The sequence below is a fragment of the Acanthochromis polyacanthus genome, chromosome 14, assembly GCF_021347895.1.
Source record: "Acanthochromis polyacanthus isolate Apoly-LR-REF ecotype Palm Island chromosome 14, KAUST_Apoly_ChrSc, whole genome shotgun sequence".
Taxonomy (NCBI): domain Eukaryota; kingdom Metazoa; phylum Chordata; class Actinopteri; family Pomacentridae; genus Acanthochromis; species Acanthochromis polyacanthus.
Genome location: NC_067126.1, coordinates 26,126,561 through 26,414,918, shown reverse-complemented (window position 1 = coordinate 26,414,918; position 288,358 = coordinate 26,126,561). Strand labels below are relative to the sequence as shown.

Below are 288,358 nucleotides of genomic sequence, written 5' to 3'. Positions count from 1 at the left end.
AGATCCAGCAGAGAGATGGTAGCATACAAGAGGGAATTTCTCACTAAAATCTCAGTAGCTTTGGAAGATATCTAAATAACGACGCCTCATATTTACTTGAGTTGAACTTTAACAGGCATTTTTGTGTGGAACAAATGCAACCAAATCTGCAGATCTTATCCTTCGTCTTTTACAAAACATTTGTTTTACAAACTCAATACTTTACATCACACTTACTCCTTTGATTTACATTTCAGACATCACCTTTAATAATGTGATATGAAACTGGAAATATGTGGTAACAAAGGAAAATCTTTTTTTGTTTTATGTAAACGTCCTTGTAAGAGTCTCTTCATTCCTGAGAAGTTTTTATATCACAGGTCTTCATAGCAGCCATCAACTCTGGCTATAAAGAATCCAATACCAGTCAAGCATGATACACCAATTAATTAACAACTTCCTATTTAATCTAATTAAACAGGTTGTCAGCACAGGAGTCCAGCCATGAGACTATCATCACTCACCTTTTCTTGGATCCAACCCCACACACTTTGACTTGTATGTAATTAGACAGGTGTAGCCTTTTTGATTGCTTTTTCTTCACATTAATTAACGGTGGATAATTAGTTCAAATGAACGGCTCTTTATCCTCCAGACATGAGAGCAGTCACATAGTTCAAATGTTAGAAGCTCTTTTTTTATATATGTGTCAGCAACATGGTCACCTTATGTTACATTTAATCCAATTGTAAATGTCAGTTTAAAGAAAGAAGCGCTTGTGTCGCACATGCTACTGTGACTATGAATATGTAGTGATGATTATATTTTACAAAGCACAAATCCTGTCTGTTTTTCTTCTGTTTCAGAGAGACACCAGCTGAGGTTCAAATATAGCCACAGTGACTAACACAGAATTTGTGTTGCTTTTATGCCTGAAGTAGGTAATTGAGGAAATATGGGAAATAATGAGGGTTTCCCAGGAGAGAAGAGCTGACTCAGGTAGCAATGAGACTAGAACAAATCAAATGTAACTGACAGTTTTCAAACATACCAACTGATTTTGCTAAAAGTTGTGGTCATTGTCGCTGCAAAACCTTTCTGCCATTAATAAATATAATTTCATAAAGGAGATGGTTGATTTAGGAAGGCAGTAGGGAGGAAAATTGTGACTGGTAGACAACTGGTACAAGAGAAAGACTTACAGATGACTTCACAAAGTATAGAAAATATGTGACGAAAAGCGAGACGATGCCAGAGAACAGGTGAGGAGGAGGTTGGCTGGAGGACAAGATAAGAGGAGATGACGAAAGGAAGCGAAGCCAGCCTGGAAGTTATGGAGGAAGAGAGGAAAGACTGGGGAGGAAGGTCTTCAGTTCCCGCATTCTTGGCAAGGTCACATGTTTCTGCAGCATTTTAAAAAATGGAGTTCTCATTTTTCAAGAAGCCTTTCGGGTTCTTGGAGAGTTTACAGTTGCTTACACACCATTAAAAACCCGAGAGCCGCAGTAATTGTATTAGGCCGCTGCTCACTCCTGCAATGACTGCATATTCTTGAAGATAAAAAGAAACAGTTTCTCATTGATGTTGCTACAGTAACAGCATTATAAGTGTTCCTTAATGCAGGTTCATCACGAGGTATCATCAAAAGTTACATCATGCTGTTGTTCTGAACAGGACAAAATGGCTACAGTATTAGCGCTTATGAATTATATATTTCCTTTTTGGCGTCAGTGAAGAGTACTGAAGCAGTGAGGGCTTAATAGAAAAGGCCTCCTTTCCTTCATTAATAAAACACAATGTGAACTTTCTCATGCACACTGCTGCACTATAAAATACATATAAATGCGGTAATGTTGTAGGCAATGCTCCGCCCATTTTCAAAAGCGTATATCTAACATTTTACATCTACATAGCTATGAATGACATGGAATTAAGCTAACTGATTAGTGCATGTAGTATGGAGCAGTCTTTGAAAAACTGACAGATTTAAATACATTAAACACAAAGTTTAGATATGAATGGATTTGGAAACATCACTTTTTGTAAATCCACATCAGTCAAAAGGTATTTTCTAAAGCTGAGCAGAAAATACCAACATCAGGGAGGTTACAATCAAATCAATTCATTGCTGCTCTGCGGAGGCACGGCAAATTGGACTGTCACTGGTTAGCAATAGGACATCAACTTAAGCCTGTCTGTCTCACCCGGTCGGAGGCAGCCTGTGTACATGGCATAGAGCCTGGTCACAGTGCTTGTTGTGTGTGGCGGGGGTTAAGCATGAAGGCGGGGTAGAGTGCTAGGGGAGGGGAGGATTGGGGCTATTGGCTGACACTTGAAGCACATGTGAGACCTGGCATGTTCTGCGTCAGTCTGGCAGACTCTCTCCCCCTCTGCTGTGCTGGAATTAGTTAAATGATCACAAGGGACACTTTATGACACATACAGGTGACTGTGTGCATTTATATGTGGTTGTGTGTGTGTGTATAAGTGTGGTCAAATCTATGTCACTCTGGTCTGCCTTGTGAAAAGTCTCTTAATTCATCTGCAGACATTTCAACAATTGCTAACATCTCTTTTGGTTCTACACGCTGACAAGATCAAGTCATGAGACGGGAGTATGAGAGGCTCCGTCACCAGGCCTGCTGCAGTGATCATGCGGCTGTAGTGAGCTATCAGTCAAAATTAACAGCCTCATCGAGCATTCAGGACGGGCATCAATTAAAACCAGTGGAGCTCAATATTGTTTTATGGTATATTTACATTTTAAAGCTTGATTTAATTATCGTGGGAGCAGAGAGCTTTCAATGTGGCCCTCCCTTGCTCAACACCCATACATCATTTCCCTCCATTAAAATATGGATGAGACATAAAGGACAAAGTTAGACAAGTCTCAGTGGCCCCGGGAACTGCAGCATGCAGAGTTTGTGTACAACCTATAACCAACAAAATACAAACACTATATGGATTTTACAATGAATTGTTTCAACCAAACAACACATAGAACACATTTATGACCCCACTGTGCACTGACAGTTTGGGTGCAGCACAATGGAACAAATGAGAAAACCTCTGCCAAAAGATGACTTTCCAGTACGGTGATGCTCAACTGCAAGGGCTTAAAGGCTTGACTGAGAGGGCAATGTTCTGGGCATTTCATCGTACAATGAAAATAATGATAATATAATGCAGGAGCTTGTCAATCAAACTAACTACGCTGACTACATCACCATGATTATGTCTGGATCCTGTTGTCTCTGCAGGGGATGCTGACAGTGTTGCTTAACAAGCGTCCTCAGTGTGTTGGCAGCGGGCAGTAGCTGTCCGTGGTGCTGAAACAGCACTACTGCCCTCTTTCCACAATGTAGCGATTTTGTTCTGTTCTCACACACTCACAAGACAATTTGTCCGGGTCATTGGATTTTCTTTGCTTTAGTTTGGGTGGCTGGTGGACTTTTCAGAGGCTCATCTCTTAATCAGTGTTTTATCAAGGTGTTGCACCAACAGCAACAGAGCTGGTTACATGTCACTGTGCACATAATGTAAAAACGCTGATAATGATTGTATAAACATTGTAATGCAAACACTTACAAAATAGGTTATTATGTAATTTTTCTCATATTTTTCAAAATTACTTTACATGTACTACAGCTTGCTGCTGTTTGTTTAGTAAGGAAAGTTCTCTAATGTTCAGGAATTTGAGAGATGTGAGAGTATCTATCCAAAGGTCGCCTGGAGATAACAGTGAAGGACACCTTTTGTTTGACAGCTTTTCATCTTCATGTAGATGCAACAGTGTGCAAACATTCCTGGTGAAGTAGAGCAGCAATTGGAGCATGAGATAATCATCATTATAGATCATTATCTTGAACAGTATGTGTCTCATACTTTTTAAACAGCACTTACCACACAGCAGCGGGACAAATATGGCTCAGCAAATCAGCTTCTCTAGAAGATATTGTAGTGCGGAGAGTGCAGAGAGGCAAAAACATGATTAAACCACACATCTGCACCCAACGGTAGATAGAGAGGCTTTTAAAGTTGCGTGTATCTGTGGAAATGCTGAAATGGTAATGTTTCTGGTTTCATTTTTCAGCACAGTCGTCTACATGACAAACAGAATAATAACATGCAGTTGCTGACTGTGTTGTGGACTACAGAGAAAATCAAAACAAAGGCAAACAATGGAAATGATAGCGGTAAAAAGATAATCATTTAGGTTATCAGTCCAACTCAGTTTCCATCACAGCCATGCTTTTCACCACATATTGTCATCATCTAGTAAAAAGTGTGTTGATTTTGCATTGTTCCTCTTATCACATTAACAAAAACACATTATTATTGATGAGTTTATTAGAAAATGTGATGCTTTTTTCCCCCTTTTCTGTCTTTTTTTTTTCAATTATTCTCAGCATTGCTAAAAAAATATCATGGCGTATTTCACACCAGTGTTGAGAAGAGCACAAAAGTTATCAGTGTTGCACAGAACTGCTTGAGTTAATAACTGTACTTTCAGAATAACAGAGCTATTTTGACAGCAGTCTGAAGAATGGGTTCTGTCTGTGTCTATCATAATGAATGTGTCTGCACAATTACATGTGTAGTGTTTACATATTTCCCTGCTTGTTCAACATTGTGCCTAAATGTGTACATGAAGGTACATGTGTTGTTGTTTTTTTTTTCTTTGTCTTGTTTCCTTTTTTTTGGGAATTTTCCCAGAATGAGCCATTAAAGCTCCTCTCCAATGCAGAGCAGCTCAGCGGTAACATTCGCGGATATATTTGTGTTATGGCAATTAAGATTTGGAACTGAAAACACTTCTCTGGCAGTGACAAGCACAATGCAGAGAAATAGCAGAGGCCACTCTTTGCTCAATTTGAGATTTGATTTTTTGTGTTAGGGCCGTGTCTATGGGGACGAGGGAGGAAACTGTCAGGGCCCTCCCCTCACACTGATCCTCGCCTGACAATCCTTAGTAATCACTCCGCTTTTTCTCCCTGACTGCAGAGCTGAACAACTGGCAGCTGAAACTGGTCTCCAATCAGTCGCCTCCACCAGAATCCAAGCAGCTGACGATTATCTGGCTAATCACCTCTCTGACAATAAAGGACCGGTCTCTCCTGCAACACCCTGCCAGATCGTTAGACTCGACTCAAACTGTCAGTCTCCTTCTAGCTACTCATCTGTTGTCTTTTGAAACCAAGCCTAACCTTGTTTTTCTGTTGTCTCCAGAATCCTGCTGCTTGGACTCTTGCCTACCGTTCCTCTCCGGCTCCCCTTGGACCACATCACTCCCCTCCGGACCACCCACGCCACCCCAACCAACTCCAGCCTGTCGTGCCCACGTTCAGCCCCCTTACCCACGCTACGTTCCCTCCCCAGCCGCCAGGGATCTCTCTTCCCCCTGCGTCACACTCTGCTTCCCTCCCAGAGCCTTCGCCGCCGATCCCCGGCTGGAACTCGGACCACCCGGTCCCCCTCCCTCCTCTCCAATAAATCACCTTCTTAAGTGTGTTTTGGTCTCGGTAGTGTGGTTCTCTGCCCGAGTTCAGCCTGGTTGCGTGACAGAACGATCTGGCCAAAGATATGGACTCGGAGAACCCGCTGCCGGGACCAGATCCCCTTTCTGGTCCCAACCTTCTAAATGCTGTGGCAATACACGGACAGCTGCTGGGCCAACACAGCAGAACTCTCCGAGAGCTTGTCGAAGCCGGACGCCAGCTACATGCCCAACTAGAAACCATGGCGGTTCAGGTCACGCATGTATCGTCGGCTCCGGAAATCTTGGATCAACACGGCCGAGCACTACAGGAATTGGCAACTACAGCCAAAAATCTGCACGACCAGATGGAGAGCATTCATGCCCAGCTAAATCAACTCACCTCCGCCATGGCTCTTCTTACCGCCTCCCAGTCAGATCCAGCCCCTCCACCTCCTGTTCCGCCGTCAGCTCCAGACCCCGTGCCACTTCCCCCAGTTCCCCGGGAGCCCCACGTTCCAGATCCAGCCCGCTACGCCGGTGACCAGGGGGCCTGTGGAGACTTCCTGATGCAATGCTCACTGGTTTTTGGTCTACAACCCCTGACCTACCGCACTGACGAACAGCGAATCTCCTACACTCTTAGTTTATTGTCTGGAGCTGCTCTTCGCTGGGGATCGGCGGTGTGGCAGAAGAATGGGCCGGCTTGCCGTTCCTACGCCGCCTTCACCGAGGAGATGAGGCAAGTTTTTGATCACCCCGTTCAGGGAGCTGAAGCGGAGAAGAGATTGGGAGCACTCACCCAAGGAGGACAGAGTGTGGCGGAGTACGCTGTTGAATTCCGGACCCTGGCGGCGAGCTGCGACTGGAATGACTCCGCCCTCCGATATGCTTTTCACCGTGGACTAAACGATGAATTAAAGGACCTGCTTGTTTCCAAGGAGGAAACTTCGGACTTTAAATCCCTCATCGATCTCTCGATTCGCCTGGATAACCGGCTCAGGGAGCGAAGACGGGAGAGGAAGAACCAGGCTCCTCCACCATCTCGACCTAACCCCCCAGTCCAGCCCCGCTCCTACCCCGGCGCCCCCAGCACCAGCTCCACCCCTCGGCCAACACATCCAGACCGTCCCTCGCCTCCGACTCCGGCCCGTCCAGTGTCGGGGGAGGAGCCCATGCAGCTTGGTCGGGCCCGCCTCACCGAGGAGGAGAAGGCAGCCCGCCGTCGTCGAGACGCCTGCCTATACTGTGGTGAGGTCGGCCATTATTCTTACACCTGCCCGGCCAAGCTGGGAAAAGAGGTGGCTCACCAGTGACCGGGGGGTCCTGGTGAGCCGTACCTCGGTCTCCTCCCTTACGACTCACCTCCGGGTGATGACCTCACTTCGGTGGGGTGAACACCAGTGTTCGGTCCCGGCACTGGTGGACTCCGGTGCGGAGGGCAACTTTATTGACGAGACCCTGGTAAAACAGCTTCAGATTCCCACTGAACCAATACAGCCCCCTCTCTGCGCCTACTCCTTAAACAACCGTCGCCTTGGCCATGTCAGGATTCAGACCACTCCCATCAACATCCGTATCTCAGGTAATCATACCGAGACCATCTCGTTCAGTTCCATGCCCAACCTGCACACCCCTCTAGTTCTTGGCTTCCCCTGGTTGAAGCAACACAATCCCCATATCGACTGGGCAACTGGCAAGATTTTAACCTGGAGTTCGGCCTGTCACGCTTCCTGTCTTGTCTCTGCCCCAACCCCCGGTAGTCCTGCACCTCCTGCTAGACCCCTGCCCCCTGATTTGACTAATGTCCCCTCAGAATATCATGATCTCGCCCTGGCCTTCGACAAGGATCGGGCTCGGTCCTTACCCCCACACCGACCCTATGACTGTGCAATTGAACTCCTGAAGGACGCCCCTCTACCCCGAGGTGGACTGTACAACCTGTCCAAACCAGAGCAGACAGCAATGGAAGAATACATTCGAGAGTCTCTGGCGGCAGGATTGATTCGCCCCTCTACGTCTCCGGCTGGGGCGGGGTTTTTCTTCGTGGGGAAGAAGGATGGGTCGCTAAGACCCTGTGTGGACTACCGGGGCCTGAACAAGATTACCGTGCGTAACAAGTATCCTCTTCCCCTCATGGACTCGGCTTTTACCCCCCTACATGGCGCAGTCATCTTCTCCAAACTGGACCTCCGCAATGCCTATCACCTGGTTCGGATTCGGGAGGGGGATGAATGGAAGACGGCCTTTAACACCCCCTTGGGGCATTTCGAGTACTTGGTAATGCCTTTTGGTCTAACTAATGCCCCGGCCGTCTTCCAACATCTCGTCAATGACGTCCTGCGGGATTTCCTGGGCCGGTTTGTTTTTGTCTACCTTGATGACATCCTGGTCTTCTCCCGCAGCCTGGAGGAGCACCGTGGACACGTGAGAAGAGTGTTAGAGCGCCTTCTGGAAAATCGCCTTTTTGTTAAGGCTGAGAAGTGTGCCTTCCACGTGTCTGCGGTGCCCTTTCTCGGTTACATCATCGCTGCGGGGAAGATCAGGATGGACCCTGCTAAGATTGCGGCGGTGGTGGATTGGCCGGAGCCCGGGGACCGCAAACAACTTCAGCGGTTCCTGGGCTTTGCCAACTTCTACCGCCGCTTCATTCAAAACTACAGTATTATCGCTGCCCCACTAACTGCTCTCACTTCTACTGCCCACAGATTCTCCTGGACTCCAGCCGCACGCTCCGCCTTCCTCACCCTCAAGTCTCGGTTCACCTCCGCCCCCATTCTGATCCAGCCAGACCCTTGTCGTCAGTTTATAGTGGAGGTCGACGCCTCGGACACCGGAGTGGGGGCAGTGCTGTCTCAGCGTTCCGACGGAGATGGCAAGCTACATCCCTGCGCCTTCCTTTCTCGTAAACTTTCCCCAGCTGAGCGAAACTATGACGTGGGTAACCGAGAGCTCCTGGCGGTTAAGTTGGCGCTGGAGGAGTGGAGACACTGGCTGGAGGGGGTCGAGCAGCCGTTCCTGGTGTGGACCGACCATAAGAACCTGCAGTATCTGCAATCAGCGAAACGACTAAACCCCAGGCAAGCCAGGTGGTCCTTATTCTTTGACCGATTCAACTTCACCCTTTCATATCGCCCCGGGACCCGAAACGGAAAGCCTGACACCCTGTCCCGAATTCATTCCAAGAAGGATTCGCTAGAAACCCCAGAACCCATTCTTTCCCGTTGCCACCTGGCCAGTCTAACCTGGGATATTGAGAGCACCGTTCGCCAGGCCCAACAGACACAAGTGTTTCCTGAAGCCGGTCCCCCAGGAACGCTCTTTGTTCCGGAGACCGTCAGGTCTGATGTCCTCCGATGGGCCCACTCCAGCCAGCTGTCCTGCCACCCGGGGGAGACCAGGACGCTGGCGGTTCTTCGCCGGAGGTTTTGGTGGCCTTCCATGACTCGAGATTGTCGCAGTTACATTACGGCCTGCTCCATCTGCGCCCAGAACAAAACCTCCTGTCAGCCCCCCTCAGGTCTTCTTCATCCCCTTCCCATTCCCAGACGACCTTGGTCACACATCGCCTTGGACTTCGTGACTGGGTTGCCCTCCTCTCGGGGAATGTCAGTCATTCTCTCGGTCATAGATCGCTTTTCTAAATTTGCCCACCTCATTCCCTTGTCCAAGCTCCCCTCTGCCCATGAATCTGCCGAATTGTTGATCACCCATGTTTTTCGGGCCCATGGCATTCCCCTAGACATAGTTTCAGATAGAGGACCTCAATTTACTTCCCGAGTGTGGCGGGCTTTTTGTAAGGCCCTAGGGGCCAAGGCCAGTCTCTCTTCTGGGTTCCATCCGCAAACCAATGGCCAGACGGAGCGGCTGAATCAAGAGATGGAGGCCACCCTTCGGTGCGTAACATCTAAGAACCCCAGCTCCTGGTGCTCTCAGCTCCCCTGGGTGGAGTACGCACACAACACCCTCCCCAGCGCCGCCACTGGCCTCTCCCCTTTCCAATGCCTCTATGGTTATCAGCCCCCGCTCTTCCCTGACCGAGAGATGGAAATCGCAGTTCCTTCAGTGAGGGCCCATCTCCGTCGGTGCGCCCGCATCTGGCGTCAGACCCGCGCTGCCCTCCTCCGGACGTCTCGCCGCACCCAAGACCAAGCCAACCGGCGGCGGTCCGAGGCGCCGGTCTACGCTCCTGGACAACAGGTCTGGCTCCGCACCAAAGATCTTCCCCTCCGTGCTTCTCCTAAGAAGCTATCTCCCCGATTCATTGGCCCGTTTACCATCTCAAAAGTGCTCAATCCCTCCGCAGTCCGCCTCCGGTTACCCCGATCCCTGAAGGTCCATCCCACTTTTCATGTCTCCCAAGTTAAGCCGGTTCAGGAAAGCCCGCTGGCCCCTCCCGTTCCGCCCCCTCCGCCTCCCCGGCTCTTGGACGGTGACCCGATTTATACTGTTTCCCGGCTTTTGGATGTCCGCCGCCGGGGTAGGGGTCTGCAATATCTGGTGGACTGGGAGGGTTATGGCCCGGAGGAACGGATTTGGATCCCCAGCCGCCACATCCTGGACCCGGCTCTCATCCGGCAGTTCCACCGGGAGCACCCTGGTCGGCTTCTTGGGGCACCGGGAGGTGCCCATTGAGGGGGGGTACTGTCAGGGCCCTCCCCTCACACTGATCCTCGCCTGACAATCCTTAGTAATCACTCCGCTTTTTCTCCCTGACTGCAGAGCTGAACAACTGGCAGCTGAAACTGGTCTCCAATCAGTCGCCTCCACCAGAATCCAAGCAGCTGACGATTATCTGGCTAATCACCTCTCTGACAATAAAGGACCGGTCTCTCCTGCAACACCCTGCCAGATCGTTAGACTCGACTCAAACTGTCAGTCTCCTTCTAGCTACTCATCTGTTGTCTTTTGAAACCAAGCCTAACCTTGTTTTTCTGTTGTCTCCAGAATCCTGCTGCTTGGACTCTTGCCTACCGTTCCTCTCCGGCTCCCCTTGGACCACATCACTCCCCTCCGGACCACCCACGCCACCCCAACCAACTCCAGCCTGTCGTGCCCACGTTCAGCCCCCTTACCCACGCTACGTTCCCTCCCCAGCCGCCAGGGATCTCTCTTCCCCCTGCGTCACACTCTGCTTCCCTCCCAGAGCCTTCGCCGCCGATCCCCGGCTGGAACTCGGACCACCCGGTCCCCCTCCCTCCTCTCCAATAAATCACCTTCTTAAGTGTGTTTTGGTCTCGGTAGTGTGGTTCTCTGCCCGAGTTCAGCCTGGTTGCGTGACAGAAACGCTACAGACTGAAGGAAATTCAGCAGATAAAACAAAGATGGTGCAAGGGAAAGAATGACAAAGGAGGAGGGTAATACAAAAGAAGAGGCACTCAGCGTCGAGATGGATGGAGTGCATTAAAGGTGTGAGAATCTGGACCAGGGGAAAGAAATGGCAAAGAAGCAAGAGGAGGTAGATGGACAAAGTGATGGGCAAAGATGATTAAGAGATGGAAAGGTTGGGGACCAATATGGGAGGTATACTAGGGATGAATTGTGGCAAAGCATAGAGGGATCTACAGGCAGATGTATATGGAGGAAGATGAAAGAAAAAGGAGAGAGTGTGCAAGAGATACACGGGTGCTGATGGACGAGGGAGGCAGAGTGAGATAGAGGTGAAACCATGTATTAAGTAAATGGGATAATGATGTGTCAAAGCGTGACCAAGCTGTGAAAATGGGAAAATGTCTTTCATCATCACTAAAGTGTCCTCTCCCTGACCCCTTCAGGTGAAAATTAAAATGGTGGGGACTCGATGGAAAAACAGTTTCAATTTACTTCTAAGTGGAGTAACATTGATTCTGGGTTGAAAGCAGGGCCTGGAGGCTTACAAACACAGGAGGCCGCTCCCTCGCTCTATCCCTCCTCCTCCCTCCGTCTCTCTCTCCCTCATCTATCTGTGTCTGCATATTGATTTCCTCTATTTAATCACAAGATTTTTAATTATTTAACCTGAAAAGCCGCCCTAATATGAAGTTGATTACCACATTTATACAGTCAGGCCTGTATCTTTGCTCACTAGTTAAAGCAAAGCTGTACAGTATTTAAAGGTTAAAGGCAAATTAGAGGATCTGGAAAGTTGTTCTGACAGTCTGTGCCTTGAAATAGTGCTCTGCTGCATCTATTTCCTCCCTCAGACAGTGTTTTAGTGATTTACAGCACATTGTGACACATTTCAACTTTAACTGGTTGAGGTACATTTTTACATTTTACTTTTAGTTTGAATATGTATCTGTGAGGTTTTTCATGGGAAGTATCCTTACTAAATGGGACATTACATATTGAGTCTCTGTTCAGAATGCCTACCAGATGGTGAGAGGGACTATGGATGTAATGTTAATCTTTCATTATACTCCCAGGCGTACAGAGACGTCACAGATGCAGAGTTGTTCTAAGACTTTCGAGGAGTCAGCTTGGAGGACTTCGTTCCCCGTGTGCACATCAAGTCACCGTCTATGTATTCCACACAGGAACACTACTGCACACACTACAGCTCTTGCAATGAGTGCATGGGCAAAATTTTGGACTGTACGTGGACTCTCGTGGACTGTGGGAAATAACAGAGAAAGGCAGCATTACTCACTAAATATACAAAGATCCCTGAGTATACTTGAGAAAATCAGGACTTAGAATGAAGTATTATGGACATCACATTGTTTTGTTCTACTGACAATATGTCAGCATCTGAATGCCTTAACTGTTACAGTCACAGAACACACGGCATCTTTACACATAAAGGATCCAAGATCACAGGAGTCACAATGCCGCTCTCATTATTTGATTGACAGTTTTTGTGGAAAGTGCAGTTCAGAAGTACTGACACTGAAGCATGCAGAGATTCCCAGTGCAAGCCCACAATTTGGGCACTTATTTTTATTTTTCATTTTATAGAAAGGGCAAATCACTGTGAGCATCATTGCTGGTCTGTCCTTAATATTGTAGGATATGGCAAAACAAACCACCAAGAGACAAAACAGGGAAGTATGTCCTGCATTTGCACAATTAATATTAATTTTGTATATATGATATATAATTGAAGTCTAATATCATCCTATCAACTTTCTCCCTAGTTTACTGATTGGTCTAAATGATACTTTACCTCCCACAATAACTCATAAGTTGGCCTTTTGCAGACTAAAATCTGGAATCTATGCTGATTTTCTCAGAAAATGTACAGTGGCTATGAGTCTCTTGGGAGCCGTGGTTGGGTCTCAGAGCCCCATCGCGTGTTATGTGTGCTGTAACCCAGCATGAAGCTTTAGCCTGTAGCGTGACCAAGCTGTGGTTTGAGAGTAAGGGTGAGAAGGTAAAAGACGGCCTCAGGCATCTGCACACACACACACACACACACACACACACACACACACACACACACACACACACACACACACGCACACACACGCACGCACACACACGCACACACCACCTGCAACATTTCCTCAGACACAAAATCTGAACAAGTGTAAACACACACACACACGGATTGCCTTCACACAACTGAAGGAAGTGAGCAGCAGTTGCTTAAAGGTAGAGTAAGCCATTCTAATCCAATACATTTTATGTCAAATTCAGTGAATATCTCTTCACGGTCCAGCAGTTGTTTGTTCTCTGTGTCTGAATTGAAAAAAAAAAAAAAGCATCCAGTGTTATCCCTGGCTCTGTGAATGGAAAACTAAGTGACGTGGATTGATCCACACAGCACAATTCTAACCAAACAGCAACAGAGGGCACTGCTTGTGAACAGGTAGATTATGTGCACTGGATCCCTGCACATTTTCCAGGAGCTAGGGCAAACTCAGAGGATTTTTAAAACACTGTTCCCACATGTTCTCTGCAGTGGCTGATTTTTGTGCTGCAGCAGATTTTCGACGAGACGTGACAAACAGCAACAACCCATTTTCCTCCTTATTTCTAAGGAAACATGTGAAGTTGAAAGCTGTTTTCAGCAGCACCTGCCTCTGTTTCTTTGTTCTTGGATACAGACTGAGATTCACAATCCTTGCTGGGTTTCACCATGCAGCAACCACAGCAACAAGTTGCCACAGCTGCTGGCTACAACTCCACAAAGAAAATGATGGTCTCAGTCAGCTGTATGGATCTCCCAATCAATGCATCAGTATTTTTTATTTGAAGATGCTATATTTGTTTAGCTTCAACTTTAGTAAAGAGATGTCTCCTTCCACACTGTATAAAAGATATTTTGGTCCACTAGCCCAGCTGTTAGTGATGTCATCACTGCAGTGCATGTTAATGTATTTGGGCTTCAGAAAGAGGCACTGATGGGAAGGGTGTGTTTGTTTGGATACTAAGTTCCAATATCAACAGCATTCTCAGTAATAGCTTACTGCTCCTTTAAGTCAGTGATTGAACAAACACAATCTTATAATCCAATAAACTCAATTTAGACAGGCCTTTTAAACCAAATCAGCAACACAAATGAGTGATGGAAACACTTGAATACAATAGAATAGAAAAAAACACGATGTGCAAAGTAGTGTTGCATATGGTTTCTTCAAATAGTAAGTTAAATCTGACATTTTTACCAACTCAAGTTTTGCCTAATTTCTGTTAAATTGGCAGAGACTTGATCGAGATTTTAGATGATATTCCTCTCTACATGGGTCCAGATTTCATAAAAGAAATAAAGCAAAGCTGCATCAAAGTTAAGAAATTAGGAAGAATATATCTAGAGTGGAGTCTGAGGATCTTATTTGAGTGGAAACTTGAATTTCCCGGAGCTGTGATAACTTCTGCTTGATTGACATTAAGTGGAAAAAATTGCAAATGATTGGTGGTGCACTGTGATCAGTTAGTGCAGTAAAGCAGTAAATTATTGCTTTTATTGTGTTCCCAATCCAAAAGTTTGGTGATGCAGAATTTATGTTCAAACCAAAAACAGTACTGCTAAATTGTGCGCCAATAAACAAAAACCTTTTGAGTAAATTGCCTCGCTTTGGGGGATTTTTCCTCTATTTGTACTGAAACAAGGAGGTCTAACATTCGATTGGCCTCAGTAAGCAGTGTGACTGCACTCACACAGTCACAGCTATGCAACACATATGAATGGTTCAAGAGAAAAAGCTCTGTGACACATATTGACTTATGCTGGGCTGGAGACAGTATTGATTTCCCAGTCAGAGATCCAGAGACAGAGGCATACAGCGGGAGAGAAAGGGAGGCATATTAACTCATGAACTGCATTCCAGGCCACATTCTGCAAACTATTTTCCGCAGCATTCCAAGCCAGATTTTAAAGCAAATTGATAGAGGAGAAAAAATTGTGTCCATGCTGCAATGCTTGTCCAGATTGGGTGTAAGCATGCACCTTTATTTTACTGTCTACCTGGAAAAAAAGACACCTGGCTCGTGTACCTGTGCGCTGGTGTGTGTTGACGGCATGTCTGACACGCATTGTGAGGTGTTTATGGTCACCTTGGTCAAGCGCAGCGAGGTTAATGGCGGCCACATCAGCAGGTGACTTAAAAAGCATTTAGCCGTTATAATTGATGATGCAATTACTGTCCAGATAAAGCCGAAGTCTGTTTCCCCTCCGGCGTTATGCCAGAGGAGCCGTGCATCTTGCTGCAGGCTGGGCTCGCCTCCTCGCAGCTCCATTCTGTCATCTCCCTTTTGGGGGAAAATTTGTTAACATCTGAAGGGTTTTTAAAATATTCTTCTTTTTTTAGATTTAGACCAGTTTAGTGCTGTTCTATCAACACATTAAAAAAAGAAATTAAAATGAAAACATTAAGGGTTTTATTGACAGGCCTGCAGCACCTGACATGAATTAAGCTGATATTCCCATTTAACCCTGACTCCCTACCACTTTATTTTCATCCCAGCCACATGAGAATAATTGACCCCCCGCTCAGGTTCAGCTTCCAGATGAACTAGTCCAATGACGGGTCAAGACAAAATCCTGTCAAGTCACTGGGTGTGTTGATTTGGGTTTGGATAGCCCACCCTTCACCTAATTAGAGCCTTGTGAGACCTCCTGGGTGGCTGTTGGACGTAACCTGCAATATAAACACAACCTGTCTGTGTGAGGAGTATGTGTTTGCAGCGCTGAGTTCATTTCACACAGCAGGTGGGGACTTTTACTGTTATTACCTGAGGGCCGTTATGCAGACAGATGCCTCCTCAGCGGGAGGCATTCATGTGAGCAACACACACTTACGCATGCCAGGGTGCACACTCGCGTCCTCCCACATATCAGGACGCCTGTTTTTGCAAGCCATCCTGTGTATCTACCTCCAAACACATGCATGACTGATACTAGTTTGGTGATACTAGTCTAATTAAGCTGCAATTAGTAGCTAAACATTTCAGAATGCAATAATAATGTGTGAAGTTCACTGAAAACTGAGTAACTCTAAGTCATAATAATTTCTCTGTAGGGCTGGAATTTGGAAACAAATTTGGCACAGAACATGCCTTGAAACTTAATTAATCCAGTGGTTAAAGATAATAAATAAATAGATTCATATCTGATAAACTGTCAAAGTCATGTTTTATATTAAAATACCAAAAGTTCACTGGCTGTAATGCCTAAAACATCATAATTATCTGTGGCTCATTATGATATGTTTTTTTAGAAGATTTTTTTTTCCTGTTGATTGGTCTGAAGAAGCAACACAAAGAAATCTTCTCAGGCTTTGTGTAGAGAACAGTGCTTTTGGGCATTTTTAATTTGCTTTGGACTTTAGCTGTACACTCAACAACTCTAATAATCAACAATACAATCATCAAACAAAGAGACAAAGAGATAGTCACAGACCAAACCTTGAAACTGCACCATAATCAGTCTTTGCTGTTGACCTGTGATGTGATCTTCACTTTGTCATTCTTTAGGACTGATAATATGCAGTCACATGCGATGAAAAACTTACTTTTTTAACATGTCCTGCCAATCCTGCCGTGGCTTGAATTATTTCTTTTTAGTTAATCACGCTGACCAAAGTTGCCAAGAATTCTGTGTTTTTCTATGTGCCTTTGGACAGCCAGTCATGTTGTTGTTCCTCTGTTTTTGAAGTTTGTCTCTTATTTCCCTGCTACTGGTCATTATTCATTACTCCCCACTAGCTTTATTGCAAAGATGCGCCAACACCAGTTCAGTCGATGAATAACTTTTCTATGTCCAACTGGAAAACTTTTTCAAGAATTTGCCCGTATCACACTGTAACTATGACATGTAACACACTGTGCTGCATGACACATCTCTCTCCCTTGGTAGCTCTTTTCAGTTCATTAGCTCTCTGTGTGTCTGGCTTTTAGGGGAGAAAAAAAAAATCAGAAAACATTGGGATGGGTGATGATGATGATTATTATAATGACTTTTCTCCTCGTTGCACACACTAGTTGGCAGCCTGTTCAAGCGGTCATACTTGTCACAGTTGCATTACTGGTTTAGTTGACAGTTTCTCCATACCCTTATGTTTTTCAGGCACATTGTTGGTGGTGGCAGGCAAAGCGACAGGGGACTGTGGCTCACCACTTTACTAATTGGTACACCTGTCAACCTGTGCTGCAGTGTCATTGACCTTGTCTTTGTTTTGCTATTTTTCTATGCAGAGAAAGCTACCATTATGCCGTAGTCTTCAAAAGAAGCTTTTCACAGCATGTTTGGGACTGTCTGTGGTGCAAAGCGGTGTTGCTAAATGTTTGTATGTAAAATATGAGACAGGATTATTTTTTCTTTACTTATTTTTTATTCTTACTTTTAGTTACTCAGGTCACTTAAAGAAAGAAACCCAGCATTACCAATGTATTGAATGTTATCCAGCTCTGTGCTGTGAAAAATATATGGCACTCATTGACCTGAACACTCCTTGAAACATTTTTTTTTAAAGAACATATTTAAATGCACACATTCAAACCTCTCTCCCATACAAGGACATCAAATTCACTGCACTGTGGCTATTAAAAAACTGTGGGAAAAAAAATCTTGTAATTTATTGTAAGTATAGCAAATCATTGAGAAGTAATGTACAGTATAGTGTAGCAGGATATAGTAAATTAAAGTATAGTGTAGCAGAGATGTGGTGCAGCATAGTGTGTAGTATATAATAGTGGTTTATAGTTGGCTACTCTGGCCTCTTACGGTGTGGTTAGAGAAGGAGAGAGTTTAGTATGAATTGATTTCTAAAGTTGCAATGTTCACTGACAACCAAAACCTGAACCATAAACAGAAAAAATGACTAATATTAATAATTTATAAATGAATACAATATCTGACTTTTTAAACAGCAAACCCACAAAAAAATGAGCTGTAGACTTGTAGTTTGACCTTCACTGAATTTCCATTGAACTGAACTGACACTGCAATAATTCCAGTCTGGATTTCACTTTGCATTTACATCAAATTTGGTTGTATTAACTAAATATATTTGCAAAACATCCCAGACTTTTTCACGCAGCTTAGTCATGGTGCATCTTATTACCGTAGAAAGCACTGTTTCTCAACAGGAGTTGACCTGGGGTTGGAGTAAATGTTAGTGCACTGTCATTCATTTTCTGAGTTCATTGATTGCAGAGGATTCTAATTTAGTGGCTACTTCTTTCCTGCAGAATGTGTGTGGAAGACCAGGTAAGAGTTATATTAGAATGATTTTGCATGTCATGATCTATCCAGTACAACCAGGTCCATCCCACAAGAGACGATGGCTATGTACAAAATCATGCACTCACTCCTTATTCCCTACTCCCTATTTAGGGACTAGTCAACCATATAGTGAACTTTGCAGGGAAGATCTTGGCAAAGTAACATTTAGGGCACCCCTCAAACTATCAAACACATTAAATTTACCTTTTTTTTTTTACACGGCTAAGAGGTAAACAGGTAAAATCAAATCCAACAATACAACCTAAGAAAGAAATTGTTTACATTTTAATAGCAGGTTTTCGTGCTTTCGTTCATCTTGTTCGCTTTCGCCTTCGTGCAGTGCATGATGGTACATATTTATTGGTTAGTGTCCATCAGCTGTACACTACTTTTCACTGTGCACCGTGGGATATTTTCAGTGCGCTATACAGAGCATAACATTTGTCACTTAACATTCGGACAACACTCCAAAATGGCGAACGCCCTCTAAAGTGCACTATGTAGTGAGTGATTTTGGGCACAGCCTGTTTCATCAGAAGGAAGTAGTTCCGTCATAGGATGACAAAGTAGGAACCCTAATGCAGACACACAAGGCAAAAAAAGGAAACGTTAATCAGAAAACCTACTGGAAGAGTTAACAGAGGCTGACAGGAACACGAATAAGTGGTGGCTGGGGAGTCCAACCAATCCACACCGGACTGTTATTGAGCTTCAATCAGAATATCTATCACCGTGCTGTGAAGCTTCAGAATGGTTCTTTTAGTCCAGAATCAATCAACCAATCATCTGTCAGTCACTGGTTGCTATGGTGACGTCCAGATTTAGGATTAGACCCTTGACCAAATGATTACAAAGCTGGAGTATCTGGAGAAAACCCATGCCAACTCCAAGCAGAAAGATCCTAGACCAGGACACAAACCGAGGATCTTGATAGTACTAACCACGAATCCACTGTGCAGCTCTATCTATCTATCTATCTATCTATCTATCTATCTATCTATCTATCTATCTATCTATCTATCTATCTATCTATTATTTGTACATGCATTGCAAATATATTATTGTCTATATATTTTAAAAAAAAACATTGACATTTCTATAAAAGTATGAAATATGAATCTTCTTTCATGTCACCAACTACCATGATATCTTTATGGATTTCATATCTCTGGCTCTTCCTGCCACACATTATGCCATACATGTGCACTGGTGGAAGGAGGTACAATGGAGTAAAAAGTTGGAATGCAGAATACAACAGAGCACAGACTGGACGTGAGGCAGGTAAACAGTCACACATGTCTAAATACAGCAAAGTAACTGCAAACAAGCGGAAACCATGAGGGTACCACAGGAATGAAAACATGACAGAGACATGAACCGAACTAAGATACACACAAGAAGTATCTATAAAAAAAGAGACTGTGACAAATTCCAGGAAAACTGCAGAATTTTCTAAATGCAAAATTATTTTTACATCCATTGTTTTTGTGACATTTCAGGTCAGATGTCTTCAGTTAAATCCACTAAAATAGTGAAATGTTGATTTTAGTGTTCATCTTTTATCTATTAATCATTTGGATGAAGCAAATGTTGAATTAATTTGAAGCAAAAAAATTGTTTGCCTCTCATCTTAAATATACAGGCTTATACCCAATTACACTAACATGATGGGTTACTATTATTAATTCTTGCTTTTTTTATAGATATATAACTATTATTTGCATTGAACGGATGGAGGAGGGGACTGACTTACCTGCCAGATAAAAACAAACATATCTTTGCATTGTTCCAACTAAAGTATCTGGTGGTTTGTTTGGTTTTTTTTGTTTGGTTTTTTTACTTTTGGCTCAGGATGATATGTTTTTTTATTACCAGGCTGACTGTCTGTTGACTTAGTTTTGTTTACCTCACTTCCTGTTCGATACCACAGCTGCCACTTTCATTGTATTTAAGTAGCATTAGTCTCTGTAATAATCCGTTTGATACACCTGTAAATATTTTAACTTTTGCTGAAAACAATAAATAAAAATGCTGGATTGTTCTTGAACACATTTGCTTTGTTCAAAATGATTCCACAGTAGAAACAACTGTTCAGCTGTTTGCTTGTTGAGGCTACATACGATCACAATCACACGTCAGAAGATGTGAATAATGAATTACTGCTGCTGAGCCGCCCGCATTAAGTGTGCTCAGTGCAGGAATAGTATGGGTCCTACTGTTGCTATGGCTCTTTGATAAGGTCAAAGAAAAGACAGCAACACCCTGCCTTTAGCACCATGTTGGAGGTGGGGCTGATTTAGATTTCAGGAGGTGGAGCTCAGAGAAGCCAGATTAGTGTGTCAGCAGATATGTTGAGCCTAAAGTCAGAGCTTTCAGTGTCACAAAGGTGGCTCTCTTTTGATGTGTTAAAGAACCATATTGTTTACTGGAGCTTTCTCTTAGATGCTCTGTTTTCTTGTCTTTTGATGCACGTTTATGATCTTGATGTCGACTTTTATGTTTTATTTCTATGATTTTAATGTATGTCTACCTTTGAATTATTTTTCTGAATGTATTTCTTTGCCATTGTGAAGCACTTTGAATTGCCTTGTGTATGAATTACGCTATACAAATAAACGTGCCTTGCCTTTCATGTGAAGCAGAAAGCCTGAGTAAACAAAAAAAGTTGAAAATCTCCTTTGTGGCATCCTTTATCTCTGACTGTGTTATAGTTTTGTTTTTTTTTCAAGCCGACTTACACAGAGAAAGTCTTTAATTACAATAATCCTACCTTATCTAACCCTAACACATACACCTACCATAATTTACTTTCCATGTCTTAGAATCTTTTCAAATGTTATCAATAAGCCGAGCTTTCTTTGTCCTCCTTCTCTCGAAAAACACATGGAGGTGTTTTCTGTTCATATATATTTTTGGCCAGAGCAGCTTTACTTGTCTATGCTATAACTGCTAAAATCAGTTTTTTGACAACTTTATGATTCAGGTTTGTGTTCACACATCTTAACACAGCCACTGTGTAACTGATCCAGTCCCCAAACTTTTTTCTAAAACCTGTAATATGACAGTGGTATAAAACAAAGCTCTCAAATCGGAGGCGACTATGAAAACAGTGCCCTCTAGCAATGACACGCTCATTATTTTTGTGCAAAGGTGTGGATGGTGAAGGAATTCTACGGCGTGAGCAACCTTTCATGTCAGGAAGTGAAACCCTGCTGTGAAAGTTATTGCGGAATCCCACGTGCCATGTGGCAACAAAATCAAGACAAAGCAACCGATTCTTCAACTCAAAATGTGTCTCTCTTTTTCTGCCTCTCCGCATGTCTCTTCCTTTTCTTCCGACTCTCTCTCATTACTCACATAATTCTGTTACCTCGCACCAAGATGAGACATCAATTCCTCTGCCACTGAGAATTGCAAATTAGCTTTGAGTTAGCTCTTGAGGAGATGGGAGGAGACAGGAGTGGGAGGAGGAGAAGAGATAAGCTGATGAGTATGTTCGAATTAGCCCTCGCTCGCAGTGGGAGAGGAACAGTGTTGGGAAATTTGAGAGACTTTTGGTGACAAATTGGAGGGTTTTAATGTCATGAGTGACGACTTGCATCAGAGCGGCATGCTGTGTTGGCTTCGCTCCACTGTGGTTGGGGTCTTACGGAGCCGGTTCCAGCTTGAGAGAAATTAACATGCTACCAAGCTACAAACTGGCTTTGCAAGGTCAGTTGACTGGAAAATAATGAGCAATGAGGTAAATGTGGGGAAAATTAGACCAGCAGTCTGCTAACCAGCAGCAGAGATGGTATTATTGATTGCGAAGGAAGTGCCAGACTTTTGATGTATTGGGGGGAAAAAAATACCGTTTAGAAACCAAATTTTTTTTTGTAGCTGTTCATCATGTCGATTACATATTTAACCTCATTAATGTGTTAAAACAAACTGACTGCCTCTCAGAACTCCATGTCGCTCTTCTGAATGTTTTGTCAAACACCGCCTCCTTTTGATATTTGAGCATATTCTTCATTCTCTTCCACAAAGGCCAGACAGGGACAGATTAAATTTCAAGCATAAATAAATATTGTGAAAAGGTCACCTTTCCATCTGTTATTTGTGCAACCTCTAAAAGTAATTACATACAGAATGGTGTCGGCAAAGCGGTTTGTGTGCTTTCGTTGTCTAAACAGTATTTCTCCCAGAGCTCATTTCATATACACCTGTGGACTGTACAATGGTAAACAGGTCCAGTAAACAGGAGTAAATACTAAATCTCATGGCTTGCACTGTGGCATACAGACTCATTTAAAGGAATTAATTATAAATCGTGGAAAATCTGTAACAGTTAGACTTTTGTCAGTTTCTCTGTAAATGTATGATTTCAGGAACAGGAGGTTTGATTCACATTTGATGGTTCCTTTAATGCTATTTTTGTCCTTTTTTCTTAGATTCTCTTTGTCTGATTATTGTATAAACATGTAAAGCTTTGACAGCAGAGATACTGTATGTGAAAACACGTGTTGTGGAATTAGAACTCATGAACTCATAGACGATAATCCATGCATTATAAATGACATAATATGCCGCGTCTTCCCTGCAGCACAGCATTGCGTGCTTGCCTCCTTTTAGGAGAGGCAACAGAAAGAGGTCAAACGTGACATCAGGGGAAGGCAAGTGATGGCACTGAAGCACCACACTGCACTTTGAGGAGAGAGAGAGAGAGAGAAAGAGAGGGAGAGAACTTTCTCTTGGGATTTATTTAAATGCCAGGTGGTTTTCTATGTTGTCCAACTTTAGATTCAGGTTAAACTGGCAGTTCGGATCACGAGTGTTTTCTTCTGGAAGTGTATTTGGTGCCTTTTTATGATAACAAATACATATTTCATGTGTATTTATGTGGAAGACGATGATCTGTTATTGTGGTATGAATAAATAGCCATTAAAGAATAGAATAGAGGTGTTTTGCCATTTGCATGGGTACATTTCAGTACAGGTGCACTGCTATTTTGTGTGTTTTCTCGAGTCAGCTTTATATACAGGAAAAAAACCAAATCAAATAAGGTAAAAGAAAAAAATACAAGTGTACATTATAAAATAAAATAAACACACATTAGAAAAAAGAGCCCTCTGTACAAATGTTAAAAATAGATATGCTGAGAAGTAAATTGCACATATTTTGTTGTGTACAGATGTTACATTGTGCTTGTTGGTTTGTAATATTGCACATGTTGGTTTGAAGACAGAGGTGAAATGACCGTAGTAATATTGCACATGGTTCTGACAGCTTTGGAGATCAGCTGGTCCAAGAACAAGCAGGACCAGCGATATGTTTAAAAAAAAAAAAAGCTTGAAACACAAATGAAAGAACACAGATACATCTGATTATTAAAACCACAAAGGGGCAGAAAAAGATTGAAAAAACTAAAGTTCGTTCATTCATTCATGGTCCTTTTGTTGGACCTTTGCGTTTGAGGCTCCAACTTCAGCCACATCTGAGTTTCCCCAAACCAAAAGATACAGTACTATGAAGAGAAAACAATTAATGCAAGCTATCAATTTAAACAACTTATAATTACGCAACAATGTAAACCAAAAGTGCACTCATCATTCAAAGGATGGTGTGGTGTCAAAATCTACAAATAAGCCAATTCTAAACCAAACAAATTTTGAGTGTTTTATGTCTTCTGCAAAGAGGAATAACTACAAATGTAGCAAAGAAGTGGGAAAGTTAAAAAAAAATCAGAAACTTGTATTTTTATCTGTATGTGAATCATGAAGATAATCTGCTGTGCGTCACCATTTAAACATGCTTTCAGATGAATTAATTCAAATGTTCTTTCACACGGAAATTGCCATTTAGCTGCTATTTCAAAGTCGTGGCACCCGATTTAATTGAAATTTACCAAATATCTAGATATATTTTCAGTGCTGATGTTGCTTTTAGAGACTTGCTGTGTGAGCAAACCAAATTATTTATCCGCCAAAATGATGCTTACAGCATGTAGGCACCTATGACTCATGGTTCACATTCAAACCTATTATATGAATGAGTGGAGTTGCAGAAATGTTTTCTGCTCACTCAAATAACCATCTCCTCACTCTCTGTCTCTTTATTCCATTATAAAAAGGCAAAGCAAAATATAGAGACGACACGGAAAGATGTAAAAGAGGTCAACAGAGGCAATTTCACCCTATATAAAATAAGAAGCAAGAACATACTCAATCCAGTTCGAAACATTTCAACTTCAGCAGTTGTTAGTGTTATCATTAGTTCTGCCTCCTTAAAGTACAGAACTGGCAGTGGAACATATCGAGGGAAAAATAAGCAAATAAGCCTCCCTTTGTATCTAAACACAGCTTCAGAAATCATCAGTGCACCTATGTCACACTTCAGAAAAGACTCCTTTTCTGCACTGCCCACTTATCCTGCTGAGAAGCTTTGCCAATGTTTAATTATACACGTCACTGTGAAAAATGAATTTCCTTCTCAACAGCGCTTATGACTTTTATTGGTCTCCAATGGTGATCAAGAAATTACAGCAAAACTGACAGATTTTTGCTACATGTTTCTGGGAGCCTGCAAAAAAGGCCATTTTTTCCAAGAGAGAGGAAGTTGATACACTCAAAATGAGATTTTTTTCCCCCCAAGGTTGATTAATAAATGTACTACGCAAAAATGTTAATTGCAATTGCATTTAATTCCTCAAAATCATTGCTCAACATGTAGCAGTTTGCAATCGCTTATAATAAAATGCACAATCTTCTGCTGTATGTTTTACAATTTTGAATTGACTGACAATAATTTGGAGACAACTGTTTTCACTTTAATGCGAAAGTCTTTTTTTTAAATATAAATTCCTGTCAAAAAAGCAAAATTAAATTGACCATGATTTATTGTTGAAAAGCAATAAAAGGGGAAAACTTAAAAAGGATGGAAATTTTTTATAGATCCTGTAAAAATGCAACCAGTGTCTTAGGTGATGTGATTGTGATTACTTTAGAGGATGATTAATATTCTCCAAAAAAATAAAAAAATAAATAAAAATGAAATAAATAAAATGACTTTATTACATACAGCAGAATATTACAAATAAGACACATTTAGATCGATAGGCTTTTCTTTCTTTCTTTCTTTCTTTCTTTCTTTCTTTCTTTCTTTCTTTCTTTCTTTGTCTGTTTCATTTAGAGTCAAGTAACTGGTTCGATCTTGTACCTCACTGAGCTTACGGTGGATTGCGGTAACGGAAATTACAGGTTACAAGAAAAGTCTCACTGGAAATGGTTGTGTCTGAGGAGGACACCCATAAATTTCCCAGGGAACACCATCTTGCTTTCTGATGCCAAAGGTAAGTGCATCCAACATGTTGTTCATCATGTGAATTAAAAAGTCAAAATTGGTGCTACTGATATGTAAGGAGGAGAGTTCATATGCAAAGATCAGACATTATAGTCAAACAGTTCATTGGTAATATGGGTAAACCTGTATTGTAGTGTTTAGGTATCATCATCCTTGATATTTTCCCCGTGCTGTATTTTATCTGTTTAACTTGTTATGAAGTTCTCTCTGTCAGCTGCTGCCTTCAGTTGTTTTTCTGGGGACAGTCTTTTACAAAGAGTGTGCCGTTTCCGAAATAAAATATCTTTCTGGAGTAAGTCTTGGGTGAGAAAATGTCACTGATGTAAACATGTCGTTTTGGATTCTGTTTTTTCTGTTTATTTCTCTAACCATTCATGGTGTTCATTTGTTGGCAGATTTCTCTTTCCTGGGTGCTAATTGAGGCCTGCACAGTGTTGCTGTTTCATCGTGTGTTCATCTTAGTTTCTTTTCATCACCCTGCTGTTCCGTATTGATCGGTTGCCTGAATTCCCTCAGTTTTGCTTTCAGAGTCTCACCTCTTTTTTTAAAAAAGAAAAATCTAGTCAATATAATCTATCTGAGCTATCCATATGGTTGTTTCCATGTGTTCATCCTTCTCACTTCCCACAAACATTTACTTGCACTATTGTATGTTATTAACTTAACTTCACTCTCTCCTGTATTTTGTGCCTTTTCCTCTCTGGCTCTCGTATCTCTCAGGTCTGATCTGCAGCTACTGCTCCCACCAACCTGTCCTAACCTGTCCAGAAGCATAATAACCGTGAGAGAAATAACCCTAACCCTAACCCTAACCCTAACCCTTTGAATTTGTTGGGTAATTTCACTGTTGTTTTAATTATGCTGTATAAACAACGGTGATTTGGCTTGGGAATCTTCAACTTTTAAGACTTTATTATCTGTATAATACTTTGCATGTTTTGTGAATGTGGAATTTAGTTGTAGTCTTTCCAAACTTAAAAATCTGTGACCATCTGCTGTCTGAGTTTGTTGTATTAAAGACATTTATCACTTTTTTTTTTATAACTGAGACTGCAAGGTGTTATGGTGGCAAGATGAAATTGTGTTGTTTTTTTGCTGAGGCTGCAAACAGTTTTAACTCTGGCTTTAAGCAAGTAGGATTGAGGCAGACTATTGCTTCGTCTCTCCCTCCGCTAGTTTCACTTTAAGGTAAACATGCCGGAATTTGGAGCAATAACAAATAGAGCCATACCAGACTGAGGCGAAAGGAAGATTGAGTTAAAGGAAAAATTTCATCCGCAGAATTTGATAAACATTTTTTCGGTTTTATGCTCAAGATTGCCTCATTGTCTCGGCGGGTCCAAGAAAACAGTTTTATAGTTTTTTGCATGCAGGAAAATGACAGCGACTACAATAGCAAAAACTTGAGGTCTAATATGATTATTACAATCTGCATGCAGCATCCAGAAGTCACAACTTCACTGAGGTGGTTAAAAACAATTGAGACTGTGCATGTGTAGTCTGTCTGTCAGCATTAAAAAGGTGAAATATCCACTACAGGCTTGTGTAGTGGTGTTTTGACATCCCCAGGATTGCAGTTTTAAAACCTGGGCCATCTGTGCCAAGGTCTAATGTGAAGCAGCTTGTCGTAAACTCTTTGTTGGCCTCACAGCCCAGGAACCATGAGGCTAATAACATCACTGTTGTTAAAATTTACTGTGTTTCTACTCGCCAGAGTCAGATCCCTCATTGATCAGAGTAAATCAACTCTCACCAAACCGTAAACCATCATCTCGGAGTGATACCACTAATGATCTGCCCCAGCTGACAAGCCCCACAGTCTGAAGGGCTGCTGCTGTATCAAAGCCACGCTGTCTGTCTCCTTTCCACCCGTGGTCTCCTCGCACTTCATCTAATAATGGGAATTTACTGCAGGTCTTTTTTTTCTTGCTCACTCGGCGAGATAAACAGCCTGATGAATCAGGCGTAATGCACAGGCTTACGGGCACAGACAGCACGCAGCCCACAGTAAATATGTGCAGACAGGATCGGATTTCAGCATTAGCAGTGAGGAGATGCATTTATTTGCCTCTCACCCAGACTCATAACAGCACTGAGCCTCAATTACCAAGTCTGAGAGGTGCAGATAATACATGCAAACGGCACCACTCCCAACCATTACCAGCACATATACAGTTTGCTTTTCACACTGTCTGTGTGCACTTGCACTTCATTGGACAATGTTTGTAGCATCCGTAGTAGAGTGATTATCTTCTAAATGACGTGAGTGCATGCAGTTGCCTGTTTGTGCGGTCATTGCATGTATTTGAGCATGTGCACTTATCTGCACCAAGCTGGCTACCCAGCAGGTATAAAGGGACAGGCCCACGTGGTTTCTGGCAGTCTAATAATAAATTTCACATGATTTAAAATGGCTGCACACTCAGCCCATGTGTCATAAAGTAGCATGTTTGAGCTGTACTTTTCATGTCACGTTTCCTTTTTACTTATGGGGCATTAGATATTTATTAGAGCTCATAAGCTGCAGGCCAACATGTCACCTGAAAAGAAGTAGAAATAAAAGTTTTAAAAAGCCACCCTTTCTTTCAACATTTTAGCCTTAGGACTCTCGTGCTGCTCCAAGTTAATGCCACATACAAGCTCAGAGCGTCTTTATAATAGAAAACAATGTTCAGTGGATAGAAAAGTGGCATCGTTCCAGTCAATTAGACAGCAAGTATACAGAAATAGAAACTATTTTAACCATGAATGGGACTGATTTAGTCTCAACTATGTAAAAATATTGCTGAAAAAAATTCAAATTTGACTTGGATGAGAGTAATGATGTGCTCTGTTAAACTTGACGTGTAATAGTCATTCATTATTTGAGGCTTAACTCACAAATTTCTTTGTTAAAAAAAATAACAAACCTAGACTCATTTTCTTTCATTTCACGTCTGTCGAGCGCTCATTTCTGTCCTGACGCCCAGTGAGAGGAGGCCCCACTTAGCCAGCAGCTTAGCCGCAGTGCAGCGTTCGCAGCCTGGGTACGCTGTCAGCTCCCCCTCCCTCCTCTCTGCCCACTGGATGTCAGCCCTGAATTGTGTTTTGATGTTTCTTCAGACCTACAATTGAGCTCCATTCTCCAACAGCCAAAACAGACATTTGTCAATTCATATGCATCAAGGCACTTTTTTCCTTTTGCCCCCTCCCTCTCATCTCCCGCCACTTTCTCCCTCAGTTGTGTCTTCCTCCGCTTTAACTCCACTGCACTTAGTAACATCAACCCGGCATGAGGATATAAGTGGCCACGAGCCCCCCTGCTGCGAGTGGTGTCACATGTGATTACCATTATTTATAAAACTCACTCAGGCTCGGTTGCCTAGTCGGCCTCTCCCAGCCCTCGTCCCTACACACTACAGTCAATATTTGCACGCAATCCTGAACTGTTGAGAGTTTCCATGGTGGTGAGAGCCTCCATTACATGAAATATTCAGGGCGCACGGAGACTCCCGTGAGGCCCAGCGCAGGGTTTTTACTCCGATTTGATTATACGACATGATTTTTTCATGAGCTATGACAGTCCTGTTGAATTAGAGTCAGCACTGAATCTTTGTGATAGTCACGGAAGCCAGAGAGGAGGAGGAGGAGCAGGCTGTCCTCTTCCCTGACTCCGTCTTTAACTCTCTCTGTCTGACTAACAGGGAGAACAAATTTTGCTGGGAAAAAAAAGAATCCTTCCTCAAATACACAAGATATACATCATGTCGACGTGTGTTGGTATTATGCAATATCGGCATGTCACGGTAGATCATACTTGTTGTCTTATCTCCATAAAACACCGAATATCAGACCTCTTTTGCTCTGTCACCTTTGGAATTTGATATCAGTGCTGCTGGGTGAGTGACCAGAAATTGGTTTGGATATATCAGATCTATTGTGCCTTTTATTAAAATTCTTTGGTGTTTTGTTATAGTCTGTGAGCAAGCTTTGAAGAAGACTTACAATACTTTTAGCAAATGGGTTTTTGCGAATCAAATTATCATCATTATTAAAACTATATTAGATATTATGCACAGTTTTCAGCCTTTGGTCACTCTACGCATTTCATTATAGAGTTCACAGTAAATAAGTTTTAAAAAACTGCATCATAGTCATCATTTCAGAGACGCACAGCACTGAGAGATTCATTTTAAACTGTTGATATAAGGCACATTTATGTCAAGGCAGGTAAACTAGACTTCTATTTCTTATGCACACATTGACTCATTCACACCTAATTGGCCTGGGCAACACATGGACACAGATTGCAATTATCTGTAACTTCCTCTAAATGTTCTCTAAACTATTTATGACAACAGTAATTACAGCTAAGCTGAGCAGAATATCAAGAGCTAAGTGTTTGTTGAAACGGTCAGTTTGAAAGTGGTGAGTACATAAATACATAAAGGAGTGTGAATGAAACAGAAAGCAAGAGAGAGAGAGAGAGAAAAAAAGAGAGTGATGCATAATAAAGCATTCAACGATAACAGCGTCTCCGCTAACAGTTATGGTATTATGAGCGTAAAATGATCATTAGGGGATTCTAAATGGTAATATTCGTCATGCTACCACACACAAACACAGCCTATGTTAAGGGAAGTCAACAATATTGTGTTGGTGCTTTGTGATCATTTTCTGGCTAAATGGCATAGCAGCACTCAAAAGCAAAAATGCATTGTTATTGTGTAAGAACACTTAGATTTAAACATGCTCTTTTACAAAAAGGATTTGCTAATAATTTGGTGACTATTAAATGCAATTTTGATTGCCTTTTACTACCTTCAAGCCAAAAATACTGCATCGTTTGATAATGACATCATTGTTTGATGTTTGGAGTAAAGAGACAACAATGCACAATAAACCACTGTATTAAACAATATGCAAAACATGTTTTTATTTCTGTTAATTGCAAATTATATTATATGGCATTTATAGCTGCTCTCACATTTCAAGACTATATTATGATATATGCTGTGAAATAGGACTAAATGCATCATCATGACATTAGTGTTAAAATTATAAGTAGATTCATCAATTAATAGATGGACTCAGCAGCTAATATTGTTGGCAGCTAATGGATGTAATCGTTGAATTAAACCCATTTTGTTTTATTTGACAATTTTACAGATGTTTTTCAGATCAGCTGAAGATTGCATGTTCCTTTTTTAGTTGGAAAAAATGTCCTATTTAAATAAATAGCATTTTAAATCACATAGAAATTATACTTTACATGCAGCTGATATACACCTAAAAAGTACAAAATAGGAAGAAATTGATTTTGTTATGATTAAATACGTTTATTTGGCATTACAGACTACCGTTTTTTTGCTGTATAAATTGTTATCATTGCTTTTTTTCTGGTGCTCAAAGTGCAGGAAAAAAGAGAAAACTAGTTTACTGGCTACTTGCAACATTAAGGATGCTCCCAGTAAGAGTCTTTCACTGAGCTGCTGTGCCTCAGCTGCTGTAGCACTAATATAAGTCAGAGAAGCTCCAGATGTATCTAATCCTTTAACTACCACATTCTTTGATTAGAGTTCACGTAATCACATGGAATGCGGCTGATGCTAGCTGACAAAAACACAGATCAGTAATTTCTCATGCAACTGCCCCTGTGTATATCTATTTTAGCTATTTTTTTTAATTATTATTCTGATACAGAACATGGGTGATTGCATTATTGTAAACTACAGGATTGCAGTGTATTGCATGCCATTTTTTTTCATGTCATAAATATGGACAGAATCTTCCAGGGCGGACTGTATCTCAGGAAGTTATCACCGTGCTGCTCTGTGATGAAGAGTTGTGGTGATATTTTCACTCACTGCTCCCCACTAGGACATTCAAGGTCATTCTCAACACCTGCCTTTGGTCCACTGCACCAGATGATTGTCAGCTGAATCCAACATTGTCGATTTGGCCTTTTGATTCTCTCTCTCTCACACACACACAGACCAGAGCATGCACACACAGAGTGAGCGATTATTGGCTCCTGGCTTTAACAGACTGAATCCCGGCTTCCCAAACACAGACTTGTTTATGTGTGACCCAGCTTGAGATGGTATGATTGGTCAGAGCCCACCAACGTGCACAGAATGACAGCAGCGCGAGTGTGTTAGCGTGTGTGTGATTTCTGACACTTGTATCGTTGAGAGGACTTCTTTTTTAAAGCATAATGCATTCCCCAGCACAAACCTTAATCCTTAAACTATATTCCAAACCTCAAACAACCTCCTAAGTTGAGTTCCACAGAGAGGATCAAGCAAAGTATCATCTCTTGATGCACAAGTACACGCACACACACTGGATGTCATTCTGGGTTGAATTCAGATGGAAACACTTCCTGCTTTTATAGCCAGGCTAATTGCTTTCCTTTGCTCTGCGCTATTGGAACAGCAACACTTTCCAATAACAGCACATATTAATGCAGGATAGAGTTTGAGTCTCCTTTCATATACACCTAATAGAACCTTTTAACACCTGATGATTGCAGCCTCTTCTCTAATCTGACCGCATTATTGGAGCCGTCTTCACGATTTTTTTTTTCGTACTATGAAAAATACATTTACAAATTAAGTCAACATTGGAGGAACAACATTTCTTTTTTTCCCCCCCTTTCTGTCTTGCAAATTAAAATTCTGTCGTCTAATTAAGGTCATTCCTGCCGGTAAGATCAAACTTGTTCAAAAAAAACAATCATTTTAAGGCTGAAGAGCTGTGGGAGCACTTCATTTTGTGCTTTTATTTTCACCCTGTTGGACTCTCATGTGCTGCAATTGCTAAGCAGTTTTAAGAGACATTTTCAGTCACTGAATTTATTCTTCTTCAAAAGAAAAGCATATCCAATCTCAGGATTGCAACATATGTCCTATATTTCTCTTTCTTTTTTAAATAGTGCTTGACAAAACAGCTTACATCCATCTGAAGTGCTGAGCTGAAGTCTTAATTGCCGTCTTAGATGCCATAATTTGTACCATTCGTTTCTCTCATGCTGTTACAGTGGCTTATTATGTTAGAATATAACTGCAGTGACTATGATTTATTCAGTATTATTTGTAATTATTTGCCATCAATATCTTAGCTTTAATTTCTTGCATCAGGTCCTCATCAATCATCTTAATACCAAGTTAATCTGAAATAATCCAGCTGTGTAAATACAAAGCTGATGCTATATTTTCTCAGTGGGCATGTATTTGATCAGGAAATGCCACAGATGAACATTAAATTGGCCCACATTGTTACATTTATAAAAATATATAAATGCATAATGAATAAAAATCTTTTTATTCCATAGTATGCTTTTAATTTCATTTACATTTTATACACTCAAAATGCATCGAATTGCACATTTTGCAGACAGATGAGACTCATTTTGAGACGTTTTGAGGCCTGCAGCTCACAGAGTTGAGTTCTTTTAATTGGCATGCACTCTTGCACGTTCTTCATGAATTAATGAAAATAAAAATGTTCGTGAAGTGCTATTTCATTCCCTGACAGCAGCACCAACTGAACTGGCAGATCCAGTTCAGCAGAAGGGGGCTTCTCTGGGTCAACAAATGAGAAAGCTCTGATTTTGAAAGGGCTCGTTTATACTGTGTGCCAGTGGAGATTTCTTCATTCTATTGTGCTGCGTTGTCATAAAAACATCAACACATAGCTTCACCAGGGATGAAATGACAATACATTGGGTTGGAAAGATTAAGTTAGAGATACAAGAATTTGAAATTAAAATGAAAATGAAAAGTCCATATCTGGAAATTGATTAAAAACATAGAAACTCAAGGCTATTTGTTTAAAAGTTTGACTTTAGAAGGGCACTTGAGACTGTCATCAGTACACTGCAGTTATCGGGTGATAATGCAACGCCATGACGTTTTCCTGCTTATTTCTTTCATGATATTTCTTTTAGAAAAAGACATAACAAGGTCATCAAGTTTAAAAAGATCCAAAAAAGTAAATAAGCAGAAATTTTTTAAAAAGAAATTCATTGGAGGAGACCTTAAAAGCAACCCAACTCTGCATAAAAAGAAAAGTGTTTAGTTACTGAATCTTTCTGTCATGATAAATATATTTTGAAGACAGATTTTTTTGTTAATTGCTCTCATGTTGATTGCTGTCTGACTTTGTAAAATCTCGACCTATTCATTTCTGACATGTTTTCTGCAGCACACTTTAAGTCCATCTCATAAACCTCTTACATATTGGACATACACTATGCATATTTAAATGTGGGTGTCTGACAGTTCCTTTAAAGGAAAATGCTGGCCATCACAAATCTATGATTCTTTTTGGGTGCGATCATCAAACCCATCCATGCAGACCTCCAATTAATCAATTTTGTCAGGAGAAAAGGTCAAGTTAGCATATTTGCGATTTTTACGGAACCATACTTAACCGTTTTATCTCAGACTGTAAAGTGTTGGAGGAAGCCTGCTGCTCTGGAACAAATCAAACCCATCACTTGACAGCACTGCTCTTTCTGATGACTGCAGGAATCAGACTGAGCAACTGTGTCTGAATGTTTGACAAAAAGTGTCAGTCCAAGGCAGAGTGCTGCACAAACGGCAGACTGACTTTGACAGTATCCTATCTCTATCTGGATTTTGCGCATCCTGGAGTTGATTGATGCCATTTTATTTGCAAATTGATTGCTAAGTGGCAATGAAGTCAACCAGTAAAAAACTCTGCACACTGAGCGGTGCAAAAATACCAACATTTATAACGTATTGATCCTCAGGAAATTCAAACGAAAAACCACGTTTTACAGCTTCTCCCATAAAGCATAAACAGTTGCCCTAAATGTAGGATAGTGGCTTGAAAAGACTGCTGTGTGTTATCACTGGTCTAATTGAAGTGGTAACAGCTTCATCACCACAGCCGCAGGGTGTGGAAAAATGAAGACTACAGACTGTGGTTATCTATTATGGCGCTAATTATAGGAATATGCCTTGGGCTCAGCAACTGTCCCTGGCACTGCGCTATCTGTAATCTATTCCAAACCTTAAGAGTGCTGTACAAGGTTAGAAGTGGGATGAAATAGACAGCATAGTAAATCCAACTGATGTTGCATTATCTGGCGGCATTATCTTCAAACAAAAACAACCAAATTAGCTTTGAAATGAAAGAAAAACTTTGATTGGAACTATTATGTGGTTGCACGTGCTTTCGTGTGTGTGTGTGTGTCTCCATGTGTGACTGTATGTGCGCAGCTGTGCGAGCATGATTATGGTGTGACAGCTGCTGACAGAGAGCCCTACTTGAGGCAAGTGAAGAGGTCTTAAATAAGGCAGTAGCTTTCTGAGTAGCTACACTCTTCTCTGTACACTTTCCCCCTCTCTGAAAGGCTGCAATTACCATGTCAGCTGCTACTGCTAACATGAAGAAAATAGCTCAAGCTAATCATTCACTCTTGTTCAGTCTGGAGGAGTAAGATTGGGAAATAGAAACTGTGAAATGGACAAAGCCGCGGTAATGACTGAAACTGAAGGTAGATTAAATATGCAATGTTTGAGCCTCAAATCTTAACGTTCAGCCAGTTTTGTCAAAATAGTATTATATTTCTACTGAAAAGACACATGCGCTGGTTTGTAGACTTGCCTGTATCATGTGGACCCACCACAGGGGGGACTCAGTGAGGCCTGTGAACTTAACCCTTACATACTGTTGGGGTCACCCTTTATGCAACTGTTTGAGTGCCAGTTGACAACTTTTCCAAAAGTGACACCAAACAGACAAAAATGAAAACATTTTCAAATGCTATATGTTTCTGCAGATGCTACAAAATTGATATTTGTAAATTATATATCTATCCATCCATCCATGATCTGTACACCACTTCATCTTCTGTGGGGTCATGGAGGGGTCTGGAATCTATTCCAGCTGATTTATTGCCTGGAAAATCCAGACTGACTTTATTTATGTATTAATATAAATACAAATAAAGGCAGTCTGGCATTGCGATGATACGAGACGATTTCAAAAAGGAGGGGCTAACGAATGCAGTTTGAACGAGAAAGAACCAATCAGCGTAACATGGATGTGACGCACAAACAAATCGACCTTGTAGTCCATGTAGTCCAAACAACAATGGCATGCAGCCGAGAAAGCGTCGCGGTGAATGATTACTGCCGTTTTTGTCACAAAAATCTGGGAATACATGGGGTACTCTCAAGTACAACACTTATTTTTGAAAAGGCTATGCAACAAAAGACTCCTTCCGAACGATTAGCGGTGTTAGGAATAACTTTGAGCCAAACCAAGTCGGTGCGTATGTGTAAAAGTTGCTTAAATTTACTCACACATTTGGAACGGGATTTTCCTCTGTACAAACAATGGCAAGAAGCCGAAAGTAACGAGCCATCCACTGCCTCCTCATCGTCGGAAACGTCAAGTGAAAAGAGGCAACGACTAACGCCATCCAAAACGCCAAGAGACCACAAAAAGATTCGCTTTGGCCCCCCTCCTCTCTCTCGCTCTCCTTCTTGTTTTACGGCGGTGGCCCCCCTCCTCCTCCTCCGGCATCATCTTTATGGGTAATCCAGGCGCTGAAGATGACGCAGCATTAACTCCCACCTCCCCTGCTATGATTGGTCGTACTAAACTGTACCGGGAGGGAAACGCGATTCAATTCGCACAATGCCAAACTGACCTCAGCATGTTTTTGGATGCACAGGGAGAACATGCAAAATCCACACAGAAAAAACAGAGATCTTCTAGCTATGAGGCGAGCCCAACCAGTATATATTGAAATGGAATTTAGATCCTCCATTGTGTCATGTCTGTGTGTACTTTTTTTGTGGGACAGCAGTGACAGAGTTGAATGGGGATCATGACAGAACAGGCTGCGTGCCCACTACATGTGCCCAGGTTCCTGCGCAGACAAGCACCTGCTCGTATTTAAAGAGTCACAGGGGAATCTTCAAACAATGAAAGAGTAAAACTGCTTTGTATTGATCATATTTGTTGCACATAAAGAACAGATGTCGCCCTTTTTTTTTGCAATGGCTGATGGGAAAAGCAGCTAAGTTTTCAGAGCTGTTCCCCCCCACATAATGTTACGTTTTTTTTTTAAGTTGTATTAATGTGTGGAAAATTTTGAAAGCTGGAATCAACTTCGGAGGAAGAAACGATTGAGAGCCTGCAAAGTTTCATTGACTCATATTACGACAACATGGGAAAAAAGCGACGCCACGAGCTGAACTCCACCGAGGAGGAGACCCTCTCTCAAGATATTCAAACAATGCGTGAGACAATGAACACAATGCAGCAACAACTACAAAAACTGGACCTGTTACAACAGATGTCCGATGATATAGCAGATCTGAAACACGCACTGGAGTACTCTAATTCTTTGATTGATGTTCTCAAAGAGGATAATGCTTCACTTCGTGTTGAAGTAAATGTGCTAAAGCTACAAACAGCACAACTACAAAAGGATAAACATCAAATAGCAGCTGAACTTCTGGACTTACAGTGTCGAGGAATGAGAGAGAACGTCATCATTCACGGAATTCCAGAGGAGGTCGGGGAGACATACCGTACCACGGAAGAGATTGTCAAACGCTTCATGAATGACAAACTCAGGATGGACGAAGCCGAGGTTGAAGCCGTTGATCTGTCACGAGTGCATCGCATTGGGCAAAAACGGAGTGCCCAACAGCGGCCTCGACCAGTTGTGGCGAAGTTTTTGAACTTTAAACAAAAACTTGCTGTAATGGAAAAGGCCCCACAGTTAAAAGGATCCGGCTTCTTCATTGGTGATCAGTTCCCTCAGGAAATTGTCAAAAGGCAGAGGATTCTACAGCCTATCAAACAGGAGGCAAGGAGGAATAATAAAAAGACTAAACTGGTGGTCGACAAGTTGTTCATTGATGGCCAGATGTACAGAGACCATACAACTTATTGGTTGAATGCAGAGACGAGCGTATGAGAAAAGTTTGGGCTTCAATGCACACAATGTAAAGACGGCAGCGGGGAGATGACGTCATAGACGCGCCGCCGTGTCACATTTGGAGTACTGTGTGTAAAAAGTAAGCAATATTCTTTTTAGGAAGTATTTTATTTATTTTGTATGTTTCCTTTGGTTTCTATACTTTTTCTTCTTTTATGGATAATATTATAATTATTAGTTTTCTTTTTGTTTTTGTTTTTTTGTTTTTGTTTTTTTTAAGGGGGTGGAATAGTTCTGGGATGGCTGATCTAGTTTTAGAATCAGTTTTCTTTAGCTTTTAGTACTTTAGTGATAATAGATAGAGGTGGGTTTTGGTTGCTGAAAGAAGGATGGAGGAGGATTTTCTTGGATTGTGGGTTGACTTTTTAGAGGTTTTGTTAATTTGGGTTTGGATGAACAGGTTTTGGGATGGGTTAGGGGTGTGTCTGATGGGATGTGTGCAGGTTGGTGTGTATGTGTGTGTGGATGGAACGGCTGTATTCCGTACTCATTTTTTTATATATATTATGTGGGTCATCACTTAAATCATTATGAAATGACAAGAGTAATGGATAGTCAAACTGTTGGAATCTCAACATTTAATTGTAACGGTTTAGCAAATATTTCAAAAAGGAATGAAATCTTCACATGGTTGAATGACAAAAATGACATTCATATTTTTTGTTTGCAAGAAACCCACTCTAGGTTGGAAAATGAATTAAAATGGAAATCTGAATGGGGAGGGGATATATATTTTAGTCATGGACTTAGTAACAGCAGAGGAGTTATGATTCTGTTTAAAAACAATGTGGATTATACATTACATTCCCTTCATAAAGATAATAAGGGTAGATGGATTGTGATGGATATTACAATAAATGATTTACACATTATTTTAGGTAATGTATACGCCCCTAATGAGGATGACCCTGTATTTTTTAGTGAACTGAGTACTTGTTTAAATTCCATTAAAGTAGATCAGATTATTGTTACTGGAGATTTTAATACAGTTTTGGATAATAAGAAGGATCGCAGTAGTTATCAGAAATGCAATAATCATCCATATGCGTTGAGGGAAATTCAAGAGATGATGGCTTCATTAGACCTGGTAGACATTTGGAGATGGTTGCATATAGACACCACTAGATATACATGGCGTAGAGGTCAACAAGCCAGCAGAATTGATTATTTTCTTACATCTTTTTCATTAGTTCCTAAAATAAGCAACTGTTCTATTGGTGGATCAATGAAATCGGACCACAGTTTGGTTACTTTACAAATTAACAATCTCCAATATGTCAGGGGGCGGGGCTACTGGAAGCTCAATGTTTCTCTTCTTCAAGATGAATCTTTCCTTGGTTCTACCAAAAAGTTTATCAAGGATTTTTTTGAATTTAATGTGAATTCATCTCATCCAAATAATATTTGGGAAGCCTTTAAATGCTCCTTTAGGGGGCATGCAATCAAGATGGGCTCAATCAGACAAAACATGGATTTAAAAAAAGAAAGAGATCTAATTGAGGAAATAAATGAGCTACAAATACAATTGGATAGGAAATGTGATTTAGAAACTGAGACTTTAAGTAAAAGAAAGCAAGATGAATTGGAGAATCTTTATTATGAGCGGGTGAATGGCCTGATTGTAAGGTCACATGCTGTTTGGATGGAGAAGGGAGAAAAGTGTACAAGTCATTTCTTAAGACTAAATCAGAGAAATTGTGTTAAAAAAAATATAATCCATTTGAATAAGGAGAATGTCGTACTAACAAATCCACAAGATATATTAAAAGAAGAAACAAAGTACTTCAAATCTTTATATTCTAAAGTTGATGAGTTGGAGCCTTTGGATAGTGTGACTGCATGGTTTTTCCCATATTACAACGGTCAAAGGCTTTCTAATTCACAACAGATAAGCTGTGAGGGACCCATAACAGAGCAGGAATTGTTGGAAGCCATCAATTCATTCTCATCAGGGAAGTCACCAGGTATAGATGGTATTCCTATTGAGTTTTACAAAACTTTTTTTTCTGAAATTAAATTACCTTTGCTGACATCATTTCAATTTTCATTTCAACAAAGAAAATTATCTAATTCCCAAAGAGAAGGAGTGCTATCATTACTTTTAAAACAAAATCCTGATGGAAATTATAAAGATCCAATGTTTCTAAAAAATTGGCGACCTTTGACCCTGCTCTGTTGTGATACCCGGATCCTATCTAAATGTATTGCATTGAGAATTAAAAAAAATAATTGGTAGCATTATAAATAATGATCAAGTTGGTTTTATTAAGGGAAGATTTATTGGTGACAACTTAAGACAGGTACTCGATACAATACACTTTTATGACAGACGACAGGAAAAAGGTTTATTATTTATAGCCGATTTTGAAAAGGCTTTTGATAAAGTACAATGGAGATTTATTAAACAATGTCTATCATATTTTAACTTTGGTAAAGACATTATACGTTGGTTTGATACTCTCTATAACCACCCTATCAGCCGAATTATAAATAATGGTTATTTATCAGATGCCTTTTCTTTAACACAAGGGGTACGGCAGGGGTGTCCTTTGTCACCTTATTTGTTTATTATGTGTATAGAGATTTTGGCTATAAGAATAAGAAACAATCAAGATATTTTAGGTTTGTGTCCAAATGGACAGGAGATTAAGTTGACCATGTATGCAGATGATGCAACTTTTTTCATTCAACCAAATCAAAGGTCTTTAGAAGCTCTTATTGCAGATTTAAATGAATTTTCTAAAATTTCAGGGCTAAAACCTAATTTTGAAAAGTGTAATATCTTGTGAATTGGAGCATTAAGAGATACAGGGTTTAGGTTGAACTCCACTACTCCTGTTAAGTGGTGCAATGGCTCAGTTGATATTTTGGGTATTCATCTTCCAGAAAACTTAAGTGAAATTGTTGAATATAATTATGAGAAAAAGATGCAAAAAGCTGACAGAATATTACAGCCTTGGAAAGGGAATTTACTAACTATACAAGGAAAAGTCATATTAGTTAACACCTTAGTAATTCCTCAGTTTGTTTATTTAATGATGATTCTTCCATCACCCAAAACCAATTTTTTTAAGAATCTTGAGCAAAAAATATTTAAATTTATATGGAATAACAAGCCAGATAAAATTAAAAGGCAATATTTATACAACTCTTATGAAAATGGAGGATTAAATCTAAAAAATTTGCAAGCAATGGATTGTTCTTTAAAAGCCTCATGGGTCGTTAAAATTTACAGCAACAGACAATGGCTTGTTAGCCGGAGACTGTATTCAAGTTTTTCCTTTTTCTCAAATCATTTATTCCCTTTTTATCAAATAAAAACAGATCATGTTGACTTTCTCTTCAAAAAATATTTTGAGGATCTCTCCCCTTTTTTTGAGGATGTCCTCAAGGCATGGTTGAATTTTCAGTATCATCCTCCAGATTCGCCTCAAGAAATTCAAACACAGTTGTTGTGGATGAATTCAAGTATAACTATTGAAGAGAAACCATTGTTGTGGGAAGAATGCATTCAAAACGGAATCATTTTTGTGAATGATCTTTTGGACACATTTGGAAATTTTATTTCTTATTCTTGTTTTAATAAAAAATACAACAATTTATTAGATAATTTAAGATTTAATCAGTTAGTCTCTGCTATCCCCAAGTTGTGGAAATCTAAACTGTCTAAAGGAGGGAAGAATAAGCAATTGGTTTGCCTCCCGCAAACCAGATGCCAAAAATGGTTATCGGGCCGAAAGATAAATAAAATAATATACATATGGAATCTACAAAACATGGGTGCTTTTCTTTTTCCTCACAGACCCTGTTTGTTTTGGGAGGACGAGTTTAATGTTCAAATTTTGTGGAAAAACTACTTTAAAACAGTTTATAAAACTTCAATAGACTCATATTCAAGAATATTTCAACTGAAAATTTTTTATAAAATAATTGCAACGAAAAAGGCCTTGTACACCTGGAAAATAGTAAGCAACCCCTATTGTAGGTTTTGTCAGGGGGAAGAAGAGGACCTTATGCATTTGTTTTATTTTTGTCCCTGTGTAGTTAGGTTCTGGATGTCTATTCAAACTTGGTTAAAGTCTTTGGGTATTAGTTTTGAACTTACACCTATGAATATTATGTTTGGTATTTTTCAAGATAACTGTCCACTGTTTTTGAATACAGTTTTACTGTTGGGCAAAATATTTATTTTTAAAGTTGAAAATATTTCAAATTTATCTTTAAAACATTTTAAAAATAAGATTTTCTATCAATATAATTTAGAAAGAATAATTGCTACTAATCAAAATAAATTATCTGAACACAAGAAAAAATGGAATATTTGCTTTACCGATATAGAGATGCAACATTTTCAACTTGTATGATGGAGTTTGGTTTTGTTTTGTTTTTGTTGTTGTTTTTCGTTTCGTTTGTGTTGTGTTATGTTTATCTTTTATTTATTTAATTTCTTTAATTGTTGGGTATGGTTATTGTTGTTATTATTATTGTCTGATGTTGTGATGATTCTTTTGTTATCATTATTATTGTTGTTGTTGTTGTTGTTATTATTATTATTATTATTATTATAATCTTTATTTGTTTTTTTCTTTTTTCTTTTGCTTTTTTAAAATCCCATTGATCTTATGAATGGTCATGGTAATGTTGATGATGATGATGATGACGATGATGATTTTGACAGGAATAGGATTTTGGAATATGAAATACAGCCTGGTGGGTATGTGGTATGAATGATGAGTGTGTGGTATGTGTGTGCATTTGGTGGGGGTGTGTGGGAAGTTTGTGTTTTGCTATGTATCTTTTTGTATGTTTGTTTAATAAAGAGAGAGAAAAAAAAAAGAACAGATCTCATACAATCATCAGAGTGTAACTTGACATGGTTGTGAGATCTGCACCTGCAAGCAGAAGCTCCCAGAATATAACAAAAATAAAACATATAAGAATATGTTGATTCCAAGCTAAGTGAAGTGAAAACAGTGATCAAAAAGGGGATGAAAGATACCTGAATTGCCATTTTAGTGACAGAGGTTATGGCATCAGGACTTACTGCGCAAAAGGCCACTGATGTGATCTTCCAGAATGAGGAAGCAGAAAGTGATTTGAAGGAGGATGTATCAGAGCAGGAAGAAAACATGAAAGAAAACTGTGATTGCAGCCCCACTGATGAAGATGACTGATGAACAGGAGCAGGTAGCAAGAGAGACATTTATGTTGGAGAACAACACAATCAGCTGGTCCTCACTTCCACATCAGGAAGGACCAGCTGATGGCAGGAGAAAAAGTCTTTCAAATGACACCAGGGCCCCAAAGACTGGCTACTCCCCATGCTGATTTCATTTTGAATAAAATACAGTTAAATCATTATGGCTGATATGCTTTGGTACAATAGGTACAACATGACTTGATATTATGTGAGAGAAGATATTTTTCTCCAGAAATTGTAGTAAAACTTAATAATTTAAAATCTATTCACCTTGCTCTCTGAAAAAATAAGTGAAGATTAATTTTTGTACATTTTAACTATATGTGCAGTGACTCTTGTTTTGTGGGAATTCTGGAGCATGCTGTAAATATATAGAATATGAACAGTATGTCAAGGTAAAATAATTTAAAGTTTTGAATGTTTATTTTGATCTTTGTCATTTGGTTAAAACAACAGGCTTATGTTTGATGAGCAAAAGACAGAACAGGTATTAAAACCCTGCATTGGTCAGATAAAACTGTGCTTCTCTCACCTTAAAAAATAATGTAAGAGTGGGCCTTGTGTCTTCAAAATTCAGGCAAAATAAAGTTGCTATATTTGATGCTTGATATGATCTAACCATATAGTTAGACTAGATGACGTTGCTTTGGCCTCCATCGCTGTTGTGAGCAACACTGGAGTTATTTCTGACCAGGATATCTGATACAGTATTCTTTCACTTACACAGTATTGTCAAAATCAGGACCATCTTGTCTCAGAGCGATGATAAAAACCAGTCCATTTTTCTTTCTAGGCCAGACTGTTGTTGTTTCTTTCTGTCCGGATGTTACAATAACTCTCTAAACCCCTCCAATTGATCCAAAATGCTGGAGCCAGAGCTCCAACAGATACTTAGAATAGAGGTCATATTTCTCCCATGTTTGCTTCTCTTTATTGACTCCCGGTAAAATCCAGAGTAAAATTTTAAATCCTGCTTCTTGTATACAGCTCTTAATGACCAAGCTCCATCTCATTGTCAAGACCTTATTATCCCAGCAGAGCACTCTCTCAGATGCAGGTTTACTTGTGGTTCTGGGAGTTTTCTAAAAGTTTCCCACAATAAAATTTTCCTTTTTTTTCCTTTTCCTGACTCCAGTCACCCTGAACCATCCCTTTTTTGCTGCTATCGGGCTCGATTGCTGGGGGACTTCAAATAGTGCATCGAGCACCTCCGCTCTCCTCTCCTTTCTTTCACTCTCCATGCATTTATATGCCACTAACTTTGTGTCGTCTCTCCTCTTCCAGTTTGTGTTTTGTCCTCTCTGCAGGTATCTCTGGCTGTGAAGCCACACATTTCTAATCTGTTTTTGCTGGTCTCATAGACAACACCTTTAGCCTCAACCCACCCAGCTGAAGCAGACAGCAACTGTCTGTGAGCCTGGTACTGCCAGACAGAGGTTACTTCCAGTTTAAGAGAAGTAGTTATTTTTTTTTCTAAGATCTTTGTCTTGCTAAATGAGATGATCAGTTTTGTGAATTGCCACTTCAACTGAACTGAATCGAAATGGGGAAAAAAAACATCTAAAAAAAGTGTCACTTTTCAAAGGGTTGATCAATGCAGTTTCATTGAAGGTTGTGTGTCAGTTCACCTAATCATCAGTCCGGAGTTTTTTCTTAATTACACCAGTGCATGAAGACACAATGACTATGTGTGTATGTATGTATGTATGTATGTATGTATATATATATATATATATATATGTATATGTGTGTGTGTGTGTGTGTGTGTGTGTGTGTGTGTGTGTGTGTGTGTGTGTGTGTGTGTGTGTGTGTGTGTGTGTGTTATTCTGTCAATAAAAAAATTTATATTTGCTTCCAAATTTAATTTGAGTTTTTGTCTATTAACCCAATACATTTCTACATTAGCATTCATTGATATTTACTAGTTACAGAACTACTCCTCAGAAACTTGAATCCATATTATGTCTGTGGCATGCATATTGTATTGTGTAGACTGTACATGTTGCAGTCATCAATTGCAATTTTCCCCCTGTATTATTTGTTGCAAATGCTTCCTCTTTGCAACTTACTTTTAATTATGAGCTGTCTTTGTTAAGGTCCCTTGCTGAAAATGTTTTATAAGGGCTGACTCAAAATGTTTGAAGTGAAAATGCTCCACTTTTTTTTTTTTTTACAAAAAAGAGCCTCCCAGTGTGAGTTTCTTACTTGTTTCCTTGATTTTCGAGAACACTACCTCTGTTTACTTCCCTGTTCATCAAAAATGTGAGTCTTCTCACTGCTGCATTTTTTTCTCTCTTACGTTATCAGTTAAACAGAAGTGAACAAATTATATCGGCTTTCCATACTTTCTTTTGAGGACAAAACTTCCTGAAACTTTAATAGGATCAGGAGTGACATTCTCTCATCATGTTCCCTCTAGACTCAAAGGTCATTCAGATGTTATGCCACTGTTTGCAATTTGTGGTCGCGTGGTGAGGAGTGTATTGTATTGTACTGTAAGTAGCTTTAAAGACTTTAGATGCTCCGATGCTGGTCTTCCTTCTTCTGTGAAGTTACTTACAAGTACTTTGTTTTTCACACACATGATACATCAACTTAATGAGACAGTCCTTTAAAAAGCATACATCATTGTAAAGCTTCCACTTTCTGCACTGTAAGATAAATGTTATCCCTTAGCAGCCTTCAAACAAATTGGTTAAGTCTCATAGCTACATATAAATAATAATAGTCGTTGCACAGCTCAGTGTATTCTTACAGCGTGTTTTTAGAAGAGCACTTCATTTATTAAACCTTGCCACACATGCATAACTACTAGCAAAGTTTATTACAGTGATAACGGTGCACTGTTTTCCACAAATCAATACTCTGGTGTATTGTTCTAATTGTAGCTAACAAATTAATTTACTACTATGAGCTACAGCATCTGTGACACCATACATCTTCGTATCACAGTTGTGGTTTCTGCTGTCCAGTGATAGGCAACCAGCAGCACAGAAGCGTTTTTATTATATTGTTTATCAGGCTGCGGCACTTCAGTATTAGTGAGACCTTTGACTTCACACACAAACGACACACGCATGTATACTGGAACTGGTGCTTGGAACGTACCTGGCCACACACATCACAACATAAGCTCGCACCTGTCCATGACTGACAGCAGATTCTGCCTTGTCAGTGTTTATCTCCCTCACGCCATTGATTTAATTGAGTTGGATGGGTCCCTCTAATCCCTCAGGATATCGAAATTCAAAAAGAAAAAGAGTCGGGGAGATGGGCAAGCATCTTTAAAAAGTACAGACACATTCTCTCAGAATCCATCAAATCACCGTGCAACTTTGCTGATGTAGCAGTATTGGTACTTTGGGCTTCATCTGGGTGCTTTTATACTTGCAGACAAAATGATAGTGGATCACCTCTATTTTTTTATCAAATTTTAGAGTACAGCAAAGAAACTACTGTATCATTTCGGCCAAAGAACTGAATCTTGTATCATTTCTAAATCAGGAACGGCAGGATATCTTAAGCAGGGTGATCGAGCATTTCAAATAGGTTACAAGCCAAGGTTTCTTTCTTTTCATGTAATTTAAACCAATCAGTCATACATTTAACATCCTTAAAACGACCTGGTATATATTCAAACTGCCGAATGTGAAGTGAAAGCTTCATACTGAGAAAAATCTAGACTGGATTGGGAGTGGGTGTAACAGGATATAATCTTTAATTACCCCATGTCATGCCGTCCACCTCCTCTGCTTAGTGGCAGCCTTTCCCTCTCCCCTTTCCTCATGAGTGTGAGCGAGATTTGTGCGTGTAGAATGTGTGCAGGTCATTGCTCATTGGATAATCACCTATTCATGGACACCTGTGGCGGGGAGCGGCTCACCTGCAACTCATCACCTCTCAACAACATTAGCTGAGCTCAGATCACCACTTGATGCTGGACTGTTGAACTTCTCCATCACTCCCTGTCTCTGTGGTTTCCCTCCAGTCCTGCTGTGCCACCTCTAACCAGTTCCGCCTGCAACCTTCCTCCTCTAAGATGCCTTCCTACCTCTGCACCTGTCAAAGAGACCATTCCTGCCATGCCACACCTCCACCGCCCACATTCCCTCCACTAATCTCCCTCAATCAGGCTGTCAGCTGAGTGTAGTCTTGCTAGCAACATTGTCTGTAGCTTTGCTTTCAGGTGTATGGTGTTCATTGCCTTTTTGTGCTTACTGTCGTGTGCTTTCCTCACACGGTTCCCAGTGTAGAGTTTTCACAGTGTCGTCGTTCAGTAACGTTACTCGTAAATTGCTTGTGTTCTGTTACTGAGCTTTGAGTGCGTTTCCTGACTCTAGTTTGTCTGTAGACTTTCCTAGCTTGGTGTTACCAAGCCTGGTTGGTCCTGCTTCTTGTATTTTGTAACTGGTTCAGTTCTGTAGATTAGCACTTGTTAGCCAGTTTTGGTTTCCGTAGCTATCTCTTGCTCACATTATAGCATTATCTCGCAGTACACTCTTGTCCTGCACTTCCTCCCTAGTGAGGTAAGCTCCCTCCTGTATCGTACTTTATTTTTGTAATAAACTACTTCTATTGTACCCACTCATCTGTGTCCTTGTGGTCTGTGCTCCCCTGTGACACCCTTACACTTTTAACATGTCTGTGTTATGGCAACAACATTAACTAAACAGAACTTTAGTTTGTTTGAAACACAGTATGCACTGTCTTAACAGTGAACTATTTTTGTTTTCTGGTGGGAAGCAAAACAAAAGACAAAGCTCCTGGGAAGGGTGAAAGCTAGTTCAAGGTTTTATTAGCTTTTTTTTTTTTTTTAAAGAAACAGCTCTGCGAACTTTCTTAATTGTCTTGTTTATACTACAAATAAAACACAGATCATATGAAGGTAACTCCTGTGCATGCTGTCAATACCAATGCTTTACACCAACATTCACTGGAAATCCATAATGGATTCCACAAAACATATTCATTAGCTAGTCCATTTCAGACAGGATACTTTGTCATATTGAACCATTTATTTCAGACTGATGTGCATTTTGTGTTTGGCAGTGAAGTGAAGCTCTAGAACAATCTGAGCAAGAACGACTGACAGTCCATGAGATTACTAAACCCAAACTTGTGCTCCTAAAGGCAGCACAGGAGTAGAGTCATCTTGAAACGGAATTTAATGAAATTAGCCTATGTGTAGGGATACATATGTTGTATATCCTTTGAATTCATGCAAGCAGGCATGACCTTGTTATCTGAATGCAGGGAATCAGCAACATGCTAAATGCAAACCAGTAAACATTTGAAAAGACATTGTAGTGACTTGAGACAAAGGAAATGCACTATACGACATTCAAGCCTACGTATGTGTGATGTCAAGCATGACACATTCCCTTTGAATTCAAGCATGACTGTCATCTGAATGCAAGCAGATGCACATCTGGCATGACACTATTGCAGTAACTTGATATGGCGGAAATGTACTTTGAGAAGTGAGACTGTGTGATGTCAAGGATGACATTTCCTTTGAATTCCTACAAGTGAGCACGCATGTCACATCTGGAGATGAACATATGTAAAGATACCATTATAGTGACTTGATGTAAAGTGGATGTGGAATTCTTTTTGCCTGCTATTTTACCTACAAAAGCATGATCTGTGGTCATGTAAATGAATGAAAGAGGACATGGTTTTACGGCATTTTGAGCCTCTTGTTCATGAGAAGCAGATAAGCCAAAGATCAAGCTAACCATCCATTATCTATACACCACTTAATCCTCATTAGGTTCGTGGAGAGGAGCTGGAGTCTATCCCAGCTGACTTAAAGTAAAGGCAGGGGACACTCTGGACAGGTCACCAGTCTATCACAGGGCTACTTCTAGAGACAAACATGCACACTTACACCTACGCACAATTTAGAATTACTACTTAACTTCAACATGTTTTTGGACTGTGGGAGGAAGCCGGAGAACCCAGAGAAAACCCACGCATATACAGGGAGAACATGCAAACTCTATGCAGAAAGACAGGACATGAACTGGGGATCTTCTAGATGCAAGGCAACAGTGTTAACCACCAAACCACTGTGCAGCCCTCAACCTAACAGGAGTTGAGGAAACTTCAGGGCTTGAACTGAGAGTCCATGGTGTTCATAGGGGAGACTGATGAACACCAGGAGGAAACAGGATGAGGGGAGGTTCAGAGCAAGGCCTTCAGGAACTGACAGGATGGGCAGAACTGGAGCAACCAGTGTTTTTTGAGACAGATTTTGAAGGTATTAAGCTGAAGTATAGTCAAACTGAATCAAAAGTTATTACAGACTCAAGCCACCAGGAGGTTGAATATGACTGATGAGAACTCTTACTGGATTTTAAATTCGGCCAGAGGAGGATGAAAGGGTTTTCTCTGCAAAAAGGCACTCCTGGTCGTCATCGGACTCTGCTGGGCAGGCCCGCTTTGGTGTCAGCCATATAATACTATTTTGAAGATGGAGCAGCCCACTCGGACATATTCAGTCGGAAGGTAAGAACAAATGTCTACACAGTTTTGATACCCTGTATGAGAAATCTCTGAACAGCAGCAATGATCTGTAGGGGCTGGTGGAGCAGTGATGTGATGATTGTGGAGCAGGTGAATGAATGAACACTGCCTCCCTTATAAAGCTCCCTAAGTAGGTGGGCTGGACTTTAGTAAATGATTGGACAGAAAAGGTCCTCGTGACTAGTTGAATCTACCTACCCTCATTAATGCAAAGCTCTAATAGAGGGGAAAATATACATCATTCATGTGTGTCAGCAGCCTAAAAACATTTCATTTTTATTATTGCATTCTTTTGTGCTTTTGCTTGCATGTCTGGAAGAAAAATTCAGACAAGATAGACACAGTTTGTAAATAACCTTAGATAAACTTGTAAGGTAGGAGTCACTTTATTTATTTATTTATTTATTTTCATTTTTTGTGCATGGATTTTTATTCCTTCCTGTGCTGCCTACATGGAAGATGAGTATTTTCAAACTCACATTAAGTAAACTCAAGAGAACATAACAGAAGAGAAATGGATTTTTTTTTTTAAATTAGGTGAATATTTGTTTTAGAACAGGAAAAATTAAGGCACCTGCTGCTACACTTTGCTAACCAGAGGTCATATAAAGCAGACTCTAACAAGGCAGGTCTGACACCCTCACCCATTTAGCCCCAATGATGGATGGGTCATTTTATACACCATTAATCCATCCGTTTGTCAATTACTAACGGGAATTTAGGGGTTGGAGATATGGTAGGGGGGATGTTTCAGGAGCTGGCAAGTCATGGAATGCCAGCTTACATCACTGCTGAGTGTGATTACCAAACCTGTCTGAAAATGACTGGGAACACTCATCCCAGAGAAAGGTGCAGTGGATGATACTGTACGTGTAGTGATGTTTATTGCGATTGAGAAAATGATCAACACTGTCAATGCAATTTGGAATTCAGTTTGTATTTGTGCTCTAAACATGGCCAGCTGGGCGTAATATGGTGTCCACTGGATAATAAGATTTGACTATAGGACAATATAGGACAAGTGCTTTGCTGTCGACACTGCTGAGTGAGTATAAACAGTTTCTACCAGAGAGTGTCACACTTTGAAACAAAGGAGAACAGAAATGGATTTGTTCCCAGACACCTTTCAAAACTCATTTAATGAAAGAAAATGTGCAGGAATTATAGATTATGCAATTATGCCACATGCAGTGGTGTACTCAGGGGTTTGTTGTGCTGGTTTGTCCCTTTTATGTAGTTGGTGGAGTAGAGCAGCACATTGGAAGTGTCTTCATTTCTGACATAATGAAATCCATTTTGCCACTTCACTTGTACTACAGCTGTAAAATACATTTACAAGTGATTAAATTGCCTCACATTTATGTATACATTTATGACTAGTTACTTTTTTCTTATTGTTTATGTTGGATATGTAAACATGCGGCAATGCTATTCTGCAAAAATATCCCAGCAGAAGAAAATAAACCGCAGTAAAAAAAATAATAATAAAAATAACAATAACAATACATAAAGCCAGGAGACAGAGAACAGACCAAAGCCTACATTGGTTCTCTTTTGAAGGAACATTATTGAGGTTGGGGGAAAAAAAAAGGTTTATGAGGAGCTGCTGTCAGTCCCTGGAAATTACCCCAGCTTGTGAAGTCGTCCCGTTTTCTTCCCTCATCTCTGAACGATGGGCGGATGTCTCTTTAACAGCTGGGGTTACCGACACACCGGCTCTCCGGGCTGATGAGCTGCTCTCTCTATTTGCTCTGCTCATTCTCCTGAGCACCGTGGCCATCCAGATTAGAGTCTATGGCCCATTAGGCAGCCAGGGAGGTGGGCAACCTCGATAGTGTAGCACAAGTGTGTGTAAGTGTGTGCAGCAAGATAGACACTGCAACTCACTGTGGGGGGAAAAAGAAAGCATGGCTGCAGAGTTTGTGCCCCCTTGCTTCTATTCTTTATGCTAATCAAATGCCCTAGTAATGACAGAAATACACTTTACTTGGTCAGTTTATTATGTGGACAGGTAATAAGCTTTCATCACAATTCACTGCATGATGTTTACTCGTTTCTGTCGACACACTAATTTGAGAGGAATACAGCATAGAGATGTCAGGTCAAAGGAATTAAGCAAGTTACTTTTCACTTTGGTACCTCCAAACTGTACACAGATTTAATGAAACTGTAGTTTTGATGAGAGGGGTGCGTATATTTTTAGTACGTTTCATTCTAACCAACCAGTTTGTGTACTTTATTTCAGGCGAAGTATATCAGTCAAAGGGATGCATGATCAACTCTGAAATTTAAATGAGAAAAGGATCTTTCAAAGATTAAAAAATGAAAAAAAAAATGCAATTGTAGAATTTCTAATGAATCTAATCATGCTATCAAATTAGAATGTCCTTAAAACATTGTTTATCCAAATAGGAATATAAAGATAGTGGTTTATGGTACATACTTAATAAATCAAGAGTTTTCTTCATGTTCTGTGTACAGTGCTACTTTAAAAAATATATATTTGCAGCACCCCACTGGAAATACCTGGTTTACTTAAATAGAGATAAAATACCAAACATAAAAGTGGGCATGTTTAGTCTCTCTGAGGTGTTGACAGGTTTCACAGGTTCAACTACAGATGAAATTAGCTTGGAAGGCTTCCAGCATCGTGCTGCACATGTAGTCTCTGAAGGGATTTTTTTCAGAACCCACATAGTTGCTTTTTGATACAACCTCAAATCGCAGCAATGGCTCCCTCACAGAGACATGTTGGTGAGCTCGGTGAGAGGGCACGGGGAAAACACAAACACGTATGGTGTAGTGACTGGCATGTTGTGCTTGCAAAAAGTAGCAATTTCACATAATCACTAGTGTGAAGGGTGAGGAGGCTTCCGTGTTAAAAATGTATGCTGTCTATTTCTGGTCACAGACACCAAAGGAATAAGATGAGTTATATCACTTGGAAAAGCTATATAATATATTAAATTAGTCCAGATTAGTAGTATTATTATTGCTACTGATCAACATCCAACATACTGGAAGTAGAAAGTAAAGGTTATTTGTTTCTCCTGAACTCGTGTGGTAAATAGAATATATTGGTCTTTTTTCTCACTAATAATGACAAACATAGATATCAGCAGTGTTGTAAACTATATGCCCAGGCCCACATGCTGCTTTGCAAGTTTAGTCTATGTTGTGCTTCTAAAATTTTCATTATTTAGAGCCCTCAACTTATCCAGCTTATCTTTGGTGCCACTACATGGAAACTCGAATGCTGAGGCTCACGGTGGCTTATAATCATGCTCTAAAGTTGCTGCCTCGGGTTCCCGGATGGCATCGTGCCAGTCACCTGTTTGTGTTCTCTGGTGTTACTACATGAGATATCTGATGTACAATTTTATGTGTCACTTGAGTGAGTCAGGGAGCAGCATCATAGAGGTGTCAAGCCCCAGGAAAGAACCGCTCTCAGTACTATACAGGCTCAGAAAACACGCGAGCAAAAGACTACATGTCATCTGCTGACTTTTCAAATGAGCTGCTGTGGTTTTATCTTGTATGTCTGACTTATTTTTGGAACCTACCTGATATATCAACAACACAGAGAAAATATGCTCAGGGTAATTTAGGATTGGTGTCAACGCAGCTTGTCCAGTAAAGTGACTCCCGCTTTATTGTTTTTCGATGATCACTGATGCCTGCAGTACATGCAGCAGAGTAAGCATTACAGCTGAGCAGACAGCAAGGAAGTGGTGCGGAGTCAAGCAGTGTCTTCACGCTCAGTCACTGATTTGTTCGTGAAATACATTGCTATTTTTTTATATATTTTTTAAAACTTTTTCTACTTATGTATATCTAAAAATATATTCTACTGCTTAATTTTTTTAGACTTTGAATGGGAGCTACTGTAATATAAACATTTTTCCTTCAGAAATCAGGAAAGTATTTCTGATTCAGATTCTGATTATCACTGATTTAAAGTTTTGACAAACAGTTATGTCTTTCCGTTTTACTTCCATATCTGCCTTGGTGCACAAAAAATAAAACACTCAGCGTGACCCAGCATGGAAGAGGTTCATGAAGAACAGTGTTGTGAACGTCCATATCTGCACATACTGTATTCTTAATGCGCTCCACTGTGAGGCCTTAAGAGCCTCGGTTTACATGCCAGATATCTCCATGTAAACACATCATGTAAATCAAAGCCTGAGCTTGATTTTGAAAAACAAATTGGAAGACAAGAGTGACTGTAAATTGCTGCAGGCAATTTTGATGCACACTGTAATCACAGTTTGGTTTTGAGCAATTGTTTTTTCTCTGTCACCGTGCTATGTGGAAATATTCAATGTCAGTCTCGCCTTGGGCAAAAGAATGAAGCTTCACATAGATAATCGAGTGCTCCCTCAGGGCCAATACAATAATGAAGAATACAAAAATGAGTTTACTGTTGCAGGGAAGATCCTTTGAGCCTCATAAATATATCAAGGAAGAGGGGGCAAACAGCCTCACACCAAGGAAAAAATGTGCCCAAACTGTATCACAACATTGCTAAGTGAATGTCTATAAACTGCAAATAAATCACGTCTAATCAACAAACTGGCTGAATGCTGTATTCTGGCTTTTCTTTAACTGTCACATAGCGGGTAATTAACAGAGATTCAGAGGCTGATCTTTATTGTGCCAGCCCAGAACAATGCTGTTTAACAGGTCCTTAGACAGCAAAGCTTCACAGCCAGTTTAATTACTGGAACTTTATTTGGCTCGAATTGGATCAACAACAGTTGGACTAACAGCGATACTTTTTTTGTCTGTTTTTTTCTGAAATCTGACAATTTTCTAATATATAAAGAATATTAGAACTCAAGTGTTTATGGGTTTTATTCTTGACAGAGATGCCATAAAAATCACAAGACATTAAAAGCTGAAACTATGAATCAAATCCCAGATTAATGAAATTCTTTTAGGCGTGGGAGCAGCTCTGATATGGATGATGAAAGCTTCATTACACATTTTACAGAAATATGTCATTGAGAAAATATCTGGGCTTCACCAATGTATGATTTTACTTTCACAGACAGAGTGAACAGTGCTGAACAGTTTGTATGATTCTTTGCACAGAAAACAGCTTAATATTATGCTAGTGTTGAAACTGAGGCATTATGTATTCATTTTTAAGAGAATTAAAAAGAAAAACTGCATTTTAATCATTAAATTGTAATTGAAAATATGCCCAGTAAGGTATCAAACAAGTTTATCTCATCTTAAATTCAAGACTTCTTCTAAGCTGCTCAAAAGTGCTAACAGTGATAGGATGCCACTGTGTGCTTTCTTAATATGTACCTCCGTTGGTTTTCTGTATTTTCCAACATGTTTAAACTTCATTTTAGCTGACTTTTTTATATGCAGAAATATACAGATAGAACAACTGTTTCAGAATGATGCAGGAAAGTTAATGGCATGGGCTTCTTTCACAATACGTGTCTTATGTCTTCGAGTCACTTGAGTCCAGTTTGAGGAGATATTTTTGTTTCTTTCATGATGGACTCCTGCCATGTCTGTGTGACTGTTGGTTCAACTAGACAATTATGTTCCGTTTTAAGCATTTCAACAACTGGATTCATATTCCAAATTCAGAATTGAATGTTCTGCTGGTCAATGGAGTAATGGTTAGCACTTTTGCCTTGCAGCAAGAAGATCCCCGGTTCAAATCCCGGCCTGGGCCTGGGATCTTTCTGCATGGAGTTTGCATGTTCTCCCTGTGCATGCGTGGGTTTTCTCCGGGCACTCTGGCTTCCTCCCACAGTCAAAAAATATGCTGAGGTTAATTGATGACTCTACTAAATTGCCCATAGATGTGAATGTGAGTGTGATTGTTTGTATATGTGGCCCTGCGACAGTACAGGGTGTCCCCTGCCTTCGCCCGAGTCAGTTGAGATAGGCTCCAGCACCCCCCGCGACCCTAGTGAGGATAGTGTTTGTGTATAGAGAATGGATGGATGGATGGATGTTCTGCTGGTAATATGAAGCCATGCCACTATTTTTGCCTATTTATACAAATAACCAACAGTCCTGCAACAAACTTGAAAGTGAACCCAGAAGAGCAGCTATATTGTTTTCATCAGTGGACTTTGTATGAAACTTTCCATTCAGCCTAAGCTTTTCAACAGTTTCGATGCACTCCACAGGGTAGTTCTGTATGGCCTGGCACTTCATTGCGAACAGGACATTAGTGAAGCTATTAGCGTTATAAAGACTCGTTGTCTGTGTCAGTTGTGCTGATGTGGTCTCGTTCCAGCTCTTCACTTGTGATGAGTACAGATGGACGGAGCTTGTTCTCTGCAGACAGGAGGAATCATAGCTCACAGTTAGGCCTCCTATACACTACAGTCACACCTCATTGACCACTATTACAGCAAAGGAAACCAAATCATTGCAGGGGGTTAGGAGAGGGTGGCAGTAGAGGACCTCTTCTCAACAGTTAGCCCTCTTTTATCATTTTCGTCATCACTTGTCTCACTTTCAGGATGAGAAGCGATTTATGTCATTAACAAGATATTCTTTGATTGCATTTTTAGCAGTGTTAGTAGTAATAGAACAGTACTAGTAGGGAATGTACATGTCAGCTCAGAGGCAGAGATATAGTAAAAACATAATATTTCAGGCAAAAAGAAGAACTTTGACTGACAGTTTTTACTTGCTGTTGAGATACAATGTGGTGGCATGTGTAGAATATTTAATTCTTTGCATCAGTTAATGACGAATGAGCACCTAGACTTTTACCATCAGTCTAAAATTTCCATAACTTTCTGTTTTCCTACGAGGCCCCACAACATTTATCCATCTTTTTATAGCTGCAATACATCTGCACCGTGACATTAATAGCTTGATCCATTTCTGTAGAGTGTGCGGCTTCCCTGCAGCTGCAATAGACACAAGCAGGCCACTGTGGTCAATATACCGTATTCTACTCTACAACCTTCCGTCCTCCAATGTGTTTGCACGTTGCGCTGCACAAAGTCAGTTGGCAGCGTCTCTGCATTGTTTGGTGATTGGCTGGAAGCTAAGTGGTGGTGACGGATTGTGATGTTGATGTATTTACCTCCTCTGTGCTGACAGGAATCTGTTCCTGTGTCCTGATTGACTGGGTCTCATCACAGCAGCCAGCGTAGCTTTGTTTAACCGGGTCAGACTGGGGAGGGTTTGCTTACTCACTCGATGAGACGTCCATGAAGATGAGAAGAAGACCTTCCTTAATCTTGGCTGACATTGGCGGCTTGGCAAGCAGAGCGGCTCACGGTTGCACTGCACATGGATGAATCTACACTTGCTTTCAGAAAAAGTTTGCTGTGCTGACATGCTGAACATAGAATTCCACATCAGCACTGCTGGGATGAAACCAATCGTCGATGAAATACCAGTTTTTCTCGCAAAGTTGAGGTTTCAGCTGTGAACGTGGTTTTGCTTGATGGAGTTTAAAGAGAAGATCCAAGCTGAAAACAAATGCAGGACATCAGTGCATGATGTCTTCAACTGTCCTTTATTTTTGGCCCTCTTACACCAAATTTGCAGCTGACTGTGGACTTCTATTTGCACAGCTTCCAGCTCGGAATCACAAAATGCACCCAATATTCCAATAACTCCCCATGCTGTGATGATATTCATTATTTACTTTCTGTGTAGCAGCCTCCGGATTTATCCTTAGATGCCATCAGCTCCACAGTCTGTCTGCCTGCTGTTCAACTTAAGAAGCAACTTATTCAGTTTTCTTAATCAAAACTAACATTTAAATTAAAGTAAAGGCAATTAAGCTGAATTTGAGGAGACACTCTGAAGTTTAGATATGGAGATCAAATTAATTGTTGTAACACCAGGGAATTCATCTATTTACTTTTTGAAAGTTGTGTTGCTCTTTGATTTCAAATGCATCCCCAGCAAGCACAACTTAGAGTGCAGTTCGGACTATTTCATCTTCATTCTAATCATCTATTTACAGCAGCTGATAACTTTAATTGTATAATTAATAGCCAACACGGTCTCACGGGGATTCGTGAAACTGTTACGTAAATTTTTTGTTTCTTTTTCGTGCGCACCAACACGATTTCGTCATGTTTTTCGTGCCGCTCACCACGAAATGTTTTTCGTGTTGCTCACAACGAAACCCGCTGTGGTAATCACAGCTGAAAGTGGTTTATACCAGCGGATTCATGACGATCTAAGCTGTCCATCGGCGTATACTGCTTGTGTGATCGCGTTTGCGGCCGCCGGCCGCCGGACATTCTTGAAATTCCTATGCAAATTGGAAAAAAAAAAAAAAAAAAAAAAAAAAAAAAAAAAAGGTAAGTGTACCACCGGGTTATGGTTATGGTTAGGGTTATGGTTAGGGACGATGTCATGCAAAATATAGCGTTGGATTCGCCATGGTTTTACATTAAAAATATAATACACACATTCGTTTGAAATACGTTCTGGGTGGCACGAAAAGTCCGCCGTTTAAAATACATTGGTGCGCATTTCGTGGTGAGCGGCACGAAAAACATGACGAAATCGTGTTGGTGCGCACGAAACCGAAACTAAAACTTACGTGACAGTTTCACGAATCCTCGTGAGATCGGGCTGTAATAGCTCATGCTGACAGAATTGTAAAACTTATGGGTCCAGTCACGCAGGGGGGGAAGCATATTTCACTATTTTGAGGTCCTTGTGGAAAATTCTGGGAAGCCCTGCATTTGAACCAACAGATAACACACACACACACACACACACACACACACACACACACACACACACACACACACACACACACACACACACACACACACACACAAACATACACACGCCATTGCCTTGTCAGCTAACCCCCTCTAGTGCCGAGCATCCTGCACAGATGCGCACAGTCTCCCACTGTAGCAGCCGCTTCAGATGCTCCGCCGCTGCATCCCAATCACTTCTCTGCTCTCCGTCCCCATCACCTCGCTGCTGCAGCGGACCGAGCTGGAGAAGACAGGGAGCTGGCAGGCAGCAGCACCTTGAGGTGCCAAAAGGCAGGGTTTCGAAAGTCTGTCACGACTCCGTGCGCTACGGAGGCGCACCAGATTGCATTTTGATGCGTCTTTGAAACAATGCAGCAGCGGCGGCTGAAGTCCGTGGAAATTTGTCAAAGTTGTTAGGAGCTGTTCTTATCTCATCCGAGAATTTGATTTCACTTAAATTAGATTTGCGACTTTCTCCAAAATCCCTCCAATTTGCGCCATAGTTGCTGCTGCTGCTGCGGCCACCAGGTAAAGGATGGACCGTGTCTTGTTCACTCACCCAACAGCTCTCTCCAACCGGGATCAAATGTAAAAGAGCAGGAGCAGTGGATCGGTGATTTTTTTTATTCTCCCACCATCTCGGCTAGAAGTACCCGAAATAAAGCCGGCGATAGATGTTGCAGCAGACATGAGTTTTGGAAGCAGATTTTTCCTCGTTTTACTCTTTCTTGGAATTGTCTTCACTCGCTTCGGCCGCTGCAACCAGGGTAAGTCTCCCACACCGGCCACTCTTTTAGTTTGTGCAGCTTAAATTCCGGTAGTTTATTCCCCCTTGCAGTGTTTTTTCCCCCCATTTCCCTCGTGCTTTTCAAACATTCTATTAGTGCAGGACAGTGGGGAAACCTAATGGGGCAAAGGAGTTAAAGCAATGAGCCGCTAATATCCCGGCAGTTAGAGCAAATCATCAGTGAGAAGTCCTGCAAACATTCATGTTGTGAGCTGGAAATGACTTCTCTCGCCATTCTGATTGTTTCATTAGTGAATAAAAAGGGCGCCTAGGGATAAGAAAAAAAATAAGGAAAAAGAAGGGAAACGCTACTGAGATGAGCTGCATATTTCTACATTTATTTCCACATCATCTCTTACTTTTAATCCATCAAACAATATAATGACAAAATCCACATTCACATTTGAAGTTTATTGTATTCTCAGTTCAGTGGATTTGTTCAGTTTTTATTCAAACACTGCAGACAATAAAATGAGCAACACTTTTTTTTTATAGAATCCAGCTCCTGAAATGACAACCCCCAGGGCTGCTTTAATTAAACATCACACATTTAACACACACGTGCAGACAGAAGCACACAGTACAGACAGTAGGGCAGCAGAAAGATGGAGTCATTAAGTGGGTGGCAGAGTGAGAATGTGTGAGTCTGTTTTGTGGCTGCTGCCTTACATACATTAAAAAGGTTTGGAGCTGCCAAAGATGTATTCATTCAGTGTGTGTGTGTGTGTGTGTGTGTGCGCGGATGTGCTTATATGTGCATTTAGTGTTGAGTGCTTGTGACTTTTCGCTCTAAGTGGAGGAGTGTGAAAGAGGCTCCTATATGAGTGATGACACTCCGGCATTTGTGCTCATTTTCACTTATTGCCCATGTATCTTTTCAGTCCCATCCTTGCATGTGTGAGGGTGTGCGGTCATGTGCTTACGTGTTCCTCCACGTGCACCAACACACACACACACACACACACACACACACACACACACACACACACACACACACACACACACACACACACAGACACACACAGACACACACACACACAGCTGCTGCATCAGTGAGGTTTAAAATAGTCTTATTGATTGTGCGGGGAACACAGCGGGACCTGCCCCCCAGGTTATATTTTATTGTTCTCTGTGTTCAATAAGAGCGATGCTACTCCCTGTTCTCCCAGACAGCTGCTACATAACAGCCTCACAGTGTGTTTTTCTCTGTCACAGATTGAATGATTGAACTGATGTCTGCCTTCTACTGTACTTTAGTCTCTCATATTGACTGGTCTGGGAGCTCGGTGGCACAATTTCAGGCGTTGTCTTTCCACCGAGCGGTGCAGAGAAAAACTTAAACTCGGACCGAGAAGAGAAGTGTCTCATTAGATGCTGAGACATAAAGGGTTCTCCAGTTACCTCGTTCGCATTTGTCAAATTAACATCAGACTCCTGCTGAGTATGATGGCCCAGTCTTGATTTTTGGGGACAATTCAGTGTTGAATTTGCATTGTGACTGAACGACAGCATGGATATGTGAGGCTATCTGCACAGGAGAGGCAAAATTCCCACGCAGCTCTAAAATCCATCCTCTCCATGACCATGAAGAGGACAACTAAACATATGTTTCTTTGTTATTTCCTGCTCAGCTACAGAATACACTATGTTATGTCAGTTAGTTGGGGACAAAACCCAACCCTATTACACAAGAGGGTTAGTGTAGAACAGTGGGCACAGACAAACACAACTCCAAATGTTGGGGAATTCACAAGCAAAACTGGCCGAGATGTCAGCTGTTAGGAGAACAATAAAAACCGATTACCTTTGCTTCTTGCCCATTTGCCTCCTCTCCCAGCTTGATATCCCTCACATGAACCCAAGTGGGACTGCAGGCAGGTATTAATAAAGCTCTGCTCACTCACTGCCAAGTTAGAACAAGCCCATTTTTCCCCCTGAATAGATCTCTTCCCATAATCCTGTCCTTTTATTCATTTTTTCCCCATTTTTACCGCCTTGTGAAGTCAGAAACAGCGGCAGCGGCGATATTTATTATAATGAACTTTCACAAATCTCATTTACTAAACTGATTTCTCAAGCCTTGTAGAATTTTCCTCAGCAGAAGATTGGTTATACCGCACCAGCCGGGAGATGATGTCTTTGTTCCACACTTCAGACGTTGTTCAGATTGTTTTTTCCTGACAGACGGATTCAGGCATGAAAATCCAGAAAGCAATCCATCCTTGGAAAATGGATGAGTCAAATGAAAGCGCCACATGGGAATGCTTTTCTTTTCTTTTTTTTTTTTTTTTTTGTTGGTTAGACAGATCTCACTCAAACACTGCTGGACATCTGTCACTTTATAGCCATTCAGCAAAACATGGTGTGGAATTGTGGGTTTAGCTGCTTCCACATACTTTTTGCAGCACTGAAAATGATCCAGCTATGAAAACATGAAAATAATTATTCGACCCTTTGCATTGATTTGTGCGGATGGCTGATTAAAGCTTTTACTTTCACTGGTACCTCCAGCAGAGAGCCGATATCACCATCATTAGATGAAGGTGATATTCACCAGCAGCGTGGTGTCAAGGAAAATCAATCAAGCAGCAAATCCAGAGCAGCCACAGAAATGTTAACTCTGCACCTTTGACTTACAAGCCGCTGTGTGTGTTTGTGTGCGTGTGAATTCTTATTACGCGGGAGTAAGATCAGTTTCAGTACACATGCGTTTCAATTTCCGCCTGTGAGCCAAAACAATTTAAGCACTCATGGGGGTTTCTCAGATTTTTCTTCAGTTTTGCATATCCCGGTAGTTAGCTGTAGATCTGTAACATATAATTTAATAAATGTGAAAGGTATCTTAACCTCTGTGTTTTGTTGTTAAGGTAAGTAAAAGGTCTTTCCACAGATTTCCACAAACTACAGGGATTAAAAAAGCTCCAGGCTGGAGACGGTTACTTGTGTCAGGGCTTGACCTCCTCAAAAGCCTTCCTGTATTAACATAATGATCACTGAGTTGTACAGTATGTGAGAATAATGTCCGTCTGGTGAAGATCCACATCACATTCTACACCTGACAAAAAAGAATTGCTTTCAAAGTCTGTTTATCGTCTCCGTCTGCTCTTAAAGTCTGCTTTGGTCTGTGTTACTTCTCATGAAATCTGACCTTCACTCTGCAGAATGATGCGTGTTTTCTGCTGAACGTAGAAATTTTGCCTGCCCTCACCAAAAGCCTGAGCTGAATCTGGGAGCAGGATTTATGGTGCTATGTCTAATTTTGGAAGCCAGACCTGTTCCAATACGAAACTTACAACAGTGTGGAGGCGTTCAGTCTCTTTAGGTGACTTGTAAGTGACTCCTTGTATCAGGCTTGTAAAATTTTGAATTCAAAAAGATATATGCATATTTATAGATTCTGCATTTCTGAAGGGGGACTCAGATTTGTCAGTTGTTATTCAATTCCATGAAGTTTTGATTCAATTTCGGATGTAAGGGAAACCATATCCAGGGTACATTTTTATGCAGTTTGAAATGTGAGATTTAGTATTACATCTACTTGTCAGTGACTACTACGTTGTGTGTACTTACTCTAGTGTATTATTGGTAACTACTGTGGAAAATATACCTCTGGGTTTAGGACTGAGATTCTTCTCTCAAGAAATCACAGCATGTTATTGGCATTGTATAGTATGTGCGCATGTTGTGCTAAAATAGATAAAATGTGCAAAAAAAATGTGCACAAAATGTTGAAAAAGAAGAGGCTGTGTTGCCCATGAAGCTCAAATCATGCTTGTCTCTATGAGTATGACACGCGTTGCTGTCTAACTCTGTGTTTTGCATGTGACAGAACTGACCTGTGGCCAGAACTACAGCTTCGGTCTTTGACCAGTGTCGAATCTTGTCACCATAAATCACCATAAATCCCCCCCCCCCCCCCCCCACACACACACACAGACCTACCCCCCCCCCCCCCCCCCCCCCCCCCAACACCTATCTCTCGCTTAAATACACTTATCCAATGTAATCAGCCACATTCAAAGATTGGCTTTGCTGCTATTCATTATGCTGTCGAATGTTTGATCTTTGTGCCGTGTGCAGATGCGTTGAGCATCCTGTCATGCTTGTCAGGTTGCCTCTGTTGTGGATAGTTTTCCATTTCACACCATATCATCTCCTCATCTGCTCGAGAGCCAAGTACCTTGTTTATGCTCCTAAACGGCAAAGTGCAATCCCCACAGAAATACTCACCAAAATCAATTTTCACAAGTCTCTGTTCATCAAGTGTTGTTGTTTGTATTTTAACAAGACTTGCTGTTTACCAGATTGGGCATGTAGGAGGCTTGCAAATTAAAAGGTGCTATTGTTATTTGGAAATGAGACTTGCTTTGCTTTTTGAACCACAATAGACTTATAGAAAAAAGAAAAAAGTCTTTCATTAATCTTTCAGCAGAAGCCAGTGTGCTGCCACAAGCTGCTTACTTAAATATCTCCACGCTGAACCTATGGCACTGTAAAATTATTCTAATGTAGCAAATCAACCAAATGATGAATGTTTAAGAGCCACGCTGGGTTCTAATTTCATGCCCCTTTTTCTATATTTTCCAAGTAGACAGTCCTAATTTAGAACTTACTTTAACCTAACAAAAGTGCCCTTGAACAGGCCTCCTTTTTGTGGTGTTACATTCTGTACTTTGAGGACCCAGTGATAGTCACACCTGTAGCCAGCCAGAATCACTGTTGTCTGAATACTCATACTGCTCCTGCTTCTAATTTACATGAAGTAACACTTGAAGAGACTACCTTTGGGTCTGTTGTTTGGGCTGTAGCTATTTTGGGCTGTTTTTGTGGCCTGCGAGGGCTGTAGGCCAGACAAGAGATGTCATCATTCTACTGGAGCTCCATATATTTATGAGTTGGCCAGCTCATGTTCTATTTATATCTAACCAGTGGAAGTCCCAGAGGACCCTCAGCTCCAGGCAGGGTCTGTGGGTGCCTCGTTGAGAGATAACTCTATGGAGAGATAGAGACAGAGATAGAGAGAGAGAGAGAGGATGGATATGTAGACACAGGCAGTTTTAATGTGCAGTGGCAGGTAAGCTGTACAGTAGGCATATGTACATTCAAGTACTCACCCTCTGCACCATAAAAAGTTAGCTTACGTAGTTTGTAAAGTGAATAAATAGCTTATTTAACCGTCGGTGCTGTGAAGCATTTCAACACAAAAGCAGGACATCTTGGTTGAGCTTGCTGCGTGAACGCGGCTGCTGTTGTTAGGTCTCACCCGTAACTGCTGTACAATCACTTCAAAACAATGTCAGCGCATCAGAGGCATTTCCTTTCAAAGCGCCTTTTGTTTGTCTCGCAAATCAAGTGCAAGCTCCACGATGTCACACTTCGATATACAGGTGCATTGTACAAGTTTCACAAAGGCTCATTCAAATGAAGCCTCATGAAACCTTTCTGTCAAATCAGACCACTTTTCTTAGTCCTTCTAAAAGTGGAAACACGAGGGTTTCATTCAGCAGTAGAGTGTTCTCAGCTGAATACATTAACGCTGCCTCCTACTGTAATGCACATCAGCTGTTCTTTATATATGGTGAAGCGAGGTGTGAATGTGTTCACTGCAGTGAGCGACACAGCCAACCCTCAGTAATTAGGCCATTCTCCAGGAGCTGTGCTGCTTACCTGCCCACCATAGCCTAATGGTGTCCATTAACACCACCGGCTGTGCCAGCTAGGCTTCCAGCCTGGCACTGGCACCGGCATGGCACAGACCCGGCATTGGTACGCAGAAAAAAGACACACAGACATGCTGGAACCCATCCAAGACCAGCCGATAGAGAAAATATTAAACTAAGCTAGTAGTGCAGAGAGGATGGGGCTGGAAGATGAAGGGATCAGCATGAAGTTTCTCCTTGGTGTACTGGACAGGATGGCCAATCAATAGAATAATCCGCTACATTTTTATATAAATCAATGGCCATTTTCTACATTTAATCTTGGACTTCTGTAACACAACTGGAGTCATGAAATACTTTGCAGTTGCGGTACTAAAAAGCTCACTTTTTAGTGAAGTCTTTCCCATATAAATATAATTTCAGCAATGCTCTTTGTGGACTTATGACATGATGGACTTTATGTTTTCACTTTTTTTCTGAAGACGAAAATGGATTATATATGGAGAAAGGTAGTCATAGCTACAATGATCAGACAAACGGAAGAGAACCCCCCCCTGAAACTACGTTTTATTTGATGAGAAATTCTGTTTGATGGTACTGAAGTACAACATTAAAGCAATTTAGTCATTTAGAGTTGCCTAGACTTAACCAGACAGCTTTTCTCTGACCATAGTTGCCTATGCTGCTTTAGAGGTTAGGTAAAAGTAAAGCAACTCTAAAAATGGATAAAATGTGAGAATAGCATGTATAAGAAATGCAATGAAGAAATTCTGCTGTTAATCAAAATATGTGTTAGTCAGTTCATCGTGAGACTAGTAAACTATATAAATGTGTCCTTGTTTCGCTGTCTTGCTGCACAGTTTTTCTTTCTTCCTCTGTATCCTATCGCTATCTATCTGTATTTTTTATATATAACCATATTTCTACAATGTCCCCTTGAAATCTTAACGAAAACAAATTTGTCTCTCCTTTAAAATCTCTCTTTCAAGGAAGCGCACATAGCCAGTATGTTTTGGAATACATTCTCTGACACACGAGGAGTTCCCACTTCATTAACCTCAGCAGCTCATTGCTTTTACCTCTCCTTGCATATGTCAATGGATTTCAGGTTGGTGAACAAATGACAGCATAAACATTGTGTGTGGAAGTATTAAAATATATCTATACATAAATTGTTTGAAGATGCTTGTTTCGTCAAACATTCTGTACATACAGTCGATAATAAGTAAACATTCATAATTTTGTATATATACAGATCTGATCAGGCTGATGCCATTTCCAGACCATAAGAATTTTACACTTTTCTATCTTCATGACTTTCAATTTAATGGGTATTAAGTGCCAAGTATTAATTTTAATTTGCTAGGTCTGTATAAATTTAAGAACTATGTGACAGATAGAGCCTTTTTTGTGCATGCTATCTAAAGTTTAGGGGTTCAAAAGTAGCAGATGCACTTGAAATTAAACTAAATTAGGATATTTAATGTTGGCTAGTTTAAATCGCTGCTTTCAGTCTTGTCTTCAGCAAGCAGAATACAGCTCAGTCAGCTTAAGATTATGTGATTGACTCAGTCACAATATTCAGTGAGTTTTGATGCATTTTCCTGAATCTGAACACCCATGTCATAATACAGGCATCACCATGTTTGACACAGGAGGTGGTATATTTACCTCCGCCAGGAGCTTATGTAATCACCGGAGTTTGTCCGTTTGTCCATTTGTCTGTCTGTCTGTTAACAGCATAACTCAAAAAGTCATGGACGGATTTTCACCAAAATTTTACAGAATGTTCGGAAGAGCAAAAGTAACAATCGATTAGATTTTGGAGGTGATCCGGATCACCGTCTGGATCCAGGATTTTTTTTAGTCCACACAGAGTCCTTCAAAAAAATCCTGGATCCAGACAGTGATCCGGATCACCTCCAAAATCTAATCGATTGTTACTTTTGCTCTTCCGGACATTCTGTAAAAATTTGGTGAAAATCCGTCCATGGCTTTTTGAGTTATGCTGTTAACAGACAGACAGACAAACAGACAGACAGACAGATGGCCTGGCGGAGGTATGCACTCTCCGAGTGCTTTTCTAGTTTTAATTCTGTTTTCTTCTCCACACTTTCCTCTTTCCATCAATTTATTAAAGGTTCATTTTTGTTTCATCAGTCTGCCCATTTTTGTTCCGCTGCTCTCCTGGTTTGTTTTTGGATGTTTGTCTGAGCTGCATGCTGGTATTTTTGTTTTTTTAAAGGGTAACTGGGGGTTTGCATCTTGTGCTGAATGCTCTGAGGTTCAGGTCATGAAGTCTTCTCTTTTTTGTTGACAACAGAACATGCACACCTACATGCAAAGTACTCTTGACTTGCCAGGCATTCACAAAGGGGGGTTTCTTCAACATGCAAATGATTTTCTGTTTTTCTAAAATTAGTATGCTACTGCTTGTTATCTTTGTTATTATGTTATTGCAAAAGAAGGGTAGAATTGCCTTCTTTCTTCCATGTTTTCTATGCATAAATCTGCAAAACCCCACTGGTGCAGCTTGTATTTTTTACCTAAGTTGTATTTGTTGACTCTTCCAGCACTGGGTTTGCGTATCCTGGGTGGTTTTCTTAACTCTTAGATGCTGCGATACACCCATTTGGCTTGATCTAAACAGGTGTCACATTATGGCACTAGAGTGTGTCCCATTCCAGCTCTCTGGGAGATAGAGGGATGTTGAAGAGCACTTAGTTGTGTATGACAGACATGCACACACACACACACACAAATGCAGTAAAAAAAAAAAACAAAACCCAGTGAGCAGATGCTTGGACAATCCCTGTCAGCCATGCTCCATCAGAAGTGTACTGCCTCATAACTGGGGAGCAGATTCAGAACCGTCCCCTCTCCCTTTCTGCTTGCCTTGATCTTTTCAGAATACATCCACAGAGATATAAATATCCCTTTTCCTTTTCTCTTGACATTGCAATTCACAAATGGTGATAATCACAATATCACAGCATCGAAACTGCCTGCTTTGATGTACATTTGGTTGAAATAACCAGCTATCACAGAGTAATGATGTTAATGGAGATTTATTCAGGAAATATTGTCACTGATAGAGATTTGTGCTGGTCTAATGAGCCCCCAAGGACCACTTAGAGAGCGAAAGTGGACATTCATGACTGACTGACACTTAAAATTCAGTCATTATCCAAGTAGAAAATGCACCATGATTTGTCAAAAATCAGTGTCCGTATCCGTCATGTGTGATTCACAGTGCATTTAAGATCTAAGTCAATGGCTGCTCGAGGAAAACTTTAAAGACGATTTTTTTCTTTTTTGCAACTGACGATCACTTTCAACGATGATGACTCATGCTGTGACTGAAATGAATAGTTTTAAACAAGCCTCTTGAGTCGAGAGTTGTTGTTTTTCTGCCAGCTATCAGTCTCTCGCCAAATACCAATTGTTTCCCCATACCTACTTCATGAAGCGCTGCATCCACACCTAATTAGGACATTCTGTAACTGCATTGTGACACATAGCGTGCATTTGGCACATTTGACAGGGTGACTGTATGGGCTCCATGGCATATTTATGAATTTTGGAAATGCATCAAGGTGTCTGTCATTGTCTCAGGTGTGGGTTAAATAATTTTATTTTTTTTAAGCAGTGGTGTCATGCTGGTATCACACTGAAGGTAAACTTGGGAAGCCATTTCTGCTCCTTCTCACTGTAAATCATTTGTCGCCGGGAGAACCGCTTTCCTCCTGAATTATTAAATCTATTGTCCTTGAGAGCAAGACAAAATATTGACAGGGATGGCACTATTTTCCACAGTAAAATTGCGTTGTTTTTCAACACTACTTGGAAGGTTAAAGTCAACTGACAATGATATTATTATGCTGTACCAAGATTGATATCACTGTATGCCAAACAGGAGTTTTCATTTACATACAACAAAACATAACAGGTTTTGATTAAAATTTGGCTTAATGAAACGATCCCCGTGGCACAGAAAGGGTGGAGGACAGATATATCGCTGATTATGCCTCATGAAAAGTCTCAGTCATGGGCAGCAAAAGAGCATATTGTTGTGAGGAAGATTGAGGTAAAGCTGTGGATGGCCGAGGAGGGAATGGACTGTTGACAGCAATCTGACTGCAATCCATCAGTCCCCAAATTGTGTTGGAAGTGGCAAAAATGTTGCTCCCACTGTATATGCCGCCTCGCTCATAAATATTCATCCAAGAAACTCATTTTTGTTAATATAAAAAATGTCAAGATGAACATGTTTATGACTGATATTTCAATTTCCAGTGTCAAAATGAGACTTTCTCCTTGTTGTTAGATTGCTAATGGGTGTATTTTCTCCACTTTTCCCTATTTCAGTCGTGCTGCTGGATACGACATCAGTGCTTGGAGAGCTTGGATGGAAGACATATCCTATAAATGGGGTAAGAAGAGCGGCTCTGCTCTCGATTATTGCATTTCCTCTCACTGTCCAGTGTGTCTTGTTGAAAATGCATGGCCATTGCTGCGTCAATGAGATCAATTATATTGATTTTAGGAGGTCACAAGGGGGAACAATGATCTGTTTTATATTCACGTCCTTGTTTTTGTTCAGATTCCACCATCCACATAAAATATACTGTAACTTGAAGCAGATAATGAGCCGGAGTTTCTGAGAAAGCTTCATCTATCACTTCCTCTTCTGTTCGTGCCACTTTAGGGCAACATATTCCACTGACTCTTTAAATGTTAGTCCATGCTTGGAAAACCAACTATCTCCCATCAGTTTGACTATGCTTCCTGCATGCTAATCTTTCTATCAGCCATCACTCCAGTTTTTCATCTTCAAGGGAGTCATGGAAAAGCTGATTATACATGTTGCAAAAACGTAGTGTTCAGGTTTAGTTTAATCTCTAATTCTTTCTCCTTTATTAAAGAAAGAATGACTGTATGTATTGTTTCTTATTCTGTATTTTTTGTCAGTCAGCTCCCCAAAAGGGATATTCCTATTTTATTCTAGCAGTAAGTGCTTAAGGCTCCACAGTTCTATCTTGTCCAGTTGAAAATCAGAAATTTGGAAACAACAGCGAGTGCCAAGCAGATGATATATTGGCTCCATAAAATATAGATGTGCTGACAACAAGCTGAAACGTCCTGAGATCAAAACCTTCATGTTACATCAAAAGTTCTCCCTCTGTGTGCTGTCAGAATACCTCAGAAGACTGATTGAAATGTCTTCTTATACCGTAGAATAATACATGTAGCCTGATTTGCTCACACGTGCTATTCCCGTCTTTTCCTGTACCCATTAACTATGGCATGGTTCAGCTCTCTATGGAGCCTTATTGTAGGAGAAGTAAAGCCACTGTGTTCATGGTATCCATCAGTTTTATATATCAAAAATAGAAAAACAAAATGAAAATGCACGAGAAACTTAATTGCTATCAACCTTTTTACTCATCCAGTAATTCTTTGTCATTGCAAAGTAATTTGATGTCTTCCCTGTTTGAGTGTGCATATCTACAACAATAAACTCTTCTTTATTTATTCACAGAGATATTCAGCCAGTTTTGAAAAAAAAAATGGACGTTTTCTTTAAGATGTCCTAGGTATAGAATTATTTGCAAACCTAATAATAGCATTTTTGAGCAGTTCATTGTGAAAATAATACAATAAATCAACAAGGTTTGTGTTACTGTGCTATTATCATATAATTGTAAAGACTGAGAATTCCTGTTGTTAAAAGCCGATATCAGCAGCAGCAATACACAAGTACATACACAGGATATTTGTTGAGTGACAGTCAGACAAGTGGACATTAACTTGCTTAAGTTATTTTGATTATTTATTTTTATGTCTGAAGTTTCATTCTGTATGATTGATAATTTTCTACATTACACATAGTTTTGATTGTTTGAAATTGAAAAAAAAAAAAAATCTCTCTATCTCTGACTGCATGGCCCCTGGTGGCCCATATCAGGTTCATGGAGGTGATTACATCATGTAGGTCGTGGTGACAGCCGCCCACAGCATTGAGAAAGAGGAGGGAGGGAGGCTACTGCCGCCATGATTAAGCTGTCAGTCCGCTCCCCTCCTCACTCATCCTCTATCCCCCGTTTTACCATTAATATTTAAGGCATCGAGGTGAGAAGGCCTGAGGGAAGGTGTGAAGATCTGGTGAGGTAAAATAGTTTAAATCCTCCCTCGCTACCTGGGAGCCAACAAGAGCAAGTCAATCTCCACCATATTAGACACAGCCCAGTATCAGGCCGATACAGCAGCACACCATGTAGCTGCCTATCAGAGTCGCACACTGGTTCTAGTTCCAGATATAAACTGCTGTCAGTCAGTCCTGCCCAGTGCACATCTTAAAATAATTCCATATGCTGTAACTTCTCCAAAATGATTACCTGATGATGAGGTTGCCAGGAATATAGCCGGTTGTATGATATGAAATTAAAGGTGAAGTGGAGGAGAATATTTATGGATGAGTTTTTATCACAAGCCTGTAAATAACTTTTTCAACAAGAGAAAGGTGAGTGGCTCAGTACAGGTACACGGTGGCATACCAGTAGGTTTTCAACACTGTGGCAAAGTGATTTGATGCATTTTGACAAATTGGAAAAATATTTTAAAAAAAGCTAAATTAAGTGTTACCAGTTCCTATTTGCAGTCACTATGTCAGTGAAAAACCTTATTCTCAGGCAAGCTGTGGAGGTACACTGAGAGTCTGTTTTTCTGCTTCTTCAGTCGATTTATGACCATTTACTCACAATAGACCTCAGAGATGATGATATCCCTGGACAGGATGAGCCTAACAGAATGCAAATTGTGGCAATTAGGTGAGAAGGGTTTTAAAGTACCTTAATTAACTCCATGAGCTGTGTGTCAGAGCCTCTGCAGCTCTAACTGTTGACTGTGCTGGTGAGTGGGACAGATCAGGGACACAACTACAGTAACTACTAGGCCATTTTCAAAACATTAGCACATCTTCCTTTTGACAATAGTTTTTTTTTTTTTTTGCATCTCTGTTGTCTCTATAATGCTCTTTTGCCCCCCTAGGGAGACGTATCTGTTGTACACACACACCAAAAAATCTGCGTCCAGGTTTTATTTGTATGAAACATCAAACTTACATTCTGTAACAGTGACTCAAACATGTAAGACAGGTTTATATCTACAGTTATAGGTGAGATGTAGCTGTTAAAAGTTCATTAGCAACACAGGATCGTAAATTCCTCACAATGGGCACACTTACAACGATTAACACAGTTGTTGGGGAATACTTTTAATTAAAGTGCAAATTACAGGGAAAGTCTGAGACATTTCAATTAATTAACTGTGGTCGGTTTTCCTCATCTTTAGATTGTATTTCCCTGTGGGTCTACATCCCAAGAATCTACAGCACACTGGAAGGCTGTGAACAGATGTTTACTTATTGCAAACATGATTGCACGTGTTGGTCATGGACAGCCTCCTTTGCCAAGGTGTCCTTTGATTATTTTATATCTGTTCTGCTTGGAAAGTGAATAGACCGGTTCCAGTGGCCCGCGAGGGGAAACCATCCAAGGAGGACTGTTGTTATGTTTGTTAATGACTTGATTGTGGGAATGTCCTCAGAGTTAGAAAACACATTCACCCTCAAAGGTTTTACTCAATAGATTTGTGCATAACGAACACAAATTGATCCACACCATTATGGAGTTTGACTCTGAAAACTTTTTATTTTCCAGTAAAAGTTAATAGATATGTCTGAGAATGCTAAAGGCACAATGATGGAAACTATCCTGAGATGTTTTTCATGTGGCCAAGATGTGCATCTCTATTCTCAGCATTTCTGTCCATGTTCTGAAATGCTGAATAGCGATAAAGAACAGGGTGTCAGAGGGGTAAATGAAAGCGAGACAGGGAGAGGAGAAGGGAAACGGGGTTGATTTGGCGTCTGCATGCAGCCACAATAAGCTCCACTCAGAATGGGCAGACACAGTGCTGAAATATGCATGAGTCATTTCCCAGTGGTGGGCTGCTGGTGTGGTGGGGAGTGAAGCAGTGAGTGGAGCAGCTTATTTATTAAATTACATGAAACAGCTTTAAGGGATTAAGAATGCCTAATGTTGCCTTTTGTTTTCTCTCATTGACATTTTGATGCTAACTGAGAAAAGGCAGGTCTGCGCACGAAGAATGATAGTTGCCCATCATAAAGGGACGGAGTAATCCTATTTTTATCTATTGTCAGAGATCCCAAGCAGTCAATAAGTCATATCTACTGGGGGCGTATAAACAGTGTTATGTAAGTGGGGAGCACAACACCGGCACATTGGTTTACCGCTGCTGGAACATTGCTCAGTCAAATATTAGGCTGTGCAACCTCGATACCTCACAAGTGTTGAGCTCAGAGCAAGACATTTGTCTCAGAGCTTGTGTATGCGTGTGTGTGTGTGTCCTTGTATTAATCATGTTGTGGGGCCATAAATCTATTTATACAGTTACAATGTGTACTGACTCCAAAGCAAGTTGTGGCATTGCAAAACCATCGTCTTATCCTTGCATTAATTTACATCTATTTGCCCGCTGTAGTGATAGCGAACCTCTTTTCCAAACTTGTATACACACCGCCCATTTCTATTCCATTGTTGCAAGAAGTGTATTATTCTTATAAGATTATCTCTAAATCCAAAATATGGGGCAAAAATCTACATAGAGATTGTACATTTGTAGACATAGATGAACTAAAGTGATGTCTAGCCTTTCAGATGACAGAGTAAGAAGATAGTGATGCCTTAGAAAAAGCCGAAAACAAAATTCTAATGAGCAAAATGCATTAACCTGGTGAAATATCACACTATTATACAACAGAATATATATTTTTGATAACTCTAAGAGGTTGACCTCAGTCTGTGCTGCAAACAGTTTGGGAGTGTTTCAGAGTATTAAAAAAAACCCTCAAATGCATTATTTTGTGGAGTTTGTTAGTCTGTGGGAAAGAAAACATCGTATTTATTCAGTCAGATTCAGGGTTAAAGTGTTGATTGTTGGCCTCAATTAGCTTCAATTTAAGTAAACGTACCAGTGCTTAAAAGACCTTGCTCCTATTTATACAGGTTCTGGGCACTAAATGGTTTGTGTATTTCCTGCTGTTGCTTTGCCTCCCATCATGCAGACTCCCACTGTGTTATTGTGTGACATTGCACCATGATAATACCGAGATTTCTTTATCATTCTCCCAATACGACAATCGACCCAAAGTCGTCTGAGCAAATCGGTCTGCCAGTCTGTTTGAAAGTTTTGGGGAAAAAGAGGATTGCCGTCAGATTTAGGCTTTGAGTTTTACAGGGGAGGAAGGAGGGGGGTTGACAGGGAGTTGAAAAGAGAGAGAAATCTCAGAAAGAGACAGTGAGGAAGATAGGACGCCATGTTGGGAAGTGATTGGATGTATCTTGTGAGTAAAAACGAATAAGATGACTAATGCATCACATTCAAGTGCTTACACACTCGTGGAGGCATTTTTACAACCTCTCAAGCCTCTTTACTTTCTCCCAATCCTAATCCTTAATCTTTTTACAGCAATATTTAACCACAGTAATTGATTGCAACTATGCGACCTAAGGCTTATCTCAAAGCACTTCCTCCACCCCTAATACTATTAGCCTTGAGAGGGAGACTCAACAACAGAGAGGAGACGAGAGAAGAAAATCTGTATGTCAGTGTCCTTCATAGCTCAGACAAACTTCTCTAAGGCGTGCTGCTGAGTGATGGCCGGCAGCACTGTGAGGAGGAGAAAAAAAAGGGAATAATCCAGAATCACTCCACTTCTCCCCACGGAGGCTCTAATATAAAAAAGGTATGATGATTTAGCACACCAGTGTTCGTCTCAGGGACCTCTGCCATAACCGGGCTTAAGCAGTGCTGGGGGATTCCTTAATTGGCTTGTTTCTTGTCAGGGACACACTGAGGCCAATATCTAATGCGCTCCCACTCGGCATCTCGCTGACAGCAGAACATATCCTGACAGCTTTTTGGGCTAACCCTCACCGTGTGAGGAATACAGCAAGGCAGAGTTAGAGAAAGGGAAAGAAGTGGAGGGAGGTACAGGATAGATGCAAATGGAAAAGAAGAAGGGAAAATAGAGGGAGGGAAGAGTGAGGAGATTATTAGTGCCTAGCTGAGCGCATGGAGCTGAATACATGAATATAGGAAGTAGCGGCAACCAAGAAGAGAAAATAGAATATGCGGTCGCTGTAAGACAGGTAGAGTTTAGACAGATAGACTTGTGTTTCTTTTGAAATGAAAAGCTCTGGAAATCTTCTCAAACACAAACAGGTCAACAGTTCAGTCTAAATAAAGAACACCTCCAGGTAGGTTTCCAGACAAACAATATATCAATAAAAACCAATCCAGTGGGACCATGGGAACAACCCATGCATTAATGGCATCATAATACATTTGCACATATCATTTTGAAACTATTACATGTTTCAATACAATATTCATATGCAGTACATTCATTGACAGTTGGATTTCATGAAACTATGAAAAACCTTTCATTCTAGCTTGACTATAGAAATATACTAGGAATGGAGAATTAAATCCACATTTACTGAAAATATGTATAGAGAAGCTAATAGGAGGCACCATAGTCTGAGTTAGCCAAACCAAGTGAGTTTCTTCATCCTGGTGGACATGTGGAGGTTTACTGCAAGTGCTGTGTTCTGCTAGTAAACTATGACTACTGATAACTAACCCTCTGTCTTGGCCAAACTCTCTGTAAGACACAAAAAAAGGGAATCTTGTACAAACAGTTTCAGATTTAATGACGTGCCCTCATACCCCCATCTTATGCGTAATATTGCATCTTTGCAGAAATAATAATTAAACCACCATTATACTGTAAATGTTTCCTAAATGACTGTTCTGATGTGATTTGAATGTAGAAACGAATTTTGGTTTGGAATATTGGGATATTTGACATCTCCTTTTCCATTTTCTATTGCACTTTATATGAACATTTTACTGACTGAGAAGTGATGCAAACTCCCCATTTCCTGTCTTCAGCTGTCTACTCTTGCTTCTTCCTCTTTCGTATTGTATTCCTCCTCTTGTCTTCTTCTTTCTTCGCTGAGTCTCTTGGCCTACTTCACCCTCCCTCCATTAGTACAGCCCTCTCTACTCCCCTGCTCCTCCACCTTCACCTTTGCTGCACATTGATGGCATTGCACTGGAAGGGAAAAATTGTGTGTGTGTGTGTGTTTGCTGTAAGATGAGCTGACAAATCCTGGCAGAATCCTCCTACTCTAAATGCATAGCCAAAAGGAGAAAGAGACAGGCAGCAGGCCAGCAAGAGGTTAATTTGGGAAACCATTTATTTTTGATAAGTAGTTACAAGCAGCAACATGTGAAACAGACACTTGAACCAGTATTTAAGCAGTCAATCATGCATTAGTATACATGGCCAGATAAGTGGAAGTAGCCATGATGGCTTACACCATCATAAGCGCTCCCTTCAATGACAGATCGGTTCTATAATGTTCAAAGAAAGAACTCTTGTACGACTGTCAGACTTTTCATTATGATCCTTCATAATAAGCACTTCTTTATACTTTCCGAACAGAAGCAAGGTTGAGTATAGATTTAGTCAACCTTGTCAAACTTGATGATTTGAAATGTTCATTCCATTTCAAATCATCAGGGACCTTCTTCTCCACCACCTCTGATTCACTTGAAACATTTTTCATCATAAACTCTAGATACGTATAAAATGGTATATGAAATTTTTAGATTGGCATATTAAGTGCCTTCTAAGATGTACTGCTTTGTTTAAAATTGCCCCGCAACCCACTTTCAGCATGTTTTTAGAGACATTGCAGGGGTTTCTTTAGCGACTAGTCGCGATAAAAGCCTGAGATTTCCAGTTTTTTTCACATCATGTCATTGATTCAGCCTCTGGTTTAGAAAATATCACCAGATGACTTCCGCAGTATCAGTTTCTCGTTAATGTGTGCTCATGATGGCTTCATTTGTTCATTTGATTTACCTGTACAGTATTAAATGGCATGATGAGAAGTAAGTCTACATAGTAATTTCCAGGCTTTTATCTTTAATAGTTCTTGAAGTAGCCTATTGTTGTCAGTGGCGGTTTTTCACGGAGGCCAAGGGAAGCCTGGCTTCCCCAAAAAATATGCAAGAAAGAAAAAATATAAATAATCTTCACCACTATGTATTTTATGTTTTATATTTTATATTTTTGTCATTCCTTGTTGTCAAAACACTACATCAGGCATTTCTGCTTTGTGAGGAGCAAAACAGCGCCCCTCTTGTCAAGCTCTTTTTGTGCATTACACTACGTCTCTCATGCCCTCTGCGCTGTCTGTCTTTTCAGAGGCCAGCTTCACCTTGCCTCCCTTAGAGAAAAAAACAGCCCGTATTAGTCAATCAGATTGAAGCAAACCTCATCGCTTAATGGTCGATGCATCATTAAAAAAAAAAAAAACATAAGGGAGGCCAGATCAAATCTGGCTTCTAACCAATCACAAACTGTGATGAACAATACCCACACTAATGCAGCTGTCCTGCCAGGCGCCAGCAAGCCCAAAAGCAAGTATAGCCATCAAGCTAGCCAGAGAATGGATGGTAACAGGGACCTTGAGTTTCTTGTAAAAAATGACTTCACAAAACTTCCTTTTGAAGTTCAACTACAAGTCAAAAGGGACGGTAGGCCAGCTCCAAAGCTCAATCTAACTAAGTGTAGAGCTAATGGAAAAGCTTGCTCTTTTTGTGAAGCTAACTATGCCAGAAACGAGTGGCTAACAGGAAGTGCCAAGCTTAACTGGCTTTTCTGCTGGCCATGTGTCCTATTTGACCGGTCTACCGGCTCCCTGAACAACCCCTGGAGCACTTAACCTCTTTTTTTTCACTGAAATGAATGAGAAGTCGGTAGAATAAAGGTACTGTAACAGTAGGCTGATTTGTTTACATGAAAATAACAGTTAAAACACAGAATCTAATTTGTTGTTCACACTGGCTTCCTCGGTAATTTTGGTCACGGGCCGCCACTGATTGTTGTCCAAAACATAGCCTCCTATTTCAATGTGTAAAAATAGTGCTGTAAGTGTCACAACTGGATTTTCTTTTGGAAATTATTTGATATAACTAAAATATTACATATATCTGTATAAACATCCATACTTTATGCTATTAGAATTCCAGGTAAATCAGAGATTGTTTGAAATAGAATGACTTCTTACTAATTTTAAGCAAAATCTACATTCATGTACGTTCAGTCAGTCAGCTATGAAGGCGCTGCTCATCTTTGGAATTGGCCTGCTGACACACACACACTCACAGCAACATATACACTAACATTTGCATATTGACAGTTCTATCTGCATCTTTCTTTCTCACACAGCACAGACTTGCATGCACAAACAAAAAAGAAAAAAGAAAGACGACACACCAGAGTGCACAAAGAGGTTACACATCTGCACACACACATGCACACATTTCTCATGTGTGCGCCAAAAGAACAGCGAGGTATCCCAGTTAGAGGAAAACCTGCCCAAGGTTACGGTGCTTTATCTCTAGTAGGCTGTTTACTCCTGTCTGTTTCACTTGACTTGCATCAGAAAATATATTACAGTGACAATGACACATCTCTGCTGTATTCCAAACCTGAACCTCAACTCTGCTCTTCTCAGCGCTGAATTTATGTCCAGTGCCAGCAGGCTGATCGCAGGCACAAAAAGACATTATAGCTTGGTCACACCAGACAAACACGGGCCTAACTGAGGCAGGAAGAGGGAATCAAACTGGAATTTGACCAGATTTCTTAGTGTCTGTAGATGCTACATTGTGACCATGATGCTAGTGGCAGTTCCCTTTTTCGGCAAGGATGACATGGATTTGCAGATGTCTGTTTTCTACTTTTATCTTGTATCAAGTCTATTTAAAATGTCTTTTGTGCAAAATATTTCAATGCCTTCAATCCTTGACAAGCTTCATGTACCTAATTCTGCTAAATAACATGTTATCTTTGTAATTTCTCTGACATTTTAGACAACAAAACAGCTCAAATAGGTTTAAGAAATCATCATCCTGTTCCTCATCACTGGAGCAGCTTCAGAAAGTATTACTTGTCCATTTCCTAGACAACATTTTCAGATGTCTTTCTGCTAGACTGACAGAAAATTGTACACTAAAGTGAAGCTAGCTTTTGGAGATAAAAGCAGATTTAAATTCTGTATTTGAAAGCGGTCATTCTTTAGGAAGAGACACTGACTCTTTCTATCAACTGTTGAACATCTTTCTTTGTCTCGCAGATTATGTGTGGTTGATTGAAACAGGATTTTTCTTTGGGGCTGTCTATATAGTCTTGTAATAGCTTTGTGCCTAGCAGAGCAATCGAGGCGCTCCATCAAGCTCTGACACATCCATTTGTCACACTCTCTGTGGTCAGATAGAAAACCAGGGGAAGACGCACACATACACAAGTACACACACGCGCACACACACACACGCACACACACACTGAGATAGAACTCCAGGAACTATATCCCAATCCGTAGTACATATGGTGTTATCATATTTTGATGTCACTGGAAAAAAAATGCATCTTCACCTGTTGTGTCATTTGGAAATGGGCATGCCATGAACTACTGAAAGAGCCATGGAAGAAAACCCAAGCTGACATTTTCAAATGGAAAAAATAATGTTTCAAACAGAGATTGATCAACACTAAGTTGACATTTTATACTCTGTTTGATCGATGAAGTCAATGAAGTGACAAGCTAAAGTAGAAGATGCATTATCAGCGGGAGAGCTACAACACAGCTCTGTGGATCAGGGCATTTGTAAATGTTACAACACTGCACTTACACCAAATTGCTTTCTGTTGTATGAATCCCAGTTGCATTATTTTTGCATATTGATTTTATTTACCGCAGTACATTTCGAAAAATGCAGTCCATAACTATGACCTCAGTCCACCTCCCTGATTGTGTTAAGGAAACTAAACATTAAATTAAATGTAGAATGTGTTACAGATGTTTTCAAAAAAATGTATATCATATGTTGATTAAGGCACTATTCATACTACCGTAATAATATAATGTTAACCACTCATAGCACTAGAACACCACTTTAAACAGAATTGTAGAATTAAGGAAAATGTGCACAAATAGATCCCTAAACACTTGCTGATTTCACAGCTCTGGTTTGTCAGTGCATGAGTCTGTAATAGCATGACTGGGATAGATATCAAATATTCTAAAATCCATAGTATTCTCAATATAATAAGCACTGAGTCCCAAATCTTCTATTACTGACAAACATAACATTATTTGAAGCTGTCAAATAACTTGTGTTCAAGAAATTGACACATCTGAAGCATTTCATTTAATATTTTTGGTGTATTTTGTCAAGTCACATGCACACTATATTTCTAATAATTCTGCTTTGTTTCATTATTTATACTCAAGTTGATATATAGTACCAATCAGACGTCAAAATTCATTATGCAATTCACTTTACTGTGTGCTGATTGTGCCTGCATGGCTCAGAACAAACATTTTCTTATTCAGGAGAGGCATCCTTCTTTGACGTCATTCATAAATAGATACATACGGCATCAGTTTTCACTCTTGGCGATAATAGCCCTCATAATTTGCACTCAAATCCATTTCAGTGGTTTCTATACATATTCAGAAGGTCGGATGGTTTCCAGTGGATTCAAATAATTTCCATCGACATTCACTGTACGCACCCCCTGCAGTGTTATGAATGGTGGGAGATAGAGAGAGATGTGCCTGTTTGTAGGATTGACATAATAGAGCCTGATTCTCTTGCTAGGTGAGAAGAGTTTACATGCCTCTATGTGCAACTGTAGGTGAGGTACATAAAAAAAACCTCCGTCAGCTCAGTAGAAACTTGAATCCTCAGATTGAATCCTTGGCTGATTCTGTTTGAATATAAGTCACCCACCTTCAAAACTCCCTTGATCCCAATTCCAACTGGTTGTGGATGGGTAGGAGTTTGGCTACATGTTGTTAAAAATACTGGTTGGAGAAGATTGAGCTCAACACTGCACTCTGTCACACTTGGCATCAATTTAGTAATCCACGAATGCTGGCAAAGTCCTTGCATGTAGTATTGTCTGCCTCCAAGACATGTGAGTAAAACATGGTTTATGATAAATTACTGGAAGGAAGTCACCAAAATTGTCGGTTTTGATGAAATACGTCAAAAGATCCTCTAATATTCAGCATGAGCCGTCTTTATAATGGTAACTGTAGAATAGGGCTATTTGTCAAATTGTATGCATTTTTAATTTGAAAAGATAGTTCTGAATGCAGTATGTATGTGGGAGAAACTATGCAATAATTCAAAAGTTTGCCATTCATTTATGTGTTTCTCTTTTCTCTTTCGTCAATGAAGTGGAGTTAAAGCTGCAATAGAAGAAAGGCTGGGTCACTTGGCAAAGAATCATCCCCTGGAGCTCAACGGTTTATTCTCTCGGTGGCTTTTATAAGCAGAGAAAGATGCATAGAGACAGAGACACATCTTGTTTTATTCTCAGCTCTCAGGTCTAACTTCAATCCTGATCTGCGATCCTACATGGGCAGGTTGATGAGGGGGGTGTTTGGGGTCAGAGGATGGTTCCTGTTAGAGGGATATGGTTTCATTGGAGATGGATGTTTAGTCTGGCAGGCTCTCTAAAATGCACTTAAGATTTTATACAAATTCTGAGAATGCTGAAAGCCATACCTCACCACATGCTTTCTCTATCTATCTCTTCGCTGCTCCCTTTGTCCTAATTGATCGAGCTGCCCAGACAATCCCGTATAGTCTGCACTTATTTCCAGTCAGGCTTGTTTAAGCCTTACAGACTGGAGTCAGATGGCTTTGCTAAGGGAAGATGTCTCCTACGGTTACGAGAAAGAAGGCAGGCAGGGGAAAGGGAGTGCAACATGCTAAATTAAAAGCCAAGGCAACTATAAAAGCATCTTGGAAGTGTCACAGTAGATATTTGGGCCAACTTTTACTATGATGCCATATCAGATATGTCCAAATAACAGATTTTTTTCACAGTAAGATATTTAAACATTTATTTAAAGGTTATAAACATTCTGCACATTCTAAAATCCCAGCAAGTATATTGCATCTCCACTTTATAAAAACCCATCAGTGTACCCCATACCATTCCTCATACTATTGTCTCATACAGTCCACTATAGGTTTCTATAGATCACTAAATGCACACCTTGCTAAGAGACTCCACAGATAGCCAACAGTTGGTTGTGGGAATTAAGCCTATCACAGTCTGTTGCAGTTCTGTATGAGTCAGCCCTGCGATAAACTGGTCTCTCGCTCAGTGTGTTTGACTGTACAGCCCCCGACAGCTGTTATACATTGAAATCGATACTGGCTTTTTGGTCATTCTATACCAGTCATAAGCAACACATTGTGTTGACCAATAACTGATGTTGGGCCATTAAGCTTGAGCTTGACATAGTGTCACAACACACACAAGTGCACCCATATGGTCTTTACTAGCAAGGCTTTTTATTCAGCGGCTGATTGGTTCGCACCAAATGTCACCTCTATCTGGTTCTATTTTGGTCTTGTTCACCCACTGAGCCACTACAACTTCCTTCCCAAGACACTGTCTTTTCTCTGTGGTATAATTCAAATCTACCCTTAACCTCTTGGCGTAAAAATGTCACACTGCTTTGTATATTATTGCTTATAAATGTAAAGTAGCATTTGTTTTAAGCTATTGTGGACAGTGTGGTGAAGAAGATGGTCATAACTTTTACAACTGCAAAAAGATACAGTTTGGGAAATAATGTAACAAAGTAGGTCCTCAAATTTTTATGTAATTTTTAAGGCAAACAGACAATATTATCACAATCAGCAGATTTCTTAGCTTTTATTCATTTTAGATTTTGGATATAGTTTAAAATCTGTTGGCATTGTCAGCTTAGTAATCTACGTTTGGGAGATTTCATTTAGCCTTAAATTTAATGTGCAGCAATTAAGCTAAGTCCAAATTTCCTGTTCTTATGTTTAAACTCTAATATTTATCCTGAAATATTGCTTGAAAATTGTCTTCAGCTCAATATTTTCCACATCTTTCTTATGAGAGAATACTTGGCCTTCAAGCATACTGCAAAATGCACATTTGCATGATCCTCACACACTGTTACACATAGTTCAGCTTTCTTTACCTCTTGTCTGTTCGGCCTTACTGTCTTTTGACTCTGTTCATCTTCCCCTTCCCCGTCCTCTTGATATCTCTCTCCCCTGTTTTTTTTATTTTTTGTAGCTCTCTCTCCCCCCTCTCCCTCTCTGTCTCTCTGACAGCCTCTTCTTAACAAAGAGCAGCAGACTGTGAAAACAGGCAAGAGGCTTGTTGTGGGTGTGTTTGTCTGTGTTTCATCCAGTATGTCTGCATAGGGAGGATAGTGTAATTAACTAAATAAAACATTGCAATTGAAGTGATATTTATTATGTTCCTCCAGATTGTGCAGGTATTTTATTGCCTCTGTTAAATCATTGCGTCTTATAATAATGCTAAACTCAGGTACACTCCTGAGATATTCATTTTTCAGCGCTTTCATTGGAAATACTTACCCAGTGGGTCCTTAAACAAGGTTTTGTATTAGACTGTGATAAGTTGTAAAAAGCACACAGAGGGGCTGTGTTGATGATTTCAACAGGGAAAAGTCATTTTATATGTAATATGTCGTAGTAATAACAAACATGACTTTCACCCCCACTGTAAATTGTTGCTATGGTTGTTGCTCCTCTTTGACATGAGGATCCCATTTTATTGACTTTGTGGGAAACAACTTTGTTGGTTTCATCACGTCTTTCATCCGTCAGCAGTACTAGATGGCAGCGTAATATTACTGCAGCTCAATCAATACAGTAATGTTTCTGCTACAGAGGTTCCTTGTGTGTCAGACCAATAAAGCAGATTTGAATTTAATTGAATTGGGACTGAAAGAAAGAGATAAGAAAGAATGAGATAGTGGTGACCTTTTCTACAGTTTGAAATGTCAGAGTTGTCTTTATCATTGACTCCAGTGTTTGGCTAAAATTGACACCAGTTAGGCTCCAGCTTTTGACTCATCAGTTTGGAGAGCTGATCTGAAGATATTCTCTGACAAAGACTTGTTTTGAGAAGGTCTGTTAATTAGCCTCAAGGGTACACAGAAATGAAAGCTTCACAGAAGCCTCTTATTTATTTAGGAGTCATAAAAGAAAGCACTGTAGCACTAGCTCCCACTAACATTCTGTAAGATCTCTCTTTAACAGAAGTGAAACTGAACATTGAGTTAATGCTCCAGATAGACAGTATGTGTGTGTGTGTCTGTATGGCAGCCTTTCTCTACCTGGGTGACCTGCTCTTATCTAAGCTGTCTATGGCTGCACCCTGCTACCTCACCCACTGGCAAAGTCTGTGTGTGTGTGTTCGTTGTACCGCTGTGTGCAGCCGTCACTGTGATCTCACATCAGTCAGAGGCTGCTGAGCCACACATTGACATTCCAGACTGCCTGCCTGCCTCTCTGGCAAAAATAGATATGTAAAACGACAAGCTCTTTTCCCCCTGTTTTCCCACGCATAGTTTGTCTGAGCTGGTGGTGGTGGGGGGGGGGGGGGGGGGGGGGGGGGGAAGAAAGGTCTCTGGTCTGTGTCAGCTCAGATGAGAAAGACTCAGTGTGTGTGGAGGGGGGCTGACATATCACCGTTTAGGCAAATGAGATAGAGAAGAGGAGGTTGAAAGGTGACAAGGTTCATACCCTTAGCCAGTGTTGATCCTGCAGATAGGTAGAGTTTTTGCTGGCATGTAAGTTTTGAAGGCTTAAGCTGCAGTTAATAAATTTTATTCTTTGCCATCAATGGAGTATTTTATGTTGGTGATAACTTCTTGTAGTTTTTATGTGCAAAACATCTGAGGGTGGAATTCGGATTTAAGACAACATTTAGTTCCAAATAGGCTTTTGGAATTGTAATTGGATGAAAGACATTACCAGAGTGCTTGATAGTGCTCTTTACCTGACTACTTGAACACTGAAATTGCATTCGCTACAGTTAATTTACCAAAAACACACACTCAACACTCAAATTGAATAACATGTTCTGCTGCTGCAAAGGCACAAGTGATTCTGATTATTTGGATTGTGATATGAGGATTTTTTTTTTTTTTTTTAAAAAGCTGGGAACACAATTACAAAGGCAATATCTGCCCATCACATTATTGTAACCCTGAAGTAGAGCTGACACTGCTAACCTGATCATATCAGAGATCTGTTTGCTCAACTGGGAGGTCAGAGACCAGGTTTAGATACTGAACAACCCCACAAACAGTGGCTTTACTCAAGGACACTTCAGCAGAATGGAGCTTCCTCTGAATCAGGTCTGTCTTTTCTTAAAGGACAGTGTCACCTTTTGACTCTTGACTTCCAAGAACGACGTTTGCCAAAAATACTAATTTGCTTCTTTTCATGAGAAGAAAGGGTAAAGGTAAAGATTTGCACCATTCATGCCAGCCTTGATTGATTCAACACAACAAAAGGAAGAGCGATCTATGGATAGTGCCGCCGCATGATAGATTGGGACCTCCTCCAGAGGCCATAACTGTAAAAGATATTATACTGTACTAAATGACAGAAATGCATTACTGCAACAGCTAGGGCTAAATTAAATATAAGACACCACTAGCATAAGGAGGTGGAAGAGTCAAACATGTTGAATATCCAAGCATGCTGCTTTGCCAGTCTCCTCGCCCTATTTCCATGTAAAGTGACACTGTTATTTTATTATTTATCATTGTAACAGTGACATTTATCATCAGCTACTCCACTGTCTTTTTACGGAAAATATATATATGTGACTTTACAAGGCAAATTTGTTTTGTGTAGATGAGTTGTATTATGTGGGAATCAATAAAAGCGTGATGGATGGCTCTTATCATTGCACTGGGTGGCAGAGTAGTTGTCACACAGCCTCTTCTTCTCTTCTCTCTTTCACTTTCTCTTTTCTCTATTGTCTCAGCTTGCATGCTGGAGGATATTTCAAACGCTGGCATTTCTAATACATATAGGAATGTGAAGCTGCTATCTCCTCTTTCTTCTGCGCCCTCGGTGCCCTAACATAACATTTTGTTGTTTACTTCAAACAAGTGTATACAGGCATACTCTGAAAAGATTGTCCACAGTGACACAGAGGGCAAAAAGTGTAATAACCTAAGCTGTTTTCTTTAAGGAGGGAGCTGCTTTGTTTGCTTTGGTCTGTCTTCTCCTAGATCTGAGTGTTGTGATAGTTTACTCAGTTGGCTGAGCCTATTCTTCTAACTTCAAGAGCTATTGCTTGTGCAGACACTGTTAAAGTGGATCTGTGTGTATTTTTTAAGTTTATATCAAAACTGGGGTTTTCACACTATAGAAATCAAAGATTAGCCCATGTCTAGCCTTTTCTACGTACATTCAGTAAATGTGAAATGATCTCCGCAACTAGAGTTGGTTATAGTGTCAATGTCTCACCAAGAAGGAATCGGTCCAGTGAAGTTGGGGGGGATTTTATTCAACAGTCTGTTAAACCTGCAATCAAATGTGCCTCAGGGGAACAAGCACTTAACAGAATTTTATTAGTCTTGCTCTCACTGGTTGCCATTAATTTTCAGAGGCTTTAACACCATGACCAGAATACTTCCTGGAGGAAACACTTAATCTCTGTCATTTAGGTGTGTTTCATTGACTTTTGAGAATGGGCAAAACACAAAGACACTAACTCTGACCTCCACACATGAGTCCAACATTTTGCCGTCTTCGAAATGTCACATGGTTTGAGCTCTATCTGTATTGCCGTTAGCCGTCTTTGACTTGGCCATGACCAACAGGGTGTCACTTTGTGAGAGCACCATGGGGATGACAGATGGGTGCTCTGGCTCCACCCTGCTGGCTACCCATCCACTGTGATGGATGCAGGAATGAGAGGAGCACAGGGTCTTTGGATTTCATTTGCTCACCGCTGTTCACTTGCTGCTATTGATTTAGGGGTGTGCTGTTGACAGGCAATGGGATACTGTGTGTGTATGTGTGTGTGTGTGAGAGAGTGTTGAAAGAGTAATCTAGGCCTTACTTGATTTTAATTGATTAATGTCTCCCCAAAGAACACAGCCAAACAAACAGATATCTAAGAAGAACCTGATCAAAATGCATCCAGTTTGCAAATTATAAGCAGCATACTCTGGTTGCATTTTTCAGAGCAAGATTCATTATGTTTGAAGGGGAGATTCATCCATTTTTTGTGCATATATGTGGCAGATAAGTCAAATAATATAGCTTGGGGATTGTTGGTAAAGTCTTTACCTTTATATTGGCCATAATAGATGGAGTGAAATGCACAAATGATCCATCTGAAACAACCCATTTGAATTGGATAGCTCTATTTTTGCACTGTCTCCAGATTCTCCCCCCGTCCCTCCCAAAAAATGCCAAATTTACTCGATACAAGTTGTCATCAGTATTACAGTTTGATTTTAGTACAAAGATCGGCAAGATTAAAAGAAGACAGTAGTTTTGAGAAAGGCCAAAATCTGCAGAATTTACTTGCTATTTTTTCCTACAAACATCTATTTTTAAACTGGATAAGAAGAACGCAGAAGAAATCTACCTGTCAGCTTATCAGCAATTGTACGTTCTTTTTTTGTCATGTCTGACAAAAAACCCCCCACTAATAATACATTCGTAACTTTAGTTTCATTAGAGATGTGTCGAGGAATTGATCATTTTGGAAAATGATTATACAAACTGGTCTGTAAAAGAAGGTCATAACTGTTTTGTTTGGGTTTTTTTTTTGCTTTTGTTTTGGCAAAAACATTCACATTAGCATAGATTATGATCGTGGGTTGCCTAAAACAACAGAAAACAACAGATAAAATGACATCAAAGTAATATTTGCTGTATATGCCTATATGTGCAGTACAAGTTGCATCTTTTCTCTTTTGTTCCCTTCTGCCAGTTTACTGGGGGAGGGCAGATTAATCAGAGACAGATTCTGACTGCTACATTGCTTTTACAAGTCTTGCTGTGGCTTGTGTGCTGTGTTTTGTGCTACCTTTGCAAGCTTCTGCAGTTTCAGGGTCCAGCTTTCCTCCATATCAAATACAAAAAAAAGACAATTGTGGTCAAATCTTCAAGGCAACGTCTTCTAGCTGTATGAATGGATGCATGTAAAATCTGTGAACGTCACAGAATAAGAACTTGATACCCATTTACCCAAGAATATGCAGGTATGTGAAAGGGTGGAGCTTTACCCAAATCATGATCTTTAACTAAACCTGTCCAAGTAGATTAGTTTAACTAAATAGTGAGTGATGAAAAACTTGAATAATGAACAAACTTGTCTAAAAATAATGTTGTTTCTGCAAACCCTCATATTTGATGTTAGAACCTGCTGCAAATATACATTCTTAGTAGATATGTGTTGCATTGTGGATTATGGAAGGAGTCCAGCTGACCCTTCTCCTCCAGCAGTGCATCGTATCCACACTTCAGGTGTTGCTGTTGTAATCAAGGACGATGTCTGCTTTTCTGCCTTTCTGAGCACTGATCTCTACAACCTAGTGAAATTTACTCATGGGAATGAAATTCTTGTTCTTCATTGGCATGTGTGAGACAACCATGGTGCTTGGAGGTGAAAGCAAACTTGGAAGGAAAAAACCTCCTTCCCCTGTGTTGCAATTAGAGTAGATGGGAGGTTTGCTGTTGCAACTTGTCCAACACTCACAGAAAGCAGTGTTATTCCATCTCGTACTTTAATAATACCATAGAGCTTTATGTAATTTAATATCACGAACAAGTGCTGAAGCAATAATCATCATAAACCACACTTTTCCAACAATTATATGTTGCATTTGCTATTCCTGTATAATATAGTATAACATAATAGTTGTACTTGGGCAAACTGATGTGTTGGTCCAACCTTTACACAAAAAAGAGACATTAACAAGGAATGAAAGATGATCACAGCCATCGTGGTGCAAACTAAACATTGTCATTATTGATTATGTAGACATGATAAATATTTCCACCACGAGGCTGTCATACGGAAAATATTGTCTCTTTCATTTATCCAAGGTGTCAATATAAAAGATTTTCTGACATGTTCAGTATTGTTATGCAGCTTTTTATTCAGAGTCAAGTCGTGCCAATATTACGCCCTTAGTAATTTAACTGGGTATCCTAAAGTACACAGTGAAAATCCATTTCCATAATTCTCCAATCAAAGTATTGATTTTCGTGTTGACACTCAGTTAAACACAGTGACTCGACCGAGGTTGCCAGATATCGACGGAATTCCCCAACTTAAGCCACACTTGTCTTTAATGAGCCCTCTGCAGACCGACTTGTGATGCACAAACACACACACTTTTCTGATCTTTCACGCACAAGGACATTTGGTTTGAATATTGAGGGAGTGCAGGTGGTCATTTAAATATCATTTCAGTTTAGCTGGTTCTTCAGAAAAATAGCTTTTTTTTCTCCACTTTTCTGTGAAAATTGGGAAACTGGTGGATATCATGCAAGCGTAATCGAGTCAGTAAGCGAGTGAGTGAGTGACTCTTTGGTGTTAATGAGGTACTTTGAGTGTAAAAATGCTCATAGTCTGAGACAAAATCTTGTTAAATCGAGGTGTGATGGGGGGTAACTTTATTCACTTGTCTTATAGTCATAAGTTTCAGAATATCATCAATATTCATAAGCAATGAATATTCAGGACAGAACAGACTCCATTCTCATTCACACCTTTTTTCTTTGCCTTTTTTTTTACTAAGTTTTTGTTGTTTTACTTTCTTCTCATTGTTCTTTTCTCATAACGTCAAAGAGCTGGCGTGAAGCTCCCTGGTGAACAAAGACTCTTCATCCATCTCCTTAATAACTATTATTGTCGTGTGTGTGTGTGTGTGTGTGTGTGTGTGTGGGAGGGAGGTGGAGGTGGTGTTTTTTCATCCATCACAGAGGGACGCTCAGGATTAAATAAAAATCTCTCAATCTGGGTGTCAGTGGCAACGCTCACGCACACACCTGCACAGCAAAGCACATGAGAGACAAAGTGTATGGGGAGGACAGAGATAGAAAGTCCATCAGGTAGATAGAGTAAGACAAACAGATGATAGACATGGGGGAAAAAGGGGAGAGTGAGAGAAATGATGATAGGGAGAAAGAGAAATGAAGAAGCAGGAACAGGAGAATAGTAAAACAAGAAGAGGGGAGACAGACAGGCTTTAGACATTTCAATTTTTAAAAAAAATGTTAATTCTGTTTAAGTATTTGCTGACATTTGATGTTAGTGTTGGAGAAAAGACGCTAGTAGGTGTCAAGAAATAATATGCACCATAAAATAATAAGGTCTTGTCTGGTGCAGTATATATGTGCAGCACGTAAACATTTGGGTGGAGACTGGAAAAGAAACACAAAAAGACAAACAGAAGAATCGGTAGAAGAAATGACTGAAATATATATAGCCTCCTGAGATTGTATTTTGTCCATTTTTTCCCCTTTCACTTCACATCTCTATCTTGGCTTTAATTCAGAGCGGACTACCAGGGGAAACACACCTGCTCCCATCACAGTGCAGTGTGTAACCAGCACAATCTAGTCCTGCTCTGTGTAAAGTATGTGTGAGGCAACAGGGCATTTTATTATAAAATTTTAAATATTTTGTGGCCCAGATTGACACCTGTGACTTAACTGCATTCTGTGAAATATTAATATTCAGTTGTGGTCTAATAGGACATTTCAATTCTTTCCTAAAATTGAAACTTTACCACATGATAAGAAGTTGCACAAGTTATGCAAAAAAAAAATGGCTGCCATATTTTGCAAAAATCCTTAAATTTGCTCATTGTCATACTTTGGACTGTTACCTAATTAAAATACATACTACGATGCAACCGTGTTGTTCAGCGTTTGTCCTTGACGCCGAGTCAGTGCGTGACTGTTTTTTGCTGCTGAATCCAGTCGTGTGTGTGTATTAGTCAGTTTGGGAATTTTGTTTATGCTACACATGCATAGACACTGTCTCGTGGTATTTATTTACCAGCTGCTAGTTTTATCTCCAGCGACCATTTACTCCCACTACTCAGTTTGTTTGCACAGACAAAATGTGCAGTAGCCTTGTTAACCACACACAATAATGTCTCCTTACTGCCTTTCTGTCTGTTACACTGCCTAGTATGCTGAGAACAGATTGTGAATATATGATCAGGAAAGAAAATCCAAATTAAAGAATGACACAAGTAGCTTTTCTCTCCTGTTGTTTCACACTCCCACAAAAGTAATTCTGTCCCAACCCAGTCCCTGGCTAACAGTGCCACCTGCTTTACAAATTTCTCTCAGCGGGTCATTGATGCATTCGATAACTTCTTGTTAAGCAGCGTACAGAGTTTTAACACCATCACTCTCAGCTCTCAGGAACTTGTTTAATACTTCAGACTCTCACAAAAGCTCCGTCAGTTTGATACATGGATCGTTGTTTTTTGCTCCGTCACACCGCTGTCTTCCCCAAACCTGACTGCGACTCCACTGTTGGCATTAGTCAGTGTAATTGATGATGCTGAAAATGCATCAACATCAATATTTGTAACTAATGCACGTTTTCTTTTTAACTTAAACCTCACAACAAAAGTTTTTCTTCTTAAGTAGTGATTGCATTGCAATGTCAGTGGCTTTTGACTCCGGTTATTAGTCAGATGAAATAAGCACTAAAGCTTTAGACGTTAGTAGCAGCAGAAAAGACTGATTTGGCTCAATCCGGAAGTTTCTAAATCTTTCTAAATCATCAGAGTATCTACAGGACAAAGAGGTGGTTTTTGTGAGTGGGTTTTGCTGACAGACTACAGCAGCACAGCACAATGCATTAGTACATGAAGAGAAAACACCCAGGCCCTATTTAATATGTTTGCTTATCTCCTGCTCTCTGTGCTCACATATACTGCATTTTAATACATTTGATTTCCCAATGAAGCTGGTCTCATTTATATATTTTTCTGCTTCCGCTGTCAGACAATGGAATGATTGTGAAATAACAACAGAAACGCAGCCCATTAAGACTAAATGTCAACCAGCTGTCATTTCCAAGCTGCTGTTTCATTTCTATTTTCCAAAACTAGAAGCTACAAAGTCAGAGAACAGTTACACAATGAGGGAAACAAGGAGCTGCTTTAGCTGATCTCTGCTTGTATAATATCCTTGTTCATGTTGCACTTTGCTCAATATACGGACGTAACCTTTTCACTCAAATAGAAACTTTGATTTCTCTTTGAATTGCAGCATCATTGCATGTTGGAGTTTCCAGTTTAACCCAAATCAGAAGCTACAACCAAGTTTTGCACTTTAAGATGTAAACTACTTCATGCTGTGCTGCATTTATAAAGCGCCACACACTTTCTAACTTTTGGAGAGGAATTAGTCATTTAGATTAATCAACTAATTGGTGAAATAGTTGATAAATTAATTAATAGAAAAATATCTGTTAGGGACACCCCTAGTCGGTTGGACCCCCCCAGTCACCCCGGGTGGCTGCACCCAAACAGGCAACAGGAAACTAGAGTAGACAGGGAAGAATAAAAAAAAATTAAAACAGTCAACATATCAATTAGCATTATGGTTAGAATAACTAAACTGTAATTTATTCATATCTTCATAGATTGTTTTGCATATCAAATGTCTAGTCTGATCCCACTGACTTTTTGTGAATATGAGCCTCTAATCCAAATGAAAGAGTGTTCGGTAGATTGTACACACAGCAGCTGCATGTTTCAGTTACATGTCAAATAGACTTGCTAATAATTGTTTTTTGGAAAATTGTAACTATGTCACCCAAATCCGCAAAAGAAAGTCATGTCTCACTGTGATCACAGATCTGCTGCTAGTTTTAATGTATACGTTTCAAAGCCTCATTCTTTAACCTGCTGCTCTGCCAGTAGTATAATTATTAATCCTTTCCAAGTGGGTCATAACACACTGTCATTCACTCAGAGGGACATTTGACTTTTAAATTGTGTTTAATTCTTTTTCTTTACAGCCTCAGACCCAAACCAAGTGGTGGGAATGTTTAGGATCGTTAAATGTTTAATTTCAATTGAAGATGAGCCGAGTGGGTTATGACACTATACAGATCTCAAAAGGGCTCTGTGTTTCACAGTGTTAATAAAAGAAGCTCACCCCTGGGCAAGTAGCCTGTAAAATGACTGGCTCTCTTGCATGCGTGAGAGACATGGACCATAAAGGCCTTGGTTTCCAGCTGCAATCAATCAGCTACATTTTCTGACCATTTTTCAATTATGCATGTTAAGGCTGGATGGCGAGGTAGTGAGGTGTCCAGGCAAAGCTTTGCTTAAAGTTTTTCACTTTGAAAAAGATATGAGTCCACACTGAGATTACAAATCAGCAGCACTCACACCAGAAAATGGACTAATTGGATTGCAGTGGGTAAGCGGACAGCAGACCTTGGCCTAAAGCTGTGATGCTGTCCCCAAAAGTTTCTTTTATTTTGAAGTCAAGTGAGAGAAGTTGCATTTTATTGCTTTTCTTGCAAGTCAATGTAAGAAAAGCTGGATTCTCAGCTTTGTAAATGCAAAGCTGGAGTCAGTTGTTTGAAAGTGCTACTTGACATTATCAGCAAGCTGACAAGATGTAAAAGTTCTAGGGACCTGTAGATCAGCTGTGAATGGTGTTTAGTCGGTGGTTCAAGCAGCTATGTGTTGCTATCACAGCGGATTGTTTTACCCCTTTGAGACAAATCAATCTGATTGTGCTGCTTCAGTCTCTTTGTCACTGGACACGCTGATTTATCTACTCTGGCATTTAAGCTCATTTAATTGCCTCCGAACTTTAGTAATTCTCTTGTATCCTCTGATGAAAACACATTCTTGAGCCCAGCTCTCCACACATTCTTAACATTCTTTATTTTTCTCTCCTCTCTCTGATTTCTGCTTTATTTCTTTCCTCTTTCTCATGTCTCTCATTCAATATATGCTATGAAAGAATCCAGTCTAATAGGAGGAATGCACTTTATTTTATGCCAGGATTTTAGCTGTGGCTTTCAATCCCTTCAGAGCAGACAAAAAGCCTTGATGCACAGTAAAAACGTCCTGGGCAGAGAGACTGAGGGCTATGTCTGACCTTGTGCTCTGTGTGCGTGCGCAAGCGTATGTAAAGACTTTAGTTCTCATCTCTAGTGGTCCTCGGAGTCATACAATTAGATACATAAACACTGGAGTTGCTCATTATGTTAACAGCCGCTACTCCATTCAGGGTTCGGTGGTTTCCTCAGCTGCCCTTTAGCAAATGTCACCAAACAAGTTTAAGTTAAGCACTTAACAGCACTGATCAGTTAACATCACTTCAGTTATTGTCCTAGTCTTCAGCACATTGTCCTATATTGCAAAGAGCCTCATGATATGTTTTGTTCTTAGTGGAAGAAGAACAATATTGATCTGACAAGTGTCATTTTGTCTTTGTGATGAAGTTTGAAACCTCCACACTGCCTCTTCTCTGGCACTGTGGTTGAATTCTAACTCCAGGTTAAAGCCATCTGGATAATTTCCAGAAAATTGTATTTATTTTCACTGTCACATTGCAGTAACATGGCTCTACATGTACTGCAATAAGAAAACCTATATTTTCTATTAATTAAGAAGGATTTACTTATACTAAAGCACTACATAGAATAGGTGAGTAACTTTTTCATTCATTGTTGCAATCGTTTGGACTAACATGTCCATTGTTGTTGTTGTTGTATGTTAATTGTGCTCCATACTCTGTTTATGAGTGGAGGTGTGAGCGTTAAAAAGTTTGGAAATAAGGCACATTGGATATCCTTTATAATTTTGAAGGTTGCAGATAAACACAATTCCCAGATTAGGGTTTTCAAATGAGGAAAGAGTGAGGACTGGACTCTTCAAGTTAAAGTTAAATTTTTTTAGACGCTTTAGTTTGTTTATTTTCAATTAATTATTTTCTTCATTTTATGAAACCCCCCTACGCTTCACTTAGTTCTTTTTTTCAAACCCCCGGATACATTTCAGGCACAGAAATGTTCCTTGTTTAAGCCCCCAGTTACACAATCCACCTAACCTTTATTATCGCCTCACTTTGTCAGCACCTTCAACAAAGACATGCTTCTACTTGTTTCCATACATTTTCATGACGACCTTTTTCAATTCCCAAGTCTGTAATGTGGGAATGTCAAACACTTTTCTTTCAAAACTAAGACACAGTGTTTTCCTGTATTATATCTGTTTCTTTAGTAACTCTCCTCAGCTGGAGCACAGTACCATTGTTAAAAGAAAGCGTTTGAGCTGAAGTGTGCTGATGCATTTTTCTTCTCACAAACACCTCTGCAGGTCAACAGCTGACTAAGTGGTCAAATCAGATTGGAAAGGCCCGAAGGGTGGATTGAATCAGCACGTTTAAGCACCAGAGCAAGTTCCATGGCCTGAGCAAGCTGAGCATTGGTGTATTGAATATAAGTCACATCGAAAGCAAACAAACAAAAAATGAAAAAGAAAAAAAATTGTATTTACTTAGAATCTAAAGATTGAAGTTCAAAAAGATAACTGTGTTGGAGGTGAGTAATTACAGGTCATGGACTTAATGTTGAACAGTTTCAGGTCAGATAAGTATAAAAGTACATAAGTACTTCTGTAAGATGGTCGTGGGCTTAAGTTGCTGAGGGTCCATTAAAGTGACTTCAGTACCCTGAACCATTCTAATCTTTCAGTAATGCTCATATGAAAAAGAAGTGTGACTACATCCAATCCTAATATCAATGATGATGTCTTGAAGCACTAGTTGTTGCACAGGGGTGATACATCCTTTCCCTTTCCTGTCTACCTGGTAGGTGATTTTTGTCACCCTTCAAAAGCACCTGGCTCATTTTTTCGTCTTGTTTCTCGTCTTTGTGGCAAATTAAGCTAACAAGCTCCTGGCAGGAGCTTCATATTTACCAGAGAGAGAAAGAGAAGTTTGAATCTTCTGATCTAACTCTGGCCAAAAAGAAAGCAGATTTCCCAAAATGTTAAATTATTTACATGGAAATTTGCAACAATGCAAAATGCTGCTGACCTGAAAAAGGATGTCCAATCAGAGGCAGCGGCTGAGCATGCACTGGCACCTTGGACTTTAGGCCAACTTACACAACTACAGGTCAAGCACCTTAGAGGGATATGCACATACTTGTAGAACTGCAGCTATCTTTATGTAACCTAAATGTTTAGGTAAATTTAATTGTTCTGTCAACAAATAAAATAACATAATTTGGAACAACCGTTACAGATTTTTCATTTAAATAACTGAGGTTTACATTTCAAAAACAAAAACAAAAAAATCCCTCTCTTTGTGTGCCTCTATGTGGTAGTCATGGCTATGTAAGTGAATGATAAAAGTAAGTCACACAAAAACTTCCTTTTTAGCGATTTTACACACAGTGAAACACTGAGATATCAGTTTCTGTCACACCTAAGTGGGAGTAGACTAATGGCTGGCCACTACTCTAAAAAATGATCTGGCTCTGTCACTGTATCTCATTAAAGCAATTTTTTGGTGACAAATGACATTTCAATTCATATATTTATTACACATTTCTAGTAATATTAATGTGGAAAGCCAGATGTAATAGAAATACAATCTTGTATTTTTCCCTTCATTGCTGTGGTGTGAACAGAGCTATTTGTCTCATGGTGATATTATTTTTATTATTTCTGCTTTAAACATTACACAGTGGTATATTTTACAAAAAAAAAGCCTTTACCCAACGGAATTGATTGTGCACCTGTGATGGGCAGCAACACATCTAATCAAAATCAATTTGTTTGACTGTAATGCTACAATTATACCTTGAGGGAAGAGGAGATTAAAGCCTGTAGTCTTTGGGTGATTGAATTAGAACATGTTATTAAAAAGGATAATGAGTATGTGAAAGCAAACATTAGGCTTTGATTACTACTCTCATCAAGAGGTAATATTTAGCTAAGTGAAAAACAGCTTATTAAATGTGCGCGCTTATCAGGCAAATAGTATTGGTAAATTAACCAGCAGCTCTATCACAAGTCTCTGGATTGTGTTTGCCTATAAACGAGTTGTTTTCCAGCCATTAATTAGAATGGGGGTCTCTCCTCCCAGGCCTGACAATGTGAAGCCTGTGTATGTGTGATGTGGTCCGTTTGCTGTTAAATACAGAATGAGAGTAATGTGAATGTGTTAATTGGTAATTAATAGTTTAACACGTGGACTTTGTCACCTCACTTCACAGTGCATGTGTCATACTTCACTGTGAAAATAGTGTTGATTATAGTGTTTGGCTCACATGAGCAGACAGGTGTGCAGTGTGCATTCTAAAAGTAAGCAGGGTTTCATCATGCATATTGCAGTGTCTGGATTTGGCCTTTTGATGTCTGAAATGTATGTATTTATGCCAATGTTTCCTATATGTTGTGCTTTACCATAAGTCCATTGAGTTGGGAAAAAAAATGCTCTGTGTTTTATATACTCTATTACAGAAAGTTTCATCTCAAGTAGAATGCATGTGAACGCATAGCAGGGGTAGCAGAAGTAGCAAAAGCTGGAAAATATACCCCAGCCACATACAACACACCCTGCAAGCAAAATGCTCTGAATATCAGCTTAAATATAAAGCAGCTCTGCAGCTTGTGGGGGCTCAGATGCTGCATTGTAGGCAAAGTGATTTGAGAGCCCTTTTTCCCAGGCAGGTAATTTCATTCTTGGAGGTCGATGTTGGGTGATTTTGGGGTCGCCCATGTAGCCAGTCCCCACTCTAATAAAACCAGAGAATGGCACAGGATCAGGAGGCTAAAAACCCCCATTAACTCCTTTCCCATCAACATGGGGACAGGTAACCTAATGACCCTGCAAAGCCGCCTTGCTCCCTGATCATGTGACCTGAGACTTGCAGAGCTGATGACTAGGCAGCAGCAGTCAGGCATCACTCAAAGAGAAAACCTGCCTCTTGACCTAAAGGAATAAGAGGAAAACAGATTGTTGGTTTGGTAATGATGTTTTTTCTTGACACAAGCAAGGCCTGGAGGGGTAGAAATTGACCTTTGGTTACATATATATCAAGATATTTCAAGGTGAGATTATAAATATGTATATTCTGTGACTAGTCCCCAGAGGATGAACCATAATGTTTATGATGACATTCTGACCCTTCCAGTTGAGATATTATCGGGCAGAATTTCCAGTTATGCACAAGAAATATCAAACTCACTCTCTAACACATTTATTTTCCTCAGAGGACACTTTTTTCCCCTCTATTTAGGACTTTCACTGAGCTTTTTCCTACTGATTTTTCTGGCTAACCACACAGAAGGCATAATAGGCAGACACAGGCAGATTTTCAAATTGAATTCATGCTCTGAATAGGATGAAACTTCGGGATTTAAATGACCCCATGGTGTTCCTTTGCTGCATTAACATTTTAAGCCATAACTATCAGGATGTTGTTCATTCTGTCCATCACTCTTATATTGAATACTGTCACCTTACAGGGCTGCTAGTGGGGCTTTAGACTTCTGCTCTTATCGTTTAATTAATTTCTTTGCCTCTCCCTCTTACTCTGTGATTTCTTCTTTAGTGGGACGCCATCACAGAGATGGACGAGCACAACCGACCCATCCATACGTTCCAGGTCTGCAATGTGATGGAGCCCAACCAGAACAACTGGCTTCGCTCCAACTGGATCTCTCGGCAGGCAGCCCAAAAGATCTATGTGGAGCTTCGCTTCACTTTGCGCGACTGCAACTCCATCCCCTGGGTGTCTGGCACCTGCAAGGAAACCTTCAACCTCTTCTACCATGAGACGGATGAGGCACATGGTGTCAAATTCAAGCCGGCGCAGTACACCAAGATTGACACCATCGCTGCCGACGAGAGCTTCACCCAGATGGATCTCGGAGATCGCATCCTCAAGCTCAACACGGAGGTGCGTGAGGTGGGACCCATGACCAGGAAGGGCTTTTATCTGGCGTTCCAGGACATTGGTGCCTGCATTGCGTTAGTTTCGGTGAGAGTTTACTATAAGAAATGTCCGTTCACGCTGAGGAACCTGGCCTCATTTCCGGACACGGTGCCTCGTGTGGACTCTTCCTCATTGGTGGAGGTGAGGGGGGCGTGTATCGACCATGCAGAAGAAAGAGACACGCCCAAACTCTTCTGTGGGGCTGATGGGGACTGGTTGGTTCCTCTGGGAAGATGTGTCTGCAGCGTGGGATATGAGGAGATCGATGGGTCATGTGTTGGTGAGTTTTCCAAACTTCCTGATATTTACTTTACTTTTTATTGTCTGAAACCCATTACCCATAAACCTTGCGGAAATTCTACATACAGTCTTCCAAATCTCGAAAAAAAAAAGAGCAACATTTATTGGTGAAGCTGGTCCTGGCTGTACTGTTTTTAAGGTATTACTGTGTTATTGTTGCGGTGTTTTCAGCATTGGTTGCTCCTGGCAGCCTTTCTCAAGTTAACACATTTGTGCACATCAATCAGCTGTAATTTGTCATTACAATGAATTCATCATTTCCTAAATTTCCCACTTGTTGCTCAAGTGGTCAGGATGTTGCCAAAACCTCAGAATTCACCTAAAAACAAAGGTGAGTGGTATTTTCATTTTGCATTGACCACTTGACGGTAGGTCTTCCTTTTTTGTAATTTACAACCTGAAACTAAGGGAAACATTATTTTCTTGAACTATTTGCTGTGTGAAAGCTGAGGTATATTGCACTGTCAAGCAGGAAGAAAATCTGCTACTGTGAACATGCACTATATCTTCGCTTTCCCTCATATGCCTCCCTTGCTTGTACATCATGTACAGTATATATTTCCTCTTTATCTCATTCACAATCTATTGCTTGCTTCATTTATTCAAATAATCTCTCATCAACATGGCAAGGCTTTCAGTATGATACATCAACCCTGGCCAGAAAGTCAATTTCTTATTTGGTCTATATGACACACGTATTGATGCATCCACCAGTCAAATAGATAAGTGATATGGATAGATGAAGTGGCTGATATAATATCCGCAGGACTATTTTTTCCATCTACTTCATGCATTTTAACAATGCATGTAATAACTAGAAAAAAATACATAACCTTTATCATTCTGTTGTGACGGTCCATCTGTCTACAAGCCCTGGAAGTCCAGGTATACTCAGTCTTTCTGCTGCAGTTCCGTTCTTCAGAGATTTACAAAATAATGTAGTTTTTTTTTTTCCACAATTTCATCTCCCGTCTTCATTCCCCCTCATCACTCATCATTTGCCTTCCCTCCCTCCATTATTACTAGCTGCTAACTCTCTGGAGATTAAGATGTGATAATGTGAGAGGTTTCGCGTGTTTAGGATTGCTAATGTGGCATCACAGAGCTTCCCTGATGCTGCGCTCATGTATGTACATCTGTGTGCACAAATGCATGTAATATGGAGCTCAGAATGTCTTTTTCTACATCTGTCAATCAGTGGAATAACTTCTCATTTTTTTTCTATCAAATTCATTCTTTCCCATTAATTGTATCGTCCTTTTTTCACGCACTTTACGCAGCTGTCTTTTTTGGCCTTTTGGCTACTGCAGGAATAACAAAGAGAATATTTTTGCGAGGCTAAGATAAACCTCGTAGTGACTCTGGTTAGAGTCTATGCAAGATAGTAACCAGACTTTATGTGATAACACAAATAGTACACAATGTTATCAAGATGTAGAAGGAAGCCGAATGGTTGCTTCTGTTTAAATTCTCCCAAACTGTTCAGAGGACAAAAGTATTTTTGTGCATCTCTGGAGGGAATTTCCGTCCATCTTTCCTTATAATTTAAGAGCTGACAATGATGATGTTGTTGTGTTTACCCTTCTAATATGTGATGTGTAGCATTTGGAACACAAAACAGTAAACTTTAGTAGTGTGAAACATAGTACTATATCTGCAATATTTAAGCTGAACCATGCATCAGAGCTTCTCTAGACAATTCTAAAGGATCAAGTGCTGTTGTCACACGTTTATGTTTAATTATATTAAGTGTACATCTCAGTGATATATATATATATATATGTGGAGAAATGACTGTGTGTGTGTGGAGGTATGTTGCGTATATCAGTAGTCTACCACCCGTGGTCCCAGGGGCTACCTCGGTGTGACAGATTACCTCAGCTGACTTGGTAGCAGTTTGATCCTCAGCTCTCTGATATGAGCTTTGGGTTATCGCTGGCAGCACCACTCACTGGGAGGGCTACCTGCAAGATGGTTCAATGCAACTTCTTTTTAAACCAAGTAAAGGACCTATGTCAGGATATATTTGTAAACTAAAAGGTGTCTAATGCACTTACTGTGAAGGGTTTGGTACTGTATTTAAATACACACTATTCACTGACTGAATACAGGCATCTATCCTGATATATAGATAAAGAGAACAATAAAGTATTGCGAGTCACTTATTTTAACACTGACAATTGCTTTAAATCCAAGAAAAACACTAAGACATAAATATCCTAGCTGATGGATATCAACCAAAACTTTGTTCATCCAACTTTATGACATTTGCTAGAACTAGATTAAAAAAAACAAACGCATCTGGATACCCTTGGTTAGTCTTTACCAAACTGAACTAGATGTGCAGTAGATGGAAGTACTGGCTCAAATTGGATGGCAAAGTGCATTTTGCTCTCCTCCAGGAATGATCCATCGATCCTACATCACCACACACTGCAGCTTTGCTTAGTGTTGGTTTGAAAAATGATTTCAGGACTGGTTTTCTCCCACCATCCAGACCCAGATGTCCTTGTGCTGTTGATTACGATTCATCTTGTGACACAGGTCGACATGGCTTCCCAGCTGCACTTGCAGCTGCATCGCAATCAACAGGCCAGGGGTGAAACTGCTGCTGTGATTAGAGGCTGACTTTTACAAAATGGGTCCTTCTTCGTGTCTGTTCCGTTTAATGTATTTTCTGTATTCGTATGCATTAATTGTGTGACAGAACAAGTTTAGTAAATGTAGATAAATTCGCTCATGAAGACTTTGGGAGAAACAGATGGCAAAGTCAATTTGCTATTGAGACAGTTTGAGACGGATTTGCAGGCTTATTCTTTATCCCAGAGATAAGGGCATGATGTGGTGCATCCCTGCTGTCTGCCCTGTGTCGTTCAGCTGTGCTGCATGCATTATGGACCTGCAAATGAGGGTTTGGAGACATAGCACCATAAAACCAAAAGGGTGTTTTCAGAAACTTGTCATAAGATTTGAAATGTACAGTATACTGTCAAAGTACTGCATGTAGCATTTAAACAGCAAGAAGTGTTGCAGTACTTACCTGTTTAATTTAAAGATTTTTGCTGTGTCCAAAACCAGTTTGGTCACATCATATCCATCAAACAGGTCAGAGGTTAAGGTTACAACACCCACAGCTCAGTTACCCATCAGCGTCCGTATTGGCCCAACAGACTACAATATTTTAAAATCACTTCCTTCTTTTCTTTCTGCTCCTCCACCATTCGCTCTCTCAGAAGCAGATTTCACAGTTGGGTTAAGTTTAGCCCTTTGGGCAATGTGATGGCATTTTACTGCAATGTCAGCCCTGAAATGCAGCTCCTGTTCATTGTTCCAGGGATCAAACAGGCTTCGTTATTAAAAACCTCTGCACAAAGTACCGCTGGAGCACCTTGGGCACTGAAGGAGAAGACTAAGGTGGCGGTCTAAGCCAATGCTTCAGTCCTTAGTTTACAACTAACTGGCTTTTTAAATGCTACGGCTGCTTGACTCGGATGCAGAAATGATAAGTTTGAATGAGCTGTGATTTTAGTGTAATACTATTGTTGATAATTTATGTGTTGACTGTAATTGGGGTGACTGTGGGTCAGGTGGTAGAGTGGGTCGTCCAATGATCGAAGGGTCGGCTGTTCGATTCCCGGTCTCGTCTAGTCATGTGCTGTTGTGTCCTTGGACAAGACACTTTACCCGCCTTGCCTCCAGTGCTGCTCTCACACTGGTATATAAATGCGTGTGAATGTTGGTGGTGGTCGGAGGGGCCGTAGGCGCGGATTGACAGCCATGCTTCCGTCAGTCTGCCCCAGGGCAGCTGTGGCTACAAATGTAGCTTACCACCACCACAGTGAGAATGTGTGAGTGAATGAATAATGAATCCATTGTGAAGCGCTTTGAGTGCCTTAAAAAGTGCTATATAAATCTAATCCATTATTATTATTAAATCACACTGGTTAATGCCTAGATTTATTGTAATGCTTGTAAAAAAAAAGAACAAATTATTTCTTTTTCCATCCTAAAGTATTTAAACTGAGATTAAAAGGTGAGTAGTGAAGTATTTTAAACAGCATCAACTGTTAACGGAGGTGTCAGCCAAAGTTCTCCATGCAGCACTTCTTTGTTCAGGTCTTATAAATAGTTATGCTGATAATTTTAAATTTTAAATTCTTTTCCCTAGATAACCCCTACCACCAAACCAATACAGATAACTGACAATCACTTCAGTTTTGACTTGCAAACTTTTATTCATCATGGAGAAAAGATGAGTTGTCTGAAGTCTGAATAAAGGCTTTAACTCCACTGAGGTAAGAATAAAGGACCTGCTCTCCACCCAGCTAGAGCCAAAAAACCGTTTCGTCTGTGTCAAACCAAGTGATTTTGGTCACAGTAGTGCTTTAATCTTCTGTCCATTTCCTGGATGAAGTTTGGAGTGTTCGTGTGCTGTTTTGAGGCTGATGTTACTCAAATCTAGCAGAGAACAATGACTCACGTTACTTCATGCTTTCTGTGCTTCTCCATAGATACAGGCTGGAAGCCTCCTCATTTCACAAAGTGTTTTCTTGTTTCTTGTTTTTTCTCCCCCTTAAATTATTTCATAAGGTCAGTTTTACATTTTCCTGAATTAAGGCTTGAAGGTCCTCAGATTGCCTTAAGACTTTACAATTACCCCTGTGTTTATGAGCCTGAAATATTCATCTTCACATTATTATCACACAACTCGAATGAGACGGCAGTTGATTTATAGCAAAGCAACATGCCTGGGTATTGCGATACACAAGTTAAACTACCCTATGGTGTTTTTAATAGTTAGCAATTGAAGCATTAACATTGGAGTTGATCTGTTTCTTGCTTAATCTTCTGCTGTGCAAATGCATGACCATGCAGTGTGATGTGATACACCATCCTGCTCATGATTTCTCACTATTCCAAATTCTGATTATATTAAATTGATCTGCACAAATAAATAATCCATAACCTCACTCTGTACACTTTGAATATTAAATAGTAGGAGTATTTCGATAGAGAGGTTTTTTTTTTCTAAATAACATTTGAGAAAGTAATTTTAAAGTCACTGTCCAGTCGTGGATTTAACCCTTAAAAGCTCATCAGATCTATGAAGTGTAATGTAAGTAGCAGCACTGGCAGTCAACATTGTTCTGTGTTTACTCTCGTGGAACAACTTGCCATGTTCCACGAGTAATGATGAACTTAGAAGGATAAAACATGTCTGTAATTAAAAAACATAACATGATGCAGATCCTTTAACCCATAAATGAGCTTATCGTAGGAAGATCTATAATCTGTTGTCCCTGTTTGCCTTGAACCTATATTGGATTTAAGTATGCCTGTATTGTCAATGCCTACCATTGATTGATTTCATCATGCTGTATCACATATCTATGAGGTTTTTGTTCCTAATTGTGGCTAAGATTGCCTTGTAAAGTAAAATGAAGCTTTATGACTAGTTTCTACGAAGCTGAGGCACATTCCCTGCAAAAGGAGCCAAATGAAAAAGAAAGCAAGAGCTGAGGGAGGCGCTTATTGGCAAAGCAACCAATTAATCACAGTGGATATATTTGTCTCCCTGCTTTTTGTTACACGTGGAGGTAAGTTTACTCCTTTACAGTATACCTTGTAGCAGTTTGGTTGTTTTTACACGCACGTTAGTGAACATTTTATGGTGCTGCTGTAAAATCCTATTTATAAACTACTTTTATGTATCTGTCAAATATGTTTGTGTGTGCACATGCATGTCTGTATGGGAACTGAAAAGGGTCACAAAGGACAAGACGCACATATAACCATGAGTTTGGTCATGTACTAAAAGTTCGACATGTGTGTGTGTCTGTGTGTAGTTAGTATGAGATGTCGAGTGATTCAGCCAGCTAACGCACAGCTTTACTGCATACATGCTATGATTTCAGTATGCACATCTGTGTGTATGTGGACTTGGGCAATTTGTAATAATGCCACATCAACACACTATTCCTTGCAGCTTGAAACATATCTAGGCGTGCATGTTGGTTTGCTTTGTAAGTGGAGCACCAGTCATGTTTGGCGCACAAACCAGCAGTGTCTAACACAGCATTTTCTGTATCAAAAGAGCTCTTGACATGACAGAATAATATTTTTGACTTTAGTAAACAGATCGGGCTTTTACAAGGGGGAAGGAGTTAGAAATCAACCTCAGGTCAGCTGCTGTGTAACAAATAATTGAACAGTATCTGATCAACTGTGAAGTTCACATGTCTGAAGTGAGGAAAGGACACAGTGTGGTTTGTGATCCTGATCGATCCTTTCTCCATGTTGTGGGGAATTTGTATTTGTAAGCAATTAGTTAAATTACCACCATTGTGCCACATGTGTAAATACACACAACTTTCCTGTTCTGAAGACGCTCATTAAAATTCTGCTGCTGTTTAATGCTGCAGGTATTTAATAAATTGAGGAAAGACTCCTTCAAACAGCTGGAAGCAACAAAATATACTTGAGCTCCTGCTAACATTTTTGTCAGAACATTGTTGTTTAGTCTTGTGAATTTGATCTACATTGTTCATGTGTAATAAGAAGATGGTTGAAGTTGACATAGAGATCAGGAACCTCTTGAATCTTAATGCTCCTATCTGAGTGGTGCAGCCCCTTTAAGTGTCCAAATGGGAGTCCACTTTCCAGAAGCATCTGGTAACATCCAGGCAAACCTACTTTCTACACCTCTAGACAATTCTAACCAACATGGCGCCTCAGCCAACCTTGCTTGGCTGTTTGGGAGAAGACAGTGTTGATTCTTCTGCTTGCTTTCCTAACAACATACCTTGTTGAGCATGAATTCAGACAGGTCTTCCACAAGTGATCCAAGTACTTCAGTCATGTGGAGCTGTTGGCCTCAGGCATTGAAAACTGAAACTAACTGGTACACCCTTCAGATAAAAGCAAATTGAAATAATGAGAAGAGTTTTAGTTAATTAACTTTATCTCAACTTTCTCAACACAAAGAACCTGGCCATAATTTTGAATAAAACACGTCTGCCAACTTATTTTGAAGGAATTATGTCTTCATGAAGTGTTACTGAATAATATTAGCTGAGTCTGAACTGCAGATGTTGTTTGACCTGCACATTACATTTCACAATGCAACATCTAAATGTTAATACCGAGCAGAATTTCTGCACTAACAAAATACAAAAGTGTCAGTGAAAAGAAGCTACATTAATGACAAACAGATGAAACAAAAACAGTGAAACATACTAGGCCTTTAACGTGCCTTGCATTTAGATAACCAGCTGTTTTCTTGCTGCCTCTGTAATGGTTCACTTGCTTCCAGAAGATCAAGCCTGACAACTTGATGCTGTAACAGGACTGACACAGAGATGTAGACACGCATGTATGCATCCTCACACACGTGTGTTTGCATGGCTGAGTTGTACTAATTACACGCAGATGCACACATATACATGCTGGCCTTTTAGTTGATAATCACAAGAATGTGTAGGCCTCTATACTCTATGTGGTGGCACATGCATGTTGAGTAATACGATATACTATTATGTAATGAACGTACGGCATTTGCACCCACCTCCTCATTTCCATCCTCCGAGCTATTCTCAGGGCAGCTGGCTATTATGTCCATCTAAATACAGGCCTGCACATCCACACACAAACAAACCAACACATCAATAAGTGCAATCTTTGCCTTTAATGCAGGGAGACGATTTCTCGCTTTCTAAAGGATTGGCACACACATGCATTTAACGGTGGAGACTCAGTGTCTCTTTCTCCCTCTCTCTCGCTCGCTCCAGCGTCTCCCATCTTTCCATCCCTCACAGTGTAAGACAATCTAGCTGATGCTGTTATCACTCAGTGTTTTACAGCAGGTCTTGTGTGTTTGTCAGCCTCTGTGTAAGAGCTCTCAGCAGTGCTATGAATAATGTAATCACAGTGGGTTTGTGTGGGCTTATTTATATGTGTGTGTGTACTCCTGCGTGTTTTTGTGTTTGTACCAAAGTGGATCTTCCCCGTGTTGGACAGAAGAAGAGATATCTATTTACATTTTCAACTAATGCTCCGCCACACACGTTGAGGATTGCTTTACAGCACCGACAAACCTCTCATATTAAAAGAGTGACGATTACCCCAAGGAGTAAAAACAACACAAGACTTTTTGTCACTCCACTTGTACTGTTTTATAGTCCATTAAATTTTAAAGCTCAAAGTGTTAAGCTTAAATAAAAAAAGAAGGAAATAAAGCAGGACTGGATTGCTCCCTTTGTGTACCACAGTAGAGGCCAGCCATGTTTTCTGTCATTTTTCAAGTTCGTTGTTTGGAGACCACAAATCAAGTATCCAGTGATTTTTGAGAACAAGCTGTTCTCCCAACTTATCTGTAAATGTTGCAGGGACTGTTTTATTTAAACCTGTGATACTTTACAGATATTTCCGGCATTGCACCAGACGCACATCAGGTGTCTGAGTTAAGCTACACACAGGTAATTGGGCAGGTAAAAGGAACGGCTATGTTAATGTTAAATGACATGCTGAAGTAAACATCTTGCCGAAAGTTCTACTGATAAGACATTTTCAATTACAGCACGAAGGCAGTCAGACAACAATTACAGCACATATCCTTCAGCCTGTCAGCCCACAAAATGAGATGTCACCCACACACACACACACACACACACACACACACACACACACACACACACACACACACACACACACACACACACACACACACACACACACACACACACACACACACAGGAGGGGGTATGAGGGTTGCAGAGGCAAACACACGTGTAATGAATCACACGAAACACGTAGACAGGAATACACAGGCCTATACAGTGCACCAAACCACCTGGTGTCATGGTCAATAACAAATGCAGCACACACACACACACACACACACACACAGATACAGCCCAAAATGCACTCAAGCATTCACAACAGAGTGTTAATGCAAGAGATAACATTTTGCTCCCACAAAACACGCTCTAACAAACACACACAAGGAGACACACCAGGGGGCTCAGGCTGGCATCAGCAACAGAGCTGTTTACAGACGGGCCACACGGCAGGGAGACACTGTGACATTTCAGAAAAGGATGGTTTAGTTTAACAAGCATGGCCCTTCAGGCTTAATTGGGAGTGTCTGGAGAGAGAGAGAGAGAGAAACAGAATGCGTTACGTACCCTGGTGGTGGATCGGAGGCTGCCACATGAATTTAATCCCAACTCACTCAGCATCAGTGCTGACATTTCATGACCAGGGATGTCATGCATTTATTTTTTAAGGGGGTGCAGTTTCACAAATCCATGACATTGCGATGAAAATTTTAAATATGACGTACAAATGTGTTGGAAACACAGACTGGATCAACAGACGAGTCAAAAAAATGTTAATGAGCAGTGATTAACTAGTTAGTCTGAGGCAAGTAGCTTGTTTTACATGTTTAAATGTTAGACATCAGTAACAGAAGAACAAAGGTTGCCACTGATTCTAACATTGAGCCCTCTGGACCCCAGGTGGTTACTGGGGATTTTTTTCTCCTGTTTTTTTTTTACTCACTACAGGCAATTGTTTTTACTGCTTTATAAAGGCATGTACCTCTGTGGAAACAGCACAACTGTGGCTACAAGTAGAATGAAGTCGAATACGTCTTTTGTGTAGTTCAGCGGTGTTATGATGCTGTAACTCATTTATTTTAAAGACAATGACAAAATTGAAAAAAACAAATGATTGTTATTCATTGATATTTTGCTACTTACATTTTTAATGTGTTTTCATACTTGGCTTCTGTGTTGACACAGCCTGCAGTTTAGGACAGGTACGCAAACGGATCGCAGATTGTTATGCTCCTCTGTTTAGAGTCTGTTTAGAGCAAACATGTTTTTGTTTTGTTTTTGTTTTTTAGCAAATACTTGAACTAACAAGTAGAACTAAGTGATTTAAGTGAATTATTATAATTAACCATGCCCGACGGGTACGTTGGCGGGGTTATTGCATTTGGTGCGGTATCTGGCTGGGTAAGTATGTATGTATGTATGTATGTATGTATGTATGTGGCTATGTCCGGTCCGATATCTCTTCAACTGCTGAAGTCAGGATAATCAAACTTGGCACTGAAGATCAGTCTAAGGTCCCCTGCTCAGTTGTGGAGTTACAGGTCAGCAGATCGAGTAGGGAGGGAGATACGTACGATGATCAAAATTGAGACATATTACATCAGTTGTATAGGGAGGACAGGGTTTTCGCCAGCAGAGGGCGTGGTTCTGCCCTCTACTGAGGGTTCATCTAGTTTTAAGCTTAGATTTGCTTTTTTGTTGTTGATGTCACAGATGAGTAGTTCAAGGACCATCAGAGAGTTAAAAATCCATCCTAACAATTCTTTCTGTTTTTACAGTTTCTTGCTCAGGTAAATGGGTTCATTTTTTCCTTTCAAAACCACAGGCAGATTTTGGGGTTCTGATGTTTAAATAAAACAAAAAATAATCTAAACCAAGTCGTAATTGACAGCTATTTGTCAGACATGTCTCTTCCCTTAAGGGCACATCTGAGGTATACCAAAGGCAGGGTTTCTTGTTTCTCTTTAGTCAGCATGACTTTCTCTTGGGCATTCCCTCTCCTGAACCATTCATGGAAATTTTCCCTCCATTTTTGAAAAATTCACAGTTATTTACACTTGTGTGAACAGAAATCATACAGCATTATTGAACTGGCTTCTTATTTGTTGTGTACAGTCGTACTTGCTTATGCTGCTATCACAAAGAATATAACTGAAAGCTCTTTTGTGCAATTGATATGGTAATGCATATTTCCTTTGAGTTTTCATTAAGCTCAGTGTACCACTGAAAGGTTCGGAGTTTTGCCTGCTGAAGGCTTGATGTGGTTTGAATTATGCCCAGCGTAAATAGTTGCTGTCAGCCCACTGCTCCATTCTGTGTCACTTCATGCTGTCAACATGCTTAGTAAATCAACACTGAAAGTGAGTAGCAATCATTAGACATTTGTTTACAAATCAAAACAATCAGTCTGCCGTGTTGGTAATCACAGATCTGATGAATCTGACAGATTTAAAGTCACTGCTGGAAGTAGTTCACTCAAAGAAACAGTCTGCTTAACCATGGAAAACGTTTTTAGTTCCAGTGATATAAAACCTAACCTGCGGTAAATGTCATTAGTATTCTCTGTCACTGACCGATGGGCTGATAATGCCCAAAACAAGCTTTCAATTGTCAGATTAAAAAATCATTTAGATCAGCCTGGGACAACTTATTGTACAAATTGGACACATCATTGTCGATGGTTTGTTGGCTTTTCAGGACTGAATTGCAAATTTTGACTACTCAGTGGCATAAAAAATAGCGTGCATTTGCCAATAAATGCTTTCAGTGTGTTATTAAATTAAACATACAGAAAGTATAATTAAAGAAATGTACACCGTCTCCTTCAGTAATTGCTCATTTCTTCTCCAAAAGGTGTCTTGCTTGTTGTAATTTGGAGCTTGTGTCCAATGATGTGTGTGCAGTTTGGTACTGAAAACTTGTGTTTACATATGTGCGCTAAATAACCTCAAATGAGCCTGAGATAAATCTCAGTTAAATGCAAATGTGTGCCTGTATAAGCAGTTTTTCTGACATTTCAACTTTGAAAACTAATCCTGTTTAAATGTGAAGCTTGTGAAGAATGGACTTTTCACTGAAGGCCTCTTGTGACCAACAGTTTAAGTTTTGAAACATAGATATTGCATTTTTCAATGTGGGAGAAGTCGATGTAAGTTAATGTAAGTAGGATAAGCAGAATTTTTAGTATGAATGTTTTCTGCCCCAAAGTTTCACAGCAATGATCTCTTGCAAATGAACACTGTGGTCACAAGTTAATTATACTTTAATCACCAAAAAAAATCCCATAATTCCATCTTTTATCAGAGCCAGGAACTGTGAAAGCAGAAAAACATATTGATTTTATACTTTCCAATGGTGTCGTATCTGTCAAGTACCACTCCACTGGGGAAACTACCTTAATGTACGCAGAAAATCATATTTAAATAGCCTCCTCTGACCAAATTTTGCTCTAAAACAATAAAGTTCGACACTCCTTGGCACAACCGTGAAGCTGTTCGTGGCTCAGCTGTGACTACCAGTGATGTAAAAAAGATGTCGAAGACTTTTTGGCTGCATTGGGATGAACTGCAGGCTGTGTTTAAACAGAACAGATAGGAGACAAGTTTGGAAACACTTAAAAGTAGAAGTAGCAAACCATCTGTAGTGCACACACTCCCTACTTTTTTCCTCCACATTGGTGACACCTGTGAATATTTGGAAAAATGTTGTACATGTTGATTCCAGAGCTTTCCACCTCCGGATATGGTGGTGCTGATTCCACAGAGGTGCAAGACTTGTTGAAGGGAGCAAAAAATGTGACAGCAGTAGAAAAAATACAAAAGATCCAAAAACTGCATGGGGTTTAGAGGGTTAACAGGATTTAAGCTAATAGCAAACTCGGTGTAAGAACCGAACATGCAGAAGATGTGCACAATAAATAAACTGATACTGTGTCTGTACTGTCCATTATCGGTTCTGTCCTTTTTCCTCATAGAAACCATCTTCTGCAGTATCGACACAACGATTTACAACTTCTCTCTACAGCATGTTATCAGTGGCCGCTGTTAATTACAGAATATAGTGTAAGATTTGTTTGATTATGAAGTTATTGCCAGCAGAAGGTTTTGTTAAAGGGAATTTAAATAAGGTTGTCATCTTCAAATTCTCTCCAGAAGAAAAAGAAATAACTGCTTCATGTAAATATTGCACAAGTCGGAGTAATCTGACTGGAGCTATTGTACTCCATCCTCCGTGCTGTGTGATGCAATGACCTTTGAGGTTTATCTCTTTGAGGTGTTTACCCATCCTTGTGAGGACCCACTTTTGATAGCCCATTGTACTTGTGAGGACATTTTAGCAGCGTTACACAGTAAGAAAATATATAGATGTTTGCATAGAGGCTAGAAATAGTTAAAAAAAAACATAGGTTGGGCTAATATTAGATTGGTAAAACATTAAATTATATGTTACTATAGGCAGTTTGAGTTTAATTTTTGAAGACATAATTGCTGTTAGAGACCATTTTTGGGATTCTAGATTAAGTCAAAATTTCGAATTTTGCATGAGACTGTCCAGGAACACAGATTCCCGTCTAAATATCTGAAATGCACTGATGGCGCTGCAGAGCAGAAAAGCATGTTGATAGGTGAGTGTGCGTTCATGAACATGAGTGGTTGCTTTTCATGTGTGCTATACAGCTGCCTCTGTTTGCTCATTTACATTGTGCATCAATTACATTTCACCAGATTGCTGGTGCTTTACCTTCCTCTGCCTCTCTTTAAATCAGTCACTTGATGAGCATTAGAGGCTCTCATGTTGTCGCTCTTCAATCTGTAATTGAGAACAAATGCGGAGAGGGAGAGTGTTTAATTGGGGTTGTCAAGCAGGGGGCGGGTTTGTTGGGCACCTAGAGATCTCCTCATCTCTTTACATTTTAACTGTTTGAAGAATAAATTATGCAGATTGCAGTTTTGCGAGTCCTAGTTGCGATGTGAACTTGCGGTGACTTCTGCCTGGCTTTTTTCCCCTCTTCGCTGAGAGTTACTTCAAAGCCTCAAAGTGATCAAAGACAGTTGAAAAAAATAAATTCCCCAATGTACCGGCACCCTGCATACATACATACAGCTTCTGTCTGTCTCCACACCACACACTCTCTCAGTCAGAAAACAAAAGCAAGCGACACCGTCTGATGTTTTTTTTCCCCCCTGTTTTTTCTGTCTCCTCGAGCTCCTGTCAGACATTGCAACATTTCAATTGATTTCCCTTTCCATCGTGTGTGTGTGTGTGTTCTATTTTAGTACATAAGCCAAGAGACTGAATTAGTCATTAAAGGGTATGTATAGTATGACATGGCCCAGATAACACATCACAGACTGCGATTGAAGAGCAAACTTGTCATAAACGAAAGTGCATTTTATGAGCTGGAGACAGCTTCTCCCAAGTAAAAAAAAAAAAAAAAAAAAAAAGGAAAAAAACCAGGGGTTACTGGGGGTTCAGCGCCAGTCATGACTGTTTTGTCTCAGTGACAGTTTGTTTGTACTGCAGATAAAAAGTGAAAGATGCAATACTGTTGTATCTAATAATTAAAACATACATGTTTTATCTGCCATGTAATAACAGAATCATTTATAAGAAGGCCTTGTTAGCAAGAGAAGTGGAGAGGGGTTTCAAAAGTTGCTGTAATTAAGATATCTACATCACTACGCTGCATTTTCTTGTGCATACTGATGGACTGTATTCATTAGCCACAACTCATCCCCCACCGCCTCATCAAGACAAGTGCTCATCTAAAGCTTGATTTATATGTGTTGAATCTACACCATAGGTATGCAGCAGGTATAGCGTTGCTGTGTACCCTACACCGCAGCCTGAAGTGCATTTATCCGGAAATTTAACTGCACGTTGCAGCGATGCGGATCTCAACAGCTATGATTGGCCCACTTCATGCACATGTAAATATTGATATTCGCGCAAGGATCATGCTCCTTTGAAACAAAATGTAGTATGTCATAGGCTGTAACTGCATTTGCCTTAGTTATTTTGCAAATACATGCACCCGTATTGTGCCGATGTAGCCTCTGTATGTTCTACAAATCCATGTATAGTTTGGTTCTAATGTCTTCTCTCTGTTCGATGCTCCAAAAAAATTGTGCAAAAGTGACACTTTTTCTGCATCATTTGCTCTAACTGTGCCACCATTGCTTGAATTACACCAAAATCTCAACAGAGTGGCATAGAAACCCCACCAATAACTTCAATTTTGGTAGTGTCAAGGCAGAGCGGCACCTGAACACCTACGCATGTTGTATAAATGCTAACAATACTGTACACAGCTTGCATAGGCTACAGCGAATGATCTGCCTAGATTTAATGCAAGCATGTGCATCGAGCTTCATATGTAAGATAAATGCACACCTGTATACAGACATCACTGCCCTTGGTCGTTCTTATACAAGCCTTTATATGCATTCACGTTGCCACTGCTCCTGTTGACCAGTGTGCATTATTTTATGGCAATGATGTAGTGTCTCATTGTGTCACGCTCAAACTTACAGGTTAACTTTTGCTCATTAAATTAGTGAAATATGCCTGCTTGGTGGTGAAATATTCACACACATTTATCCACCGTGGTCCAAAAAATTAATTTTGGTATTTAGTGTTGATTTCTTTGCAACCTCATCACTTTCCGAGGTCCCCACGAACCCATTTGTGCCAAATTGGTTGGACTGACTCAGATAAACAGCTCTACTTTGGGTGTCATTTTGACATAAAAGTCTTTTCAGACCACCTCTTATAATCAACTACTAAAAAAGCCTAGGTGTGCTGGTTCGGTTTGATTTCATAAACCTGCCTCAAAACTGTCTGAACACATTGTTCATGTGAGCAATTTATATATTCCAACGTGGTAAGGATAAATGATGTGCTGCACATGGGTTACAAATTTATACAGTGAGATAAGTAATGAGTGCAGCGTTGGTCTTAAGCTTTATCAAATGTGTCAGGACATTTTTAATTTAAACTTTGGTTCTAGGAGCTACTCTCCTGAGGAACTTCCCTCTTGAGATGATGGGAGTTATTAGTCTGTGGAGCTGTTTCTAAATTAACTATAGTGCCTATATTTTCCGGAATGAAGAAACGCGTTACCCAGCACAAAGATGGGCTCATTGATGAGTTTTTAATAGGTTTTGGACAACAACGGAGCCCTATGGCACAAAGCAATAAGCTAAATCAGACTTTGGATACACAAACGATGCTTGTTTTAGGATCAGTTCAATGGTGGTATTTTTGCAGGATTTATTAACATTAAGAAAAATATAGAAAAGCAAGTTATCCTTTAAGCTAAAACTCTGATATATCTAGATAATTAGATTCTTTTTCTCATGTGAGAGATGATGTTTAAGATTCGTTCTCAGATCTTCTCACAATACCTGCAATAATGGCATCACTGAGATTATGGGCATGAAACAAGGCAGAATTTCCTGAGTTCACAAACTGCCATTGAGAGCGAATTTCAGTCATAAAAACCACAATGGTGTACAATTCTGCATTTCTATGTGGACGTTTGGCAAAATGTGAGCCTACAAGTGTGTTTTAACTTTCACAAAAATGTCAGCACAGTGACAGTAGTTTCACCTCTCTCATACTCTTCCTCACCCTATCCCTCTATCTTCTTATATATGACCAGTGCAGGGAGCAAGCCAATGACCCCAGGGTACAAAAGGCTTTAACTAGCAGTAGGTGTCTCTCAATCTGCCAGACTGCAACAGCCAAGCTTGTTAGTCACACTGGTGGAACTGCACGCACACACACACACATGCACGAGTGTCCCGTGGATAGTCTTAATCCAGCCATTGAATGCGGCAAGCAGTGATAGCAGAACTGGGTCAGTTCTAGAGAAGACTATGATGTGAAACCGTCTCCCTTGGGGTGGATTGAGGTCTGAACTTTGGCTGACCCCCCAACAAGTACAGCCATACAATGGGACCTCAGAATTTGAATCTGCTTGAATTAATGCTAACAACTTCACTGATCATGCTAAAACGTGGGCTTAAGCCTCGTGAAGACTATTTTGGACATGGTTGAAATGGAGTAGCTGGAATTGGGTTTTCTTCATGCTGAGAATAACTATAGGGGAGAGGAAGTTAAAAGCTGAGGAGCTGGGAACGATGAGGAGTCACTTCTCTCGTGGCTTGCACTTCGCTTAGACATTTTAGAAATTACAGTCTCAGGTAGAAGTGTTAACAGTGCTATTTTTTTCTTTTTCTGTTTTTAAATCATGTTCAAATGTGGGTTTGAGTCCGGACCCTCACACAAAAAGGACGTGGTTAGTTTTAGAGATCATTGTTCCACATAAAATGTGCACCTCATTGAGATTTGCACCTCCCTCTTCGCAATATTTCCAATAATAAGCAGATGGTTAATTTTTAGAAATAATTATGGTCAAATTGAAAAAAAAATCACTGATCATCCTCCACAAACTCCTACGTATTTGCTCTCTCTCCTCTCCTCTTCTCTGGCTGTTTAGAAACTTCTAATATTGCAACTTTATATCATTTATTAAAACAGTGTACAGTTTACAGCAACTAAAGTATAGTCTGTGCTTTTGAATTAATGACTTAAAGGCACTTTATTGCAGAGAAAAAAAAGCTTTTTTTCACTATCGCTAATGCACATGGAGCAGCAGAGGCCTGAATCTAATGTCCCTCGAGGCATGTTGGAGTGAACTGTTGATCTGAAACCATATTAAGCAAAAAATATAATTTAATTTTTTCATACTGCCAGGTGAGTGGAATAATGGCAGCACAACCACCACAACCACAAAACAGACACTCTAACTGGGTTAAGCAGCTCCAATTGTGGGACAATTCACTTATCACATTGTGTACATCATGTATGCAGTGTGCTAAGAGCAGAACATGGAAATACACAAAACAGGTGCATGCTGCAGCTCGTGTACATTCATCTCTTCTTTGACGACACTTTCTTACTTTTGTGGCTCCACCCGTGTACGATTCGAGGTTGAAATTTAAGTGGTAGTGCTTGCCCACAAATCAGTAGAATGTTAGAATATTGCCTTTTAGAGCCATTTCACCTGTCATTACTCTTTACAATGGTAACACTTTGTACCATTAGGCTTCAGCAACCAGTCAAACGGATGGTTCATCTGAAATTCCTATAACACCCAAAAATGCAAAGTGGCTTTTTACGCCACAGTAAAGGCCAACAGTTACAGAGACAAAGGAGCACTTTGCAATTTTAGATTTTTTATTATATGTGTGTGTGTGTGTATTGTGTGTGTGTGTGTGTGAAGTGGAGGATGTGGAAGAGCAGTGGTGTGTGTGTGTGGGGGGGTCTGGGTGTCTTTTTTTTTAACGTCTTATCTAGATGTTTGCATGTTTAGAGCATATTTGTTCCTATAGCCTGTGCGTCATGTCTGTACCTGTGTGTTGCTTATATGCTTATGCGGTTGTGCATCTTTATTATTTCTCAGCAGCTGCAGCTAGTAGGCAGCTCATCCCACTCCTTACATTAAAGCTGATGTATGCTTATTGAGCAGCCAGAGGCAGAGACCGGAGAGCTGATTTATCAACCAATACAGCTTGTTTTATGGGGGATTGATCTGCCTGTGTCTCCATCACTGAAGCATTCTCCTTGTCTTTATTCGGAGTGACAGCAGGTAATAAAGGTATGACAGAAAAGAGAACGATGAAAGTGTTTACAATTACGCTGTTTAATGCCATCACCTTTCATGACATTCATATATCATGCCGTATTCCAGACATGTTCAAAAGTTGTAAACTTTTTTGTGCAGAACAGAATAACGCACAGATTGGAGCAGGCACTGAATGACTGCATTCTTGTAATAGTTATAACATAGTTATATATAAAACTAATTAACCTAATGAAATTATTGTGTGTAAAGATACCACATTGACTTTATTCTATCACCTATGAAGGTGTAATCTCACAATACAGACACTTCTGTAGTATGTGATATCTTGTGTTACAGTCATCTACGATATCTGTGCATTCTTTTAGTAGCTGGCTTGTAAAAGGTCTGTACCTAAAGGTTGAATGTGCAGCATAGCGTAAAAGTAAAGGGCGGCCACAGCTGAAGGAACATGAGACACAAACATCCACCTCTGTGGCGGTCCTTATTAGAGCAGCTCTCCTGCACAACACCAGAATCAGCAGCTGACAGTGTTTCTGTAGTTACAGTCATGGTGATCAGAATGTGTTGGTATATCATTTTAATAAGCGATATTATAGCACAATAGAGGATTGGCTATTCAAAGTAACATCTTAACAACAACTCACAGTAAAGGCTCAGATAAAATATACACTGAGATTGGGCCTTTTTACTGCACATTTCAGCAGGAACATGTGAGGTATAGTTATTGGAAGGACTTACAATAATAGAGCGGAGGTCCCCCTCTGACCCTATTATTGTAAGTGCAGGTGTCATAGTACTGTTGTTATTGCTCCATTGTCAGAAAATAATAGAAGTTATACTGAGACACTAATTATTTTCCCAGTACTTCACACACTCAGTAGAAGGTGAGTAAATGTATCCAATTGTGCACTTGAAGATTTTCTGCTGTTAAACTGGTGACATATTTTTTGACCACTGACTGAATCCACACCCTCGTCAGCTGTGGTTTTAAAGAACGATCACCGGATAGAGTGATCAGCACACAGACACTTCTTTGACCGGTTACTGTAGAAGTCAAAAATGCAGATTTGCCCAAATGCACTGATGCCACAGATGACAAAAAAAAAGATTGGAATGGGCTCTCAGCATGCTGGTTGCTGCATGCCAGTTAGGACACTTTAATGTCCACAACTCCATCATTTGTCATCTAAGAAATCATCTCAGAAAGTGATGTTTGACAATCTGCCAGACAACATGATGCTCTGCACTGATGTGTCCAACAATGTGATTTTGTTCCCCAAAATGTCCACCAACTTCATCAATCTCTTAATCAAAATTGGAACAATATTACACAAGCCAGCACCGACAGCCTAATTAATTCTAGTCATTGCCGACTGACTTCTGATTTCAAATCTGTGACCAGACTCTCGATCCGTCCACTATCATTTCCAGAATAACGTAATATAATACTTGGCTGTTTCATGACATCAAGGCCGTTTCTCTTTACTTAGGAATCCTTAATAGATGCATCTTAATGCATTAATGTATCTCATAAGTCACTCAGACATCCTTCCTTTGATTTGCAACACCCTCAGCTCATCTCATTCATAAGGGACTTACCCACATGTGTATGTTTTTTTCTCCTCTCTTATTTTATTTTCAATTTCTGTGAATGAAAGTGCACAAAGTCATAACTCATACACCTGCCCTCAGCGCTGCATGTGTGCTTGATTACATGGATTAGAATACCTTTCCCCGGTGTATTAACAGCAACACGATCACATCATGGACAGTGATTAACATTATGTGGGTGTCAGGGCACCAGGAGACCCCACGGTGTCCGACCCTAAACCTCTCTGGCCAACTACCGTCTGCCTGCTGTCTAACACACACGCAGACACTCACACTGATCACACATACACACACACACTCACACAGATCAGACACACACACACACCTCCACGCAGAATCAATGAAGAGGCCACTTACTGGCCACCTGGTTCTCTCTCTTGGTTTCTTTTTCTTTGTCTCCTTTCAATCAACTGAAGTTAGAAAGAAATGGCACTGTAAGTGAAAAATACCTGCAGCAGCTGTGGTTTCCAACAATCCAGAGGAGAAAAGACTCGCATAGACACACACACACACAGACATACGTATATATGTATATATTGAACTCTCAGTGAGGGGGTGCAGAAATAATTGGGGTCCACTTCATCTGTGTGGATATTAAAGGGAAAAAAATTGTTTGTTTGGTTAAGAGCATTTCCTTAAAACTGTATTATCATCATTAATCCTTATAGTTACATCTGAAGTATTTACTGTCGTAGAACAGACTCAGAATTAACACTGAGTTATGACAGAAAAAGGTTTTTGAGAAAGCCAGTGCATGATGGGACTGAAAATGGTTTCATACAATAAAAATACTATGTTTAAAGTCATAGACACATAAAAGCAATACAATATTGTTCCATCACATTCTCCTCTTACTCTATATATAGAAACCAGTTACCAGACAGTTTTGATATATGTGGGTCTGTCTTCCTCTGATCAACATCAAAAAAAAAAACAAAAAAAAAACTTGAAATGAAAAATGAAAGAAATAAGCTTCTTTCCAGAGAGGTTTGAGCCGGTTTACTTCATGGCTGGAAATATATATATTTGCAGTGACTCATTTGTATTGCTCAAAGACATTTAAATGAAAAATTGGCTCTTATTACCCTGATGACTTTTCTGTATATCCCACGCTCTTTCCCCTCCTGCTTCTGTTTCTTTTCTTTTTTTTTAACTGTTTGTGTTTCTGGGTTGTCATATTGAGAAGTTCATTGGTTCCGTACAGTAGCACATACTCCCACCCGAACCAAGCAGCAGATGGTATGATAATAATGTCACTTTCTTAAAGGTGTGATTTGTCATTTGGAAATAGACTAAAAAGCAAAGCCCTACCAAGCAAAGACCTCATGCTTTTTCTAGATTTATGGACCTTTTTAAACCTTTTCTTTTTGTTCTTCCCCTAAGTGAACAAAAGAAACCTCAGCCATGTTTCACTGGAAAAATTATGCAGCGCCTCCAGCCTAAATTAATATGTTCTAATGCGCACCAGGTGGACTGGTGCGTAGGAGAATGATGTATTTACAAAGGACAATAGCATGCTCTGTCAGAACTAGCTTTATCATGCTAAAAGAAAATAGTTTGAAGTCTATGGCCAATATTTTTCCCTTTAATAAACCTACTAGTGAGGAGTTCATTACTGTCTTTTGCAAAGCCTATGAGTTAAAGACATCAACCATTCTTATTACAAGCTGTTGTTGCAAGAAAATAGCTTGTAGAGCTGCAAGAAGATTGTAGCTGGCAAGACTCCACATGGAAATACTGAGACATAAAAAGCCTAAAGGCACTGTTAATGTGGGACTGCATTTATTTTCACTGGAAGCGGTTATATGTCGATATATTTAGTGATTGTCTAATAATAGGAGGTTGCATAACCCACCCAAATGAATTGAAGCATGTCACTAAATCACAAAACTTTTACAAACATGTCAAGTCGTAGACAGAAAAGTCAGAGTTTAATGTGTTTGTGCCCACATGTTGAGATTCAGACTAGAAGCTAGAAATGTTACTGATGTAAAGAGAACAAAACACACAGAATCTAATTTTGTACATGGGAATGTGAGTGTTGCTTTGCATTTTTAAGCATTCAGTTTATTTCTTATGCTTTTTCTCTATGCCCAGTTGTCAGAGCCTTGCCACGTGACCTTTTGGTTCGTTGCAGTGGTTAACAGCATTGTTGCACAGTTCAAAGCTTCTCATATTCCCAGAAAAAAAAAAAAATCAGCTGTATAACTCACAGCCTAACAGGAAGGGAGAGAGAGAGAGAAAGAGAGATTTATTGGCACTTCACTTTTGTGATTTTTATGCGGACAGTTTCCTCACATCTTCAGGTAGCTCTGCAGGGAGGAGAAAAGGCTTTTCTGTCGTTGGCGTAAAAAAAGACAGGAGGGAGCACAGGTCGGCTGCCTCTCTGTGGGTTCCCCACAAGCATGTTGCTTCAGAATGCAGGAGGAGGAAACCTCAGCCTCTTCAAGGAATCCAGCGGGAGAGAAAGAAGAAGACAGAGGGAAGGGAAAAGAGCAATGACTGCAGTTGATTTATTTGAAGGGTTTTTACACCACTGTTTGAAATGGCTTGCAGCTGTTTGGGTGCTGGGGAGGGTCAACAACTGGAGAACAGGTGGTCATCAGGTGTTTGTATCACACCCAGAACAGCTAATGTCAGTAACAGGTCCTCAGATGAAGTTTTATAATTATTATGGATGTCTCAACCCTGATTTTAAGAATTTACAACTGATCTGTATTGGCATATACCTGTGCTTCAGTCTTCGTTTGCTTCTATTGTTACACAGTAACTTGTAAAAGCTGCAAAATCAGCTGACAAATCTTCTACTGGAATGTGAGAATACTGTCCTAGTTCATTGCAGCTTAATTAAACACTTCTTCACTGGCATGAAGTCAAAAAGTCAGACAGAAGTCTTTGTTACAGTGCTTCTTGATTAGCTAAAGTTCTACAATGCTTTCTGCTTGCCAACTAGGCAGTGCCCACCTCTTCGGTTTGCTACAATATTAAACAGGTGCTACAGCTAATTTACACTGCATGTGTGTATTATCTAGAAAAATTATATTAGGTATGCCAAATACTCCATATCAAGTGACTTAGATCAGAGTTTTATCAGATGACCTCATATGTGCTTGACACCAAGTAAAGGAGATAAGACCTTTCAGTAACTCAAGTGGCTCTTCTGAAATCAAAATACAAAATTGTATAGACCTGGATCTGCATTTTATTCCTCAAACGGCGACCTTCTAAAGCGGTTTACGGCTTTACAGTGCACTGTCACAATTTCAATTCCATATATTCTTTTTGTTCAGTTGTGTAGGATAGCTTTTCCCCCATTTGCGCTCATCTCCAACAAAATAGGACAGGAACATATTACAGCAGATATCTGGTCATCCAGAGCTGGCCATATTGAAGGCCGATCCGCCCACACACACACACACACACACACACACACACACACACACACACACACACACACCGCACGTACACACACACACACACACACCGCACGTACACACACACACAAACACATTCAGAGTTCTGATTTGCCTGTCTGATAGTGCTGTCAGTGAGACTGGATGTCAGATAGTCTGAATCTGTTACAGGATCGATTTGGCCGTGCAATTAGGTGGCATCGGGAATTTCTCATTTCACTTTTCTCTCTGTAACACTCGTCTCTCACTGGAGCTTTGAAGGAAGTATAAAGTGATATAGTGTGATGGCTGGCAGAGGAATAAAGAAGAGGCAAGATTATGGGAAGTGTGTGTGTAGCTGTGACAGATGTGAGAGGTATTTGTGCCGTCTATAGAAGCAGGTAACGTGAGTGGCTGTAGATGGGATACAATTTATCCATGAGTATATGTATGTGAAAACTCATTTCCTTTGTAATGTGGCTGCTACCTGTCTTCCCCTTCAGACTGCTAATCCTGCTCCTCCGACTCATCTTAGTCTCATTTCTTTCTCACCATTTAGGACTTGCTCTCTAATTGGCGGTTCTCTTACGCTTGCTTTTCAATTTGCGTCATCATCATATAAATAAATTAACTCGGCAACAGATGTTCTTGGAAGGGGTGCCGACACTTTTCCTGATTTACATCACAGATATTTAAGTAATGTGATGTGCAAATATGTGCATGTTTTGGTACATAAATGAGGACCTTTTCGCATGATACGTTCCTAATGCAAATTCAATTTGGTAGCAATCACCCAACCTCAAATGTGCTTTGTCGATACTGCTGGAATACTAAGTTGTACCCCAACTATTTTAAAGAGCTTTGTCAAGCATTGTGGCAGCGTTCAGCAAAGCTTTAGGTTGAGATATGAACAATGCCAATCCCTCTTAATGAGAATGGTGATTTTTAGACATTTTTAATCATCAAGGGAATTTTGCTGCACTTTTGAAAACTGATTATTCTCTCCCCAAGTTTCACAGTTAGAAATATTAAAAATGGGGAACTTAAATGATTTCGTACGTCTTTCAAATGCAAAATAGCAGAAACAGTAGATCAATTCACTGTCTAAAAACCACATTAAAACTCTGTTTGCATACTGGCTATTTCATTCACTTAATTGATAAAGTGAGGTGTACAGATATATCAGAGGAGACAAACTAAGAGCAAGAAATGTGCTCAGCTAAAACCATCAAGATAAAGCAGTAAAGCTGTCTGAAAGGCTTAAATTTAAATTATGCAAGCCCTTGTAATATACACTATGTTCTATAAGCCTAAAATCAGCATTGTAAATGAGATTAACTGAACTTGAATTTATTTGTATTTTTGGATTATTGTATATTTTTCTTTAATCTTTGAAAGATCCCTTAAAGCACAGACTCGACAATGGCTAATTATGGATAAAAGCGCATTGGCAACTGGCAGCATTGACTGTACAAATAGCTTTGCACCTACATACCAAGAAAATTACCAAGCCATCAGCAGCGTCAAGCTGAGTGGAAGATTCTTCTGATTTCCCCTAGTCACTACATATCCTTACCTAATGGCAGTGAGAGTTTTGCATCAGGACATCGCCTGGCAGGACGTAAGAGGCCAACGGAGAAATTTAATGAAGCTTCCTCTGCCGACTAATTAAAATCTTCCTCTCCCCCGCTCTGTCATTAAGCAGTGTTTTAACAGGAAGACAGGAGAAGAGATAGCCTGGGAGTTTTTATTTTGCAACTCTGCTGTAGTACCAGGTGTCTCTGTGTGGGTGGTGCATATAGGGTATAGGTACGGTATGCACACTCCAACACTGTTTATGCTGCATGTTGCATGTTTTCTTGTAGGTTTCCCCAGATTCTGTTATGTTTGTACATTAAAACAAAGAGGATAATTCTAAAAACATACACACACAGAGATGCAGCCATAATGATCCTTGAAACCAAAATAAAGTCTTACCCAGTATTCATTCTTCTCCACGCCCTCTATGTGCCTGTGGATAGGCTAATGGGCTGCGGCATCATCCTCTGACACAAGGCATTTTTCTAATATGTTTGAACTGCTGGAGGACTCCACTGGGGTTTAATTGCAAGGGAAATGAACAGATATGTACTTAATTAAATCCCTTTATTGAACCATGTTGTCGTATATTTGCATTTTGTTTAGATGAGGAGCTATCCTGATAACTATGCAGTGATTTAAAGAAGAGCCACTCAGTTCTTTATCACACAACAGTCAGTTTTTTAACCTCTCTTTCTTTTTTTTTTTTCATTTTGCAGAGATGGTCTGGCTCAAGGGAGCTTTTTCACTCAGTGAACTTGTTGGAGAGCAGCACATTCAACAACTTTTAAATGATTTCAATATGCTTATTTTGATATACTGTATGTCTGCTTTAGGGAGTACCCAGCCCTAGAGCCTTGTAACTGTATTAAACTTTATTATGCATAGGCTTTAAGCTGCATCTCAGCTGCATTATGGCAAATACATTGAAGTGAAAGGGAATAGAAAGCAGTGCTCTTTGGCGGAAAGCTTAAATATCATAGTAATAAACCATTTGAAAATGGCAGAACCTCATATTTGACTCTCGAATCACTTCATTTATGGACAGCTCTTCAGTCAGCCTCTCTCAGTTCAACAACTGTGTTGATAGGGCAGTTCGGTCGATGCTTTCAGTAAATCCTTACAAAAGCTGTATGTTTATGATTGCCTAACAAGCAAATGCATGCACGTCATGTAACCATGATGACCTTTCTTGCAAAAAACGTCTTTCATACTATACCCTGTATAGTTCTACATCCCATGTCCCCTTCCTTTCATTGTATTTTCTAGTCAGTTCTCATAATGATTTGTCTGCTGTACAGCAGTGTGCGCAATACACATCTTACATATCTTAGATGTGTTTTGTGCCATGCAGAAATACATTTAAGATGTTACCATTAAGATGTTAGTTGGGTCTGCAGCACCGACCCAGAGACCACATGGCTGTATTGACTGTGCAAAGAAGGCACATCAGGTCAAGCTTGCACCAAGAACATGGTTGTTATATTCTTCCATATTCAGAGGATTGAACACAATCAAATAATCTCAGGGTCAGACTGTCAATGCTAACTTCTAGTGCAACTTCCAGAGGAGTCTGATGGAGAATATTTGATGCAAACGACTTGAACTGTGACACGGTGGCCATTGTGCGCTCTATTATCACCATGCGCCCACACCACGAATGCATCATCCAGTTACCTAGCTTTTTCAAACAGTTTCCAGACATTGACTTCATACTTGGTTCTGTGAAACAAAGAAACAGTACTGTATATTTAACATGTGCATTAGTAATTAGTGCAACAATTTCAACAGACAGTGCGTCACTGAAGTAAAACACATGGCATGCATTGGATGAAATATGGCACAAACTGTGGTAATCGCACACACAGCTGTTATGTTCACTGTTGCTAGTTGACATTAACATGAAATCTCCATTTTCATGTATGTGGGTTACAACCTGTTGTCCCCTGCAGCAATTATGCACTCAGCAGAAATGTCTTTAGCCAAAGAAGGACATTAGAGTATTCTACATGTATGGACCCTGCAATCAATCACTAAAAACTGTTTGAGTACTGTAAAATGTAATAGTTTTACATTCGTGTTTTTCCACATTTTGTTGATCTTGTGTCAGACTCTGCTTGTGTGGTTTGTGGCTAAATTTATTTCAACATCATTTTGTGTACCTCTTTTTGAAAAAAAATCTTATTTCTGCTTATTATTATTGCACATTCTCTGAATCAGCTAACAAAACACTGATGTCAAATGAGCACCAATGTAACACACCATTTGTAGTTAAATTTGACATTTATCCTTGATCTGAAGGAAAAACAAGGAAATCTACCTAAAATTGAATTCGCCACATCTTCACATGACAGCAGTTTCTGTATGACAGACTACGATAGGAAAGGCCCCTTGTGGTGGATCCATTTATCCATTGGAAGCCACATTGCTCGGACCAACAGCGTCCAGCAGCGGCAGTGACAGCTTTAATTTGGTAGCCAGCGGTCAACATGATTAGCGAACTGCAGGAGGCTTTTACAAAGTGGACCAACTGCCTTTGCCACCCACGGTGTGGGAGGAGAGCAGCACGGGACAAGCAATGAGAAGGCTTTTAAGGCATATATCCTCAGGCTATGAAGATCAGGTGCAGCGCTGCTCTTAACAAGTATAATTTTTATCATTCTAGGTAATAGAGAGACAAAAGAGTTTCTGTTTTTCTTTGAAGGGATGTTAACTGTACTTACACGCATATATGCACGTGTACAAACATTATACTGACTTTGTTCGACAAGATGTAAACATATGAGGCATCAAGTACAAAATTAACAAGATTTTGTGCATATTTCTTTTTGAAAGATATTTTACATACACACAGACACACACACCCACACACACACATCATTCATGTCTTTATTTCATATGCAAGCAGAAGCCCAGCCACTGCTTCATTTTCCAGTTGGCAGGGAGTTGATGTGTTCAGATATGATTTATTGATCATGTTGAGCACATTAGTTTACCCACTGTGTTCAGTTAAAAAGCAATAACGCATTTTACACCCTCTGTTCCATGCGAATGCAATAACACTAAACTAATTACGCAAACTGGGGACAGCAGTGTGATTTGTAAAAGCCCGAGCTGTGTGCCGAGTCTTAGCCAGCTTCAGTGAAATGCCGAGAATATTGGAACTAATACAGCAAGATGTGATTAATTCATACACACCTTATATCTTTCCATTCAGTGGTTTACATGGAAAATGAGCCATAGGGCAGAGACAGTAGTTGTGTTTACACGTGAGAGCAACAAAGACGATGTCTCTTGTCTTGGTTAGTTTTCACTTTACACCATGCTGCTCGTGTTTTCCTCTAATGGTCCTGGAATCGTTCCAAATCAGTTGGTCTGCATAAGAATTTTGAGTTTGCGTGAAACAATTTCTACGTAGGCTTCGTCATTCACACCAACATTACGTTATTTTAATAAAACAAGAAGCCCAGGGATGTTTTTGTTCCACTGACATATTCTTATTTGTAATTATGTATCCATAGTAAAAACATTTGTTGGTTTGGATGATTAGATTGTGCCTTTTGAACACAAGTTCACACGACAGATAAAAGTTTGCTGCACATTTTCTAAAGAGACGCTACAGCTAACATTGTGTTATTCACTATAAGAGATTACATTTGTCCTTTTCTTATAATGTGCTGGTTTCACATACTTGATTGCATGTCTGTAAATCCCTAAATGGCCTTTTTCCACTATGTTAGGGCAGCTGAACAACCATAAGCCAGCCAGACCTGCAGGTCATTAGTCTAGTCTTCTTCTTATCCTGGTTTTAAGTACTGGTGAACTCTGCTGAAACTGCTTTTAGCATTTATGCCTCTAGCTGCTGAGGCATTTTTGCCTCCTAAGAATAAATATTACATCATTGTAACTGAAATCCTTGTATTTGTGCTTACGGTCTACCTGCAGTTAAATGAATGTAAAGGAAGCTATCCTGTAGCATTTTTTTTTCATTATTGTTTTATTTTTCAGTTCCAGCACAGGGATGCAGGAAAGCAGAATCTCACCCAGGTTAAGTGAAACTTTATATCAGCAATGAAATTTACTTACAAAAGCCCCAAACCGAAGCAGTATTTTCCCTAAATCCTGCCTGCAAATACAATCCAAATGTTGTCTGTTTCTGTGCACACACATGGGTATACACAGATGCATTCTTATCCACACATATTTTGAAGGGGCTGCATTTTTTTTGCCATTGCTATGTTTCATATGAGGCCAATCAGAATTAATTTCCCCTCTTCATATGCTGTTATCGCTCTATAATAATAATAATGAAAAAAAAAACATATTAAACTCGAAAGAAAAGAATAGCACAGGATTTGAGGAAATGTAGCATCCATCAGCTTTTTTCCCTCTCTCCCATCAGTGGTAATTGATATTTGAGGCCTCGTTTTGTGCCCCAGCCTCCTTTTCTTGAAATGAGCTTTTGGAGCGCAGAGAAAACAGCTGAGGCGGTGGAAATGGAATTGGTTGTGTGTCGGTGCATGAGAGAGTGGGATTATCCCAGCGTAATGTCAGCCTTATTAAACACTATTACACTCTATAGATCAGGAATCAGGAATTTGAGGAATTTGAAAAGGATAGACTGCCGCTTCATCTGTGTGTGGGAGTGTGTGTATATAGGCGTGTGTGCATTTGGGATTGTCTCCCCATTAATGAGCGCTTTTTATTAACATCAGGCATGATCCAGTGAATGTTGGCCACCTCGGACACTATTCAGCGTGTTTCATTATTATCATAATCATTACTGTGATTATTATTACTATTATAGGCAGCTATCGGGACTGAATTTGATCTATCATTTGCAATTTGTGGAAAAGGTAGGAGGTCTGCCAGTACGTCAGCCCCCATCTTTACTCGATTTTGGTATCCAGCAAAATGATTCGCAAAAAGCAGGGAGATACAGACTATGTAATCTACCATAAGGTTGACCATACTGGGATACATAACAGTTTCACTTTGATTTTGTAATTTATGTTTGGCAACGATCTCACTAGACACAAACAAGCTTTGGTGTGAAAGATGTTTTAGCTGTGTCGAGGTGTTGTGTGCCAGCACTACACGCCATCACACTGCGCCAGATCAAAGTAGTTATAGGCATGCTTCTGCTGATATTTGAAGAGTTTGAGAGACAGACCAGCTGCTATTCTGCCTGTGGTGAATTGAGGGAGAGCACAGGATATTTATCAAGCAGAGATAAATGACAACACATCCACAACTGGAGCCTTGGTTTTATTAAAGTTACAGAAAACTTGATTTAGAATCGCATCCCTTCCAGGTACCCTGCACGTAAGAATACACGTGATCGTTGTGCAAAGCATGTACAGCTTCAGAAAAGGGTGGGTAAAAGTTCAGAACACCTAAATGCAGATTCACCTGTGAACTCCATGATTTTTCTCACAGAAGTCTACACGTCATATGAGTGTTGCAATCACATGAACATAAAACCAATGACATACAACAGAGAATTGTGTTGCAGGTTGTTATGGAGACACACAAACATGGCACAGAGTGGGAATGTAACATATGAGTCTCACAGCTATACACTATATATTAGATCAAGGCAAGCCCACGACACACAGAGCAGCAGCAGTGCTGAACATTGATGGATTATCAACAGCGTGAATATAAATATGCATCTGCATACACACGTGGACAAAATTGTTGGTACCCCTCAGTTAAAGAAGGAAAAACCCACAATTCTCACTGAAATCACTTGAAACTCACAAAAGTAACAATAAATAAAAATTTATTGAAAATTAAATAATCAAAAACAGCCATTACTTTTGAATTGTTGATTAACATAATTATTAAAAAAAACAAACTAATGAAACAGGCCTGGACAAAAATGATGGTACCTCTATAAAAGATTGAAAACTATTTGACCAGAGTGACATGATTAACTCAGGTGTGTCATTTAATTGACATCACAGGTGTTTCCAAACTCATAATCAGTCAGTCTGCCTATTTAAAGGGAGACAAGTAGTCACCCTGCTGTTTGGTGAAAAGGTGTGTACCACACTGAACATGGACAACAGAAAGCGAAGGAGAGAATTGTCCCAGGACATCCGGAAAAAATGATAGACAAACATCTTAAAGGTAAAGGCTATAAGACCATCTCTAAACAGCTTGAAGTTCCTGTGACAACAGTGGCTCATATTATTCAGAAGTTCAAGACCCACGGGACAGTAGCCAACCTCCCTGGACGTGGCCGCAAGAGGAAAATTGATGACAAATTGAAGAGACGGATCGTTGGAATTGTATCCAAAGAGCCCAGAGCAACCTCCAAAGAAATTAAAGGTGAACTCCAAGGCCAAGGTACATCAGTGTCAGATCGCACCATTCGTCGTTGTTTGAGCCAAAGTGGACTTCATGGGAGACGACCAAGGAGGACACCACTGCTGAAAAAAACTCATAAAAAAGCGAGACTGGAATTTGCAAAAATGCATGTTGACAAGCCACAAAGCTTCTGGGAGACTGTCCTTTGGACAGATGAGACCAAACTGGAGCTTTTTGGTAAGGCACATCAACTCTATGTTCATAGACTCAAAAACCAAGCATACGAAGAAAAGAACACTGTCCCTACGGTGAAACATGGAGGAGGCTCAGTAATGTTTTGGGGCTGCTTTGCTGCATCTGGCACAGGGTGTCTTGAAAGTGTGCAAGGTACGATGAAATCTGAAGACTATCAAGGCATTCTGGAGAGAAATGTGCTGCCTAGTGTCAGAAAGCTTGGTCTCAGTCGCAGGTCATGGGTCTTCCAACAGGACAACGATCCAAAACACACAGCCAAAAACACCCAAGAACGGCTGAGAGAAAAGCGTTGGACTATTCTAAAGTGGCCTTCTATGAGCCCAGATCTGAATCCCATTGAACATATGTGGAAGGAGCTGAAACATGCCATTTGGAGAAGACACCCATCAAACCTGAGACAACTGGAGCTGTTTGCTCATGAGGAGTGGGCCAAAATACCTGTTGACAGCTGCAGAACGCTCATTGACAAATACAGAAATCGTTTAATTGCAGTGATTGCCTCAAAAGGTTGTGCAACAAAATATTAAGTTATGGGTACCATCATTTTTGTCCAGCCCTATTTCATTAGTTTGTTTTTTTAAATAATTATGTTAATCAACAATTCAAAAGTGATGGCTGATTTTGATTATTTAATTTTCAATAAATTTTTATTTATTGTTACTTTTGTGAGTTTCAAGTGATTTCAGTGAGAATTGTGGGTTTTTCCTTCTTTAACTGAGGGGTACCAACAATTTTGTCCACGTGTGTAAATAATAGCATTCTTTGTCATAATCTCAGGAAGATTTATAGTGAAGAAATTTATAAATATACATGTTTCACCTTTCAAAGTCTTCAGAGAAGCTGAGGTCACTAATGTCGACATTAGTTGGACTAATGACTGTCAATCACACATTAAAGGACACATGCAACTTGGACCTGTCTGTCTCTGTGATGAAACCGTGGCAAACTGGTCTAAAGACCTTCCCTAAACCAGAGAAAAACAAGATTACACCAATTAGATAAATATAGAAGCAATTTACAGAAATGTCTCAGAGCTGACAACATTTCAACGTACGTAATTAACACCTATAAAGCTACATTCAACATTTTCAGCTTCCTGTGCCTTTAAATATTTGGTTTATCCTACACCAGTTGCTAATGTTAAAATTCAAAAACCTAATTCATTCCAACCCTGCTCACCAAAAAGGAGACTAATCGCTTTGCATCATCCCCTGAAGCTCAGCAGGAGCTCACTAAGTGGAAAGGAGTCTTGTTTATCTTTGCCAAAGTGTGCAGCACAACCATCAGCACTTACAGTCTCGGATGCCTCACCCTGCATCGTGTTGTTAGGTGAAAACTGAGCTCATGGGCCGTTGGTGAAACAAGGGAGTGCCAGCAAAAACAGCCAAAGTGTGTTACATTATATAGCAAGCAGCTGAGCCCGAAAACAAGTTTGACTCACAGCATTTGGCTCATAAAGCAGAGGAGAGAAGCTGTTATTGCTTTTTCTTTTGTTGTTTGTTGGTTTATTAAACATTTTCCAGACAGAAAAACAAACACATAACACATTTCTTGTTCGTACTGACGCACCATTGATTGTACATGCATGTTCCTGTGGAAATCATTTTGGCATATACCCCAGCATACATTAAAAAGGATACGTGCTACAATTTCGGCACGGCAAATATGTTTTAAACAAATGTCATGTTGCCAAGGTCAGGTTTTTAATAATGTAATGGCAAAATGTTGCAAATAAACACATCAGCCAGGGCTAAATGTTGTCATTGAACATTTCTAGGAAATCTATTTCTTATATTCGCAGCAAAAGAACATGCCGAACATCTAAATTATGCAGGATCATGGAAACCAGCAAGAGTATGCTGGATTTCAAAAGCATTCAGTTGAAGCATTGTGTTCACCAAGAGTGCACACAGGCAGGTAGACCATCCAGTTATCTTATGCTGACCAAATCTAATGATTGGATAGCCTTTTCACAGGCCTGTAACTACCACATATAATGTGTTTTTTATTGTTATTTATTGACTTCTGTCAGCGTTTGAATAGACTTTAAAAATAGAAAAGAAATGCTTCTGAAATGTGTTGCTCCATTTAAGGTTATGGAAAGAGGTTGTGGTTAAAAATCCAAAAAGTGAATAGGGACTTGAAGCACAAGAATGGATGAGTTTACTTTTTTAAAATGTGGGCAGTGGACGCACTTTGCACTATACAACTCCCCCCACCCACCACTTGTACAATTGCAGAAGAAAAACACAGCACTTAATGTGAACTTTAACACTGAACGCATCCACTCATACATATTCCACACCCGCCCAGGTGTCAACACATTCACTCACCTGTCAAGAACACCCACACACACACTTTTCTAACTATACCCATAATAGTTTATTTTTGGGCAAAGCTGCAAAAGTCATCTGTCTCTCTATAGGTCAGTAAGAAAACTTTCTATCTCTATCAACACTTCAGCAACACACTCAGTTGCAAATGACTGACATCATAAACACCACCAGCACATCTTTGTTCGCTTTCGTGCACAGCGTATATGTTCTGTGTATGGAGTACAGTCAGGTGAATACTGTGGGACCTTTTCTGGCTTTCACTGAATCTGTGTACATGCTTTTTTTTCCCATAGACTGGCACATAAGTAGCTGTAGCCTTTAAAGAACCTGTTCCACTTGTCAAATGCCATTTCATGAAACTGGATGTAATGTGTAATCGAAACTGAACTTATTTACCTGGAAAAAGTAAGGCAACCTTCATAAGTTGAAATGTGTGTGTTCGTGTGCTCGGACAGTGTGCAGGGAGAGTGTTTCGTCAGATCATTAACAAGAGCAGGTTGTGCTCCAATTGTGCTCTGTCTTCCATAATTACTGGCAAATGCTTCCTGCTACTCCCATGAAGCCACACTTCATGATCCCGGATGACGGCACTTGTAGTGTTCTCTGTCCGTTGCCAGGCAAGTTCTCTGAAGTTAAACTGCTCCTGGATCAGAAAGGCTTACAGAGCACAGTGAGCTGCCAACCTGAAAGTAAAGCAAGCGTGCAGCCTTCACCAGCTGAGGCAGTGTAGCTGGTATTGTTTTCTTCATCTTTGTGTGTGTGTGTGTGTGTGTGTGTGTGTGTGTGTATGTGTGTGTGTGTCATCATGGCAAATGTGGTCCTGGAGACACTGACTGTAGCAGGAACTACCACGAAGCTGGTTGTGATTATTTTGGCAGATGGTTATATGTCTCTCTGTGGACTTATTTCGTTAGTGCAATATTGTCAGAGCTGTACCAGAAACAGAAAATTTACATACGTGGAGCTGAATTTGAAGTAATGGATGAATTTGAAGACGGTTGTGACTACTGTGTGTTCATGTAAATGTAATCACAAAATAACTTATTAGTGACTACCAAGCACTCATTGATTGGACAGCCCCACATCCCCACAGAAACACATGTAGTTGATTCAGTCATAGTATGACTAAATGCATGTCCTGCACACAAAACTTTATAGGCGTAAAGTTGAGAACAAAATGGAGTTGAGTTCGAAGATGAGTGTGATCTGCTGATGAGAACACATAACTAACTAGAAAAGTGCATACCTCCGCCAGGCCATCTGTCTGTCTGTCTGTCTGTCTGTCTGTCTGTCTGTTAACAGCATAACTCAAAAAGTCATGGACGGCCATCTCTCAATTGTACAGAGTCCTTCAAAAAAAATCCTGGATCCAGACGGTGATCCAGATCACCTCCAAAATCTAATCGATTGTTACTTTTGCTCTTCCGGACATCCTGTAAAATTTTGGTGAAAATCCGTCCATGACTTTTTGAGTTATGCTGTTAACAGACAAACAGACAAACAGACAAACTGACAAACTCCGGTGATTACATAACCTCCTGGCGGAGGTAATGAGCACTCATGAGTGGAAATGCTGGGCATCACAGTAGGTATGATTCCATTGCAAGGCAGTCTCTATCTTTAAATTTAGAAATGCTGCCTTTTAGCCACACAAAAAAAGAAATAAAAAAATCATTTTCTATACAGTAACATAAACTTAAGTGGCTTTTTTCCAGTCTAAATCCTGATAGCAGTGATGTGTTTTCTATTTTTTTTATTGTTAAACATTTAAAATTTTGCATTTTTATATACATTTACATTTGTATAACAAATGTAAAGTATAAAAGTTATACATTTACATTTGTATAGCTTCCTTTGTATTAGTCAAATTGCTTTTACAATTCTGTGTAATAAATGTTTGCCATTTTGTTCTTCATAGTTCATGGCAGCTGTGATCAACCTAAATCACCAAAATCATGTCGGTTAAAATGACTTTCTATTATGACCACTGTAGAAGAAACCACTTCAGCAATATAATCCACTTCCTCATTGTTCATCTGTATTCTCAGTAGATCAACTATCCTTTCAGTATGCCAAAATGTGGTTGAATACAGTACCTCTGACTTTATTCTGTCAAATATAATCTGACTCATGGGCAGGTCAGCACTGCAGTGCTTGTCCTCCTGCACTCTTCAAACACGCTGCATCCCAGCATGAGGATTTGCTAACTTGACCTGCTTTTGGCTCCTTCATTGATTCCTGTGCACATGTCAGTTTCAAATAACACCACAAGGGATATGACAAAATTAACTGAGCAGCCTGCTATGAAATTAACTGAGGGCGTTTAAGTTCTCACCAGGAAGGCGTGACCTTTTTCACCTTCTGTTTTCACAACATATTGTTGACTTTGCCAAGCATTTCTCACAGTTGTTTGGGCATGGTGCCATCATTTTTTTTTCTAGCAGCTTAACTGACAGTTTAAACTAAAACCTGCTCTGTCATTTTGAAATATATCAGAGTTCTTACCACTAATAGCTGCTGCTTCTACTTATCATCTACCAAATCCAAGTCTTCTCGCATGTCAGGATGCCAAAGAAGAAGCCTCCTCCACAGATAACTGGTAGACTCCACGCTCCAATCAAGCAAAACTGCACTGGTGCCTTTTTTCGCCCCTTCTGTTTTGGCATTCAAAGTGACACTTTGCTCATATGAATTTTTGTAAAAGTTGCTTCTAAATCCTGTACACATTACACCTACACACCCGCAGCGTGACGGCGTGATCTTCTCACTTCTCACTAACTACTCTGCATGTGTGGACATCCTACAGCTGCTGACACATAACACTTTTTGTCGCAGCACCTGTTATCAGTTACAGTATCACACTGCCATCATCATTAGTTACTTACTTCTTTTGTTTATCTGAACACCAAGAGCACTTTTGGATGACTTTTGAAATTTCCTTCATAGCGTGTTCACCCAGGGCTGCATGGTGACTTGGTGGTTCGCACTGTCAACTCGCAGCTTGAAAATCCCCGCTTTACATCCCAGCCTGGGAATGGGATCTTTGTGTGTGGAGTTTACATGTTGCGTGTTCTTCCTCCAACAGTCCAAAAACATGCTGAGGTTAATTGGTGATTCTAAATTGTGAATTGTGTGTAGGTGTGAATATAACAGAATTTGTTTGTCCTGATGTGTAGCCCTGTGATTGACTAGTGACCTGTCCAGAGTGTCACCTGCCTTCACCCAAAGTGAGCTGGGACAGGCTCCAGCCCCACCACGACCCTAATGAGGATTAAGCGGTGTATCGATAATGGATGGATGTATTCACCGAACCCTTTTAGTTAGGCAGCAATAACTCTTTTACTACTCAAAGGCTTTATCTTAAAGGAAAAAACACATTTGCAAATCTGCCCTGTGTGGTGCATATGCTCATGTAAATATTTTTCTTCTCCATACACTTTATTTGACTGGATCCTGTGGCTATAAAAGTAAGATTTAGAAAGGAAAACGAACGAGAATAGAAGAAGAGAGAGAGAGAGGGAGTATCAACAAAGGCATTTAAATTGACTGATCCATTTTAATTTCACTCCGGCTCCATTATGTTGTTGTTCATGTTACTAAGGGGCTGCCATGTCATTATCTCCCTCTTTTGTTTGTGCTGTTTTTGAGAAGACATTGCTGTTGTTTATTTTCCACAAGAAGGCCTTTATGCTAATGCGACCTCTGCTAAAGACGATTTGCTGTCAATTTAACAGCGTGTTAAAGCCACAATCGGCATCAATCATGCAGAAGGAAAGCAGGGAGCGAGGGAAAAGTTTGGGGCTAAGTCACGCTAATCTTCGTAGCACCTTATAATAAATTCATTAGGCTTCTATACATACACACGTCAACACACATTCTCTCTTCTTCAAGAGGCATATATCCCGGAGAGATTTATAATTGAACTTGGTAACACTGAAGACAGCGGGGTGAATACGAGTGTGAGGCCAGCTATTTTGGAAGCATCGAACGGAGGTTTGGACTAGAACTGAGCTGCTTTTTTTAAATGCAGCATTAAATTCAAAGGCATGAATCTGCCAAAAAAATAAACAGAGGTACAAATGCAATCCTGGAAACCTCTCCTAGTGATACTATAAAAAATAAAACATACTCACAGCTTGCTTTCCTGCACTCCGTTATCAATAGACTAACATTCACATAGAGGAACATAAGAATACTACAGGTGTCTCTAGAGGAACCAGATAAAATGAAAATAAGTAAATTATAATAGGAAAGTGCTGTTACAATGCTGTTGTGTTGTACATAGTCTCAATCACTGCTGTTTGCTCTTATATTCTGGGTATTTTTGGCATATGTAACTTGTCATCATTTGTATTTGTGAGTGTGGTATTCACAATCTCATGTGACCTGTATTTACTAAATTGTCCACGTTGATGAAACTCTGTCTCCCAAAAATTATATTTATATGCAACTAAACTGCACTTTCAGTAACATTTTTTGGGGAAACTTACTTTATGCTGAATTATGTTTCTTTGTGACGTATATAAATACATTTCTAATCAACATATTTTAATTTTATTTTTTACTGTTGCTTTTTCCTACCAAAGAATCATATGTTAGATAGGGCAGGAGTCATCACCATAGTAGCAAGAAAACAGAGAAAAAGCTTCAAAAATGTCAAAAAGGAGACATATTTTAACCTAAACCATGATATTTTCTGAAACCTAACCATGCAGATGTGGCCTGACCTGAACCAAACAGTGAGTGGAAACCAAAAATAAAAAAATGTGAAAATGTAAAGTTCTGGTGTACTCCATCATCCCTTTTTGATTTTGATTTTGTGCATTTTTCAAACTGGAAGACTTTGCTACTACGTCACAGGTGCAAAAATAAATTTGTTTCAGAATAAACTGACAGCTTTGCTATATAGGAACATCATTTTTAGAGACAGGTCTGTGCACAGAATAGCCAAATATCATCACAAACCTTATACTTGTGATACTTGTTGCCCCACTTGTTGCCCTGTTCATGTCACATTTCATTGGTAAAGACTAGTAGAGCCATACCAGAGATTTACTGCTATGATTATGCATTAGAGATGTCCTAAAACAAGTCAGTGCTGTCTTACAGCCAGTCAGGCCATTGTCTCAGCAGTCCAGCGCAGGCTATTAAAACAAAGCTTTACTGTCCACCCCGAAGCCTCTGCCAGCCAACGTTTTGTCTCTAAAGTAAGATTTAGAGAGAATCTCTGCTCTCGCTCAGAGTTAACGGATGTCTTCTGAGAGCTTTATTACTCTGTTAGTTCATTTGCCACAACACTCTTTCTGTGCAGCTATAAACATCGCTATAAAGGGATCAGCGAGGCTGGCCTCTGTAAAGTTCATAAAAAGATCAGTGTCTCTGATAATGTCACTGATATATAAGAAATGGCTGCCCCTGAATGAGCCCATCCAGCTCTGTCTTTGGTGAAAGCTGCCTCTGACTGCCTTGCCTTTTTTATGTTTTCATCTACAGCTCATTGTCTGGTTGTTAATTAGTTTTTTTCTCTTTTCTCAGTGAGTTTCCCTCTAACCTTCATCCCTCTTAAAAATATAAAAAGTTGAGTTTAGCAAAACATTTTACTCAGCTGGATGCTGATAATGGGCAAATTCTAATGAATTAATTTAATAGATAAATACATTTTTAATATTACAGAAAATACTTTGATGAAAGGGCCAATTCTTCACATGTGGTTTCAGTAATTCCTGCTAACATGATATCAGGCTAAAATAATTCTCTTCATTCCCATCTAGCTAATTTGGTTCTTTGGAATTGGTTTGATGGCTGATGTGTTAACCCTGGATGTAGTTCTTATGCGCTTGAACTTCAAATTCATGCAAACTGAAAAGAAACAGTATCTCTGTTTTTCATCAGTAGACTACCTGCTGGTTGTTGGGTTGTTAGTCCTAAAAATCATGGTAACACAGACTGAATTTGGAGACACAGTGTGGACAAATATTTTGTATTTATGTGAATGTTTCTACTTCTACTGGGTGGGAATCAGAAAGCGAATAGATAAATGTGCTGGCGATTTGTAAGCTCACATATCCAGACCTTTCTCTGCAGCACTGTGTCAGTAGTGGAGAATGATCTGACTGCACCCCGTCCTGATTCTGCTACAGTGAAAAAAAACAAACTTCTACCTTTTTTTTAAATTTTTTTTTGAACTAATTCTTTTGGGCAATGCTAAGCCCAGGATGCAGTGATGGTGTCCCTAAAACAATGGTAATGCAAGGATCTTGTTTTGATGGAAATTTGCGCACAGAGAGGTGAGCACCGTCATTCTACAAAAATAAAGCAGGCCTGTCTTATTTCAAACTTACCATTTTCAGCTTGTAAGTTGCTGCTTCCCATAGAATATTGGATTTTTAAAGCAGCAACATGCAATTCAGGAAGAAGGTTGCATCAAATATTTGATGAAATGCCAGACTTGTACCCAAAGTTTACACCCAGTCAATCGAAGTAGGTGATTTGTAAGAGTGAGAAACTCATCATGTGGGAGTGATGGAAAAATCATTAGTGTCAGGGCATAGATTGTATTTCAATGAAGCAACCCTGTCTCCCAAAAATGATGTTTCTTTACAACTAAACTGCATCCTCAGTTTTAAAAGGAACACATTTTCTCCCAGCTTACCCTTCTTTGTGAGTCATCATAAATATCTCTACAACATATCTTTGCCTTTTATTTTATCGCTTTACTGTTTTTTTTCAGCACCTAACCAAAAGCAAGTAAGAATGAAATGTATGTCCAAAAGCAACAGATCCTCAGAGTACATAAACATCGATCTTCTCAGTGAAAGTCCTGTCAGACCAATACCTCCACTACCTCTGCTCTCTCGTTCCGTGCTACATCTTACTGTTACAGACAGGGAGAAAATATGTTTCTTTCAAAAAGTAATTGAGAATGCTGCTTAGTAGTAGAGGGACATAATTCTTAGGAGACAGAGTTGAATGAAAACATAGTCTGGAATACAAAGAGAATCTGGAGACGAAGAAATGTAAGTTAAAAAGTAAAAGTATTAAAGAAAAACCGTGTCCTTGTTATGGCTGAAATAGATTTTACCTCACACAATGATGTCAAACTTTGAAGTCCTTCTGAAGTCATTCAAAACCTTGATAAACTTTCAAACATCTTTCAGTCTGTGTGCTGTCAATCGAACAGATAATTAACTGTGTTTATCCTTATTAAAGTATTGGGGTTTTTTTTACTGGCAAAGATGGCCTTCATTAAACAGTCCCATTGCTTTCATTACCAGATCTTCAATAATGAATCTCCAGTCATTGCATGATCTAAAAGCTAGAATCAACACAATAAACCCTGATGCTAGAAAATAACAGTCATTAACTGAGAAAATCTATGCAATAGATTCAATGTGAATAAGTGTGGAAGGTACATAAATAAACAAATCAAACAGAAGTAGTGAATGATGCTTGGTACGTGGAGAGAAGCTTAGTCTCTCTTCTTCATCACTAAATCAAGCTGCCCAAGTTAGCCTTCACTTCAGTCAAAGTAGCACGCTGCTAAAGTGAGGAAGCACTGACAGCAACTTGCCTGAAAAGTGGGTATAACACCGGATTCTAAACAGTGGCGAGGTCATCAAAATGTGTCCACAATGGTGTGAGAAAGTGAGATGAAGGGGAAATTATGTAAAATCATGACTTATTTGTTAAAAATCATTTCAAAATGAGGTAAACCTCTGTACTTGATAAAAACACAGTGAACTCATACATTAATATGAGCATGCTTTTCACATATCACAAAAAATATTGCTCATTACACAACAAACACTTATGAAAGTATATTACACAAAGGAATAAACAAAATGTATGTGCACATGTACATATGTAACAGACTGAAACCATAAGAGTGTGTAAAGAGTAAGCCTTTGCTCAAGTGACCGGAGTGCAACAGCTGACAAACTGTAGATGATGACAGTGACTAAGGATTATTATGGTGATGACTGTGATTATCAGCCAATACAGAAATGAAAGAAAGAAAGAAAGACTCATGTGTTTTGAGTTATTAGACAGTTAAAAACATAGTCTTCTCCTGCACTAAGAAGCATGCTTCTACTGGATCCCTAACTTTGCAACACTTGAGCAGAGGTGTGCTGGAGAGGCCCACTAATCCTCAAGTACAAATCAGAGATAGCACTCACTGCTTCAGCTAATGAAGAGAGCGAGGAAGTCTGATGAGTACGAGAGACAGACTGGAAGGGAGAAGAGACGAGGGCTTTTCATTTTGAGTGTTTGAGAGCGTTGCTGCTGATTACATGCAAAACTATTAAACGTGGGTTTCGGAGTACCACTGCTATTGCGTCTTTTTCTAAGAAGAAACCAAAGAAGACGTGTGACTTTTCATCATCTGTAGTGTTAGTAAGTAATGCATACTGCAATCCAACTAGAAGCAGAATGTGAGAACACAAACCAGCCCAACCACAGACAATATATCTCACTTCTATCATGGTACTGTATCATCTTAATATATCATATTGTTACCTGCAGTCGTTTTTGTTTTGTTTGGAAGTGAACACGAATATCATGTTGCATGAGAATAGGGCTGCAATTTACTCCTGGCGGAGTAGAATATTATTCTAAACTGAGAAGGAAAAGAAGGCTAGAAACTGCTCCACCACTAATATCACAGATATGGACAAAATGCATACTATGTCAGCACAGAGAAAAAAAAAACAATAAGGCTTTTATTTTTATTGTTTTTCTGTTTTCGCAGAAAGGACACTGAGGAGGGTAATATTTGTGTGCAATGAAACTGAAATCGAGCGCGTCTTCCATTTTTTTTTCTCCCCATATGCAATAAGTTTCAGCCTGCATCTCGCTTATAATGCCACCATCTCTGCAATGATCTCTCATCCTTTGCATCGCCTCTTCACCACACTGCCTTTGATTTCAAGAGCTGAACTATTCTGCAACATTTGTTGATGTGGTTCTGCAAGTAAATGCTGCAGAATTGTGCTCCTCTTGGAATTGTTCTTCTTCGCTGACCACCGGGAGAGGAACCCGGCATCATCGGCTACTCACCGCAAAGGCTCAGAGAGGGACATTTACACACCTGCATACAGATATGTTGAAGAGGAAGCTTATGCTAAGAAATGTGTTATGTTGAACTGCTGGACACAGATATGTATAATTTCAGATTCTCTTTAAGTAATAAAACTGAATTTTAGACTCTGTTAGGACACTAAAACTGTACCATCATGAATTCAGACTACTTTAGGTAAGCACTGTTTTTACCATTTTTACCACTGTTAAGACTTAGATCTGGAAAACATAGAGTCTGACCTGATAATGACAGTTGTTGCCTCTTAAAACTACCAAATAACATGATCTTTAAAGGATCCAATGGATACAAATTGAAGTATGATTTTAGTAGCTTTTGCATAAACACTATTAATGCCATGTTTTTTTTTAGTTTTAAAATGAATTGTAAAGACCTAGTGAGTGTTTAGCCAGTAATTATATGTCTAGTGTCCAGCAGGAAGGTTTCGTACTCATGCTAGATTCAAGGAAAACCGGTATTATACAACTAATCACATGCAGTTCTATATCTTGCATTGAAAGTTCTCTTTTTTAAAATCAGTTCTTGCATTCACTGCAAAATTCCACAGCCTTTTACCATGGCTATTGTAGTATAGTGTCAAGAAATCGTCTGGTTATGACAAGTGAATTCTATGCAGGGTATGGTTTGGGTCTCACACAACTCAAATATTTAACAGTAAGGGAAGATTGTTTTGGTTGCTAAAACTACCATGCACCACTCCAACCTCCATATCAGTTTATTCTGTCTGAGTGCATATAAGGCACACTAATTTCCATTAGAGCTTTGAATGCAGCCAGCTCCCCACTGTGGTGGAATCCATAGAAATGCTGGGAAACACTTTGAGGCATGCTTCAAACATCTGAAAAACAACTGAAAATACTCTATAAACGTCCTGCTACTTTTCACAAAAGGCCAACTACAAAGCAAGTATGCCCATCTGATCAATCCAACAAGCAAGTTGAGCAGAAGTTTTCGCAACGTAGACAGACAGGCAGAGGAAGACAGACAGGTCTACTCCCAATACATAATCTGCCTGCCAGTTGCTCTGGTGCTGTTCAGGTCCAGTGAGTGCGAAGTGGAAGGCCTTACCAGCCAATCTGCTGCCTCTGTGTCTCACGGCCCAGTCCGGGACTCTGAGCCCTGGGCATGAAGATGTTGTGGATGACTTCCAGATCTCATTAACCTTGGACTGGAGGTCTAGAATTAGATCAGAGACCCAAAGGCCAGTGGGTCAGGATACTGGTCTCTCATCCCCTGTTCAGCTCTGGTTTACGTGTTTCACAGGTGCATTATGACACATGGATACTGTCAGGTGGATGAGATACATTTAGATTTAAGATTTTTGGTTTAACAGATGTGCAAAAGCCCATATCTACACTGTAATGCGGATGACTTGCTTATGTCTTATAAATGTTGACAGAAATCCCTCACACATTTTGTGTTTGGGGTTATGATCAGCTCTCAATTTAATTGATAGAGAGTATGACAAATATAAGAAAAAGAGAAGAGAAAAAAGTAAAGAGATGGCTGCTAAAGTAAGGGAATATTGCAGTAATTGCGACTTTAGTTACATATTTTACACTTGGGACACACTTTTTTTAATGAACTTACTTTTGTCACTTCTGACTCACTGTGCGTGATGCCTGCTGAGTCGATATTTCTCACTCAACAGCTCCTTGCTTCCACACTTTCATTTTAAACGTCTCATCTTGGGCTTATATCATTACTTTGTCTGTGAAATATGCAACATGTCAGTGCTATAAGTTCTTTCAGTCTTAGTATAGTCGTACCACACTTTCAGACAGGAGCTCTCTGTTTATTTTGGTTACATAATGCATCATTTTAGAACTTTTCTGTCTTGTAATGAGCTGAGAAGATATAAACAACTATCACTAATATATCAGTGTCTATTATTATAAACCTACATAACCCACCACTCTTCCTGTATTGTGAAGGTTCTTCATTTTCACTGTTTATTTTTGCCTTGTGCATCTCACATGTAAGTTTGCACATTCAGTTTAGATAGATGCTTGACAGAAAATAATGCACTAACTTTACTTCATTTTTTGCGATGTAAAATTGTGAAAATTCTATGACCTTTTGGCTGATGAAACTGTTGCAAAAGGGATTCATTGTGGTAACACATACTCGGTTTTGCCCTTCTGCCTCCTTCCGCTGTGCTATTTTGCTTTGGCTCTCACGCTCAGTAGTCAGCGGAACATTGGCAGTCTAATGTGCAAACCCTCAGTCTTTTCATCTGTATGGATCAGAAATCATATTCATAGGGGAAATAATAGAGTTTTACTGTGAATAACTTCCTCAACATTACAGATGTGCGAGTGCTCTTATGTTTGTTTATAAGGTGAAACTTCTTGTCCTTGATGGATCAATAGTGATATTTGATTTGCAGACTGTGACTTCACTTTTTCCAGTCAAAATCTCCAGGCTTCATTCACGTTTGACAGGCTGTCTGCTCGAGTTCAGCGCGCTGTTTGTCACTGCTGTCGCCATGTCCGTGTGTGTGTGTGTGTGTGTGTGTGCGTGTGTGTGTGTGTGTGTGTATGTGTGTGTGTGTGCGCGCGTGTGCATACCAGCATGTGTGTGTCAACCCTCTTGCCACTGTGTCTGTCCATCCGCGGGTGACGCATGGTCAACCATTGTACAGCACCACTGTGGCCTTGGAACAGAGTCTGGCCAGACAGATTGCAGCAGGACGCTGTGAGGTTCGAAAAGGAACATCCCCTCAGTTCAGCGAAGGTCGGACAGAAGCATCATTAGGTTGACAGAGTCTGAAACAGGGTCTAGTGGGGTGGGGGAGTTGACTGACGGTTTTTGACTCAAGGACAAGTTGGTATCAGAGGTTAATGACGGCAGCCTTGGTACGCCGTAGGGGGATGCCACTTATCATACTGATACAGATAGCTTCTGCGTGTGTGTGTGTGTGTGTGTGTGTGTGTGTGTGTTTGTGTGCCTCATGCGTGGGCATGTGTCAACATTTAGCAAAGTTTCTGAATTCAAATGGACTGGAAATTAACACTTTTTACTCAAATTTATTCTGTAGTCAAACAAACGATGAGACTGTATTTAGAAAGACACTGTCATGACACTGTAGACCTGATTCAGTTGTAGAGATGACCATTTACAACTGAACAAACAATGCTCATACGGACCAACAACACTATAAAACTTCATGTCAGCCCGTGCAGTGTGTGTGTGCATCTCCCTGTGTGTGTTAACCTCTTTGTCTCAGTCCTAATTGTCCCCATTTGATCAGCGCACTCGTGGTTTCGGGCATTTCCTTGTCCTCCCTACAGCTCCATTTATCACAGGCAGCAATAGAGACACACAAAGGCACTCGGTGCTTCAAGGTGAATCCCTTCAAATGGCTCAGCTTGTGTTACCTTGTTAAATCGATGTGCTTGGTGACAACCAGGAGCAATGAAATCTCACCAGGCAGGAGACTTTTGCATGTGTCTGTGACATGGAAATTCAACTTTGGAGTTTGACAAAGGAGATGCCATTAAAAGGCAGCTGCAGTCAGTCTCTAACACTCAGACTCATAAGCTTGTTGTCTATGTTCTTCTGTAATTCTTCATTTTTCTTTCCATTTTTTTTTAAAAAAGGAGTAAAATAAGTTAATTGTCTGATGCTCTTGGCAAAAATAGTTTTGATTCCATACATCATCAATCAAACCTACATTAGAGTCTCATCCTTCAAATTACTTAAGAAAAAGTCCTTTAGAAAAAGAAATTTCAGTGCTTTCTTTTCTATCTCCTTTAGCCCAGAGAGGGGGATCTGTTTTCTATTCCCTATGTGACTTTTAACACAATAATTTTGTGTGAATGTAGAACTAATTGCAAAACACTTGATCACACACTTTCACAGACAGAGCTTCTGGACTGAGAGCAGCAGTTAGTGCTGAATTAGAACTTGACTCATTATGACAACATGTTTCTTGTACAAAACTAAGTTGTTTAAACAATTACACCAATCAGACACAACAATAAAAACCCAACCTAATATTGTGCTGGTCCCCCTAGTGCTGCCACAACAGCTCTGTCTGGGTCAAGGACATAGGACCTCTGGGGATGTCCTGTGGTGTCTTGGATGTTGACACTGCATCGTTTGGGTCCTGTAGGTTGTGGGATGGTTCTTCTGTGGATTGTTCTTGTTTTGGCACAACCCCTGGATGCTCAGTCACATTGTGATCTGGGGGCAGTGGCAACACCTGGTGCTCTTTGTCATGTTCTTTGAGCTGTTTGTAAATACTTTAAGTACTGTGACTTGTTGCCCTGTTGCCATTTTAGATATGCATCCATATTAATGTCACGTTTCCCAGCAGAAGACTGCATTTTAACAAGGTGATTGATGTTAGTCGATTCATCTGCCCATGCTTTTGATGTTGGTGATTAGTGTATGTCTGTTAGGAAAAGGTACAGAAAGTTACAGCTTGAAGTCGATCCTGCACAGCAGCATTTTCAGGTGTCCGTCTCATACATCTGATGTAACAGATGCACTCCTATTTTAAAAAAAAAATCCACCTGTCTATACTTGAGGCCTAACAGCTCATCTTTGACTCACACAAATAAGCAAGCCATAGCTTATTTTTATACTTTAGAACTGATTTCCAGCGTTTTAAGTGCATAACTATGATAATTGCATAACTGGGCTCTGAGTGCTTCCAAAACACAGATGGATTGCAGCTCAATGTGCTTGAACACATGCAGGAGGATTTAGATACAGACAGAACACCGAATCTGCTGCTGCTGTTCTTCTTACGTGCTGCTCACTTGTTGGACATATTCTAAAACTGATAAGTAAAAGCATTCAAATAAATTATTCTAATTGCCTCTATCTTCCAGGTAAAACACTACTACCTTTCAAAAGTTTGAGGTCACTCAGGCAATTTCATGTTTTCTATGAAAACTCACACTTTTATTCATGTGCTAACACAACTGCACAAGGGTTTTCTAATCATCAGTTAGCCTTTCAACAGGGTTAGCTAGCACAATGTAGCATTAGAACACAGGAGTGATGGTTGCTGGAAATGTTTCTCTGTATCCCTGTGTAGATATTCCATTAAAAATTTGCGATTTCCAGCTAGAATAGTCATTTACCACATTAAAATGTCTAAACTGTATTTCTGATTCATTTACTGTTATCATCACTGAAAAAAATGCTTTTCTTTCAGAAATAAGGACATTTCTAAGTGACCCCAAACTTGTGAACGGTAGTGTATGTACATTGTCCGCTGACCATCTTTCATGATATTCTCAATAGATATCTTCCTCAGCTGGCATTTTAAATTGCCCTAGCAGGGAAAGCATTAATGTTACTAAAAACATTAATAATGGATTCAATCTATTCAGTTATCCCAGTAAGCTGTGACAGTGTATCTCCATGAACAATAAGTCAAAATGAAACCAGTAAATGGAATTCAGTGTCATTAATTTTATTATTTACACCCTTGCTTTCCCAACTGTGATAAGTCCAAATGTCTTCTGTGGCAATGACCTTTTGAAAAGTATTTCCTCAAATAATTAGGCATTGTCCTTTTACAAACTGTGCAAAGCAACAGTATGTCGAGTAAAACAGATCAGAGAAGCATTTGTACTACTCTGACTGTGGGGTTCCAGAATCACGTCAGATTCGAGAACGCTGTGGATTTGTTGTGCCATGAGTGTATCACACTGTTAACTCGCATGGTGCAGACTAAGACACAGTATGTATGTGCATGCCAGGCATGTTACTAACAACATTAATGATGGCTCTATTCTGTTGTGTCCCAACTGTATTCATCTCCTAACTTAAATTTGCCATTGCTGAGATAATATTTGCAAAATATTTTTGCCACATTTTACATATGTGTACTTCCGATAAATCAAAATAATTGAGCATCATTGTGGTTTCTGTCTAGCTGTTATCTTTCTCACTGTTTTCGGTTGATGCATCTTTAAACTCATAACCAAAAATTAAAGCTGTGATCTATCCTTGCTCTCTTTCTAAATTAAATCCCTCTGCAGATTTAGAGATGTTGCAAGAAACCTCCCCTTAACGATGAACTTTTGAATCTATGAACCAACAAAGCTAACTCTATGTAAAACACTCGAGGATTATGAGGAAAAAACAGTAAAGCATGAAATCACCCTGAGACAGCTGTAACTGGTGAGGCATTTTCTGCCCTTTAATTATTCATTGAGAATTAAACAGTGACAATAAATATAAATTAGGCATTAAAGCTATCCTCCAGCATCTTCCAGGTAAACCAAACTTTCTAAATCAGCAAGGGAGAAGAAAAATCTGTGTGAATTTTTGCATTACATTTGCTTTATCTACAGTTGAGGAAATGATTTTAAAAATAATTACGGTGACTTGGTGTGTCTTTGTTTGTCCTTTAAGCACATTTGTTTTCATGTATGAACAATAATATACTTTTTAAATACTGAAAATAAACATGTCCCAACTCAAAGCAGATATTCTCATTAGCTTGATTATCCTCAATGCAATGGTTTCCAACCTGATATTCTTTAATTTAAGTGTTTCTGAAGGATGCCAGCATACAGTGAAAACCTTTGGGGGATCTTTCTGTGTAAAATAATGTATGGGGAGATACTTATCATATTTTCACTTGTAAATCCGTTTTGCACTTACAGCCTGTCTTGTTGTCTGTCTGTCACCCTCAGCATGCCACCCAGGCTTCTACAAGGCGTACGCCGGAAACATCAAGTGTTCAAAGTGCCCGCCGCACAGTTTCAGCTATGGAGAGGGCGCCGCTATCTGCCGCTGTGAGAAGAGCTTCTTCAGGGCTGAGAAAGATCCTCCAACTATGGCTTGTACACGTGAGTGTCCCAGAAAACCTGGCACCATGGAGTCAGATAAACCAAACATTCGCTAGCTTCAGTGACAGATGGTCTGCGATCCAAGTGCTTGTGAAGGTGAAACAGAAAACAGAATTATGCAGTGCATCTCAGTAGATTTGTATTTATATAGGAAGTATTATATTATTAAACACGATCTCAAAAAATCAACAGATTTTACCCAAATACACAAATAAACTAAAAAAATGAGTGCAATGAAAATACTCTTAAACACTGAAGACAAGCGCAACGCAAGCAATAGCAAACTGGAAAGCGGCATTTTTATCACCACCACTGTAAGTTATTAGAGACGGTAATCACATACAGTTACAACTCTGCATTAGTCATTATTTTTGATGTGTTTAAAGCCATGCCAGCATTTTAAACTTCACAGTCATTATTAGGGAGACAGAAATAGTGATTTTCTATTTTGAGCCGATTAAACTTTAATTAATTCATTGTAAATTCCCATTAAATATTTATATACTTGTGTATGCCCGACAGTCTGGGTAAGTTATTACTTTCTCCACAGAGCCGGTGGATTACTGCAGTGTTCTCTCAGACTTTGCTGTGGTTGTAAATCCAGTCTCGTCTCCAGGACTTATCTGGTGTGAAACTGAACATTAGAGAGTCTCTGGATGAATTACATGGCTTTTGTTCAGCTGCCTCGTCTTCATCGATGATTCACTGACTGTCATTACGACTTCATATTTGCATTAAATTACAGTTTAACCGGACTAATTCTCCTTTAATTAAAAAGCCATTTAGCTGTCACTGAGATAGACGGGGGCCACGTCTGAGAGCTCTCCAGGGTGGAGGAGTGTATTTGTCTTTTATGGGAAGACCAAGCCAAGTCATTGTTTGGAGATGCTGTTAGTTTATAGTGTCCTCTAACGTGCACTGTTTGCAGAGGAAAGGCTTCTCCTCTTTGGTTTTCATCTCTTTACACTCAAAAGATATGTTTATGAGCTTCTGCCTGTTGAAATATATGCTTTTTAAGCTGCAGACTTTTCCGATCAGTTTCCTATTTATTGGACTTCGTCTTGAGCAGTTTTCATAGGGATGAAATGCAGTCTTACCTACTCTGCGTACCTTTCCACAAAGTCTGAAAACTAAGTGCTGATCAAACAGGTTTAGGTATGCCAACCAAGCAATATTTATTTTAAGATACTCTAGACACCTGGTTCAGTATATTAAGTTGTGATTCAGTTTCTTGTTCAATGGCTTGTCTACAGTTGTATCTTCCGGGCGCAAATTCAAAATCTTCAAGGCCACTTTTTCTGCACACACAAACACAGTGTATGATGAAGCCTTGTGGGGGTGTGACAACCATGCAAACTAAAAAGACTTGACTCGTGTGCCACGTCCTCTTTTTGCAAGATGTGAGCTCTGTGTTTACTCACAAAATGCATTTTAATCAGGGACTTGTAGGGCAGGACATAAACCATTTGCTTGTTGTTGAAGTCAGAAAGAAAGAAAGTAAGAAAGAAAGAATGAAAGAAAGAAATGGAGATTAAAGACTGAGGTCCTAAGAGGAAGACAAAGGTAGACTGAAAGAAAGAGAAGATGTCACAGGAGGAGAGATAAAGGTGGAGGGAAAGTGTAAAGGCTGGACAGAGTAGACAGTGAAGTGAGAAAGGAAGGAGGGCTCTGATACCAATCTGCCCCTAGAGAAGAATAGGAGCTGATTGATGGCAGTGGGGTTGCTCTGCAGGAGGGGAGGTGGGTGGATTCTCCTCGATGGAGAGAATAGAGGAGGTGAGATAATGGCCGACGGAGGCAGAAAGAGATAAAGAGAGAGAATGGACACACGCTGACAGAAGTGGAGGAGCGGTAGGAGGAGCTCTGCTGTCTGCTGAGATTTTTAGCAATGGTGGGGAGAGAAAGGGATGGAGGGATGGTGGAGGAGAGAGGAAACATCCCATTGTCCTGGCAGACAGTGAGCTTGGCAGGACGGGAGTGTTCAAATCCCTCAGGCCTTTTAACTCCACCCTGTTGACAGCTGGCTGGCTGGTATAGCACAATGCTTACCCCGACACACAAACATGCGCATCTAAGGAACACAGAAATACCTCGACAAAGTGAAGTGAAAGGAATAACTTAAAACATTTACTGCACGGGTGAGGAATGCATAAGGAAGAGTTGTGTGGGGCAGCAGAATGTGATAGTGCCTGTGTGAAATACAGATAACAGTTTTTAGGTGAATTCTTTAGTTGTCTCTAATACAGATTAACAAACTGTGTTGACTCTAAGAGCTTTAGCAAAAAGCAACTCAGTGTCTTTTAGGTTCTTGAAGACATTTCACTGCTCAGTTCAGAGGTGAAGAAGCCTTTTAGATGAGAGGTAAAGCATCTTTAGAAAGCAAAAAGAAAACTCCAGTTGCTTCTTTCTCAAGCTTTTAAGACCACCATGACCTGAATGACTAAGAATCTACACAAATATACTATGTTGATATTTGTTCAGAAGATCGTTTTAGCTGTGATGCATCTCGGGGCAATTCTGGGTTCTCTGCTTTTCTCAAGATATCCTCTTTTTTTACAGTAAGTCACAGCAATAAGAGAGTGTTTTAAATTGTTATATTTTATCTTGATGAGATGCAATCCTATCTTCCTTCCTGCGAAGTGATATTCTTGGCTCGGTTACTCGAAAAGATTGCCTTCGTGGGATTAAGTGTCCCCAGATCCAGTGGTGGTGGAGAAGAGCAGCAGGTGGTTGATGGCAACTCTCAATTAACCCGCATAACCAGGTTATAGAGGCTAATTGGTATCCTTAGGCCTATGACAAGTCATCAGACAAAGTTTTGTTAGACTGTTCTCCCAAGAAGAATGACAGCTGTGTGGAAAAATAGTCATTAAAAGCCCTAACCCTACCTCTAGCCAGGTAGTTTTCAGTTCTTACCCTGATCAAATCTTAACCAGAACACGGTTACTTTCTAAAACCCATGTATTATTGATTAAATTTGAAAGACACAGATCAACCAATCAGCAGTCATCAGATTAACACCTATATGAGTTGTTCTTTTTCACTTGATGATCTGTTGAGTTGCCACTCAGGCTCCTGAGTTGTTGAATGATCTGCTGTTCAAATTCCATACCACTAATCCTTTTTTCTTAAAGTCAGTGAAAGTGGATCTTTTAAAGGCAGATTTTACATGTTACGTTATTTTATTCAGTTCATTGAATTTCGTTCTCATCGCCAGGCCCTCCATCTCCTCCCCGCAATCTCATATTTAACCTGAACGACACCTGCCTGATGCTGGAGTGGTCGCCGCCGAGCGACACCGGAGGCCGCCGGGACCTCACCTACAACGTCCAGTGCAAACGCTGTGGCCCCGAGCCCAACCAGTGCCAGCTCTGTGAGGAGGACCTTCGCTTCCTGCCGCGTCCGTTAGGCCTCACCAACGGCACCGTCACTGTCATGGACTTCTCTGCACACGCCAACTACACCTTTGAGATTGAGTCACTCAACGGCGTGTCAGACATGAGCTCCTTCCCTCGCCAGGTGGCCATCATCACCGTCAGCACCGATCAGGGGGGTGAGTATGAATTATTTGACAATGACTTCACATTAAGACTATTTTTCAGCATAGGACTTATAAAAGGGAGCTTATGTATTGTAAAGGTGAGAGGTCACTTCAGTCTAATTTAATAAACTTGTCTGGTGCTTTCACACCACTCTTCTAATGTGTTGCCACCATACATCTGAAATGAAATGAAGCGTGGGATCACAGACTAATAAGCTATTAATTAGATGTCATAATTTTAACACATGTTCATTTATTACCTACAATAATTTATATCAAAGTTTTCTCTTTTTGTACATACATGAAAAAAATGGCTGCCATATTGGAAATGACAGCAGCTAAACAGATGTAAAGCATTAGGTGTGTACTGCCATTTTATTAGGCACGTCTAAGTATGTAAATCTCACCAGGAAAGTGACATAGTGAGCGATAAATAATCAAGCAGTGACATTATGAATCTTCACCTGAAGGCTCAGAAAATGTCAGAGGTGTTAGTTGCTCATTGAACAAACTTTATTCTATATGGACAGTATTCAATGAAACCATACCATTGAGCTGCCACTCATTTTTTCTTTTTTCTTTTTACCATATCTTTTTACTCTTTGCTTTTTACCATATCTATTGGCTGTAACAATTCACAAAATGAGCAACAGTCAACGTGCTAATTTAGTAGCACCTAACTCAGTAGAATGTTCAATACAGATGTCGGGTAGAGATCGGCAGCTCTGAGCCTGCTGTGTAACTCTCCAGTGTCTCCTTAGTGTCCAGCTCACCTTTAATCAAGTGACAACTATCCTTTTAGCAGCTTTCCTGCATTAGCGCTGTCTGCCACAATAACTAAGGGAGTCATTTTTCAAACATTGTCATACTTATCAGGTGACTTCGACTTTTTAATGATGGCTTAGACTACCTGCCAACACAGACAGTTCAGTACAGTCCATAGAAACACAGCACAGAAATTCAGTCTACTAGTGGAGCAGGCTGCTGAGCTAAGAAAAAAACGGCAACTGCAAGTCGTGGGGATAATGCTGCAGCACTAGTAACAAAGGGACAGGACTTTGACCTCATTTAGGAGTATTTTCATTTAGTCCCAAAGATAACACGGAGCTAGCTAACAGAGAAAGCTGTAGATATTTTTTTTTAATATCCACAACCAAACAACCAGTTGTGAGAGACAATCTGCAATACATGTCCCGCAAGTTATTAATCAGCCACCCAATTCTTACGAAACCCACAACATCCAATGTAGGATGTCTCAACCATAGCTGTGACATTATCAATTCTACTTTCCCATTACACTACTACACTAGCTACTTCTTCATTTTTTGACCCAACCCACCCAAACCCCTGATACTTTCTAATAAGCTTCCCTTAATGTCAGAACCACATCACTCTCCGCCTCACTAGTGTTCACTATTTGCCTTAAGAGAGTTGTGGCTAATGAGGACAACAGGTCAAACCTCCATTCACACCTCAAAATGCATCGCTCACTGTCTTCTGTAGAAGTGAAACCATTGTTAAAGATTACCTCTACCTCAGGCTCTCCAGTCACAGCCATGAAACCCATAAAAAGCCTACAACAACCAACTATAGGAGGCACTTTTGCTACATTAACAAGATGCAAAAATGGAAAAAATGCCCGGAAACAGGGTGCTCTGGTAAGAATCTATGGAGATACAGTGCTTGTATGTTATACATGCTACGAGTTCTATCTCCAACAGCTCAGCTTTTTCCTCTTTTTTTAAATACCTTTGTTTACACCATACATCCTGGTGAGATGTTACGAAGGTGTGAAAAAATAGATAGCATCCAATTCTACATGCAGGTTTCAAGAATCTGCTTTGCAGGCGTTTTATGAAAGTTGAAATGCATTCAGCACTTTCTCCGACCTGAAGGATGCACGCAGTGTTATTTGGTGAAAAACACTGACTGTGAAGAGCATTTTGTTTGTTTACAAGTGAGCTCTGTACAGCCCCTTCTATTGTTTCCAATATTTCTGCAAGTTCTAATGCATGTAATTTGTGAATAAACCCCCCAAAAGTTTGTTTTTTTTAAGAATATGTTATTTTTCACATTGTTTTTGTCAGATTAATATCTTTTGTTTGTTTTTTTAAGAATATGTTATTTTTCACATTGTTTTTGTCAGATTAATATCTTGCACATATATAGTTGATTAGATTAGAGTCAACTTTGTTGTCATTAAACAGATGAGTGGTCATAAGACCACTACAATGCGGTAAGAACCTCTTAAATTCACAACACCAAGTGAGCAAAGAAGCCTCTGATGTACTGAGTACATGGTAAAACTGGATTCATATCTTTGTAGTTTAACTTTAAAATTTGATGATATCTTGCTTATGCATGGTAAATATGAAAAACCAATAGATAACTGGAATTACTACTGTATATGTACCTTTGCCATACCAACCATGCTGCTTATCTCTAGGTCTGTCCCAACATGACCTTTGACCTTTTGGATATGAAATGTCATCGCTCCATCATTTGACACCGTTTGTGTTCAATTTTGTCATGTTTTATGAAATAAAAATGACCTTTGACCAACAAATGGGTTTGTCAATAAGTCCAAGTGGACATCTGTGGAAATTCTGAAGAAATTCCCATAAGGCGTTTAAGTGATGTCTTATCTATAAGAATAGAAGAGATGGATGGATAACAAACATGATTCTTTTGGTATCATTTGTGCATCAATAGCAGCAGCAACTCCTTTGTCATGATTATGACTTCTAGTATTTCCCACTCCTTGTTTGATTTCTTAGAACATAATTTATTCTCCTTAATATTAACCACCATAAGATAATCAGAATGACTGTATATTTTGGAGCGTGGTAATTTGTGGTCTAAGTATTCATAGTAATAGGAGGCCTTGGTAGAAGGTTGCATTCTTTAAGTGCTTTTTCAGATTTGTGTTTCTGTGAAATATACGTTATTTACTGTCTTTGATTTGTAGTCTTAGATGCAGTTAGCAGAGAAAGACAGCCCTATAGTTACGTCAGAATGATAGTCAGTACATTTTCCTCCAGTATTTGTGGTTTGTTCCCTAAACCACTGCTGTAAATGACAGCAGAGGCCCAAGAAGTGTCTGTCTCTACCTATCTATCCACCCCAAATAAGATTTTTTTTTTTTTATGCTGAAAGCCCCATATTTCCTTTGGGAGATTGTTTGGTGTATAGCATGCTTATGCTTTTAATTTGTGATTTGCAAACACTGTGTTTTCAGTTTTCCCCTCCTCCCTCTGCTACCCTCCCCTGCCTATTCTTTCGCCTCTTTTTTTTTTCCTGTTGGTTGTTTGCCCTCCTCCCTCTTGCTCGCTCTCTCCTGTTTCCTGTTTTCAGACGTTTGTTTTTATTCTTTGTTCTCTCCTCCTTCTTTTGTTCCTTCTCTCCATCCTTCTGTTGCTGTGGGAGGCTGGGAGAAATAGATTTTCTCATACAGCCAAAACACATTAAATGCATTATTCTGTGTCACTGGGGACAACTCGAGCCTTTACAGGTAACTCAATGTAACACGCAGCCTTTTTATTTCATTAAGATGCCCAGTTTAGCACATAGTCGTGGCAGGCCTCTGGGCTGTATACAAGACCAATTTCAACACTAATATACCCAGCTGCAGCTATTTAAAATTCCCAAGAGACACAGCAGATTTATGGCCCTCAGCCAGTGGAAAGCAGACTGATGATGTATTTTACCACTATCACCTTGACAGAAACTAGGGTTTGGTCAGTGAGTCAATGGTTTGTGTCATTTAATTAAATTTAAATCATGAAAGATTATTGATTATATTGCTGGTTGTGTGCAGGCTATAATTATGAAGAGTGCCATCAGCGAGCCCAGGCGCCGATGATCCGACTATGATGTATTCTAAAATATTTGTGAATATTTCTTCTTCTCGTGGCAAGTGTCATGTTGTCAGTGCTAGCAAATAATGAATAAACAAATCTTTTCAACTGTGGCGCTTTCAAATTTGGATCTCAGCTCCATGCTGGCACATGTGTGCTTCCAGTTTAGCACTACACGTTGAAGGTGACAAACCTCTCAGTTTCCCCAACAGATGGAACCATTACTACTTTAAACAGCAGTGTACCAAATCTCACAAGCATTAGAACAAAATGTAGTGTATTTTATGCAGTGCAAGTGTTCACTTACATATTTTTCCTCAGGGATGGACAAGCCTGTTTAAAACCACAGAAAAATTGCATGCTTGACTTAGTTCTTGTATTAACTTAACTCCGTCAACGCCCTATAGACTGTAGATGATATTTACCAGACTCATTGTTGCACTTGTCTTTTAATAACTGTTTATATTCATTTTAATAATGTGTTGTGCTTTCATCAGAGAGTCAATTTAATTTCCTTATCACTCAAAATGCAACTTACACGAGTGCAATTATGGAAAATCAAAGATATCCTCACCTTTTGCATACTTGCACACCATTAGATGTGGGATCTTCTTTTCACACCTCAGCGAGAACAGGGATGGAGGAGGATGATTCATGCACACTAGGCATGCAACATTACTGTTTAAATATGTATATATATATATATATATATATATATATATATATATTTCTTTTTTCTTTTTTTTACTGAAAAACCAAACATACAGTACCTTCTTTCCCAGAGGTGCCACGTTTTTGTTCAATGTAATTTCTTAAAAGGAAATTCCTGAAAGTGCATGTAATTTTTAAAAAAATCATCCTCCAAACAAATAGGAGATATATCTTCTTTTGTTTGTTTGTTTGTTTGTTTGTTTCAGGACTACATTTACTGCATATAATTTGGACATGTCTTTAGTGGAGCTGTCTTTGTTTCTCAAATTGAATACAAAAAGATTCATTTATGTCTAATCACTGGTGGTAAATTTCTAAAATTGGATGCTTACTTTAAGACTATTCCCAGATTTGCAAGTTGTTGTTTTTTTTAAAAGAAAGCGTTTTTTTTTTTTTTTCCTTAAGTGCCAGTGTTAATTAACAGGTATTTTCTTTGAACTGTGTTTTGTGGAGGTTGAGTGGTTAGTGGCTAGAATGCCACCATTGGTTGAGAACTTTGCCCATCATGTATCCAGACACAAACTCACACACTATTGTTCAAACCTGATAGAAACAAACTGTGTACTCTATTTGTTACTGGTGCATAAAAAATAGAAACCGCTGTCCTAATCTATTATCTAATGCATGTAACACTGGTTTCTACACTTGTAGGACAGGACTACTCTGGCAGTAATTATTAGATGCTCATCTACTAATGCAGAGTGCTGTGAAACCAAGTGTTACATTTGTGCCTGTAGATAGAAGCGCCTTCAGTATTTCACATGAATCAATAGCCGCAGCAAATTGCCTTGCTTTTTTTTTTTTAGCAGCAGAACATGTGTTCTGTTTTTAATGTTACACTTCTGCAAACACTTACCAACAGCAGATACAATAGAGGAGCGATCAGGTCCATCTGCCAGGCACTTTGATTTGATAAAGAATGCCCATTGTCACATTGTCAGCAATGTAAAACCTGCAAGAGCTTTTTTACTGTGTGCATAAGGTCAGCATATTCATTCAAGGTGAAGATAACCATGCAAATCTTAAGAAAAGGGAAAAACTTGCATGCTGCCCTGATATGCATGCGTACTTGGGCACATATGCTTCCCACTGACACATCCACATAAACCTCGACTTGTTTGGAAAGGTGCACAGAAATTTCCAACACTATTAGCATAGCGTCGCCATCAGCAGAAATGAGACAGCCATGCGAATTTCTGTGTGTTACGAGGAATATCAAGAGTCTCCCGTAATAAAATAGCCATAAATAAATTAGACTCTGTCATTAAAATGCAGATGGCCGTTTTGGTAAATGCCTTGTGCCAGTGAGGTTAGTATATGATTTGCTAGGTTCATAATGGGTTGCTTTGCAAAAACACACACACACAAACACACACAAGGAAATATGGTACACAGGCATGAGTGAAATAGAGAAACTGTATAGGCCTGTGATCATTCCCTGTCAGGCATAACCTTTTCGATATTTTGTGATTCATACAGTGACGCTCATCTGATATATGCACAGCCATCAGTCTTTGCAACACACACAGGCACTGTGACTGTGGAGAATTATAATGCATAGGGATTAACAGCAGGGGAGGGTCCTGGCCTGGAGTAAATCCCCTCAAATTGGGTGAAAGAGAAAAAGATTTGGGAGAAATTATGTGCGCATTTGTGACTCTTCAAGTCAGCATCAGGAACATGGCACTGCTGTGACCTGGATGCCTTAATAGTTTACCGTCAGCAAAATGACAGAAAAGTTCCCATCCGGAAATGATGTTTACTCTGTCAGGAGAAACGGACGCCACTTCCACAGTGTTTCATTGAACTTTGTCGAATGCCGCGCGAATACTTCCCAAAGCAGGTGACTGGGTCAGGAGAAAAAGGAAAGAGCAAGAAGCGGCTGGAGGACGTGAGGCAGCGAGGTGAGGATGCAGGAGGTTAAGTGAGAGGAGAGGAGAAGCGAAATGAGGGAGTGAGACTGAAAGGTGAAAAAGAGAAGAGGAGTGAGAGACGGGTGTTGTACAGAAGAGAAGAAGAGGAGGTGATGAGTGGAGCAAAGACAATTGAAATGATGGAGAATAAGAGGAGGCTGGAAGAAGGCAGAAAATGCAGAGCATGAAAAGATGATTGAATGGGAAGAGGATCGAAAGAGCAAAGGAGGAGGTGGCAGGATGAAGAAGAGGGTAAATTAGCTGACAAGAAATGTGGGCAGAGGATAAAGAGAGTGCGGGGTAAGAGATTCAGACACAGCGACATCTGTGCACTTGTGTCTGTGTGTGCGTGCTCACAGCAAACACTTCAACTTGAAATAGTTTTCCTCGGTGTGATTTTTTTCACAGCTAAAACAGTGAACATCCCGACTATTGCAAGTTTTTTGGTGTTTGCTTTCACTAAAATATAACAAGCATTAAATTATGTGCACACAAATTAGACTCAAGCTGTGGTTTCACCAACTTTGCACATAATTGTGTTGTCACCGTGGTTACAGCAGGGTTGTGCAGATCTCACAGGGGTTTGAGTCCACCTGTTCTGCCCTAATTGGCCAGGATGTGGAAACACAGTTCATTGTGATGGAGTTCAAGACAACGCCAGCGGACACATTGATCAACAGCATTGTGACTTTCAAAAAGTGAACATAAAAGGTCCAAATGTGTATTTAGTGGCACTGAATGTATTATGCAGGGAATACTAGTCTTTGCGATACAGATCAATGTCTGAAAACATGTCTTGTAAAATTACTCTGGAAATCTCCTTCCACACATAAGTGACGGAAGATTTTTCTGTACGTTCTGAATGTCGTGTCTAAGATGAGCCTTATGGTCTCTTTTGTGGTAGAAAACAACAACTACAACAAAACAACTCTGAAATAGATAGGCATCCTACCAAGCACTCCAAGTCAGCATTGATTCAAGTTTGAATGTGGCTGCCAGCAATACAGCAGAAGTTGAACTGAGTTTAGTCCTGTAAGTTTCAACCTCACATTTCAAAAATGTCTTCACATGTGTGGCTACAAAAGTTCAGTGGCCTTTGTAATAAACACATAGTAAGATCCTACGTAATCCTTAGGATGAATGCTGCAATAGTCACCAATGTCTGATCCCTGTTTGTGTGGAAATACGTCTCTGCATGTTCAGATTCTCATCCATCCAGGTCAGTCCTAGAAGTCCCAGTAGAAAGCAACTGGACTTCTCTTTTAGGTTCTTAAAGATGTTTCACCTTAGTCCAAAACACTTCTTCAACACTAACTGACTGACTGACTTTTGGATGAGAGTCCTCAAGAACCTACAATAGAAGTCCAGTCCTTTCTACTGAAGCTTCTAGGAATATGTGCAAATTATTTTTAGTAGATTTCTAAAGAATATTGTGAAAGCCTGTATACAGCATATGAACCTGGGGGGGATTTCAAAAGTAATAGCTGTGTTTCGTAATGTAAACTGGAAAATATGCGGTGAGAGGGGGTGGACAGGTGGATGACTGCAGAAAGAAAAAACCAAGGAGGAGATGGAAGAGAAGGAAGAGGAGGAGGAAATGGCCTAGAAACAAGAGACTTTCTTTAATCATAGGAAGCAGCTGGTTAATTGCGTATGTCACTGAAAGCAGTCAGAGACAGATCGGATTCTCAGTTGTGGCAATGCATCAGAACATTTTTACAGCAACTTGAGAGACTCTAATCAGACAGTCTTTTGTAGATGAAAAGCTGGTGGGTAAAACTAACAATCTACGATCTGCATGATGATATGGAATAACATGGGAGGAGCTGGAAGGAGGACTGCTGCGTGTTGACTTGGCACTGACTGCAAGTGTCCGGACTATTTTCCTCTTGTTTCACTCATCTGAATGCAGATCTACAAACTCTGCATCTACAAAGATATGACGCTTCCATCCACAAAAGTAAAGTTGACATGAGAGTGTGCTTGTCTGAGTGTGAACACACTAAACCGTGCATGAGTTCAGGGTTAATGCTATGTGGTATTTAATGTCTTTGTCACACCAAAACTGAATGAAAGCCAGTGTGATGTCAGTCTCTCCATCCTCAGTGTCTGGTGAACCACACAGCCATGCCAACACCATGTAAAATTTTAGACTTTTCAAAGTCTGAATTGATTTGAAAATGTGCTTGCCTTACATGCAAGCTCGCTACAACACATACACAAGAAAGAAGTATGTAATGTAAGGTTAATAAAAAATTGTGATTCTGTGGTAGACCTGAACATGCTGGTCTAGAATGCTGACAGATGTTACCAATTATCTACCTATTTACTTTTTGTAGCTGATATTATGCCATTAAGGCTGTCACGATATTATTTTGCCTTCCAAAATTGAGTTTTTTTTCCTTTATCAGATAGAGAAAGGGGAGACAGAGAGGGAAAGGTTTGCTAGGCTAGAGAGAAATACTACAGTTTTCTCCCAAAAAGTTATTAATGGAAAATCAGTCAGACCTAACTTTGTGCTCTGCTCTGCTGGATGGATGGATGGATGGATGGATGGATGGATGGATGGATGGATGGATGGATGGATGGATGGATGGATGGATGGATGGATGGATGGATGGTAAAACTGAATGAGAGACCTCCTCACTTCACGTACCAATAAGTACAAAAGATCATTACAAGGAAAACATATACAATTTTAAAAACACATTATACCCACCCCACTGGAGTAATAAACTCTGAAGATACCAGTCTGCTACACAGATTTTATGACCGTGTTAAAACTTGCAAAAACAGTAAAAGGATGATCCCAAACCAAGCTGTCTCTTTCATCAGCCCAAACCTTAGAGGGCTTTAACTTTTACGTGGAACCTGAAGTTAATGTACACCTTGACAGTCATTTATACTGTGCACTCCTGTAAAGATCAGGTTTATTTCACGTTACTTTTTTGCGGGTTTCATGTTGCGTGTCCTGCGTTGCTTCACTCTCATTTTATTAAAATTGTACAGACTGTTGTAGATACTGTTTTTGGTCAGTTTAGGCATTAATTTCTGCAGAAGTTTAGAAAACATTGTTATTTAGAGGAAATGTGCAATGTTGTTCAGTTACTGTAAGACTGTGTCCAATGGAAACCTTTGTTGGGAACACAAGTGAATTCAGGGATGGTGTAGCACCTGAATTGCAGCACTACAAAACTTTTATTACTCTCCCCATTAAATACCTTTTGTTATGGTTTGTTTTATGAGCACTGGCACTACAAATGTGCTCAAATTAGATCTTTTCTCTGGACTTAGAATAACTCCAAGGCAAAATGATTAACTCCTCCGTTATATGAGTCACGTTTGTTTTTTTTCTCTTTAGGCTTATTGCTGTTTTACTGTAATGTCTGTAAAAAGTGAATCAGCTGAATGCCAAACTCATTCTACGCCTCTACATCCCAATTTGCCTCACCAGTTGTTTTCCACTTTTCTCGCTCCTTTTTTCCTAGAGCCATACACACATTTTAAACTGTGCAGACATATTCTGAAATATAGACAATTATTAAGACAACAGTCAAACAAAAGTGAAAACACGGAATCAGACAAGAGGGTTTAAAGAGAGAAGTCACAGATTAAACGTCAGCATGCGGACACATTTTTAACACATCGGTCAAAGTGAACATTTAGACGTTATTGGGGAAAGGTGAGCTGAGATTTAAAGCTATTCTTTAAGTAATTTGTTCTAGATCTTATTTTCTTCTGTGATTGTACAAATGCTGGGTTTAGTTTGGGAGACATAAGGTTTTGTTTTTTGAAATACAAGCGGCCAGTTTTAAAGGTCCTGGCAATGTGGCTGCTGCTTATGAAATCCCTTCATCTGTCAAAAGCCTAATAGCATCATGAGCTGTCCAAGTCAGATTCTATATAGGAAACCCTCTGCCCTCTGCTGTGCCCCCAAACCAGCACCAACCTAATTATGCAGCAGTGGCTTTAAATGAATAGTGTGTTTTAAATTCCTGGCCTCCTCAGCTTCCGAACCCCTCGCAGGCAGCCCTCTCCTGGCATTGTGCCACATTCTAACTAACTATGACAAATTAGCCCCACACTTAATTACTAGCCTGGGAAAATCACAATGATGTTTATTAGGCGCGGCATCATAAAGCGGTGTGTCCGTGCCCCGAGACCAAAGCGCTATACGAGAGAAACACTAATAACAACAACAGCCATACAAATTGGCTGAGCGGAATGACCGGGGCCCTCGAGGCACCGGCCGGGGTGGGGTGAGGAGAAAGGTGACTTTTCGAGGATGAATCAATAGTGTTTCTCCACTGCGCTGCTGGACTGAGGTTTGGCTACCAATGTAGGCTGACATGCCTCATACGCACTCCTGGTGTGTGTGTATGTATGTGTGTGTGTGTTAGTGTGTGTGTTAGTGTGTGTCAGGGGTTTAGATTTAGCTGAGATCCTCCCTCCATTATGGGTTAATAGAAAAAAGCAGGCACTGATGAAAACTGCTGAATATATAACATTACAGAAGAAGTTTTTTTCCTCCTTGACATACAGTTATACAGGCAGGGGTGTCTTGGGGGTCCTCTGTCTGATAAAGATTAACTGTGTGCATGTGTGTGCATGTGTGTGTGTGTGTGTGTGTGTGTGTGTGTGTGTGTGTGTGTGTGTGTCTGTGTGTGTGTGTGTGTGTGTGTGTGCGTGTGAGAGAGTGGCACCACTGTTGGGGTAGCGACACTGGCCTTGTGGAGAGAGCAGTCGTAAATAGAACCTCCACGCTCGCCGGCTTATTAACACTTGATTTATCTGCCTCTCTGTAAGGAATGCATGCCCTTGGCACCCAGGCCTAGAGATCGGCCCCATGGGGCCCCAATTACCTGGTGTCATGTGCGTATGTGAAGGTGTGTCAAGGGAATATTTTGTGTCGTGGTGGCATGGATGGGGTGTGCAGTGCACGTGCCGCATGTTGCCATATACGTCAGCTCCAGGGTCATCTTCATCATCACTCTCTCCCCCACTAACACTCTCCCACATTTACACTCACTCTTTATGCCTCCTGTGGTGGGAGATACAGGGGGAATAATAGGATGGGATAAATTTATTCGACAGCTCTCTGTCTCTGCAGTGATTTATCAGAGTATTTATTCTGCTGATGTGCCTTTATCTTTTTTCCTTTTCTTTCTCTCTCTCTCTCCTCCTTGTTTTTCACTCCCTCCCATACTTTTACATTAAGGCCATGTGTATGTCGGGCTCGTGTGTTCATCATTATAAGTGCCGACATTACACGCCGTTATATTTCACTGTGGCGAGGCAGCTGTGTGGCATTGATGTACTGCATTAAGACGCAAGCTTAAAGGCCTTATCTCATTTACTCATAATGTTTGGCTTTCTCTGCCTCTTCACGTTCAAAGATATGTTTCCTCTATTAATTTTTCAGTAAAATGTCATGTTGATCAAATGTGAGTTTTTATGTCCTTGTCGGATCTTTTTGTTTTATAAAAAAGTTTACATAAAAAAAATGACTGTATATTTTTTAACATCCACTCAATATGTCAATGCCAATGCAGTTTACAACATAGGTCATAAGTTCCATAAAGTAAGAAGAATATTACTAACGATGAAGGGACAGAAAGATTTGTAAGATGTTACATACAAGGAAAAACTATACAGTTGTTCCTATTTATTACTCACACTAACATTAAGATTTACAACATGTTTTTAACCGTTCATATACCGACAATGGCAGTATCCAGAAACATTGTGTTTTGGGGTTGTCTATCTCTCCATCCTATTCTCTTGAATGGGATATGTACATATAACATAACAAGAATTTTTTCAAATTTGGCACAAACCTTTACTTGGACTCAAGGATTAAATTTGGTGGTCAAAGATCAAAGGTCAGAGGTCATTGTTACCTCACAAAACACACTTTTGTCCATAACTCAAGAATTCATTGTTTTCGTATGCCAAAATTTTATAAATGTCTAATACAGAAAAATGATAAAACTGTGACATTTTGTATCCAAAAGGTCAAATATTTAATGATTCTTGACTCTGACACTTTTCTGGCCATTATTCAACATCATAACTCAGAAACCAAAAAGGAGTTTGTGACTATATTTCATGTTTGGTCAGATACTGAATTGGTGACACTAATTTTGGGTGTCCACAAAGGAAATGATGATTCTTTAGATCACATGAGCTGAAGGGTTGAAGATGTGTTTGAAACTTACATGTATTTCAATTTGTAGCTTATTTACAGCCAGTTGTGCTTTAACACTGTTTAATTAACATATCAGATTAATTTATTTAAAAATGTATGTTTGTTTATCACATTTTAGTTTCTTTTCTGTTGCTTTTCACATCGTTGTCGTGATTCTATTGTCTAGTATATACATACAGCCTGCTTTACATTGGTTCTGTGCTTACCACGATCAGCGAAGTGAAGCACATGAAGTGCATGAAGGACTCACTTTATTCCTGATAGTGTTACTTTGTGTTACCCGAGTGTATCAGCACTTAACACGGTGAAAGCCTAGGAAGGTCATCACAACACGAAAAAAGGTGTAGAGGTGATATTTTTTTAGTTAGAGTTCTTCAAACTTTTGTTCTGTTGAATCTATCTATGTAACAAGTCTTTGTGTGGATTATTAACACTAAAAAGTGCTATTAATTTTGCTTGTAACATGAGAATTGTTGAAAAAGATGGCCTAAAATTAGCCATACATACACATGGAAGGCCATGCTTGTAACAGTACGATCCCAGTTGATGCAAATGATTTTTGCATTTTTTGGATACGGTCTGTGAGACTACACCTCTGTGCTCCTGTTGCTCCTCAGAGACAGTAATTATCATATTTAAACCTGCCCTGTCAACCAGCAGCTGCACGCCTCCCACTCGCTACAGAACTGATTCACTCATTCTGCCCTTGCCATCTCTGTTTAATAATTCATTTAAATTCAAACAAAATAATTTTAATTCATTTCGGTTCTCCTCATTTCAATTCAGTAAGACGCATTAATATAATTCCGAAACTGAAAGATTCAATTCAACTCTTAAGTGTGAAACCACGACTTAGTGGGAGCTTAACTGGAATATTAATATTAATGTTGTTCACATATCACTCACCCTTACTCAGCATCTCAGAAGTGAGTGTTAATTTGCTTGTCTTGTTAGTTTGTAGTCTTTTGGGGAATTCGTCTTCTCTAGCTCGCATCACTCTCTGCATTCTGAACCTGTTTGCTTCCCCTGGATGGTGGGGAGCCGATCACTGCATGGTAATTACACTTTGCAGCACGTAGACTTGAAATGTTCATATCATTATCTTGTCACTGTTTGCTCAATTAAGCAATGTAAAAACAACATTGCCCCAGTGTTCGTTCTGGCAAAGAGTAAATTTTTGAAAATGTGCAGTTCTTCTAATGCCACTGTTAAATGTTTTCTTCAGTTAACTTTTGATACATATAATAATAGAAAACTAGAATATAAAATGACAGTCACAATAAAAGAATGATCACAGTGAAGTGTGTGTTCATTAGGTAATATTCAGAAATAAGTGGACATCCTGTTCCCAGTGTTGGTTTCTCTAGAATAGATCAATCTTCGTCACCTTCTTCATAACAGCACAAGCTGAAAGATCCACCTACTGGGGAAGTTTTATTTGTTCAGTGTAAGTGCCCTCTACCAACTGAGTTATGATTTCTCCGTGGTCTTTTCAAGCCCTATTCAACCCCATCTGAGTGACCTCAGCACTCAGGGGTGACTGATCCCATCAGACATCCACCAATAATTCCCTACACAGGCTTCAGCACAGTCTTCATCTTTCCATCCACACACTTCTAACCCGTTTCCTTCCAGCCCTGATGGTGAATACCAAGCAGAGCAGGCTTCAGCCGTATTACTGCAAATTATCAAATGCTCGCTGATGTTGCTTTGTTCTCATATTGAGCCCAACGTGAAGATCAGGGAGGAATTTTTTTTGGTTGTTGTTGCCCACTGTAGTCGACCTTGTGTGTGTACGATATGTGTTGTGGACTTGTCTTTTTTGAAGCCATGATTAAAAGACTAATCGTGCAAGGAGAGAGAGCTACGTTGTTAGATGAAAGGGAGATTGATGTGATTCATGGATCATTAAATCCTATAACAGTATCTATATATGAGAGGCTCTGTGTTTGTTCATGTACTTGAGCTTATGCAAGCACTAAATGCATTGCTCATAATGGATCACACCTAATAATTAGGTTATTGGTAGCATTATGAGCTGTATATAGCATAGTTGCTTACATCTTGCAAGAGAAATGTAAAGAAGGTGATACCTCTGAATACAACAGAAAGCAAAATTAATGATGGGCATCAAAGTTTATTGTTCACCTTGGAAACTGAAATGTGAGAAAACAATCCAAACTCAAGGCCGACTTAGTAGATTTTCCAGAGCTTTCATATTACATCACAGAGTTTTAATCACTGGACTGCGTATTCTCAGTGGTATTACATGCTTAGTGGCTGCCCTGAACTTATTAATAGCACTCTTAGAACTTCTAGGACATACAGGTTAAGTACCAAATTTTATTTTTGACTTTTGAAATAGATAAAATAGACAAAACATCATTTCAATTATGATGTGGTTGGGCTTATCTCCAGAGTTCCGGTGAAGATTGGTAGACATAAATAACCACAAAGACATGAGAAACACATAAAATCTAATTAAAATCTTGTCACTAGCAGTTTTGATTGTGTGCATGCACCACTCTGCCCTGGTTAATGCACTGACTTCTGTCTTTAGTTGTGAATATTGATCACTCTGGACATGTATCATGGTGGCGTTATATATCATAGCTCATCATTTCCTCTTATGGCTTGTTTGCATTATTATTCAGTCCAGTAGCTTCTCTCTGCTATACATTAAAGTTGATGAAGATTTTGCTACACCTGTCAATACCACACATTCGTGAAGCAGGTGTCTCCTTTATGTCGGCCACAACAACTAGAAAACCTGTCCTTTTGCAGCCTGCTGTGTGATGTAGCAGTCGAACTAGCTTCAAAAGCAAAATGCAAATTCCCATCACCTCTGCACAAACGTCCCAGTATCCAAGATGTCTAAGCTCATATGTAACCATGCCTATGTCTACATTCCAAGTCAAGACATCCTTATCTTCCAGACGTATTCATGTATTCATGTTTTTATATATCATGTACTGCATGCATGTAGATTTACATACAATATACACATCAGTGTGTAGCTCAGCTGACTTTTTCCTGAATAACTTTAAGTCTTCATTGGTTTCCAAGTTGTTATTAAAACCCATGAACATACATGTGACAGCTAACCCTCACATACATGCGTCCACCCACCCTTCCTTCAACAGAGGAGGAGGATACAGATACAGCATGCATTAAAATAAATAAAATGTCAGGAAATTCAAACCTGCTCATGGGATACAATGTTCTACTGCTAATCCTGCACCATGTCAGAAACATGGCAGGATGAGTCCTGTACACAGCCACTACTCATATTATTCTGGTAAATGTCAACTTGTAAGTGTGGTGATTCCGATTTTTTTTTTTAATTTATTTTTTGTCATTCAAATTTACTTCAGTGGCTTTTAGAAGACGTGTTTTGCTCAACATTTAAAAACATCTCTTACTATTTTGCCCTGCTCTCTGTGCATAAACTTCACTTCTTGTAGCTAGAATTCATCTCAATCAGTTACATTTCTGTGTGAATTTTTTTGCCATCGAGGATAAATGAACCGCTCCACACAAACCCACTGTACCAAACGTACAACACATTTTTTAGCTTTCTTACCTGTTAATATTACTCGACTCACCAGCCACAGATCTCCACCACCATGACACATGAGAGTTAAACTGGAACCAACGCTGACAGATGGGACACACTGTTGCTCACTACCTGCCAGCAACTCAAAGAAGCTTTCATGCTTTGGAATAAGAAATCTGTGACCGTTTGAAGGCATTCACACCAAGCGTCCCCCTCCTTCGCTGGGTCTCTGTCTTTCTACAGCATAACTACAGTGTCCCTTTCCGTCCTCCAGTCTGTAATTGTAGCGGCATCGGGAGTGGGACACGAATGACGGTAAGAGCTGTGAATAAAGGGAGACAGTTTTCAGAACAGGTGAGGGCAACGGAAGACAAGATGACACTTTTCATTTCAGTGCTGTGGGATGAAAGTCCTTTCAGATATTGCTGCTAATACACCGCAAGTTGGATTCTGTTTAATTTGAAGAGATGATTGGTTCCTTGGTGGGAAACTGTGTTATTCTTTGCATTCATATGTTCTGTTTTCGGTAACAAGACACCTACAATGCATACAGTGTTCTCAGTTAATGATGTAAAAATCATCAGTCTAATGAACAGTTCTAATCAGCAGTTCTAGTCCTGATCCTAAACCTGTCACCAGACACAATGTAGATATTGGATCATGTATAAAACCTTGGATTAGAGTCATTACTGCCAACATTTTGAAGATTATTTTGTGCTTATGTACATGTGGCATTAAGGCTACAGCACTCTTAGACTTGGAGAGCTTGTTTGTTTGGGTTTTTTTTACTAGGTGTACACCACTGCACATAATACATGAAATGTGTTGCCAAAGCTGCTTTTTTGTTGCACTGAAATGCTTGGTCTCCACAGGAAGACTGGAATGCTGGTATAATTTCTGTTTCTTTATAGTGACTCTGTGCTGTGAAGCTCCTCTCATCTTTATTGAGCAGATGAGAAGGTCTCAGCGGTAAATATATGTTTGGTTTTACACAGTTTATAAAGCAGACCAACTTTCAGGCTCACTTATCACTTTGAGTGCTTTGGGGAAGCGGTGGGTGTGAGTGTGTGTGTGAATGTGTGTGACAGTAAGTTCTTTCAGGGTGTGCATAATGCTGTTTGTTCTCTTCTGGCATTCCTTTTAATAGAGTGAAGTCCTCAAGGAGAGGAGGCAGACGCACGTACACACACACAAAATAGACTAACACTTTCTTCAGCTCTTTTCAAGAAGCATTTTTAATCTCCACAGTGAAAACGCTCTGCCCATGAACTATTCAAGTAAATTTAAGACTGAACCCAGCTTCTTTGGTTTAGTTATATATTTATATACACATAGTTATTCTTCTTAACTTAAATGAAGAGTCGTGATTTGAAGTAGTCAAAGATAGAGGAAGGCAAAAGGTGAAACAGAAAACACTTAAAGTTGAAGCTTTAGCTTAAACCTATAAATACCCATTTATCTAACTTCACATTTAGAAATTTCATATAATCTTTTATATTGCTGCAATATCTTTGTCTGATATTCTTGTGATTTATATTCATAGATAGATAGATAGAAAATTATCAAACCAATGCTTTTACTGTCAATTGTTAATAATTAAACATTATTTCGGTGCTATATTTACAGTACTGAACTTGAATTTAACCATGTCATCTATCAGATATGAAGTCACTATTTGTGAAATTCTAGTTAATTAAAATTGTTCAGTTTTTCTTTCAAGAAATGAAAATGTATGATTATTCACATTTGGAGGTTTTTAATGTTATTTTACATTATATGTGTAATTTCACGATCTATATTTGTAATTTTATTGATATTTTAGTGTAGTTCAACAATACATAATTTACATAATGATGACAGTTCACAGATGTAGGCTCTAGAGCTAAAAACAACAGATTAATTATCACAGTAGCACCGAAGATAGCATAGAATGCAGTGTGACAGTTTTGTTTTTTTTAGTAATGTGAAAGCTGTTTGTCAGATTATTTGGTTACTGCTAAGGACTGCAGCTGTAAATTGGAGGTACTGTTCTTGCCATTGTCATTGTTCAGCTACAAAATACTTGATTCCAAACTCTGGTGTTTCCAAACTAAAAACTATACATGGGCAAATCAGTTACATGTTATGTTTACTCTTCACAAGTTTAAATCAGTTTACTTGAAACCCAAATATAACTTGTCAGCCTTTCACAAAAGCTTATGGAGGTAAACACACAGTTTTATTCGTGCCGGTTGAATAATGCTGCATTCGTGAAAAATTAGCATGATTGAGTGCACTTGTCAGGAGAGACCGCTGTATGTATTAGAAGTGTGGAGTGCTGTGTTTGCAATTGTGCAACTAGGACTGTACACACAAACACACACATGCAGACACGTGCATAACAACCGGCCAACAGAACAAGGGCTGTGTGAAAAACCCTGCACCTGTAATGGAGTGATAATGCTGAGTAAGACAGACACACACACGCTTTCTCACTCACATGCACGCAAACACAAAGACATAATGACTATAGCTCCATTTAACTGGCGGGGCTGCAGAGTCGTGACCTAAATGGGTTGGGATTGCAGCATCATTGGTGATTACCACTGAAAGCCTTGTGATATATTGAGTCTATAAACAGACTATAGGGGAACAAATTCACGTTGGACCGCAGTGTGAGACAAATACCATACATACATCATTATGAGACGTCCCTGCTTACTTGATACGCAAATTAACTTCATCACCTCGACAACAATTAAAAGCAGTTTAACTTTAATGTAATGCAACTCATATATATTTGACACATACAAATATGTTATATTTGGCATGTGTTGTCAGGATTATCCAGACTATTGGTTTTCATAAAGTCAAATTTTGATCTGCTGATTTGGCCCTTTGGGAGTCAAATTAAGTATGTAGTGCACCTTTAAAAGTTGTATATTGAAAAGCTTTCAAAGAGAACTGCTGCTAACTGTTTTAAACGTGTACAATAGGTAACATGAAATTATATTAATGTTGCACAAAGACAAAGTAAGGAACAACTTTCTTTGTTTGAGCCTCTGAACTATTGACTGTTCATTTTATCGCCTATATCGCTGAGCCTTTAATACTGATAGAGTGCTGAATTTCAGGAAAGTCTTTTTGTGTGTCTTATCACAATCAGGAATTTTTGAAATGCCTTTAAGAATTTCTTGAAAGTCAGAAGGATGCTAACTTTGATGTCCCAAATAATATCTCAACAGTTCTGGAGACTCCTAAACTTCCCAGTGGATTTGAATGGCTTGTTTGTTTGGTTTTTTTTATTTGTTTTTAAATTGACTAAAATTACATAATTTATTAGAGCCAAAATTAGATCAGTCCTTATACTATTCATCTGTGACACATCATTCTGTCTAAGCTTAAAATCACAATTCATTATAAGCACTTCATTCTATGTCTCATTTAAAATTTGCTGAAAAATAAACTGTACACTAACTGCATTCTGCTGAAAGGAAGAAGAAAAAATCTGTGCTCCCCAGTGCGAGTGTGAAGTCATTTGTAGTTTAACTGGTAAAAAGAGTTTTCATTTGAACTGGGCTGAACTGCAGGCTGTGTTCAAAAGAGATGTAATGTTTTTATTATTAATGGCATCATAACTTTTTACAATGTACAAAAGACATTTCTGAGTTCTCTCTCCTTCTAGCTTGGGTTGTGCTCTTTCTATAGAGGTGCATGACTTTGTATTATTCTGGATAATGAGCCCACAGTGAGTAAAAAATGACAAGAGCAAATAAACACCTCGAAACTGCTTGGAGTTCAGATCGTTAAGATTTGAGCAGCAATTTTGTGTTAGAAATATTGCAGTTGTATCATTAAGTTGCAGTTCAATTTACTAACCACTTTATTTAGGACCTGCATGTATATTTTCCACAATACTGACATGTAAAATTCAGGATCATCGACATAACTGTAAAAATTGTCTGTTATGCATCATGTTATCTGATGCTCATATGCAGACGTTTGAGCCTTTGGAGACTCTATGTGAGATCTTTCATTCTTTGTAATACAACTGTTCTCATGGCCAAAAACAGTACTACTACTATTCCTACCACAAAGCCAAAGCACAATTATTTTACTACAGAATAAATAAATATCAAGTTTGTTTCTCCAAAAACGCCTCAAGCCTGCTGTTTATTCAATAATGCAAAGAGAGAGTTCTGTGCTCGGTTTTGGCTTTATCCTCTCCAGGGTACAAATTAATAATCTGTTCATCTGTTTTCCACAGATGCGTCCTGCATTCTGTAAATTAAACTGTGTAGGACATAGCATTTGGAAGTGAGGAGCAACAATTGTACCTCCAGTTTAAGGGCGTCTGACCTTCAGAATAAAGGTGCATCATTTTAATGAGCAATTCCTTTCCAAGTTTAGCAGTAACATTGATAGTAGCATTGCAAAGTTGTCCAGTCATCAGTCTGATATAATGGAGGACTTTGGAAACTAAACTGCAATGGGAAAAGTGTGTGTGTGTGTGTGTGTGGGGGGGGGGGGGGGGGGGGGATTGGAACATTAGGAAATTCAGAAATGCGAGAAGAACTGTACTTACTGTGAGATTAAAGTTAAGGTTGTTTACTTATAAAATGTCAGAATTTTAACATAATCTCAAAGATATGTAGCTTGATTGGTTAGCAACATTTAAGGCACCATTTACTTTCTGGTTCTTACCTTCAGTGCAGTCTTCAAAAAGTGAAAGCCAAGTTTTTTTCATTAACTTGGTCAGTCAAGAATGTCGTTGTTGATTGCTTTTGCCAGAACAATCTGAGTGAAACGGCCGAATAGTCCTGCACTTGGCAAAGAGAAGAGACACAAGGACATTATTGTAGCTTGTCTGAATCACAAAAGCAATTAAAAGTGCTCTATGTAATGCATTAAAGTATTCTGAAAAATCCAATCGGCAGAAAAACATTAAAATAAAAATCAGAAGAAATAACAAAAAAGTTGGGAATAAAAAATGCCAGATTAAAATAAGGCATTAGCGGCACTATTTCAAAATGCAAATGTAAACATCTCAAACTCACGTAATGTTTTAAACACCGAAACCTTATTGCTATAGTGTTAGTTTTTACCTAGTGTATTTGAGAATAAAACCAAATGCTGTAAGATGCATCTTTCTCGTCATAAATTCTTGCTTTTCACATAAAACAAGTCTAGAAATAGAATTCAGAAACGAGCGGAGTGATAAGTAGAAAATAGCCGAGAGGTGTTTCAATGAACGCCCCTTTGCAGATGTTAAAAAGTCAGAGATGAAAAGAAAAAATCAGCGAAAAAGAGACGGATACTCAGGCAAAGCTTTGTTTGCTGTCTATCCTTGTTCATTTTTGTTTGGAAAAACTTTAATAAAGTGACTCTTAGACCCGTGTGGGGTGTACTCATTTTTTCCCGCATAATGTTTATGCCAATTCAGACTTTATCCATTATTGATCAGGCCTACTGATGGCTGCATGTCTGATGATATTTCTAAGTGTCACGGAGAAGTCACATCTATTAGTTCTTTGTATGTGTGTGTGGACATTAAATACCCATCTATTAGTGTTACTCACCGCTGTGTGTGTGTGTGTGTGTGTGTGTGTGTATGTGTACGTAGTAGTACCACAGATGGATGGCACACATAACTCGCACACACACACAGACACACACATGCTTTACTGGCAGTAAATCCCCACAGACCACACAGTCCTGTTAACAGAAGGTTTTCCTGTCAAAGTGTCCTTGAGTAAGACAGTCAAGCCCTGCCTGGTCACTCATCATAAGTCAAATAAAAACCTCTGCAAGATGAATAAAATATTGTGTGAATATTCTTGTCTAGAATGGCAGAGAGGCTCTGTAGAAGCAGATAGTGTCGGGGTGTTGTCAGGGTAATTTTATCTTCTTCCTTAAGTTCCTCTGGGATAAACAACAATTTTCTCCATCAGTGTTTTCACCTTCGCCATACATTTCTCTGTTAGTCACCAGCATCGCAACTTTAATTAGTCATCATATCACACACAGACACATTGACTGTTGATTTTATCAGCTGTAATGCTGAGCTTTTGACACTGATAGAGTGCTGAATCTCAGGAAAAGTTTTTTGTTCATCCCAACATGTAAATTTCAAAAAGTTTAAAAAAAAAAAAAAAAACAACCTTTAATACGCCAAAAAATGTCTCAACAGTTCTGAAAAACTACTTACTATTGGCAGTTGCACAACAGTCCATTTAAATAAATGGCCATCATTGTTTGGGATGTAAACACAAATTTTCACAAAACTGAGCCTTTAAAGTGATTGTTCTCTTTAGTTGTCTTTGCCAGTTTTTGAAAAGAAACTGTTTACCTTCTCGAACCTGTTCAACTCTGAAAATAAACATGTACAAGACAGCAGTCATGGAGTATCTTTAGTTTTGGGGGTTTATTGTATTTTTTTCTCTAGTGGCCAAGAGATACAGAATCGTGATGAGTGAGGGGTGACATTTGAGAGACAGAAGTGAGTAAAGGACAGAGTGAAGCTGACTGTCCCTTGTGTAATTACAGTCCAGAGAGAAATGGTTGAGATGGGAGGGATTGTAACGCACAAAACTGTCCTTCAAATCTACTTTTTAAGATCCTTGTATCCAATTTTTCATGCTAAAACAAAAACATCTGTTTTTCTTTGACAGTTTTTTTCTTGATTTTATTGTATATTTTTTTCTTATTGCATAGCTATAAAAGATTTTGAACTAAGAACCTGCTGGCTGTGCTTTGAAATCAGCTACATCCTTTATATCGGGAGATAAATTTGGACAAAAGAGAACAGTAACAATCTTGAAGTTTAGCAGGTGTACAGGCGTCAAAATATAAATAATAATGATGTCTGTTTCTTAAGACAACTGCTACATCTGTCCTGGAAATTAGACTGATCCTGGCAGAAAGCTGGAATGAGCAAGAAGAACAAAATGTCTGTTTGCCTGAAAACACAAACACACAGAGGCACACTAATATTGTCTCTTCCTTGCTGTTATGACCGTTGTATTTGCCATTTCAACAAGACAATTTTCCCAAGGGAATCATTAGAGTTTTATCTTATAAGAGTGAGATTTGGGGGCAGGTTAGGGGGAGTCAGAAATATATACAGCGGGGGAGAAAGAGGAGAGAGAGGGTGATTTGGATTCAGCGGTGCGAAGCGGCTACCAACCCGTGTTGTCATTGACAGGAAGTGAAGGGTACATGCCTTCCTCAGACCAGCTTATCCTGCTGACCTCATGGGGGACAGTGTGTGTCAGCGTGTGTGTCTGTATTGTATATGTGTTGGCGAGTGGGAGAGGCCGTGGCTCTGTAGTCTGTTCCTCCCTGCAGGCCAGAATGAATGACACTCCCAGTGGCTTGGTTTCACCCCAGTGAACGCACACACTGAGCTGAAGGCAAAGCTATGGGTCCAAATGTGCATAAGTGTGTGTGTGTGTGTGTGTGTGTGTGTGTGTGTGTGTGTGTGTGTGTGTGTGTGTGTGTGTGTGTGTGTGTGTGTGTGTGTGTGTGTGTGTGTGTGTGTGTGTGTGTTTCACTGGGATTCTGGCTTCATTTTACAGCTACCTACTAGACATGCTGCCTTTCTCAATCTCTTCATTACTTACTTGTACCACTGCTGAAACTTTGAAAGAAAAAGAAAAAAAATGTTTTGTATGAATGAGTGTATGAGTTGAGATTAAAAGAAGTATAAGAAATAATCAAATCCTACTGAAACCTAGAATAATATGTTATTTAAATACAATTTTGTGTACAGAGAAAATCTTTATTTTCTCTTTTTCAGTACTGTACATGTAGTGTAAATACACTTTATACAGGTAAACTATGTTTTATGATTAAAATTGCACTTGTTAATAGGGCACCGCCGGGTATAACCCTTATTAATAGATTATCAAATGTACTTGTATTGATCAGTCTTAGAATCAGAAGTCGAAATCTCTGATTTTATTGACCTCCAGTTCCTACACAAAGAAATATGCAGCAGAACCTGTGATAATTATATACAAACATTTAATAACTAATACTACAAGCAAACAATAACACAACATTGGCATAAAAAAGCAACAAACAGTGAATAATTTAATGCAGGAAAACGAATGAATGATTGTCACTGGAAGCAGCTGGCAGAGTGGTGTCAATTTAGAATGGAAGTTGTAATTTCTAAATTCACCCATTGAGCAGAAAGAAAGTAATACTTGCATGTAGAGTTTGCTTGAGTTTGTTCAGACAGACACAGGACGGCACCTCTGCATCGTCGCACTGAAAATGTGTGCTAAAGTAAATATGGTAAGAGTCAAAGTTCATAGTTACAAAAAAATGAAGTTTGTGGCTTGCATTGTAAAAGTTAAACTAAGAGAACCCAACTTCAGTAAAACAAAGAAAAACAAAGCCTTGTAAATAATACAAAGAACCCTTAAAAAGCTCAAGTTACATTGTAGAAAAGTCATGCATACCAGTGACTTTCTTTTATATCAAAAGTTATTTGGAGCCAAATTCAAATCAGCGTCTGTTCAGTCATGGATGTGTCCATCCCAAGAAGGATGTCAGAGGCCAGATACCTTTAGAACTTAATTTGAGTTCATTACAAATCTGATATACCACTGAGCAGATAATTAAGATGAAATCAAACACATGTTTATCTCATTCAGTTCCTGATATGATAGAAAAGGTGCTTACATGCATGCAAATTGTGGGATTTCTATACATACATTGCTATAGGTAAGTTTACTGGTGAGTTATAGCGTGTCGAAGTGTCACGAAACACAGAGAAGAACCCAAGCAGCAGGCGCAGACCGGAGGATGAAATTAACAATGATTTAATGATAATGATGATGATAATAAGAATAAGGGAACAGAAAAAAACTCTTAATAACAGAGGCAGGAGAGAAACAACAAGGAGGAGGGAATAAACTAAACTAAACAAAGGGCGGACCCGAAGGCCGAAGTAAAACCAAACATAAAGCTGAACTAGATTGAAGGGGAAGGTGGCTTACTGATAGTCCGGGTTATGGCGGATGGAAAACGGCAGAGCTGACAGGGCCGGCGGGGAAAGTGACGATGGCTGGGGAAATGGCAAGACTATCCAGTAGGGGCGACAGGGTCCGAAGAACGGGACGTGGCGAAAGTAATCCGGGGGGAAAACAGAGTCCAGAGCATGATGCACAGAAGACGGTGAAACGGCTGGGTGAGCCAGCTGTGTAGAGAAACACAGCCGCTCGTCATTCCACTGATTAGTCCATGCACCGAAACAGGAGGGTTGTGACACGAAGAGGACAAGGCTTTATGAAAATATCCCTAACACAGTGGAGAAAGAGATGCAGGACACAGGACGTACATCTAGGATGAAGAACTCTGTGTTAGGATACACAGTGAAGAAATCTCAGCACAGTTTGTGATGCAGGTCACATGGTGCAGGATGGTTCAGGCTACCTGCTGGAGATTTTTGCCAGTAATAATCAATTCTTGTTAGCTGGAATTCAATAGAGGTGGAGAAACCTTGGTAAGATTAAACACAATCTGGCAGAGCAGGTAAGTGCGTGTTCATAGAGACCTGTAACACTCAGTGGTGGATTTCAAGGAATGTGTGGAGAATAAAACCTCAAAGCTGCAGTTTCACTTTATAACAAGAGATTACAAAATGCTACCACCAAGTAATAGTCGGATTTTTTGATATGAAAACCATAAAATAATTGCTGAACTACTCTTGTACTTCTGCTGCACCATAACACACACAAGGGTGGATGGATGCTGTCAGGCAAGCGCACTTAGACTCCAGTATATGCATATATTTTAAACACTGTGTGATTTTCAATGTAGCTTTTGCTCTTTCCATTTTCCCTGAAGTCATTCGGAAATCTGCCAAATGGTGACACTTTTCTATGACTAAAACCCTAAAGACTTTTACCTCTTCATTCTATTTCCCATTGATGAGCTAAGTTATTATGCCCATATGGTGCTGCAGTCTTCACTGTTTTGTCCTTTAAGCCATTCAGAGAAAGGCTTTGTCCAATTACCCTTCGGATGGTGCCTCCACTTGAACGCCCCTGACCTGTGCTTATTCTTTTCTCCACATACTCTTGGTCTCCCGTGGCTTTGAAACATCTTCTTGCTGTCTGCAGAGAAACTTCTTTTTTGATTTATATCTTTATATACAAAACTGAAAGTAACAACAAAATACACATTATAGCAACACATGACACAACAGGGGGGTATTCAATAGAGTGTCTCAATTAATTATTCATTTGTTATCAGTGTAAGGTTTGATCTGCATCAGGGGAGCCAAGATTGCAAAATAAACTCATGCAGATATGCAAGACTGGAATGAATTTCCAAAACTGTTTGCAGTTTGTCCCAGAATTTAATTTATTAGCATAAATATAGCAGTTATGTGTCCCTTACCCAAAAGGCTGAAAATTTCAAGTAACCAAAATTCTATTACAACAGGTTTTAATTTACAAATCTTCCAATTTAGAAAATCAATGTTTTGGTGAGTAAAAAGCCTTTTCCAGTCTATTTTTTAACCATTACTCTACAGTTCTACTGTGACACTCAAGTTATGTATTATAACTTTATGGCATATTTAACAACTTTTTCATTTGAACTGTAACCTTAAAATCAACTCGTATTTCAACTCGCTAAAAGTCTATGAAAGATTTGAAACTGCAACAAAATGCTGCAAAAACCCCACAACTTCAACCTTCACTGTTCACTTCACTGTGCTCCAGACCAATACCGAATGTCAAATCAATCACTTTGACCACCAAATAACAGAAACTACAATATATCCATTGCTCTATTTAACACCATACGACTGTATTAACAGTACAGCAAAGCAAACAGCTCATCAATTCAATTCTACACTATACTGGATTACTAATATCATAGGGAAGGAGAAATATGTTCAAGAGTCACTAATTGTGGCACATACTTGTACCTATGACATTCTACATTGCTTATAGACAGAGGGCATGGATCTAAAACACTACAGGTTACATGTAAAACCAACCGATGTATAGTAGCTGAACAGCAAAAGAGAAAACTATGCATCTGTATGAATTGGTTTAGGAGGTATTGGATTATACTGGAAGTGCTCAAAGCAAAATAAGACTCTATACATGCTGTAATTCCCTCATAAAACCTTGCCAGGTGGGAGAACTCCATTATGGAGCAAAATGTGGCATTAGCCTCTTATTATGGGATTATTAAACAGCATGACTTTTACTTCTGCCATGAATACTTCAGGACAACACCTGCGCTGTTAATTTTGATAGACACTCGGGAAGACAGACACTGGTAGAAGTCGTATTTATCCTTATACAACATCACAGATGTGGGACAAGGACACGGGAAATAGGACATACGGTGGGCTGCAGGCTGATGCAACATGCTGAACGATGCAGAAAGTAAGAGCAGAAGCATGTGATCCAGGCTGCAAAAATGAGAATTGAAAAAGCAAGATGCTAAACATGTGATATTAGATGTAACACCAGCCTTACCAAGTCCTTGCAGATTGTATGAATTGACCTATAGAAACAATACACTAAAACGGTTATTATTGGAGAGGACCTGTTGTGAGAATATTAAAATAAAGCATCAGATGCACACACACACATTTGGATTCTGTCTGCTGCCACTTATGTGTGTGTGTATATGCATGAGTTATTGTATTTTTCATGAACAGCACCTGAGTGTGTTGAGTAATTGCATTTTCCCTTCTCATATTGTTATCCATGCTAGAAGGCAAATCCAGCCTCCACTGTTACCTGAGTGTGTATGGGGATTTAGCTGTGATATTGTGCCTTCAAGATTAGCTTTTCTTCTCAGGATGTATAAATATGAGAGTTAAAGCTGAGCTTATTGATCTGGGAGTTTGGGCTGGAGTGTTTATGGGGTTACTGCATGCATTCACTTATATTTTCACTCCATCCTGTCCTTTCCTACCCAAGTGACATGTCGCCGATGCAGGCTTGCTTCATATTCTAAAGTATATTGATGCATATGTCATTATCGTACATGCATGCATGTGTATACAGACACAGCTGAAAGCATATAGACACATGCACAAGATAAATAACATTTTATTTTAGATACAGAACGTGAGCTGAATCAGTGCCCTGCTTTCCTCTTTGCTGTTCAATCATTGCTATCCTATCGCAAAGCGCACACACACTTGCATGCACACACATTTAGAGAGAACTTTTGTAGACGGAATGAAAGCAATGATGTGGAGTCAAGAAGTGGGATATAGTTGCAGAGAGAAAGGAATAACGAGTATGTGTGTGTGTGTGTGTGTGTTTTGATGTGCACGTGCATGCATGGCTGTGTATGTGTGTGCATCGGTATGACAGCCTTCAGAGCAGCACTTCTTGGCCAGCTGATTCTCTCCCATCTGAGATCCTCAGTGAGGATTATAAAACCAATCAGCAGACGGTGATTGCTGCAGCCAGCCTGTGATTGGATCACAACCCAGCCGCTGCCAGCAGCTCTGCAAAGAAAAAGAGTAAGAGAAGAGGAGAATGAAACGCAGGGAAAGAAAGAGATGAGAAAAGAGATAAATAAAGACAGCCGTCAGAGGGAGGCTGCTGGTGAGAGGAAGAGAAACAGAGAAGATGAGACAGAGAGAACATAAGATCAAGATCTTGAGTATTTCCCATCAGCCAGGCTCTCCATGTCATATTTAGTATCACTAGCACAAAATTCTTCCCTGGGTTGGTTACCTATCATGGAGACTACTTTAAATCTTCCCTTTTCAGTTTTCTCGTCAATGTGCAGGGTTCTTACAGCATATGTCCTTGTTATCCTCGCACAACCCTTTCTCATAGAAATGTGTGTAGAAGTTTTTGTGCAGCGCTTTAATTTATGTATCCTACATCATTGTACAAAAAACTGCCACCCTGACACTATATTTGTGCTTGATGAGCCTTCAGTAGACAACAAATGGACTTCTTTTTCATCTCACGTCTCATCTGAAAAGTTTACTCAGCTCTAACTGACTGGTGAGAAGTATTTATTCTTACCCCAACTCACATGAGTCCAGGCTCATTAACAACCCAGAAGACATGAATCAAAGTGCTAATGGTGATGAAACCGCCTGGGGATGGATGTCAGGAATGCATTATAAGTGGCTGATAAGTGGTGTTTTAGACCACCTACCTGTTTAAAGATGGCTTTTCCAGTTCAACATAGATTACTTCCTTAACTCCTCTCTCAAACCATCTGTCATATCTGTCCAGAACTATTGTCTTCAGAGGAATGTTCTTTATCCTTTATATGCAGGTGGGCTGCTGGGTCCTGTCCTGAGGAGCTCGATCTCCTGTGTTGTGTCATTAAGGAACCATTAAGGAAGTCATTTGTGGTAAACTGGGAGGTGGTGGATGACAACACTTATCAGCCACCTGTAATACAGTCCTGACTCCTCTCACCAGGCAGTGTCACTGACAGTCACACCTTAAGTTATGTGAGGCTCAGATTGGTAGCAAACCATGTGATACGACAATGTGTTAAAACCTAGTGTGCTGCCTTTTAGGGTGCTGTTGAAGTACCAGTGATGATTTACTTTCTACATAGATCTGCATAGGATGCTTTCCACACAGATCTCTCTCTAACATGGAGAATGAGAGCAGTTATGTGAGAATGCCTTTTATTGACAACAGCTCTGCATTTACAAGAATCCCCTTCAAACCCTTGACTTTCCTCCTGTTTTTCTAAATCTGCGTTTCTTTCTTGTAGACACCGTACTTTCAATATATTAGTCATTAACAGAGGGACACCCACACACATCACCATTCACTGATGACACCGCTGTCATTGATGCATTAATTGTGAATGATAAGGGACCTACAGAGCGGAGGTGGCAGATCTCTTGACACAAGTACAGCAACCTATCATTGAACACTGTCACAACAAGACAAACGATGAATGTGGCTCTTCATTCATTCAAAAATGCCTTGCCACTGAATGTAATTCAGTCATTACGCTGCAACCTACATGTGACTGAGTAAACAGTTTAGTTGTACAGAAAAATCATTTGTTGTAGATTTCGTTCATAGTTCCTTGAAAAGACTGACTAAAATGAAAATAAAGTGGCACATTAAAAGAGCTAGATCTGACATCTGCTCTGTGTCACATTATTGTTTAACCAAGTGATGTCTTTTTGTTCAAGTGTTTTTTTACTGTTTGAAGCTGATTTGAATGTAAAGGCAATGGTTAATTCAGTGGTTGGGGCTTTAGTCTCACCGCTACAAAGTGCTAGTCTTCAATCTAAGCCTTTCTGTTTGAAGTCTGCATGTTTTTCCTGTGTTTGTGTAGCCTTCCACAGGGTCTCTTAAATTGTTATTGTCAAAAATACAAATCAGGTGGTCTGATGACAATTGATGAATATTACCATAGGTGTGTATTTGGCTGGTCAGTCTTTATTTGTCTGTGTCAATCTTGTGATGAACCAAAGACCTTTCTAGGTTGTTGTCTTGCTTTTTAGCTAAATGCATGCTGAGATATGCCCCAGCTCAGTAAATTAGGAGTGCTATAAACCAGACTCCCCATAGTCTTCCAAGAAAGAGAGAAATAAGCAGCTTGGAATCGACATGAATGTGTTAATGCAGAGAGGTTCATTTTTTCTAAGCAAGTACTACACTTTGAAGCTCAACATGAGGTAATAATGTGGACTTAAAACATTATGTTAACATAATTTACTGTGTAATTTGATTTGCTCACCCTGTGTGGTGACTCTCATACCTGCATATAAATCAAAGCGAGCGAGGAAGTTGCTTGAGGTTTACATACGTCACTTTAATATAACTGTTCTTACTGTCATTTCACATATATGGCCTCAGTGTTTTGTGATCACATTAGAAGGCGTCCAATGGAAAGTGACTAAATCGTTCAACACTTCATCAGCAGCTTATAATTAGATTAGACAGGATATATTTTTGAGCAATATGTGACTTTGGGTTGTATACTGGTAATACTTCTGTGTTGGAAAAAAAATGGACACATTTAATTGACTCGCCTCAGAATTTCATTGTAAAATACAAAACATAGACTAGGAGTGTAGTGTAGACCATTTTCACTTGATATGTAATTAAGCAGCATCATATGCAAGGTAGCTGGTAGATTAGCTCTACATATTATAGCTATAAGAGTGTAAATGTAAAATAGGCCCTGCAGTCATGAACAAGAGGGCTCCGGCACGTTTATAAGGGTATGCACATAGCAAAATGAGTGTGTATGTGTGTGTAGATTTAATAAATGTGTGCACCTGTGATATGATGTTAGCAGGTGTTTGCTCACTGTGTTTGTTGGCAGGTTTGTTTAGCTCACTTCCCATGAGGCTTTATGTGACCTGGGGCATCTGTTGCCCCCTGCCCATTTTCTGCCCTTCAGAACCCTCTTATATTAATGCCCGTGACCTGCTACTACCACACACATTCTCTCTCACACACACACACATAGAAAAGCTCAGATCAGTTCAGTTGGAGCTGAGAAGAAAAACAACAGATGTTGAGTCAAAATTGAGAATACATGAGTTGATTGTCATGTATCACACGCACCATAAATGATAAATGTCTGAACTTTGGCTTATCTTAATGCTGCACTTAGGCAGAGAGGTGGGCGTATAATTGTCAGGCTGTTATTGATCACACTGCATCATGTTTGATTTGGGTATATTTTGTGTACTGTGGAGGAAATGAGGGCTAGAAAATGCAGAGAGCAGGTGAGAAAGGCCAAGTTATCACAGCTGGGCTCAGTAGGGAGATCTGTACCTAGCTTGGCCTTGTATCTGTTTATCTGTATTCAGGTTACAGCATACAAATACTTACCTGCTTAATATGGATAACATCAGATAAGCAGGCCGGGGACAAAGTCATTCAGTTAACTCAAACTTTAGAGACACTCGTAAAGGATTAGTTTAAAATTCTTTGGAGTTGGGTATGAACTCCAAAGTAATAAGACTCCCTTGATGCAGTGCAAAATAACTCCACATCTAGAATAGTTGGAAAAAGGAACAAATTGTGGAGAGAGCAAAATCTATTCTATAGTTGATGAGATATTTCACTAAAAATGCAAAAATGTCAGCCTATATTGGAGAACGTCAGGGCAATCATAATCAAGATCAGTAAGGTTCAATATCTGGAAACCTTAATTACACATGGTAAATGGGTGCATTCATGTATTTAACGTCTATGTGTGGGTGACCCCAAACTTATACATTCACGTAAACACTAAAGCATATCAACCTTTGTTGCATTTTTTTACCTATGGTTTATTTAGTTTTTGTGAAGCTATCGTTGCTTGTTTGCTTGTTTTGGAGAGTTCATGACTTTTTTTTTTTCATTCAATCCATATTGAGGGAAGTCTTTCTCTATAATCCACCAGGGTTTTTTTAATCTCACCTTAACAATTTGCTTTTGGAGCTGTGTCTCTGCTGCTTTGTTTTATTGTGCCAAAAGAAAAAAAAACTTCATTGTGTGAACAGAAGGAGCTGGAGATTGGGCCACCAACCCAATCTTAGTGTCCCAATCTCCAGTGATTAGTGCACAATCACCCCAGTGTTCAGCCCAAATATTTGTACAATATTTTACGGCAGTCCATCCAATATTTGTTTTGTTTGTCGGGCTCGAAGTGGTAGAGAGACCAAACGACTGTTATCCAGTGTGATTAAAAGCAAATCACACCCTACACCATTTTTTAGGGAAGAGGGTTTGCAAATCACATGTGTAAAGAGTATTACCACTAAATGACAATAACAGCAAGGACACCAATGTAGTCGTTATCAAGTATAAGAATAGCTGAAGGAGCTGACCATCCTGCTACAGTTTAATCTATTAAAAGTTGCATTCATGCACATCTGATTTGGATGTTATCAGACCATTAAATGACCTGTTATCAGCACATTTATCTCTTTCATAGTTTTGATGTCTTTAGTATTAATCTACAATATAGAAAAAGCAAATGCTGCCTGAAATCAGCGAATGAATGTGACAGTCAAAATGAAAATTAGGTCACAAAATACCATGAAAATGTTCAGACAGGACTTGAACTTAAGTCTCTTGGGTGAAAGTCTGCCGACTCACTTTGTGAGAGCAGAATCGTGACCACACTTCCATTAAATAAGATGATAATGGAACACTATTAACAGCCTACTAAACGTACCAGAAGTTAGAGGAGATCCTTGCTGGCCCATATGTATGGGACAGATTTGCGCTGATAACATTTAATATCCTGATAGCATCCGAATCAGTTGCGATGACAGTGAAACTACAAATCTGATTGATAAGACACCCAGCATCTGGACTGCACTTTGCGTCTTTTTGCTTCAGGTTTTGAAGGCCATCAGTGAGCTGCCCACATGTACAGTATTGTGTGTGGCCATATATATCTTCAGCCAGCTCCCCAGAGCCCTCCAGACATACAGTAAGTCACCTATTCACCAGTCAGCGTTAAGAATAGCTATTCCCTAGGATCGCTATTCAGCAGTGTTCAGAGCAGGTGGAGAGTTTGAAGGAAAAGAGATTAGCTATTTCTACTCCACAAAATGATTTATGCTCAGACTTTTATCAGGAAGCTTCTCCCCTCCTGCAAAGATCATTTCCCCTGACTTCACCTCACAACGGGAACTATTTTAAGCATTGGCTCATTAATACAGAGTGATTGGATTCATTGTTCTGCAATGCTGATGGATGTTCTCTGAAGTTTTCTCTCTCTCAACTCCCACCTCAATCCCCTCTTCAATCTTCGGGGTGAATTTCCTCCCAAGAATGCAGCCCCATTGTCTTCTGAAAGTTAGATAAATCAGTTGCCAATGCCTTTTGTCGGTTCAGTTCATTTAAATGAAATTGTATTAACCTCACTCCATCAAACCATTCATAATGACAGCAGTTCTAACGTAAATCTCCATGGACCTTTATACATTTTAACAACCGTTGAAGACTCATTCGGCTTAAGCTCTAACAGTTCAGCCTCCATTTTCACAGTGTGTTCACATGCATTCAGAGTAAGACATCAAGTGCAATGACAAGCCTCCTATTATCAAACCTGTACGCACTTGATGTGTTTTGCAATTCATTTGCTGCAATGTTCTTCTTGTATCAGTTTTTCTTGTGATATTAACCTTGTAACAGACAATCCTGCATCAGCAAATGTGCTCCCTTAATATTAATCATTCCAACCTTTTTCTGTTGTGACTTGACCTGGGCTGCTATGGTAACGTGTGCCTCATACATAAAACTAAAAACTATTATGTAGTGGACCAATGTAAGGCTCCACCTCTAGAAGTGCAGAAACATCCCTGCAAATGGCATTTTCTTTGCTCAGTAGAGAAAAAACTGTGACCTTACACGCATTTGATGAAGGTACAAGTGATTGGCCCAAGCGGGGGTTACATTATTCTTTACCACATTTACCATCGCCTTGCACATTATGAGTGCTTTCAAAGTACAGCCTTCTATATTCAAGCATACCCTTCGCACAGCATTGTATCAATTTTGTGTTCTATTTTAACTTTAACAGGACGGTTGACTTTGACAGCAGGCTCGCGTGTAGATGGCTCTGCTTGAAATTTGCTCTATAGGAAAGTGTGTTCTGCTGCAGTAAGTCTGCTGTGGGTGCTACAGCAGGGTCGACTGCTATTTATACTGTACCTCCACTGCAGTGGCGCTTCACTCCTCTCCCTATGCACTCCCATTTGGAGAGGAGATGAGAGGAGATTCTGAAGCTGCAGAAAGTTTTTATTCTCTCCTGATGTACAGTTTTATTTATGTGTAACAAGTCAAAGCACTTTTCTTCACCGCAAATTCGATTCCTTTGCAAGCAGGAACCCAATGAGACAATGCTAAAATTATTTGACAGCAGACTGTCTACTGAAACCCATAATCATAATCATCTGAAACGTCATGTTTACTGCCATCTTCATCATTATCATTGGGAAATCTTGATAAAACAACTTCATAAATTCAGTAAGAGGCAAGGCGAACAGTATGGATGAGGATGTATTTTTTGTTTTGAAAAATCAAGTTTTAAAAAAATCTGAGCAATTTTTTTTTTTTTACATTTTGAAAATATTTCACTAGGGACAGTAAAACACAGCTTTTTTTTTGGTTACAAATTTTGAATTACAGCAGATTGAATTACAAGTTTATCCATTATACAAAAAATGTGTAATCAGTGAAGCTGGATCATATTAGATGAGAAGCAAAAGCTGAAGGACAAGTCTGGCAAAAAATATCAAAGTAATTAAAGATTAAAAAATGCAAAATGTGTTGTGTGTTTAATCTAAATTTACTGCACTGATGAATCAGACACCTCTTCTTTTTACCTTTTTACGCTCACAAATGCGAGAAGATTATGCACATTGACGTCGGTGTCGGACTATATCTGTGTCACTTTCCTATACTGAATGCTTGGTTTCAACCATAATGAAGCTTTTAAGTAGAAGCATGAGAAATGGACGGGGTCTTAAGGACAGGGACCGGCAGGGAAATCAGCTGTCAGTGGCCAGATACTTCCGTTCTTCTCATTAATTACTTTTGGGGAAAGAGAGGTGGAGGCCAAATGAGTATTGATTGTGGTGGGCCAGTATAGGGCCGGTTTCAGTGGCCTTTCCCACACGTCATTGCTTCTCCACATCCCCATTAAGTGGGAACAAGAGGGATCAGTGGCAAGCTGGGACCTTATTAAAGACAGGACCTCAGAGTGTCAGACAGGCTAGCTACCACACAAACCGTCCATACGTGACAGTGGGCAACACTTCTTTTCACTTTGTATCTCTCTGTCTGTCTGTCGTTGAATACCCTCGCCACTGCTTTAGTGCAGATTGTCAATAAGCGGATAAAGGTTTAAATGTTGGTGGTTCTTTGCATATCAGGTGCTGTTTATGTCAAACTTTGTCTCCCTAGGTTTCTCTGTTTGATTGGATTGCGCTTTGTTTTCGCTGCTGTTCTTGCTTCTGTTTTCTCACTGCCACACTCTGTCTATCCACACCTCAAAGCTATAGCAAGAGTGTAAAAATGGCTCAGAACTACCAGAAAGGTATCTTCCTTTTCTCTTTTCCTCACCACCTCCCCAGTCTCTGCTTTTGTTGCGTGACTGATGATTTTAATTACCTGTTAACTCCCTGTACTCAGCAGATACACATGATAAATGGTCCGGGAGGCTGTTATAGCCACCATCTGGATGGGGCAAAGGAGCCTAAGGAGCTTTTCTCCACTGTCATACTAACAGACAGCCACCACAGCAGGAGGGGAAGGTGGGGGATTGCAGGTGTGCCGAGGGAAAACAAGAAACTGTCCCAGTTTAGATTCGGTTGACAGCTATTTAGTGTCATAAGGGTCACATCCATTTTTCCTTCCTGAGAATGCAGGGAGCGACAATATGCCTGGAGAAAAGGAAGGCCATATCACCACAGTGGGGGGAAGAGATTGCTGTTGACGATTGGCCAGCAAATTGCAGCACTTTATATGGAGATTGTAGTGAAAGAGATGGAGGAAGGATTGTGAAGCCTCAGTGTCAATAGTGGAATGGATTCAAAGCAGGCATTATGTACTCACGCACAGGTGCTATGCAATGACCAGCAAGGTCTTCAGAAGTAGCCAAAAAGTCTACAGCAAAATAGCTACAAAGTGGGAGCATCACAGTAACTGATGGAAGAAATGGATAGCAACTGTACACAGGAGATAAGCACTCACTGATAGAAGTAAAAAAGCTACCATTACAAGTACATATTAGTTATTAGCAATATCACGTTTTTCATCCATTTCCATTTTAAATGTTTAACATGCTCTTGGTTTAACAGAGTTCTTTGTGAAAACCTCCTACACACGTGGACAAAATTGTTGGTACAAACATCTTAAAGGTAAAGGCTATAAGACCATCTCTAAACAGCTTGAAGTTCCTGTGACAACAGTGGCTCATATTATTCAGAAGTTCAAGACCCACGGGACAGTAGCCAACCTCCCTGGACGTGGGCGCAAGAGGAAAATTGATGACAAATTGAAGAGACGGATCGTTGGAATTGTATCCAAAGAGCCCAGAGCAACCTCCAAAGAAATTAAAGGTGAACTCCAAGGCCAAGGTACATCAGTGTCAGATCGCACCATTCGTCGTTGTTTGAGCCAAAGTGGACTTCATGGGAGACGACCAAGGAGGACACCACTGCTGAAAAAAACTCATAAAAAAGCGAGACTGGAATTTGCAAAAATGCATGTTGACAAGCCACAAAGCTTCTGGGAGAATGTCCTTTGGACAGATGAGACCAAACTGGAGCTTTTTGGTAAGGCACATCAACTCTATGTTCATAGACTCAAAAACCAAGCATACGAAGAAAAGAACACTGTCCCTACGGTGAAACATGGAGGAGGCTCAGTAATGTTTTGGGGCTGCTTTGCTGCATCTGGCACAGGGTGTCTTGAAAGTGTGCAAGGTACGATGAAATCTGAAGACTATCAAGGCATTCTGGAGAGAAATGTGCTGCCTACGATCCAAAACACACAGCCAAAAACACCCAAGAATGGCTGAGAGAAAAGCGTTGGACTATTCTAAAGTGGCCTTCTATGAGCCCAGATCTGAATCCCATTGAACATATGTGGAAGGAGCTGAAACATGCCATTTGGAGAAGACACCCATCAAACCTGAGACAACTGGAGCTGTTTGCTCATGAGGAGTGGGCCAAAATACCTGTTGACAGCTGCAGAACGCTCATTGACAAATACAGAAATCGTTTAATTGCAGTGATTGCCTCAAAAGGTTGTGCAACAAAATATTAAGTTATGGGTACCATCATTTTTGTCCAGCCCTATTTCATTAGTTTGTTTTTTTAAATAATTATGTTAATCAACAATTCAAAAGTGATGGCTGATTTTGATTATTTAATTTTCAATAAATTTTTATTTATTGTTACTTTTGTGAGTTTCAAGTGATTTCAGTGAGAATTGTGGGTTTTTCCTTCTTTAACTGAGGGGTACCAACAATTTTGTCCACGTGTGTATATCTAATTAAAATATCATTGTAAAAGCTATTCTCACACATCAGAGGAGCACTGAAATATGTGTATGTTGAATACAGCACATCATCAAAGAAGCTGCAACAGATAAAGTAAAAATTTCACTTTTATTGAACATTTTGATAAATGTCATTAAAAAAAAAACAACAACTGCAGTTTGTGGGATTAGAAAGCGTTTTACTTGATGAATAACAGTTTACTGTCTGACCAGTACCTCTGTAAAGCATCTCCAGTGGTTGCCTGGCAAACTCACTGTATGATTTGAATAATGTTGTTGAAGTGAATACATCTTCATCCGTCATTTATTTTTTTAATTGCTTTTCTGGAATGTAACCCTGGTAACCTAGAGGCTGAACAAGAAGCACCAATATGTCTGAGAGGGCTGCATTTTAACACACACTATGACATTTTCCAAGTAATTTTGGTGCCAAAAACTAACCAGACAGCAAGTAAAAACCAAAAGCAAACAAGGAGTGAAAGTGAAACTTAAATCAAACAATAATGGTCCCTCATAGCATGAGCCTGGTCTCCTGAGTGAAAGTCCTGTTGCTGACTTGTGCTTCACTGTTCCTTCATCAGACCTTGTAGGTCTTTCAAAGTAGAAACTTTTCCTGCTCATAGTGTTGCCTTTCAGTAAGACAATGTGTTTCTCTCAAAACGTGAATGAGAACGCAGGTTTGACCGTAATTTTTGAGCGACAGGTTGATTACATCCATCTGTTGTTTACCAAGCCTGCAGGAATGGCAGTGTCCCGTGTTGCGATTTTGGCATAGTGACCCAACCACAGTGCTTCAACTTCTGTGTTCAGAAACAGAATTTTGCCCACACAAAAACACACACTGATGGTATAGAACAGTGGATCTTTTTTCAAAATGCATTACGACCATCACAAAATCATTTCCTTTTATGACCACATGAAAGGAAAAATGCACCACTGAGCAACTTTCATTCAAATGACCGAGGCACCATCCTGTAATGTAGTGTTTAGTTCTGCAGTTAATGCACTCATAGTGGCTTGTTGTAACTGTACGGATCAAACAAACAATAAACAGCATATTCAGAAAGAGTCAGGCAACCTGTCCCCCCTCCGCCCCAATGCTAGCACCCTGCTAACACCACCTGTATCTACCTTCATACTCAGCACACCGTCATCAGAAATTAGCTTTTTGTCCAACTCTCAGTGAGAAAATAGGGAAACTATTCCTTAACATTCACCAAATATAGCCAATAAACAGGCCGGAAGATCAGATTCCCAGATGGATAACTCAAGAGTTTGGTGCCAATTAGACAGTAATATTAGTCATACTGGGCTTGTCTGAGCTGTCACTTCTTTGAGTCGGATTTCACAGCAACTCTCTATAATTAGACTTAAGCCCAGCAGTTTATTTGGCTCTTGTCTGGTCCCTGTGGTGTCTGTGTTTGTACTTGGAGTTCATAAAGCAGGACAGATGACCCACAGTGCATTGGGAATGACCTCCAGCATTAATGAAGTGTAATGATGATATTCCCCAAAGCAGAACCCATGTCCAATTTTGTCTCATGGTTTGTAAAAGCAGCACACACAAAACCACGTTCGCACACACCTTCCCGCACAGAGAATATGCATTCAACAAATGTGACATTGCTTCAACTGATTGCCTAAAGTCCCAGTGGTAACGTTGGAGACACCTTCAAACCATTTATTTATCCCTTTAGTTCCCCGAAGCAGTTATACAGTGCTTCAGAAACACTCCACGTACTTGACATTGGCAGGCAGCGATGGGAATTTAGTCAAACAGCATTGAATTTAACAAACTGGAATCAAATCAAATCGAATGCAGGTATTGAGCATTTAGATGTTTGCATAGCATGTGTGCACATGCATGTGTTTGCTCTCAGAAATCCTTCTATTCTCACGCCGAAAATGTGCACTGAAAACCAATTTGGATCCAGCGTGAGACAAACACAACCAGACACCTAGAAAACAGACGTATCAATATGACGGTTGTAAACAAGAGCACCTATATTGTGTATGTGTGTGTTTCTCTTGCACACTATCTCTCTATCAGAATTGAATCAGTGGAGTGTTAGGACATCGTTTAAGCTCTCGCGCAGCATCAATACTGGCTCTATTGATTTTTTTAAACAGTTAATGGAAGCCTTTAGGGCAGGAAAGCTAATTAAAATCATATGCAGGTCAAGCTCATTTAAGGACTCCCCATTAGTTTATGTTGAGCTTAACCACGCTTGACTGGAAAATCCATCCATCGGGCATCGTAATTGACTGGTGTTTCTAATGGCTTTCCAGTGCTTCTGCATCTCAGAGAAAGATAGAGAGTTCCTCTGGCAGATTTCATGCTGCAGCTTTAATAACCCGCATACAGAATCATTAAAGACAATTGACGTGTGTCTTGTGTCCTCAAAGCATCTTGTTACTGCCTGGAGACAGTGTTTTCAAAGACAGGATACCTTTGGAAATAAACAAGGTGCACCCATTGCTCACATAAAGGAGAACACAGTGCACTGGAGTGTCTAGTGTTTTTTCTCTGTTAGATTTTATGAGATTATTATGATATAAAAACACAGATTTTAATTTCAGTTGGGCTGCATAGTGTCAATGCTTTTTTGTAATGATTTTTCACTTATTCTTCATTGATTGTATTGATAGATATGTCCGTAAGTGGGCTGTATAAGATCTTTTTAAGGTCATGTCATGCCTATTGACTCATGTAAATGGGATTTTACTTTCTTAAATGTTATCCAAAATTGTCAGTTCAGATTTTTGGCTTCTCATCTTCATTTTCTAATGCATAAAATGAATTGAATCTCTTGGGACACCGCTGGCTGAGTGATTTTTTTCAACTAAGAACTAGTACTGATCATGTATTCAGTGTGATTCTTCATGAGAAGTCCACTACTTTTATAAATTATACAAAATCCCCTGCCTCTAAATAACACAGGATGCATTCACAATGTAAGCTTCCAAAGCTGGTCAAAGGTGAAGATGTGGACAGAATTAACTTATCTCATGGCATGATCAGGTGCAAAAATCAAATGAAAGCTTTATGTACAAAACAGGCCTCCCATTTAGGATGGATGGACATTAAGAAAAATCGCATAATTCGACAAACTGTGGCTTTGTGTGATTTCTGTCAGATGGAAAATCTGAGTGTTGTGTCATGATGACATGCAAGCAGAGCTGCCAAATTTCTCCTGCTGATTATATTCTGCCAGATGGACAATGGTCTCACTTATCCAGCAAACATATTGTTTTTAACACACATCGACTCTCCAACTCTTCCCGTGTTCTCACGTCTTGTGTGCCTTCACTTCCTGCATTATCTGTTCCCTTGTTTGTTTCTGCAGCTAATGTGAGGCTTGCGGTGGACTGATTTGAATCTGTGCGACAGAGGGAGATTGTATTTAGGCTGTGTTTATTGTTCCCTATCAGGGGCCAATATGCTAACAGCAGATGCCAGCGATCTCGCTGTGTCTTAGTCTGATGCCTCCACAACATGACTCTAGCCACAAACCGCATCGCCCCTGCCACCACTGCTGCACCCAGCTGGCATAAGCAGCAGAGGAACCCCTGCGACGTCACTGCTTCAACGCGGTGCTTCATTAGACGGCGTTCGATCAGATAAAACCCCCTCATGAGATGAATTTTCTCTGCCACTGAGGACAGACAGGAAAGAGGATGATGAGAGCATGCTCTGAGTAAAATGATCATAAGAGAGGTGATATGTAATAATATAGCCTAGTAAGATATCACAAGCTTTTGTTTATTCTGTTTATGGAAAAGCAAGGATTTTATTCTACTCCATCTGCTTCATGATCTTTTTATGCCAAAGACATGCATCCGCCCCTACCTGCCCTTTGAGCTTGCTGATTATGTTTATACTATTAACTGTTTTCAGTCACGCATGACATTATGTTGTTCGGGTTTCACTAGCGTTTCAGACTACCTACCAATTTTTAAATGCCTATTAAGCTGCCGATTATTAAGGAGAAGTCAAGCATTAAAATGCATTAAACATAACTTGTTCTATACTAGATGCAAAGTACACCTCACCCCTCCAGCCATATTTCATCGGTCACCAAGTTTTAATTCAGTTAAAATCATCGACCTGAGCTGTTGGCTGCTTGATTAACTGCATGTTTTAGTCATTTTCCAGCATGGATGTTATGAGTTAGTCAAGGAAATAATGGCCAGTATGTTTGTGAGCTGACTGGTTTGCTGCAATGTCTCCCTTCAATTCACAATTTTACTCACATATTGCTTTTGTGTATGAATGCAGTACAATCTCAGTACTACTTGCACTCCGACTTGACTCTCTTCTCTTTATACACTTACCCCTAGCTTAACCTTTATCCAGAGCTTAGCCTTTGTGCTCTTCTTCTGCAAAATATCCTTGAAAGTTATTCATAATCCTGACTGTGAGAGTCAATTTCAAGGACAGGAGGCTTAATATAGAACACACGTCAGACAGTTTTTCCTAAACAGAATGAAGACTCCACGCGGTGAATGCAAAAGTGTGTGTTTAATGTTTAAAGAGCACAAACACACACTGTCTCCCCTTTCAGAAACTTCTCCTGTATGGCTTCCTGCTCTCTAATATACTGGCAATCTGTTTCTTCCCATGCTGTATAAAGAGGGAAATATGAGGAGGTGCTGAAAAGGAACGAGAGGGGGACAAAGTGCAATAACATAGGTGTTCAATTTCAGCTTCTTCTAATAGATTAGGAGCAGTCGGTTGCTCAGCTGCTGGCTAACAAGCTCAAACCCCAACAGTCCACAGCTCTCATCCCATCTAACACCCGACCCCTAACCCCGACACTCTCTTTCCTAAATCCCCTTCCTGGATCCTTCATCTTTTCCCTGAACCCAAAGCTTCCGGCCCCTAAAACCCAACCTCAGTTAAACAGAGAACTAAAAACAGACTCCCCTGGCACACTGTTGTAGAAAAAAAAATGAGGGGAAAAAAAGAAGCGTGAGTGTCATCATTTCACTTTGAATACACATGAGAAAAGCAGGCCTACATTTTACATCCACGTAATGAGTCAGCTCTGTAACATTAGATGATATAATATATAATAATGACTCTCAGGGCAGTTACATCTGCTGACCTCTCTGGGGAGCTCAGTGCAATTATTTACCCAGCAAAAATTCATAGAGCAAAGCTAATGCAATTCAGTCCAAAGAGAAGATGATGTAGCTTATTCAACTTTGTTTTCAATTAAAACTAGATGCTCTTATGGGAAAGAGGAATAGCTATGTGGATGTTTTTCTCCGTGACTTCGAAAGATTAAAGCCCATTTGGAGGAAGAATAATTGAGCGTGAGCATGTAGGTGTGATGATTATTATTGAGAAGGTAGATATGTGTCAACACTGCAAACCAATGGAGATCCTGTTGTCTGTAGAACTCCTCACGCTGTATTCAGTGCACATTGTCATTGCAGTGGCTGCCTTCTGTAACTGGTTTTTCATAGATCAACAAGAATCTACAGCTCCACTACTGACTCTGTGAGGCTGTACTCAGAGTAAAGGGTAACAGCGTTAGCTTCCTGATGTTCGGCCCGTGAAGTTGGTTGTAATCTTAGCTTGACATGCTACCACTTGGTTATTGGCATAAACTACACTTGAGGTTGATGGGAAAGTCATTACTTTTACAAGTGTGTGGTCATAAACCAGCATTGGAAGATAAAAAGCTATTTAAAAAAAACTAAAATTTACTTGATGCATTACAACTTCATTCGAGCAATCTGTTATTTATGGACCACAGTAATGATCGACAACATAAAAAACACAACACAGCAGAGAACAAGTACACAATTAGTTTACAGCCATGTAGTAAAATTAAATCAGTAACATCATCTCATTTACCTCTTAACCTTCAATCATCTGCAGGCATGCATGCATCTGAAAAAAAGAGTCAAATGAATCATTTTTCCCTTACTGTCACACTGTCCCACATATGCTGTACTGCTATTGCTTGTTTCAGTGGTTCTTTATGTCATACAGCTTCATTACTAATGTGATATTATTACAGCAAATGAATAATTATGCATTATCCATACATAGCATAAAATAGTCCCTGCATATACAGTGCTTCAGTGCTTTGTATTTCTGTTTGTAAAGTCTGTGATACTAGACAGTTAGAAATACAGATTCACTGCAGAAATAGTTTGGATGTAAATTAATTCCACTTTTCACAGTTACTTCTTGCCACAGTGCTCTTCACAGTTACACACCCTTTGCACAGCCTGTCCTAACAAGAAACTTGTGCCAACATGTAACCTCAGTTCTTCTTTTTTTTTTTTTTCTCAACAAAGTCACTGGTGTGAAGATGCTGATAATGATGTGGAAAATGTCTGCTGTGTTTGCAAACCAGGTCCGTCTCTGGTGGGATCTTTGAAGAAGGACTGGGCTTCTCCCAACAGTATCGCTCTCTCCTGGCAGCAGCCCGAACAGACATCACTTCTTATCCTCGACTATGAGATCAAATATTATGAGAAGGTACTGAAGTGCTCCGTAGATGACTCCAAGGGCAGATAATATCGCTTTTAAAGCTGACTGGTTAATTCAATTACGCTTTTGCTGGATTATTAAATGCACTACATTATTTTAACAAGACTTGGGACAATTATGCAGAACGTCTGTGCAGTGCAACTACACAGACAACTACTACCATGTCTATGTAAAAACTCTGTCATAAAAATGATCTTTTGCCTATAGCTGTGCTTCTAAAAGTGATTAGAAGAGCTTATGAGCTTCTTTTTAGTGAAATGTGGCTAGAAAGCAGACCTTGTCACTGCTTGTGATGTAGGTAAATATAGCTGTCAGAGATGTTAGGAATGTATCACCTAAAATTCTAAGATTGTTTTTGATCATCTCTCCACTCTCTCCAACAGGAACACGAGCAGCTGAGTTACTCGTCGACACGCACTAAAGCTCCAAGTGTGATTGTCTCAGGTTTAAAACCGGCAACGTGGTATGTCTTCAGTGTGCGCACCCGCACGCCAGCTGGATACAGCTCCTACTCCCCGAAATATGAATACGAAACTACAGGAGACTGTAAGTACCTCAAACCATTCACAACACTGATTTGTCAGAATATATAGGTTTTTGTGGAATCCAGCTCTTTGATTTGTGATTATTAGCATGATTATTATCAGGTCTATGTTCAGCTCCAAGGTCCCAGTGCAGGTTTTTTCCACATGACAGTAAGTCATTTTGAAGGCAAAGTATGCAGAAATGAAGTAATGGCAGCAAACTCTTATAGTCAAGTTGGAAAAAACAAATAAAAAAGATCAGTCATCCGTTCTTGGTCCATTTTGTATGAACAGAGCACAGGCAGTCTCAAAATCCATCAACAAATTGATGGGCTGTATCAAGGCCATTTAAAAGATTTCCCTTTGCATGATGATAATAATTTGTCATTCAGACTGGCAAAGTTGGGTTCAATCTTTCACTAAAGTTTCAGCTTTAAAGCAGTGTTGTTTTTGCTTGTTCTCGACTCAGTAAGTCAGAGACTGGAGGTGTTAGCTGCACCCAGCAGTTCAGGGTCAAATTAAGTTCATGTCGCCTGAAGCAGCACCCATGGCCACTTGCATCATGGGCACAACAGCAAATAATAAACTTGGATATGAAACCAACTTAAGTTTCCATAGTAGGATTCTATCCTTGAGTTTATTTTACTGAAATCACCAGATGCAATTATACTCCATTTTCACGTCTCAATCCGAGCAGCAATTAGAACTCACGTTTCCTCATTAAACAACAACAGCAGTTATCACTGAAAAAGTGGTGTTAAGTTCCCATTTTCTTTAGCACATCACCAAATCAACTTGTACTCTATAACTCTGTATTATGGTCAGATTAATGAGGGATCCATCCCAGATTTATATGTTTTTCTTCTTCCCTGACCCTGTCCCGTGGGACTACAGATGGAAATTAGCCTGAAGGCTATAATCTGGCATGTTTACTTTCATGTTTTTTTTTTTCATGTCTGTTCATTAACATGCATTGTCCCAATCAAATAAATAAAGAAAAAAAAAAAAAAAAAAAAAAAGATTTAATATTAGATTTAAACAGTCAGTTATACACTAAAATTGTTTTCACAATTTCTGTTGACTCGTACTATTTGCTTTCATGTTAGATGTTTTAATTGCAATTTCATATTGCATTTTTTGTCTTTAGCAACAATATGAAATATATGTGATTGATACATACTGAAAAATATTTTCATTTACTTCATCACAGCTTGTTTTATTGAAGGTTTTCTCAGTTTTGTAGATCTTGATTAACCTGATGTATCACAGGTATATTTTGAATCAACATATCTTTACAATTTCTTGCATTAACCACCCACTGTAGGTCCTTTTCAACTAGAAGTTGTATATTAGATGAGGTGGGACTTGTAATAGTAGTAAGCCAGAAAATGGAGAAGAATCCTCAAATAGCTGTGAAGAGGTTATATTTTAACCTAAGTATGGTATCAGCCCTAAACACCAAACAGTGAATGAAAATAACACTTGACTCTTTTAACATTTAAAATGACAGTCCAGAATGGGATAAAAACCAAAATGTCCTGGATAAAAGTCCTTCATCACCTCACTTATGTCCTCCTAATGGGAACTTTGTAGCTCTTTGAAAGTGGAAGTCTTTCCTGGTATGTCATACTGTTAACTTGCCAAGAGAAAATTCATTGATTTGAAAGTGTACATAATTACATTTCATTGTTTAGAGACGTAATTCCAATACAATGTAGAGACAGGTTTAATGAAGTATGCATCACAGTATGTACGGCAAATTTTAATTATAAAACAATGTATTAATCAATGCTAAATTTTAGCAGTAATCTCTCTCACATCTTTCATGACAACTGTTGTTTGTTTTAAATTATAAGCTGAAATGCGCAAAGCCTTAATTTGCTCATTGTCTGCAGCTGGAACTCCCACTGAGATCTAACTGCAGCCAGATCATTTGACGTCTCTGCACTATGAATGTCATATAGCTCCAACCACAACCCCCGAACACGTTAAAGGTCACAATATCGATTACAATGGCAATCAAAAAATTGAATACCGTCAACAGGGGAGTCCTGCAATACAGCCTTGATGTTTGGTGTATTTTGAATCAATGTTTTCTCTGTGCGTCTGACGGCGAAGTAGCTTGCAAGTCTACTCATAAAATACAAAGGTCCAGATGTCCTTTTATGTTGGGTCAGGTATTGTTGGAGGTGATTTGGCTTCACAGTAGCCCTCTCCCTTCCAAAGCTGCAGAGCTTTGCTTTATCTATGGATCAGACGGTGCTTGGCCAAGCCTTTGTACTCCCTGGCCTTTTATCTGAAAGAGAAAGCAGATTTGGCCCCTGTCACTCTCTCCTTCTCTGTCAGTCTGTCCGTCCACCTGTCAGTCATTGTCACTGTGCTGGTTTTTCCATCCGTTTCTGTATCTGTCTGTCACTTCCGCCTCTCTCTTTCTCTCTCGTTTGTCTTTATCTCTCTTCTGTCATCCGTTTCCTCATCCCTCACCTTGCATTCTTCATCCTGTCCTCCGCCGCCCTTCTCTCTCTCTTTCTCTCTCCACACACACACCTCATCACAGCAACACATCCTGGTGAAGTGAAGAGTGTGTGAAGCTGACGGCCAGGAGAATTGTCTTGTTTGATCTGATCACCGCCACTTTCCCTCTCTCTTCCCCTAAGCGATCCGTAATGACTTTTATCAAGTAAAACCCACATTCATATATTCTTGACAACCCCGAGATATATATATATGTTCTTGGCTTCACGCTTGCACACGCCCACATACTGTATAAACCCACATGAGCCTCAGTGACTGGGCTAGCGACCATGCACCCCGATCTCCAATTCATATTCATTAAGCATGAAATATTATAGAAATAAGTTTGGTAATAGCAATCATCTTTCAATTATCTGGGATTCGTTAGCGTTGTGACAAGACACAGAAAAGAGAAAATCATGAATATCAAATGGGCCCAATTTAACCAAATGATCATGGACTAAATCACAATTTCATGAATGAATAATATTAATTAAACAGCAGCAGGCGAATGAATCATTCCAGTACCAGAGCTGACAGAGGGGTTTTTTGCATTACAAAGAGCTGATCAAACATCTCTCAGCAGTATCTGCCTATCAAGAGAGAGCTTACATGGCCTACGTATGGTGCATTGATAGAGAGAAATATTCAAGATAATGCTGAATGATTTTTTTCTCTTTCTTTTCACTTTATTCCACAACCCATCACCTTCCCCTCCTTTCTTTTTCTGCATTTTAATCATCCATAACTGCCCTTTATGTTCAACTTCTCATATGTATCCTTCTCGTTTCATTTCTGTTTTCTCATCTTCTCATTTTCACCATCTTCTGGTTCTTATTTTTTACCCTTTTCCCCCCACATCCTCTCTGCCCAACCCGACATTGTACTGTCACCTCAATTTCTTCAAAAACCATCACTCGTTCTCCTCTGCTTTCAGCATCAGACATGGCGTCTGATCAAGGCCAGGTGTTGGTCATCGTCACTGCAGCGGTTGGTGGCTTCACCCTCCTCGTCATCCTCACCCTCTTCCTCCTCATCACTGGAAGGTAAGATAAATTCACTTTCCTTGACGTAAATTTGGGCATAATGTACATTTCACTCCATGGTTCAGTTTGAGTTTGAACTGTTATCCAATCTTGGCAGCATATTAGGGTGAAACTTTGCTTTAAAACTCAATCAGCTTTGCCTACCTCTCAGTGGTAGAAACCGTATAGATTTTATTTTCTGAAAACAAGCATATGCTGTCTGTAGACTTTGACTGTAATGTCTCATGATGGTCTAAATCCTACTGCAGAGGTTACTGCATGCTGACAAGAGCACAGCTCTGAATACAGGCAACTTTATTCCAAAGATGTTGATGCTAGATTTTACAAGTCCACACTGGTTCAACCACAGTCAGTTTCACTCATTGCAGATGACATTGTTATGCTTTGTTTTTTGCTTGTGGTAAAAAACAAAACAAAAAATTTCTCTACAAAGGTACGCAAGTATCTGAGTGCAGGCCCCTATAAATCTTTCCAAGAAGTAGCAAGTGCCCGAAAAAGACCTTTTTTCATGTTTCTGTAATGTTTCTATGCAACCACTATGTTCACAGAGAGGCATGGTCAGGGCAGATGGATGTGTCAAACAAAGATCAGGGGTGTTGCCATTGGAAAAGGCAGTCTGTTTCCTGTTTCACCAGATAGTCTTTTATTCAACTTTTACCCTTAACGAAGTGGACAATTTTAACCTGAACCGTGATGTTTCCCCAAACTTCATCAAGTTGTTTTTGTGCCTAAACCTTTCCCTTAATCTTTGTGGCATTGTGTCATGAAAGAAGAGCTTATCGCACCATTGAAAGGCACAGACAAATAAGGTCATCTTGCTGACAGTTGTGACAGATCAGAAAATGCTTTCACATTCTGAAGGGTTCTGATGGTTGCAGTATAGACCATAAACACCGCCCTGTCCATTTCAGTAGCAGGGATACACTCTTTCCAAATGTGGGTTCTGGGATTTTAACATCTTATCACATTGATGTGTGTTCATGGGTCAACGTTTCTCATGAGTTTTGTTTTTTAAGCTGTTTGATGCTATGAGTGCATGTTGTCACGGCTGATGGCTGAGACTGACAGCTTCGTTAAATAGAGTCGTCATGGAGGAACTTGTAGAAATTTTGAAGCTATAATGGACTCTGTCAGTAAGAGACACATGGCAGGATTTCAAATATTGTTCTCACCAGGCCAGAGCGAGATTTAGAAAACCCCAGCAAAAATAGATATTTTAAAAATCCTTTTAATCAAAACTGTAAATTAGGCAGTAAATAACAGCCTAATAACCATGAGTCAGAAAACACTGAGTGCCTTCTAAAAATTCTCAACTGTAACTCTACCAAATTTGATGCAGCGCCAATCCTCAGAATATTGTGGCCTCACTTTATTACAGGCCCAGAAAGTGGTGACAAGTCATTCACCTATAAATACATTCCATGGGAAAGACAAACATCTTATTTTGCCTTTGAATTCTCTCATTTGTTGGCCTGACTCAGTAATATGTGGATCTACCGACCAGTTCTGACTGACATTTTCTCTTTTGATACACATGTAAAGAAGAGCAATTTATTAGTGTCACTAATTCCTTAAGTTTATCAGTCGTGCTGCATTTGCTCTTTGAACTTAAACCAAAGGAGAAATCTAAGCTCGATCAGATCACATCTACATCTGCCTAATATTATGTCCTTATTGTGCAACCAGAACATCATGACCCAACAGTTTGTAGGCACAGCAACCTTTGGGGTGTCCTGTGGTGTATCGAACCAGGTCATTGAGAGTTGAGTTTTGTGGGGGCGCCTCCAATGCATCAGGCTTGTTCTGGGGAGCTTGGAGGCTTTATGTTGTTGAGAAATTCTTGAGCAGTTTCTGTGGTGCATCGAGGCAGATGCATTTTTTTAATGCCGCTGCCTCCTCAGAGTGCTCTTGCCATAGGGGAGAGTGTTTGATCAAGTAGGTGGTATTTGTCAAGCTAGAACTAAAGTTTCCCAGCAGAATGTTACATTGTCAAAGTTATTTACTTCACCTGCGCCTTAAGTGGTCTGAATGTCATTGCATTCCATTTAAATACTCTTGTTTTGTGTGAAAAAGACTGCAGCTATAAATGGGCCAAGATTTAAACTACATGCACAAAGATGATGAGCACTTCACTTTCTTGTGAAAATCAACAATGACCAATGTCAGATGCAGGTAACTTGCTTTCTAGTAGTCGCTGTATGGCAGGTATGTATTATATTTTCAAAGATAAATGAGTGTCTTTAACAGCAGACATTTTGACTTGTCATGGCAGGAAAAGCAAAAGTGCAGTTAATACTGTTAAGGATGGCTCTGATCCATTTCAATGTGACTGTAAGCCTTATATTCCTTGGCTTACAGTAATGTATGTGTTCAATATTGCCTCCAGGGCATTGGCAAAAACCTTACACTACATTCTGCTTCAACAATTGCCTTTGGACACAGGATACCACTTAAAGTAGGAGAAGGGAAAGACATCTCAAGGAAGTGTAGGCTGCTATTAGGTTTGCACACATTTATTTTGAGAACATAAGGGATTGAGTATGTAGTGCAGCATTGCATTTGTGTAACTCAAAATAATTCTCACCTTCGCTCATGTAACCAAATCAGAATCATCATGTTTTGAACAGACTATATCATTAGTGATTACTGTTTTCATATCCCATTACATTAAATCCTCTGCTTTTGACCTAGCACGCCTGAACAGCACACCTTTTTAATGGAGGAGGGTGACACACAGATGCATGCACAGAAATATTCAGAGATGAAAAAAGAAGCAAATCAATTGTCAGCCCTCACACTCAAGAAACACACCGCCACCGCACACGCCGGTTTCTGCTTTTGCGTATGTGGACACGTGCGTAGGTGTGTAACTCCACAAGACACACATCAACAACACTTTGCACACTTTATTTCAGAAGTGTGAAGTTGAGGAGGTTTGGAGACTAAATAATTTGCCATTTCACCGTGAAGACACTGTACAAAAAATAAATAGAAGCACTCACATACACAGACAGAAATTTTCAGCAGCACAAATATGTGGGCCGTCTCACATAATGCACATCCTCTCTATACTTCTGTTTGTTTTTCCATGGGGCGGCGTGAAATGGAGACAATAATGCGTCTATTTATAGTACTCATATTAAGGCAATAATACTGTGCAAATATATGGCAGCTTTCAAATACAAACAACCATACAATGGCTCATATTAGTTAATTAAAAATATACAGTGTTTAAATAGGATAAAGCTGTCTAAACACCATAAGCTACTGTTATCACCAACTACACAAAATAAAAATGGATCCATCCACAAGAGCAAATTACTCTCAGTTAATGCTCTTAAAAAGAAAACAACTCCCACGTTAGTTTTTTTTAGTTTTGTGTTGTTTTTTTCCTATTAGATAAGCCTACAAAGGCATTAAGTATGTGGAGCGATGGTTTGTTACTCGGCCTCTAACTGATATTTATGCCACAAATTATTCCTCACTTAATGAAAAGTAAAGCAGACCTGAGGAGATGGGCCAGCTCCTCCTTTCCTTGATGGATCAGTTGGGTCTGGTTAAAATGATGGTTGTTCCCAAGTTTTTGTCAGCACATTTCTCTCCTTCTTAGAAAAAAGGTTTTCACAGATGTAGACAATCTCATCTCTTCTTTCCTGTGGGGCAGCAAGCCTGCAGGAATCTGAAAAGCTTTGTTGCAACTTCACAAGAGTACAGGAGGCCTGGCACTTCCCACGCTACTAAAATTACCGTACTACTGGGCTTGTACTATCCAGAACATTTCACATTGGACAGTGAACCAGGACAGCAGCAGACTCATGCTTTTACTAATTCTCCCGAGTCTATGTGCAACAGAACAAATAGGAGAATCACAGACACGTCAATCAATCCTCTGAAGAGATCAAATCATGCAAAGTGAAAACACCTGTGCAGGAATAGCATTGCTGAGCAGAGCAATTAAGTTTCGTGTTAAATGAACACTTGGGACCCAACAGTGATATGTACAGATGGGTGGCAAATTAAAAGAAAAAAGTTTATGCTTGAACCCTACAGTTATGGGATCTGGAGGCTCTGTTAGGCTGTGGCATCGACAAGATGCAAATAAATACAAACTTGTACTCAGTAATCATCCTTATCCTTTGGTGAATCATTTATCCTGATAGGAGTCTCTTCTAGGATGAAAAAGCCTCCACAGACATTCACATCCTGGCTTTTGCATTCACAAGATCTCAACCTGACGTGTTAGAGAGATCTCTTCACTGCCATAATCAAAACTCCAACATGAGAGAATATCCTTTGGAAGAAGGATCCCTCCAGAGACATCTATCAATGCTAAGGTGCACTGAAGTTGTTTTAGTCAGATTAGGTGTCCAACATCTTGCTAAGACTCATTGTGTTTGTTTTTCTTTTCATTTGTCAACCGCCTGGACAAACTTTTATCACAATGAAAAGAATTCAAACAACTCTCTGATACTGCAAAACTGTCAAAGTCAGTCACAGCAGCATCCACAAAACAACGTTTATAATGATTATATATAGTAACACCGAATCAGTTGATCCAAAATCTATTTGTGAATTCTGAGACATCCTGCTTTTCGAAGAAGGTTTTCCAGATATAGCCTTCATTGAAGTGTTTCAAAAGCCTTTTTAAACAACTAGAGTTGCTTACGTGATGAACTACACATTGCACAAGTTCATAATACTCGTTTTGGTAGTAATTTATACAGTTAAGTTACTAGAAATGTAAATATTTTCAGCAACATTTGTAGATTTAAATGTTGTTACAGTGTTTACATAAGTGTTTCTACATGTGAGGTAATTAAATAATTGCATGCCATGTTACCCATCGACATGTTTAAATAATTCTGTTAGAAATGCATTCCCAGTTATTTTAGTCAAACCCTTTCATTGTTCTGATTGGTTGCAGTGGTCACATGACAGTCCGAATGAGGAAGTGGAGGAAATGTTGTTAAGAAGTAAGGCAGTAAAAGTGTGGGGCAAATGTTTTCCATCTAAATCATGCTGTTTCTTCTCAGAAAAGTTATCCAACAACCACACATTAAAACAACAAGCCACAGTAAGTCTTCACCTTTTTTTTACAGAATTTGATGCAGCTGAATGTCCACTGGTTGGTTATCTGTCGTTTCTAAAACGACTGGTACATCAACATTTTAAAAGGAAGAATCTTGTAGCAAATTTCAATATGAACTAGAAAGGTTTGTTGGCTGGAGACAGACGTGTGGTGCAAATGGTTGTCTGACAAACTAACTAGCTTGCTTGGAAAGCAATGCAGCTGCACACTGGAATGGGCTGCTGGTCTTTCCTCATTCTGCGCCCATTTTCTTAGCAGTATTGTCAATGCTAGTGAACAGAGAAACACTAGACTCTTCTAGATTATGTGACAATCTGAATTTAAATGACCTCAACTTTGAGAAATCAGGTTTTGCCCATTGTGTCATGGTCTGGTGTAATGCTACATTACTCATTAGCCTTGGCCACTGTTGCTATGGAGAAGAGGCCAGGAGCAAATCATGCCGACACACATGAAAGACTTTAAAGCTCCTTGATTGAACATGGAAATGGAGCCAGGAGCCATATTAACATCTACTTGGAAGGTTTATATACATAGGCTTTCACCTTTGACTGCTTATCAAAGAATTTGATATGTTCCAATGCATATTATGCTAATCCAAGCTGTTGAAGCTCTTTAACTGTGAATGAAGTAATATTTTCTATGGGAAAAGGGAGTAGATCTTTTACATTTAAAGAACTGCAGCTTGTGCTTACACACATGCATATTTGTTTCCCACAAGTGAGCTGTGAACTTCACAGATACATTTTTTTTTTCTTTTCAACAGACAAGATGTGCCACTTTACAGTGAAGGCTTTTATTGTTGGTGTGATTCAAATGTCAAAGGAATTTTAAGTCTGCCACCTCTTAAACAAAAGCTGAACGTAGTAGTGTTGCAGCAGGGATTTACAGTGTATTTGTTATTTTTTTAGATGTGATCTCAGTGTGTGTAGGAGGGCCTGTGTTCGTACTTTATTAAAAACTCTCTCACACACACAAGATGCAAGAGCCAAAGATGCCCTTTAGGCTTTTTACGTCATAGTGCAAGAAGGACCTTTATTTACCTGAATCCAACTAAAAGCAGCCGCAGCTGTAGTTGGAGTGTTTTTTGACTCCATCGCAGTCTGTCATATCTGCAGTCCTTCTGAACTGTGTAGGAGGGACTTTCGCTCTCTTTCAGTTGCAGAAATGCTCCAAATGTACTTGAGCTGCCTGAGAAGGATGAGAGCCTTCAGTCATGCTGGTCGTATAGATTGAAGGTTGTACAACACAAGTGACGACTTGCTGTATGAGGAGTGTTTGGCACCTGGGTACCCCAAAAGCTTCCAAAATGTACATCCATGTTTGCATCAGATCATCCTAAATTTGAAGAGTGAGAGCTTGTCTGATAAAGTCATGACTGCACAGATGTAGCCTCGCTGAAGAGTTTTACTTTATGAGTTCTCTTTATCCTTGAATTATCTGTCAATCTCTGCAGAATTGTTTAATCATTTTCTTTATATCTTCTTTAATTCATCCTCTCTTTTGTGCCCTTTGCAGCCTCTGCAGTGGAGCAACGTGCCATTGTGAGGTGACTGTGAGGGATGTTAGGGCAAGAGAGGAGTGGTTTGAATTACACTGATGCTTTGATTAGGGCTCTGAGCAAGGTTGTTTTACTGAGGTGTGTGGGTGTGCAAAGGGCTTGTGAATATGTGTGCGTGAATATGCAGTGTAACAATGCTCAACAGGCTGGAGAACAGTGGAAAAAGCCAAGGTCTTTGTGTATGATAGCTGTCTTTGTGTGCGTCTCCGTTTGTGTGTGCGGCCTCTTTACAACATGAAAGCCCGTGAGACAGAGGGATACGCGGATAAAGGGGATCAGAGGATAGGACTGGAAAAGACTGATAAAGGCACATGCCACCATTTCTTTAATGAATAGCTTGACCCCATCAGCAGAGGTCAACAGTAGCTTTCCAAATCCCCTTCTTGTCCTCTCTGCCACTGTTACCCACCATGTTATCTCCTCTGTCTATCAGTGTCCAGGATCCCACAGTCTTCACTTAGCCAAAGCCCAGACTGGCAACCTGCTGCTCGTAGCCCTCTGACACCTGCTCTAATCTGGCAACCCGGATTATGTTAAGTCCTCAAAGAGAAGGAGGCTCATTTGTGATCACATGAACCTACACACACACATGCTAGCACTACGGACACTTTCCCCTCAAGTGTTCATCTTCACCTCGAACATATTCGGCAGCAGCCTGTGTCCCTTCAGTTAGCCATTTTAATTGGCTGTCCACACTGCTTCTATCACACTGCAGAGGCTGCTTTTGTTGATCAGAGTAGATACTGAAGCAGCACCCTTGCCTCACATCACATTTGAGACAGAGGGAATGTATTCTTTAAGAAAATCAGAAATCTCTTGCATTATTCATGTGGATGCTGATCAAACCCCGGCGGTGCAAAAGAATCATTCATGAAGAGGAGACATCCACTCTTACACTGCTTTCTATTTCTTAAAGCTGCACTAATCAGTAATTTTCTAGTTCATCAAATAGCTATCTATAATACGGAGGGTGGCACTTGTGGTCGCGATCCATGCACAGATACATCAGTCACAACGTTAAAACCACCAGCTTAGTGTGGTATAGATCCAGCTTGTGCCACAAAACAGCTCCGACCTGTCATGCCAAGGAGACAGGACCTCTAGTGTCTGGCACCAGGACATTCGCAGCAGATCCTTGAAGTCCTGTAGGTGGAGAGGTGTAATATTGATGGGTCTACTTGTTCCAATGCATCCCGTAGATGTTTGATCAGATTGGATTCTGGGTAGTTTGTAGGTCAATGACTTGAGCTCTTGGTTGTGTTCCTCAAGCTGTTTTTGTGATGTGGCGGGAGGTACTGTCCTGCTAGTGGAAGTCACTGGTGTTAGAGAGTGTTGTTTCTACTAACATCCACATGAAGCCATGACCCAAGGTTTGTCAGCAGACAACTGTATTGTAATCGTAGGATCAATGTTATTCTCTTCACTTGTAGCCTGTTTTAATGTTATGACTGATCGATGCATCCACACTGACCTGACTCTGCAGTTTCTATCAGTTCTTGCATGAAGATTCAAGTGTTATTATGTACCGGACCAACAAAAGTAGTGTTTATGACAGGATATTTTCAAGTTTTGAGGGTTGGACTGTTGTGCAGGTTTCAGTCACAATATTAAGCCGGTCTTAAATGGAAGTAAACAAAATGCTTCATTATTCTCACAAAACAATTGTAGTCTGCAAAAAGCTGATAAATTATGAAATCAAGAAAAATTTTGCTAAATTAATGTGGTAATTGTGTACATGAGTTGCAGCACAACAACGAAACACTGTAATTAACCAATCTTACAGTTTTTTGCAGCTAAAATAATAATAAAAACAAACATGTAATTAATTTTTTATTCCCAATCGGTAACATAGTATCAACTTAACAGTCACTTTGATTTATTTATGTTGGGTTAAGAGTAGGATTATCTGCAGTGATATATCAAACTTGTATTGCATATTTGAAACAGTGAAATATTGTAAGATAACTTGCTGCAGATAGTTGAACAGACATTGGCTGAAAGTTGTGACATCTGTGTGTATATCTACGCGTACAAATAACATCAATATCTCTTACCATGTGCTTTCCTGCTTTAAGCAAGGAAACTTTGTCATTTATGTTCTTCAAATTACATGGCTGGGAACTGGTTAGTTTGGTCACATAAAAGCAGAGCAGACTTTTCAGTGTGAGCATATGGCTATTTCCTGGAGGCAGTGTGAACTTATTTGATATTTATGGGTGTAATAGGTAGTTTAGTATGCTAAACAGTACATATGTATGGATGTGTGTATGTAGGTAAAGCATGCAAGAATAGAGAGTGTATAATATATTTCTCCTATGTACATTCTTGTTTTTATCTATGAGGATCAATCAGGCTGTCATTGCACCTTGAAGTTTATTGTACAGCTGTGCAATGACAACCGGGGCATTTTATTAAGTTTTTTGAATTTCAACAACAGCTGTTTTTAGTTAAAGAGGTCTGATAAACCACTATAAAGTAAATGTGCTGCACTAAAAAGTACACAAAGTCTGTTATCTCGCCAGTCATTAGGTATAAACTACTCTGACAAATTTGTGCAAAGCAACACAGAGCTGAAAGGAGAGACCTATATTTGCAAGGTGGAAAGAAGCATGACCCTAAGCGATTGATAATGTTTCTTTGTGTGAGGTGGATGTGTCAGTTCCCTGTAACAACTTTATGAGGTGGTAGTATGGAAATATTATATTTACAGCAAATTTTGGCAGTTACCGACTCCTCCTAAGTGCAGTCCAATCCAAAAACAAGCAAAGAGGTAACGTGTGAGTGGAGCTGAAGCAGGCCATGCAAACGTCCCTCAGTCATGGATTGTGTCATTATGGCACCAACCCATCACTTAAATCTTCCACACACTTAATTATGTAAACATTCCGGCATTCTGCAATTAAAATGGGTGACCTACATAAAAATTCACCTCCCATTCTGCTGTAAAGACAGGTATTTTAACATGGGGATTTATGGGGACTGACTTGCTTTTGGAAGCACCCTGAAGTGGCCATTGATGTAACTACAGTTGTTGGCTTCATTTTTCAGTCAGTGGCTGCCACTTGACGTTTATCTCCAATTTGACTTGTAGTGGTTAACTTGTTAGGAAGCATCTGTGTTCAACACTGGAAAAAGTAGTGTATCTGCCCATCTGACAAATGTAGTGTGATATTCAATTTCACTGTAGCTCTGTGTTGGCCTCTACAACATTTAATACCCTTTTACTCTTAAAAATACCTGGACAGCTTTCTGCTTGTTTCTGCATTGGCTTTCAACATTGGCTATGAATCATATATTGCAGAATCATTGAATCTGAATGTCGTTCTTTGAGATTTCTCAGAAGTGGAAATGCTGGAAATAGCTAAAAAGTTAAAGAGATGATAAATAATTTCAAGAGAAGTGACCTCTCAGACAAACTCATGTGATGCAGTGTTCAAGGATTAACACACACAGTCAGTTTGTGCAGCAAACAGATTCTCCAGAATTTCTTGTGTTCAGTTTTTTGGCAATATATCAAGACCCACGCTGGTTGGTGTGAGTGTGAAACATTCTTGTTTGATTTTTATGTGATATATGTTGTAGATGAGTACACGATCAGCCAGAATTTACGGGTCATTCATATTTAATTCTTTACATTAATACACTGTACTGTGACAAAGTGGTGACCAGAACTTTAAAAAGTCGTAATATACTGTGCAAGAATGGAACAACAGAAAGCTGCTGTCCTGTCTACAATGCAGAGTTTTGTGTGTACACCAATATGTCTGTGGTTGTGGGTTGCAGCTGCTGTAGAGTTGGGATTATTTATACACATGATGCCTCCCACTTTATCTGTTCATTCTATAGAATTGGCACAGTATTTAATTAATATATCTTAATAATCTGAAATCAAAGACATGGACAATCACTGTGATGGGTTTTTGGTAAATTCAGCCATCCGTCCGTCCGTCCGTCCGTCCATCCGTCCGTCCGTCCGTCCATCCATCCATCCATCATCTATACATACGCTTAATCTTCATTAGGGTCGCATAGGGCTGGAGCCTATCCCAACTGACTTAGAGGCACCCGTTCACCAGTCTGTCGCAAGGCTATATATAGAGACAAACAATGACACTTGTATTCACACCAACAATCGGACCTTTGGACTGTGGGAGGAAGCCGGAGTACCTGGAGGAAACCCACACATGCACAGGGAGAACATGCAAACTCCATGCAGAAAGATCCCAGGAAGGTAGGGACATGAACCGTTGATCTTCTACCTGCAAGGCAAAAGTGCCACTGTGCAGCCCGAATTTCAACCAGGGCTATATAAAGACTACGGTTGTTAATGCCATCTATAGAGAAGGAATATACTGTAGTTGTATTTTGGCAGCGGTTCTCAGTGCAGCTCAACCAGAAGTGAAAGGTTGTGATGCTGCACTGCTAAAATATACACTGATAATTAAATACAGTAGCATCTATTTAGTGTCAACCTACATTTTATCTCACGTACTGTTACCGCTGCTTATTTATCAACGGATGGGTGAAAAACAAATGGAAATACCACCACAGAGTGTCTTGGTTAGGTGTTGGGGTACTGCAGACTTCATTAACATTAATTCTCTGGAAATCGACTGGAGAGATGAACACTGTTCTTCCAAAAGATATTCCCTCATTTAGTGTTTTGATGGTGGTGCAAAACCTCACCCAGGTGTTCAACTGAGGTTAGAACTGGAGACTGTAAAAATCATGGCATATAATACACACCATTTTAATGCTAATCAAAGCCCTCATGCCCTATGGGAAGCACTGTCATGCTTAAAGAAATCATAACCATCAGGATAGACATGATCCATTACAGGATATGTGTGATAATTTAGAATAGTTTTGTATTGATGTGCAGTAAAACCAAACCATGTCCGCAAAATGCTCCTATAGCATAACAGAACCTCTGTAGGGGTCAGGTTTTTCTTGTAATTTATCACCCATCTGTAGGTCTTTAGTAATTACATTTCTTTCAACACAATAAGCTCCAGGAACTACCTCAGTAAGACCTAGTAAGTGCCCAAGAAAGGTTCCCGATGCCCCGAATATAAGAAACTCAGCATTCAAAGGAGATATTGCAGTCTTAAAAAAAGAAAAAAGAAAAAGGCATCTGTCAGAAGAACATGTCAACAATGTTTGTGTAGTGTTGAAATCAAAGTTTCACACTGTCCAGACTGAAGCTCCAACCAGACCTAAATCAGCAGAAAAACATGTCACTACAATCACGTCCTGCGGGACTTGGGACAAGCTGGTCCCACTTCTGTCCCTCAGCTCCACCAGCTTCATCTCCAGGAGGGAGATAGCATCTCCCATCTGGACCACGGTGGTGTGGCAGACCTGTCTGCAGCAGTGACAGTGAAGAGAGGACTCTCCACTGAAGTGACAATGTGACTGAGAGTCTTCTGTTTCTGCTTCTGTTCTGTCTCCGTGGGGGGGTTGGGTCAAGTCTCTGGGCTCCTCTCTTCTACTTTGCTGCCACTCATTTGAAAGATAACTTTGGTGATTTTCTGTATCTTTCTTATTGTCAGCAAATCCAGAAGCAAGGCCAAACCCAACAAGGAATTGATCCTCCCCACAAGCATTCCTTTTTCTGCCCATTCCCCGGTGATGTTGAGCCCTGTTGTCTAAAAACTATCAGTACAATCAATGTTTCTTCGAAACGTAGTGAGAACACAGAAAAACGTCGAAGTTAACTTTCAGAATCCTTTTCAGATGTACTTTTTATTACATGAGGCAATTTAACTTGTCAGTTCAGTGCTCGAGGAAACAGCGGCTTTACTTGTTCTGAAAAGTCATACAGGAGTTTTATCATTTTTAACTGTGCTTGGGTGCTGTGTGACTGTAAGAAACAGGCCGTAGAATTCCTATATTCTATCTAATAAATGATGAAATATGAGAAAATGTATTACGGGATCCACTAGTGGGAGCGAGTGTCCCTCATGCACATGGTCATTAATTAAGCCTTCCCCTGCAAAATACGTTTTAAAATTCATCACCAATATAACCTCTGAGAGAACTCAAAGCACCTCTCATTCTTTTTATTATTATTTTCCATCTCACTGATCTTCTTCAGCAAGAAGCAAATACTTGATGAATAGTTAACAGGGAACCATGTTTGAATGACCGAAAGCCATTACCTCAACATCAGGCCAGATGTTTTGTCTAATGAAAAAGTTTGCTCAGTTTATTAGATCCTCTCTTTAACCATGCAGATGGTTTCTATGGATTTATTTGATCCTAAATGTTGAAGTTTAGAATACACTACTGTTTACTGGAGGCAGCAGCAGGATTTCCAAAGGCAAACACATTAACAGCTGCTTCAGTTATAGTTCAGCTCTAGTCAATGTCTAACTGTGAAAACTTGTAAATCTGAAAGGATTAAAAGGTTCCCATGTTGGATCTAGTTATTTGGTGGTGCCTTAATGTTCCGAAAGATGTTCTATCATCACCATGACAATGCCATTTCGGGAACAGAAACTGTAAAAATGGAAGCCCACAGGTGTAAATTATAATTCAGCTGCTGCTTTAATGACTGTAATTTTTGCTGTAACTTGGTGCTTTAAATTGTTTGCAAAAGAATGGTCTGCTAATGGACAGGAAATCATTTTGCAGCGGTAAAATCACTGAAGCGTATGACTGTAGAGACCGTGTAGAGGCGATGATAATTTCATGCACTTCGCTGTTGTTTTACTACCACTGTTATACTGAGGATGTAACCCCCTCATTTACCTAAAGTATATATGGAGGACATGACAGTAGCGCTTTCGTTTTTCACCCGCAGTGAGAATGTTGAAACGCTACTTGCTATTTATTGCATTATGCATGCAACACTCAATTGCCGTCAAACTTTGAGAATATTTCGATCAGACAGTGTTTCAGCTGTGAATCAGATTCCTGCCTATATACAGCTCTTTGCCATGAACATGATTCAGATAGGGTTTCTTTGTTTTTGATTTCAGAGTAGCATCCGAGCTCCTATTTGGATAAAGTCTTCTGTGGTCTTTTGCAGATGCTGTCATCTAATCTCTCAGCTTTTCAGACTTTCTTGGCAGCAGCTTTTTATCTGTCGTTGGCTGTCTCTCAGTCTTTCAGTGCCCAGATAAACTCTCCCACAAACAGGCACTCTGACACACAGGAGGACGAGTGAGCTTTTACACAGATATATATTTTCAATAGCTGTATGTTGAAAAACATCTCAGTCTCTCTGTGAGAGCTCTTTTAACTTAAGTGCAATCATGTAATTCTTACTGACCCAGAAGAACCTTTCTTTCATTTTCTTTACAAAATTGGATCTGTGTGTATGCTTCTACATTATATATGGTTTAGCTGCAGAATTAAACCAGCTATATTTATTTTATCAGCAGACAATCCAAGCTGAATCAAGGCCAGACCAGAACATTTTCTTTAAATGTTAAGCTGCAGCGATCAATCAGTCCAGTGTGATTGTTTTATTTACTACTGTGGCATTGTAAGTTCTAGTTTTGGCTCATTGTGATGGGTTTTGATCTTGTTTGTTGTTGTATTTTTACTAGAAAATGTTTAAAAAGCTGTCATGAACAGGTTGTACGGAGTTGTGTTTCTGTGAAAATGTTGTGGACTGCTTGTTCTCTGGTTTATATGTGGCTTGCTTGTCTCTGTGTCTCTTTGCCTCCCATCTTTTGCCACTGTTCATTCAAACTAACACAATTTTGGTGTGAGTTTCTGAAATACCACCTCCAGTTGGCACCTGTAGTGCAAAAAGGCAGAAGCGCGGAGGGGAGTTGCTGATAATGATCCTGACAAGAATTTTATTTTCACCTCTTACCAAACACAAAACACACACAACCTGCCTTTTTTTTTCTTTTTAAAGATCTTACACACAGAACTTTATGACTTGTCTTATTAGCATGTTAAGCTGTTTACTCGGATGCTTGAACTTGGGCCGGCTAGTGCATCAATTAACTGGATGGTGGTTGTGCTAAGTAGACCAGAGCCTGTAATTCAGCATGATCTAGAGATGAGTGTAAAATAATAACAATACCTCTATCTACTGTGGAGGTCCCCTGGAGGCTCCAGTATTGTTTAAAGCAAGACTACGTAACCTCTGAAAGAAGTAAGCACTCTTCCTCCAGCAAATGAAAAGTAATTGTGCTGCTCTTACACTGTGCTTTATCATGGTGCAGGGAAGCATTTTAATGGTTTTATCAGAGAAGCAACACCAGAAGCATTTCTGTGGTTTCCTGCTCTGGGTGCACCCTCAGTCAGGTCACCTAATGATGTGTCTAAAGCAGCTGGCTAAAGAGAATGTAAAGAAATGAAGGGAGATACAATGGGCCATCGTCCTGCAATTACCACTTGTGATGACAGTATCTGCAGATGGAAAAGACATTTAATTCCTGACTTATTCAGTGTCGTCTCTGCCCAAGTATGGGCATTTATTTCACTATGCCCCACTATAACAGGCTTGATAAAATGGGGTATTATTGCACCTTTTCTGAAAACATCTTTAATTTTATCTTTTAATCTATATGTTTTCCAGGTGTCAGTGGTACTTTAAGGCCAAGATGACCTCGGAGGAGAAAAGGAGGACTAATTATCAGAACGGACATGGTAAATCAATCCACCTATCTCTGTGTTTTTTGTTGCTTTGGATGCCTGATCTGTCGACAAGCGTCACATGTAGATGGGGGAACGTCTGCTCAGTAACTTTTATATTTTGGTAAACTTTAAAATCTGTTCAGAGCATTTCAGAATTTTACTGTTTACCAGACTCGTGCCAGAATTTCCTACCAGTTGGTGAGGTAGCGCCAGGTTTTATTTTCTGCTGTGTATTTCGTGCCAATAAGCAGAAAACACAAGATTAAAGTGATTTAGTTAGTACTAGGCTAGTCACCTGCTCCTCTGTTTGCTTTCTACTTGCACAGTGCACTACCGTGTGGATCATATCCCATTGGTTTCCGTTTTTATGCATATTGGATTTTGCACTGGAATGACAGACTCCACCATGAGCTGTTACAGGATGCAAAAAGCACAGATTTGCTACTGTCATAAATGTTTGAAAATAAGACACATCTACTGCTGTATTCATTTAATTGTTCCAGAAATTAAGATGTCAACAAGTAAACAGAGCAAAATGCTGTAAACCAACATGCTCCTTCATCTTTCTCTCTTCCTCCTCCTCTCCTTCCTCTTTGCTCTTCCTCTTCACCTCCCCTCAGGTTTTATTTGATGTTTTACACGATTTTCTCCTTTTTTTTTTTTTGTTTTGTATTTTTTGATTAATATGGTTACACGGCTGCATCCCTGAGCTGTGCTTCTGCACTCTTGTACGTTTCTGCAGCTTTTGCCTCTTTTGTCTTTTAATATCGAAGTTTTCATTCTTGACATGAAAAATGCAAATAGAAATGAGCGCTGTGAGGTGGGAAAATAAGACAGAAAGATGTTTGAAAGCGAGCAGAGAGATGAAGACGGGGTAGGGTGAGGGGAAATTGCAAGAGGAACGCAAGAAGGAGAAAGAAATGAGGATGAGGGCAACTGGGTTGAAAGGTAGAGGAAGAGAGGAGAGGACAAAGAGAAATGAGGAGTGTTTTCAGCGGACATTTGGAGTGAGGCCAGAGAGCCAGAAACGGACAGAAAAAAAGGTGGGAGAAAAAATATATATCAAATTAGATTCTAAAGGTGCCACGCAGGTCTCTGATATTCAAGATTAAAACACACACCTTGTAGCTTGTGTTCACTCTTAAAGCATTGGTCTTCCAACCCCTCCATCTCCTGTGCTCTGTCTCAGACTGTGATGCTGATCAGAGGCTTTGAGGAGCAGGTCCTTGGGTTATTCTGGTGTCGGTTCATGCATCATAGACAACTGATTGTTGTTGTTTTTTTTTATTGTTTTGTGATATTGGATCGATCCCTGAAGGAGAAACACAGATCTTGTCTCAGCCCTCTCCGCCGGGAGGTCAGGGTTAGCGTCAGAACTGCAGCAGCCTTAAAGATTTGCTGACTTGCTCAAGGACACTTCAGCAGGGCGGATGGTTGCATTGAACAGAAGCTCAGACCTTGCCCTGGTTAAAAGGCTGGCTCGACACTCAGCGCACTTGCCTGCTGCTCTCTATCAAAAGAATGTAGCCCTGCTAGAGAGAAGATATTGAACAGAGTAACTCGTTGCCTCCCAGCTCATAATCAATAGCAGTGGGGAAATGTGTCTGACTGTGTCTGAAACAATTTGCCTCAAGAGTGACCGAATCATTTTTGCATTTGTTTATATAACGTCCTATGTTCCACTGTTGATACGATATGAAAAAAAGCTGTATAAAAAGAAGGGAAAAGCTCTTTCTGCTTTAAGATGTGAGGATTGTGTGAATATGTAGGTTTGTCTTAACAAAGAGACATTTCCACCTTTTATTTGAGTCTCCTTTTTTAACATCTCTGCAGGTATTCTAACTAGTTTGCACGCTTTCAATGACAGCACAAGGATGTCAAGTCCTATTCAGTCTGTCTATTGTAACTTTTTTATTGTAAAAATTATTATGCTAAAGATTAGCCCTGCTTGGATTTGTAATCCTATTTGCGTGTTTATTTTCCACTTCACCCCTGAGACCATGGAAGTGTCTCCTGGGGTACAAGTGTCCCTAGCTGCGTATTTGTTGAAGCAGCATGAGCAGAAAGAAGCTGTGAACTTAGAAACAATTAGTACAAGTAGTAGCAGTGAAAGTTATATGGTTGTTCAATTTAATTTCTAACTGTTTATGCTACTAAATTTACCCTTAAGCCAGATCAAAATTTGAACATTCACACTCTCACACACTCCAGCCTAAAGTATTGATGAGTCTCACTATGTGTCCACAGTTCCTTTCCCAGGGATAAAGACTTATGTGGATCCCGATACATATGAAGATCCCACACAGGCCATCCACGAATTCACCAAGGAGATCGACCCGTGCAGGATCCGCATCGAGAGGGTGATCGGAGCCGGTAAACATACACACACACACACACACACACACACACAAACACACACACATCGTCTTGTGTCACTGATTCATACCATCCGTCTGGGCAGAAGAAGAAGATCATTTCATGTCTGTTCGGGTATTAATAGCTTTAAATGTGCATACAACATTATATGTTTTCATTTTACTCCCATAATTGCCATAAACCCCCTCTACTCCATTATATACACCAAAGAGGATGCCTGTTTTTTTTCCAAATCCCACAATCTCACTGTCATTTTCTCAGCGCGCACTGCTGGAATATTAAAGCTTTAACAGGTTTAGAGAACAAAAGCAAGTGTAAGAATAGATTCAAGGCTTTGTAGAGGGTGAAAGAGAGAGTGTTATGAAGTTCAACTAATCAGAGAAGATGTAATAAGGCAGGAGTTTAGGAGGAAATTGCAACACTGCCCCCAGGTGGTATATTGTACTACCTGCTGATGGTGTGGAGTTTGTTGTTGGACTCCGTGCTGTGTTTGTGTGATGTGTGTGTTTGTGTGTCTTTTAGTGCAACCAAAAGCTTGTTCCACTAAAGTAAATTGTTAAAACATGGTGTGAAGATTTAAAGTTTGAAGGCTGGTGTTAGGATTATGCAAGTAGCAGCTGTGGTTAGAGTAAGTCTCCAGAAAATGAATGTAAGACAATGTCATGTGAATTGTTGATTGTGTTTGTGTGTTCTCAAGGGGAATTTGGCGAGGTGTGCAGCGGCCGCCTGAGAACACCGGGGAAGAAGGAGATCGCTGTGGCCATCAAGACGCTGAAAGGAGGCTACGTGGAGCGTCAGAGGCGGGACTTCCTGCGCGAGGCATCAATCATGGGCCAGTTCGACCACCCCAACATTATCAGGCTGGAGGGCGTGGTCACAAAAAGTAAGAAGGGCTGAGGGAAATGGGGCTTAATCCACTCGATTCTCCATTGGGAATATGTACCACTGATAAAATGTATGCTTGCATGTAGAGATGTAACTCTATAGGTGCACTTAGGTATCCAGATAAATCTCTTCACTGCTCAAGTGAATGTTAAACACAAAAATGTGTTTCAGTGATAGAAAATTGGAGTGACTGTCACTGCCTCACATCTCCATATAATCACTGTCAACAGCCACATCACTGGTGTTTGGCCTCTCAAACCCTGCTTTGTCTATAAATTCCTGCCATATATGTTTGTCATTTTTCCACGTCGAGCAAAAAAGGAATTTCGTGCCACATAAGCATCTCAAACTAAATCACTTTCTCTTCATGAAAACACAGTTTTGTTGTTCTGTGACAGCATCTCATTAAGCATTTCACTTAAAAGCAAAATAAAATGCGACAACAGCATTTGAAGTCGTTTTCTCTTTGCCAATCACACTGTTTATCACAGTCTGATAGATAAATTTGCACCTTTGGTTTTTGGAATGGTAAATTGCTGTAAAAAGCACCTTTAAAGTTGCAGCAGTTTTATTTATCTTTTTCAGTCTTGAATAACAGAGAGATATAGATTTGGTTTGGACTCATGTTTTGTGAATTTTCCTCTGCATAGCCAAGGTGAGCGTGCTGGTGGCCGGCATGCGTGGTTTTCTAAGTTCAAATGCTACATCTTTGTCCAGGAATTGTGCCTTATCCACAAAAGGAAGGCGTGTGTATGTGAGAATGTGGACTTGTTAACGAGCTCTGTTTTACGGGGCTCACCCAGTGCAACATATGGTTGTTTTTACAGGGGGGGTATAAACTGAGACATCGCTGTGAATATAAATGTGTCCCCTGAAGACTTTGAGCCCCTTTCCTGAATGTAGATAGAGGACGCTCCGCAGCTCTGACCCTGCTGCTAAAGACTCTAAAGGGTTTTTAAAGGACAATACTGCCTACTGTTTATTGCATTAAAGCCGCCGATCGCTGATAATTTTGCACTGATAGATTTAACTGTAGTTTTTATTGTCTGCAAAAAAAAATAAAAATCTTTCCACACAACACTGAGACGATTTCTCGGGTGGGACTTCACATGGTACAAGTACAAAAACATTTGGAGTCACTGCTACAGAGACTTTTCATCACATCAGAGGTCAACATTTCTGACAGGCTGCACTGGATAGACGTTTAAAGGTCTGCAACGTCTGAACAGCAACTTTTTCAAAGCTATCTGTCATTCTGACACAATACTGTGTCTGATGCGTTTGTGAAAAAGCTTCATTTTTGTCATTATAGGTTGAATGTGGTTTTTAACCTCTGTAAAAAGCTAACGAGTGGACCTTGAAGTATCATTTTTTAAAATTAAAATCCTGCAGTATGATTAAATTATGCATATACTAAAATGAGGCATGCGCTTGACTAACATATAATTATTTAAATATTTTTCAATAAAAAATGTTATATGAAAGTATTAATGCCAGTGCCAGGACAAATAGGCCCACTAACTGTCATTTAGGGAGAATCATATTTTATGTCCAGGTTCTTAGTCATGTGCATTTCTAAGAAAGGAAGTTATCAGAGCAAACCATTTCCCATGACTGCCCGTCCAATAGTGCCTACACAGACAACGCACTACGCACATCTAATCACGCAATCAAAAGCCATTTGTGTTTGGCAGTGGGGCATCAAACTGTATGTAGAGAGGCATTAATACTGAGTATCCTTTCTCTGTCTGGCTGCCTGTCTGTTTGTCTTTTGCTCACGCTCTCTATCTTTCACTCCCTCCATCTGTTGTTGTCCTTCAGAGACTAATTATGGAGAGTATTGTGCTGTGACTGACTGCTATACCTGCTCCGAAATAACAGGTGACACATTAGATTCTGGTAAACAGGTGCGTTTGTTTTTGTTCAGGCGCCGCGCTGCTTAACTATATATTGTTTCCAGACTTTGCTAATTAGCTCGGGAAAGCCAAGCTTGATCAAATAATTTCCTGTCTGTCCCTGCTGGATTTGGGTGGTGAGAGAGGAAATGTGAAAGGATGTGGTGATTGGATTTTGCAGATTTTTTTAAGAACATAATGTCTGGTCTGAGGGAAGGGATACAGTTCGGTACAAACAAGGCTCTGCTCATCCAACTAGGATACGTCTTGTGACATGAGTGTAGGTTAGGATCAGATTTATTTAGCTTTATTTGTGAATGTGAATTGTGAATTTTAAGCGGTTTGATTTCTGGCATGAATACCACAGGAGACATTTGATGAGTTCATTTCAATAGTCATGATCAGACATAAACAAGACTACGCAACACAAAACATGTGCCTTTTCTTTAGTAGAAGTTTTCTTTAACCTTGCAGCTTTTTAAAAATTTTTTTAAACCCTAGTAGAAGGTGCAGTAACGAATGCATCATTGCCAATTGACTGGAGTGATGAAGTGTTGGTGTTCAAGTGACTATGACTTGCACCATCTGCTTCTTATAATTATGTTGTGTTTTGGATAGTTTCAAATGTTTCCTACTTAAAAGAATCAAAAAGTGGTTTTGAACTGTTCTTTATCAAAGTCGGTGGACCAGTGAACCCAAAGTGCATTTGCTAAATCAACCTCTTAGTTGTCATCTTCTAAGCCTTTCTTTGTGAAAAAGTGCTTGAAGTGTAAAACTCATCTCCGTGTGGTTTGTTTTTGAGTAACAGTGTGGTGGTTTAATTGTTGCCCTTGTGGCTTGTGAGCAACATGAGCTGTTTCCCTAAAGTTTTCACTTTCTGCAGCTACACTACAGTATAGTCTGACTCACCAGTCTTTCAGTACACATTTCCCATCTCCACTGCACATTTCACACATTATTGTTCTCCTCTTCTGCATTCTGAGATACCATAAGACATTATACGATGAACTGAATTTCATTTTCAGTCGTTAAAACCTACATCGCCAATGAGGAAAATTCACAGCAACTGAAACAATTCACGTGACTCTTTACTCAGTAGTGATCACACAAATAGCAGTATTAACTTTTTGGGGTTTTTTTTGCAATTCAAGAATCTTATTTGGCAAAACTCTGATCTTGATTGAACAGCAGAATGAACTAATGTCAAATGGAGGTCTTCAGCCTAAAACATTTTCAGTGATTGACTCTTAAGTCAACTGTTTAAGGGCAGAAGTTGTACTCTCCATTTAAAATGTGTGTGAGATCTAAAAGACAAAACCGTACAACAATATCTAGGTATTGCTTTCAAAATTCCCTTCAAATTTTGAAAATTATTTGCAGTAATGCCAGTCTGCTTGGTTCTTTTGGTGATTTAGCCATTTTTATGACAAGGTCCCTCTGGTACTGTTCTGCAGGGACACCATCACTGCATCCTGGGCTTAGCATCACTCATGATGACTGTGAGTGGCTTAAATAAATATACACACACGGCTTATTTTTCTTTACCCATTAGCAGAATGACCATTTTGCAATGTAGACCTGATAACAAGGAGATAGGTCGAACAATGCAAGATTTTATATAATATTATCAGCCAACAGCACATATGATGATGAAATGGAAGCCTCTCTGGAGTCAGTCAGGGTCAGTAATGGCATGTTGAGATCATTAGTAGACATGTGATAAATGCCAGTTTGGGTTTGCTGTGATATGGATCTATATGCAAAATAGCTCCCTATGTGTAGTTCCCCTTAAATCTCACTGAAGGCAATGGTCTAGACTCGATGTGTTATTGTTGTACTGCCTGTACTTTTATGTAACTATGGAAACCTAGGAAAAGGGAATGCTGTTAATCCCCCAAAACGAGACTACTTTTTTATTGTGCTCTTGCATTAGGAAACAGGAAACGCTGTGCAACCATGCAGATGTGCTGAGGGAACCCTTTTACAAATCTCTGTTTTGACATTACACTCCATCCTCCATCAGGTGGTTTCCATATCCCTATGTGAGTTTAAAAAATTGATGCTTCTATCTTTCCAGCTGTTCGGGATGATCCACGGCTCACCAACAAACAAGCCTGGACAGTTGCCTTCTTGCTGTAAACCAGTCAATCAGGAGCACTGTAGGGATCCACTGTGGGGAAACAATAACATTTGGATAGAGAAACTGGGCTGGCACTTGTTTCTAACTAATGTCTCATGTTATACATGGACTGAATACTGATCAGGTCCCATTTGGCAGCTTGGACATGTTGAAATGAAAAAGTTTAATGAATTGAGCATCTTGACTTGATGCATCAATCAACTGCTGATAGTGTGAGTGTTGCCTCAGTCTTCTTTCTCCCTTTTCTCTGCCTCAGACTGGCAGCGGTGCTAAACACACACGCGGAAATCACACTTTACCCTGCTTTTTCTCTCCTGGACTTCTGAAGTCCAATCATATTTGACAGAGTAATTTTGTCAGTCAATGTTTACCAGACTCTAAAGTGTCACCTACATGACTGCAAAAAGCTTCGATTCATCAGTGGATGATTTAGGATGACATGACAAATGACAAATACATTTCCTCTTTCATTTTAAATCCTGAATCTAAAGTTTGACAACTGCACACAAGATGTCTTCTATATCAATGAAAGATCACTGGCAGTGCATCTATAGTGCAGACTATCTGGGGTCTAATCTGACAGCTTTTTCCTGCTTGATCCAGAATTCAAATGTTCTGAATTTCCACCGGAAAAAAGTGCAAACAAATCAGGAATACCGAAAATCTAAATCCAGTTATGCACAGTTTATTTTGTCTGCATTGTAAATTAGCCTTAATAACTAAATAAATCTGCTATTTTAAGTTATAATAAGAAGTTTGTGCTTTGTTTGTGTGTTTGCAGGTAGGCCAGTAATGATCGTGGTGGAGTACATGGAAAATGGATCACTGGACTCGTTTCTCAGGGTGAGTGTTGAAGTGGTCAGAGAACTCATGCATGGTTATGTCCTCGTGATTATGGCCTCGCATGGTATCAAAGCTGCTGCTATAAATACAGTTTAGTAACCTTGCGTGTCTTTGTACTTGGGTCATTATAACGCCTTGCAGGCAGAGAGCAAGTTCTCCCTCAGTCACTTTGGTGACTTATGTGAAATATGGAATAGTGTAGCACATTGTCCTCTCAATTTACTGCCAGCATAACTCTGAACTAAATATTCTTCGCTTCTCTAAGAATCACTGAGCTATTTAGATATATATTCTGTTGCTGTGAACACACCACTAAGTTGTTTGATAGCAGCTTTCCTTTGTCTTAATCTTATTCCCTCCCTCTTACCCTCATTTTCTGTCTGATTGTTGGTGCTCTTTCTGTATTTTGTAATGGCTCCTTCTCTGTCTGTTTATTTCCCTCCGCATCCGGTCCTCCCTGTCAGCAACATGACGGTCACTTCACTGTCATCCAGCTGGTTGGCATGCTGCGTGGCATCGCCTCGGGCATGAAGTATCTGTCAGACATGGGCTACGTTCACAGAGACCTGGCAGCTCGAAACATCCTGGTCAACAGCAATCTGGTGTGTAAAGTGTCAGACTTCGGCCTGTCCCGAGTCCTGGAGGACGACCCAGAGGCAGCTTACACCACAACGGTACGCCAGACGCCTCAAAACTCATCCCTCGTAAAACTAGCAGCTGCTACTGCTAATTTATCACAGGTTTAGACAAAGCTTGTCGTATGTCACAACAGGGAAATATTTTGTTATTGTACACGGGATAGACTGGTTCATTAATTTGGCCTGATGTGTCACTGATATGTTGGGTATAGCTGTAAAAGGATTTGTTTAATCACAATTGTGTTTTTTTTTAACATGGGAAACTATAAACCTGAATGCGTAAGGAGTTTTGCTTTGACTTACCTGAGGCTACCTTTTCATTATCAATTTTTAAAGATACCCTCAGTGAAAATCAACTTTTTACCTTGCTAATCTGTCCATATGCTTTGTTTTGTTTTTTTAATGCTCTGAGACACATCATGAGCAAAACAAGCAGTCAGTGCCATGGCAGATCATTTCCACCTTGAAACCTTGAAACTGACAGTTTCAAAAACATGGATACAGTTTCAGGGGTTTCGTATATAATTAACCTAGGAAACCAGTCCTGTCAATTTGCAGGTCAGGCCTTTTACGCATCATTATTCACCTTCAGACTTGCTTTCTGGATTGAACCTTTTATGGCTGACTTGCTATAATATCATACTATGCCATAGTGTAGCGCAGAGTAACAGTGAGCTGGTGTGTTTGAGCTGCAGTGAGAAGCAGAGGGGACGGAAACAACAACATAGAGTTATTTAAGCCATTTTAAGTCAGGAAGGGATTATATTCATGTGAAAACTTGTACATGTAAATACATAGAATAGAGCTTTTAGGTGACCAAAGAGGGATTTTAAATGATTTAAGATGTAGTAGAACAGGGACATTCAGAGCCGAATCATAATTTCTTTGATCCTGTAAAAGAGGTAAATTATCAGAGAAACTACCCTGCCTAAATAAAGATTAAAAAAAAAGCGTTAATAAAGAGCTCAGTGGTACCCTCTGAATCAAAAATGTGTTCTGTTTTTGAATTGAAAAGCCTACAAGATTAAAAACATTTCCCACAGGTAGTATAAAGTCTGTCTCCAACCAGAGTTAGTTTGTATTTCATACAGGAAGCCGCCAAGCAAATGCAATGTCAGAAGTACAAAATGATTTCATGAAGTCTTATTTTCATATTTCACCTTTAGTCGGTTCCACTGCACAGTCGTATCTGTGATACAAGTTGTTCCTCAATTCAGTCTTAGTCACTGCCAGTTGGCTGACTGTGGTCTGTTCTTGGCTTTGGTCGAGAACCTCATTAGAAGTAAAGATTGGAAGTTTTGTGCTGTGAAAAGCACAGGAGCAGCAGTAGAGGCCATACAACAATTCACTTTACAGAGATCTACAGAAGGTTTACAGGACGCCCCTTAACAGCCGTTCTGTGGCTGATCCTCCCCGTGTGACAGTACCGCAAAAACTGATGCATGAACCAGCATCCGCAGTTTTGTGAAAGCTTTGCATCATCAGAAAGGTTGTTTTTTACCACCAGACTAGTACTAGAGATGAGCCAATACCTTATTATTGTTACTCTCAAACAAGTTCCCGAATGTTACTGTGAAAAATATTTGAAATATGACCTTAAAATAATCCATTGGAAGCGAAAAGATTGTATCTACATGCTAATACTATCTATGGAAGCCTGGGAAATAAGCAAACCGAGGCATCACTCTAATCCTGCTTGATTAGACTGATAAAATTATGACTTTTTCCTCCTTCTCTCTGGAGGTCAGCAAAAGATGGAGCTGGCTTAGATTGCAAAAGTTAAACTTCCAAACTCTTGTGCTGAAAAGACAGTGTTCTGTAAATCTGTCTGAGCCCACGGTGACCTCCATTTCCTGGTTTGTACGGAGGCTTTTTGTGTGAAGGAAAAGCTGCATTTATGGTTCCAAGTTGAACTTTCTGCTTCACAAAAAAAATCCACAGAAGGGAAGTGAAAGTTGAGGTAAGGTGAGGAGGAGAAAACTGTAGGCAATAAACAGCATATTCAGAAAAGGAGACCATTTTTGGCAGCAGTATTAATGAAATATTGAGCGTCCTTTCACAGCCACTTTCTACAAGTGGCGACTCTCCTGGACAGCAGTGTTGAGGCCGCTGAGATGCTGAGATACATATTTTTTTAATAATTTACTGAATGCAGTACATGGAGTTCAGACCACAAGTATTTGGACAGTTACTCATTTTTAGTTCTTCAGGCTCTTGTGCTTCAGCGCATTCAATTTACAATAATGTAATGGATACTGCAATAAAATGCAAAGTCTCAGCTTTCATTTGTGTCGCTACACTGTGTATCAGTGTAGAACAACTTGTGTAGGAGCTTTACAGTAGCTTTTAAACACAATGTTCCTGAAGTTTAGAGGTGCAAAAGTTATTGGAGAGACAAAGTCGCAATCATCATATTTAGTGTAGTAGAAGACTACCTAAATAGAGTTTCTTTGAGCTTGAACTATCACTAAAGTGGCTCACAGCTGCCCAAGAATCATTTTGTTGCCAAGTGTCCCTGAAATGTGGAGCCTATGAAGGTTATTTTTTGCAGAGTTCTTTTTAAAATTGACGTAATTGTACTACTTTGCTGGCACTTCCATGTTAGTGTGAGTCTGTCCCTCAGTGCATTCGTTATGTTTGTGTGTGAACAGGGTGGTAAGATCCCGATCCGATGGACAGCTCCTGAGGCCATCTCATACAGGAAATTCTCCTCCGCCAGCGACGCGTGGAGCTACGGCATCGTCATGTGGGAAGTGATGTCATATGGAGAACGGCCGTACTGGGAGATGTCCAATCAGGATGTGAGTATTATGCTCCAGTCAGTTCATATGAGAAAGAGACAGACCGCTCTGTGAAAATGTTCTCTCGAGTTACAAAACGTAACAACAAAATGACTCTTCACAGCTTTTGATAATGGCATGATTATCTCTCTCTGCCCTCCCTCCTCAGTTGCCATTTTACGGACTTGAAAAGTTTAAAGCCTGAAAGCTTAAAGCATTTTAATACAATGTGGCAGCTTTGATTAAACTGGACCTTGAGGCTTTTTGATTTGGTGAAGTTGTTCACTTCAGGGCAAAGGAGAATGATGGCAATCAGCAACTGATATCTTAATTAATTTGATGGCTTTTTATTTGTTAATTGTCAAATTTACTTTATTCGGATAAAACACAAGCATATTTGACACAAAAGCAAACCAAGAGAATGTGTAACTCCTGCTACAGCTTGCACTGATCAGTCATATGGATGGATGGATGGATGGATGGATGGATGGATGGATGGATGGATGGATGGATGGATGGATGGATGGATGGATGGATGGATGGATTAGGCAGCAGGTTATAGGCAGTGAAGTCAATGCGTTGGAAGCAGAAAAATGTGCGACGTTAGGATCTTTGATAAGAACCACCTTGTAACGACTTGACAACTGGCTCAGAGCAATTCCCAAATGGCAGATCCAGTGAGGTATTCCCAGCATGCAGGGGTTAGTTCCAGCTAAAAGTGGTCCAACAGAGGACAAATGATAAATCAGCGACAGGGCAGAGAGAGGATGAACTATGGGAGGAAGATAAGCAGCAGAGGCTGTGTGATGCTCTGGACAATGTTTTGCAAAAGAACCTTTGATCTTGTCATTCATGAGGAGGGTACTTTGAAATGAGACATTGTTACAGGCCATGTACATGTTCCCTGTTTGTAGTGGCCCCATAATGCTCTGTGTCACAGTGCAAAAATTGTTTAGAGATATGTTTGAGAAATGTGACAAAGAGTTCAGTGTATCCACAATCCCCAGCCTTCAGTCTGATCGAGCCTCAATGGCAAAATAAATCTAATCCATAAAGGCCCAACCACAGGACTTAAAGGTCTTAAATGATGCACTGTCTGATACCACAGGATACCTTTAGGGGTCTGTGGAAGCTGTACCCGATGGTGAGAGCTGTTAGGCGAACACAGTACAAGCCATAATATTACGGCTGACCGGTGTATATAAGATTCAGTTTCAATCACAGTTTTTCATGTTGGTGACAGAAGGCCATTGTCAGTAATGTAACCAGGGCTGTAGAGATGCTGAAGGCTTTACTCTCTTAGGAACAGTTGGCAGATGCCAGCTGAATCAGGAACAAGCTATCTTTTCACTTGAAAGAAAGATTTTGTGCACGATCCCTGGTGAATCAATTTGTTAAAAATCAGATCCAAAGGCTTTCAGATTACCCTCCAGGAAAATCCCATCAAGCTAAAACTGTGTTCAGATACCAAGTAATGCCTTTACCTTGTGTTGTTTGTATAGATTTGACTTGTGGATTATACAGTTTGTCTCTATTTACCCTGAACAGTTATTGCATTGATTGTTTAAGCGACTGGCCAAGAATGTGTTATTAAATGGCCTTTGTGTCTTTAGTCAAAACTGCTGTCAAGGCTACATTGCATATAAAACAAAACAAATACATTACAAGTTCTTTGTGCTGCTTTTGCTGTCATTTTTGTCTTTCCTGGTGAAGTTGTTTGGCAAAGCTGCATTAGCTAACTCAGAATATTCTGTGAACATGGAGGCACTGCTAGTGTTTCAACTTACAAGGAGTGAGCGTGAGTCATGTTCGTCTCACAAGCCTGATTCTGTAACCTCAACACCACAGCAACATTGACTTCTCAGATCACGTCCTGCTCCACTGAGTAAATTCTGAGTTTGTTTTCCATTTTATCTCTTAAAGTTGTTGCCCTTTCACCTGCTCTGTGACTGTTTACTCACATCAAAAACCTACCTCCGAGAGAGAGGAGGTTAGGAACAGAAATGCTGGTGAGATCCACACAAAAAGGATGAAAAAGATGAGTAAGAGGGAATAGAAAAGAGCAGTAAAGGTCAGAGGTTCAGAGGACTTCGGTCTAGTCGAGGGGGAGTTTAAAGCTGTGGATTCAGTGTGGCTGAGCAACCCGCTGATCCCTGGGCTGTGGTCAGGGATTGGAGGGACCACGATGGAAGCAGATCCATCCGTCTCTCCGCTGAGTGTGAAAGCTCCACCGTAATCCCTTCAACCCCTTACACACAGAGGCATACACATCTATACGCACACGCACACATTCACTAAGGTCCCAGGGTTTGGGGAGGATTTGTGCTGTTTGGGAATTGCTTAGAAGTGCTTTCCAAGGCAAAAGGCCAGCCAAGCCACAAAACCAGCCTTACACTATCTCATCCTGGTCAGCCACTTACCACTGCTCCCTGCAAAGATACATGTAGATACTGCACTTTCCCATAGAGACATGGACATATACTGTATAGAGGTTAGTGCAGACTGTCCACTGAAATCATAGAGATTCTGGTATGTTGCACATGTGGAAATTGATTGATAGTGCAACGAGAGCACAGGAATGCCAGACAGGATGACTCTGAGCAATTATAGATCAAATACACGCCCACATTCTTCGTTGCAGTTCTTTGAAGCATTGCGTTTAAGTACACAATTCACATCTTAGTGCTGCTCTGTGAAAACATGACACTGTTCTAATTTTGTATTTTTATGCTTAACTTCAACAAAAAATGTCAACACTTGTATTAAAAAGTAATGATAGTAATCTTATTAGTTCTTAAATGTCATAACACAGTCCTAGGAATTTTTGTGATACTTGTGAAAAGTTGAACGAATTCACAGAACTGTAATGTTTTATGCTTTTTAATGCGACTCTACATCCTTAGCAATACATGCCAGTACATGTAATGATCTTATCTTGTGTGCTGCAATGTCACAGAAAAACAGCACTTTGGCTGTTCAAACCGCTCATGACTAAACTGGTATGACGCACACAAAAGATCTCACAGTTTCCAGCCAAATAGCTTATTTTCTAAGCTTAACACATTCTGACACGTCCACATTTGTACTCCTTATCACATCCAACTATTTCTCCAGGTGATTCTGTCCATTGAGGAGGGCTATCGGCTGCCGGCACCAATGGGCTGCCCGGTGGCTCTGCACCAACTGATGCTGCACTGTTGGCAGAAGGAGAGGAATCATCGGCCCAAATTCACAGATGTTGTTTCCTTCTTGGATAAACTAATTCGGAACCCCAGCAGTCTGCTTCCACTGGTAGAGGATATTCAGAGGTATGGTATTAAAGGTTTTTTTTTGTTTTTTTTGTTTGTTTGTTTTTTTTTTTTGGGGGGGGGGGGGGGGGGTTGTTATGAAATGCACTTTAGAGTAAATTCACTGCAGGTTGTTTTAAATGGATGTGAGCAGGGAACATATTTTTCAGGCTCTTCAATCTGTGGGCGTGCTCTTACCTCAGAGCAGAATGTGAGAGTTATTGGAGTTACAATAAACACTGAGCTATGATAGGACAACTCTCCCGCATCCAGGAAAAAACAGAATTACTTCCCTTGAAAGTTGATAAATGCTTTTACTCCTACGCCTAAAAGTATCTCCAAATATGTGTCACTCGGGGAACTTTGTTTCATTTTCAAGTTTTTTTGAACTCTGGGATGCTGTAAAAACACAGGCAGGATCTGATATTAACATTTTTTTTTCCCTTTTTTCCTATCAGTCTACCAGAATCTCCGGGGGAGGAAATGGACTACCCAATGTTCATCTCTGTCGGCGACTGGCTGGACTCCATCAAGATGAGTCAGTACAAGAGCAATTTCATGGCAGCGGGCTACAACACATTGGATTCTGTGGCCAGGATGAGTATTGAGTGAGTAGAGAAACCGTTATTTAAAGGCTGCTACTTGTGAAAATCTTTTTTTTTCTTTGTTACATGTCCATATGGTGTTTTTATGAAAAAAAAAAAAAAAGCAGTCAGAGCTGAGCAGTGTGCTGATGACAGAAACACAGATTTAGAAGATTGGAGTTTCCTACATAACAAATCTAATTAACAAAAGGGCCTTTCTGTATTATTGATTCCTGTTAAGAGTCAATTTAATGTATAAATGAATCATGTATGGCCAAATCGCTCTGAAATTACTATTTGCCTTTGTGTAGTGCAAAGTAGTTTTATGGTCTTTGGGCAGAGACAAAGGTCAGCTGGTTTGCTTGAGTTGCAGCAAATAGCCATTTTAGAGCAACAAGAGATAGTTTTCATTGGGAAAAAAACCTTCTAAATATCTACGTTTGATGTTTAGAGACAAGTTTTCTTGGGTTTATCAGTTGCAGAAGAGAGACGTGACTGACAAAACCCAGTAGCAGCCCTGGCGATTTAAAGGCTCAATCCACTAATTTCCCTAATGCTCAAGTTTTTTTTTACATTACTTGGTTGTCTTTATTGACATAAAAGTGTATGTTTTCTCAAGGTTAGAAAGGTTAGGCATGATTCTTGTGTTCATCCTTTCTGACCCTTAGAGTGATGAGTGAATTTTAAAGTTCATCTGGCACGGTTAGGCAGTTCTATAGGCCACTTCTTTTTACCACTTATCAAATCAAACTTTATTTGTATAGCACTTTTCATACAATGAAATTGCACCACAAAGTGCTTTACAACATTAAAAACATTGAATTAAAAACACTGAAATGCGCTATTCTAAAGGTCTCTAAAAGGAAATAAATGCTTTCGCTGTAAAGTTCTTACACTTACAGTATGGACTAAAGTGTTTCTATGTGTCTTTGCATGCGTTTGTGTCTCCCTGCTCGGCCTAGAGATGTGAGGCGTATTGGCGTGGAGCTGATCGGCCACCAGAGGCGGATCATCAGCAGCGTACAGACCCTTCACCTCCAGCTACTGCACGAACAAGAGAAGGGTTTCCATGTATGAGGACACCCTCAAACACAACCTGGGATGGACAGACAGACGGACCAGATGGGAGTGAAGTCTAAACCGTGTGACGGACAGTCTACAGCCTGTGCCTGAGTCTTAACCCCTCATACAGGAGGTCATCGGCCAGATTGCTCCAGCAGACTCCCCCATGGTCCCACACATCCCATAGTAACAAACCTTTTCTACTATACACCCCTGACACAGTCCGCCTGGATCTATTACAGCCTGATAGACTTTACAGACTGGCCCAGGCCCTCACTTAGGGGAATGTAATGCCTTGTTGCAACAGCAGTACTTTGTGTGTGGAGCAACAATATCTAGAGATGTAGATTTGCAAATGTAATCTACTGAATCTTTGGACTTCTTTTTCTTTTTTTTATTTGTCTGTTCATTTCTTGCTCCGAGTTATGTGCTCATGTAGCTGCTATCGGGTGTGCAATCGAAGCGTTTTGTCTTTTGAAAAAAAAAATATATCCTCAATATTTTTTTTTATTTTGGAGTTTGATAATTTATCATAAAAAAATATTTGGATTGCTTTAGTTACCCGCTCTCCAGAGAATCTGGTACACTAATACTTGAAGAAGGAAGCAAGAAGCAAGTTATGGAGATTTCTTGAATGTTTAAAAGTGTATAGACAAGTAATAATTATTATTATAACCTAATATCAATATATGTGCAGTCCTGTATGTGAAAGCCCTAGTAAATCTGGATCTTATTTAATTATTTTTTATCAAAATCAGCAATACAGTATTATGCAGTCACCTCAGTATCTCAGAGAGAGATGAAGAATTTTGCAATGAGAGAGCTCTTGTTGACGTAGAAACATGAGGCTCACACAGCACCATCCACCTGTTTTTGTTCTGTTCTAAGCTAAACTCGCAGAACTGGATCTGTTGATTTCAGATGAATAACCATACAAGTCTATTCTGACAGTTTTTAGCAATCAGTGTACTCACAGTCATGTGATCAGCCCGATTTCTGTTTTTTATTTATTTTATTTTTGAATTATGAATGTTCTACATTGCCTGAAGGTACACAATCTCCACTGTCTTAATATATGAATGTTCACAAAACTTAGCTATAGATAGGAGATGTTTGAAATTGTCTGGAAACTTTACATGGACTTCTATGGTTCTTCAGAATTTGCTGAAATCTTTTCATATCATTGTTTCTTTGTACTTTTTTGCCTGGACACACACACACACACACACACACACACACACACACACACACATACAACACAGGCAGCGGTTTGCACTTTTGAGACATTTGGCTCAAGATGTCAGAGGAGATTAGTCTAGATGGGTTTCACAGAGCAGGTGTATGCCAGCATTGTGGTCTTGTAAAGGTTGTGGTATTGTGGCAGAGTAACGGAACCCAGTGTACATAAACATAGTCTGAAATGAATAATTTCCTGATCTGCAGTAGATGATGTCATGTTGCCAGATGTTTGCCATCGAAATCAACATTTTCTTGAGTCAGTGGTGAATACGAAGCGCTGCAGAATATAACTAGTTAGTTGAGTCGGAGGCAGCAGAAGTAGCTAAAAGATGGTCGATGGAAACAGTTTAGAAAAAAAGGCAGTAGTGTTAGTTTTGTGTTGGTGAGGACAAAACCGTCCAGCAGAGGGACTTTGAGGAAGGCGGAGAGAGAACCAACATAAACAGCAGTATCGTAACTCATCATGTGTCATCGACAGTAACAAACACACATGCTCAGACACACACAGAACAAACACACGCAGAATGCCTTACAGTCTGTTAAACATGCAAACACTTTATAGTGGTTTCTAAGTTTCAGTGCAGTCACAGGACCTAGCCATCAGTTTGAATTGTACGAGAATAACCACCCCATCTGCTGATGTGGTTTTTTTTTTTATTACAAACTGGAGCTCAATGATTAATGTCAAGGGCGAGACTGGATGGAGGGATGATCTGTGCCTTTCGGTCACAGCGTGGTCAAGCGTCCAGGCCTTCAGGAGCAGGAACGGTGCACGCACAAATCAACGACGCACACACATTTGCACACACGCGCTCACAGTCACCAACCCCCCTCTACAGGATAAGGAGATTATCAGATGCTGTTTGTTTAGCATGTTCTACTGCTGAGCAATGTTAGAACGTTCTTTTGTACAAAGTACAAGTATACTTATAATTCTTGTATTTTATTTTTCTATAATTTCCAAAGAGATGTTGTAGATCTTGCACACTGTAAGAGGCAGTTACAGCGAATATTTATTTGCAAATAAAGATGAACAGTTCTGGTGGTTGGCTGGTCCGTGTACTTATCTGGCACTTGGATTTTCCGTTCTGAAACGGGTATTGAAAAACAAAAAAAACAAGTGGTTATTTGATTTTCATTTTAAAATAAACACTTGTAATAAATGCATTTAAAAATGGTACTACTTTGGTTCTGAACCTTTATCTACCTGTGGTCGCTCTGTCTTCTGGAGTGATTTGATTGGTTCACAAATAAAACTCCTTTAACTTCTGTAACATCTGTAAACAAAAGCGTATCAATAACGTTTTCTGTTAGAGTTTGTGTTATTCTAAGTTTAACTCCAAGATTTTAAATACTTTCTTTTACTGCAAATGAATATCTCCTCCAAATGTCTCACAAAAAATCATTATCAGCCTTAAAAACCCACAAAACACCCCTCTATACTCGACCACACTTAGTACAGTCCAGTTCCCCCTTCTATAAATCTGCTTGGAATCTTCCACTTCCTGTTTGTCAAAGTGGCCTTCTACCTGCACAGGTTTTGTTGGAGCTCATGCAGCAAACATTTTAGGTAAGTGCACTTTAATATGGATGGATGACACTGAATTAGAGTCTGTTTTAATGAGACCGAGTTCAGAGGTGTAGCTCTGTCATTAAATAGTAAATTATTTCCCAGAATTCACAGAGAAAAGTCTGAAATGTTTGCTAGGTTAGCATCCCACATGTTCTAAAGCTAAAGCTAACTCTCAACTTCTTGATCTCTTGAGTTGCTTGTTGTTAAAATATCTTGCCAGAGGTGCTGAAGCTCAGAAAGTCTGAGATGTTTGTTCAAAAAAGCTCATTCTCAAGTCTTATCTGAACTCTCCTCTTTTGTTTGAACTTTCCCTAAACTTAGGAGTTAATGACAGAGCAGCACATCCAGACTCAGTCTCGTTTATGTAGAGATTAAACTTCATTGTCATTAATTGATGTTAAAGTGCAGTTTTTCAAATGTTTGTTGCACATGCTCCCGACCAAACCAGTCCAGGTGGAAGACAATGTGAAGAGAAGCTCCAGAGGATATCACATCACACATTTACGTTGGAAATAAGTGTCCTTTTATTGGACATTGTCATTCAAAAGTTGGTTTTCCCTTTAATGACGTTCAAATCTTTGTTGAGTGTTTTATTGATGTTGGTTTCTAAATATTTTCTGACACTCGGCCCCAAACATTAAAACCTTTTATGGCTCACAAGCTGCAACAATTCACACATTATCAACTTTCTTTCTGACTAAACTAAGATAAAAAGTGAAAAACTGCCTGACTCCTGCATCATGAACGTAAATCTTTTTGGTTTTTATGACAGTAAATTGAATGTATTTGGGTTTGACATTTTATAAAAAAAAAAAGAATTACTGGAGAAAACAATCAGCAGATCAATGGACAAAGAAAATGTGTTTTCCAGCATATATGGCTGAATTACTCCAATATTGCAAGATACATACAATTTAAATTCAATTTTATTTATACAACGCAAATTACAGCTCAAATTGAAGATGCTTTATCTTTATATTTTTTGTCATATTTAAAATATAACAAAGTAAGAACTTTAAACCTCTTAACTAATCTAATTTATTATTTAGTTTTTAAGAGACTAATCGACAATTAAAATAACTTTCTCCACTAAAACTAATAAACATGAGGTCAAATAGAGGGAAAAGTTTTAAATGCTGCAGTCCCGTGACGACAAGAGTAAAGTTTCTCAACAAAACTAAATCTGCTGGTGGATTCCATTAAAGTCCTAATAAATGATAATAAAGTGGGATACTAAAGGTTTGTGGTGCTAAAAATCTTAAAGATATCAAGTTGAACATCTGGATGGAGGTTGATAAATGTTGACCTTCCTTCATTTCTCTGGAGCTGACTCCATGGATTTTAGAGATGCTGGTTAAAGACCTGCTCTTCTCGTCACTGTAAAAAGTTACTCCATCCTCGCCGACTTCAACACCTCTTCATGACAAGTTCTTCTGCTTCTGACCTGATGGAAACTCCAGAAACTCGGGAAACCCGTCGAGACTCAGATTTTCGAAAAACTCGTCGGGCGGGGGAAGGTGTGGTGGGTGGTGGGGGAGTAGAGGGGGGCAGTGGGGGGGAGGCTGCCACCCACCTCCCCTCCTACTCTCTGCCCTGACTCCACCTAGACTCTGCTTTGGACGTGGATGTTTGATGGTCTTCCTCTCTAGTGCCAGATGATTCATCCATGAATTCAGCAGCTACAGACTGAAATGAAGCTCATGCTGCCATTATTGAATTCCTGTTCCAGATCAGATGTTCAGAGCTCACCTTGAATACATGCTGTCTCCTGTCTGATAGTTTTCCTCCTTGTCTTCAATAAAGTCTTTTTCCTCATGTCAGGATGTGGTGAGACTCTTTCTCAGTTGCTGCAGACGTCCCTCATTGTGCATCTCCAGAGAAGAAACAGGAAAACTGGTCACTGCTTCAGCATCACAAACGCTCTCCAGCACTGAGAGTGTTTTCGGAATTCATTCATTGTGTTGTGAACTTCAAAGGAGCAGAAACTTTACAGCTGCCAAAGATATGAGCTCCAATTCTGGATATTTGAGGAAATGAAGTTCATCAAATGAACACTTGTTTTTTCTGATACCTCAATAAATTACTGAAGAAATCTAACATAAAAACCTGTAAACTCTCAGGCAGCTTTTGTTAAAGTTTGTCTGTAATTCTATCATGTTCTGGAACCAGTTCCTTCAATCAGATACTTGTGTGTTTCTATTTAAGGCCTCAGGTTTGAACGTACAGCAGAGGATTAGAAAGGAGTGATTTTAATATTTAAATCAGTCCAGTAAATGTTTGGAGTAAAAAATGATTACAATTTTGATTGATAGATTTGTGTCAAATAATATTGTAGAGTCTCATTTAAATATATCTAAATGAGCTCAGTGTATTTACATTTTATAGAATATTACATTTCTTGATCTCAATACTGTAGGGTCTGACCCTAAATATTATAATGGTGTCAATTTAAATAAGTCATATTGTAGTGCAGAGTCAAACTTTAATCAGCTAAACTTGCATTATTAATATCACTGCACAATCTTAACCTGAACATTAATATTATTGAGGTAAATTTGCATAAATCATGATATTCTAGAGTCTTAACTGGAATATTTCTGACAATCTTTTTGTATTGTGCTGATAAACAACAGTAACCCGACGTTCAGATAATATTTATTGTCTGTGAGACTAAAGTCCTCCACATTCTGGCACTTTCCCTGCAGCAGCTGTAGGAATAATAAAAATAAAACCTGTTCATTTCCACATTATGCACATTTATTTATTCTTAATATCTCAGACTGAATGGTAGCTGGCAGTAAAAACAAACTAATCTGCTGGACTGCATTTCCCAAAATGGAAACATGGAAAGAATTTAACACTCATGTATCCATGGCAACGCTAAAGTTTCTGCTTCTTACCAAAATTCACAACACAAGAAAGATTTGAATGTAAAACTTCAGGGATGAATGCTAACCAGAAGTATTCTGATCAATATCAGGACAGATGTTACAACTCCAGCTGTTCCATTAGACTGCAGTTATTCACAGAGAAATTAAAAATGTCACATCCCTCGTAAAAACTAGGTAGGACTTTTATTAAATAAAGTGTTGGTGAATAAACAGACATTAAATGAGGAGATGTGAGACTTCCACAGCATGGATCACCATCAACTGGATCTGCTGTTGATTCAGAGCTGAATGTCAGAATGAACCAAGATAGAAACGCTGCAAGATTACAGTCTGACAACACCATCACATTTTTCATCTGGTTGTTTTGCTCCAACATGCTGTGAAGTTCAGTTTTTACCTGAATCAATACAGAGACTCTTTTTCCAACCAAGACTGGAATAAAAATTAGAATGTTATGAGGTTATTAATGCAACTAAATCCTGTCAGATAGAAGGATTTACTTCTAAGTTCAAGTTTCAGTTGGAGCACTTTGCATTCACAAAGAAAAACAGCGATACCTTCATAGCAACATTTAATAAACCTAAAGCTTCCCTGTTGACTCATTGGTGGAGTTTGTTACTGAGCATCTGAACCTTAAATCCAATAAGAGGACCATCTTCAGTCAGAGAACTTCAAGACCTTCCATCAGCTGGACCAGATGTGGCATCAGCTCCCTCTGAACATCTGGATGACAGGAGAAAAGACAGAAATCAAAGAGATCACAGAAATACAATTTATTAACTTTGATGATTTTATAAAAGTAGCATGAACTTTATTAAAACTTGACATCAGTAATGAAAGTCAATGCTTCTATTTCATGTTGAAGTTCAATTTAAAGTCAATTTTAATGACAGTTTATCCTGAGAGGAGTGAGAATGGAGCTTCTTTCCTTTTTAGAATATTCCTTCAAAATATTCTGTGTATTATTTGCTTTACATATTTATTTTTAGATACCTCAGACTGATGCACTTTGCTGGTTTGCAGATAATTTCATGTACAATGACAATAAAGAACATATCTTGCTAAAACAAGAACTGCAAACCTTCTCAACTATCTCTGTGTGCAAAATTCCAACTGCGACAAAGAATTATCTGATGTAGTTATTATAATAATCTGTCCTGGACTTTGTGGACTGCTGCCTCCAGATCAATGCAGTGAAAACCAAGGGCCTGGTGACGAACTTTGGCAGTACCAGACACACTTCTCCTACACCAGTAAATATCCAGGGAACAGGCAGTGAGATTGTGGACTCTTGCAGGTACCTGGGTGTTCACTTAATACCAGTACTTTTACCACTGTTTAGGCGAGATGCCACGGTTAACGCTACTGTTTAGAAGATACCACGGTTAATGCCAGTACTTTTACCGCTATTTGGGCGAGATGCCATGGTTTATTCCGCTGTCTGAGGGAGATGCCACGGTTCAGGCCACGGTGCATTGGGATCTTTAAGGTTTTTTTTGTTTTGTTTTGTTTTTTACCAGCACTCCAGTAACTCCATTATGAATGGCAATCAGCGTTTAGCCCCCTCCCTCGTCTCCATGCTGTTCTGAAGAATTCTCATCAGAGCCTCGCACAGAAATAAAGTTGTGCAATTAAAAGCAGATGAAATTTAAACTGATTAAATTGAAAGTAAATATTAGTTACTATCAAAATTTAAATACAATACAGAATACAAAAAAGTAGATTAGTAAATACAGTAATAAAATACAAAATATAAGGTGTGTGTATCATATTTGTCTTGAACAACTCTTAACCATTTTAATACACTATAAATACAATACAAAATACAAAAAAGTAAAATAGCAAATACAGTAATAAAATACAAAATATTAGGTGTGTGCATCATATTTGTCTCGAACAACTCAACCATTTTAATACACTATAATACAATACAGAATACAAAATAAAGTAAAATAGTAAATACAACATATATGGTGTGGGTGTGTGGGTGGGAGGGGGTGTTTTTCTGGATTAATTTATTTACTCAGGTTCATAACCTCCTCAAACCTGGCAAATATTTACAGGGTTTTTTTGTCGACCATTTCTTTAATGGAGTTCTCATAGTCATCATGTTTTTCAAAAACAAATGACATCATTTCCATCGGAGAGGACTCATCAAATTCACCCTCCCAGCTCTGCAGTTCTTTGAGGACTTCCATTTGTTCCCCTTTGTCCATTGAAATGACAGCTGGCCGCTTCAAGGCTCCCCCAAATTTGGAATTTTTGCACCAGTCAGCTGCAGCTATGGCATGCATTAGAAGCACTGTTCCCTGCAGTAAAGAGAAAAACCTCATCAAGGTATTTTGTGTATACATCATTCACAACTAGTTTTTAAAGTTACAGAGTATTTACTATACACTCTTAAAGAGATCACACTTGGTACATATTAAAACTGTCTATTATATTTGTCCCAGTTAATGCATACTGGCAGCAAATAAAATCTGCCTCATGCCACGTAGTTAAGTATTGCTGTATTTCATTATTATGCAACATATATCTAATGTGAAAAACTTTATGGGATTAATTAGGTTAATGTTAAAGTTTTTGTATTTTCTATTTTTTATGTATTTACAGGATCCCTTAGGAGAAGCAGAATGGTGTTGCTTAGGTGAAGGATTATGGAGTTAGAACAGTCTCATAATTCACAAATGCACACAGAAGAATTCACAAATGTAAACTGCAATCCACAAATGCACACAGAAGAATTCACACATGTGAACTGGGATTCACAAATGTAAACTGCAATCCACAAATAAATTAAGAAAGTTCACAAATGTATTTCTGCATTCACAAACTGCTTTTGTGTGTGAATCTTTTTTGAGACTGCTCTGCCGTCAGCTCGATCCACAAATGCATTTTTTTCAACACGGAAGTTTCTGTAGCCAATCAGATGTCTCCCTCCTTTCAGCCAATCACAAAAACTCACCCCACGTGGGGGTAGGGGTACTGTTCAGCCAATCATATGAATGCGTCCGCACAGCGTTATACTTGACCGTGTCATTGGGCTGAAGAGTGAAGTTGCCCGTCGGAGAGACCATGGCGTCTGATGTATGGCAAGCCGTTTTAACATTTAATGCCCAGACTGAATATTCGCTACAGATATCTGTAATTCAGTTCTTCCTAGTCGAAAAGAATGTTAGCCATATCAACAACTCTATTTCTCCTATCCGTAATTATCATTTCAGATATCCACAAATACATTCTTCCTAGGAGAAATGATGTCAATTTTGCCATTCATGTGTATGGGTTACGTCATTGCGCCTATCCATAATTCAGTTGCAGATATCCGCAATATGAGTTACGGATATCTGCAACTGAATTACGGATATCCATAATTCCAGTTGCAGATATCTACAACTGAATTACGGGTAGTCAAAATACCAATTCGAGATATCTCCAACCCCTCCTCAATTACAGATATCTACATGTTTCTTTATGGATATCCATAACTCAGTTTTGACTAGGCGGAATTCGTTGTAGATACCTTAAATTAAAGTAATGCCTAGTCAAAATGACGTTGTAGATATCTCAAATGGGAATTACGGATAGGCAAAACTTGATTGTAGATATCTAAAATTATGTTAGAGATATCTTTAATGGATTTTGATAGAGATATCTAAAACTGGAGATATCTGTAATTATAATTCTGCCTAGGCGAAATGTAATTAAAGATATCTTGAATGACAGTTTTGACTAGACAAAATAACGTTGCAGATATCTGTAATGTCGTGCTATTAGTCCTCCCACTTTCAGGCGGAAAGCGGTGAAATGCGTGATTTGAACTTTTGACGCCTTTTTTTGACGCCTTTTTTTGTCTGTCGCGGCCATGGCCTCCCGGCTGGACAACGTTTCCCTTTTTGACAGACTTTTCAGTACAACTACCCGTGCACGACAGGAACTGGCAGCAAGAGAAACGGATAATATTGGGGATGCAACAAGACGGCTATTTCGTCGTCAACCCCAACTCCTTCGGAGTAAGTGTTGCCAGCATAGGCTACATACCACCGAACTAGCAAAGTAGCAAAAGCGCGGCTAAATTCATTTCATTTTTCTGGCTATAATTGATTCAATAAATAGCAATCAAAGTTCCCGATCTCTGCTCTCTGCTCTCTCCCTCAGGTCTCTGTTTCTGCGGTTGCCTAGGTGCTGTGTCTAGCGTCTTAAAGGGACAGTAACATGCGTTCTATGAGTTGCTGGTTTACTGTGTGGGTTACATTCACATCTATATAAATGTCTTTTAATTGTGTACGAACTACCTTTTGCACCACTGTATGGTGCACACTGTCACTATGCAGATCTTCAATGTATAGGAAATGTAAGTTTTGTATTTCTATTTTGCTTTATATTGTACTCTATATCTTCATGTAGTTTAAAATTTACATGCTTCTTTACCATACTTATCTCTCCCCTTTTTGAGCTACTATAAATGCCAATTTCTCTTGGAGATCAATAAAGTATCAACCTGATCGACAGGTTTGATTGATCTATGTATCATGTCTTGTTTTCATTTTTACCTTTACCTAACACTGCAATCTCCCCATGGGATGAGCGTGGTTGTGGTGTGACGCATGTGGGCCTGCGTGCCTGCGTGCCTGTACAGGGCTGATGATGGTTGGACGCTCATCCCATTCGGCCGCATATGGATAAATAAACAAAATTATTATTATTATTTTTGCCTTTTTATTGTGATGGTGGCAGTGAAGAGTGACAGGTAAAAGGGAGAAGAGTAGGGGCAAGACATGCAGAAAAGGGCCGCAGTTAAGAATCGAACCCGCGCCACTGCATATGGAGCACCTGCTTAACCTGATGAGCTATACATGGAGCTACCAGGTAACCTGTGAGTAAAATTATTTAATAAATACCAGCGCACCGACCCAAACGACCGAATGAAATAACGTTCAATCCGCCCCTGCCTAAAATAGAGCAACGTCATTCCGACGAGTCATAGTGACGTTTAAGATATCTTTAACTTACATTTCGCCTAGTGGAAACTGAATTACGGATATCTGTAATTTTCATTTAGGATATGTGACGCGTTTCATGACGTTTCAGTTATGTCATTAGAGATATTCGTAATTCAGTTTCGACTAGGCGAAACTGAGATTTAGATATCTCTATCTGTCCTTTCGGATAGTCAAAATTACATTATGGATATCTTTAATGAAAATTCCGGATATCCAAAATTCATTAACGCCTAGTCAGAATGGAGTTGTGGATATCCGCAGTCTTAGTTCTGGATAGTGCACTCTCGGCATTAAATGTTAAAACGGCTTGCCATACTGATGAGGACAATAGACCCTTTATTTGTTTACAAACATTGTGACATTTTTTGTGGGCGGGGCTTATGCTGGAGGCAAAAGCTGAGCGAGAAGTCAAGCGGGACTGGGAGTATATAGTTTGCACTGGGAGTTTGCAGCGCAAACTCGAGCATTTTTAACCCGTTAAACTTCACTTACTAATTTGCATAGGAATTTAAAGAATGTCCGAAGGCTGCAAACGCGATTATATAAACATTATACACCGATGGAAAGCTTAGATTCTCATGAATCCGCCGGTATAAACCACTTTCAGATGTGATTACCACAGCGGATAATATAAACACATTTGTCCGACAAACAACGAATATCCATCCATCCTTTCTCTGTACACGGCTTTAACGTACACAGCGCGACTCACATTTCCGGGTTCATTATTACACACAGATGAAAATATTCCACAAAAAACGGCCATAATCCAACCTTTTATTTACAATTTACAGAAAAGCAGCAGAACACTGACAAACTTCATCTCCCAGGTTTTTATTCAGCTGCAATGTTATGCCATTATAAGAACATAAAATAATGAATATGACAATGTATAGATCTCTGTATAAGTTTCAAGCAACACAGAGCATAGAGTTTCAAGGAAATATTATCACATACTTTACTTTCTGAGAAGTAGATATTAAGTTGTTGGTTCGTGCAGAAATAGAATAATTTCTTACCGGTTCTGTATTTTCCTCTGTCACTGTGGTTTAAGCCTTAAGATGCTTTTTACTAAGATGACTTCTGTTGGCTAGTTCTTTTCCTGTGCAGAAAATGCACTGTGAACCAACACAGGCCAACAATGACTCCGTATCACAGAACACCTGATGAGAACCTGTGAAGAACAGTAACAATGTTGGTTATAACAGCATGTTCCACCATGACATGCTAGGTGGAAGTCAAGGTGAAGGTTATTTTAGGTACTTGTGAAAGTGGCTTTTCTCACCTTCCATTTCCATTTGCTATTTCTCACCAACTCAAAACTCTGTGGAAATATTGAATTGAATGGTCAACAAGGAATGATAGTAAATGAATATCACTTATGCTTGTATATCACAATGTAAAAGTAGCTATAAATGTGGAGAGGCAATTTTTTTTTAGTTTTTTTTTTTTAATGTTTGTTAGTGTAATGTGTTAATTAAATTTGACGGTAAACATTTAAATTGCTAACATTGTGTTAATAAAACACAAAATATTCGCGTTGGATCTACTTTGCTTGGTAAACACATTTTGTATGGGAGTAGGGCCTACAAAAAATCTTGCTAGATTTTGGGACCAGTACTGGAACTAGACACCCCTGTGGCCCACTGTTCAGCAGTGTTATACTAGAAAAGCACTCAGAGAGCGCAGACCTCTGCCAAGGTATACCCGTTTATCCTTTAATCCAATCCAAAATGTAATCATTTGTTCCTTGTCCCATTTTGAAAGTTTCCTGAGAATTTAATGAAAATCGGTCCATAACTTTTCGAGTTATCGTGTTCACAGCCAAACAAACAAACAGACAAACTCTTCCGAAAACACAACCTTCTTGGCGGAGGTAAATAATCTAGGAACTGCCCAGCCTTACTATATCCCGACTCATTAATAAGGATAGACCTACCGTATGGGGTTTGCACGGAGTTAAATGGAGTATTTGCATAAGAAATTACGGGCAAAACCGTAACTACCTTGTAACAGGTTAAGGGGGTGGGGGAGGGTTTGCTTGCTTCAAGTGTGGTTGAAATTTGTATCCTACTTAACTATCATTTCACTCGGAAAAAAGTGACATCGTAAAAATCATTAGTAAAATCATTTAGCAACACTTACTTACCTAGCAAGGCCTCGCCAGTAGCCAGTGTGTCGTGGAAGGCTTGCTAATTGAATGCCACAAGACCATTGCTCCTGTCTCTCCAAATCCAGAGTGGCTGACGTGAGCTGTGTGATTACCTTTTTGAAGACCTGCTGGGTTGCCAGGACCGGTTTGAAGCGTCAATCCAGTAACAAAGTGGCCGATGTAGGCCTACATGATGTGGCAACTATTTACCAGAATTTAAACAGTTTGAATGTGTGGACCTAGTATTATTGCTAAGATGCAACAGTTTCATTAGTCTGGATTTTATAATCCTTTTGCCTGGTTTGAAAAATCAAGCATGTTGTGATCTCTATCACCTGTTAAGACTAGGCTAATTAACACCTAAAATACCTTCTTCTTTGTGCAATATACCAGAAAAACCAGAAGGCTGGTTTCAAGGCTGATTGGTTTAATGTACTGACACTGTGAGCATGACATGTCTGGATCTGTGGTCTCTACAAGAAACATATTTTGGCAACATATTACTTTCAAAACCTGAGGCAAAATGCATGATTGAAAGATGTAACTGAAAGATAAACAGCATAAGACATGACAGTCCAGTAACGGTACAGTCAGACCAAGTCAAAGTCTACAGAAGTAGACTTAGATATGTAGAACATATAAATTGTAAAACTGTTCCTCAAAATTGTAGCACAATTGTTTATATGCTTTGATTCATGTATCATGTTTACATCCCTGGCATCTTTCCCAAAAAGCAACATCAGCTGTGGCATCTTTGTGGCAGGTGTAACCCATGCGTGGTAAAAGCTGTAATAATCAAGAAAGCACACAGACAAGTTATTTCAAACAGTTTTAGTAAACATATTTTCGGGTGACAATCCACACAACATGTGTAACAACTGAATGAAAATGGAAATAAAATAGCCTATTTCAAGAGAACTGAAGATGAATTTGTTTCACATTATTCCAGTCTGCCAGCATTTGGCAGCAGTTTCTTCCCTCAAATAACTAGTGTCTTTAGCGCCCCTAGGGGCAACGACCACTAGTTCGTTCAGGTTAATACGGTCACCGGACAAAACCACAGAATCGGATAACCCCATCCTGATAGTAGTAGTAGTAGTGGCATCTCCCCCAAAGAGTGACATTAACCGTAGCATCTCGTCCAAACAGCGGTAAATTAGCCTACTGGCTTAAAATGTGGCATCTCTACCAGACCGTGGCATTAACCGTGGCACCTCACAGTGGCATTGACCGTGGTATCCCCTAAACCAGGGGTCGGCAAGTAGATGTGGCTTCGGGCCAAAATGTTTGTTGTAAACAATCGAACAGCGGGCCAACCTGCGGGGGGTGCGCAGGTTGGCCGTTAACATTAACCGTGGCACCGCAGCAGTGCCACAAAAAGTGTCACTGCGGCAGTGGCATTAACCGTGGCATCCGGCGCGGTGCCACAAAAAGTGTCACTGCGGCAGTGGCATTAACCGTGGCACCGCAGCGGTACCACAAAAAGTGTCACTGCTCGCTGCCAGTGCCACAAATCGGACCTGCTGTCTCTCACGAAAGTTGCATATGAAGTGCATTAAAGCTGCTGTCCGGAGTTTGAATCGCAGCGTCTCCCAAAACGCTGTTGGTCCCACCCTCCCTCCCTCTGATTTCGCCCCTTTATTTGTGCACGCGCGCAGTACATGAGAGAAGTGCCCGGAGTGCTGCAGCATCTTGCCTGTTTTGCTGTTTTCCCCTCTTCTGCATTTAGTACATTTAGTAAATAATAAAGGAATTACGTTAGAATGCTGTATTGAGTCTAACTTGTCCTAATACCAAAATAACATGAATCTGCTAGGACTAACGAGTAAAGTTTCAATATGTGATTACACTCGTGTATCCCTCTCGATGACGTTGTTTATCAAACTTAGTGCATTTACGCGTGTATATGTGTTAGATTGTTTATTTATTTCTATCTAGAGTTCAGAATTGCATGACTCCTCTGACGAAGAGTACGTCCCAGACGCCCCAACATCTTCCTCCAGAGGTCGGGCATCTAAACGAAGCCGTCAGGCGGGCTATGGAGGCCGTGGTCGGGGAGCGACGCGAGCACCCCGACCACGGCATCTAAACGAAGCCCGCAGGCGGGCTATGGAGGCCGTGGTCGGGGAGCGAGGCGAGCACCCCGACCACGGCATCTAAACGAAGCCCGCAGGCGGGCTATGGAGGCCGTGGTCGGGGAGCAACGCGAGCACCCCGAGCCAAAAAACGTCCTGCAGTCTCTTGGCCTGACAAGCCGTGGGATTGGTAACTTTTCTGGAAGTTGCTGAGCCCTGATGCTCTCTCCTCCACAAGCAAAACAAATGTGCGCGCGGTTGCATAGTGCGTAGCTCGCCCACCTCTGCATGGGCTTGCTTGCTGTGTGCGTAACCGTTGATTGACAGCATGACAAAGCTGAAGCTCGAACTTGATTGGTCGGCAGCAACCAGCGCTTTTTGGAATAACATGGGGGTCTATGAGAGGAAGGCGGAGCTCAGGAATAAATTTTCATATCGCGTTATACTAACTTTATATTATAGTATCGAACTAGACTAACACATTTAAGCTTTGTTAAAAAATGATACATAAATTGAAAACAAACGGAAACTCCGGACAGCAGCTTTAAAATCGGTACCGATAAGAAAATAAACATTTAGCCTACTTACCGAACTTTCAGTGTCTGCTGGTAGAATCCGCCGAAGGGAGCAAAATGGTTAAAACAAGCCAACAGGCAGGAAAAGTGTCTGTGGAAAAGGTTCTGCTTCTTCACCGATAAACCACCAGTGACCATATCAGAATTAATCCAATCCAGGAGAGCAGAGTCTCGGCTACATCCTCCAGACTGTCAGTCATTCCAGACAAACTGTCAATCAGGTTACCACGTCCCCTTGCGTCGCAAAACTTAATAAATAAAAAAATCGATATTGATTTATTTTAAAATCGGCCGCTTGATCTTTCATTTTGACCATGAAAACTAACAAAAAAAAACATTTATTTACAGTCTATGCACCGTACTCTGTTTGGCTCTACCCTTGCTGATGACCACTTCCGGTCTCAGAAAACGAAAAATCTGACCTTTTTTCGTTTTTGTCTCTTACTTATTTTATTTTTTGTTATCGTAAATAAAAAATGAAAATCAAAGCATTTTTTAAAATTCGTATATCCCTTTTTGATCGTGAAAAGGAAAAACGCCTTGTATTTCAATTTTAATTTTTGCCTTTGAAAACGAAAATCAAATAACCACTCGTTTTTTGTTTTTCAATACCTGCTTTAGAACGGAAAATCCAATTACCAAAATATACACGGACCACGGACCAACCTTGGCTGTTCATTCAGTTTTGTTGCCACGTGTAACTTGGGAAAGCAAACAGAGCCAACAGAGACTGATTCAGGTGTTGTTTTCAATGATAAAATAAGGTGGAAGAAACCTCACCAGCATTTCTTCACCTTATTAAAGAAACTTCTGTTCATATATAGCTTAAATTGGCAAAGCTAAATCTCACAAGGTAGATCCCTTAGCCTTGACTTTTTCATGGAATCATTCACTCCAAAAGATGGAGCTGTTGGACCGCTGAGCAGCTCCAGAGTTGCCATGTCAGACATGTAATTGAAAGCCCTGCTATCACTGGGAAAATCTAAGGTGAGATATATTATTTAGAGAGTGAGCAAACTACATTCCCTCTGCTTGGAGTTATCCTCATCACGTCTACATATTTTACCATTAAAGTTACATTTCCATGGCTCAAAACATGTTATATGACACTGTAGTAGCCAGATTTGAAATGGGAAACCTCTTATTTATGTTTGTATATTTATTATTTCTCTATTCTATTAGAACATCGTTTCACAGATGGGTCAGATTAGGTTGTGAAGCACCACCGAATGAGAGTGGTTGCATATATTAGGCGAGCAGAAGATGCAGAGGATAAGCTGCTGTCGCTGAGTATAAGGGAGCTTCTGTGCCTCCACAGGGCCCATCACAAGAGGGGGGCCCTCAGAGAGATAAAGTGTTAGAGTAATAAATCAAACACACCAGGATGGGAGGGCCTGGCATGCTCCATACTCCACGATCAGGTCACTGGGAGGTTCACTGAGCTTAATTCGCCCTAATAGGATTACCTGTCACAAGCTGGGATGCCCATGCAGCATCTCAGCTCTGCTCACAGCAAGTAGCCGGGAGCACGCTGTTCACGGTTATGTTTAACATTCATGCTGGTTTCAATGAGAGTTTGTAAAGGTAACACATTTAATTCCCAGCAATCAGACCATCTATGGGGTTATGTGTTGTAAGATGTAAATGGTGAAGCATCAGAGGAGTGGAATGGGGCTGCTGGATAAACTGTCAGGCTGGCTCGGCCTGAGGAAGAAAGAGGTCAACGTTCTATGTTTGGGACTGGACAACAGCGGCAAAACGACCATCATCAACCAACTCAAACCAGCTAATGTAAGTTCACGACACTGAGCTTCAGCAGCTGTGCATTTTAATATCTTGTGATAGGGATTGTTGTGCAATTGACAGTGTTTGTAATCCTGCCATGGGGATACACAGACATAAATCTTCTAAAACCGTGATAATTTGGGATACATCTTGTAAGAAGGCCTGTCAAAATCTTTATTTAACTGCAATCATTCACTGATTGCTTGTTTTCAGCATTCGAATCATTTAGGCCCTTTGTCAGAAGACTGGAAACATGTTAGTCAGGTAAAGCCCGTATTATACTTTGCTTATATTGTTTCCTTGTTGACATACTTTTGCCATTACTTGTCTGTTTCTGTGTGCTTGTATTGTGTGGTGGTGCATGCAGGCACAGGCGCAAGAAATAGTCCCAACAATTGGCTTCAACATTGAAAAGTTCAAGAGTTCAAGGTAGAATGCAAATGGCATTTGATTAGTTGACAGCCAAATTCGAAATAACTAATCCAGCACTTTGTGTCACTCTAAGCTCTTTTGTCTCCTCTCTCTCTCTCTCTGCATGCAGCCTGTCGTTCACAGTCTTTGATATGTCTGGGCAGAGCAGATACAGAAACCTATGGGAGCATTACTACAAGTAGGACACGCAAAACACGGACAGCATGACCGTCACTGATCAAATGTTAAAGCATTTTATCACCGCTGTGTCAATTATGTTTTTCGTTTCTTGTGTAGAGAAAGCCACGCCATCATCTTTGTCATTGACAGCGGTGACAAACTGAGGATGGTTGTTGCAAAAGAGGAGCTGGATACACTTCTAAACCATGACGGTACGCAACCTCTGCAATTCTGTTTTACACACAGTTTTTAGTCGATGAAAATGGCGTGCCAGAAAGAATTATAAATACTTGCAATTTACAAAGGGAAAGAGTAAAGTGGAAGAAATGCTATTTAAATTAAATATTTTCTCAGAATATTTGTCTTGAGGAAACTTATAGCCTCAAGTAGTATTTTTTGCCATTTTACAGAAGTATGCAGTAACACATTTAAGTGACAATAGTATTAGGAATGTCCTGGTCTCGATTGAATTGTCACATTTCAGTCGAGAGTGCAGTGTTTGTGTATTTTCAGTCCAGTGGAATTCTGTATTTTTTGGAGTATTAAATAGCCACACAAACTATCAGTTTCAATCCTGAACTGCCAATATCGGCACTGAAATCCCTTAACTGTAACACACTGCAAATAAAATTATTTAGAAAACAATTGTACTAATGGTAGCTGATGATCATTTTTCCATTTATCCAGATATCCGCATCAAAAAGATCCCTGTGTTGTTCTTCGCTAACAAGACGGATCTGCGGGACGCAATGTCTTCTGTGAAGGTCTCACAGATGTTGAGTTTGGAGAACATTAAAGACAAGCCCTGGCACATCTGGTAATGTATCTGTCATCCTTAAGAAAAGCAGAAAACCATCTAATGCTTTAGACATTTTTTGAGTAAAACGCAACAAGAAGTAGTAGTGGTTTAGAAGGAAGTGAACTTGGATTACATTGACTGAACTGAGCCAACCCCATCATATCCTCTCTTGTAACATTTCTGCTTTCCAGGTTACAGCTTAAAGTCTTAAATGGAGACAGTAAAGGGACCAGTGTGTTTACTTTCTGGTTACTTCCTGGATCTGTCTATTTGACTGCTCCATGGCTCATAGGTTAAACATTACTGAGAGGCACAGAGACATGCAGTTATCCAAAAGCCTGGCTCTCCTTCATACATGTGTTTTCCACCTTGTTTACTCATTAGACAGATGGGAGGCTGATGGATTAAGAGCTAGACAGCTTGGACCATCCAGGATCCAAGAAAAGTCAAGAAGAAAGTGAATGTGTGCCACAAGCAGATTAACGCCTCGACATCTTGTTTTTCAGTGCCAGCAATGCTATCAAAGGAGAGGGTCTACAGGAAGGCTTGGACTGGCTACAAGGTGATATGTCTGTTTAGTGTGTTTAATAAAACTGTCAGACTGGCCCGAAATGAAAAAGGGGTTTCTCAGAATTTAAATGTTATGTTCCTATAAGCTACCCATACTAAGTTGTATCTTGTTTTTTTTTTTTTCATACCCATAGAACAAATTGCACAGTAAGTATGATAAAGATGTATCATGTTCATATGTGACGTGATGTGGTAGATTGTATTTCAGTATCTGGATGGGATTTAAATCATGGCTGGCCAAATAAACAGGGCATTTTGGAATGTAATTAAATGACTGGTAAAGATAAAAATCCTGTCCACATCAGGCTTTTGTGTAATGTACACCATAGATTTGTGGTCTCTCCTTGTGCTGTGTCCACAATTAGATGTTCTTTTCATTTGTATTCAAACCCATAGTAAATCATGAAAATAGAGCGCAACCTGATTCTTGATTGTTTTTCCACCAGATCATATCAAAACAATGAGCACATGACTGACTGAAACGCCTGTGACCGTGCAGTGGGATGTGGTACCTGGACCTCATTCAGCGTTTGCAGATTTCATCACACTTGATGTTGTAGGCCTTAAACTTCAATGTCAAATAGCAGTGTTTCCTGTGTGCTACACCTTTAAGACCATATTTACCTTGCAAAAAAATATGTGATTAGTGTAACTGATTGTTTAAAGCGCCCCGATAGATACAAATATACTGTACATCATTCTGTATCCATTAACATTTAAATATTTTTTATTTGAAGCTGCTTTTTTTATCCCTTAAGATGCTTTGTTTTATTTATTGAACTATTTTTGAAAATGCTGTCATTGCTGAATATTGTACTATCTACACATTAATAAAAGCTTGTTATTTGATGAGTGTACGCTGTGTTTCGTAAGAGATCAGTCAAAAAGCCATGTCTGAGAAGCAGTGAAACAAAATAACTCCAAATTGAAAATACCAGTTTAATGAATAATAACAAAAACACTTCTCCATTTTGTCACAGCTATATTTAAATAGAGATTCAATGTCAAATAAATAGTCAAATAAATAATGTTATTGTTAATGAATAAATATTAAATACTGTTAATAAAAGTTAACATTGAAGATGTTTTAAGAACAAGACTGTAAAACTTTGTGACGAGCTTTTTTTTTTATAAACAATGCCATTCCTAACTAAAACATTTCAACAGCTCTCTTTCCAACCAACAAGTGCAGTGCTGTTCATGAACCATATCCACCCTCTGCTTTCTCTGAAATTAAAACGACAACATAAGTGCTCCCCATGTTCATGTCTGTTTTCAGGATGTGTTTGATGCTACTCTTGTTGTAAAGGCCCATCTCTTGCTTTCATTTACTTCATTAGTTAACCCCCTTCATTATTGACTTTGCTTCTTCCCATCTCCATTACATCTCTTTGAATCTGTGTAATTCCTGCTGGAGAAACATGTGGATGAAATTAGCGTGGAAGTGAGCACTGGCGTCCAGCAGGATAGACAGGGTCGCAAAAATCTCTCTGTTGTCAAAGTGGTTGCCTGGAAACAGATAATAGTTTTATTGACTTTTCATAACATTTCAAGCATGTGTTGCTCTACAATCATTGCTTTTTTTTAAAAAAAATGGTATTGTCATTTAATCACCACGTTCATTAAATACATATCAGGACTTAAAAGTTGCAGAGTTTTTCCACATTATCTACATGAGCAGAAAGTTAAACAATGTAATGACCGGGGCCCTTGAGTTGTATTAAAAATTAAACGCCGGATGCAATCAGAGACAAATGAAGGTTTGCTGCAGGTTACAAAATTGAGACGAAAACATATCCATCCGAGCTGAAAATGTTTTCAGTAAAATAAGCAAAAATAATGAGTTCCCAGTAAATGCCATCTGTCTGAGGTGTCTCACACGCAGCCACCTGTCAAAGCACAGAGTTTCAAAACAAGCTACTGAACACTCCAGGCCAAATCAGTTTCCGTCTGTACCTCAGCCATGCTTACACACTCCGCTTATAGAACTGAGTGTTTCCCTCCATACACAGCTGGTGTATCATATAAATACAGTACATAATACAGTCTCTTCACTTTCTGATTATACATCTTAGCATCTGTAAAATTGAATCTTCCTGTTCCTCAACATGGTGGACACAATGTTCATAAACAGTTTTATGCTATTACCTCTTATAGCTTGTTCTTTCTAGCTTCTTGGTTACTGTTTCTTCTACCTTTTTTCCACTAAGTTTGGCCTTCACATCTTCTATGTGAGTTATACCTTGTTTGACCTCAACCTGTCCTGTTTGCTCAGTCCTTACTTATACAATAACCAAGGATAGTGATATTATAGTACGAGGGCTGGACACGAAAATTTGGTCATTGTGGTGGTCCCGGTCACTTCCACCCCTTCGGAGTAAACTAAAGGAAATCAAATTTACTCTCCAGAAAGCTGCACCACCTCACCTGCAACAGAAAACTCAAAGAATTCCCTGGTGACTTCTGAAAACATGTTCTCCAGTTCTTGGATGAAGCAGAATTTGTCAGGAGCTGTGCTGAAGACCTTGCTTATCTGCTGCACCAGCTTCACCGGCCAGTTCATGTGATAGCCGTCCTTCTCACACACCTAAGAGTGAAAGAAATGCAAGGCAGAGAACTGCACAAATACAACTTTTTTTTCTCTCAGTGCAAGTTAGGTCTTATATAGCACAATCAAAAATAAAGGACATTGACCCAAAGTGTTCTACGAATGTTGCCATAGCTTTTATAACTTCACAGATTTAATTAATAAAATGAAGAATGAGTTAACTGGCATGGTTTACTGTCTGCTTTTCCTGCAATAAGAAATTAGAATGGTCACGGGCGATTTTAATCCAAATCCTCAGGGTAAAACATAAAATTCATTAGGGATATTGTTTATAGAGAAGAAATACTCCCTCAATAATGACTGAAAGAAAGATTATTTTTTGTATGGGCTAATAAGAAAATTAGTTTGAACTCAAGTTGTTTTATGTGCAGTTATAAAATACCTACCCAAAATCAGCACCATGGACAGCACTAGTGGATCTTCATGCCAGGAGAGCAAAATACTTAAGACTAGTATCAATACCTATTACTGTTCCAATAACATGAGATGGATCTGTGAAGCAGTACAAATACTCATCATGATCTTAGTATGATCATTTCAAAGTAATAAGGTCTTAGATCTGAATCTTGGCCGTCGTCATCTCAGAGTGGAGCACTGTTTCCTCATGTTGCTTTCCATCCAGTGGAACTACAGCAATGTTTCTGCCCAAATGGTGTTCTCTGCCTTTTATTTTGAGCATGTCTAGTCAAGCTTGAGCAACAGATCAACTAAAAGCCAATCGTGTGCTAATATACCCGACAAACCATAAAAGAGGCTTAACTTCATCAGTCAGATTCCTTTTTTGTACTTGGCTGAGGCTAAAATATCTAGTATTTTTACCAGTACGATGTAGACGATGAGTCTTGAGATCTCAGTGAGTCGTCCACTGAGGGCCTTGCTGGCCAGAAAAGTGTAGCAGAGGTTGCTGCCGCACAGCACTAAAAGACGAGCTACGTTCTCCACATGCCATGGTTGAGGAATAACTGGTAAGGAGATTAAAAAAAAAAAAACACACAACTTTAGGGACTACTAGCGATTAAAAAGCAACAATAGTTTTCAGTTTAAATCAATATACTGCAAGGTTTAAACAAGGTTTCGGTTTGAAATAAAGGCATTTATTCAAGATGCTGTAATTGAAGATTGCCAGAAAAACAATACTCGATACTGTTTTACTGAAGAAATCCTTCTCTACAGGATTATCCTAGTTTCTTTATGGTTTTTTGTTTTTTAATCTAGGATTCTGTAACCCTACTGTGCATCTCTCTGGGGTTTGTGGCATTAAAACATTTGACAACCACTGATGTAATGTACCAGTGAGTTCCTCCAAAACTGCCAGCATCGAGTCAGTAGTCCAGCCTTTGACTTCTACTTGGTCAAAAAGCACAAGGATGGCCTTAGCCAGGTCCCACAGAGCAACGTGAGGTAAACCCCTCTCCACCAGATCCTGCCAGCCGAGAGTGCCTGCATGGAGGAGAACACCTCACTCATTTAACGCATAATGTTCTGCATCACTATGGACAAAAAACAAGCTGAACATAGAAAGTATGATGGTACATCACCAGTGCAAGCTACTCTGGAGTGCTCTACTACAATACCACATGGTGACAGTTTCCTGAGGTCCATTATTTTTGTTTTAACTATGGAGCACTTGTGGCTGTGTAAGCAGACAGCGTTACATTATCCATTTGAATTAAAACTTAACATATTTCAGTCAAAACAACCACTGCAAAATGGCAGTTTTATTACAGGTGAGAAATCAGGTACATCTTTTTCAGATCAAAACTCAACACATGTAATTATATAGCACCTAATTATATAACATCAAATCATATAGTTCATGGATACAATTCAAACAAATTGAGAAACTTTCCATCTGGCTACATCGTAAATGAGGCCTCCACACCTCAATGTACAACAAAGGTTAAATTAATCAACTAACAGATAAAAAAAAACTTCTTTTAAACACAACAAAATTATCCCAAAAGATATGTTTTCAATAAGTCAACATGAATTCATTTAATGGACTCTTCTGTATAAAAGTTACTCACCCTCAGGCCGCAGCGGTCCATAGAGGATGAACAGTAAGTGAGCCTGGCTGACCATTGGCAAAGGCTTCAGGAGCTGCACGAGCCAGAACTGACGCTCTAACTGGCTCGGTCGTGGGTCCAACAGAACCTGACGGCAGAACAGACGAAGCTGCAGCTCCTGGTGCCACTTCGCCCCTGCAGACAGACGTGCAAACAGGTTTACACACTTTTGTAGCCTCCAAAGATTGCCATAAAGCTCAAAAATATCCAATCAATCAATCAAATTGTATTTGTATGGCACCTTTCATTAGCTTAAGTGCAGTCCAAAGAGTTTGACAGATGGTGGAGGAGTCAGAAATAAGACAAAATGAACAGATAGAAAAGATTTAAATGACAAAATGTTAAGATAGAATACTAGAATGAAAACTAGATAAAGGCTGAGGTAGTTTTAAGTTTACGTGTGAAGATTTCAACACTTGCTGCTGCTCTCAGGTCCTCCTGGATAAATACATTTTTAAATTGATACATAAAATGACGGGCATCCAATGTAAGGACTTCAAGATGAGTGTATTGTGTTGTCTCTCTCTCTGGTCTTGGTAAGCACTTGGGCCACAGAGTTCTGAAATAGCTCTAGATGGTTTACAACAGGGGCTGCACAGTGGAGTACTGGTTAGCACTTTTGCCTTGCAGCAAGAAGATCCCCGGTTCAAATCCCAGGGTAGGCCTGGGATCTTTCTGCATGGAGTTTGCATGTTCTCCCTGTGCATGCGTGGGTTTTCTCCGGGCACTCGGGCTTCCTCCCACAGTCCAAAAATATGCTGAGGTTAATTGATTACTCTAAATTGCCCGTAGGTGTGAATGTGAGTGTGATTGTCTGTCTATATATGTAGTTCTGTGACAGACTGGTGACCTGTCCAGAGTGTCCCCTGCCTTCGCCCGAGTCAGCTGAGATAGGCTCCAGCACCCCCCACGACCCTAGTGAGGATAAAGCGGTGTATAGAGAATGGATGGATGGATGGTTTGCAACATTTTAGGGAAGACCAGACAACAGATCACTACGGTAGATCAGGGTGCTCAACATAAAAGCATTTTAAAGTTTCTCTGTATCACTCAGAGAGATAAATCATTGTGCTTTAGTAATATTTTTGAGGTGATAAAAAGTTGATTTGATTTGAAGCGAACACCCCTGAGCCTTAAATTTCAAATCTGAGTCAGAGATTACAACAAGGTGGCCTGAGGGGAGTCCAAGGGAAGTGTAGAACCATTGACTAAAATTTAAGCTTTAAAAACTTTTGTGACACCTTGACAATAAACCTAAAAGACATTTGCCAACAGTAAAAGCCTCAGAGTTTGACAGCAGCTCTTAAATCAGTCCTTCTTGCTTCATCCCTGCGGAACACTTTCAGCTCAGTGTCTTTGCTGGTGTTTTTTTAGCCATTCACATTTAGGACCACTTCAGGGACTCATGCTTGTCATTAACTTCAACTCCATGGATCTGACCCTGGTGGAATGAAATCAACTGTCTACAAGTATTAAAAGACCGGGCATGGTGGCTTTAACAGAAAGCACGGCTTGTTTTCCATATTGCACCGTCCTTTTCTACGTTCAGCAGCATTTTCACACAGGAACACACACCTGGTTTTGCAGTGATTACGGCTTCGATTTTCTGCAGCAGGTTTGTCAGCTCACAAAGGAAGTTGAACACTCTGTGGCACTCCAGCTCATCCCACCCTGCAATCAGTGTCTGCAAAGGAATCAATAGAACACCTCTTAATATTTTGCATATTAGCATAAAACGTCCCAATATTCCAGTGTCATATTTCACTGCTAAAATGTTCATGAAGCATCAGGATGGAACACAAAGGTAGAGAAAGACGTCATAATAAGCCAAAAGTTTTCCAAGCTAATATATTCAGTGTTTCTACAATTATTTTTTCAGTCTTTTCAGCTCTTATTAATTAGGTGTCTTGGGTGATGATATGTTGTAAAGTCAAAACCAGCTATTCTTTGCTATGGCTTTTATCAGTACGTGGTATTTTAGTGTGTCACAATACTGGGCTGTGGCAACATGATGCGCGAAAAAGTTTATCTTGAAAGGAGGACGTCTTCAAACTTCATTAATTCATTAAATATGAATGCATGACACTGTGTTTATTTGCTCACAGCTGCACCTGATTTGTCATTTCCTTTAATTACACTCATAGTCTGCAGTCTGCACATGAGGCTCCCTCACCTGGAGGAAGACGCCATAGCTGGAGAAACCAATGCAGTCTGGTGCTAAACAATTCTCCAACATGAAGCAGGGAATCTGAAACAAATCAGTGATACATTGTTGGTGTAAGTCAATAAATATTAGAATGGAACAATATTTTGTTTCAGCAATACAACAATAACACTAGGACCAACATTGTGCATGACATAAACTATTTTACTGCTTGACAGACTGATTGTCAAAACAATTTTATACTGGGGAAAAATCACATTAATTATATTGTCAATGTGTGCACCTTTTTGAAACTGCTGCATTTTATAGTTCAAACCCTTTAAATGTGCAAATTTAACTTACAAACCAAAGAACGTGCTTCAGTATTGTCTGTCTCTGTCCTGTTACCCTTACTAAAATTGAAAAGACTAAAACACTGAACAAATCACACCAATCTCTGCTTGCTTCTCCTCTCCCCTGTCCTTTTCTTACCTGTGAAAACCTGCCAAGGATAAACTTTAACCTGTCCTTTGTTGGTAGTAACAGGGTGCACCTCTTAAACAACAAGCCTAGGAGATCAAACACAGAAGCACATTATCAAACTGAAAATAAATCTTGGCCTCCCTGTCCATAGCACTGTGTGGTGATCATTTAAGTGTATGGTGGGAGAGTTTTAGCAATATGCTTGAAACAGGTCGACAGGTGTGGAGCAGTGATGAGAGCTATACAAAACAGAAAGAAAACCTTCGTTAAAATACCCAGGGTCTTGTAGTGTTCAATAGTGGATTTCTGTTCAAGGTAGGAGGGCTGATGAAAGTGTTGGATGACGGTTTTATTCCTCCAGGCCAAGGTGGAAATGTAGTCGACAACAGTTCTTGTAATGTCCTTGGACACCATGCTGAGCACACTGATGTCCCGCACTGTGAAACACACACATGCACTTTAGCATCAGCTTAAAATGTGTTTCAATGAACCTGTTCAAGTACAAAGGCAAAACTAGACGTCTGAAGAAATTTTGAGCGCAACAATGCAGTTTCTCCCAGATGATATGTGCTGCATAAGGTATAATTTATATACGTATATTTTATTTGGAAAACAAGAATACTTCAAAGTCTCTGGTAAGAGAGACGTAATGTCACCCATGCTAGGTGAGCAAAAAAATCTGATTTTTACAAAAAATTATTAAACCTAAACTGCAACTACATAAAAAAACGATTTACACGAAAAGCATTCAAAGATCCTGTTTAAACTTTGAATGGGGTTTCTGATGTAAAATATGTCAGAGGTACAGGGTTCCAGAGATGGTTGGGTTTTGACACTATGTCCGGCCGACTTCACATTGGTTTCAATGGGGATTTTTAATGCCATTTTTTAAGAATTTTAGAAAAACTGAACCACAAATCCCTACCAGAACTCACAGGACACCATTCCTAATCGAGCTGCATGGGTTTATATATCATTTGTATGGGTTTTCTGAAAGCTGCAGGACGAGTTACACACCAAAAATCATATCAGAAAGACCTATGATAAGAATAAGCCCAAGCACGAGCAATAAGTGTGCTTCAACGCTTATCCACTGGCACATTTAATTAAAACTTCAATTCACTTCAAACTGTCAAGGTTGAAAGGTTAAGTTAAAGATTTTTTTGTAGGACTTGAAAAACAACTTCCTTTAGGTAGTCATTACTGAAAAGACATTACTGCAGGGACAACTGTAGAAACTGTGATGGGGTAATTATTTGTCTGTATTGCTTTTATAGCTGCTTTTAACTGGATCAAACAGTCAGAACATGCAAACACACAGAGCTGCAACTATTAATTGATCAGTTGTCAGCTATTAAATGAATCACCAACTATTCTGATAATCCATTAATTGGCTTGAGTAATTTTTAAAGGAAAAAAGGTCCAAATTTTCTGACTCCAGTATATTAAATGTCAATATTTTTTGGTTTCTTTACTCCCCTATGAATATATTTGGGTGTGGACAAAACAACACATTTGAGAAACAGTAATCAACATTTTTCGCCATTTTTCCGACTTTTTATAAACAAAAGAACTAGCCTATGAATCCAGAAAATAATAAACAAATTAATCAGCAATATGAACAATCATTATTTGCAGTCCTAGAATATAGACAACATTATAGTATTGTTCCTGATGTTCAGGTCTGTATGTGTTTGGTGTATCCAATATCTTCATTTTAGACTGTAATTAACATGCTTTAGTGATGGTTTTTATATTGAAAAGATAGATAGATAGATAGATAGATAGATAGATAGATAGATAGATAGATAGATAGATAGATAGATATCTTTCCAGTTATTCTGAGTCGTTAAAATATAACCTTCACAGATGAAATCAAGTCATTTTCATGCATTAATAAGATTTCAGTTCCAATGCAGTAGCTGCAGTTACTTTTTCGCAAATGAAAATCTGCATTATATGATTTGAACTACCCCTTTAAAGCAATTTCGGCTGGTAAAAGTTCCTAGATCGGTTGATGTAGGACAAAGAACAGTTATAATAATATGAATGAAGAAAACTGCAGTCATTTTTTGACAATCACCATTTAGATCTGACTAGAGCGAAATCGGAAGTACTTTACTGCTGTTTTTGTTTCTATATTCCCCTTGAAAGGAAGCAGTAATTACATATACACCGTAAGGATGACAAAAGATGTGGAAAGGTGGTGTTGGATGGTCAGTCTGACACCCACCAGACAGTTTATCCAGGATCATGTCGAACACCTCTGCAGGGACTCTGTGGAAGAAGCTGCCGCTGGAGGCGCTCTGACTGCGGGTTATGATGGTCCTGACCGGTTCATGATGAGTCTTCTTGTAACGCTGGGATTTCTTTGGCCACTTATACTTGCCAAAATTTACGGCTTCTTTCTTGACCATTGCCTCCAACAGTTAGTTGACTCTAATAAAAAAAAGCAGCAATTTTGGCTTGGAAATAAGAAAAAGCTACTCATGCTAACCTAGCTAAGGTAAGACAGGAAACCAGCAGCTAATGCTACAACCTGCTAGCTAAACGGAGCTCCGCCCGCACAAACTACGCTTAACTTCCAGCTTTGAAGAGTCACCGTCTGAAACATTTAATTGACAGGAAAACAAGCTAATTTAGAATAATACTTAACCAGTACTGTAAGTAATGTTAGCAAAAACGTCGAACGTGAAGTGAGGGCAGCTGAGTCCTTACCTTGTCTGTGTTTGGGAAAACATCAGGAGATGGCGGCGCGAAACTGCTTTGATCTAAGCAACAAGGAGGGGAAACTAGAAAAACAAGGTAAGTATGGATAAAAAATAATAATTTTGAAATGCTGCTTAAGTTACATGAAAAGTCAGTAAGTGTTATGACTGAAGGAGAAGTATAACAAAAAAGCTAAGTGTGAAAAAATGTCATGTGTTATGTGCAGTTTGGTAGCAGGACCAGGCAGCATTTAGCCTCTTCACTTCCGTGTTAGCTCTGTGCTAATCCTAACAATATTATCCAATGGAAAACATTGGATAACAGTTTGCCTGCTTATCTTTAAATGGCATTAAAAGTAGTTTAGTGGTGCAAAATGCTGACTTTGATGTTTTTTTAAAGAATATTTATGTATAAACATTTTTCTCATAATGGTCATTATCAAAAATTAAATGGCAATAATCAAACTGAGACTTAAAGTGAAATAATTCAAAATGTGTTATCTAACTTTGATGTTGCAGTTAGAACAACATTAATATTTGAAAAGTGCAAAAGGAACAAATTGGTATCCATCAAAATCACCTCTGAGGTAAGATAACGGCCTTCTTTTTTTTTTCTTTTACGATTTTACATTTAGTTCAATAATAACAAAGTTGTGTTTCGTTAGAATTTCATTACCCTCAAATTTATTTGTCAGCATAATTGTTATGTACTGTACATATGGATGTAAATTTATTTATTTACTTTAGAAAATACAATTATTTTTATCAAACAGTAATCCGGTTTAGTTTCTGCAGTAGCACCATCAATTATTTGCTTGATTATCGTTCCAGTATTTTTCAAAACATGTATTTTGATATGTTGTACAGCAGCAGGAAAGACATCTGCATCTACATACAGAAGGTCCTACAAATGTATTTGTTGGTTTATGTTGGTCATGGCCACAGACTGTATGTTTCTGACTTGTCCGGACACTGAATGGAATGAAGGCATCCTCAACAGTGTTGGGTACAAACACATTACATAATCGCAATTGCTTAGTCAGATTGCAAAAAATACAACCATAATCAGGAAAAATGAGCAATTGCATTTGAGTTACTTTGTCAAGAATTGATTCCATTTTGATTAAATCTTGAAATCGTGACAATTTTACAATGAGTTTAACTTGTGGAATACACTTGTAGTTTCTGTCAGTACATTTTTTTCGGGATAATTTGTTTTGAACAACTGCAAATGCTGATTTGTAAAATGCATTCTATTTATATTGGAACTGTTTTGAGATGTTTACACATGAAAAATAATATTTGTACAAATCAAAATTTGATAGATTTATCCTTTTTCACAAGGTACATTATTTTCAAAGTCGGATTTTGAAGTAATCCACAAGTATTTAGATTAGAATCATTTTTAAATAATCTTAATTGCAAAAACTGCCCTGCAGCGGTATTCAGTAGCAGATAGCATTTAAAAGTAATCTCACCAAGCCTTGATCATTATTTCCATCTGTGCTTTACCAGCTTTAAAAAGCCAGAACGTGAATCCGGTACTGTTCGTCCATGCACTTGTTTTTGGCTGATTAGTGTTAATCATCTGTTGTCACTGTCAGGTCAGGACATCTGTCACTTTTGTCTTTACTTCTTAAAGTTTGGTGCCCTCACCTAAGTCCCATTGGTCCTGCTAACCTCCCCATGAGCAGATGTCTAATCAGCCAGTGGCCAGAATGACCTAAATCTAATATTTTGTATTTTAATTTGAGTTTTGTGTATTACCTGTGCATAGACTGCAGTCAAAGTAGAGAGTGCAGCTTTCAGACCACAGGATGGCATGTTCTACACACATTTACTCTCAGTTTGTTCCACAGTGTGCAACATGCCAACTATGCTCAGCTGCTAATCACAGGATTATTCTGCTTAACTAAGACTATTAAGTGTTCCACATTCAAATGGCGTCTCCCACAGGCAGACCTTGGAGAGGATCATCCTCTCACTATAGGGCTCTCTGAGAGGACTGAATGCTGCGTGAGGGACCGAGGGGAAGGGCTGGGAGAAGGCTCTTGTATACCAACAGGATGTCACGGTAGGTTACACTTGAGACACAGAAGGAGAGAGGAAGACAAACTACGAGGATAGAAGCAGGACCTCAGAGGAATTCACAGATAATCGTGCAGCTTTGAATGGCCTCACCTGGCTTTCGTATAGTATGTACCACACATGTAGCTAAAACGCATAAATATGCAGTACCACAGTGATGTTTTTACTGTTCTACTATTTGCGGTTAATAAATATGAATGCTTCTTTATGTGTTGCTAGTTAATTCTTTAATTGATCTCTTTAATTATTCTTTTCATTTTCTATCTCACTTTCAACAGATCTGATGATGCAGAGCTGAACTATCGAGGCAAAAAGCAGCACAGCCGGTGAAGACAATATCTCTTCTGTCTGTCTCTGCTGAGCAACTCTGCTCTGCCTCCGGCTCCACATTTGACATCGACCCTGTTTATCTGTCTGGAGCAACAAGCCAGCAGCGGTACTGTCTGTCATGTCATCTCTCACATGATGCTGCTGACACTGACAGAGGTAATGCCAATGATGAAGAAGATGATGATGGCTTCTGAAGCTGGCCAGTCACGTATCTGACAGTCCTGCAGCCCACATACAGAAATTGTCCGGTCATTAAAACAGGAGTCGAACCAAAAGCTCAGGACGAGCTCACCATCTGGACACTTGTAACCATGCCACTGTAGGCCTCCTGTTGGTGAGTATTCAGATGTGGAGAGCTTTTACTAAATATTCCAACTTTACACAATATTTTACAATGTAGAAATTTGTCTCAAAATCAGGTGGTTTGCACAGTCATCACAGCGGACAAAATGAAACAAGATGCTCGTAACAGCTTTGCCTTTGTTCCTGTTCCTTACTTGTTATGCCTTCAGTGTAGTCAATCATTAAGTAAGCACAATGCAGCTTGTATAACTGATATTTTAAGAAGTCCCAGCGGTGCCAGGTCTAACACTGAACAATAATCAAGCTTTATAAACAGCTACTGTTCTCTGAGGAAGTCAAAACAATGGGTCTGTATATTTTGGATTCTTTTGTTTGAAATTTAAATTTAAAGTCAGACTGTTTCAATCTTGGGGGCACAAAAAGCAATTTTTTTGTTATTGGTGTTATTTGTCAGTTGCTTTAACTCATATTTTCCAGACACCTGAGTTGCCATGGTTTAAAAAATTGCCCACTGATTATTCAGGATATTTTGAGCTACAGAATGTTTTGTTCAGAACCTCGAGAAGGAACAAAAGTAAATGATTAAATGGATTTCACATTTTCATTCTATGAGGGAGAGGGTGTTTATTTGTAGCCTAGAGCTACAAATTGCACACTTTCAAAGTAGCATGCAGGGTTTTTTTTACAGTGCTGTATGCATTTGTAAATGTAAAACTGAGTGCCACATGATGTCAGGTCAGAGATTACATTGGGAATGATATAATTTGTCCCTTTATTACAACAGCAGTCACCCTTTTTGCCACAGTTTGGGGCCCAGCAGCTAGAAGCTCTTTCAGCAAGTCTTCAGTCCCTCACTTTCAAATACCCTGCAGAGCTGTGAAAAATTTCAAAGTTAGTGGCTTATAGCAGTGCTCTCAGCTTGGGTGGCTTCTGTAAATGTTTAATTTCCTCTCTCTCTCTCTCCTTTCCTGAGGGGTGGCGAAGAGCTTAACAAATAGACTGCTGTGGTTTGCCCTCCAGAGGAGAGCGTTAAACAGGTGAAGCTGAACACTGCTCTCATTAGTTACACATGCAGTCACCTGCCACTCACCAGAGACTGACGCCAGAATACTGAAAGTTTCCGCAGCTATTTCTGCCCACTCTCGGGAGACACTTGAGGAATGGCTCAGACTCTGTGACTGGATGCAAGCTCAGTGGAATATACTGTACTGCTGGGGACCGTGCAGATAAGAGGAGTAATCCAGCCACTTTTCAGCCTGGGGGACAGTCAGTAGTTTTGTTCTGTTTCTTTTTCATGTGGGGGTTTGTTCCATGTATTTAAAGAAGTATTTGTGTTGTTTTGTCCTTTTTCTTAAGAAAACTCTGAAGCCTGTGTATAGCTATGCGCTTAATGAGTGACATACTCCATAAATGAGACATCTAAGTGCTGCTGTCTGTTACTGTGTTTGTGTACATCTTCTTCACCAGTAATTTCAAACTTTAACTTTGTACTTCGCAGTTCGAGCATCTGTCAAAGGGAGCCAATCATGGCCAGCATGGCGGTTCAGCTGCTTGGCTTCTTCCTAGGACTGTTGGGCTTTACAGGAACAGTAGTTGCCACCGTGCTCCCCCACTGGCGCAGCACGGCCTATGTGGGCTCCAACATCATCACAGCCACCACCCAAATGAAAGGCCTGTGGATGGAGTGTGTCTGGCACAGCACTGGCATTTACCAGTGTGAGCTGTACAGATCTCTACTGGCCCTGCCACGTGACCTCCAGGTACAGCACATACACTGTTTAGTCAGTGCGTTACCCAGAGCACCTAAAGGTACCAAGAAGGCTAAACTTTTATCACCAATAACATAAATTTTTATAATACATCAACTGAAAATGGCAGAAATTTTCATTCACTTCAGTTTCTCATATGTAAGAATTTCCTGTTCTTCTCTGTTATATGTCATCTGAAGTCATTACTTTTGTGACTTAAACTATTGGTTAGTGAAAACAAACAAGAATCTTACTTTGACTTCTGACTTCTAGAAAACCAATTCATCTGTTAGTCAGAAGATTAATTCTACTGAGAATAACTGGTCACATTTAGTTGCGACTCAAATCAATACTGCATAAGTATTTTTAGGAAATATTTTCCAAATGAGTAAATGAATAGAAGGTCGAGTAATTCACTGAATTCAGGAGAGTGTCCTTTATAGACTTATGAATCCTGAACTCATAGAATTCCATCATTACTGTGCACTCAGGGGTTTAGTTGCTTTGCTGCAGTTTAACATGGTCTGTTATGATAAGTAGCATATGGGTGGCTGTTTTTTTTCTAATGCTACTAAATCACTGACTTAGTAAACACTTCATGATCCTGATACACTGGTATGACTTTTAAAATGTTTCATTTTAGCTTTCGTTGTCACTTTATAATCCTGCCTACAGTAGTTATTATTCATAAAAAGTTACACTTTAGGTGTAAATGTGGGTATTTTTGTGTGAGCGTACGCCTAGCTCTGGATAAGGACTTTACTCATGATCAAAGAACTTTTTTTCCATTAGGAACTTCATTTGTGCCAGAGCATTTGTGCCAGAGCATCTGTGCGTTTACTGTGCATACAATTCACATATTCAACAACATAAGAATAAACTCAAGCAATATACCTATAATGTAGAATAATATGGAATTACTAAACTCATAAATAGACCAGATTACCTGATTGCTTGATTCCCAATTTGCTGCTACAGTACAGAATGCACTTTGTGCCTGCAGGCTACACAATGAATTCATTTTAAAGCCAAAGTTTAAAGTGCTCGTCTGCTGTACTGTTCTCCGTGTCAGGCTGCCCGGGCGCTCATGGTGCTCTCCTGTGTCACCTCAGTCCTGGCATCTGTGGTCTCTGTGATGGGGATGAAATGCACTCGCTTTGCCCGTGACTCGCTAATGAAGTCCCCCCTGGTGCTGAGTGGAGGGATTTGTTTTCTCTGCGCCGGGCTCCTCTGCCTCATCACCGTGTCCTGGACCACCAACGACGTCATCGTGGAGTTCTACCACCCTTTCCTTCCCAGTGGGTTGAAGTACGAGATCGGCCTGGCTGTGTACCTCGGTTACGCCTCGGCCTGCCTCAGTCTGGCCGGAGGACTGGTGCTGTGCTGGAGCGGCAGTGCCGACAGGTCACGGAGCCCCCTGCTTATGCAGAGGAGTCAACCGTCGTCACCTCCCCCTCCCTTCAACAACATATATCCCCCTGCCCCACTCTACAAGCCCCCAGAAGCCCTGAAGGGAAATCATGCTCCCTCACTTTGCTCCCTTTCCAGCAATGGCTATCGGCTCAATAACTATGTCTAAGAGTGGGGGAGATCCTAGCACAGTAACTGTGCTTGTACAAATGACAAAGATGCTGCATGGACCAGAGCAGCAAGTTGAACAATTTGCCAAAATATTTTATATTATCTTAGCTTTGTAGGTATTTCTATCCCCTGCATACTCATAATATAATCATAAAATGGTAAAGAACAGACCAATACATTGTATTAACATATTTTACCAAAACACCAGAATGACACGTTTGAAAGGATATTTGACACACTGTTCGGACTTTTCTCTAATTGTAACTGAACCTGTGTGTGAGAGAAACCTGTAGCCCTGCTGCTATGTACCTGAACGACCAGAGGGTGGCAGTATTTTACAGAAAATACTCAAAGAAGAGACTTAATGGATCAAGTGTTGTAACACTCATATTAATGGATAAGCAGTAGTTGTGCCACTTCCTTGTAGCCTAGTTTCTGGTTGGGTTTGACTTTTTTTGAGAGACTATGAAATACTTTAGTAACTTTTAAACTAACAGATCATTTTTAATTTCAGTATTCAGAGTCTGTAAATCATTTTCATGCCAAAGAAAATAAACAGTTATACAATAATTATGCTAATGAGGCACACCACTAAAATTCAGAGCATTATTTACTGTGTTCATTCAGTTCTAAAGTGTAACTGAAGCAGTCCAAGTGCTCTTGTTTCCTTTGGCCCTGAATAACTTAGACAAGGAAATGGAACAGAATTTTTAACAGTACAGTATTAGTGTAAACCTTTGCTTTTGCAGCTATGACAAGCTAAAATATTAGAAATTTAAAAAGTTCATGTTGAATTTGGTGATAGATTTTGACCCAAATTCCATTGTTTTAAAAGGGACTGTTAACTATTTAATGCTAAGGAAATCCATTTGTACACTCAACAAAAATATAAACGCAACACTTTTGTTTTTGCTCCCATTTTTTATGAGATAACCTCAAAGATCTAAAACTTTTTCCACATACACAATATCACCATTTCTCTCAAATGTTGTTCACAAATCTGTCTAAATCTGTGATAGTGAGCACTTCTCCTTTGCTGAGATAATCCATCCCACCTCACAGGTGTGCCATATCAAGATGCTGATTAGACACCATGATTAGTGCACAGGTGTGCCTTAGACTGCCCACAATAAATCACGGTGTCTAATCAGCATCTTGATATGGCACACCTGTGAGGTGGGATGGATTATCTCAGCAAAGGAGAAGTGCTCACTATCACAGATTTAGACAGATTTGTGAACAATATTTGAGAGAAATGGTGATATTGTGTATGTGGAAAAAGTTTTAGATCTATTATGGGAGCAAAAACAAAAGTGTTGCGTTTATATTTTTGTTGAGTGTACATGTAAGCACCAGACTTGGCTGTGGAGCTCTGTCAAACTGTAAACTTTCCCTTTATGTGTGTAGAGCCTCAGGAAGACAGTGGATGGCGACAAAGGTCTTTTCCGAAGGCAACCCATAGCCTTTAGTTAGAACCGTCCTGTATTCATTTAGCATGTTAGACATAGTGTGGTATATTGCATGGGACACCAGTTGCTGTGCGTGTTTATTCAGTTGATTTGAGCACCTTTTTCTGAATAGTTTTGACATATTCTTAGTCATTATCCACATACCGGTATGTGAAATTGAAATAATTATTACCGCCTCATACATGTTAAATATGGAGGTGTTTGCGTCTCCTCTGAGGTTTTCCTGGCTTTCTGTCTGACTACCTGTAACACAGTGAAAATGTCTCTGAGGCTTATTTGCTAGAAAAGCTTCCAATTAGAGTTGCCCTCTGTCTGACAGACTGTCAGCCACATGCAGAGACACTAAATTAGAGGACGAGTACCATTCAAGCAAGTCACTTATCTTAGTTCCAGCAGTCAGGCCAGTCGATATCTTTGTTTATGTCAGGGACATAAATTATACTACAGCTATAGAAGAGAAAATGAGTGAACGAGTCCAGTAAAGATATACATTTGCTTATTGAAGACATTTACTACTTACTGCTGTTTTTAGTTGTACTAGAAAAGTTAGTAAAACGCTGAAGATGTTAATGAGATGGTAAAATCATTTATTTGGAAATGATACCAAATATAATGACACATGATGATGAGCAACAAGCTAAAATCCCCTGTGAGTAGGATCACAGATTCACTTAGCAGAGCTTAAATGTGTAGATGAATGATATCGTTTTCTCATGCTTTTTTCCTCATTTAAGGACCCCATCCAGCTCTGTTAAGACATATAGCAACACTCTACTGTGAATAACAACTTGTGTTTGATTTATTTTTCACTTAATTAAATTACTCAGCTAGAACGTCTTAAAATGAACGGCAGTCACCTTGCAATGAATGTACAACACAGGCTTGTATTTTTCACCGCAGTGCTTGTGTTGTATGATCAGAAGCAGTTTTCAGACTAGCTGGGAAATCCTACTTTCACAAACTGAAATTTTAGGGGAAACTTTCTAGTTTCTGCAAAAGACTGTAGAAACAATCCTCCAAACTCTTAAGGAACACCATTCCTTGACACAGAGAAGTGACAGAGACCAAGCAAACACACTACTGAGTGGAGGGGCGTTGTGCATTTTTAAAAAATGATTTCAATGTTTGTGAGTTGCTTCAGCACGGCTCCAAGAAACTCCTTCCATACATTCCAGGTGAGTAGTCCAAAAAATGATGTAGTTTTAGGGGATTCTCCCTCCTTCACTGCTGCTTACAGCTGTGGTTTGAATGTGGGTTATATGAGGCGACAGCCTGTACCAGCCAAATGTGTAGCATCTTGAGAAAATATCCAAATATTGCCTCCCATATGGTGAACTAAATCGACCAAAATGTTGCCCCATGAGTCACCACTCAGTTTGCTGCCTCCTTATGACTTTGCTGCTTCTCCCTTATTGACTATTTATACAAACTGATTTGAACAGTGTGTTGATAAAATACAAGAACTTTAGAGCGGACTGATGCTCTTGGAAGAAAAAGATCAGATGTATGGGCAAGGTGAGCCATACAATGAAAAAGGAATCGCGCACTCCTAACATTACCAACAAACAAAACAAGCGTTTGCAGTATAAATACGTCGCCTCATTCATTGAGCAGAGCGGGGACCTGCACAAGCTCGTGAATCAGGCCTGAAATGTAACCTGACAACGTAAAGGTTTCATCCATTGCCAATGTGATATTATGATATTGGAAAGCTTTTCCGGAGAGGCTGTGCGTCATGCCACTCTCTATTAGGTGCTATTTTCGTCCTGCCCTGGAAGACATTCATCCACCATCTACCCACCCTGACAGCACCCAATAAACCCACCACTCCCATTCATCTCCACCCCTCCACCCTCTCCCCCTCCCGCGCTCTGTCCCTCTCTCCCCGGCTCTTGCCGACGAGCATTTGTGACTTAAAAAACAACATAGGTGAATTGTGTCTGGTCGTTCAGGGGGATTACAGAGTGTTACAGTCATATTTTACCAACACAAAATTAGTCTTTCACACTTTTTAAAAGATCCCCTTTTGAAGGCCCTGCTCCTGTGATCTATTTGGACCAGTTTCTCCAAGGGAAAGGTAAGACGACCAGTTTTGGAGATGATTTTCTTTAACTATTATGTGATGTAACTGCATTTGATACAGTGACAGATGATTTAAAGGGAGATCAATAATGCAATAGTGGTCTCTTGGAACCGTGGTCTCAGCGAAAACCTGAGGTTTGATTTTAGCGATGCAGCACTTTGTACATTAAACCCATCTGCATCTGTTTCAGGTTTCTGTCCTTTAGCGGTTGGCAGGTTTTTTTGACGGTGCGTCTCGCTTGGAAAGCATAAAATGGACTTTTGCGCACGGTAGCTCTACAAGAATCAAAAGCATGTCGGTCCAAAAATTTATTTTCGTTTTAAGCAACAGAGAATAATGTGATAATTTTCAGGTATAGGCGATATAAACTGGCGCAGTAATTGGAGTAAACTGTGACATTTGGAAAGCAGCAAGGCGCGCGTAAAACGTGCCCAACTGTACCGAAAGCCAGACAACAAGTGTACCGCTATTAATATGTGAACTCTTCGATTAATACCTTTCAGTCTACTTTTGTATTTTTGTTACAACACATGATGGAGTGCCGCTGTCGTTGGTTTTCCTCTGCTATGTGCGTCAGTTGGAGACGCTGAGGTATGTCCGTGGTTTTCGTAGCATTTACAGAACACTTCGAAAAAATTATCGTCTATGGTCGCAGTATTTTCATCAAGCAGAAATGTGCAAATAGTTGATTGTATGTTTTACGTTGCATGTACTGGTTGCATGGACTTTATCCTACTTTTGCAATCCCTTTAAGTGGAAGCAAAGAAAACACACTGAACTCAGAAACACGCTCTGTTTGAAATGTAATTTGAAAATAAAATGGTTGTTTTCTTAAAGTGTACTTTACAGAATATTGTTTTAGACTGCTTCTTACAATTTCGCCTATGAATATTTCATCTTTGAGGTTTGACTTGGAAAAATCAAGGTTTCGTTTTGCAAGGTTTTACGTACAAAAGTCTTGGTAGAACTTTGGTGAATTAACATCTTGAAGTTGTTAGATATTTGTGATAAGCGTGAAGTGCACCTGTGCTTAAAACATCAAATCTGAAAGCATTGGGCATCAATTGGATATATTGTACAAGGTGTGGTCACTATCAACATTAAACCATGAAGAGATAAATGTAGTTGCTCTGAAAAAAATCGTTATCACAAAAAAATGTGTGGATTGTAATGTGTTGATCATCATCAGTATTATTGCTTTATATACGTATTAATTATTTTCCATGCAATACAGATGCTGTGAGGTCACGCTCAGTCTGGACTTAGACACATTTTGATTTTTAAAAAATGGTGTTGCATGAGATGGGGCTTTTGTATACTCATTATCCCTGATGAAAGACAAAACATTTCCTAAAAATATGTTTCTTCCTTTGTTTTATCAAAGTTCTCTCCATGAGTTTCCAGTCTGCGCGCAGTAGCACTTGATCTCGGCAGAGGCGGACGAAAGGAAGATGGCCATCCACGCCGAGGGTCTCGTGGCTATTGTGCTTTTCTATGTCTTGATTCTGTTTGTGGGGATCTGGGCCGCGTGGAAGAATAAGAACTCTGGAGTTGGCGATGGAGGAGACCGGAGCGAGAGTATCATGGTCGGGGGAAGGGACATTGGACTGTTCGTTGGTGGATTCACAATGACAGGTCAGCTGGTGAATTATTGAGTCTTTGGTGTGTGAGTGTGTGTGTCTGTGTTGGTGGCTGTTTAACGCGTGCCGTGTGCGCATTTTGTCACATTTTGGTATCCTATGAGGTCAAAAAAGATCATAAATTCCTTCAGTAACGCCTTTTACGCACGGACAGGACAGTGTTCACTACCACAGCTTTGAGCAATACACTCAATGCATTTCATACATCTTGAAGTGCTTATATATATATATATTTTTTTTTTTAAAGTCAATATCTTTTGTTTTATCACAAACCTAAGTGCTTTTTCTCTCTTTGTTCAGCCACCTGGGTGGGTGGGGGCTACATCAATGGGACTGCAGAATATGTCTACCTGCCAGACTACGGCCTCGCCTGGGCACAGGCACCCTTTGGTTACGCTCTCAGCCTCGTAGTAGGTAAGAAGAAGTTTTAATGTATATTCTTTCATTACAATGTAAAACGCATGAGCACAAAAATAACCACATCACGGTTGGAATGCAAAAGGAACGGTAAATTAGGCATTGAGGAATCAAACCAGTAATTGTGCATGTTCTGGGTCATTTACTACAATTACCTATAGATGAATGAGCCTTTCCTACTTGCAATACAGCAATTCATTTCCATTCACTTGACTGTGTAGTGGCAGGTAGGAAGAACTGTTACAATTTATTGCATTAATTATCATGTCTGCTTTTATTTATGTCACGTTGTTGTGTGATGGTGCAGTATTGACTATTTCAGATCAATCTGCACCTGCAACTGTTATACCACACAATAATAACATGAATAAATAACTGACAAAAAACACATTGAACACTGACATTCAGTGCAGTGGACTGAAACTGAAACCAGTTTGTAGTCTGAAATGCTATTTCATGGACTTAGTTAAATGCATGTAAATACATGTGTATGATGAAACAGTGTAACAAAAACATGCAGAAGCAGGCCTATAGAGAAATTCAGTAGGGTTGATGTATTGTATTCCAGCACCAGAAGGACGCTTTTTGTCAAGTTAATATATTTGTATATTTTTCTTTCTGAAATGATCTCTCACTGCAACTCATCTGCCTTACACTGATGTCTGACATCCCTTAGGTGGCCTTTTCTTTGCCAAACCCATGCGGTCACGTGGATACGTCACCATGCTGGATCCCTTCCAGAATCTGTATGGAAAAAGAATGGGCGGGCTGCTCTTCATCCCGGCACTTATGGGAGAAATCTTCTGGTCTGCAGCCATTTTATCTGCCTTGGGTATGTGATCATTGGCTGGAATTTCTCCAGTGTCACCAGCTTCATATATAATCTATACTTTAAATGCCTTATATGTCTAAACTCGTCTTGAGCACCAAATCAAGGCTTCAGTGTAGTTGCCACCTCTTTCTGATTGATTGTATTGCCATACAGGTGCCACTCTGAGTGTGATCGTGGACATAAACATCAACATGTCAGTGGTGATCTCAGCACTAATAGCTATCTTCTACACCCTTGTTGGAGGACTTTACTCTGTCGCTTACACAGATGTGGTTCAACTCTTCTGTATCTTTCTGGGCTTGGTGAGTTTGCGATTAACATCTACACGGTTGGCAGTTGTAGAAAAGATGATGAATGGCTGCACTGGACAAAATGCAATAAAATGAAGTAAGGGTTCATGCTGATCTTCAAGTGATTTTTGATTATATTTATGCCACAAAGCTGAAAAGATATCTATATATACATATAAAAATGAGGAGAAAATGCATGAAATTCTATTATGTAAACAAAATATCTGAAGACAAGAGTAAACAATGTGTGAAAGTATTTGGACCACAAGATAGAATTTCATTCCAATGTCATTGCCATCAAATTTGAATGTGGAAAGATTTTTTTTTTAATTCACTAAGTAATTGGTATGTTTAAGTGATTTTTGCATCCTGATTGCCTCCTCTCCATCAGTGGATCAGTGTGCCTTTTGCGCTGTCCAATCCTGCCGTGTCAGACATCAGTGTTTCAGCCAAGAAAGCAATCTATCAGTCTCCCTGGCTGGGGAAGATTGAGCCTAAAGACAAATGGCTCTGGGCAGACAACTTCTTATTGCTGGTAAGCTACAGCTGTGAACAAAATCATCATCATGAGACAGTAAAATACTGGACAGTAAATTCCCAACACATTTTGGTTCCAGTCAAACTGTCACAGTTGCAGGCATGGTGTATGTGACGCATTTCAGCAAAGACACAGTTCAGCTGTTTTGTTCGTTTGAGATACAGACTAGCGTTATTTAGACTGCTGACTGTGATGCGCTGGTTTGGAGTCTGTATTTACTGTGGTGTTTCCGTTTCTAGATGTTGGGGGGGATTCCCTGGCAGGTCTATTTTCAACGGGTTCTTTCTGCCTCTTCAGCTACCTACGCTCAGGTCCTTTCCTTCCTTGCTGCCTTTGGTTGCTTGGTCATGGCCGTCCCATCGGTCCTCATAGGAGCTATAGGGGCTTCCACTGGTAAATAAACCCACAAGTACACACACATGGCCCTGGCACTCACATCCAAATAATAATTAGATGTCCATAATTTGAGTCTGCCACAAGTTGCTCAGGATATAATAACAGATCTTCTTACACAGTGTACACAAGTATAGCTCATGATTTAATAGATTTTAATATAGATGCAGTTGGATTATTTACATCCAGATTTGAGGTCTACAAAGACAACAAAAAGCTGACGGATCACAGAGTATACAGTATTAATCGTGCTTTATACACAAACATTGTTGCCTAGATTGCAGCTGTTAAATCTGATTGCACAGATGAACTCACATATCAGATCTGTGAATGATGAGCATACACACTGATTGAGCGCTTAATGAAACATCACAAGACAATCGAAACATCCAGCAAGCTGATCCTTTATTCAAACAGGAAAGTGTGATCAAAGAGGGCGCCGTGCCTTCGTGGGTTATTTACAGCCCAGCAGCTTTATTTCATCAGATGTGTAAATGCAGATGCATACAGTGTCTGGAGGGTAAACAGCAGACGGATCTTGTCACGACAGGCAGAGGAGAGAGCCATCAGACCGTGCCGATTTAGTGAATATTACATCTGAAGAGGAGCTAATTAATCTGGTCCTTCTGAAGCTGTTTCATGTATAACCAGGACTAATCAACCGCTGCTTATGAATATCCAGGGACAGGAAGGAAAAACACAGATTGTGTACTTCTGCAGGAGGAAGAGCGGGGTGAAAAAATAGACAGAAAGATAAAAGGATATCAGAGGAAGAGAGAAAAGCAGGAAGAAATGACTCAGAGTTCTGTTGGTCAACATGACGACCACTGGATGTAAACTTCTGCAGCTTTTTGTTCAGCATAATTACAGTAATGTCTTTTTGAGTGACTGTTCAACAGTCACTCAAAAAGACATTACTGTAATGAGAACAGTCACTGTTCTCATACCATTGAGATTTTACTTCAAAAAGTGAGTCATGGCTTATTGAATGCTGGATTGATAGAGCAGCTGCTTCAAATCAGTATTTTACATTTTTGTAGTATTTCCATATTAATTAAACAAAATTGCAAGTACAGCATTCAGTGTGTTCTTCAGAAAAAAATTGTGCTTACATGAGCACATACTTTAATGTTTTTTTTCATTCAGCTCAGCCTGTCTTATGAGAATGAATGGCTCCCTGCTGATTGCTCATTATCAATGAAATGACCATCAATCAAATTTGCAATTAAACTGCAATTAATCTAAATAATGTTTTATTTCATGCTTATTCATTTTCATATTTCAGTGAGTCATTGGCAAACCAATGTAGTAACTGCTGTTAATATTACATGGATGTCAGATTTTCAATCAGTATCCATTCTTTTTAGTATTCTTGTTATTGCTGTGGCTTTCCTTTTTTTATTTTGACCAAAAGAACAGCGCAGGATTGGAAATCTGTGCTGTGTTTCACCACAGAGATGTCTGAAACCCCTTTCTTTCTCAGAAACTAAAACATTTCTTTTTGTCTGAAAAGCCAAGGAATCAGTACCAAAAACTCGAATGTACTGATCAGTCCTTATATTCATCTTACTTTGAAACATGTCCTGAGTGCGGCCTGTTCGACTTTAGTTATGTTGGGTTAAGTCTAATTTGTCAAGCAGATTACTTTGATATTTGGGTGATTGGTTCAAAGGGGTGAAAAAATAAGCTGTAACTTTTACATTCTTTAGAACTTTGCCTCCCATTTTCTTTTTCAGACTGGAACCAAACCACTTACGGTTCCCTTCCTCCAAAGGATAAGGATGAATCAGACATGATCCTTCCCATAGTGCTCCAGCACCTCTGCCCTCCCTACGTCTCTTTCTTCGGTCTGGGGGCAGTGTCGGCTGCGGTCATGTCATCAGCGGACTCATCCATACTCTCAGCCAGCTCCATGTTTGCCAGGAACATCTATCAGCTCGCCTTTCGCCAGTCGGTAAGAGAGTCAGTGTTATTACCAACACCAATTGGCCCAGTTTGAGGCCACGGTTGCAAGCATCGTTCAACTGATCAATAAATCAATTTTATCGTGATTCCATTATAACAACAGCACAAATCAAATCTGCTGTCTACAGTATTTGTTAAACACACTAAACTGAACTCAAAAGTTCAGGCATCATTCAACAAGTCTAGACTCAAAGACACTGAAGAATAGAAATCTTTAATAATTTCAGTTATGGACAAACCTACATTTTCTAGATAATGAAGATCTTTTTTGGGCACTTTTCCTTTAGCATCTTCATAGGTGTGATATGTGGTTTGGAGTAAAATGTGTTAGCCATTGTTGAAGGTTGAAGTGGTTTCAATACAGATCATATTAGCTGATCATAGCTCTGACTAGCATATGTTAGCATGCCACTATGCTAATTAGGGATGGTGACAATGGTGAACTGTACACTTAAGTAGTACCTAAGTAAGCACTTTTGTACCTACATTTTTATTTTTTGCTTTCATTTGACATTTTGTGTTACTCCGCCTTGTCTTCTCCACATTTGACACCTGTGTCTTCACTCTGTTATGTTTTTCTTCTCTCCTCCAGGCCTCAGATGCTGAGATTGTTTGGGTGATGCGCCTCACCATCTTTGTATTTGGAGCTCTGGCTACTGCTATGGCATTGTTAACAGGATCAGTATACGGTCTGTGGTACCTGAGCTCTGACTTGGTCTACGTTATCATTTTCCCCCAGCTGCTCAGTGTGTTATTCGTCAAGGGCACCAATACTTATGGTTCTGTGGCTGGTTACATCTTTGGTCTTTTGCTGCGCATTGGTGGAGGGGAGCCCTACCTCAAACTCCCTCCATTCATCTACTACCCAGGCTGGGTGACCCAAGAGAAGATCCACCACCTCACTGGAGATGTAGAGTACTTTATCATGCAGAGGTTCCCCTTCAAATCTATGTCCATGGTGGCATCCTTCCTGGCAAATGTGGTCTTTTCTTATCTGACAAAGTACCTATTTGAAAGCGGTATGCTGTCCCACAAGTACGACTTCCTGAATGCTGTGGTGTCCAGGCATAGCAAGGAGATCATGGACAAGACTACACTGGTAAGCAACCATGATAACATAATTCTTTCAGAGATGGCTCCTGTCAGGCAGACCCTGGGACTTGCTGGGACCTTCACCAATGTCGAGGCCCTCAGTGATGACGGGGCGTCTAGTCCAGAGGCTTTTCATGCTGACAACTAGTTAACAAAGGCACAAAGAAAACTAGAACCAAGGAATGTGAAGAAGAAGGAATAGTCAAAGAGGCGTCAACATTCTTCAGGAAACTTGCTACTGCCACACTGGGAGCCAAAATCAACTGAAATCTGCTGTGGCTCTCAAGTGACTCCACAAGTTTTGTTTTAGGATGGTGAGGAGGTGCTTCCTTCTTTTTTGAGATTCCTTGTCGAGAAACGGGAGACAAACTGAGTCTTAATCATCTGTGCAAAGCGTATCATACTTGTGTTTTCTTATCATGACTCCGTGAATCTACAGCCACTACAGCCATTTTAATTTAAGTGCTGCTTCAGCGATCGGAGGAAATGGACATACAGCGGGCCTAAGTCTACATGGATCAGGAGAATAGTGCAATATCAAACCAAGGAACTGTGTACTGTCTACAAAGCATCTTTTTCAGACTTTGAGTTTTAAATTTGCATAGCGTAAATTTATTGATAGAGCAATAATATTTTTAGGATCTACTTTGTACAGATAAGTACATTATAATGAATTTGCAGGTTACAGTCTTTGGTTTTCACTTGAAGAAAAGCAGATTTTTGCATTCTGAGTTTTGTGTATCCACCTTGCTCTTAATCTTCCTCATGCAGTCACCAATTCCAGACACAGTAGATGTTAAATTGAAAACTACACACCTCCACCATGAGATTAGCAAAACCCTTGACTTGCCAAACAGAGGAAAACCCCTGATAATTGATATTGGATGATTAAACAAAATCCCAGACTGAATTCAGTAACAAGATTTTTGTAACATTCACTGCCAACATTTATCAGATTAATTATTCCTACCCTATTCACAAATTGCAACTCCAGTGTGGCTGTTGTATCATCAAGATTAAACCAAACAAAATTGATTCTTGGGCTCCACGTTGGCAACGCAACAAGCTGAGAACACAAAAATGAGGACAGCATGGCAAACGTGTGAGTAAAATAAAAAGATTGTGTAAACATTGAGCAGATATGGAGCAACGTTTGCATTCATTTGAAATTGTGCATCCATCTGATTACGATAAGTCCAGTAGGCAATTTCTTTTAGCACTCCTTTGGTCTCCGCCGGTTCCTGGGGGAACTATCCTGTTCTTTAGCTACTAAATGCTCATACTTAAGTTGCCATGAATTTTGGCAGGTAGTGTACAGTAGCTTTATCAGGGGTTTCCAGTCCTCATTCATGAAAGTTGCTGAGATAGTTGTGGTGAGAGAGTAAAGTTGTCAGAAAACCATTTGCCAAACTTCCAAAACAATGCTGTGTGCTGGACTAAATATACTTGCTGGATTTCAGTGTAAAAGGCTATATTTTTATCAGCTAAAAACTCAGAAAAGAGCTGTTAAAATGTACAATGGAACTGACACAGTGCCAAGAATTCCTCGATGGTTCTGCCTCTTGTACGAAATTGTAATGTTAAGATAGCACCGTTGACAAGACAAACCAGTTAAGCTTGAGTGTTCAGTTCTGTTTGATTTCATTTCGACATCCTTGGTCTATGACACAGTTATAGTTCAGTCAAACTAACTGACAGAGTTGTTCAGGGGATTTCGGTCCGCGTGTTTGGTGTGCACCAAGGTTCAGCTGGCAGCATTCACACTTGTTTAAATAAACCCCATAATCAAAGCAAGAGTTCAAACCTGAGTGTGAACGCACCCTAAGTCTCCTTGTAGAGCAGGAAGGAGCTGCAGAGTTGGGTGATAATTATCTGTAGTCATTGTTCTTTAATCAAATGTTTGATACAAATATCGATCAGAGCATCTTAAGGAAAGGTGTTGCTTAAAGTTAAACATATTGTGTTATCATGAGCTTTTGCCACTGAAGGTTTGCACTGAATGAAGTATATGTACTGAAGAACTGTGTTGGATGAATGAAATCTCATAGGGACTTCAGCTTTTATGACACACCACCCTGATGTAGTTGAGTTTAAATATCCAATACAAACAAACCATAGATTTTCTTAGACTTTCAAAAGTTTTTCTTTATGTTTGTTGTGTACCTTCCAGGCAGCCATTTGCTTCCATTTATTTCCAAGCAATATGGATGTCAATGGATGCAATCTTTGTTTCTGTCAAACTCAAGGTGGCAAAATATCTTCAGATTACTGCACTTTTACAACTACATTACAACTTAATTACTCTGACAACAATGAAAGCACCCATGACTTTCGTTTGGCAAGCAGGTTTCACAAAAGAATGGAAACTAATAGCTGCCTGCAATACATAGGAACTATGAAAAATCTAGAATATAGAGAACATGACAGGAAGCTTTGAAAGTGATCAGTGCAGAACGTGGTATGTCAATGATATCTTGGTCCTTTAGCATGATCTAATAGAAGCTATTTTGAAATATGTCTGTGTGTATGTGTGTGTTTGTGTCTATGATGGTTTGTTTGCTCATCCTAAAGCTGTATTGACTGGCCAGCCACAGCAGGTTAGCGGAGACAGGAAATGATTGTTCCTCCCAGGATGGTGTTAGTAGCACTGGCCATTATTGATCCGGTCCCCAGTCGATTAGCCCTCAGGACATTTGATTAATGCTGCACAGAGTTTCCAAATGATGGTTTATAAGGGTTTGTTACAGTGTGTTATACACAGAGATGAAAGTTGAACTGTTGTTACTGACTGAGCACCATCATACATTTTCCAACATTAGTTCTTAGACTGTCACACGTCTGAGTGTGGAAACTACCAGACACACTGCTGCCCTGCATTAGGAAAATCAAGTAAAGGAGTTGTCACTTTATACTGTGATTTTTGGCATTGTTAAGTGTTACTATTGTCCAGTTGACTTCATCGTGTTTATCTCTCCTCAGCATTGTTGTGGTTTGTTGGTGTCTTTTTGAATCTATGGACTTGCCTTAAATCAAATGTCAGTGGTGGAAAAATGAGCAGGTTATGAACACAGTTGCAAAAGTGACAAATATTTTTTTGCTGTAAGATAAGGCTGGTAATATTTTAGATTCCATTTATTGTCAATAATTACTACCAATTAAGACCAAAACGAACAATGCTTTAATCTGTCTGTATTCTAAGAGTTCTATACCCTATCAACTGTGAACATGTTTGATATATTCCAGAAAATTTAAATCTTGGGAAGGTTATTAGAGTATGTGGTCTCATTTTCACAGTTTCAAGAAAATGTTATGAGTAAATGGTGCATTTGTTGTGGCCTTTTTCTTTCTGCTGATTAATACACATGTTGAGAATTCAGTGGGATGGCATAAGTAAGAAACCAAACCATAGTGTTGGCATTCTTTGTCAAAAAAAAGGGAGAATGTCATGAAATGGACCTATCTTTTGTATGTTTGCTCTCCTCTGTGGCTTCAGAGAGACTTGTTATAGGATCCTGTCATTCATGATTTTGGTCTTTTTTGGGGATTTGGTAACGATATGAAAAATCTAGAATAAATCTAACCGAAATCCTTAAATGAAGCAGCATGGCCTTGTAGTTAGTGTTTACCAGAGCTAGAGAGAGAAGGGGATTTGATCTATGTAGCCATATCTGCTAGGTACTGTAAGACACTAAATCCTGACCTGACCTGACCCTCCCCCGCTGTGGGATCGATGATATACCGCCAAAATTACTTAAGCTTCACACAGAACAGAATGACTGCTGGTCTGATAATATGCAAAGTGTTAGGCAACCTCACTGGAGTTAAATGTGAATGTAAACGTTCCTCCTTGTTGCAGTAGCTGAGTGTGTCATAGCCAAGGTTCATCCACCGACCTGAACACACACACAGAAAAGAATCAGTGTCGGCTGTTGCACTGACACATTTGTGGCTCTGTGTCGTAAATAACAATGATGCTGTATTTTTGTGTGATAAATGTATATACCAAAAAACAAAAACATAGGAACAAATTAGTCTACTTTTAAATGCAGCATTGGAAATGGTGTTTGTTGACAGTGAAATCACGGCTATTTATTTATTCATGCAGTGTCTATAAGAGTATAGTTGTAAACATGTGAGGTCAGTTGAATAAATTATATTAATTTAGCACAGTCCTGATTGGGTCTTCTTTCTCCATTTTTACAGACTTGCTTTGTCATGTATTCAATTTTACAGATTACTTTGTTACATGTGTTGCATGTGTGTGTATGCAATTGTATGACTTATCACGTGGGGACGTAGTTCTGTCTACACAGTCACGTTTTGGGGATTTGTCTCTTTTTAGACGGACAAAAAGCAATTTCACATCATGCAAGGTTTAAAGGGTAAAATGTTTGTAAAGTTAAAGGTTAGGGCACTGACTAGGATTAGGCAAGTACTAGTTATTGATGGGTTAAAGTACACTACCAATCAAAGGTTTGGACACACTTTGTCTTTCAATGGTTTTTCTTTAATTATTTTAAGCATTGTAGATTAATACTGACGCCATCACAACTATAGAAGAATACATATGGACATATGTTGTAAACAAAAAAAGTGTTAATCTTCAGTTTTAATCTGCAATGTCAAAAAATAATACAAATAAAGAGTAAAGAATGGGAAGGTGTGCCCAAACGTTCCACTGGTTATCTATATATCCGAGAAATGACTGTAAGTCAATGTACTGTCCTCCGAAGTGTTGAAAACACAACCATGTGTGTGTCTGTGCCTGTGTGTTTGTGTGTGAACAGACTACCAGAGGGTTTAATCTCGGGGTTGCCGCCTGCTTGGAAGCATCAATCAAAATGCCCACCTCAGAATCTTATAACTGCCAAAACTGTCAGGGCTGTCAATCTGGCTCTTTCACACACACACACACACACACACAAACATAAAGACACACACACAGACTTCCCAGCATGAATACACCAGTCTGACCCCTGACTGATAGAGGAAACCTTCATATTGCAATTTTCCTCACAGTACTGTACTCCACTTACCGAGTAGCACAGAAAAGGTTTCCAGGTGAGGGATATCTGTACATGTTTGGGAACAATTTCTCATCATTAAAACAAGTTTGGGAGTTTAAGTGATGACAGGACAGAAGTATACTGGCAGCCTTAAGGAATCGGAAATAAGAAAGTTCAGAAAAAACTTGAGTCATGTCCACAACTTTAGGTTTTGAGTCTAAATTGACTTATGTGGCACATTTCAAATTTTTCACAAGAACCACATAATAATAGCAATAAAAATAATAAGACATCAATAATTTATGTGTCCCCTTGTAGTAAAAGATCTCTATAATGACAAACCTCAACTTTCCTAAAAAAAAATCCCTTTTGTGAAAACCAAGTCTTTTATTAAACGTACATATAGTGTTTTACCATTATACACAGGAGAGATGGTTGCTGGAAATGGGTCTCTCTAAACGTATGTAGATACAGACATATAAAAATCAACCGTTTTCAGCTAGAATAGTCATTTATCACATTAACAATGTCTAGACTATATTTCTCAATTTAATGTTATCTTCATTTTTAAAAAAAGAGATTTTCTTTCAAAAACAAGGACATTTCTAACTGACCCCACACTTTGGAACATTGGTGTATAAGTTGAATGCGTTTCATGAAGTGACAGTGTTCTTCACACCCTTCAGCTTTTCAAGAGGAGCTCTGTATCTGATAAAACTCAGTGCTTTTAAAAATGTTCGGTGAAGTGTCAAATCAGATTTTCTTTTCTTGATTCTTGATTTTTTGTTTGTTTGTTTTTGCCAATAATGCGGTTTTGTGAGTCATAATGGTCCCATTTGGAGTCACATTTATACCAATGTGCATTTGAGCCTTCGTGAATTTAACTGAGACAGTCATGTTTCAGTCTCCAAAACATGTAAAGCTCTGAGTTTATCACGTGTGGACGTCACACGTCTCACTGTCAACACTTCATGTTGTGGGAATCATGCCTCCACACTGATACCTAACATCAACCTATTATTCTGTGTGTGGAGAGAAACTGAGGCATGTGAGCAGGTATTATAGTTATTAGTGTAAGTGTCAAGGAAAGGTGCCAGTGTGAGATGATTTGCCTGCAGGTGACACACATGAGATTGGTAGGATCTCTCCGAAGTTAAAAATCACTTACATTGTATATTGCACTTCCATTATAATCACACATTCAACAGCAATGGCATTAGTCCCTGGAACAAGAATCGAGGAATGATTCCCCTGTAAAGGCCTTGTATTAATCTATTTCTCAGTTTCCACCAAAGTCAAAATACACTGATGTACAGTATGTTCTATCTGAGGATGGGGTTGTATATCTATATATAAAATCAAGAATGGAACCAGTAATAAAAAGTAATACAGCAGTTTGAACAGACCAATTATAAAGCCACCTAAACACACACACACGCACATAGAAAAGGTCAAAGTGGCACATATTGCAATTTTCTTTCCAGCAACCAGCAAAATACAGGCTTTAGTGCTGAACTTTTCATCAGTCTCACCAAGAACATAATTGTATTATTATCCTGGAGTAATATATGCTTACCTTTTACTTAGAGAATATTTGAGCTACTAAAACATTGTCGTTCTACCACAGAAAAGTTGGCCATGTTTTATTTTTTTGTAGAAAAAACTGTAGGTATTTGATCAAATTATAAGCCCTCTCAAATACTTTGGGGACTGGCTTTTCTTCCACAACTCCTTGATTCTTTCAGTCTGAACATCCTACATTTCCTGATGGCAAAGACACAAATTACAGCACAAACAAATGCTTGACATTTTTCCTGTTGCATGGTGCCAACATTCAGCATTTCCATTTTGTATTCATGATAATGCACAATCAGCTAATGTTAGTGTGTCCAACTCAAGGAAAACCTGATGCAAAACAGCATCTTTTGCAAGACCATTACAGTCTTAATCAAAATTACTTCCAATTAAACCATAATTGTTCATTATTTGTTTAAAAAAAAATATTATATATTGATTGATTTTGTCAGTAAAAAAAATGTGCCAACAAACATAGTCAAGTTTAAATGAAAACTGAAATCAGTAAGTAAAACGACAATGGTCTGTTTTTTCTAGAGTGCAGCCCTTCATGTTTGATTCATTGCTGGCCCCTGCATAATCTTCTGAAAAACACATAAACTCTGACATTCATCATGTGTTTACCGCCGCAGTCCTCTAATTGAACTCCCAGATGATAAAGTGAGGGTTTAGCGTTTGAATTATTTCCGTCTCTCTCTTTGTATCTCTGTGTATCCATAGATGTATCTCCTTTAAACCTTCAGGCAAGCTGCAGGCTTCACAACTCAAACTTTATCCTTACTGAAGCTTCCTCTGTGTTTAACACAACAGACAATTCCCTGAACGTCATCAGTAACATGTATTTCACACATACACAGACAGACAAACACATTCAGCCCTGCAGCACAGCTCATGACTTATTCTCTCTAAAATGACAAAAAGTAAGGAAGGGAGCTTATTTGACAGCAAATTATTCTCTTAGACTCTAAATATATAATTATTTATTGAGCTAATATTGTTTAATGGGTTTGAGATGTTAATAACAGCTTTGATTAATTCCTGAGACAAGCTATATTTGTGCTTATAGACTCTTTGAACAAATGGTTGCTAGAAAACAGCCACGTACACTTTACACTACCCTCATGTCCATGTATATAGTACAAAATAATTGTTCTTGATTTGGAAAATAATGTAATGCACTATGCAGTAATGTCAGCCAGTCTCAGTACATTTGCTATAACATCTGAAATAAAGTAAGGTAAGAATCTAAAAGCCAACTACCATACCATATAATTAGTTACAGTATACCCTCCTATCCCTTCAGAGAGTCATGGTGGGGGCTGAAGCCGATCCCAGCTGACAATGGAGAAGAGGGAAGTACAATCTGGATCACCAGTCAGCAACTAGGCTCTGAAAGCCAGCTGTATTTTTTAAAAAGTTTTATTTGAACTTTCGTAAAAGGATAACTTAAATATGTTTTACTTCATGCTGACTCTGGGATCTTCTCAGTTTTAGTGCTGTTGGGATAAGTAAATCATGGAATTGAGAGGCCACAGCAGCATCCTGGGCTGCCTCTTTCTGCTCTTCATATGTTTTTATAAAAATATTCAAGCTCCCTTGAAAGTTTTCAACATTAAATTATATAGGATATAGTTTCGCTCTTTGAAAAGAAATTACATAAAATTAGTCCTTTATTCATTCTTCAAAACAAAAAATAAATGATTTCTAAAGTAATCACCTCCTTCAAGTCAGTATTTCATAGGACAACCTTTTAAAGTCAGCCACAAATTTTCATTTCGATTGAGGTTTCGGCTCTGACTCAACCAGTCCAGAACATTCACTTGTCCTTAAACCTTATGTGTGCGGCGTTGGCTGTATGCTTTGGGTCATTGTGTTACTGGAAAACAAATCTTCTCCCAAGGGACAGTTATCTTGCAGATTGCATCAGGTTGTCCTCCAGGATTTCCCTTTACATCCCGGGGAGCCGGGACGCCAACCAGGGATCTTCTAGCTGCAAGGCGAAACCGCTAACCACCAATCTACTGTGCAGCCCTGTGAATACTTATGCAGTCACTTATTTTATAATGTCTATTTCAATGGTTTGACATTATTTTCTAGACATCAATTTTTAATTTGACATCAGGCACATCCTGTAAGTTTTTTTAACCTTGTTAACATGTACTTATGTAGCACCTTTTCACCACAGCTACGTTCTTCAAAGCTTTTTGAAATGTATTTTTCATTCACTCATTCACATAAACTCACATGCCAGTAGAGCAGAGCTGCCATTCAAGGTACTTGCATGCCATCAGGAACACCTCGGGGTTCAGTGTGTTGCACAGGTACACTTCAGCACATGGAGGGGCTGGGATCGAGTTGCCAACCTTGTGATTGGTGGACTTGCTCTACCACATGAGCCATCGCCATGTGTTCACTGAAATGCAGCCTCATTTCTAAGAGGAGACAAATGTCTCAAAATGTCCCCCATCAAAGATTTTTGTTCTACAGCACACTGATGGGTTTCATATCTGTTTATCTCTGAATATTCTGTTCATTTTGAGACACTTCATGGCTGAATGCTATGCACAAGTGGACACATCTTCATCTTCAAAATTGCCAAGAAATTTGTCTTTAGATGTAACCTCACAATGAGGCAACTGTAGCTCATTATGCCAGTGCTACAGCCAAGGAGCTGTAGCTTGTCTGCAGATGTTCCAAAATGCTGCGACACATCTTCTAACAAGAGCCAAGTATAGGTAGTACATTACTCCAGATCTGGCCTCTCTGCACCAGCTACCAGAGGAGTTTAGAATTTAGCTGATGAGATAATTGTCTTACATCAGCAAACCTGTACCTATTCCATGTGCCAACATCTTGATTTAAGATGAACGGAAGCTTTTGCCATCTCCGTCCCTATACTCTGGATAGTCTCCCTCTTATCATGAAATTCTCCAGTTCAACAGTAAAGTAGACAAAATGAATGGGAGCTCCTTGCATTTGGACCAGTCAAGCTGTTTTACAATCAGGCGCTGGTTCAGATAAAAGGATGAAGGAAGGTTTTACTTTTAATCGGCATCCTGGGCTTGAGGTATCAAGCAAAAGAAGCAACCGCTTGTGTCGGTAAACACCACTCTGAATTGTTTGGATCCAAGAGAGAGGAGTTAATTACTTTAAGCTATCAATAATTCTTTATGGGACAGTGTGAGCCTAGAGCAGGTAGCCTGATACATATTAAACTGATGGTGCTGCAGAAAGTAGTGCAATGAATGAGGACTACCAAGATGTAAATGGGAGTAGACACAAACAAATGAAGTAGTCTTGATGCTTACTAAAAGTATGGCAG

The 288,358-nt window shown here is 39.7% G+C and overlaps 5 protein-coding genes across 10 annotated transcripts; 4 read left to right on the top strand and 1 right to left on the bottom strand.

Annotated features, from left to right (window-relative positions):
• Positions 1-57,982: 57,982 nt before the first annotated feature.
• Positions 57,983-234,844, top strand: LOC110958618 (ephrin type-A receptor 6-like). Its single transcript, XM_022205234.2, has 17 exons — positions 57,983-58,638; positions 68,687-68,751; positions 97,965-98,628; positions 148,162-148,317; positions 151,535-151,870; positions 196,464-196,588; positions 196,984-197,146; positions 200,576-200,684; positions 215,877-215,947; positions 218,183-218,308; positions 219,009-219,194; positions 224,013-224,074; positions 224,539-224,748; positions 227,364-227,513; positions 230,607-230,800; positions 231,238-231,387; positions 232,326-234,844. The coding sequence occupies exons 1-17, from the start codon at positions 58,560-58,562 to the stop codon at positions 232,438-232,440; spliced, it is 2,961 nt and encodes a 986-aa protein (XP_022060926.1). The 5' UTR covers positions 57,983-58,559; the 3' UTR covers positions 232,441-234,844.
• A 14,591-nt stretch (positions 234,845-249,435) lies between these two features.
• On the top strand, positions 249,436-252,535 carry LOC110964383 (ADP-ribosylation factor-like protein 6). Of its 3 annotated transcripts, XM_051959046.1 has the most exons (8): positions 249,436-249,724; positions 249,932-249,982; positions 250,086-250,147; positions 250,260-250,328; positions 250,427-250,521; positions 250,997-251,126; positions 251,615-251,670; positions 252,125-252,535. In XM_051959046.1, exons 1-8 carry the CDS (start codon positions 249,578-249,580, stop codon positions 252,148-252,150), a joined length of 636 nt encoding a protein of 211 aa, XP_051815006.1. In that variant the 5' UTR covers positions 249,436-249,577; the 3' UTR covers positions 252,151-252,535. The 3 variants fall into 3 exon arrangements, with proteins under 3 accessions (XP_051815006.1, XP_022068783.2, XP_051815007.1); XM_022213091.2 differs by lacking the exon at positions 249,932-249,982; XM_051959047.1 differs by lacking the exon at positions 252,125-252,535 and having other exon boundaries at positions 251,615-251,687.
• Positions 252,536-253,059: 524 nt separating this feature from the next.
• Positions 253,060-261,395, bottom strand: LOC110964385 (F-box only protein 47). The gene is made up of 10 exons (XM_022213095.2): positions 261,212-261,395; positions 259,254-259,415; positions 258,988-259,064; positions 258,526-258,600; positions 257,928-258,036; positions 256,314-256,487; positions 255,577-255,726; positions 255,106-255,248; positions 254,106-254,265; positions 253,060-253,187 (listed from the first exon to the last, which is right to left on the bottom strand). The coding sequence occupies exons 1-10, from the start codon at positions 261,393-261,395 to the stop codon at positions 253,060-253,062; spliced, it is 1,362 nt and encodes a 453-aa protein (XP_022068787.2).
• Positions 261,396-263,556: 2,161 nt separating this feature from the next.
• Positions 263,557-268,306, top strand: LOC110964393 (claudin-14-like). 3 transcript variants are annotated; one of them, XM_051959045.1, is made up of 5 exons: positions 263,557-263,881; positions 264,053-264,438; positions 265,381-265,444; positions 265,906-266,167; positions 267,228-268,306. In XM_051959045.1, exons 4-5 carry the CDS (start codon positions 265,934-265,936, stop codon positions 267,732-267,734), a joined length of 741 nt encoding a protein of 246 aa, XP_051815005.1. In that variant the 5' UTR covers positions 263,557-263,881; positions 264,053-264,438; positions 265,381-265,444; positions 265,906-265,933; the 3' UTR covers positions 267,735-268,306. The 3 variants fall into 3 exon arrangements, with proteins under 3 accessions (XP_051815005.1, XP_051815004.1, XP_022068799.1); XM_051959044.1 differs by having other exon boundaries at positions 265,381-265,673; XM_022213107.2 differs by having other exon boundaries at positions 263,557-263,760; positions 265,381-266,167.
• A 2,672-nt stretch (positions 268,307-270,978) lies between these two features.
• LOC110964392 (high-affinity choline transporter 1-like) lies at positions 270,979-282,619 on the top strand. 2 transcript variants are annotated; one of them, XM_022213105.2, is made up of 9 exons: positions 270,979-271,282; positions 272,673-272,923; positions 273,229-273,342; positions 274,022-274,177; positions 274,331-274,479; positions 274,859-275,002; positions 275,245-275,398; positions 277,135-277,352; positions 277,956-282,619. In XM_022213105.2, the coding sequence occupies exons 2-9, from the start codon at positions 272,740-272,742 to the stop codon at positions 278,601-278,603; spliced, it is 1,767 nt and encodes a 588-aa protein (XP_022068797.1). In that variant the 5' UTR covers positions 270,979-271,282; positions 272,673-272,739; the 3' UTR covers positions 278,604-282,619. The 2 variants fall into 2 exon arrangements, with proteins under 2 accessions (XP_022068797.1, XP_022068798.1); XM_022213106.2 differs by having other exon boundaries at positions 270,979-272,923.
• Positions 282,620-288,358: the final 5,739 nt, after the last annotated feature.

Bases quoted from the DNA above. Each gene is read 5' to 3' on its own strand.
- LOC110964385 (XM_022213095.2), bottom strand. From the start codon at position 261,395: ATGGTCAAGAAAGAAGCCGTAAATTTTGGCAAGTATAAGTGGCCAAAG. The intron at 258,601-258,987 runs GTAAGAAAAGGA...GATTTGTTTCAG, and splicing joins TCCTTGGCAGGTTTTCACAG to ATTCCCTGCTTCATGTTGGA. The intron at 254,266-255,105 runs GTAAAAATACTA...TTTCACTCTTAG, and splicing joins TCATCGTCTACATCGTACTG to GTGTGTGAGAAGGACGGCTA.
- LOC110964383 (XM_051959046.1), top strand. From the start codon at position 249,578: ATGGTGAAGCATCAGAGGAGTGGAATGGGGCTGCTGGATAAACTGTCA. The intron at 249,725-249,931 runs GTAAGTTCACGA...GCTTGTTTTCAG, and splicing joins ACCAACTCAAACCAGCTAAT to CATTCGAATCATTTAGGCCC. The intron at 250,329-250,426 runs GTAGGACACGCA...TTTCTTGTGTAG, and splicing joins CTATGGGAGCATTACTACAA to AGAAAGCCACGCCATCATCT.
- LOC110964392 (XM_022213105.2), top strand. From the start codon at position 272,740: ATGGCCATCCACGCCGAGGGTCTCGTGGCTATTGTGCTTTTCTATGTC. The intron at 272,924-273,228 runs GTCAGCTGGTGA...CTCTTTGTTCAG, and splicing joins TGGTGGATTCACAATGACAG to CCACCTGGGTGGGTGGGGGC. The intron at 275,399-277,134 runs GTAAATAAACCC...TTTCTTTTTCAG, and splicing joins AGCTATAGGGGCTTCCACTG to ACTGGAACCAAACCACTTAC.
- LOC110964393 (XM_022213107.2), top strand. From the start codon at position 265,934: ATGGCCAGCATGGCGGTTCAGCTGCTTGGCTTCTTCCTAGGACTGTTG. The intron at 266,168-267,227 runs GTACAGCACATA...TCTCCGTGTCAG, and splicing joins CCCTGCCACGTGACCTCCAG to GCTGCCCGGGCGCTCATGGT.
- LOC110958618 (XM_022205234.2), top strand. From the start codon at position 58,560: ATGAGTTTTGGAAGCAGATTTTTCCTCGTTTTACTCTTTCTTGGAATT. The intron at 148,318-151,534 runs GTGAGTGTCCCA...TCTCATCGCCAG, and splicing joins TCCAACTATGGCTTGTACAC to GCCCTCCATCTCCTCCCCGC. The intron at 151,871-196,463 runs GTGAGTATGAAT...TTTGCAAACCAG, and splicing joins CGTCAGCACCGATCAGGGGG to GTCCGTCTCTGGTGGGATCT.